Source organism: Eptesicus fuscus, chromosome 17 (assembly GCF_027574615.1).
Source record: "Eptesicus fuscus isolate TK198812 chromosome 17, DD_ASM_mEF_20220401, whole genome shotgun sequence".
NCBI lineage: Eukaryota > Metazoa > Chordata > Mammalia > Chiroptera > Vespertilionidae > Eptesicus > Eptesicus fuscus.
This window is the reverse complement of record NC_072489.1, coordinates 7,302,417-7,553,342: the sequence shown is the minus strand read 5'-3', so window position 1 is coordinate 7,553,342 and position 250,926 is coordinate 7,302,417. Positions and strand designations below refer to the sequence as shown.

The 250,926-nt window shown below is 49.1% G+C and overlaps 4 protein-coding genes, 1 non-coding gene and 3 pseudogenes across 16 annotated transcripts; 3 read left to right on the top strand and 5 right to left on the bottom strand.

Annotated features, from left to right (window-relative positions):
* Positions 1-7,975: 7,975 nt before the first annotated feature.
* LOC103292906 (glutamate dehydrogenase 1, mitochondrial-like) lies at positions 7,976-137,399 on the top strand (annotated as a pseudogene).
* Positions 137,400-141,719: 4,320 nt separating this feature from the next.
* On the bottom strand, positions 141,720-142,238 carry LOC103292848 (eukaryotic translation elongation factor 1 epsilon-1-like). Its single transcript, XM_054729161.1, has one exon. The coding sequence runs from the start codon at positions 142,236-142,238 to the stop codon at positions 141,720-141,722; it is 519 nt and encodes a 172-aa protein (XP_054585136.1).
* A 10,133-nt stretch (positions 142,239-152,371) lies between these two features.
* FXYD4 (FXYD domain containing ion transport regulator 4) lies at positions 152,372-154,817 on the top strand. Its single transcript, XM_028156901.2, has 7 exons — positions 152,372-152,411; positions 153,223-153,255; positions 153,360-153,383; positions 154,058-154,132; positions 154,235-154,271; positions 154,572-154,609; positions 154,774-154,817. Exons 1-7 carry the CDS (start codon positions 152,372-152,374, stop codon positions 154,791-154,793), a joined length of 267 nt encoding a protein of 88 aa, XP_028012702.1. The 3' UTR covers positions 154,794-154,817.
* A 9,185-nt stretch (positions 154,818-164,002) lies between these two features.
* On the bottom strand, positions 164,003-180,493 carry HNRNPF (heterogeneous nuclear ribonucleoprotein F). Of its 6 annotated transcripts, none has more exons than XM_028156898.2 (5): positions 180,457-180,493; positions 180,093-180,161; positions 170,831-170,976; positions 169,572-169,630; positions 164,003-165,932 (listed from the first exon to the last, which is right to left on the bottom strand). In XM_028156898.2, the coding sequence occupies exon 5, from the start codon at positions 165,879-165,881 to the stop codon at positions 164,634-164,636; it is 1,248 nt and encodes a 415-aa protein (XP_028012699.2). In that variant the 5' UTR covers positions 165,882-165,932; positions 169,572-169,630; positions 170,831-170,976; positions 180,093-180,161; positions 180,457-180,493; the 3' UTR covers positions 164,003-164,633. The 6 variants fall into 6 exon arrangements, with proteins under 6 accessions (XP_028012699.2, XP_054584623.1, XP_054584621.1 ...); XM_054728648.1 differs by having other exon boundaries at positions 170,831-170,964; XM_054728646.1 differs by lacking the exons at positions 180,093-180,161; positions 180,457-180,493 and adding an exon at positions 179,481-179,561 and having other exon boundaries at positions 170,831-170,964.
* A 1,505-nt stretch (positions 180,494-181,998) lies between these two features.
* Positions 181,999-183,403, bottom strand: LOC103292904 (beclin-2-like; annotated as a pseudogene).
* Positions 183,404-200,419: 17,016 nt separating this feature from the next.
* LOC114234307 (U6 spliceosomal RNA) lies at positions 200,420-200,514 on the top strand (annotated as a pseudogene).
* A 6,984-nt stretch (positions 200,515-207,498) lies between these two features.
* Positions 207,499-229,065, bottom strand: ZNF239 (zinc finger protein 239). 2 transcript variants are annotated; one of them, XM_054728946.1, is made up of 4 exons: positions 228,798-228,870; positions 228,289-228,382; positions 220,341-220,621; positions 207,499-209,326 (listed from the first exon to the last, which is right to left on the bottom strand). In XM_054728946.1, the coding sequence occupies exon 4, from the start codon at positions 209,229-209,231 to the stop codon at positions 207,837-207,839; it is 1,395 nt and encodes a 464-aa protein (XP_054584921.1). In that variant the 5' UTR covers positions 209,232-209,326; positions 220,341-220,621; positions 228,289-228,382; positions 228,798-228,870; the 3' UTR covers positions 207,499-207,836. The 2 variants fall into 2 exon arrangements, with proteins under 2 accessions (XP_054584921.1, XP_054584922.1); XM_054728947.1 differs by lacking the exons at positions 220,341-220,621; positions 228,798-228,870 and adding an exon at positions 229,016-229,065.
* A 2,947-nt stretch (positions 229,066-232,012) lies between these two features.
* Positions 232,013-237,018, bottom strand: LOC103292846 (uncharacterized). 6 transcript variants are annotated; one of them, XR_008558724.1, is made up of 3 exons: positions 236,954-237,018; positions 234,506-234,645; positions 232,013-232,986 (listed from the first exon to the last, which is right to left on the bottom strand). It is a non-coding gene; the product is annotated as an uncharacterized LOC103292846 (transcript). The 6 variants fall into 6 exon arrangements; XR_008558723.1 differs by having other exon boundaries at positions 232,013-232,944; XR_008558727.1 differs by having other exon boundaries at positions 232,013-232,944; positions 236,920-236,968.
* Between the last annotated feature and the right edge of the window lie 13,908 nt (positions 237,019-250,926).

Here is a 250,926-nt window from a genome sequence, read left to right as displayed (position 1 = left end):
GAACCACCGCCTGGAGCCGTCCTGCATTTTTCAGACGTTGAAACAGACGCTCAGTGGAAAGGAACTTGGCTGAGGAAATCTTAGGGTTTCCAAGTCCAGTCCTGGGGTCACTACCTCCAGGAAGCCTCCCTGGGTTAATCCCTGGACTACTGGATGCTCGAGGCGGAAAGTGACCTTCACATCCTCCTGCCGGCTTGAGCCTGGCCCACGGTGCTCACTGGGATGAAATGTATTACTGGTTTGAATACAGTTTGCTGAAATTTAAACTTGCTATTTGTGGGATGAAATAACAAAAGTGGGCTCCCAGGCACCTCAGCACCCTCAGCTGCTCTGCGGTGCCGTCACTGGCTCCCGGGGAGACTTGAGCCCCAGCACTCCACCTGAGACCCATGTGCTGCGGGGCAACTCCCCCACGATCACATAGTTCCGGTTTCAAAGGGTGACCCACGGGTGGTTTCCTTGGTCAGTGGGTGCTTTTTGAGTCACTGGCTCTCCCGCTGTGGAGGCTGCAGGCCGCTCTGGCCAGGAGGTACCAGGGGAGGGCACTGTTGCCCCTCTAGCTCACACAGTCCCTGAGGGCCCTCACAGGGCAAGGCCACCCTGGGCCACCCCGCAGGGGGTACAGTCTGGAGCTCTGAGTCAACACAACTCAGGTCAGAAGCCTTTGTGGGGCCTCAGACAAAAGCTTTACCTGCTGAGCATTTGCAACTGCCCTACATCATGCACACAGACACTGCACACACAGCGTACACACATACAAAGCACACGGTGCACACACATGCACAGTGTACATGCAATGCACACACATACACAGTGTGCGCAAACATACACAGTATGCACAGCACACACAGAGCATGCACAGAGCATGCACACACAGCACATACACAGCATACACACATGCACAGCACACACCGCATGCACACAGCATACATACATGCACAGCACACACATACACCTTGTGTATACATGCACAGCGTACACAGCATGCACACAGTGCACAAGTGTACACACACATACATAACACACACAGCATGCACACATATGCACAGCGCATGCACACATGTGTAATGCACATGTGCGCACACCTGCTAAGGAGCACATTGCACCAAAGCATGGACAGCATGGAAGCCGCCTGGACTGAGGGCCCAGGGGTAGAAGAGGGCAGCTCAGCGGGGCACCTGGGTCTGGAGACTTCTGAGCCTCTGAGAGAGGGAGAGGAGGGGTCTCAGGCAGCCCCCGTGCTGGGAGAGACCCGGGAGAGGGGAAAAGAGAGTTTTAGGGGCTTTTTGCAGATGATTACGAATGAAATTCCCTTTTGCAGCCCCTTCAAGAGACTTTAGCTTGAGATTGGAGGGCCACTCCCTGCTACAGTGCTTCCTAATGTGGTCTGAACAAGCTAGGGCCTTGGGGACCCAGGCCTCTCCATCAGGCAGCGAAGTAGAGAGAAGGTATCCTGCAGGGGCAGCCCTGCACACCCACGTGTACACCTTTTGTGACCTGCGGCACCGTCCTACTCACAAACGGGGTGTGCCTGAGATGGCCTTCAGCGACAGACAGCCCCACTCCATCATCCCAGGAGCCCCTGGTCCCAGGAGCTGCAGCTGTGGCAGAGGCCTGAGCCCTTGTGGGCCAGCCCGGCTTTCCTCTGACAGCGAGCACCCAGTCAGAGCACGCAGTCAGAGCACGCAGTCAGAGCACCAGTCAGAGCACGCAGTCAGAGCACACAGTCAGAGCACCCAGTCAGAGCACGCAGTCAGAGCACCCAGTCAGAGCACGCAGTCAGAGCACCCAGTCAGAGCACCCAGTCAGAGCACGCAGTCAGAGCACCCAGTCAGAGCACGCAGTCAGAGCACCCAGTCAGAGCACCCAGTCAGAGCACGCAGTCAGAGCACCCAGTCAGAGCACCCAGTCAGAGCACCAGTCAGAGCACGCAGTCAGAGCACGCAGTCAGAGCACGCAGTCAGAGCACCAGTCAGAGCACCCAGTCAGAGCACCAGTCAGAGCACCCAGTCAGAGCACGCAGTCAGAGCACGCAGTCAGAGCACGCAGTCAGACAATGCTGAGAGCACCCAGTCAGACACTGCTGAGAGCACCCATCGGCACTCATCGCTACACCAGCACATCTCTTCACACGCACTTGCACTTGGCCCCCCGGGCAAGGGTGACCTCCTTTCCCCGGGGCTTTTCCTGCCTCCTGTACCGTAAGGCCCCCTCCTCTCCCTCTCTCAAAGGCTCAGAAGTCTCCTGACACCGCCAATGGCCTCCCACAGCTGAAGTCACACAGTACCCGGGAGAGGATACAAATGATGATGACTCGAAACCTGCCCATCACTGCAGGGTCCCTGTGCGAGCTGTCGTGCCCACAGCTGTTGGGGCAGCCCTGCACCTCCCTGGGGTGCCCCACGCCAGGCTCTGCTCTCACAGGGAGCTCTCAGTCCTGCGTTCCAGCCCTCAAGGGCCAGGGTCCCTGCCCAGGAGCAGGGTGGCAGGGAGGGGAGAGGGCAGAAAGAGGCTCAGAGTGGCCAGGAGGGACAGGGGCCTCGTCCTTCAGGAGCCACATGGGAGGGGTCACGGCCCCGACCAGTGGACTCTCCGAGGCCTCTGAGGGCAGCTACCTGCCCCCACCAGCCCTGCTCCAGGGCACACGCCGGGGAGAGAGGCAGGGCTCAGGAGCATTCACCCCAGCACCAGGTGTCTGCAGGGCACGCCTCTGGGCCCAGACGGGCTGCAGGAGAAACACTGGAAGGTGGCACCGTGGTAACGCCGGCCTCAGGCACAGCCAGCTCTGCCCCAGCTGAGGGTGGGAGGACAGTGGGAAGGGGACAGTCTCCTGCTCAGCGGACAGGGGCAGTGTCAGGCCTCCACTCACCCGTGAAAAAGAGGAGCTCTGGGGCAAGTTCCCAGGGCACAGCCAGAATTTTAGGGCCCCTTCCAGATCCTACCGTCCGCAGTCGGGAAATTTCTGAGAAACACGGGAGCAGAGCCAAGCTTTCTTTCGTCTGTTCGTCCTCAGGAGTTGGAGTCACTGTGTGCTGAGCGTTACACATCTCATCTCACCCGATGCAACCCCTCTACCCCGGGGGCATGCAGACCCCATTTCTCAGATGAGGACCGGCACGCATCTGCCCAGGCCTGCCCGCCTCACAGCCCTGCTCCTTCTCGGAACTGTCACTTCCCCTCATCGCTGTCCTTGGCCTGCACGGCTCTCTAAGCATCGGGCAGAAGCCCGCACCTGTGCACATGGGAAACGCTCGTTCCTGGGCATTCTGCATGATTCCAGGAACCAAGAGGCTCCAGAGGCTCCCAGCTTCCTGCACACCAGACAGAAATGGCCCTCAGAGCCCTGGCCGGTGTGCTCAGGGTTAGAGTATCAGCCCTCACACGGAAGGGTTGTGGGTCTGATTCCCGGTCAAGGGCACATACTGGTTGCAGGTTCGTTCCCCAGCCCTGATCAGTCCCTGTGTTCTCTTGCATCAATGTTTCTCTCTCCCTCCTCCTCTCTTCCACTCTCTCTCAAAAAAAAAAAATCAATGGAAAAAATATCCCTGGATGAGGATTAATCAAAAATACATAAATACATAAAGGGCCCTCAGGGCCCATCCTGCATGAGACCTCAGGAATCTTCCCAACGGTGGAGGAGCGGCCAGGAGCCCCGCCCTGCCAGGCTGTGCACAGGGTGCTCCCCTCTGAGGCAGCGCACACGCTCACACACGCGCTCACACACGCGCACGCGCTTCTATTTTTTAACCTGCTCAACAAAACAGAGAGTATTTTTAGCTCAGCAAGCTGTGAGGCATCACAATTAGCAACTGAGAATTACACACACTGCCAGTCTCCCTTCTGTTATCTGGGAGACACCGAGACGGCGCCCGGGAGGGAGCAGGTGCCAGCCCTGTGTCCCCACCCTGGGGGCCGCTTAATCAAGAGGCCAGACTTTGGCAGAGATTTGGGAATGGGTGCTTCGATGGAGCCGTCTCGAGTTTCATGCTGGTTCCAAAACACTCCCGCCTGGATGGGAGCAGGGCAGGAGCCACATGCAGTCAGAAGATGCTGCTGGGGAGAGAACCGTGCTGGCTGGTTGGACCAGGCCAGCGGCAGGGGAGCCCAGCTCTGCCAGGGACCCTGGCCTCCGGTCCCATCTGCAAAGTGAACTCCATCACCTTCTACAGGCTGACTGATTCTCTGAAGTCCTGTGCACTGGGGTGTGGCAGGAGGTGGGGTGCTCCACAGAGCCCTGCTCCTTGTCCCTTCGTCCACTCACTCACTCGTCCATGCTAACAGGCCTGCCTTGGACACGGGGGACAGGGGCCGCGGTCCTGCGGAGCCCCAGGAGCAGGCTGCGGCAGGACACGCCCTGAGTTTACGGGTTGGCAGCGGCCTGGTGCTCTCAAGAGGAAGAAGACGCCGGCTTCCTGAGGAGGGGAGGTCTGAGCCTGAAGGAGAATGCTGGGAAAGGAAGAGCCTGCGAGAGAGGACGGGCTGGCGCCAAGGCCTTCGGACCTGTCCGCCTTCCACCGCATTTGCTCTCTGGAAAGTCTCCCTGGAGCACTTCCCACCTGCTCACTCGCTCCAAAACCAATATCTCCCAATTGCCTGTGTCGTTCTTGCTAAACGTGGATCTGTGCCAGGCTGCCCCTAACCCACCCCAGCCCTGGAGTCAGGTCACATGGAGTCTCCTCCCAGAGCTCTGGGAGTGGGGAGGGGGCACCCTCCCTGCCCTCCTCCAGCACAGACCATCCCAGGCCTGCATGGGCCTCCAGGGGGGCTCCTCCGGCAGGATCTGGCAGGTGACCCCTTTGGGGGGCAGTCTGGGGAGCAGGATTAGCAGAGGGGGCCCTCACTTTACATAGCAGGGAACTCTAAGCAGGAAGTTTCAAGTCAAAGCAATTTGTAACTGAAATGCTTATTTAAATGTACTAGAGGCCCGTTGCACGATATTCGTGCAAGAATAGGCCTTCCTTCCCCTGGCTTCACTCCCAGCCGCCCGGGAGCCGGCAAGTCCTGGCTTCTGTCTGGAGCACCACTCCTGTAGCTCCCCTCCACTGCCCCCCTTCCCCTTATAGCAGGCTTCACTCCGCTCTGCGCCTGCTTATGCAAATTAACCTCCATCTTTGTTTGGTTAATTTGCATACTCACTCTGATTGGCTGTGGGCATAGCGGAGTGATGGTTAATTTGCATGTTTCTCTTTTATTAGGTAAGATGGCCCCAACCCTGGGATTCTTTGAGCAAATGCAAAACCTTTGGGTAAACTTTAGAGGGTCCTCTGCAGGGGTGAGGATTTGGGCCTACCCTGAAGTCACACCACCTGAAGGGGGGAGTGGGAGAGGGCTACCCCTGCCCGGCTAAGGCCATCGGGATGCTGAAGGTGGCATCTCGAAGAGGGAGAGGTGACGGTGCTGGGAGGCTTCCTGGTCTGGACAGAGGCTAGAGTCACCCTGGGACAGACGGCAGTGCACTGTGCCTGTCTCTCCTGCGCTGTGAGTGCGGGCCTGTGTCTTGGGCTGCCTCCCTCTGGCCACACATGGCAAGAATCAGGCTTCCCACCCCACGCAGGCCAGGCCAGGCGGCAGAGGCAGCGGCACCACCTTATTCCCCCATCCTCTCACTTAGTTTCCCGTCCTCCGATCCTGGTGTCCCCAGCTGGGCTCACAGACCAGAAAATGCGGCAAGAGCTGCAGACCAGCCGTGGACGGTGGCTTCACCATGCCTCTGTGGTCCCACCTGCGGTCCGGGTGCTGGGGGAGGGGGCAGAGAGAGGCAGCAGGCGCTGGACCCTCTGGCAGAAGGAGCGCAGGGCTGCCCGCCCCCAGCTCAACCGCCTGCCCTCTCAGGTCCTCCTTCCTCTCCCCTCTTCTCTAATTATCTCCTCCTGAAAGCTCCGTGTCCCTCCCTCCTCACTGCACACCCCACCCCTTCCCACTCTGGGTCCTGAAGTTTCTTGGAACTATTAGGACGGCGGTTCCCCGCCGGGGCTAAGTGGCACTCGCCCAGTGACCTGCCAGTGCCAGGCCCTCTGGGAGTATCTGCACAGAGCACAGGCGAGCAACACCTACTGGGGAGTCTTCTTGCTTAGCTCACCATCATTCCCAGAGATCCCAGTGGTGCAAGAGGTTCTGGGAGCCAGGACCCTGCCAGCCAGGCCTTGCACCTGCCCCAGGCGGCCCCGCGTCTGTCTGCCCTCCAGCTCAGATGGTTGGATCCCAGAACCCTGGGGACCCACTTCCTGCAGCTCTGCTGCCCCTCCTCCCCTGCATCCTCCATCCACAGGGAGGGGAGGGCCCAACCTCAACAACCCCCAACAACTGAGGGGTCCAAGCAGGAAGCTCCCGCTGGGGGCTGTCCTTCCCCCTCCAAGTTCTTCCTAACTTTGAGCTGAAATGTGTCCCCCTAAGCTCCAGAAAGCCCTGGCTACTCAGGGTCTGGCTGCAAGCATGAGCTGGGGGCCCAGCAGGGAGGAAGGCCTGGGCACCCCGTGAGCGGGAGCCAGCACCCTCCTCTGCACCGCCAGCACCTACTTCACAGGTGGCAGTGAGCAAGGCATGAGGCCACCGTGCTCAGGGCACGCTTAGGACCTGCTGGTTTGGGCAACACCAGAACCATGGGACACTGATGGGCACTTGTCCTCAGGGTTACCTGCTGCTTTCTTAGACACAGATTATGGGGGCGGTGCTGCTGCTCTCCCTGGTCCCTGGGCCCCTCTTGCCACCCATGCCCAGCACAGCCCCTGTGCCCCCACCCCCACCCCACAGACAACGAAAACATGGGGAGAAGCTGCCTCCGGCTTCCAGCAGGCAGCTCACGGCCTTTGTACTGCCCTGTCCTGGCACGTGGGGCCCAGAGCAGCCCTGGCCTGGGGTGGGGAGTGGCAGAGGTGACCCGCCTCTGACAGGCCTCTCCAGTTCTCACCCTCCTCCCACTCACCCCTTTGGACTTTCCACCAGGGAAGTCCTTGGGAGGACACGCTGGCCCCATCCCTGCAGCTCCCACCTCGGCATCCTTCCAGCCCAGTGGGCACTGGGGCCAGAGGGCGGCGGGGGACGTTTTCCTATAAGCCAAGCTTCAAGAGCTCACATTCACAGGTGCCATGAGGGTGGCCGGGCTCACCCTCCCGTGCCCTCTGGGCTGTAAGCCAGACTCAGCCAGGAGGCCGCTGCCATGGGAACCGGAGCTAGGCAGCACCTCCTCTGCAGAGCCGGCCCGGGGACGGGGACAGATGCTGGTCAGTGAGGCTTTGTTGCAGATGCGTGATTCATATTTTTCCTCTGAATTCCTCCCCATTCCCAGATACTATCTGCATTGACTGAAGGCATCTCGCCCTCTCCTCTTCGCACTCCTAAATACAAATTCTGCCGAGTCTGGGTTTTCGTCTTCTTTTTCCCTCCTCCTTTTCTCCTTTTTTGTCCACTCAGCTTCTTATGCGGCTGCCCAGGGGACAAAATGTCATTGTCCACAATAACCATCCCATTATTGAGATGGAGCGGCGAGGAGGAGAGGGAGGGTTTCAGAGAATCCCTGCCCTTTCCCGAGAGCCACTGGCTTCCCACTCAGGTTTCGGGGTGGGGGGGGGAGGCCGGTGGGGGGAGGCCTGGGGCCTCCTCTCCCCCTTCACCTCTGGCCTCCTTCCCTCTTGAGCCAATGCCATCAGTTTCCAAGGGAGACCCCAGTGGGTGGGTGACTCCAGCGCCTGGAGGCTGAGCGGGGCGCAGGCTAGGATGAGCGCGTGTGCGAACGGAGGAAATCTTAGGAGCCAGGCCTGTCACTTCTGCTGTCCCTCCAGGTGCCTCGGAGGCGGAGGTAGGGCCGGTGCAGACCCCACCTCAATGGAAAGTGCTCCTCTTGGACCCCTTCCAGGCGGGGGTGGGGTGGGGGGGGGGTACCCGAGTAAGACTCCGGCCAAGCAGGTGCTCCCGCCAGGAAAGGAGGAGGACCCAGGTTCCAGGAGGAGCAGCTCAGCAGCTCCCCTTCCCAAGCAGCATGGCCCTGAGCGAGCAAGACAGTGAAGGGCTGTCAGAGCTGAGGGTCCTGGAGGACAGGGAGGCGGGACCTCTGGATGAACAGGTGGGGGGCAGGCCTCCACCCCGCAAGCCTACCTGGGGTGCTGGGATACAAAAAGAAAGAACACCGTTCTTTTATTTTTAAATGACATCCAATTAGGCTGATACGTTAAACACAATACTTTTCCTTAAAAAACAAACAAAAATCCACTTCCTTCCCTTGGATTTCATCCTCCTATCTCTGGGACCTCACTGTGCTTCAGGAGCAGAGGTCTCTGTGCCACCGAGGGGTGGAGGGAGGGGACACCCAGCTCCCCGCTGGGCCCGGAGCCCAAGGCCTCGTCCAGAGGCCACAGTCTCTCAGAAACAGGACCAGGAACCTGTCCTGACCCTCCAACAGAAACCCCCCCCACCCTGCGCCACTCCCTGTGCACAGGCAGCTTCCCTGCTCCGTGCCGTGTCCCCTGGCCCTGGAGGCTTACAGCCAGGCGGCTGGAACCTGCTCAGCCCCCAGAAGTCCCACCAGCACAGCCACCTCCAGCCCCACCCCCCAGGGCAGCGCACTTCCCACACATCACAGTCCCATCTTTCTTGTTTCAGGAAGGGCCCCTCAGAACCAGGCCCAAAGGGCTGAAGCCATCCACCTCGGTTTTAAAGCTCCAAAGCGGGGCAGCTGGGGTCTGAACCCTGGTGAGTGTGACCATCATGATCTGATCCGAACCCAGGGCCATCTGCGCAGACTCAGGAGAACGACGGGGAGAAGCAGGTGAAGGCCCGTGGGGGCTGCCAGGGCCCCTGCAAGATGGATGAGGCCTGGCCAGGGTCAGAGGGCCCGCCGTGCAGTGCCCCTGAGGGGCCCTTCCTGAAACAGCCCAGCTCTCTCACTGCCAATGAGGACTGCCCACCTACTGGCCACCCTACACATCCCCACGGCGCCCTCCAAGGCGCTGCTGCCTACAGAGTAGGGGCAGCCCTGGAGGCCAGGACAGCCTGAGGCCACACGGTGGCTGTGCCCAGGAAATGGGCCCGGTGCCCAGCACCACACAGGGGGCTCCTCCTCATGGGCCAGACAGGAGCCAGGACAACCAGAACTTTCTACTCTTCCTGACACTGGTAGACACCCAAGGAGACACTGGTGGGAAGGAATGGAAATACTGCAGTGCATCCTCTCAAGGGGGGTTGTGGGGGTGGAACCATGAAGAGACAAATGCGGGAAACACCACGCCCTACACACAGGATGGCACGTCCAGCATCAGAGGGCCCATCGCAGCGTTTACACACCGCAGCGCCAGTGAAGCCCGGCAGGGTCCCAGACAGAAGCCTACGGGGCCGCGTGCTATGGACACGCCGCTGAGCATCAGTAAGCAAACGGTGAACCAAAAGTGCTCACCCACTTCACAAAAGCTTCCCTAAATCATGCTTGGGTTCAAAACAATCCAACTCCAATTACAGACACATCAGAAAAATAACCCTTGTAAGGAAACTCCTTATGCAGTTTGATATGGCTAAAGCTGTACCAGGAGAAAAATTCGTAGAATTCAGTAGATCTTAAAGAAACACGAACAAAGAAAACAAATGAATTAAACTCTTGATTCAAGAAGTTGAAAAGAGTTTCTAAACAAAACAGACATCAGCAAACTGGAGGAAGGAATGACTAAGAGATAAATTAGTGGATTTAATGAAAGAAAGAGGGTAGAACTTGCTGATTACACTCAGGAACTGATTTTCTTTGAAAACACACATTAAAAAATCAACCTCTGGCAATTCTAATCAACAAAGCGATGGAAGAAAGGAAGGAGAATGGCAGTGAGGAAAGGGAGGGGGAGGGAGCTGGGAAGGAGAGAAAATGAAAAAATATAGCTATTGGGAATGAAGATATTGAGAAGAAACTTAAAAAAAATACACTATGTAGATCTGTGCTAAAAGACTGAAAGCAGTTTGAACTGGGATATTATCTAGAAAATACAAGTAACCAAAATACACTAAACATGTTTAGAGCGCGGAAAGACCAATAACCATAGTACAAATTAAGTAAGCTGACAGCCAACTAAACCTCAGAGAAAAGTAAAAGCAAGCCATAGCTGATACAGTTTCTAAAATGAATTACTTCAGGCCTTGGAGAGTACAATGATTTTATATTATATTTAAACTAGCTCAACTACACGATTCATGTTGAAAACCTTTCCTGTTCATTGTATGACGCTAACATAACTATGGTTTATAAACGTGACAAATAGGCCCCCTAATAGAAAATTACACGGGCCCTAAGGAAAGCCTAGGAAGAAATATAGTCAATAATCCTGCGAGAGCTATGCCTGGTGCAGGGGGAGCCATATCGAGGGGAACGCTGTGTAAAGTATGTGATTGTCTAACCACTAAGCGGTTCGCCCAGAACCAATACATAACAATAAAAAAGGAAAGCACATATGAATTTCTACCTATTAATATAGATGAAAAATACCCTGAGCATCAAATCAGTGGGACGCACCTGAGCACTTCCAAGCACAGTTGAGCCTGACCCCTGGGATTCAGTCCAGGAACACGGGATGATTTCGCTCAGAAGAGCTAATACGTCAACACATTAACAAGCCCACGGAGATAGAACTGTGGCGGTTTTGCTGAGTACAGGAAAGCTTTTGATGAAACCGAATATGAATATCCATTCTTGGTGTACACGCTTGGCGATTAATGTATGAATGGAGCATACTGTTCATGAAGAAGAATATTTACTTGAAATTTAAGGCCAAATTCAGACTTAACCGTAGGACATTCGAGGCCCTCTCATTAAAATAAAAGCAAGCCAAGGCAACTGTCATTATTAAATGTTGCTTTGCACCTTTTAGGAAACACAGAAAATAAATAAAAAATACGTTAGAAATGGAGAGGTGGAATGTATCTTATGTGCTGTAATGGGATTAATTTCTTGGGTTTTCCAGGAATCCCAGCTGAAATCTGTTCCAGCTGATGAGAGTTCAATTATCCATTACCTAACATACAATATTTAAAAATAAATAGCTTCCCTACCTGTCTCCCTGGGTACAGGGGTCCCCATCCCCAGAGACATTCCCACTGAGTCCACGGGGAGCAGAAACTGTAATGCTCACTCCAGGGGCCGTGAGGGAGGGGCATGTGTGAGCAGGTGCCTGCATGTTGCTGGCCCTGGGTCGCCCTGGCTCTGTGGGTCTCTCAGCCATTGGCCAGGGACACGGTCTCCCCAGTGGGCCTGCTCTGTCACCCAGGGCTGCCACCCGGCCTGTAGCCCTCCTTCCCGGCCCCTGACACGGCACCATTCCGCCCTCTGGGCGGGGCCTGCAGGTTTCCAGCCTCCTTTAGGAACTTGCTCTCCGTCTCCTAAGGACGATGCTCCTAGCCCGGTGCCCCAAGGGTGAGCAGGCTCTGGGGTCAGCCAGTCCCAGAATGCATGTGGGCTCCCCCTGCTCCCCGTGCTGCTGCAAGCTCTGACCCCTGACCTCCTGGCTGACCTCAGGCAAGCTGGGGCCCTGGGCGCCTTCGTTTCCCTGTGTGTAAAACAAGGAGGCAGAAACTGGCCACACGCTGTTTCCTGGCTACGGGCTTGTTCTTTCCTTTCTTCCCTCACTTACTCGGTGACCAAACATCCAGGAGGCCCTGCTGACCTGTGCCTCACACTTGGAAATAGACCCAGGGACCTCAGGGTCTGCCAGGGGAGACCAATGTAACACCACAGTGCAGTGTGAGCAACTTGGGACTAGGGGTCTTTGCTGGGTGCTGAGGAGGAACAAGGGCGGGAGAACTGACGCTAAAAAGAGAAAGCAGGAAGGGCTGCCTGGAGGAGGTGATTATTTATTTGTTTATTTTTAGGAGGTGACTTTTTAGATTGGCTTCTAAGGATGACCAGGAGTTTTCCAGTGGGTTAAGCGAAGGAAAAGCAGGGCAACATCACAGGTCTCCGGGCTGACACCCCAGTCCCGACAGACCTAGCCCTCCTCTGGTCACTCCCAGCAGCTACCCTGAAGGGTGAAGTCCAAGGAGCCCAGAGATGTGGAGGGTGCAGGCAGCTTCCCCAGGTGCCCCAGCTCCATCCTGCGCCCAAGTCAAACCCTGCCCATCCCAAAGCCAATGCGTGGTTCTCTCCCCAAAGGGGCCCCCCAGGCTGCTCAGCCCTGGAAGACTGTTCCCTGGCTGGATGGTATGAGACCTGCAGGTGGTGCTGTCCCCTGACTCCCCACACCTCAGCCAGCCCCAAGGCACACAGCAGCCCAGTCACACCAGAGGAGCCAGCGGCTCCCTCAGCTCACCTTCCCTCTCCAGGTGAGGCTCACTGAAGGGCCTCCCCGTCTCCTTGCAGGAAGCCCAGCAGGATGGGGGCGGGGTGCTTGGACAGGCCGGGCCCAGGGCCAGGCTGTCCTTAGGCAGCAGGTACAGGTGCAGGCAGTGTGGCCAGGAAGTGGCAGGGGGCCCACAGGGCGGAGCAAGCTCCAAGCTCAGGCTCCAAATTAGCACTCCTGGCCCTGGGTCCCCCTGGCTCTGTGGGTCTCTCAGCCATTGGCCAGGGACACGGTCTCCCCAGTGGGCCTGCTCTGTCACCCAGGGCTGCCACCCGGCCTGTAGGCCTCCTTCCTGGCCCCTGGCACGGCACCAAACATGGGACTCTCCCGGGGCTGGTCACCTGGCTGGAGGGTGGGTGGTCTTGCCCATGTTGCCCTCCAGGACCCTCCACCCTGCGCGTCACACACAGAAGCCCTTCCTGGGGCTCCAGAAACAACCTGGATGCCTGCTCCCCAACTCTGTCCACTGCCTCCCACCCACGCCCCTGCTCCACCTGCATCCCTTCTCCCCTCTGCGGAGGGCCATGCTCTCCTTCCAGCGGTGGCGCCTCCTCTCCACCCGCAGCACCGCACCCCTGCAATCAGTGAGGCCTGTGCGTCGCCTCCTCTCCTCCACCGCTGCCTCCCTGCCTGGCGCCCTGAGCCCCTGCACCTGCGCTGGCCCCAGTGTCCTCGCCTGCTCTGCTCCTGACACCGCCTCCAGTCCGACCCCTGGACACACAGGTGGCTTCCTCTTCAAAGCCCCGCCTGGTCCTTTCCTGCCGCGCCCCTCTCTCCCACTGCCGCACATCAGGTCTCCCCTGGGTCAGGTCTCCATGCACAGGAGCACACGCCGAGGCCGTCCTTGTCCACCCTCCCCAAGGTGCAAACAGCTCCCCGCACTGGCCAGGACTCTGTGCACCAAGTTGTCGGGCCCTGGGAGCCAGGCTGAGCAGGATTGTCACCGCTGGTCCCAGAGAGGCCCTCCTCTGCCTGTCAGCGCCGAGCGAAGGGGGGCTGGAACAGAGGGCGCACCTGGTCACCCTGCGGGTGCATCTGAAAAGCAGGGCCTCCGTAAACAGCCGTGGACAGGCAACAGTCATGCTCGGGACTCACCTCAGGGCAGGGTCTGGGCCTCCCGCCAGCAGAGAGGAAGCTGCCCCGCACCCGAGCTCCACTCTCCTGAAACCCACAGGCATCTGTGGCCCCGCGAATCCTGCCCCACACAGGCCTCTCCTCTCCCCCACACAGCCCTTATATAAACACGCAGAAGTTTCACATACTCTCACTCTCGCCCACGTGCCTCTTCATCACAGACCTCCCCTCCCTGCAGCTCCTCCAGGGCTAGCGGGCGGCTCTGGACCCCTGGAGTCTAAGGCAGGACCCAGGGAAATCTTGGTTCCACCAGCCTGACTGTGCCAGTCCCCGGGCAGCCATCCTGTTTGCACCTGCTCCCAGGACTGCTGTCTCCTGTTCACCCACAGGAGTCCCTGCCAGGCTTGCCGGTGCCCTGAGCCACAGCCCATCAGGAAGGGCAGGCAGCCGCGCCATCCCACGGTCCAGAGCCCTGGGCGCCGCCCACCTGGCAGCAGGTGCCCTGGAGATGACGCAGAAGTGTTGGGGGGCGGGGGAGGGCTGCCTCTGGGCCGGACTGGAGGTGTTCGGGAGGGGACGGTCGGGTCGCACTCCTTCCCGGGTGACAGAACCCCTTCCCCAGGTGTGCGGCGCAGAAACCGCTCACGCCGGGTCCTGCTGCAATCGGGGTCTCCCTGGCGCTTCCCCGCGGCGCCGCCTCCAGGACCCGCCACCTGCCGGTCACGCACCGCAGCCCTACCTGGGACTCCAGAAACATCCTGGCTGCCCGCGCCCCGCGCGGTCCACTCCCACCCTCCGCCTTGCTCCTCCCTCCTGCTCGCGGCCTCCGCGGGGCGGGGCGGGGCGGGGTCAGGCGGGGGCGGGGGTGGGGGTTCCGCGGGGACCAGCCGGGCCAGAGCCGGGGAAACGCGGGGCGGGAAAGGCGAAGCCGGGCCGGGAAGCGGGCGGAGGCCGGGGCGGGAGCGGGCCGGGGCGGGGTTGGGACGGGGCCGGCGGCGTGGAGGGCCGCGGGGGCGGCGCCGGGATGGGGCGGGCGAACGAAATGCACGGGTCGGTGCTGGGCGTGCCGGGCTGTGGCCCCGCCAGGGCGCTGTGGGCCCGGCTCCGCGCGGGACGGGAGCGGTCGTGGGGGTGAGACCCCGCTCGCAGAGAGCCCTACACCCCCATTTCCTTTCTCGAGCATCTCCCCTCTCCCTGCCTCACCTGACCTCGCCTTCGCGGAGATGTCCACTACGGAGCTCGGAGGTGCTGCACCAGCGCTCGGCTTGGATGCGTCCCCTGACGGGGCGCTCACTCCGCACCGCTCCGGCCTGGGCGTCACACGGCACTCTGCCCTCCCATTTCCTTGGCGAACACGGGGACACCAGCTGCTTTGGTGGGAGGGCCGATCTGAGACACGCGTGGGGCGGCGCTGGCACATGACACTGAGGCGCATTCCACCCCCAGGAGCCCCAGCGCTCCGGAGGAATCCTGTCAGGTGACAGGTCCCCCTGCACCGGGCTCCTGCCCCCCACCCAGGCGCGCCGAGTTTGTATGAAAAAGACGGACCGGCCGAAGAGCGCCCTCTCTGGGAGATGGGGAGCTGGGAGCCCAGAGGCTGGTGGGAGAGGAAGCCGGAATGAGAGCAAGGGATGCCCAGAGAGGAGCTGGTCAAGCCCCTGGGAGCTCAGGAGCAGGCCCTGGGCGGGGAGCGAGGGGACCCCTGTCATTGTCCAGGTGGCTCCCAGGATGCCCACCTTTGCCGGGAGCTGTAGGAGACAGCTCTCTCCTCCCGGCTACCCCTTCTTGTTTGCCGGCCGCCTCACCAGTCACGAGATTAAGTGTTGAAAGCACAAATTAAAAAATAATTGACAGCTGATTCCCAGTTCCTCCATGGCTGTGGGCCCGGGACAAGGCCGGTTTCTGGACCTTGCCCTCTGTCCCCATACAATGGAGAAGGGGGCAGCCTCACTCCCCAGTTATTTGCCTCAAGGAATGAGGGGCCGTGCTGGGTCCACGGGCTGGCCTGCCCCAAGAGGGTGAGGAGGTCGGAGCAGCTGTCCTTTTTTTTTTTTTTAAATATATTTTATTGATTTTTTACAGAGAGGAAGAGAGGGATAGAGAGTTAGAAACATCGATGAGAGAAACATCGATCAGCTGCCTCCTGCACACCCCCTACTGGGGATGTGCCCGCAACCAAGGTACATGCCCTTGACCGGAATCGAACCTGGGACCCTTGAGTCTGCAGGCCGACTGCTCTATCCACTGAGCCAAACCAGTTACGGCAGCTGTCCTTCTCTTGAGCTCTGTCCCAGCCCCCCTTTCCCTGCTAGGCCTGGAACTCCGCTCTCACTGCTTCAGCGCCTGCAGTCCTAACCATGGGTGGGCAGTGGGGGCAGAGAGGGGGCACCAGGCAGAAATGGCCACGGCTGCCCTGACCGAGTGGCTCAGTTGGTTGGAGCACCATCCTGTACACCAAACAGGTTGTGGGTTTGATCCCCAGTTGGGGCACAGATAGGAGGCAACCGATCGATGTTTCTCTCTCACATCAATCTTTCTCTTTCTCTTTCTTTCCCCCTTCCCCTCTCTCCCTCAAATCAATAAAAGACACATCCTCAGGTGAGGATTAAATAATAATAAATGGCCAGGGCTGCAGGCTGCTAGCACATCAGCCCCCTAAACTTCCGCACGCCCTGCTCCCCTCTGCCTCTGCTGCTCATGTCAGGCCAGCTGGAGGGTGCAAAGCGCCAGTGGCCTCTGCAAGGGACTTGTGGCACCATCAGGCCAGTCGGGGCATTTGGGTCCTGGACCTGCACGGATGGCTACAGAGCACCAAAGCGGGTGGGCCTGGGTCTTGCCCTGGAGACGCCTGCCGGCCACCTGTCCCCGCCGTCCTCAGCCCTGCCCCACAGCCTTGCAGGACATCTGGTCCCTACGGTGTCCACAGTATTGTCTCCGGGAGTCCATGTGAGCAGTTAAAACCCCTGCTGCCACCTGCACCCCGAGAAAGCCTTCCCCTCTGCCTCTCTGTTACACGGCCAGAGGAGGCGGCGAGCGGGCGTGCAGCCGCAGGTGCCTTCCTGTCCGTCACCGAGTGGTTTCCCAGGTGCGCTCACCCACAGAACTCCCCTGCTCCCCCAAAGGCTTCCCCGGGAGGAAGGAGGACCCTCTGCCCACTGTCTCTGCCAGGAGCATCCTCGCAGACACGATGGCCCTCTCCTTCGCTCACAGGGGTGCGCCTGGACTGCGTCTACACCCTTCCTGGCGCCCAAGGCGGCGGGGCCAGGAGTGCCAGTGCTCCCCCTGCTGGCCGTTCCCCTGCTTGAAGCTGTGCGAGGGGCTGGGCGCAGGGAGCAGGGTCCTGCAGGGAGGGCTGTGGGCTCACACAGGACCCCATTACCTTAGTTGGTCTCCTCTAGGGAGAGTCCGAGCTCCATGAGGCAGGGCCTTCGTTTTGTTCACTGCTGTGCCCCAGTGCCTGGCATGTTTGCACACGGGGCCGTGACACCTATGTGTTGAATAAATGTGTGTGTGTGTGTGTGTGTGTAGTGTGTGTGTGTGTGTCTAGTACAGGCCTTATATCCTGAATATAAAGAACTCAAACAAATCAAAAGTCAGAAGACCTGAGTGTTTAAAAATGGGCAAAAGACTTGAGAAGATATGTCAAAAAAAGGATATGCAAGAAGATAAACATAAAAAAAAATATTCAAGTTCATTAGTTATGGGGAAGGGAAATTAAAACCACAGTGTGACACTGCCATACACCCAGCAGAGTGGCTAAGATGAAAAGGCAGAAAATGCCAAGTGCTGACAAGGGAGTGGCCCCATGGGAACCCCCAGCCACTGGTGGGGGTGTGGCCTGGGGCAGCCGCGGGGAAGAGGGTCCCACAGTGCGTGTGGAAGCTGGGCATGTGCAGGCCCAGAATTCCCTCCGGGGCGGAGACCCACCAGAAACGCTTCTTCACGCACACCGCAGCCACATCCTGAGCCGGAGCGCGGCACTTTCACGGCCGCCCTGACAGCAGGCCTGGGTGTCTGCTCAGGGAGCGTCCACAGCGCTGAGGAGGCACAGAGACAGCCTCCGCAAGGACTCCTCACCCCATCATGTGGACACAAGAAACCGCACGCACATCCGTCAGGCCCCCCGCACGGCCAGGTCAGAGGGCTGGGGTGGGGCTGCGGGGCTGGATGCCCGTGACCCACACGCTCACCCCGGAAAATCACTGAGCTGCACACTGAAGACTCGTGCACTTCTCTGCATGTCTGTTACACTTCAGAACAATTGTGTTTTGAAAATAGTTGAGAGAGAAAACAAACAAACAAGAGCGCCCTTCCCCGTCTGCGGGGCCCGCCTCGGAGCAGCGACTCAGGGACGGAGCATCGGGGGCACTGGGCCTTGGCCTCTCTCTCCTCATGCCCCAAAGACCAAGGCAAAGGCCCTCTGGGTGAGGAGGCTGCTCCCGCCTTCACAAAGGTGCAGCCGGGAGGTCTGGGTTCTGGCAGATGGAAGGTGGCGCTGGCCGGGCGACGGGCCTGGCAGAACAGAGGAAGTGGGGAGCTGGGTGCCCCACCGGGGGTGCGGACAGGATCAGACAAAGACCCTACGAGACTAAGACCTCCGGGGCTTGGGTTTCGGGATGGGGGCTGCCAAGGGGCGGCCGGGCTGGCAGCAGCACGGATGCAAGTTTGTACTGTGCCCCTGGGACCACGCAGGGCAGGCACTGAGGGCGAGCGCTAACTACCACCCGCCTCACTCCCCGGAGAGCCGGGCAGGCAGAGCTTGGGTTCCAGCCCTGAGTGTGAGGGCTGGACCGGCGAGTGCCAGCAGCTCCCCAAAGTCAGACTCCCCCAGACGGGGCCTGCACAGCCCACCTGCTGGCTGCACCCCAAACGTCCCATTCCTCGGGCCCTGAGGCTGGCCCGGCAAAGGTCCGCCCGACATTGAGGGGCCCGGTTCCGGTTCTGTCATCGGCACAGTTCGGAGCACATCCCTTTTGCCAAGGGGTATGGCCTCCAGGCTTATAAGCCCTGCTGCGGGCAGCTGCCCCCGGAGCGGGCACAGGAAGGTCAGGCTGAAGGGAGACTTCTGGCTCCTGGGGGTCCCAGGGCTGCGGACACAGAGACCCGGAGGCTGGGCCCTCCAGCAGGCACCTCCCTGGGGCTGGGCGGTCCTCCGGCCTTGGGGACAGCAGGGCGCTCAGTCCAAGAGAGCGTGTGCTTGTGTCTGTCGTGGTGAGGAAGGGCGTGCCTCTAGCCTGCGATGTCACCCGCGTCTGTGAGCCTCAGTCCCCACCCAAACACAGCACTCAGGACGTGCTTTCTCACAGACGGTGCTGCTTCCCAGGCAGAGGGGTGTGCGGTGTCCCCGGAGGGCTACGCGGGCTGAGGGCGGGAGGCAGGGCATGGAGGTGGCACCTGACCGCCCGGAGAGAGACAGGGTGTCTGATGAACACCAACCAACCAGGGAGCACCTGGGGAAGGCGCAAGGCAGGGAGAGCGGCCTTCGGTCCAGCACGCCCCTCTCTCCGTTGTCGGGGACAGAGGCTGAGGTCCAGGACCGTGCCTTGTCCCCGGGCCCACAGCCACGGAGGACCTGGGATCTGGCTGTCACATCCAAAGGGCGGAGGAAGGCTGAGGCAGGAGGGCCAGACCACTGTGCTTGCGCTCCCCCCTGGGGGTCACCCCGGCCCAGCCTGCTTTCACCTTCGCCCCCGCCCCATCGTGTTGGTCCGGTGACGAGCGCTGGCAGGGTGCCCTGTGGCGGAACCGCTCTCTGGGTTTGGACCAGCCCACAAACCGACACCCTGTGGACGCACCCCCACACCTCCCAGGGGAGGAGACGGCCCAGAGCTCCGGCAAGGCGGCGCAAACGGGATGGCCCTGCCCGGCTGCAGGGGAGCGGCCTCTAGGTCAGCGCTGAGCACTGGGCTCCCGGCTTCTCGGAGCCTCAGCCGAGCCGGGCGGGAGGGGCTCTCGTCCCGCAGCGCCTTGGTGGGAACCAGAAAAGGGCCCCTTTCGCTCGGGCGGGGCGTGCTTGGCAAGCAGAAGTCAGTGGCTCCCAGGCCACTCGCCCCATGACCGGGCACCCTCGCATTGCACGCGGCAGCCGTGTTCTAGAGCAATCGCTGGGCAGAGCGTTTCTCAGCGGTGTGTGACCACAGAGCGCTCTCTCTCGAGTGTTCCAGGAGGCCCTGCAGGGTTGAGGAGGGGCCTTCTAATGCGCCCCCCACCCCTGCGGGCCGGCCACACGGGTCCGTCTGCCAGCCCATGCCGTGGCCTGAGTGTCCGAAGCACGAGCCCTGCCTCATGTTTGTCCTCCTCTCCCCGAGCCCAGCCTCGCGGGGGAGGCCCGGCCAGGCAGGAAGCTAGAGCGAGGCTGCCTGGCTTCCAGGTGCTGCAGACACAAGCCCCCTCTCCCCAGTCACTGAGCGGCGGGACCTCCAGGGCACAGGTGTGCTCCGCTGGCATCTATGTTAAGCACCACAGGGTTCGGAACGTCCTCTCGCACGGGCTCCCAGGGATCTGAGGGCGCACGCCAGCCTCCTGCAGACAGAGGCCCCTCCAGGAGCCGCTCTGCCAGCTCTGCAAGCCGGGTCCACCCAGGACTCAGCCGCACTGTGGGCTGCCAGACTCAGGGAGCGTGGGGCCGGGAGACCAAATCCCCAGAACTAGCTAAGGCCACGCCGGCCTGGGCCTCAGAGGGCGCGTGGGGGCTCGGATGTTCGGGAAGACAGAGTGAGGACTTGGATTGGAACGCAGGGCCAGGACTGAGGGCCAGCCTGTGCAAAGGCACGGGGGGCGGGTGGGGGGGGGACAGTGAGAAGCCATTCAGGGAGAGGACATGGGGTCAGGGGTCAGGCCCAAGGCAGAGGACCTAGTGAGGCTCCGGCCATCTGCGGGGCCTCTGGGATGGCACTGCGGCGGGGAGGTCAGGAGGAGGCTGCCGGTCACCCCGCAGGCAGGGGCCAGGGCCGGTGACCTCCCTGAGATGAAGGGGTCCTGATGTGTACCAGGCACCCACAAAGGGCCCAACCAAAGTGACCATGGGGCAGAGAAGGCTGGGACCCTTCCCCACCACAGCTCCCAACACCCACACCCTCACCCAGCAAAGGACGGACTGCCCGGGAGCCGGCGGCACACAGTGGGACCAGGGCCGGGAGTGAAGGTCCTTGTGGCAGAGCCTCCCCCTCGGCGCCTGGGGAGAGGGGGAGGGGCACACACATGAGGAAGCAGGGAAGGCCCATCAACAGGAGGCGAATCGCTGAATTCAGAGCCACAAAAGGCCTGGTCATTGATTTGCACCTGTGAAATGTGCAAAAATCACACCAAAGGTAACACATACAGGGTGCTAGCGTGGGTGCGGGGGACAGCGGGTCACTGCAGGAGAGAAATGGTGACAGGGATTGGTTCCACCGGTGACCTCCCGGGAGAAAAGCCGCTCCTTGGCAGCAGGCCTGGTTTAGAGCACAGCGCATCCGTGTGTGCACGCACGCACGTGTGACCTTCTGTGTGAGCACATGTATGCGTATCTCTTGTGTGCACACATTTGCACATGTGCTTTGTGCGCGTGTATGCCTGTACTGTGCAAGCCTGTGTGTGTGTGTGCGCGCCTATAACACAGATGAGCACATACACACTGCAAGTTAATCAGGGTGTGGGGCCCACTGGCCTCTCCTCTCAGGCCCTCTTTTGCTCCCCTTCTCGTCATTTATCCTTGTTAAGTGTTTCCCACATTTCCTCCAGTTAACATGAGGAGTTCTGTCCCTGGCGTAACACAATGCAGGTTCTTTTCCTAAAACCAGGCCTTGAGGCTTCGGGGCTCCCGAGGATGCCTGGTGGAAGCAGGGCTGCGCCGGCAGTGGCCCCCCAAGGTCCTCCACAGGCCGGGGTGGAGCGAAGGGAGGGAGGGCGCCCCGGGCGGATGGGTGAGGGCGTGAGGATCAGAGAAGCCTGGGGACCTCCTGGTTGGATGTCAGCGTGGCTGCCTCAGGCAGCATGGCCGCTGGGAGCAGCGCCCTCCAGACACCTGGGTCCTTGACGGGCTGTCCCTCAGCTCTGTCATAAAGGCCTCGATGAGTCCCCAAGCAGCCTCATGCCCTTCACTCCTCCTCTCCTTACCCTCCACAAGCTCCTCCCTCCCCACAAGCTCCGCCCTCCAGCGGGCACACCAGAAGGCTCTGCCTGGTGCTGGCAGGGACCCAGTGGGAGCTGTTTGGGGGCAGGCAAGTGGGCCCCCTGAAAGGTTTGCGACGCAGGAAACAAGACACAGAGTCCAGGCCATGGAAAGGGGGGGAGGTTTTAATCTTGCGCTCCCGGGCGAAACTCACCGGGTCCGAGAGTGGGCCAGGGAAGTTCGCGCCAAAACGGGGGCTTAGGTACTTCCTTTATACAGCTGTTTAGTGATGGGAGGGTGGAGGGCATGAGAGTTTAGAATTCCTGCCTCGGGCAGGGGTCTGGGAAGGCGGGCAAGGGTCTGGGAAGGCGCCAGTTATCTTTGTCACCATCTACCTTGCAGATGCTTGCATCGGCTCTGGGCTTCCTCCCTGCCTCGACCTAACACCCCCGACACAGCCCCGATAGGAGCCCTCTTCTCTACACAGGCTGGTTTCTATTGTCTTGGGACGTGTCCACTTGATTTTTACCTCCAAGACTTATGTTATTCCCCACCCTCCAAACTGCCCTTCTCGTTCCCCCTCTGCCCCAATGCCTTTCACCTCCTCCAGGAAGTCTTCCTGACCCTGGAGCAGCCTCAAGGGCCTCACCTTGGCCTGCCAGCCCACGCACAGCCTGCACCTTACACCCTAGTCTTCCTCCCACCACCTCTCAAGGAGGGCTAGTGGCTCCCCACAGGGCCTCTCTGGGAGAATCAGAGCTCCCGTCTAGGCTCCTTGAGTCGAATGTTCTGTGTTAGATTAGTGATGTCTGACCAGGTGAGGGTGTGGAGGAAGGGATCACTAGGGCCCTGGAACTGCATTCCTCATTTGTGGGTTCTTCAACAATTGGCTGGTAATTTGCATTCCTAACTAGAGTAGTCACTTAAAAAAAAAAAAAAACACACATTTTTATTGATTTTGAGAGAGAGAGAAAGGAAGAAGGAAAGAGAGAAACGTCAATGTGATAGCAAAACAATTATTGGCTGCCTCCTGCACGCCCCCTACCAGGGATCTAGCCCACAAGCTGGGCATGTGTCCTGATGGGAATCGAACCAGCAAACCTTTAGTGCACAGGGCAATGCCAGGGTGGATGAGCATTTACTAAGTGTTAAGTTCTTAAAGACACAGTCCCTGCTCTGCTCTCAGGGTTTATCTTAGGGCCATGGGATGCAGGATGGTCAACAAGTAAACAAATGAACAAAATTATAGCTGGTGATGGGAAAGGCTTCGGCACGGAGTGTGTGGGTCGGAGGAGGCCTCCCTGGAAGGTGAGCCTGGAGCAGAGACTGCTGGGCGGGGTTGCCAGCCTGTGAAGGCACCAGGAGGACACGCCAGGCAGGGAGCCCAGCAAGTGTGAATGCCCCACGGCTCGAAGGAGGTTGCTGCATTCAAGGCACAGAGAGACCAATGCGGGCGGCTGCAGCGAAAGACCGCTGGACGCTCCTGGCTGTCCTGGGCATCCTCCAGAACTCAGCAGAGTGGCCGAGTGGGAGGTGGGATGAGGTATGCATGCTACCTGAGAGGTTTTCACCTGGGCAGCATGCCTTGAGGACTCTGACAGCCTCCGCAGCACTCACAGGGCAGCTGGGCTGACAGCCTTAACCTCCTTGGGGCTAAACCTGCAGCAGCTGTTTCCCAACTGGCTGGAAGCACTTCACTGGTTCAGACTAGGTCCAGCCGTCCACCAACAGCCTCGGGGCTGCACCCTCCCTGCAGCCTCCCCACCCAGCCCCTCGGAGGCCAAGCCCAGCATCTGCCCTCCTCCAGGGCTCATGCGGACCCTGCAGTAAAGGGCTGACTTTGCAGATCAAAGCTTTATTTCCACTTTTAAAGGGGGAAACAAGGCCGAGGCCATTTCGTTAGGATGTGAATCGGGGTTAGGAACCCTCACTTCTTCCCAATCTCTCAAAATCCACAGCTGCAGGTGGGGTTGGGGATGTGTATCTTGGGAATATGTAGTCCCTTTTACTCTTAAAATCAAGGAAGAGAACATTCCCAGAAGATGTCCCAAGACTGATGGGGCAGAAATAGGATGTTGGGGCACCAACTAGTATTGTAAGAAATATTAATCATGCTCCGTTAATCGTGATTGCTGTATTCTGATTAAGGAAGACACATTCTCGCCGAAACCGGTTTGGCTCAGTGGATAGAGCGTCGGTCTGCGGACTGAGGGGTCCCGGGTTCGATTCCAGGTTCGATTCCGGTCAAGGGCATGTCCATAGGTTGCGGGCACATCCCCGGTTTGGGGGTGTGCGGGAGGCGGCTGGTCGACGTTTCTCTCTCATCGATGTTTCTAGCTCTCTATCCCTCTCCCTTCCTCTCTGTAAAAAATCAATAAAATATATTTTAAAAAAAAAAAAAGGAAGACACATTCTCACCTGGCTGGCAGCCGCACTGGGACCCAAGAGCTCACCTGGAAATGCAGGCCCCTCCCCCTTTGGAGCTGCCTATTATCATGGAAAGATGAACTTTGCTGCAGACACCAGAGCCAGAAGCCAGAATCGCCAGCCCTTTGAAGCCCCCAGCCCTCTGCTTACCTGTTAACTGCCCATTTGGCATACCCTCTGGCTACTTCCCCAGGTAATCTTTGGCCTTTTACCCAATATAAGCAGCCGGCTTATGGTGGGGTGTAGAGCAGACTTTTGTGGGTGACCCGCTGCTCTCCCATGCTGCCGGCAGGATTGGAATAAACACTCATAGTGATTCAACCCTGTCTCTGCTTAATTGGCTCACGTAGTGACAGGCAGCAGGGACCCACTGATTGTCCGGTTACAAGACCCTCATGGCGACTGCCGCTCTCCTCTGGACCCCAGCCTAGGGCTTGCCTGTCCCTGGACCCTTCCGTGCACCCAGAGGGGCCAGCCTCTGGGCTGCTGGCGTGTCCTGCCCAAGTGCCTGCAGTATGAAGTGCAAGCGTGGCTGGTGTGGATTTTGGTTATCTCGATATTCCAAAAATCCTTCTTCATGGAGAATAAACAGATGCCAGAATCCATGGCTAATTCCTCCTCCACATGACGAAGGGGCGCAGGACCAGCCCAGCGGCACGGGCCGCTGCAGGGCCCTGGGATCTGAGTGCAGGCGGTGGACGAGCCCCCCTGGACTGGGGGCACAGGCTTGTTGTGGAGCCTGGGCAAGCCCTGCCCCTCTGTGTGCCTCAGTTTCCCCATCTGGACTGGCAATTCCTTAAGGGCCCTGCAGCTGGCCACCTCGGATAACACAGAATAAAGTCCTGAGGCTGCTGGGCAGAGAGGTGGGACCAGCAGGTCCATTAGCCTGGCGGGGGTAGCCGAGCTGCTTGGGGGCTGATAGATCCTCCCTTCCCCCAACTGATGGACGGAGTGTGACGTAAACTCCACCTGCAGCCGGACATTCCTGAACACCTTATATGGACTGTACATTGAACCACCAATCAGCACCTGCCATATGCCCTAAGCCCCCAATTCCTAAATCCCTAGGTGCCTAACCATGTGCCTTACATGAAACCACCAATCAGCGTGTGCTGAGTGCCCTAAGCCCCGTCCCCTCTTTTCCTCCCCTTAAAAGGCACTCTCACCCCAGCAAGCTCTCTCTCTCTCTCTTCCCTTTCCCCCTCTGGAAGGCGGCCGGCAGGGTGATCGCCAATAAAGCCTGTGTCCTGGTATCCCATGGTCTCCGGCCCTCTGTTTCATCTTTCAGGGGCCGCCCCTCCCACCGCTCTCCTCTCAGAGCTGGAGCCCCCCAGGGAACAGCACACCCCTCCAGTGTCTGGTCTCCATGTGTGGGGACTCAGCTGTGCTGTTGTTGCTGCTCCCCATCTCCTCCGCCTCAGGAATTGGGGCCATGTGACCCCAGTCTGGGCAGAACATGCCCGGGGCCCACACTGGGTGGGGGGCCTGGTCTCCCATGTCTCTGCATCCCCTGCCTCTGGCTCCAAAGGGTCAGTACTCGTGGGTCCCAGGCAGACGCCTCTGTCCTGCCTGCTAGGGGTGCACAGTACCCCGTCCTCGTGTCCACTGCTCTCCGCCCCCCTCCCCCATTAGGATGGCTCTTCGGGGCCCTGCAAGGAGAGGACACATGCCTCCGGTGCCCTCTGTCCTCATTTCCCGCCTGGGCAGGGGCTCGCCAGGTGGAGACTGAGGTCACCGCCCTCTGGTCAGCCAGAAAGGAGGCAGGGCCGTCCTGAAGTTCAGTCCCAGAGACCAGAGTCCCTGGGAGACCCCGGGCCATGTCCTTCCTGCTCTGTGGGGAGGGCCCAGAGGCTGGAGGCAGCCGGACAGCTGTGAAGAGCTGTGCCCATCACAAGCATGTCTAGGTCAGGCTCGCCTCTGCTCCAGGATCAGGGAAGACTCCGGGACCTGCACCCACCGAGGGAGGCCCGGGTCAGTGACCACGCCCCTCTCCTTCCCACAGGTCGCCTGCCGCTGCCCACAGTTCTCAGAGGAGACCCAGCCGGAGAACACACATTTGCGCTCCCGGTGAGTGTGTTCGTGTGTGTCAGGGTAGGGGAAGGGGGAGCTCAGGACCAGCTGGCTTGGGAGTGAAGGTGGTCACGCCTGCCTGGATTAGGAGGCGGCGGTCAGGCTAGCCTGGCGGGGCTCTCCTCCTCCTGGGCTGTTCCTCACGGGTATCACCCCGCGGGTGACCCCAGGGGCCCCTTCACACACACAGCCCCGGCCACCAAGACATTTCTCTGGACACACAAGCCCTGCGATCGCTTGGGCAACGGCACACTGAGACCCGCCCCTTGTACACCCGGGGCATGAGCTCGGCCCGGCATAGCCCCGGGCCTGGTGGGAAGCAGGAGCCAAAAGCAGAGGCGTGCCAGGGCCTGGGCAGGTGCCTCTGAGCCCCTTCAGGGACAGGCTTTACCCAGCAGGACGTGGGCCCCGGTGCTTGAGCTCCCCTATTTACTTCACTGGCCTCAGCTCTTTGGGAGAGTCACATGCTGTTGACCGTTTACTTATATGTTATCCTGGGTTTGGAGAGAGTAGGTCCCTCCCCAGACTTCCTCGTCCACTGTCCCATCTCCATACCTACATGCAGTCCTACAAAGGTCCTGCAACCTGAAGAGGCACCCGGGCACTGGGGATCCCATGAGCGCCCCCTAGCCCTCTCTGTCTTAGCTGTGATGGACAGAGTGACCCTGACAGCCACTTGGACATCTGAGCTGGGAGAGGCACTGGGGAGTGTCAGAGGGAGGCTGGGAGGCTGACAGGTGTGAGCAGGGGATGGGCCTCGGGAGCCGTGCCCTCCTCCCCTGCACCTGCCGGCCCCTGAACATCTGAGCAGACAGAGCCTGTCTTGAGCCGGAGAGAGAAAATGATGCTCCAGGCTGTGGAAAGGGACTCGGTGCCCCTGGACACGCGGCGACTCATGTGTGCAGGAGCCCATGTGGGTCTGTGCACCAGCCTATTCTTAGAACAGCACAAACGTCCCAGGAAGGTTTTCCCCAGAACCCTAGGCTCGGAAGGAAGCTGACACACCCTCTCCCCTCACCAGGCAGCTGCGGTCCCCTGGCAAGTGCCCCAGTTCCTGGCCATCACTGAGGGTCGACCCGGGGCCACGGCTGGACAGGCCTGTCCTGAGAATACCAGGTGAAGTCGCACCGGTAAGACAAGAGCATGTGCCCTGTCCCCTCTGGGGCCCCACCTCTGTCCCGGGGACCCCTGGGGGCGGGCACGGCCTGTAGAGGAGTGCTCGTCATTCTTCTCCCTAGAACCCAGGAAGAGAAGGCGACCAGACCTACCTGCGCAGGGCTCACCCATGACCCACACACTTACTTGCCTAGTTTGCTTGTGTATTTTGCCCATTCTAAAACAGAAATGCACTACTGTGCTCATGAGAAAACACTCCACCGTACAAAAGATCAAACAAGGAAAAGCACGTCCCCTCCCCCTCCAGGCTCCAGCGTCACACACACCCCACCCCAGACTTCACTACTAACAGTTTCCTGTGTGCAACCTTCCAGAGTGTCTCTGTGTTCACAAAATCATTGACCTGTGATACAGGGTTCGTCTTCTGAGCTAAAGGGCTCGCGCTCCACACAGTGTTTTCAACTTGCTCTTTTCTCACCTTCTGCACCAGCTGCGGGACTCTGCAGGCGGCTGGGCTGCCCCCGGCACCGTCAGTCCCCCGGCAACGGGCACTCTGCTGTGACCCAGTGACCACAAAGACTCCTCAACCAGCGCTCCTGACCAAAGTCTTCAGCCAAATGTGTGACATATTTGAAGAATAAACTCCTGAAATTGAACTTGTTGGATCAAAGATTATGTGCATTTTCCGCTTAAAGAGATATCACAGACCTGCTCTCAAAAGAGCATGGCCGATGGCAGTGAGATGGCAGAGTAATCACCTCCGAAAACTCGCTCTCGTCCCATAAAAGCAACAAGAAAACTAGCGAATCTGATCAGAATCAACTTCTTTTTTTAGAACTTCAGCAACTAATCAAGGGCTTGGATAGATTAGGGAGTATTTATTGGCACAGAAAAAGTAGCTGGATCTCAGTAAGAATCATAAGCTTTGTGGGGCGTTAACTTGCCCTGGTCCCACCCCCAACTCCTTAGCTCCCAGTGCCTTGAAACCCCCACACTGGTCACGAAAAGCCTGGAAGCCGCCTGGGGAGCTGAAACTCTCCCGAGGCCTCACTCCCAGAACACTGCCATTGTTTCCGCTGGTTCCTAAAAGATCCCATTGGCATGAATCCTGTATTTGACCTGATTCAGAGCTCACCTCGTACAAAAAGCCCGTTCTCCGGGATTGATTGTCGGAGCAATTACAGGCATGTAACTTCTCAGCTGCCTGAGGCAGTAGATAACAGTTGGAGCGAACAATAATTAAAAAGCTTGAGAGACAAGGCTTAGGAATGAGGTGTCCACAGGGGCTTTAAAAGCTTGCAGTGGATTCCTGGAATCCAGAAGGCCACATTCATCGCATGCCCAGGCTTGTGCACATGCTCACAGAAGCACTGAGGAGATCCTGAGCCCTCACCCTGGCCGACTTCGAGGCTCTGAGCAAACAGGAAATGAAGGCTCAGGCAGAGTTCTCATCCGCCCGGCTGAGGGTGAGGTGTGCCCCACATGCACCCGGAGCTCTGGGCAGAGACTGGGAGACTTTCGGGTTCCAGGCATTGAAGGAAACCTCTAAGTTGTCTTAGTTACATGACAACTAACATAATGAAGCAGAAACTACAGTGGCTACACACCACCAAATACAGACTTGGCAGAATTAAATCAGAAAAGTCACTAAACAAACAACGTCTTCAAAAAACATCAATGACAACAAACCCTGAGGAGGAGGGAGAATCTGACTTCCAGAGTTGCCACATTAAGTTATCTTAAATGTCCAGTTTTAACAACAACAAAAATTAAAAGGCATAAAAAACAACAAGATATGACCCACAAGCAAAAAAGCAATCAGAACTGCCCCTAGGAAGTACATTCGACTTATTAAACAAAAACTTTAAATCAGCTACTTTAAATATATTCAAAGAAATCAAGTAAGGCAACTTATGGAATGAGTGAAAATATTTGCAAAGCACACATTTGATAGGGTTCCAAACCATATAAGGAACTCATATAAGTCAACAGCAAAAACTCAAATAGTTCCATTTAAAAATGGGCAAAGCATCAGCAGATGAGTGGATTAAAAAACTGTGGTACATCTACACAATGGAATACTATGCTGCGGTAAAAAAGAAGGAATTCTTACCATTTGCAATAGCATAGATGGAACTGGAGAGCATTATGCTAAGCAAAATAAGCCAGTCAGAGAAAGATAAATATCACATGATCTCACTCATTTATGGAATATAATGAACAACACAAACTGATAAACAAAAACAGATCCAGAGACAGAGAAGCATCAATCAGACTGTCAAACCTCAGAGGAAAGGTAGGGGAGGGTGGGGGTAAGGGGGAGAGATGAACCAAAGGACTTGTATGCATGCATATAAGCCTAACCAATGGACACAGACAACAGGGGGGGTGAGGGCATGAGTGGGGAGGTGGGGGGGGGGGCAATGGGGGGATAAGGACACATATATAATACCTTAATCAATAAAGAAATTTTAAAAAATGGGCAAAGGACCTGAACAGACATTTTTTTCCCAAGAAGATATTCAAATGGCCATCAGATACATGAAAAGGAGCTTAACATCTCTAATCGTTATGGAAATGCAAATCAAAACCACAATGAAATACTACCTCAAACCTGTTAAGATGGCTATCCTCAAAAAGATAAGAACTACCAAATGTGGTTGAGGATTGATGATGTGGAGAAAAAGGAACCCTTGTGCGTGTTTCCTGGGACTGTAATTGGTACAGACTCTATGGAAAACAGTATGGCGTTTTCTCAAGAAATTAAAAATAGATAGGTATAAATCCAGCAATCCCAATTCTGAGTATATATCCAAAAGAAACAAATCACTATATTGGAGAGATATCTGCACCCTATGTTCACTGCAGCATTATTTATAATAGCCAAGAGATGGAAACAACTTAAATGTCCATCAACAGATGAATGGATAGAGAAAATGGGATAATGTCCTGAGAAACTGAAAGCACCAATCAGAAAGAATGTAAGGCACCCCTATGTTCATAGCAGCACAATTTACAATAGCTAAAACAGCCCAAGTGCCCATCAGTAGATGAATGGATAAAAAAAGCTGTGGTACATTTACACCATGGAATACTATGCAGCAGGAAAAAAAAGAAGGATCTATTACCCTTTGAGACAGCATGGAGGGACCTGGAGAGTATGATGCTAAGTGAAATAACTCAGTCAGAGAAAGACAAGTATCACATGATTGCACTCATATGTGGAATCTAAGTAACAAAATAAACTGATGAACGAAGTGGAGCCAAAGACATGGAAGCATGGAACAGAGTGCGGAATCTCAGAGGGAAGATGGGGGAGGGTGGGTGGGTGGGAGGTAATCAACCAAAGACCTTGCATGCATAAACCATGGACACAGACAATAGAGTGCTGAAGGCCTGGGGTGGGGAGGAGGGAAGGGGCGCTGGAGGGTATCAATGGGGGAAAAGAGGGGACATATGTAATACTTTCAACAATAAAGAATTATTTAAAATAATCCTATCTAATAAAAGAGTAATATGCAGATTGACCATCACTCCAACACACAAGATGGCTGCCCCAATGTGGCCAAAGATCCTGCCCCCATGTGGACACAAGATGGCCACCACAAGATGGCCAGCAGGAGAGGGCAGTTGGGGGGGACCAGGCCTGCAAGGGAGGGCAGTTGAGGATGACCAGGCCTGCAAGGGAGGGCAGTTGGAGGTGATCAACCCTGCAGGAGAGGGCAGTTAGGGGTGACCGGGCCTGCAGGGAAGGGCAGTTGGGGGGGACCCAGGCCTGCAGGGGAGAGCAGTTGAGGGGGACCAGGCCTGCAGGGGTGGGCAGTTAGGGGTGACCAGGCCTGCAGGGGAGGGCAGTTAGGGGCAAACAGGCTGGCAGGGGAACAGTTAGGCATCAATCAGGCTGGCAGGGGAGTGGTTAGGGGGTGATCAGGCTGGCAGGCAGAAGCGGTTAGGGGCAATCAGGAAGGCAGGCAGGCGAGCAGTTGGGAGCCAGTAGTCCTGGATTGTGAGAGGGATGTCTCAGATTGGAGAGGGTGCAGGCTGGGCTGAGGGACACCTCCCCGTGCACGAATTTCGTGCACCGGACCTCTAGTAATAAATAAATAAATATGTGCTGATGAGTGCACAATGTATAAAGATGTAAATTTTATGACAATAAGAGCACAAAGGAGAGAGGAGGTAATAGAACTGAAGAGGAGCAAACTATATTGTTATAAATTAAGATGTTAATGGTAATCTGCCAAGCAACAACTAAGAAAATAACTCAAAAATATATATAAAATAAAGGCAAGGGAGTTTAAATGGTACTAAAAATATCTACTCAACATAAAAGAAGGCAATGATGAAGGAATAGAAGAACAAAAATGACATAACATATGAAAACCCTATCTTATCAGTAATTTACATACTAGTAAAATGCAAATAGATGAAACACTTCAATTAAAGTCAGAGATTGGCAAATAAATTTAAAAACATCATCCATCTACACGCTTCCTACAAGGGACATACTTTAGATTCAAAGTCAAATAGGTTGAAAGTGAAAGAACTGAAGATATTCCATGTAAACAGTAACCAAAAGACAGCTAAAATGGCTCTATCAAACAAAACAGAATTTAATATCAACAAAATAAACTTTATCAGATAAAATAGACTTTAAGAAAACATTATTACTTGAGACAATGGACATTTTATAATGATAAAAGGGCCAATCGGTCAAGAGGCTGTAACCTAATAACAGAGCCCCAAATTTTAAGAAGCAAAATCTGATAGAATCGTGGCTAAAATAGACAATTCAACAAAAATAGTTGGAGACTTCAACACCCCACTTTCAATAATGGATAAAACAACTATACCAGTAAGGATATAGAAGACTTGATCAATGCTATAAACCAGCTATACCTAACAGACATGTATAGGACACTTAACAACGGCACAACATATTTTCTCCTCGAGTGCACATGAAACATTCTCCAAGATAAACCATGTGCTGTCATAAAGCAAGTCTTAATAAATTTAAATTAGCTGAAATCGTACAAAGTATGTCTTGTGGCCACAATGGAATAGCAGAAGTCAATAACAGAAAGCAATCTTGGAAATTCACAAATGCAGGGGTGGGCATAACTCTGTGTTTTCTGTACTCACACCTGTAAACCTACTTTTATTCTACCCTGTATGTGAAAATTATACAACAGCTCCTAAATAACCACAGGAAAAAGAAGAAGATCACAAGGGGAATTTTAAAGTGCTAACTATAAATGAAAATGAATGTACAATATACCAAAACTTATGGAATCCAGCTAAAACAGTGCTTAGATGAAAACTTCTAGGTGTAAACATCTGCATTTAAAAAGATCTCAACTTCTATCCACTATTGCACTGGATGTTCTAAACAGGGCAACTAAGCAATATATAAGATATAAAAGTCATCCACATTATAAGGAAGAAGTAAAGCAATCTCTATTTACAGATGACATAATCTTGTATATAGAAAATCCTAATCAACACACACACAAAAACTTTTAGAACCTAATAAGTAAGTTCAGCAAGATTGCAGAATACAAGATCAATACACAAAAGTCCGTTGTAATCCTATATACTGGTGATGAACAATCTGAAAATAAAATTAAGAAAACAATTTCATTCACAGTAGCATCAAAAAGAATTAAAATTCTTAGGAATAGATTTAACAAAAGAAGTGCAAGACTTGTACACTGAAAACTACAAAACAAAGTTGGAAGAGAGTAATTTAGTCCTAAATAAGGATATCCCATGTTCATAGATTGGAAGACAATATTGTTAACATAGCAATACTCCCCAAATTGATCTTCAGATTCAATAAAATTTTTTCTTTTGCAGAAATTTATAAGTTGTTAAAATTCACATGGAAATACAAAGGACCTAGAATAACCAAAGCAATCCTTTTTTAAAAAATAGTTGAAGGCCCTAGTTGGTTTGGCTCAATGGATAGAGCATTGGCCTGCAGACTGAAGGGTCCTGGGTTCGATTCCAGTCAAGGGCACATGCCAGGGTTGCGGGCTTGATCCCCAGTGTGGGGCGTGCAGGAGTCAGCCAATCGATGATTCTCTCTCATCATTGATGTTTCTATCTCTCTCTCCCTCTCCCTTCCTCTCTGAAATCAATAAAAAAATATATATATAAAAGGCTAATATGCAAATTGTGCAGTTGTCACAATATTTGTCCGGGCCAGCATCAGTTAAGGCGCTATGACGTGCAGTGGCCACCAGAGGGCATGTGCGCAGGTGAGCAGGCTGCGGGGGGGCGGGGGGGGGGGACGGGGAGGATAGGGACCCCCGCCACCAGCCCCTGGAGGGAGGCTGGGGACCGGCACAGCCCCTGGAGCGGAGCCTTGAGACACCCCCACCAGGTGCCCAAATTCATGCACCGGGCCCCTAGTGTGTGTGTGTGTGTGTGTGTGTGTATTTTTTTTTAAGTTGGAGGACACACTTTCTCCATTTCAAAACTTGCTACAAAGCTACAGTAACCAAATTTGTATGGTAGTGGTACAAGGATAGACATATAGACCACAGGAAGGGGCAGGTGGGAGCCACACACAGGCCTGCCTGCACCTCCCAGGCGCACCCCCCACCACCATCCTGTGATTCGGGGCTTCACCAGGAACTCCCCAGGAAGCACAAACGCTGGGGCAGGAACAGACCACACATGAATGGAAAGGAAAAGCAGAAGACACAGGTTGGTCTCCTGTTCCTCAGTGGCAGCGGGGCAGGAGCGCAGGTGTACACACACCTGGACAGGCAGTTGTGAAACTGAGATGTCAACCCAGGGCTGGCGGCCGTGCCATCTTACCTCCATGTGCGTGTGCTCGCCGTGGCAGCTGGACGGCCCCGAGCGGCTGGTGGGCCTGTCCGGGACTGGCTTTCTGCCTTAGCGCTCACTCACCCCCACGGGCACTGCCGTTCTGCCCCCAACCTCCGTCTGCTCCCCCGGATGGACATGGGCGAGCACAGGGCGGTGCTGGACAAGCACGGAAGCCGGCTCTGGCCCAGCGCTGCCTGATCCAATCACACGCATCCATAAAATTGGGAGCCTTCCCACTGCGGTCAGAGAAAAAGGTGTGACTACAGAGCGGGGCAGAAAGATGGACTGGACACACCCCTGCTGGCGTGGGAGCCACGTGGGAGGCCTAGAGGGGCCCCGGGAGCCAAGGGCCGCCCTGCCGACAGCCGGCAGGGAGCAGAGCCTCCGTCCCCGGCGCCTGGATGGCAGGAAACGTTCCTCCCCTTGAGGCCCAGGAGGAAGGCCAGCACCGTGACCTCAGCCCGCTGAGCCGCACTGGCCTCTGCCCCACAGAACCGTCTGATAGTAAATGTGTTATTGCAGCCGCCATGTGTGTGGCATTTTGTTAGGGCAGCTGCCTGCACAACAGGTCCCTGGGACCATGGCAACCAGCTCTGCTTCAGAGCAACAGGGGTCTTATACACGGCCTGGCTCAGTGCCACAGCCCGCGGGGCACAGCCCTGGAGGCCACCCATGCCAGCAGTCAACCTGCAGCCACACACACACACACACACAGACACACACACACACAGACACACACACACACACACACACACACCCTGCTCCGCCTCTGTTCCTGCCAGGCCAGGAGCTGGCCTGGCTCTGGCACCTTCTCCTCCTCCCTGCAGGGCTGCTGTGAAAAGTGAGGACCACAGACAGGACCTGGAATGTGTCCACATGCGTTGGTACCTGGCCAACGTGCTCCCTCCAGAAATGCCCCCGTGATCCCAGCTGTCCGAGGAAGCAGGAGCTAAACGGAAACACCCAACATGGCAAGACCAGGCTCTGCAGAGAGGGCAGTGGTACGGAGGGAGGTTCCCAACCGTGACAATGGCCCCGAGAGGGGTCCTGGATGCCCCCTCTGGAGCTGCCATAGTGCCTGCTGCGGCCACACTTCCTTGGGCTGCTCCCATGGAGGGCACGGGGCGGCCCAGCCCCAGCCCCGCCCCCCAGGGCAGAATGCCTCAGCAGGTGCCTTTCCTCTGGGCTCCGGGGCCCAGCCCGGACTTCCTCAGGCTGCCTCTGGGGTCTGCCCTCTTCCTGTCCGCTCCTTCCGCTGCTCTTCTCCATCTCAGGGCTCACGGCGGCTCCCCAGCTCCCGCTCTCTCGTACGTCTGGTCTAGTCTGGCTTCTGCTTCTCGAGGGCCTGGAACTGACACCTCACGCCATGTCCCACCATGGCCATACCACACCGAGCCTCGTGGGCCTGGGCAGCAGGACTGGGCGGGGGCTGGGAGGCCCAGCAGGCGGCCCTGCTCAGCGGGCAGCGGGCGTTGCCCCTCCACACGGCTGTGTTTAACAAGCAGAGTGCTTTTTGCTAACGCAAGTCTGGGACCATTGCTGTAGCTCAAGTTCACGATGGGGTGAGCTTCAAGCAGCGGTTCTCCCCGGTGGCCCCAAACTCGCAGCCAAAGGGAGGGACCAAAGGAGGCAGCTTCTCCATGCCGTATTAGCAATGCATGAGAGCCACTGGCGAGTCCGCTTCGGGGTCCGCGCACGGAGACCGCCGGAGCGGCTGGGAGCGCTGGCGCATCCAGAGGCTCCTGCACCCCAGCAGCCTGGACACAGAGCACAGAGGGAAAGTGGGGGACTTTCCTCCTGGGCACAGGCTGCCAAGTTCCCAGGCATCTGGAGAGGAAGCCAGGAGGTCACTGGGGTTCCAGCAGCTCCTGGGAAGTCCCCGCCGAGGGAAGCCCTGCCGGCCCGCCCTCTGGCGTGGCTGAGGTGGAAATGCCACAGAGGGAGGTGCCTGGGCTGCGGGAAACCCTCAGTGTCACTGACCGGCCACGCCTCCCAGCAGCCCGCACCTGCCTGCACCACCCACTCGCTCTGACTCATTTTGACGTCCTCACCGCCCCAGTTCGCTACCTGCTCAGTTTCACGTCTTCCTGCCCCTGCCCACTGCCACCACCTTTCCTCGCTCGTCACCCTGGGTCTGGACGCGCCCCCCACACACACACATACACACACACACACAGGGATGTCCTGGACAGCAGTGAGGGCTGAAGGGGGACGCTGACTCTAACGCCGATGCGGTGCCCGGCTGCACCTTTGTGCAGTTTGTCCCAAGGCTGGGGAGCGTCTGGGGGACCCGTCCTCCTCGTCTTCTCTTAACTGTAAGCTCCTGGGGGCAGGGGCTGCTCCTCACGGAGCCCCTGAGTCCTGCCATCCCACCCGTGGGTGCTCAGCGTGCCCTTGAGGACTGAATTAAAACATCACGGCTTTGACATTTACTTGCCACAGTCACTCCTGTGAGGAGTGCTTCTGGCCCATTTTACAGGAGTGCAAGTTGAGGACTGAGATGTAAAACAGTCTGTTCAAGATCAAAGTTGAAACCAACACCCAGACTCTTACCTCACAGGCAACTGGAGCCCGGTGCTAGGAGTGGGGGTTGGGGTTAGCTGCTGGCTCAGCACCCTTTCTCCTCGCACCTCCTGGCCCGCCCCTTAACCTCTCCAGGTTCCTCTCTGTGAAATGGGGATGGAGCAGCCTGCCTCGCGCGGTTATGAAGAAACTGGATGCATGAGTGCAGATGCGGTGCCCGCCATGCCCCACACAGAGCAAGCCAGGCAAGCCTCGGCATCAGCATCCGTCCTCTGCCCAAACCCCAAGCACCTGACCCTGGGGCATATCCTGGCTTCCCTCGATGAGCCCTGTGCCCACAGCCCGGGTTGGCACCTGGGAGGGCGAGCCTGCCCGCTTGTGCTGGGCTGAGGGAGGAGCAGGGCCTGCAGAGGCTGCCTGTCCCTCTTCCTCTGGCTCCGGGAAAAGCCACAAAGGTCACTGCTGGCCTGAGCTTCAGCTTCCTCCCATCAGCCTGTGCCCAGCACGCTAGTCCCCAGGGGCGGGGCGGGGTGAAGGCAAGGGGCCCAGCTGTGGGGGAGAAGGGGAAGGTCAGGGGGTGCGGTACCCGGTGTGGTGACCTGCAGGAGGATGAGACACAGCTGGATGAGACACAGCTGTGGGGGGTGGGGGCAGGCGATGCAGGACAGAGGCTGCGCCCAGCTCTAGTCAGGGCGGCCACAGGGCAGGGCTAGTCTGCGTCAGGGTGCATTAAGGGCCACGCAGGCTTTGGCCCAAAGACGCAGGGCTTTGCCGGGACTTCAGCACCAGGTCCTGGACCTAAAATAGCCCAGGGCACAGGCTCCCAAGGATCAGGCCGCTGGGGCGGGAGGGGAGGCCTTCATGTTCAGTGAGTAAGCAAAGGCCCAAAACGGTGGGGCTGGAGGTGGGGAGGGGCAGGAAGGAGGATGGCATCTGTGGTACAATTGAAACCATTAGAGAGACACTGTGGGTAATAAGAGAAGGAGTGGAAGGGAAAAGGCGTGGTGGGCAGCAGGCTAGGTCTCCCTGGACGGTGAGCCCTGCTCTGTGGTGAATGGTCTCCCTGGACAGTGAGCACTGATCTGTGGGTGAATGAATGAGTGGTCTCCCTGGACAGTGAGCACTGCTCTGTGGTGAATGAATGGTCTCCCTGGACAGTGATCCCTGCTCTGTGGGTGAATGAATGAATGGCTCCCTGGACGGTGAGCACTGCTCTGTGGGTGAATGAATGAATGGCTCCCTGGACGGTGAGCACTGCTCTGTGGGTGAATGAATGAATGGCTCCCTGGACGGTGAGCACTGCTCTGTGGGTGAATGAATGAATGGTCTCCCTGGACAGTGAGCAGTGCTCTGTGGGTGAATGAATGGATGGTCTCCCTGGACAGTGAGCACTGCTCTGTGGGTGAATGAATGAATGAATGAATGGTCTCCCTGGACAGTGAGCACTGCTCTGTGGGTGAATGAATGGATGGCTCCCTGGACAGTGATCACTGCTCTGTGGGTGAATGAATGAGTGGTCTCCCTGGACAGTGAGCCCTGCTCTGTGGGTGAATGAATGAATGGCTCCCTGGACAGTGAGCCCTGCTCTGTGGGTGAACGAATGAATGGCTCCCTGGACAGTGAGCCCTGCTCTGTGGGTGAATGAATGGATGGCTCCCTGGACGGTGAGCACTGCTCTGTGGGTGCAGTTTTGCAGCATCAGATGTGCCCTCTGCCACCTGGGACTTGCCGCGTGCTATGAAGGGTCAGGGGTTCCTGCCCCTCGCACCCCCTCCAGAGGCTAAGTCTCTGCCCACATCCACCCAGGACCCACTCACATGGCCCTTACACGTCATGAAGGGGCCCTTGGTGTGTGCCCTGGGCCCGGTGAGGAGAGGGAAGGAGCTGCAGCTGGACCCTGTGAGCAGACAGAGCCTTCGGACCTGAGGTTTCCCAGGTGACCTCCCTGCACCTCCTGGGAAGCTGTCTACTCCCCACAAAGACCCACACAGACACCTGCCAGGTCTGAGGCCGCCTCACGTCCAGGGAGACCTTCGCCAAGTGGGAGGGGGGCAACCAGGCTGTGGTCTCTGTGGCCACACCACTGAGCCTGCCTTTCCTGCTCAGGCACGTCCCACCCTGTGCCCAGGCTGCCCGGCCGGCGGGCACACCAGAAGGACCGTGCAGGGCTGGGTGAGCCTCTCCACCACCCCTCCCAGAGCTGCCCCCGCGGCTGCCCTGCCAGGGCCCCGCCTCCCAGGAGGCTGTGGAGATTCTGTTCACTCCGTTCCCTTCCCAAAGCCTCAGAAACCACACAAACATACGACCGTCTGGCAAATCCCCTGGTGAAAACATCAACTTAACTTGCTATTTAACGATAACTATTTCTCCCTGTACGTCTGGGTGGGGGTCCCGGGTCATGCACCGGCTCCCGCAGCCCGAGGCTTGTGCCCTGCCTGATGGTCCAGGGTCCGGGTCCTCGTTCTGACCCCCGTGCTGCACGGCTTGTCAGCTCTCTCGGCCTCTCCGGGCCCACTCTGCTGCTGTGGACTGAAGAGCAGCCTCAACTCAGGCTCTGTGAGAACCGAGAGCTCTCGTGGAAAGCTCCTCCGAGGTGCTCACCTCTCCTCCCACCCAAGCCGGGATCCCTTGTCAAACGGCCCATTCAAAGGCCTCCCCGTGCAGCCTCCTCCGACGCAGTGGTCTTGTTTTGCCCCAGGCAGGGAGATGCCAGCAAGACAGTCAGCCCGGCGTGTCCCAGCCCCTGAACGCCAATGACGGGGAGTCTAACGGATCGATGCTCTGAGTAACTGGGCTCCGTGGCACCGGAGCGATTGTCTGAGCAAGTGTGTGGGGTGACAGGTGTGGTCTGGAAGTGAGCTCCCCCATGTGCTGGCCCCGGGCCAGCCACAGCCTCCCCTAGAGGGTGTTAGGGAAAGGCAGGGCCCACAGCCCCTGAGGGATCATCCCAAGGGTGCAGTCACGTGTCAGGGGGAGATTTCCACCTGTAATTCTGTGACTGATGCTGGGAGTCGCTGAAAGCCACTGGGCCGCTCTCCAGGGACCAAAGCAAACACGATGAAAAGAAGAGCTCCTGTTCTACATTGAACTCAAAGGTCCCTGCACTGGGGGCCAGATACATCCCCAGGCCCACGCGTGGTGAGCATCCGGGTCCCAACTCGGTCCACTCTCTGCGTGACCTGGCAGAGCAGCATCTGGGAGTGGCTTGCACTCAGGAGGGCTCAGTGGGCTCAGCAACGCAGGATGGGGTCTGGGAAGGTTCCAGAACCAGAAGAACGGGTCTTATTCTTGTCCAGGCCTGAGACCCTGGGCTGGGCTGCTTGGTTCTGAGGAGTGGTTCTCTGACTTTACCATACAACAGATCCCCTGGAGGGCTTATGAAGATGCATGTGGCCCCCTTCCCAGAGTTCTCACTCAGCAGGTCTGTGGTGGGGCCTGGGAACCTGCATTTCTTTCTTTCTTTTCTTTTCTTGTTTAATTTCAGAGAGGAAGGGAGAAGGAGAGAACAATAGAAACTTCAATGATGAAAGAGAATCATTGATCAGCTGCCTCCTGCACGCCCCCTACTGGGAATGGAGCCCGCAACCCGGGCATGTGCCCTGACTGGGAATTGAACCGTGACCTTCTGGTTCATAGGTCGACACTCAACCATCGAGCCACGCTGGCCAGGCGGAACATGCCTTTCTAACAAGGCCCGGGGGTGTGGTGCTGCGGGTCCTGGGGTCCCACTGTGAGGGTCACCGATGTAAAGTCCCAGCTGGGTGAGGGCTGGCAGCAGGAGAAGGAAGATGCTGCACACAGAGCCCCGAGCCCCTGCTGGCCCAGCCAGAGGCTGCCTCTGCCTCAGGGTCAGGCCGGGGGGTCAGGGCTAGGAAGCAGGGGGCTCAAGAGGAAGACCATGCAGCTGGGAGGAGCGCCCGCAGCCCCCCACACACACTGGGACAGGAGGTCCTGGGAGCCTCAAGAAACTCACTTCTCCTGCCTGTCACTCTGCTGCTCTCAGCACTTCACCTAAGGGGACACTCCCGGGCCCCCACCGAGCAGAGCCCCAGTCATTGGTCTCACATCTCCAGACCCCCCACCAGTATAGACTCGGATGCAGCCCGCCAGGCAGAGGCTTGTCTGACAATCTTTGTGGCCTCAGCACATTGCTGTGAGGCAGATAGCACCTACCAATTCACATGTTTAATAGACGTGGCAGGTGCCTGGGGGGCGGGTGCCTGGGGGGCGGGGTGGGGCGGGGCAGGAGAGGAGGCTGCCTGAATGCTGGGAACTCTTCCTTCATGCACCACAACATCCTTGCTGCCGGTGCCCCCACGCTGAGCCCCACACTTCGCTGGAGCAGAAGGTGCAGGTCAAGGTGGAGTGTGCTTTCTACACCTACTGGATTCTTCTGGCCAGTGAGTCAGAGACCCCATGCTTCCTGCCCATGACCCACCCCAGCATCAACCCACCCACAAGGGGCTTCATCAGACCTTGCAGGAGGCACAGAGGACAGGGCAGAGCTCAGCTCCCCGAAAGTCAGCATGGATGGGGCGGGTGCTGAGCTGGGGCCCAGAGCCCAGGGACCTGCCAGATACACTCTCGCTCAGTGCCCTGCCCCACAGGCCTCCGCCTAGGTCAGACCAGCTTCATCACACAGCTCCCCCTCCTCAGGCCCTTCCCTGTGAACCCCCGCTCCTGCTCGGACCCCAGGTGTGCCCTGCCTCCCCCGTGCTCTGGGCCCAGCGTCCCCTACCGCTGTGACTCGGCCATCTCATGGAAGTGCCCCTGTCTGACGCCCTGACTTCTCCGCCGTGCAGAGGCGCCCCTGGTGTCCATCGGTCGTGGGCCTGTTGGGGTCTGCCCTTCCCCGCCTGCCCTCTCTCCTAACGTGAGCACAGATGGCTCACATCCATAGCATCATGAACGGAAAGGGGAGATGGCTGGGGAGCACTTCTCCCACATCTCAGGCAGGTCTTGCTCCATGCACGCTCCTCACTCCCCTCCAAATGTGCAGGCGTTTCTGCTACATCCGCACCCGGTGTCCTGGGGCAGAGCCTCCGCTGCTGGGAGGCCACGCCTCGGCGCATCAGGACGGATGGGAAAGCCAGGTCGGGCCGGCCACCCCCGTGGGTGCAACGTCACAGCCAGGGACTGGTCAGCCACAGTGACAACCACAGCAAACGCCAGCACGGTTACAAGGCCGCAGCGCCCCAGCAGACAAAGGAGCGACAGTCAATACAGAGCAGGGCCCGGAGCCATGGTGACGACCACCTGATGGAAAGGGGGGTGGCTGGGGCGCCATGAGTTGGCAAAGGAAGGAATTAAGCACGCGTCTCGCTTTGTTTAATAAGATGATTTCGGGAAATCCAAACAGCCCGGTTGATGAGGGGACGTTCCTTACGGAGGGTTCCACAGACGCCTCTGGGAGAAATGACATTGGGAAGAAAGCCCTGGTGCCACCCTGGACGCCCACAGAGGTTACCAAAGGCTGGAACCCTCAGAAGGATGAATGAATGATGCCAGGATGAGGGTCTACCCTCCCCCCCCACCACTCCCAGGCTCACAACCACCACAGCCAAACCTGACTTGGTATGCTCGCCACGCCAAGAACAGGGCAGCACCATGGAGCAGTCTTGCCACAAAAACATAAATCCCGAAGAATGAAGCTGTTGAGCTAAACCCCAGCTCGGAAGGAAAGGGGGTGCAGGAACTAGCTCAGTGACATCGTGAGGGAGCAAACGCAGAAGTCGCAAAAACAGGACCTTCTATGGGCAGCTCACCGAGGGTCTTCACCAGCCGACGGCTTTAAAAGGGCAGTGGGCGAGGGAGGGGCTGCTTTAGATGCAAGAGGTGTTTTGTATATTTTTTAATCCTCACCCAAGGATTTTTTTTTCCATTGATTTTCAGAGAGAGGGAAAGACAGAGAGAAGCACCGATGTGAGAGAAACACATCGAACGGTTGCCTCCTACCCGAGCCCTGATCAGGGCCCGGGCCGGGGAGGAGCCTGCAACCTAAGTACGTGCCCTTTGCCGGAATCGAACCCAGACCCTTCAGTCCACAGGCCGATGCTCTATCCACTGAGCCAAATCGGCTAGGGCAAGATTAAAGAGGTTTAAGGAAAATAAAAACCAGGTGCCCGTATGGCTTTAATTTGGTGACCAATTATACAAAAAACCAACTGAATAAAGGCATTTTCAAGAAAAGGAAAAACGGAATATGTACTGGGTGTTAGGTGATAGCAAGGAATGGCTGCTAATTTTGTGAAGTGTGATCATGATCGTGTGGTTTTGTTTGAAAATGGCCCTGACTGTTTTAGAGGACCACGCTGGAGGACACAGCCCACCACCCTGGGGGCATGGATTTTGTTTCAATACTTTAGCCAAAAAGAAAAAGAATAGGAACAAAGGAAAAGAAAAGAAAGATGAAGGGAGGGAAGGATGGAGGGTGAAAGAAAAATTATTACATGAAGCAAACTGGTAAAATCTTAACTGCTGAATATGGACATGTGTGGGTTTGAAAATTTTCATAATAACAATTAAATTTAAACCATGGTATCAGCACATGAATATACAGACAGAGCAACACAGCAAACAAGAAAATCTAGAAATAGCCTCAAACACGTATGGCGGCTTAGTCCATGATAAAAGTAATAATTCAAATCAGCGAAGAAAAGGCAATTATTTAATAAGTGGTGTCGGACAAATGGGTGGCCATCTGGAAAAAAATTAAGTTGGAGTCCTACCAGATGAATCAAATACTCACATTTGACAAATGAAACCATAAACCTTTGAGATAAACGAGAGAATTTCTTCATAGTTTCTGAGTAGAAAAGCCTCTGAAACTACTGGTAGACAATCATTTTTGACCTATAGAAACAGTAATTTCACAAGGTTCAAGCCTAATATGTATTTTAAAATATGTTTTAAAAAAATCATAGTTCTGGCTACATACATTTTTAAATTCTTCATGCAGCCAAAACCGGCTTGGCTCAGTGGATAGAGCGTCGGTCTGCGGACTGAAAGGTCCCAGGTTCGATTCCGGTCAAGGGCATGTACATTGGCTGCGGGCACATCCCCGGTAGGGGGTGTGCAGGAGGCAGCTGGTCGATGATTCTCTCTCATCGATGTTTCTAGCTCTCTATCCCTCTCCCTTCATCTCTGTAAAAAAAATCAATAAAATATATTTTAAAAAAATTCTTCATGCAAAAAGCACAACAAAATGAACATACAGTAAACTAGGGGAAAGATCTGCAACTCATGCTCCAAAGGTTCAGTTTCCTTAATGTATGTAGAGTCCTCCTATGAATCAACAAAAATAGTGCATTAAACCCAACAGAAACAGTGTTGGTGATACAAACACCAGCTCCCGGAAAAGAAAATACAGGTGGATCTTATGGAGATACCCCCGATCTCATTCTTAGAGAGAGAAATGCTAATAAAATTCCAACGAGATACCATCTCTCACCCGTCAATTTGGCCAAGACAAGGGGGTGGAGAAACAGGCGCTCACATACTTCCACGGCAGGAGATCCGTGACGATGGCTCTGGAGGAGGGTTTGGCGAAGTCTAACCAAATGACAAGCGCACCTCCATTTCACCCCGCGATTCTCTTCTACCAATGTGCTCCACGTGTCCAGAATGTCCCATGTGCAAGCATGCTCCCCGAAGCACTGTGAGAAAGAGGGTGCACACGGCTGCACGGCCGCCTCTCAGTGTCTGGATGCACGGGTCATGAAACACCCATCCGTGGGAGACCAGGCAGGTGTTAAAAACAGCGAGGCCGCTCCGTGTGCACTGAGATGTGCGTAGCCCAGGTCTAACGCACTGCACGCGTGCATGGACCTGAACTGTGCGGAGAGCACTCCGATGGCCACCGGGCCTGCAGGGAGGAGCCGGGAGCTGCAGGGATGGACGGAGATGTGGGCCCTGTCCTTTTGAATACATTAAAATAAATGCAGCGCCAGGATTTACATTAAGGAGAGGGCAGGGGAGAGGGAAAGGGAGGAGGAAGAGAAAAGAATTTCAGGTGCAGGCCTGGCCGGGTTTGCTCAGTGGTTGGAGTGTTGGCCCGAAGCCCTACGGCCACAGGTTTGATTCCCGGTCAAGGGCACAAACCGTGGTTGCCGGTTCCCCAGCCCCTGTAGGGGTGCCTACAGGAGGCAACCGAGTGATGTGTCTCTCTCACTTTGATGTTTCTCCCTCGCTCTCTTTCTCCCTCTCCTCTAGAAATCCACTCTCTCTAGAAATCATTAGAAATAATATCCTTGGGTGAAGGTCCAGGGGGTCACCAGAGTGGCCTCCCCAGAGTCCCTGTCCCCGTGGCCATGAAGAGGCCATGCCTCTCTCTCCGCTTCCCAGGGCGCCTCAAGCTCAATGCTAGTCCTTCTATCTCAGCCCCTTCTCCCAGGCGGCAGCCCCAGGCCCTCCCCTGGGGAGGTGCAGCGCTCTCACGGTGGAGCTGAGGACATAGCTGGGGTGGTAGGGTCCTTTCTCAGAGCCAACACACATGGCCATGGATGAGCTGTGAGGCGCCATGAGATCCCAGCCAAGCCACAGCCACTGGCTCATCCCTGTGACACATCATCCGTGGCCCAAGTCCCGGCTCTCTTGGCGTTCCAGCCACGCCAGCATTGTCCATCTCGGGACACGGGACTTGCTGTGCCCTCTGCGGGCAGACCCCTGCCTCCAGGTGTCACCTGGTCTCCTGCTTCCTCCTTCCTTAAGGCCTTGCTCACGCTCTGCCTCCCCGGGGGAAGGGAGCTGCCCTAACCACTGCTCTACACTGAAGCCCACACCCCTCCTCCTGCCCCGTCGCTCTGGGCCTGGCGCGCAGGTCCTCACCCGCACCTCAGGGAATGCGATGATCAGACACCTCCCAGGTGCTTCTGGTTCTTCAGTGGCTGTGCCTGAGTCCCTCTCAGGGCAGGGGTGAGCGACACCTCAGAGGGTGGGTCTCACAGGCTCCAGAGCCAGAGTGATGGACTAAGGGACAGGCCTCGGCCATCGGCCTCAGGCAGGGATCTCAGGCCCTCGGAACCTTGGCACTACCCGGGTGACTATTTTCACAGCCACCTTGGACAGGCTTGTGTCTGGTCGCCCCTCCACATCTTTCTTGCCCTGTGGGCACCTGGTGCCACCGCTCCTCCAGGCCTCAGGCCCCATCTCTGTCCTATTGGCCAGCACCACCGTCCTATGAAGGGACATTCTTCTGCCCAGACCTCCCCCGCCTCCCGTGCCCAGCAGTGAGTGACAGAGCGCTGGACAACGATAGCTTCCAGAGCCCATGCCCCCCCTGCCCCCCACCACCACTACCTCCTACCCCCACCCCCCGTGCATCAGTCTGTTTGTCGTTGTTATTCCTCCAGCAACGCGTCCATCTGGGCCAGGGTTCCTCTTCACTGGGTGTCCTCGGGGGGTGCTGGCCTGGGGAAGGGCGTGCCCCTCAGGACTGACCCTCCCGTAGGGCCACAGTCCACCTCCTCCCACTGCCCAGGCCAGGCAGCCAGCGCTTCCGACCAGGACACACAGAGAAGCCTAGTGAGGGTGGCGGGCTGGAGCCAGGACCTGGGGCCTCTGATGGCGGAGCTGTGAGGCCCAGCGGTTCCAGCGGCCACTGTGGGAGGACACGTACCACCCGACGGGAGAGCCACACCTAGCACGGGCGAGCGCAGGGTTGCTGGGGGGCGGGGGGGGGGGGGTAGGCCGATGTGCACACGTGCGTGGAGCACCTTGTAGAGGCCGGCCTGCCTCTGAGCCACACGGGGCCTGGGGCTCTGGAAACACTGCTCTAGTCAGCCTGTCCTTGAAAGATGGAAACTGAGGCACAGCTCAGTTTACTTAAACACAGCGTCATCTGAATAGGTGGGTATGGGGGTGTTTAACCCTGAGGTGGGAGGTTCATGCATGGGGTGCAATGCTGGCTCTGACCAACGAGCCTGCCCTGTCAGGAGGCCGAGGCGGAAGGCAGGGGCAGGGTGAAGATGCCCTCCTGGTGGGTAGCAGGAGGGTGAGGTCAGGGCCCTCCGTGGGCCCTTCCTGAGAGGAAGGAGCGCCATGGGGAGCACAGAGGAAGAAAAGTCCCAAGTGTGAGACTGGGGCAGCAAGGAGAATGGGGTAAAGGGGGATGAGGGGCTGCGCAGGGAGCCTCGGAGGGGCCCGGCGGGGGGGGGGGGGGGGGCTGCTGGGCCCGGTGCTCTCATGAGCCAGACTCAAGCCCCCTTTGTGCCACAATCACACTGCCCCTCGCGGTCTGCCCGCCGGCTCGGCCTCCCCACGCCTCTCTCCAGGTCAGTCCATGTGGCACCACCTGAGCTGCAAGGAGCCAGGGACAGCTCATGGGCCCAGCTGCAGGCTGCCCCAGGGGTCCCGGAGTCATCTTCACTGGGCACGACAACCCGGGGATGAGACAGTGGCTGCGGCCGGAGGGCAGGCCCCAGACCCCAGGCCAGGGCTCTTCCACCTCCACGGCCCTCACCGGCCCGGGGACGGGCACCTCGAGTCTGGGGGGCTCTGGCCAGCCCTGTCTCGCTCTCCCGTCCCTGGCCTGCCTAGCTTCCTGCCATTGAGCCCAGGGCTGACAACCATGACTGTCGGTCAGTCCTTCCCTGGACAAACTGACAGAGTCCCTCCATGGACCGCCCAGCACTCGGTCCTGGAGCCCCCGGGGAGCAGCACGGAGCAGATGGCACAGATGGCCGGGAAGGTGGCGCATCACAGCGAAGTAGCCGTGCTGCGTGGGCCGAAGGAGGGGAGGGCGGAGCCAGGAGCTGGGAGACCGAGGGAAAGCAGCTAACGTCTTGCCTGAGGGTGGTGACAGCGCGACCTGGCCATGCTGCTGGGGCCCCCCAGATTCCTAGGCCCTCCTGCTGGCCTGGGGCACATGCCCCCCACTCCCACCCCCAGGGCTGCGGGCATGCTGCACAGCCACACCCTCAACCGTCTCCAGAGGACTGGAGGGGCCGGCTCTGGGCAGCTGGCGAGCACGGAGGCCCAGAGCCCAGCTCCCGGCCTCAGTGACACGAGCTGGGGGTCCAGACTCCACTGCCGAGCCCCCATGGGGTTGGGCTGAGGTGAGACTTTCAACCCTCCTCCCTTTCCTACCTGCTTGCTCACCCCGGTCCGGAGTCCCTGAGACACACCCTCTGCACCTCCTGCATCAGCATCCGCATCTGGCTCTGTGCCTGAGGCACCGGACCGACGCCAGGCCCTTCAAAGGCACGGTGAGCTGAGGGACATCGGCAAAGCACTCGGGAGAGAGGCTGACACGCAGGACACGCTAGCACCGACACTGCAAGTCCCTGGAGAGTTCCCTGAACTCGCGTTTGCACCCAATGACCACAGAGGGTGGAGGAGCTCCCTGCCGGGAGCCTGAAATCCGAGGTGCAAATGTGAGCTCAGGGAAGCACGAGGGAGGGGGAGTCACAGTCAGAGGCAGGAAAGGCAGCGGTGAGAGCCAGCCCAGGTCCTGGCCGTGGGGAGGTCCGGCAACAAGAAGGGCACCGGGAGGTCAAGGGAGGCACCAAAGCAGCACATTCCCACGCTCCAAAGTGCTCCTCGGCACAGAGGGGAGTCCTACCCGCCCTTCCCTTCAGACCCAGCGGCTCCTCAGCAACATTGGCGCAATGATGCCGCATGAAGAAAGGTGTTCGGGGCATTAAGTGAGGTCAGGTCTCATGGAAACCTGCAGCAGAACCTTTGGGGCAGAGGGCTGTTCAGGGCCCCCGGCCTGGTGCTTGTGTGTGAGTGTACACACACGCACGCACATGCACACACACGCATGCACATGCACACACACGCACACACACACATGCACACACGCACACGCACGCACACACGCCCAGCACACCGATATCCTGAGCTGGACAAGGTGGTCCAAGGGCTCTGGCCACCACAGTGCTGCCCTCTTCCCTCGCCCTCTGCAGCCTCGCACCCTTCCTGGCAGCAGCCCTTTGACGGACACCCCTGCTCTTTGCCTCCTAGAACAGTATCCCCGGCCTCCTCCCTGAACAACAGCTCTCAGGCCCAAACTCTGGACATGCCAGGCTGTGCCCCGGGGCCTTGTCCTGGTGGCCACCCTGGCCAGAGCGCGTGCTCTCAAATCCCTGGTCTCTGCAAGACCCCAGACCTGACCTGCTGACTCCACACACACACCCCCCAGGCTCCTCAGGAGGCCTGACCACCGCTCCCTGCCTTCACCCCTTTCCCAGGCGCCTGCTCCCGGCCCCTTTCCCATCTCCAGGCCAAGGAGGAGGCACCTGCACACGACCTTCTCAAGAACGGGGCTGTCCACACAGACACCCGGCGACACTTGCAGTGCCACGACGGCTGTGCCCACAGCACCCCGCATTATGTTTTCATCATTGGATTCCGATGCCATCTAATACCAGGATGATTTATTCTTTGATTAGTGAATATTTATACGTGCTTTAAACTACGTTTTGGTATTGATTTCTATCATTAGCATGGCCTGAATCACCATGTTTCTCTGATAAACCTTCGGGTGTTTTCACAGCTCGTCTGCAGGCAATTTTCGGGAAAGTCCCGCACTGACTGCAGTGTTCTGCTCCTGCGCCGGGCTCATTAGCCGCTGGGGGCGGGGCACGTGTGGTGGGCGGTTCCCTCCAGGCCCCGCCCCATGCGGGATGCCCACTGTGACCGCGGTTCTAGCTGCCCTGGCCCTCCCCAGAGGAGCAGCTCGCACCCCAGACAACCCTGCTCACTGTCAACCCTCCCTCCTGGGTCCTTCCGAACCCACTTTGCTGGCCCAGCAGTGACCCAGAGCTCCAGTGCCCAAAAGAGACACCTTCAGCCACACTCACCTTGCTGGGGGTGAGCTGGGCTCCCAGGCCAGAGGAGGGAGGCCACAGGCCTGGGGGGCCCCTTCCTGGGGTGGGGCCCAGCAGGAAGGGCCCTGGCCTTGGATGGGCAGTGCATGTCGGCCACGGGCTCTCCCCCAGGCCAGCCTGAGGTTCTCCTGCGAACGGCTCAGCCTCCCACAGGGCCCACCCCCTACTACTAACAACAGTGAAGTGACTCACTGGCGCAGCCTGCTCTGCCGTTACCTCCCGAGAGAGCCGTGGAGGCGCCACAGGCTTCTCCTCTAGGAGCCTCCAACCCCATCCAACCCGATCCATCCAGCCCTAATCCCCTCATCTCGCCTGGTCCACACACCCAGCCTCCACCCTCTTCCCTGACCCTCAGCTGAGGGCGGAAACCTGGGTCCTGGCCGCCAGGGCCCACCGTCTGCAGTCAGCAAGGGGGCGGCCAAGACCAGGGCCTCAGAGGAGGCGATCCCTGAGAGGGCTCCTTCAGGGGCATAGCAGGGAGCCCCCGCAGAACCGTCTTGGGGAAGTTTCAGGCAGAAGTACGGGCCTCTGAGCTGGGTTTGTACAGTGACAAGATGGGGCTCCTCACCTAGGAAGTGCCGGGTGCCAGGGCTGGGCACGTGCCCCACACCCAGGGCCTCCCCTGGTGGCCGGCTGTGTCTGGGATCTAGGCCATACCCAGATGGAACTGAGGCACCGAGACAGGCACATTGGGGGTCTGGATGCCAGAGTCTCAGCCTCACGGGCCAACCGGGTCAGCAGAGGGGCCCACCCGGTGAGCAGCCTTAGCGGGGGTGGGCAAACAGGCTCGGCGAATAAACCCGTCAGAATGCACGTCCTCTCCCAGCCCCCTCAGCTTCTGGGTGAGCCAGCCTCCTCCACGCAAGCTACTCTTTGTTAACAGAGTTGCCATGGCAACTGATCCAGGAGAACTCTCTTCAAGGTAGCATCTGAGGGTGACACTTGGATAGATGGAAGTGGTGGCGACAACAGGCAGGAGCCTGGCCTCCCAGCCCACCCCCATTACTCCTTCCTGAGCAGGTCTAGGTCACCAGAGACCTCCCCCTCCTCGGCCCAGAGCTTCTGGGTCTGCTCCCCTCTCCTCTCCCGGAATGGGGATAGCAACGTGGCCCAGGCCAGGCACATCCCTCACCCCTCACCTCCCACTCCCACAGGCTCCCGGGCTCACATCTGTGCCCCTCTGCCCACCACACACAACTGCTCGCAGGCTTTGCTGAGTCTACCAGTGCAGCCACCATTTCTGAGCTTGGGGTCCAATTGGGGCCAAGCCGGTGTAGACATGACTCCAAGGGGGCACAGCCCGATAACTGTGCAGGGGCAGCACCCAGCAGAGGGCCGGGCACCTGGCACAGCATGCCCATGCAGAGAGGCACCCCAGGAAGGCTGGGAGCCGACTAGGCGGGCAAAGAGGCACCTGCATGGAGCAGGAGGTCCGAGCATCTTTACAACGAGAAGGTTGAAAAGGTCACCTGACTGTGCTGTGAAAAGGGATTGCAGGGGAGGAGGCTGCTGCAGTTGTCCAGGCCAGGGCGGGGGGCGGCGGGGGGGCAGCCCGACCTGGGGCGGTGGCAGTGGGCAGGGACAGGTAGTGGGGTAGAAGACAGGTCTGGGATGGCAGGCTAACCTGGCTGATGACTCAGTCCATACAAGAGGGTCTGGCAGAGGCACAAGGGAGACCCCAGCTGCCCCACTGCTCAGATGGGGAGCAGAGGGCAGGAGAGTCAGGGAACCATGACAGCTGACAGGCTGCCCGTGGTCACCTGGAGGCATCCAGCAGGCACCAGCTTGAATGTTGACAGAGCCCAGGGGTCAGGAGGGGCTGGTACGAGTTGGAAAGGGATCAGCACCGAGGAGGGAACAGAAGCGGTGGCTGGGAGGAGAGGATACAGGTCCAGTTCCTGAGGAATGGCAACTGCACCCCGGGAATGGAGCCAGAGGCCATGGAGGCCCAGGGGTGAGCCTGCGGAGCCCAGCCCACGCCTGCCTGGGAGGAGGGGCAGTGACTGCCTGCAGATGTCCACAGGCCTCTGAAGACCAGTTCCCTGGAGCGAAGGGGACGCGCCAGATTGGAGTGGGAAGTGAGGGTGTGGAGTGAGCAAGCAGAGGCGGCTGCAAACTCCGCCTGTGCAGGGGAGGACAGCGGGGTGGAAAGAGCTGGAGAGGGAGACAGTGAGAAGGGGTGGTTGTGTTTAAGCTGCAGAAGCTGCATGCAAGTAATTCCACCCGCCAACTAGGGCAGCAGCACCTCACCTAGAAGGAGGTGACACAGCAGCTGGACAAACGGAGAAAGTGCCCCCCCCCCGAGTGCCCAACACTGTGCCCGGGGGCTGGCTCCCTGACTCAGAGAAATGGGTGCTCTCCTCTGAAGAGTCAGGGAGACTCCCAGAGGGCCAGCCTGGGGCCCCTCCTCCCTGAGCGGTGCTTGCCCCCTGCTCCCTGAACCCACCTGCACCGCCGACCTCCACAGCCCGCTCAGAAGGGACGGGGCGGGGTGTGAGCTCCTGCCTCCGCTCCGGCAGCACAGGCTCAGCCGGGGCCTGGCCCAGTGCAGGTGCTCACGGCGGGCGGGGAAGAGGCTTTCTCCTTGCTGTCCCCATCCCAGCATCACTGCGTGGACCCTGGGAGCCTCCCTGCCAATAAGGGAGGTGGAGACGCTCCCCAGAGCAGGGCCGCTGGCACCTGTGTGGTTCTCGGGAAATGTGGACGAAAGCATCACACTGCCCCTGAGGCCATCACTCTGCCCGCCCTCCGCCCTCCGCCCTCAGCAGGGGCAGCCAGGGGACAGGAGCATATACCTCGCCACCCTCGCCCTGGCAGGCAGCAGGGTGAATGCTGACACCTTCACACTCTTGGTGACATGTCTCACAAGCCTCTTTTCAGGGCCTGAGGCCCAACCCAGGAAACCCATTCATTCCCAAGGCCCTCCCGCGCTCTGAGCAGGCCAGGACCGTGTGGGGTTCTCCCTTCCACGGTTCCTACGCCACTGCCAGGCTGACCTCTGCTGACCTTCCCAAATCTGGCTCCAGGTTTGTTAGACTGGCACTTCCTGGTGTCCCCAGCGCAGGGACTTTCTGAATGGATCCTTGGAGACCAGCCCCTCTGGGCCAGGCCAGGGCATCTTTTGCATTCACTCCCTGACACATACACATGTATACACAGCCCTCTGCTGGGGAAGAGGTGAGAAGGTCATGCCCTCTGAAAAGAGAGCAGAATGCCCTCCTCAGACCCCTCAGGTCAGAGGGCCCAGACATGTGACCATGGACGTCAGAGACCTCCCCCATGGCAGTTTCCCTGCTGGTGCCACCACAGCCTCCATGATGACGGCCTCCCTCCTTCCCTCCCCCCTCAGACTGCCTGGAAATCACGTTGCTAAGTAAACACTCATCAGATGGAGGTGGGCACCGGAGGGCAAAGGAACAAGCGGCAGCCTGGAGTGGGTAGGAGGCCCTGGAGGCAGATCTCAGCGCTGAGAAAACCAGCCCTAGCGACCAGGGCTGCAGCAGATGGCCTCGGGAGGGAAGAGGAGGGAGGAGGAGTCCCAGCAGGGGCCCAGAGGATGGGCCAGGACTGGGAGCCAAACTGAGTCACGACCACCTGGACAGGCCCGCTCTGCATCTCAGTTCCTTCCACCAAGGCCCTGGGGCCCACCCCCGTGGGGAGGCCTGGGGCCCCCTTCTGGGGGAGAGTCACACAGAATGTGCATCCTACACCAGCCACACACACACACACACACACACACACACACACACACACCAGGGCAATGGTTGGGCCTTACAGGCCCAGCTGCTGGCCCTGCACCTTCACTTGACCCATTTGTCAGATTTGGCTTCTGTGGCACATGTGGCTTGAGAACGCGCTTCTGTGGCTCAGAAACAACAGTCAACCAAAGCCACTACCGCCCTGCTCATCCCACTCATTATTCCACAGGGGACAGGGTGTCAGGGGGTCTCAGGTGAGTGGACAGAGTAGTGGGTCTGCCCCTCACCTGTCTGGGGGGCCCCTTGCTAGAGACACTCTCCCCCCTCAACCTGGGCCCACCAGCCCCTGGCCTTGCTCAGGCCTGCCCGGCACAAATGCTGGTGGGCCCGCATTTCGCATTTCTCCCGCCTCCTCCTCTGCCTGCAGTTGCTAAGTTACGCCAAAAAAATCCCTCTGCTCCGTGTGAACTGTTCCATTTCCACGATTTTCCAGGTGGAAGGAAGCCATCAGGCTGACAGTTCGAGAAAAACAAACTTGGTGGCTGGCTCTCAGGCGCCGGGGCATAGGTGGGGACACCTGCTTGTGCTCCCAGACCCAGCGGCCATTTGCAAGAGTGCACAGCGGCCCTGGGAGTGTCACACCGGCACGCGGGTCCGAACTGCTCCCTCCTTCTCAGGAGCCTGCGGGTTCTGCTGCCACCCCTGCCCAGGCTGCTGGGCCACCATAACCCACGCCTCTAGGAACAGAAAAGCCAAAGCCCTTCTCTTCCTCCCACTCAGGACCCCGCCTCCTGTCCTGGGCTGGGTCCTGAAGTTCCACTGCAAACTGTCCCCATGTGTCAGGGAGGGAAGCTCCCTCAGTCACTGCGACCAGGGGTCATTCTACAGATGGGGAAACTGAGTCTCGGCGAGGCCTGCAGATGTCAAGCCCTGTGGATCTCCCGACTCCCTAGTTCCCTGCTTGTGACAGGAGCTGCGGCTGCTCCCTGGGCCTTTCCAGGCAGGGAAGAGCCTGCCCCAAGGCCAGGCCGGGTGTAACTGTCGGGTGGCAGACCCTGAGGGGCAGACCAGGCCGCTGCCTCTGTGCTGCTCTCCCACCTGCCAACCTGACTCCCTGTCCTGGGCTCCTGGGGCAGGTGGCCATCCGGGCCCTTCCCTCGCTCCGGAGGGTAGGAGAAGAATGACAACGCGGGAGGAGGGTGGGCCAGATGGGGCTCTAAGCAGGGAAGCAGGGAGCCCCAGCCACCAGCACACCTCAGCCCCCGGCCGCTCCCAGAAGGCAGGCAGCATCCCCCGGGTGCCCACCAGCTTCAGCCCCCACGAGCAGCCAGAGATGCAGGGGGCAAGGGCCTGCGGAGTGTCCGCCCTGGTCAGCAGTGAGCCCTCCCCATTCACACAGGCAACCAGAACGAGCTGTACCTGCTCCCTGCAAGGCCGGGGGCGAAGAGATCACGGTCCTTCAAATGACCCTGCCCACGGTGAGAGTGGGCCGTCTCGCCCTGGTCCAGGCCATCTCCCCTCCAATGCTGAGCTCACCCCCAATTCCTCGCTAAACAGCAAGGGCGTGAAATGCCATCGCGGGGCCCAGAAGGCAGACAAGCAAATGGAAACTTCCAACTGCGCAGCGCCGAGCTCCACCGATCCCCCAGCCCCCTCTACCAGGCGGGCCGGGACCGCGGACCTGCCAGGGGGTGCCCACGCCCGCCTGCCGCGTGCGCTCCCGCCACGCCCAGGCCGAGACCGCCGGTGCCCTGCGGGGTCGCGGGACTGGGGATCCCGGCTCGGTCCCGCCGCGGTGAGTTCTCGGCATTCCGCGCCGGGCTCCAGCCCACCCTCCTCCGCGCGCGTCCCCAAAACCGCGCCGGCAGCCCACGCCCCGGCCCCACGACGGCCGCGCCAGGCAGAACCCTGGGCCCACGCACGCCCCGCCTGCCCGTGCCCGCGACCGGAGGGGACGGCCCGCCGGCGGAGAGACTGAGGATGGGCGGCCGCTGCCTACCTGGGTCCGGGCCAGCGTAGCTCCCGCGCAACCCTCGCGCCGCAATCGGGCCCGGAGCAGCGCGCGGCCGGCGCCGGCGGCTCATGCTCCGCGCCCGGGCACCCGCCCACCCGCCGCCGCCTCCGCGCTGCGCCAGCTGCGGGCAGATCAGCTCCCTCCGCAGCCGGCGCGGGGGAGCGAGAGCGAGCGAGCGCGGCGGGGGTCGCGGAGCCGGCACCGACCCGGCGAGAAGCAGGGGCGGGCGGAGGGGCGATCGCTCCGGGCGCTGGCGGGCGCCGGGGAGGGAGGGCGCCGGGCACAGGCGCGGAGAGGGAAGTGCGGGGCCGAGGTGCCCGGGAGGTGGAGGGGCGGCCAGGCAGCTGGGCGGGGTCGGGTGTGGGGGTCGAAGGGGGAGGGCGCGGGGAGAGAACGCGCCAGGCTTTCGTGTTTAAAATTATAAGGTAACGAGCAGCCTAAATTTTTGTCAGTGGCGAATCCTGGTTCCCCTGACCACCCTAACCAGCCTGTAAGCTTGTGCTGGGTTCGTACCCCTGTACAGATGAGAAACCTGATGGTCAGGGAAGGGAAGTGACCCTGCGGGATCTCAGAGCTGGTAAGTGTCAGAGCCGGGGTCCAAAATCACCGGAGCCCTAGCCGGTTTGCTCAGTGGATAGAGCGCCGGGGTTGTGGGCTGGATCCCCAGTAGGTGGCGTGCAGGAGGCAGCCGATCAATGATTCTTCCTCATCATTGATGTTTTTTATCTCTCTCTCCCTCTCCCTTTCCTCTCTGAAATCAATAAAATATATATATTTTAAAAATTTGTGCTTGATTGATTTTTCAGTGAGAATATTGGTAACCATCCACACCTTGATTTTCACTGTGGGAGGGTTTTAGGTTACTGACTCTTATATATATAATTGATTTTTACAGAGAGGAAGGGAGAGGGATAGAGAGTTAGAAACATCGATCAGCTACCTCCTGCACACCCCCTACTGGGGACGTGCCCGCAACCAAGGTACATGCCCTTGACCAGAATCGAACCTGGGACCCTTCAGTCCACAGGCTGGCGCTCTATCCACTGAGCCAAACAGGTTAGGGCCTGACTCTTATTCTTTAATAGATACATGACCGTGCAGATATTCACTTGTTACCATGTCACTTTTGGTAAATTGTGTGTTTTTTAAGTTGCCTTGTTGTCTACATTTTCTGATTTACTGAGAAGTTGCTCATGACATCCTCGCGTCATCCTTAGATGTCTGTAGAATCTGTAGCAATGCCCTGCTTTTCATTCTGATATAGAGAATCTTTGTGTTTTCTTCATCAGTCGTGTTAGAGTTTTGTCAATTTTATAATTTCTACTTTTGGGGGATATTAATTATCCTCTTTTTTCCAGTTTCTTAAATTGGAAGCTATGGTCATTGGTTTTCAACCTTCTTTTCCACTATATACATTTAAAGCTATACATTTCCTTTTAAGCACTATTTTACTGTCTCAAATTTTAAGTGCACTTTTCTCATTTAGCTCAAGATATTTTTAAATTTCCATTTTGACTACCCTTTTGGCCCATGGGTTATATGGAAAGGTGTTCCTTCGTTTCCAAATATTAGGGGATTTTCTTGTTACTGTCCTGTTATTGACTCTAATTTAATTGTACAACAGGCAGAGGATAGACTCCGACTGATTTCCACACTCTGAAGTCTGCTCATACATTCTTGATAGCCCAGGCTATGTTCTGTTTGGGTAAATGTTCTGCATGCCCGTGAAAAGAATGAACACTCTGTATATATCACTCAGGTCAGATGGGTTCATCACGTCCAAATCTCTATTGTACTGAATTGTGTCTCACATTCTTTCAGTTCCTGAGACAACCCAAAAGCCCTTCATTGAGTGAATGAATAAACAAACCATGGTACAGCCAGACAGCTGAATTCTACTCAACAACAAGGTGAATGGTTCTCAAAAGCATTATGTAAAGTGAAAGAAGCCAGGCTCAAAATGGTTGAACCTGTATGATTCCATTTATATGACATTCTAGAGAAGGCAAAGCTGTAGAGATGGAGAACACAGCCGTGGTGCCAGATGTTTGTGGTGCGGAGGTGGGGAGGGGTGGCTCTAGCCTGGGGAAAATTTTAGGAGCCATGAAAGTGTATCTGTGTCTTGACTTGTGGTGGTGGTCACATAACCCTATGCATTTGTCAAAATTTTAAGAAGCTGTATAGCAAAAAGAATGAATTTTGCTGTATGTAAGTGTTCAAATAATTTTTAATCACTAGGGGCTTCTGTGACCACCCTGTCATCTCTCTCTCTGTTCAAACCCAGGGCCCTTTGGCTGCCCTGTTGCTTGAGATTATTGGGATTTTGTTTTCCCCTCCTTTTTGCTGTATCTGTTATTATTGGGGGGGGGGGGTGGAATCAGGATGATTCATTACTGCCAATGACTAGGGCATTGCCACTATTGCCAGGAGGATGAAGTCTAGGGCGCACGGGGGCGGCGGAGGGAGCAGTGAAAGGCCCGTTGCAATAGTCAGATGGTGAATGACACTGGCTTAGACCCGGATAGTCACGCTCATGGTGCTGAGAAGTGCTTGCAGCTGGACAGGTACTGCAGCTGGAGCCAAAAGTGCTTGGGTCAGAGAGCAGGGAGGAGCGCACCATCGCTTTGCCCGAGGCACGCCTATGCACCCTCCCATAAGAAGCGCCTCCGGGGGCACCTGCCCAGCAGGACACGGCGGTGTTCTCTGTGCTCCTTGATTTGGGCTGGCTTTGGGGTGGAGGGAGTTCTGCAGGTAACAACTCCGCCACCCCCTGTTCCTGTCACTCTCGGACATGGCTGGGCCTCCAATGCCCCACCCCCTTGAAGAAGGAAACCTCGGCTTCCTTATTGCATTTCCAATGTGAGGTTGCTAAGGCACATCACAATGCTCAGTGGTGAAGTCTTGTGTTACTATGGTTCCCATCCCTTTTCATTTAGAAGCGGAATAAAATTGTATTTCAAATACCTTTTTAAAAAATAAGCAATAAAAGACTTTCCATCACAATGGGTGCACCAGCTGACAGCGCTGTCCTCCCTTCCTGTCAAACCAGGTCACCGGGATGTCAGCTTTCTCCCTCCTGCCTCCACCCGCCTCCCCTGTTAGCCTCGTTTCCGAAGAACAGGTTTTCAGTTGTTCCCTTGCCAATACCCTAGATCTCCTTGCTCCTCTTACCTTTGTGTCCCCCACCTGGCGAGACTCCAGTGACAGACAAACCCAACTCTGCCTTCTCCAGGTATCCCCGCGGGTGTCTGGCGCTGCTGGAGGCGGCCACCAGCCCTGCCGTCCGTCTGTGCACCCACAAAAACTCATCAGCGGAACCGGGAGCTCAGCACCACTCAGCCATTCTCCGGGGGTTCTCTTGCTCCTTTCCTTTTCCTTCTTTCTTTTTTAAAATATATTTTTATTGCTTTCAGAGAAGAAGGGAAACGGGGAGAGAGATAGAAACATCAGTGATGAGAGAGAATCACTGAGCAGCTGCCTCCTGCACGCCCCACACTGGGGATGGAGCCCACAACTCGGGCATGTGCCCTGACCAGGAATCGAACTGTGACCTCCTGGTTCATAGGTTGACGCTCAACCACTGAGCCACGCCGGCTGGGCTCTTGCTCCTTTTCTGAAACTGCGAAATAAGTCACAGATACGGGAGAGTGTATGAAGTGTGTGTGCAGTTCCAGGAATAACCGCAATGAGAATCCATCCGGAAGCAGGACGTGGGCTAAGAGGCGGGGCATTGCCGGGTGTGAGGAGCCCCCTTCTCCCAGGGCTTGGCCCTCGTACCCTCTCCCTCCCACCCGCCTCCCAGAGGTAACCGTTATCCTGATGACACCGAACCCAGGGCCCTTCGGCTGCCTGTTGCTTGAAAGCCAATAATCAAGAGACAGGAGCTGAGGGGAGGAAAATTCCGTTTATTCAAAAGCCAGAGCTTGTCATCACAAGGACCATCTTAACATCTGTCGATTTAATTGAACGTCCAAACCTGTAAGAATTTTATGAGTTTATTCAAGCCAAACCGACAACCATTTCCTGGAAGCAAAATCGCAACGGATTGAGAAAATGCTCCGGAAAATGGCAATTTTGCACCTTCTTTTATACATCAGACTCAAAGGAGAAGATGGAAGGGTTACATGAAATGTACTGGATAGATTAGGTAGGCGGGAGACAGCAAAGCGAGAGGAATTTCTGGGATTGGATAAAAAGTAAAACGAATAGACACACACTTCTTTTACATCTGTGGGTACAGAATAGTTAGCAGTCAACAATTAACACAATGACAGTAACAATGAGGGGATTTGTGGTCTCTGCTCGGGTGCAGTTAGGGGTCTGGGAAAAGGGCGTTCCAAAGGTAACAGACAGGCTCGATTAGGTGAAGACTGGCCTTGGTCAGGGAAGACAATGGCGTGGGACATGACTACCTGCCATGACTCGCTTTTAGCTAGACAGTGTTCATTTCAGCCATCTTATGTGGCTGCTTCAGGTCTCTGAGTTTGTAAGGCTTCCCTTGAGTTTGTCAGGTTTCCTATGTGGCCCCTTTTCCATCCACACATTTCAGTGCAGGCCGGGGTTTTGTCTGTTTGTTTGTTTTTTAATGTGCCTCTTGTTACCTTACTGAGGTGACTATTTTTTTTTTTTATTGATTGATTTCAGAGAGGAAGGAAGAGGAAGAGAGAGATAGAAACATCAATGATGAGAGAATCATTGATCGGCTGCCTCCTGCACACCCCCTACTGGGGATCAAACCCACAACCCAGGCACGTGTCCTGGGACCCTTTAGTCTGCAGGCCGATGCTCTATCCACTGCACCAAACTGGCTAGGGCCAGGCAGGGGTTTTATGAGCAGGGCAGGGGAAAGCAGAACAAAGGAAACTGGAGGGGTTGTGGCTCTCATTTGAGGGTGCGGGGTGCTGTGTGTGAGTCAGCACAGTCTGCTCTGCTAACCATCTTGTCAGTCAAAGGCGAGCAAATCTCCTGGAGCTAAAATGCCCGAAGGCTGGAGTCCGCTTCCGTTGAGGTTAGCTCCTAGAATGTTTTAAGCAAACAGGCTGTTTACCTGTAGCTACCTGTGAATTTACAAGTCATCATTTACAGAAACAATGTTAAAAGAATGATGGGGTTGGTTACACTAATATTTATTTCCATGCCTCCATTTTAAACTTCCATTCCTAAATATATGTCTGTTTTCGAACTTTTGTGAATGGGACCAAAGTTTTGCTACCCAAAAAATACCTCTTGGGATATTGATTTTAAGCTGGTTATTAGGAAACAAAAGACTCAGCTCAGCCAGTGTGCTCAGTGGTGGAGGGCCAACCTGTGGACCAGGAGGTCTGATTCCCTGTCAGGGCACATGCCTGGGTTGCAGGCTCAATCCCCAGTAGGGGATGTGCAGGAGGTAGCTGATCAATGATTCTCTCTCGTCATTGATGTTTCTCTTTCTCTCCCTTTCCCTTCCTCTCTGAAATCAATAAAAAATATAGTTTTTAAAAAAAGACTCAGAAGGAACCTTTGACCCTCCGCCTTTACTGCCTAAGAGATTCAGATGGAATAATCTGCTTCAGAAGGAACCTTTGTAATCACCTTAGCATTAGACGAGAAGACACCAAGCAAGGACCTGTTAACAGGATCATCACCTATGGCCCATTGTTTCTGAGTTGCCTAGCAAAAACCTGTCAATTGCCTATTTTCACTTTTTAAATCTAAAATCCTGTTCCCCCCACCTTTCTCCTTTTTCCAAAATGTCATATAAAAATTTTAAAAAAATAAAAAGAAGAAAATCAAAATGTCATATATACCCTATTTTGCCTCACTTTCTCTGGAATTTTGGGGCTTCTGTGAATTCCCTGTGTGCATGTATTAAAATTTGACTTTCTCTTGTTACTCTGCTCTATGTTGTTTGAATTATTAGCCCAGCTAGAAGAAAGTAGAGGGTGAAAGTAAAAGTATTCTTTTAGCCCCCACAGAATCATATTCTATATTTTCTACTGTCACTTGCTTGTATCATCAATATTATGGTTGTGAGATTCACCCATGTGGATAGATATAGTTTATTCATGTTGACTGTTGTTGGTATTATTATATGTTGTGGTTTTTTGTTTGGTTTTTTTTTTTTTTTTTTTTTTGGTCTACCATAAGTAGACATTTGGGGAGCGGACATATTTTTGCTATTATTCATTTATTCACTGAAGGAATATTTTTTGAGCACCTACTATTTGCCAGACACTACTTTAGGCACTGGGATGGAATAGTGATCAAAACAGGTAAAATTCCCTTCCATATGGGTATTTGATAAGCAGAAAAATTAGATCCTGGAGAATGAAGATGGCAGTGTAGGCAAACACCAGTACTTGCAGCCTCCCACAACCACATCAAAATTACAACTAAAATACAGAACAACCATCATTCAAAACTGCCTGAAATCTGACTGAATGGAAGTCCTACATCTAGAGAAGTAATGAAGAGAGCACAGGGAGACTGGTAGGAGGGGCAGAGGCATGGAACAGGCTGGTCTGACACCCATGTGTGCCATTTTTTAATGGAAGAGATATCTCTGCCGCAGAGGGCTGCCTGTGAGGAGCAAGGGGTCCAGCCCCACACCGAACCCCAAAGACATGGTTTCAGTGCTGGGAAGAGAAGTCACTGTAACTTTAAACTATAAAAACCAGCAGGGATTGTGGATGAGTGACCCGGAGGGAGGCTGCTGGAGACCCAGGCAGTTCCTCTTAAAGGGCCAGCACGGGGACTTACTCAAACTTGATCCCTCTGGGCTGCAGCACTGGGGCAGCAGCTTGAAAGGAACCTGGGACATTCAAGGAATTGGATTGTTTGGCATCAGGGCAAGAATTCGGGGGCAGCTTTCTCCCAGACAAGGGTGCTCACAGGGGTCATTTTTTTCTATGCTGAGACCTCCCCATGATAGAGCTGACTGACAGCCATATCTGAGTTTCCATCAGCTTAGCTCTCTCGATGCCCTCATGATCCCTAAGACCCCACCCCATTCAATTTGCAGTTCCACCCAAGCAGTTTGCAGCAGCTTTTCCATATGAATGGTCTGTCCTGGCTCAGGCTTCAGACTTTGCTAAAATCTCTCAAACAAACAGAAGCTGGCATCAGCGATCCCTAAACCTATCAATAAGAGACCTAAAACCCAGCACTAACACCAGCCTGCCTTGCTTCTCAGCTTGGCCTCTCCGGGCACTTCCAAATCTAATACAAGTAGCAGCCATCTGCAGATGCTCTGTAGCTCCTGCCTGGTGGCTGACTTTGCACCTCCCAGAAGGCCCCAGAGCAGTGCACCAGCTGGACAGCTTCAGACCATACCAGATTACAACTCTACACATCCACAAGTGACACACTCAAGGGGAAGACTCAGTGAGCACCAAAGCCCCACTGAAGCAAGTCCTGCTCCATAGGAGTGTCTCCTGCACAGCAGCTTTTCCAGTGTAGTTGCAGCTGATCCTCACAGCCAGTTGTCCCAGAAGTCCATTCCTCCCAGTGATACTAACAGCAATCAAGGCCCAACTACAACAAGACTGTGCACACAGCCCACACAGGGACACACATTGAGTGCCCCGCTCAGATGACTGGGGAGGCTGAGCCATTGGGCCTACAGGACACCTACAACACAAGGCCACTCTACCAATTCCAGGAGACATAGCAGCTCTACCTAATACATAGAAATAAACACAGGGAGACAGCCAAAATGCAGAGACAAAGAAACATGTCACAAATGAAAAACAAACAAAAAAACAGAAGAAATCTCCAGAAAAAGAACCAAATGAAATGTAAGCAAACTAACTACTAGATACAGAGTTCAAAAAAATGGTTATAAGGTTGCTCAAGGATCTTAATGAGAGCTGCAAGGAACTTAATGAGACTTTCAGGGATCTTAGTGAGAAGTTAAAGAATTTTAGTGAGAACATCAAAGACATGAAAAAGGACCAGTTAGAAATTAAGCATACACGAACTGAAATAAATAATAATTCATAGGGATTCAACAGTAGAGTTGATGATTCTAAGAATCAAATCAATGATTTGGAATATGTAGTAGCAAAAAACACCCAATCAGAAGAGCAAAAAGAAAAAAAGAATCCAAAAATATTAAAATAGTATAAGGAGCCTCTGGGACAATTTCAAGCATACCAACATTCACATTATGGGGGTGCCAGAAGGAGAAGAGACAGAGAAAGATATTGAAAACCTAGTTGAAGAAATAGTGACAGAAAACTTCCCTATCTGGTGAAAGAAATAGACTTACAAGTCCAGGAGGCGAAGAGAGTCCCAAACAAGAGGAACCCAAAGAGGCCCACACCAAGATATTCCATAATTTAAATAACAAGGATTAAAGACAAAGAGAGAATCTTAAAGACAGCAAGAGAAAAGCAGTTGGTTACCTACAAAGGAGTGCTTATATGACTGTCAGCTGATTTCTCAATAGAAACTTTGCAGGGACTGGCAGGAAATATTCAAGGTGATGAATAGCAAGGACCTACAACCAAGATTACTCTACCCAGCAAAGCTATCATTTAGAATGGAATGTTGAATAATAAGCTTCACAGACAAAAACAAACTAAAGGAGTTCATCACCACCAAATCAGTATTACATGAAATGTTGAAGGGTATTCTTTAAGAAGAGGAAGACAAAAGAGAAGAAGAAGAAAAAAATATAAACAATAAAATGGCAATAAATATGTATCTATCAACAATTAAATCTAAAAATCAAAATAAACAAAAAAGAAATCTAATGAACAAAATAAACTGATGAATAAAATAGAACTAGTGGCATGGAAACATGGAAAAGACTGATGAATCTCAGAGGAAAGGGGGGCGGGAGGCAGGAAGAGATTAAACAAAGATCTTATATACATATATGCATGACTTATGGATATAGACAATGCGGTGGTGAGGGCCTGGAGTGGGGCAGGACCTAGGTAGAGGGGGGTAATTGGGGGGAGGGGATGGGGGAAAGGAGGACATCTGTAATACTCTCAACAATAAATAGTTTTTTTTTAAAAGATAGTGACTCAGAGTACCCATCTCTATAACACCCACCCACCAGAAAGGAAGGAAGGAAGGAAGGAAGGAAGGAAGGAAGGAAGGAAGGAAGGAAGGAAGGAAGGAAGGAAGGAAGGAAAGAAGGAAATATACCAATTATATTGTATGTTAAAAGATGAAAATACTAATTAGGAACAAAAGCAGAGAAAGATGAAAAGTACCAGAGTGGGATGATGCATTCTATGGTATTTCCCACTGAGTTGACATCTAAGCCAAGACTGGAAGGAGATGGAGATGGTGCCATGTACCACCTGGGCAAGGTGTTCTAGCAGAGGAAGGAGTCCATGCAGCAGACTCAAGGCAGGACTCATACAAAAGGGTCTGTGCAGCTCTAACTACCCAAGAGGTACTAACTACCCATAGTTAGGACAAAGTTTATTAGTTAAGAACACAGTCCCGACAAGATTCCTCTCACTTCAGACACCAACCACAAGCTGAGGGGTCCCAGGCCACCCAAACTACTGACCAACTGGTTAAAAATGTGGAGGTTCCCATTACCCACTCAAGTTTGATAATTCATTAGAACAACTCACAGAACTTAGGTAAGCATTGTACTCATCATTATAGTCTTACAATGACAAAAACGATTCAAATCAGAACCAGCCAAAAGGTCTCATAGGATAAGATCCAGGAGAGCCCCCAAACAAGAAGCTTACATGTCTTCGCCTCAGAGTCAGGCTGTGTTACCCTCCCAGCTCAGTGTATTGTTAACCAGGGAAGTTCACCTGAGTTTCTGTCCAGAGTTTTACTTCTGTTTCTAGGGTTTTATTATGTAGGTATGATTGAATCATCCATGTCCATGTGGTTCAATCTTCAGCCCCTTTCCCCTCCTCAAAGTTGGACAATTGCCACCTGACTCAAAGCACCAACCCTCTAGTCACATGGTTGGTCTTTCTGGTGTAACTAGCCTATTATATATCACTAGTGGCCTGGTGCACGAAATTTGTGCATGGGGAGGGGGGTGTTCCTCAGCTCCGCCTGCACCCTCTCCAATCTGGGACCCCTCAAAGGATGTCCTACTGCCGGTTTACAGGGATCGGGCCTAAACTGGCAGTCAGACATCCCTCTCACAATCCGGGACTGCTGGATCCAACCGCTCACCTGCTTGCCTGCCTGCCTGATTGCCCCTAACCACTCTGCCTGCCGGCCTGCTTGCTCCAACTGCCCGCACCCCCGCTGTCCTGATCACCTCCAACTGACCCCCACTGACAGCCTGCTCACCCCCAACTGGCCCCCCTGCTGGTCTGCTTACCCCCAACGGTCCCACCCCCCACTAGCCTGATCACCCACAACTGCCATCCCATCCTGGCCTGATCACCACCACCACCCCCGGTGACCCAAGCTCCCAGCCCCTCCTTTTTTCTTTTTTTTTTTCTTTTTTTTCAGCGCCTCCTTGAGCAGAGGCCAGGGCCTACTGGAAGCAAGTATCTGGGATTTATTTATCTTCTATAATTGAAACTTTGTAGCCTTGAGCAGAGGCCAGGGATGGCCAGGGCGGGAGGGAAACTTGGCTTCTTTCATTGCCGGGGCAACCCAAGCCTCCTGCTTGCTCCAGCTCCATAGCTGCTGCCATCTTGGTTGGGTTAATTTGCATTCTCGCTCCTGATTGGCTGGTGGGCATGGCTTGTGGGCATAATGGGGGTACGGTTAATTTGCATGTTTCTCTTTTATGATTGTAGATGTGTGTTAGAAGAAGAGTATGCATGAACAAGAACAAAAAGGAGATGCAATCAGAGAAATAATAAAACTAGATTCCTTTGACTATTTTATTACCTGTGTTCTGGAGCCTACGTGCAAGAGTTCTCTCAGATCTAGGCTGGAAGTGCACCTGCTGGGTCATAGGAAGTGCCCATGTTCAACTCTACCAGGAAATATCCAGTTGTTTTCTAAAGTAATTATACCAACATATATTGCTAACAGCAGTGTTCTAATTTGTGGTAGGTAGAATAATGTCCCCTCAAAGAGTCCATGTCCTACCTAATCTCGGAAGTCAGTGAATATGCTTCCCTACATCAATAAAAGGGACTTTGCAGATGTGATTAGTTAAGGATCTTGACATAAGGAGGTGGGTTGTGTGTTTTTTGTGTTTGTTTGTTTGTTTGTTTGTTTTTTGGGGGCGGGGAATGTAATCTAATCACAAGGGCTCTTATAAGAGGGAGACAGGAGGGTCAGAGTCCTAGAAGGTGTGTGGGAAAACAAACTTTTCTTTACCCTTCAGGTTCTTCTGGCTTGTTTAGTAATGAAATAGACATGAGACAGATTAGCAAGAGAAAAATAACCAAATTTAATGTATACATATGTATCCCACATACATGAGAGAGTCAGACATCTCACATGCAGGAGGTACAGAGATAGAAATGGAACATGTGTAGGTAAGACATCCTGAGCCAGGGATGGTAGTAAGGTGCATGGGGGCTTCAAAAGGTCATTGTAGGATGGAAGAGCAGACCATTAGTAAACAGACGTTTGCTCTGCCCTATAGATACGTCAAAAAGTTATCTCTGATCATCTCTTATGGGCAAAGCCTCTAATTCAAATTATTCTAGGTAGTTAAGGGATGGGGGAAGAAGTTTCTCTTGAGCCTGTGGATAAAGTTGCCTTTAGCTAAAAACAATCTGTGTACCACACAGGCACATACTGGGGTGACTTGTTCTGGACCCAGTTTCCTCCTCCGAAACTTCCCAGGAAATCTCACATTCCAGAAGTTGGGTTGGTAGGTGGGTCTATATTTTATTAATCTGTACAGTTTTCAAAAAAAGTTTGGTTCAGTTAAACAGTTGCCCCATTTCAGGAGGCCATGGTGCAGGTGGGCTCTCAAAGTTAAGCCTATGGTACAAGCACTCAGGTATTTTATGAGGCATCTATATGAAAGCAAAAGAAAAACAAAAGTTAATCATTGGAGCAGACTGTAATTTCAGTTTCTGAGTTCTGAATGCAGGCAGTCAAGATTTTCAGATATCTGCCATCTTCAGGTGGAGTGGAGACAGGCAGTGATAACAGTCTGATAGATTCTCCTGGTCAGCAGTTTGATGGTCTCTGGTGGTTTTCTGCAATAGGCACAAAGATTGTTCACAGATGAGCTGTTCTCTGAAATCTATGTCAAGTTGCCCAACTTTATCTTGAATTGCCTTGGAAAAGGACAGTTTTGGTTCTCAATTATTCCAAGTCAAAGATGAGAAAATAAAAGTGTTAGTTTGGAGCAGTGGTCAGCAAACTCATTAGTCAACAGAGCGGCAAACCGTAGCTCGGCTCGCGAGCCGCGGTTTGCCGACCACTGGTTTGGAGGATTGCAGACAAATATTTAAGAAAACTAGAAAAATTCAAGATCCAACTCAGTTTATAGGTAGAAAAAACAAAAATCTCAAAGGAAAATTAATAGCAATAGGATCTAATATCCACAAAGGTATATTATAATTTTTATTGAAACAAATTTTCTCTCTAAAATTACATCCATCTTGCCCTAGCTGGTTTGGCTCAGTAGATAGAGTGTCGGCCTGTGGATGGAAGGATTCCAGGTTCGATTCCAGTCAAGGGCACATGCCTGGGTTGTGGGCTCTATCCCCAGTAGGGGGAGTGCAGGAGGCAGCTGATCAATGATTCTTTCCCATCATTGATGTTTCTATCTCTCTCTCCCTCTCCCTCTCCCTTCCTCTCTGAAATCAATAAAAATAAAAATATTTTTAAAATAATAAAAATTACACCCATCTTTACCAAATTAAGATTAATTTATTTGCAAAATAAGTCAGTTCAATAAACTTGGCCTAATTATAAGTCCAGCAAGAAGAGTAATTAACCGGGGATGGGAGGAGGGTGGGAGTGGTGGTATGTAATACTTTAAACAATAAATAAAAATTTAGAAAAAATAATAGTAATTAACCACATAGGCTCTTTTAAATCTGCTTTGCTGGACTTCTTCATAAGGAATCTTCAAATTGAACTTAAAAAGGCCTCTCAAGGCTAAGAAGCTAAGCCACATACTCGCCATCAGACTTCACCTGCAATGCCTATAGACTTGGAGTTAATTCCTCTCTTCTCAAGTTTCTCCGTGTATTCTTAAGTGCTTTCTTTGCATCTCCCAGGAAGCAACTTTTGTTCCATACTTGGAAAGACTGCTATGAACAAGTTAGCAAGGTATCAGGTTGTTTTCCCAGAGAGGGCTTTTATTGGTTTCCAAAGACAATCTTGATTCTTTAAAGCTTTCTAATCATATCTGAGTCTATGCATGTCTCTCTCAAATATGACATTCCAGTCAAAGCCTTAAGAATTAAGTTTTGGAGTTCCAAAATGGCAGCAGAGTAAGTGGAAGCTACACTGACACTCTCCCAGAACCAAACTGGAATTACAACTAAAAAACAGAAAAACCATTCTGAATAATCACCTGAATACTAGCTAGAGAGAACCCTGATAACCAAGCACAGAAAATGGAGACCACATAGAGACTGATAGAAAGTGCAGAGACACGAGAGGGCTGGCTGAGCTCCCAGAGACAGTAGCAGCTGAAGTTCCTGAAGAATATTTCAGCTGTGGGGGAGTTCCCAGTGAGAACTCTGGGGTCAAAACCCCAAACTGGGCTCCCCAGCCGAGAGCAACAGAACTGAAAAAGGTGCCCACATGACATCTAGATGTGAAAAGCAGCAGATTTGCTGTCTGCCAGGGAGAGACAGCTGAAAATGCAGGCACCCTCTTAAAGGGCCAAGGCACAAAAGTTTGTGTGCAGCCACTCTCCTTGTGAGAACACAAGGAGAACAGAGCTGTGTGAGGAAAATCCAGGGTTGGGGCTCTGTAGTGAGAGCTTGGAAAGCAGCTATTCTGGTTTCCTGTGTTGAGTCATTCCATCATACTGCAAAAGACATCTTTCTCCAGCAGACCTTTAACAACCAGGCAGCTTTTGCCTGAGGAGGAAGCAATTGTCCCACCCTATTGGAAAAACCTCTCACCCCAACCTGTGGAATTTATGCCTTGCTGTAGTCAATAGCATGAGGCTAATTAAGACTGAGAATAACTATAAAACTGCAGGCAGAGGCAGATCTCTGGAGGCTTTGAGTCTTTGTCTGATCTTCTTCTGAACCCAGGGTTAGGAAAAACAGACGTTGGTGCACATCTTGATCCTTTCCAAAGGCACCCAGCCCAGCAGAGAGAGCCACAAGCTGTGGATTGCTTATAACTCCATACAGTACTCAGGACCAGTCACAAACCATGTCTGACATTGTTCTTCACCAGAAACTAGGAATCGTAGCAGATCAACCTAAAACATAGACACAAACCCAAACATGCAGTCAAAATGGTAAGACAAAAAAAAAAAAAAAAGCCCCAAATGAAAGAACAAGAGAATTCTCCAGAAGAAGAGCTAAATGAAATGGAGATAAGAAATTTATCAGGTATAGAATTCAGAATAATGATTACAAGGATGCCCAACAGCATGAGAAAAAATATAGTAGCTATGAAAAATGACCAGCCAGAAATGAAGAATGACATAGCACTAATAAAGAACACATTGGGGTGGGAACCAAGATGGCGGCATAGTTAAACAACTAATCTGTTGCCTCACACAACAATTTCAAAAATACAACTAAAAGACAAAAACGTCTACCACCCAGAATCACTGAAAAGCTGAGGTACGGAGGCACGCGAATCGGGCCGGAGGCGGGCGGCTGGGTGCGCGGCTTTTGTTCAACCCGCAGGGAGACAAGCTCCCGATCACTCTGAAATCCAGTTTCTGGGGACACTCGGGGGACCCAGACACCTACGGGGAGAAGCTGGACTCTCGGCCATCGGGTCGGAAAGTGAGAGTGACTTTTTTGCAGAGGTGCGCCCAGCAATCATTGTTTACTGCGCTGGAGCGCAGGGCGCAGGGACTTGGAAAAGTGGAAAGGCAGAGACAGCTGACGGCAGCCATCGCCATTGGCCACGCCCCAGCCTAGTGACGCCCTGAGACCCCGCCCAGCCCTGAGACCCCGCCCCGCACATTCTACAAACCCGCCCAGGCTCCACTCAGCGGCTTTTGCATATAAATGGCCTGTTCTGGGGCAGCTCAACCAAATTAACTGCAGCTCCAGTCAGACAGCTCCAAAACCGCCCAAGCAAAGGAGGAGAAAACTAGCCCTTGCTGTAGCTCCTGCTGGGGGACACACAGTACACAAGGGTACACCAAGAGTGTCCACCTCAAGTAACTGGGAGGCTGACCCGTTGAACCAATAGGACACCTTGTACACAAAACTACCCTACCAACTTAGGGAAGCAGAGAATATGAGAAGGCAAGGAAACAGATCACAAACCAAAGAAATGGAGGAGAACAAGCGACTGGACATAGAGTTCAAAACCACGATTATAAAGTTTTTCAAGAATTTCATGGAAAAGGCCGATAAATTCAATGAGGACCAACTAGAAATTAAACATACACTGACTGAGATAACAAACATTATACAGAGACCCAAAAGCAGACTAGAGGATTGGAAGAATCAACTCAAAGATTTGGAATACAAAGAGGCCAAGGACACTCCTCCAGAGAAGCATGAAGAGAAGAGAATTCAGAAAGTTGAAGATAGTGTAAGAAGCCTCTGGGACAACTTCAAGCGAACCAACATCAGAATTATGGGGGTACCAGAAGAAGAGAGAGAGCAAGATGCTGAAAACCTATTTGAAGAAATAATGAATGAAAACTTCCCCCACCTGATGAAAGAAATAGACTTACAAGTCCAGGAAGCGCACAGAACCCCAAACAAAAGAATTCCAAAGAGGACCACACCAAGACACATCATAATTAAAATGCCAAGAGCAAAAGACAAAGAGAGAATCTTAAAAGCAGCAAGAGAAAAACAGTTAGTTACCTACAAGGGAGCTCCCATACGATTATCAGCTAATTTCTCAACAGAAACCATGCAGGCCAGACGGGAGTGGCAAGAAATATTCAAAGTGATGAATAGCAGGAACCTACAACCAAGACTACTCTACCCAGCAAAGTTATCATTCAGAATTGATGGGCAGATAAAGAGCTTCACAGATAAGAAAAAGCTAAAAGAGTTCATCACCACCAAACCAGCATTATATGAAATGCTGAAAGGTATTCTTTAAAAAGAGGAAAAAGAAGAAGAAGGATAAAAATTATGAACAACAAATACATATCTATCAACAAGTGAATCTAAAAGTCAAGTGAATTAAAAATCTGAGGAACAGAATAAACTGGTGAACTTAATAGAATCAGGCATAGAATGGGAGTGGATTGATAATTCTCAGGGGGAAAAGGGTGTATGTGTGGGGAGTATGGGAAGAGACTAGACAAAAATCATACACCTATGGATAAGGACAGCAGGGGGGGGAGGTAAGGGCAGAGGGTGGATAGGAACTGGGTGGTGGGGAGATATGTGGGGAAAAAGGAGAAACAATTGTAATCTGAACAATAAAGATTCATTAAAAAAAAAAGAACACATTGGAAGGAATACAGAGCAGATTAGGTGAAGCTGAGGATTGGATCAGTGAATTAGAAGACAGGGTAGAAAAATCATTTAATCAGAGAACCAAAAAGAAAAAACAATTTAAAAAAAATAGGAGGACAGCTTAAGGGAGCTGTGGGACAACATGAAACATAATAACATTCTCATAACAGGAGTACCAGAAAGTGAAGTAAAGGAGCAAGGGATAGAGAACGTATTTGAAGAAATAATGGCAGAAAACTTCCCTAACGTGGGGAAAGAAAAAGTCATACCACTTCAGGAGCCACAGAGAGTCCCCAGCAAGAAGAACCCAAAGAGGCCCACACTCAAGCACATCGTAATTAAAATTCCAAAAATTAAAGACAAAGAGAGAATCTTAAAGGCAGCAAGAGAAAAGCAAATTGTTACCTACAAAGAAGCTCCCATAAGGATGACACCTGATTACTCATCAGAAACTCTATAGGCCAGAAGAGAATGGCATGAAGTACCCAAGGTAGGAAAAGCAAGGATCTGAGACCAAGATTACTATATCTAGCAAGGCTGTCATTCAAAATAGATGGTCAAATAAAGAGCTTCCCAGCCAAAAAAAAACAAAACAAAAGTCTCAAGGAGTACACCACCATCAAGCCAGCATTACAAGAAATGATAAAAGGACTACTATAATGAGAAGAAAAAATAGAGAGAGAAACCTAGGCATACTAATTAAAATGGCAATAAATAAGTGCACATCAATAATAACCTTAAATGTAAATGGATTAAATGCTCCAATCAAAAGGCATATGGTAGATGAATGGATATGAAAACATGACCCAACTATATGCTATCTATAACAGACTCACCTCAGAACAAAAGACACGCACAGGATGAGAGTGAAAGGATGGAAAAATATTTTCCATGCAAATGGAAAAGAAAAAAAAAGTTGGAGTAACAATACTCATACCTGACAAAATAGAATTCAAAATGAAGGCCATTACAAGAGACAACAAAGGTCACTACATAATACTGAAGGGATTGGTCCAACAAGAGGATATAACCCTGGTAAATATATTAGCCCAACATAGGAGCACCTAAATATATTTTTTTAAAAAAAACAAAAACCTTCTAGAGGACTTTAAGAGAGATATGGACAACAATATAATCATAGTGGGGACTTTAACACCCCGCTGACTTCACTGGATAGACCTTCCAGACAAAAACTTAGCAAGGAAACAGTGACTCTAAAGGACACACTGGATCAGAGCGATTTAATTGACATTTACAGAACATTTCACCCCAAAGCTGAAGAATATACATTCTTCTCAGTGGGCACATGGATCATTCACAAAGATAGACAACATGTTAGGATACAAAACAAGTCTCTACAAGTTCAAGAATATTGAAATCATATGTAGCATCTTCTCAGATTACAGAGGAATTAAATTAGATATCAACTACAATAAAAACATTCAAACACATGGAGGCTAAATAGCATGTTATTAAACAATGAATGAGTTACCAATGAGATCAAGAAAGAAATCAAAAACTTCTTGGAAATAAATGAAAATTAACACAAAACCATCCAAAATCTCTGGGACACAGCAAAAGGAGTCCTAAGAGGGAAGTTCATAACAATACTGGCCTTCCTCAAAAAACAAGAAAAATCAACAATAAACTATTTAATCCTACAACTTAAAGAACTAGAAAGAGAACAACAAGAAAATCCCAGAGTAAGTAGAAGGAAGAAAATAATAAAGATTAGAGCAGAAATAAATGACATAGACACTAAAAAAAAACAATACAAAAGATCAATGAAACCAAAAAGCTGGTCCTTTGAAAGGATAAACAAGATGGATGAACCGTTAGCCAGACTCATGAAGAAACAAAGAAAGAGGACCCAAATAAATAAAATCAGAAACGAAAGCGAAGTAACCACTGACACCACAGAAATACAAAGGATTGTAAGAAAATACTATACCAACAAGCTGGACAATGTGGATGAAATGGACAAATTCCTAAAAAATACTACCTCCCAAAACTGAATCAGGAAGAATCACAAAACCTGAATAGGCCAATAACAACTGATAAAATAGAAGCAGTAATAAAAATAAAAAAAATTCCCAGCAAACAAAAGCCCGGATCCAGACGGCTTCACTGGGTTATTTTACCAAACATTCAAAGAAGAACATCTATACTCCTCGAACTTAAAAAAAAAAAAAAAAAAAAGGAAAGAATACTTCCAAGCATTTTTTATGAAGCCCGAATTATCCTAATTCCAAAACCGGATAAAGATACTACAAAGAAAGAGAATTACGGGCCAAGATCCCTGATGAACATAGATGCTAAAATCCTCAACAAAATATTAGCAAAACAGATCCAGCAATATATTAAAAAGATCATACATCATGACCAAGTGGGATTTATTCCAGGAATGCAAGGCTGGTACAATATTCACAAATCAATAAACTTGATACCTAACATGAACAAATTGAAAGACAAAAATCACATGATCATATCAATAGGGCAGAAAAAGCATTTGACTGACTGTTATCAGAGGGGAGAGAGGTTGCCAGGAAGTTAAGGGATTAAGCAACAACAAAAAACCTCATGGACAGACAATAGTATGGTGATCACCAGACAGAAAGGGGATGGGGAGAGGTTAAATTGTGATGGATGGAGATTTGACTTGGGGTGATGAACACACAATACAATATACGAATTTGTGCACCTTGAAAGGAACTGTGGGCTGCAAGGCTGCGATAGGCACAGGGGCGGGACTCGGCCCACCCTCCACGCCCCCGCCCAGCCCCTCCCACTGTGGCCCTGGTCCCCTATCTGCCCGCAGCCACCTAGCGATTGGGGCCAGCGCTGTCAGCTGGTATGAGCAGAGCAGCGAGCAGCGGCTGCTGTCCCAGTCGCCCCTCAGGAGCAGGGGGAGGTGGAGAAGCCCTGAGGGGTGATTGGGGCTGGCAGCCGCTGCTCACACCCTGTTGACAGCACCAAGCAATCAGGGCCGGCGCTGGGCGCTGGCAGTGGGTGTGAGCAGTGGCTTCAGCGCCAGCAGCAGGTACAAGCACCAGGGGGGACCGCAGCACACGGGAGCAAAGAATTTTCAGTCACCACCAGAGGCTCACCCCAATGACAGCGACCAGCGCCCTGCCTTGGTCTGGCACCCCCTCCCCCCTCACCTGCTCCACCATCCCACCGCGGCCAACGCCCACCATGTTCCATGCACACCCCCTGGTGGTCAGCGCACATGATAGCGACCAGTTGTTCAGTTGTTTCGGTTGTTCCACTGTTCAGTCTATTTGCATATTAGCTTTTTATTATATAGGATAGGATTGTTTATAACAGCAATACATCTATAAAAATAAAATAAACAACCCAAATGTCTATCAAAATGGAAAAGTATAGCCCTACCTGGTTTGGCTCAGTGGATAGAGCGTTGGCCTGCGGACTGAAGAGTCCCGGGTTTGATTCTGGTCAAGGGTACATGCCTGGGTTGTGGGCTCGATTCACAGTAGGGGGCAAGTAGGAGGCAACTGATCAATGATTCTCTCTCATCACTGATGTTTCTATCTCTCTCTCCCCTCTCCCTTGCTCTCTGGAATCAATAAAAATATATATACTTTTTAAAAATGGAAGAGTGTAAATAAATGATCACTGTTCAGCAGTCTAGAAATGAAATCAACCTACATGCATTAATATGGCAAGTTCTCCCAAGATTATATTATTAAATAGAGAAAGCATGTAGCAAAAGCATGAATACATACGATATTGTTTAATTTAGAATACCATTTGTGTTAACTCACAGATGAAACCCAAATCACACAAAATAAAATTAAACAAAAAACTGTCTGGAGGGTTACATATGCTAAACCATTACCACATCACCTGTGGGGAGGGCCTCAGGCTTGGCAGCAGGGAGTTTGTGGCCATAGGAGAGAGCAGTTTCATTGTTCTAAATAACAGAACATTTTCATGTATTATTTGCACATTTAGGAAACAACAAATTCTAACTATAAAGGACTTGATTTGGTCTAAGGCAAAGAACAGGCGTACATGTGAAGCACCTGCTCGGTCTTGGTGATGCTCACGTGGGTTCCTGGACTGCTTCCCAGCGTGAAGGTCCTCCCAGGGCAGAAAGAAGAGGAGAGAATGCAAGCCTGCTGGTCATGGGAATGGGAGATACCTTCTCCTGGGGCAGAGGGTGTGTGTGTGTGTGTGTGTGTGTGTGTGTGTGTGTGTGTGACAGAGAAGTGTTGACATTCACTTTGTGACTCTGAGACATCAATGCCCAGGTTTTTCCACATGATGCCATCCTTTGTGCTGGCAAGAGCATGACTGATGTGACATTTTTTAGCACAACGCCCGCTATTCTTTTTTTCTGGATTCTCTTCCATGCCGCTGATCCCCACTCTGCAAGGGTTGATGCTGAAATTTTCCTGATCTTACCAGAAGGTGTCAGCAGAACGTTTTAGAGTCATAGCACCAGGACTCTTACTTCCAGTGGTCCCTCGATGGCTTGCTGACAGAAACACTGAGGATCCGGGGTCACCCAGCCGAGCCACCAGGAGTGACAGTGCAGGAAGTGAGGTTGACTTCAGGGCTGCCACCTAGCCAACAGGAGGTTAAGGCAGCCAATGGAGGGATGTGCCCTCATTTCTGAAACACTGAGGTATAAAAGTGTGTGTTTCAAAACTGATCAAATAAACTACTCCTCTCCCATCAAACCCAAATGCTTAGAGATGTCATTAGTCCATAGGGAATCTGGGGAGAGGGCAGGAAAAGGCAGTGCTGTCTTCTTATCACTCGTCACCCCTCAAGGAAGGTAAATGAAATGGAGGCTGTTCCAACCCAGTTTTATAAATGCTCCTGGGACACCCCCATTCCCACCTGTGGGCAGTCGTGCCACCTCCTAGGGCATCCATGCCCCTGCCTGACCAGTCTGACTAGACTAGGAGAACTCCACTTGCCTCTGTGTGCTGTCTCCCTGGCTCATTGCATGTCCCTCTGCCCAACCTGGTTAGAGCTGGGAATCCCTATGGAAGCTCCAGGTCACTCTGGCTCCAAACCCAGCACCCAAGGGCTCATCACGGAGAACTGCAGATGTCCCAGAGTCGCTGCTCACCCGACCCCAGAGCCTCCATTTACATCTGTAAGACAGAGCCACCTCTGGCCTCTTCGCAGAGATCCTTGCAGAGCCTAAAGGTGTCAGCCAAAGAGAAGCCCAGCCCGGCACGTGGCCCGGTAGTGGGTTGGATCTGTTCAGTGTCTGCTGTCCCTTCCACAGCCCCCACGTTAGGCTTATGCTTCCTGCCTATGGACAGCAGGCTTGACAGTGTAGCTTGTTTGGGTCAAAGAAATCTGAGTGGGAGCGACATGTGCCTTTTCCAAGCGTAACCTAAGGAGCCATTGTGCTGTTCTCCCATGGCTCTTGTCCCTCATCTGGGAGAGCTGCAGGTCCCACATACCAGCTACGTCTTCATCCTGAGGCCCTAACTGAGCAAAGCTGAGGCCCACTTACAATGGACTTTTGATGTAGTGAAAAGTGATTCTTTGATGTCATGTACTGCTGAGATTTGGGGTCATTTATCACAGCAACACCTAAGAGCCTACACTGATTGATGTACACACATAGAGGGCCAGCAGTATATGTGGGTTCCTTACTATCTCCCCTCTAAGGTTGAAGAACCCATTAGGCTTAGTATAATGAATTAGGAAGATCAGTGCTCCAAGTTTCAGAGGCAGGGAGGGTCAGGGCCTGTTTGGGAATAGCAGGGGGTGGAGGACAGTGGCTGAAGTACAAGTGCTGGGAGTGATGTGGTGGGGGAAGGGGTGGGCAGGTGCAGGGCCCTGGGTGGCAGGCTTGGAGCTGGGATTTTACCCAACATGCTCAGGCCTGGCAGGGAATAGACTTCATCAATATATGCTGAGGTATTGGGATTATGGGTTGAAGACCTAGACTGGTCAGCAAACTGCGGCTCGCGAGCCACATGCGGCTCTTTGGCCCCTTGAGTGTGGCTCTTCCACAAAATACCACGGCCTGGGAGAGTCTATTTTGAAGAAGTGGCATTAGAAGTTTAAGTTTAAAAAATCTGGCTCCCGCCGAAACCGGTTTGGCTCAGTGGATAGAGCGTCGGTCTGTGGACTGAAAGGTCCCAGGTTCGATTCCGGTCAAGGGCATGTACATTGGTTGCGGGCACATCCCCGGTGGGGGCTGTGCAGGAGGCAGCTGGTCGATGTATCTCTCTCATCGATGTTTCTAGCTCTCTATCCCTCTCCCTTTCTCTCTGTGAAAAATCAATAAAAATATATTTTTAAAAAAAGAAAACTTTATTTAAAAAAAAAAAAAAATCTGGCTCCCAAAAGAAATTTCAGTCGTTGTCCTGTTGATATTTGGCTCTGTTGACTAATGAGTTTGCCGACCACTGGAACCAAGGAACCAAGTTGTCTTGCATTCTTGTCTATGTTTCGATGTGAAAACAGTACCATTACTTACCGTCCACGTCTGTCAGTGATGATAAAATTTTGTGAGCACCTTATTTTGGAGGGGGTGTCACGTATCCCATTTAAGGTGTGCCAGTGGGGGCCACGCCAGTTTTCCCAGGGTGTTAGCAGGTGACAGGCTTAGTGCAGGTCCGTGGACATGGTGAAGGTGGGATGGTGTGGGCCAGGAGGCAGAGCACAGGTGCATTAGTCGGTGTAGGTGGGGTGGGCTGGATGTGGGGCAGAGCCACATGGAACTACCTCTGTCCTTGCCCCCAGCCCAGGCTTCTCCACAGCAGGGCGACTACCATAGGTCAGATGTGACTGGGGCTGGGACTCCTGCAGCAGCCTGCAGTGTTTGTCTGGCATTAATGAGAATGTCATCTCCAAGAAAGGACACGCTCCTCAGCACACACGGTGATCATGAAAGATATTTGGCATGATAGACTTGAAGCCCTGCCACAGAGATCTGAGTGGAGGAACACAGCTTTTTGCTCCTTGATAATTTCATGGCTGACTTAACTGTCCTTTTTCTTTTGATGAGTTTTAACTGGTTTTTAGAGAGAGGGGGAAGGGAGAGGGAGAAAGAGAAAAACATCCATGTGAGAGCCAAACATGGATCCGCTGCCTCCTGCATGCTTCCTACCAGGGATCGAGCCCATAACCCGGGCATGTGCCCTGACTGGGAATTGAACCGGCAACCTTTCCATGCACAGGACAATGCCCAATCAACTGAGCCACACCAGCAGAGCGGCCTGTTTTGTTTTTTTTAATATCTTTTTATTGATTTCAGAGAGGAAGGGGAGGGAGAGAAAAAAACACATCAATGATGAGAGAGAATCATTGATCATCTGCCTCCTGCACACCCCCTACTGGAGATTGAGCCTGCAAACCGGATTCGGACCTGGGACCTTTCAGTCCGCAGGCCCATGCTCTATCCACTGAGCTAGGGCCTAACTGTTCTTAAGTGATTATAAATAATGCTGGTGAGTATCTACAGTGAATATATATATATAGTGAAGGTGTGCTTGAAATGCTCTTACTTTTTTTCCCACCAGTTTTTCTTTTCTTTCTTTTTTTTTTCTTTTTCTTTTTTTTTTTTTGTCCTAAAAGAGTCAAACTCCTGATTTGAAGTGCAACTTCCCAGCTTTGATGATGATGATGATGGTGGTGGTGGTGAAAGAACTACCTGCATTTCCAAGCAGTCCCCTGGCCAGGCTGCCTGAGTGCCTATGTTCCATGCATTGTTTTGTTGAATTCTCTCCACAGCCCATGAGGCAGGCACAGCCACCTGGACTGCGTTCCATGAGGACAGGGCTTGTTACCACTGCATCCAAGCATCTAGAACATACCTCGGTTGCAGATTCAATCCCCAGCCTCAGTCGGAGTGCAAGCAGGAGGCAACCAATTCATTCGTCTCTCTCACATCAATTTTTTTCTCTCTCTTTGTCTATCTCCCCCGCTTCTCCCTCCCTTCCACTCTGCCTAAAAAATTAATGGGAAAAATATCCTTGGGTGAGGATTTTTAAAAAGAAAAGATGGGCAGGGGAATGGCATTAGAGAAAGAGGCATTTTGGAAAGATACAGGAAGAAATTGTCAACAGGATGAGCTGCATGTTTTTAAATGAATTGTGATTTAGGTTGCACAATAATTTAAAAACTCTTGCAGCAGTATTTCCCAAAGGTGGCCACACACGTTTTTTTTTTTTTTTTTTTTTTTTTTTTTTTTTTTATATTTTATTGATTTTTTCACAGAGAGGAAGGGAGAGGGACAGAGAGTTAGAAACATCGATGAGAGAGAAACAACCATCAGCTGCCTCCTGCACACCCCAACTGGGGGTGTGCCCGCAACCAAGGTACATGCCCTTGACCGGAATCGAACCTGGGACCCTTCAGTCCGCAGGCCAACGCTCTATCCACTGAGCCAAACCGGTTTCGGCTACACACGTTTTTTTTTCTTTTTACAGTGTTACATGGACTTGCCTCCACCCAGAGGTGGGGCCCAAGTCTCCTGCCCTTGAGCCTGGGCAGACCTCAGTAATTGCACTTCTGCAGCACAGCTTTGTCCTGGACCTCTCTTGGGACATGAGCCTTGAAAGTCTGAGCTGACAGAAGACTGACTCTCCTGGGGCTCCTATGCCGGGACTCATTTAGAGGCCACTGAGATAGAAATGCCTGAGGATGCCTGGCCTCCAGACCACCAGCTGTTTGCATCGCCCAGGGAACACTTGCCAGACATGGAAGTGAGGAAGGGAGGAACCAGAACCATCAGGTGATTTCCACCTTGGTTTTCAAGCTACCCCAGCTTCTGCAGAGTGGACAGAAATGAAAAGGCCCCACCAGAGCTGCTCGAATTGCAGCTTTGTGAGCCATATAAACATTGCTATGGCCCTAGCTGGTTTGGCTCAATGGATAGAGCGTCAGCCTGCAGATTGAAGGGTTCCAGGTTTGATTCCAGCCAAGGGCACATGCCTGGGTTGCGGGCTCGGTCCCCAGTAGGGGGCGTGCAGGAGGCAGCCAATCAATGATTCTCTCTCATCATTGATGTTTCTCTCTCTCTCCCTCTTCTTTCTTCTCTAAAATCAATAAAATGTATTTTAAAAAACAACAGTGCTATGGTTTCTCATGCTCTTGGTGGAAATGGTGGCCTGGAGTAGACGAGGGGGTGTGGACAGTGGAGCTGCCCCACATCCTGCTACACTATGCCCACTAGTGCTGCTGTCTGAAAAGTCCCAGCCGCAGTGTGACCCCTGCACCCCTGGATCTAGCACTGCCACCTCTCCACCTGTCTACAGCGATGCTATGGTACTACTCTGCCTCTCCAATAGATGGGTAAGCCCACTACCTCGCTTCAGCAAGGATCCCTTCTCACTCCTACAGCATCACATTCCCTCTCAATTAGATCATTAATACCAATCACAAACACCTTTTTATTAATCCTACCCTTTAAAAAAAAATACTATCTTGGAGCTTCAGGTCAAGATGGCAGCGTAGGTAAACATGGTACTCGCATCCTCCAACAACCGCATCAAAATTACAACTAACTTGCAGAGCAACCATCATTCAGAATCGCCTGAATTCTAGCTGAACAGAAGTTCTACAACTAAGGATATAAAAAAGAAGCCACATTGAGACTGGTAGAAGGGGCGGAGGTAAGGAATGGGCTGGTCTCACACCCACATGTGGGGTTAAAAATCAAAAGGGATATCTCAACTGCAGAGGTTCCCTCTGAGGATTGAGGAGGTCCCAGCCCCACACCAGGTCCACCAGCCCAGGGTTCTAGTACCAGGAAGAGAAGTCTCCATAATTCTGGCTGTAAAAACCAGCAGGGACTGTGGCTGAGTGAGACAGAAGATAGCTAGAGTCCCAGGTGTTCCTTTTAAAGTGCCATCAGAAAACACAGATATTTACATTACGATTCATAACAGTAGCAAAATTACAGTTATGAAGTAGCAACAAAAATAATTTTATGGTTGGGGGTCACCACAACATGAGGAACTGTATTAAAGGGTCACAGCATTAGAAAGTTTGAGAACCACTGCTTTAGAGTGTTTCTTGTATACAGAAGAAAGTGCAGCCTTCTGACATGTTAGCCATCCATTTTAACTCTGTGAGTTTAACTCTCCTCTGAAGGGAGGCACAGAAGACTTTCTTTAACTCTACTTGTCACATTGTGAAATTTCATCCCAAATGGATTATTTCACACTAAATCACTTTGATCCAACATGAGATTTGAAAGCAGCTTTAACAAAGTTTTGTAAAGCCTTTATAGAGATACTCTCTCATCATTGATGTTTCTATCTCTCTCTCCCTCTCCCTTTCTCTCTGAAATAAATAAAAATATTTTTTTAATATTTAAAAAAGAGAAACCAAGATGGCGGCATAGGTAAACCCCTAAACTGCTGCCTTGCACAACAATTTCAAAACTACAACTAAAAGACAAAACGGACATCATCCAGAACCACAGAAAGGCTGGCTGAGTGGAAATTCTACAACTAGAAGGAAAGAGAAAAGCACACTGAGACTCAGAGGAGCTGCAGGAGGCAGAGGTACGGAGGTGCGCGCGTGCGGAGAGGGTGGGCAACTGAGTACGCAGCTGGCTTTCTCAAGTGGGAGGGAGACAAAAGCTCCCAAATGCACTGAACTCCAGTTCCAGGTGAGACTCTGGGGACCCAGACTCATTCGGGGAGAAACTGGACTGTCTGGCAGCGGGTGAAACTCGAGGGCAGCTTTCTCTCAGAGGTGCTTGCTGCGATTACCACAGGACACTGAGACACAGGGGCCTATTAGAGCAGGGCTGACGGGAAACCAATGCTGTCTGCTCTGCCCTGAGACTCTGCCCCATTCAAGCTGAGCACAGAGGCTTTTGCAAGTTCTCCCAGCGTAGACACAGCTGATCCTCACAGCCAATTGGCCTGGATGTCAATTCCCCCCAGTGATACCAACAACAATCAAGACTTAACTACAACAAGACTGTGCACACAGCCCACAAAGGGGTGCACCAAGAGTGTCCACCTCAGGTAACTGGGGAGGCTGAGCCACTGGGCCCTATCGGACACCTAGCACACAAAGCCACTCTATCAACTCAGGGAAGCAGCCAAAATGCAGAGACAAAGAAACAGATCACAAATGAAAGAAATGGAGGAAAGCAAACGACTGGATAGAGAGTTCAAAACCACAGTTATAAGGTTTTTCAAGAATTTTCTAGAAAAGGCCAATAAATTTAGTGAGACCCTCGAGGATATGAAAAAGGACCAACTGGAAATTAAGCATACACTGACTGAAATAAAAAATATTATACAGAAATCTAACAGCAGACTAGAGGAACGCAAGAATTAAGTCAAAGATTTGAAATACAAAGAAGCAAAAAACACTCAACCAGAAAAGAAAAAAGAAAAAAGAATCCAAAAATATGAAGAGAGTGTAAGGAGCCTCTGGGACAACTTCAAGCGTACCAGCATCAGAATTATGGGAGTGCCAGAAGAAGAGAGAGAGCAAGATACTGAAAACCTATTTGAAGAAATAATGACCAAAAACTTCCCCCACCTGGTGAAAGAAATAGAATTACAAGTCCAGGAAGTGCAGAGAACCCCAAGCAAAAGGAATCCAAAGAGGACCACACCAACACACAACATAATTAAAATGCCAAGAGCAAAAGACAAAGAGAGAATCTTAAAAGCAGCAAGAGAAAAACAGTTAGTTACCTACAAGGGAGCACCCATACGATTGTCAGCTGATTTCTCAACAGAAACTATGCAGGCCAGAAGGGAGTGGAAAGAAATATTCAAAGTGATGAATAGCAAGAACCTACAACCAAGATTACCCAGCAAAGATATCATTCAGAATTGAAGGGCAGATAAAGAGCTTCACAGACAAGAAAAAGCTAAAGGAGTTTCATCACCACCAAACCAGTATTATATGAAATGCTGAAAGGTATTCTTTAAGAAGAGGAAGAAGAAAAAGGTAAAAATAAAAATTATGAACAACAAATACATATCTATCAACAAGTGAATCTAAAAATCAAGTGAATAAAAAAGTCTGATGAACAGAATAAACTGGTGAATATAATAGAATCAGGGGCATAGAAAGGGAGTGGACTGACAATTCTCGGGGGAAAAGGGTGTGGGGGTGCGAGAAGAGACTGGACAAAAATCGTACACCTATAGATTAGGACAGTGGGGGGGGAGGGTAAGGGCAGAGGGTGGGGTGGGAGCCAGGTGGAGGGGAGCTATAGGGGGAAAAAGAGGAACAATTGTAATAATCTGAACAATAAAGATTTATTAAATTAAAAAAAATTTTTTAAACGATAGTCTCTTCAATAAATGCTGTTGAGAAAATTGAACAGGTACATCTAAAAAATGCAACTAGACCATCAACTTACACCCTACACAATAATAAACTCAAAATGTATAAAAGACTTAAATGTAAGTTGTGAATCATAATAATCCTAGAAGAGTCAGGCAGGCATAGTTCAGTGGCTGAGTTTCAACCTATGAACCAGGAGGTTACAGTTCGATTCCCAATCAGTGCATAGGCCCTGGTTGTGGGCTTGATTCCCAAAGTGGAGCATGCAGGAGGCAGCCAATCAATGATTCTCTCTCAATCATTGATGTTTCTATCTCTCTCTCCCTCACATTTCCTTTCTGAAATCAATAAAATTATGTATTTTTAAAAATCCTAGAAAATATACACTGAATGGCCAGATTATTATGATCTCTGAATGCATAATAATCTGGCCACTCAGTATATATATTAGAGGCCCAGTGCATGAATTCATGCATGGGTGGGCTCTGGCCAGCCTGGCCAGGGGGAGGGGACATGGGCGGTTGGTTGGCCTGCCTGCTGGTTGAACTTCTGGTCGAGGGGACAATTTGCATATTAGCCTTTTATTATATAGATATACACTGAGTGGCCAGATTATTATGCTTTCAGAGATCATAATAATCTGGCCACTCAGTGTATATAGGCAGTAAAATCTGACATCTTGTAGCAGAATTTTCACTAATACATTTCCTAGGGCAAGGGAAACAAAGGAAAAATAAACAAATGGGACTACATCAAACTAAAAAGCTTCTGCATAGCAAAAGAAATTACTAACAAAATGAAAAGGGAGCCTGGACCGTGTGGCTCAGAGGTCGAACCAGTTCATGGTTCAATTCCCAGTCAGGGCACCTGCTTGGATTGCCGGCTCCATCCCCAGTAAGAGTCATGCAGGAGGCAGCCAATCAATGATTCTCTCTCTTCATTGATATTTCAACTTCTCTCTCCCTTTCTCTTCTCTGAAATCAATAAAATAATATTTAAAAAATGAAACAGGAACCCACAGTATGAATGTTAATTTCCAAAATATATAAAGACCTCATACAACTCAATACCAGGAAGACATCTATTAAAAAAATGGGCAAAGGACCTGAATAGACACTTCTCCAAAAGGACATACAAATGGTCAATAGGCATATGAAAAAATGCTCACCGTATCTAATCATCAGAGAAATGTAAATTTAAACTACAGACTGGTTGGTGTGGTTCAATGGTTGAGCATCAATCTATGAACCAGGAGGTCACGGTTGGATTCCTGGTCAGGGCACAGGCCGGGATGCGGGCTTGATCCCCAGCATGGGGGTGTGCAGGAGGCAGCGAATTGGTAATTCTCTCTCATCATTGATGTTCCTCTTCCTTCTCCTCCCTTCCCCTCTGAAATGAATAAAAATAGATTTTTTAAAAATATAAAGCACACACCTACCCACACAAAATATATTACAGTGATACTCTTAAAAGAACTTTATGTAAATGTACCACACAGTTTGTTACTTCTCAGATCACAAAACTTTAATACTCCCCACTGACTTTATGTTATCTTCAAAATTTTTCTCAACTTTTGCAATATTTTATCACTTAAAAATTGTATGATAATAGTTTTGTACAGAGTTGAAAAGCACCTCAGGTTTATCTGTAATTTTCTTGACCAAAAACAATGAAAGGAAATAGTCAACTCAAAATGTCAGTGGCTGCCCTGGCTGATGTGGTTCGGTAGGTTGAAGCGTCATCCTATACACCAAAAGGTGGCAGGTTCAATTCCCATTCAGGGCACATACCCAAGTTGTGGGTTCCATCCCTGGTCAGGCACATATGGGAGACAGCCAATCAATGTTTCTCTCTCACATCAAGGTTCTTCTCTCTCCATCCCTTTGTCTCGAAAAAGAAAAAATCATAGTCAATATCTCTTACATTTGTATAATATCTGTAACTTTCTTTATGTTCTAATATTCCATAACTTTTTAAAAATATTTTTTATGGCTATCATCAACAAATCAACTAATGACAAGTGCTGGCGAGGATGCAGAGAAAAAGGAACCCTGTGCACTGCTGGTGGGAATGCAGACTGGTGCAGCCTCTGTGGAGAACAGTATGGAGTTTTCTCAAAAAACTAAAAATGGAACTCCCATTTGACCCAGTCATCCCACTTCTAGGAATATATCCCAAGAAACTAGAAACACCAATCAGAAAGGATATATGCACCACTATGTTCATAGCAGCACAATTCACCATAGCTAAGATTTGGAAACAGCCTAAGTGCCCATCAGCATATGAGTGGATTAAAAACTGTGGCACATCTACACAATGGAACACTACACTGCGGTAAAAAAGAAGAAATTCCTACCATTTGCAACAGCATGGATGGAACTGGAGAGCATTATGCTAAGTGAAATAAGCCAGTCAGAGAAAGATAAGTATCACATGATCTCACTCATTTATGGAATATAATGATCAACATAAACTGATGAACAAAAACATGCAGAGACAGAGAAGCATCCAACAGACCGTCAAACCTCAGAGAGAAGGGAGGGGAGGGTGGGGGTAAGGGGGAGAGAACAACCAAAAGACCTGTATGCATGCATATAAGCCTAACCAATGGACACAGACACCAGGGGGGTGAGGGCATGAGTGGGGGGCGGGGGGGAGGGTGCCACAACCCCTCTCACTATTTAACACAAAACGCTGTTTGAAAGAACTGTAAGACCTGAAAGAACTGCAAACCAGGTGGTGACTTCCTTCTTGAGTAAGCATCAGTGCAGCTTCAAAGGGCCTGTTTTCTGTCATTTTGCCTCTCATTGTCACCTTCCTGTCCTTATTCTTCCAATGTTTTCTTTCTCGGAAACTTCTTTGGACATCTGTGCTCCTCTGTCCTCTACTCTCCTTGGCCAGTCATAATCTGACACTACTCCAAGCACTCCCTTAATTTAACTGGTGATTTTAGAATAATCTTCTGCTTAACTTGTGATGAGTGCCTTGATTTTATCCTTAGGAAGTGTCCAGGAAATGGTAATAATCATTAATTCTAGGACATATCGCGAACCATCTGTTGCACTGCCTCGGGCGGGTCGTCCCTGCAGCCAGCCTGTGGGCTCAGGTGCTCTGTGCCTGAAAAGCCCGCATTCCCCCCGAGGCTTCCGAGTCACCTTCGGGGGCTCAGGGGGTGTTTAGCCCAAGAGCTAATCTCGAAAGCAACCTATTGATTCCCCCTAAATTCTGCCACCAGAGCCGCCTTCATCCGGTGTTCAGTTTCCTCCTCGGCAGGAAACGGCTCTCTCTCCTCTCAGGCTGGTCTTGAACCCAGGCGTCCTTTGGGCTCACTGGGGGCTCTCCCTGTCAGGACTTTCAGGGACTCAGCGATGGGGCACGCATGCCCCCCAACTCCCGCTGTCCCGCGGCCCGCCGCCCCCTCCTCGCCCCGCCCCCTCCTAAGGCCCCGCCCCCGTCCGGCTGACCAATCCCCGGCTCCGCTTCGGGCGCGACACAATGGCGACTTGGTGGTCCAGGTTCCCGGATGCCCGCCTTAGAGACCACGCTCCGCGGCTTTGTGCGTCCTTCCGGTTCTGTCTTGGAAGTACCAGTGCGTTGCGTCCTCTTGGAAAAGGTGGGGTTCCGTGGGGCAACCGAGCAGGGGTCGCACCAGCAGGCAGAAGCAGGGTGGGGGCGCGGGGCCGAGGGCAGCGGCTCCGGAAGCGCTGCATGCGCACCAGGGGCGCTAGTTGTGGATTTGGGCCTGTCGCGCTCCAGGCCTCCGAGAAGCCCCCCCAGGGCGCGCAGCCAGGGGTTTCCATGGTGATGGTAAACAAGCCTCAACTGCCTCAGCTCATAATTTATTGGCTGCCTCCTCACGCCCTGGGATTGAGCCTGTAAACCAGGCATGTGCCCTTGACCACAATCGAACCTGGGACCCTTCAGTCTACAGGCTGACTGCTCTATCCACTGAACCCCCAGCTAGGGTGGTTGACTCTTGTATATACCCTGACCAGGTTTTAGACTGCAACCTTGGAGTATGGAGATGACAGCTTTAACCAAGTGGGCTAGCTGGCTGGTTACATTTTTTAATTCCTTACTAGTGGCCCAGTGCATGCAATTCGTGTATGGTGGGGGAGGGGCCCTCAGCCCAGCCTGCACCCTCTCCAATTGGGGATTCCTTGGAGGATGTCCAACTGCCGGTTTAGGCCCGATCCCACAGGGCCTAAACCGGCAGTCAGACATCCCTCTCACAATCTGGGGCCGCTAGCTCCTAACTGCTCACCTGCCTGCCTCCCTGCTCACCCCTAATTGCCTCTGCCTGTCTGCCTGATTGCCCTAACCCCTCTGCCTGCCTGCCTGCCTGATCACCCCTAACTTCCCTCCCCTGCTGGCCTGATCTTGCCCCCAACTGCCCTCCCCTACCGGCCTGATCACCCCTAACAGCCTCTGCCTTGGCCCCCACCACCATGGCTTTGTCTGGAAGAAAGTCAGACGTCCGGAAGATGGCCGGTCAACCTGGTCTAATTAGCATATTACCCTTTTAGTAGTATAGATTATATAGGATAGGATTGCTTAAATGTGGGGCGGGGGGGGCCTTTTTCAGCAGGAGGAGATGCTCTTAGCAGACAAAAATACATAATCCCTATATCTGGACTGATAGGCAGCCATATGCACTATGCTGCCAAACTGGTCAATAGAAAATTGAACTGCTTTCTTACACCAAACAGCTGTTGCCCTTAAAACCCCTCTTCAGCCCCCATCTTAGGTTCTGCCTTCACAGTTCACCCAGATTTGGTTTTGATTGGTCGGTTTCTATGCCAGTCAGCGTCTCCCGGCCTATCTCCAGGCCTGATCAGAGAGGCAGGGCTGATCAGCAGCCCCCTTGGAGGCCCGGAGAGGAGAGGAACAGCTGCTGACCAGGCCCAGAGAGAAAGAGAGAGGCAAGTGCTGATCAACAGCTGCCACGGAGGCTACAGATCAGACCCTGCTTCTCTCTCCAGGCCTCTCTCGGGGCCTGATCCACAGGACTGACTGCAGGACTGACTTCCAGTCAGTTGAGCCTTCAGTCCTTTGGACGTTACAGATCCTGGGATTTTATATATTAGTATGTTTATCAATATCCAGCATAATGAACTCAATCCCTAGCATGTGCCAAAGACAGTTTTTCTGGTACCATTATGAATTCATGACTTTTAACACAGAGTCTGTATTTTTACCATGATAGGTTTTATTCTCTTGGCTCAAATTTCCAATTTTTAGCCAGTGGGAGCTCTTCAAATTGGTTCTTGGCTTCCTTGCTTTAAAGTAAAATAAATACTTCATTAAGTGGATCCACCAAAGTTTATCAACTGGATCCTTAGTGATGGGTATTGGGTAGTTTCTAGGCTTTTTCTACTAGAAGTGGTGCTGCAGTGAACAGCCTTTGCAGGTATCTTTTTCCCTTTTTGACCGAAAGGGTTAAACCATTTAATATTTCCACAAACAGTATTGGAGAGTTCCTGCTTATTATCTACAACCTTGCCAAGGAAATGTGTTAGCAAAATTCTGTGTTATTATCAATATGATAGGTATTTTAAGTGTTATTTTATTTAAAATTTTAGTTTGTCTTGTATGGGTGAAGTTGAGCATCATCTTTTCATATTTAAGACCTTTTTTGGATTGTTGGACATTTTGTGTCTTTTTAGAAGCTCTTTATTAGTAACACTTGGAAAATAAATTGCAAATATCTTTCCCATTTTATCATTGGTATTTTTTCTTTGCTTATAGTGTTTTTAGTCATGCAGAAGTGGCTTGGATTTTAATGTAATCAGATTTGATGGTATTTTCCCCATATTCTGGTTTTTGAGACATGGTCAGGAAAATTTTCCCTATTCTGAATTTATAGAGAAATTGTGATAATTAGGTGGAGATGGGGTGAATCCTGGCCAGGTAGCTCAGTTAGTTAGAGCAGCAGTCGCCAACCGGTGGTCCGCAGACCACTGGTGATCCATGAGAAAAATGTGGACATTATTTGCATTTTTTATGTTTTCTCATTCCTAATAAATAATAATAAAACAAAAAATATTCCAAGAAATTCTTATATTCTGACTGAGTGACAATTTTCGCCTCTAGTACATTTTGTGAATTCCCCTTTCTAGTAACTAGAGAGGGGGAAACAAGAGAGGTGCAAGCGGCTTCAGTATTGTTTCAACCATCACAGCAGTCACCTGCTCTGCGATTACTGATTCTCATCCAATTGTTTTATTTTATTTGTGTCTTGTATGTAACTATTTTCTTTTACTGTTATATTTAACTAATGGCCCGATGCACAAAGATTTGTGCAAGAATGGGCCTTCCTTCCCCTGGCTGCCAGCACTGCCTTTGCTCCAGCCCAAAGCCGCTTTCAGCCTTCGCTCCTGCTCAGAGCTGCCTTTCTGCCTTTCCACGCTGCCCAGAGGCCCAGAGCGGCAGGGGCAGTGCGGAACGCCTGCATCCTGCCCCCGGCCGCTTGGCGCCTGTGTATGCAAATTAACCCGCCATCTTTGTTTGGTTAATTTGCATACTCCTGATTGACTGGTTGGCATCGCAAAGGTAAAGTCAATTTGCATCTTTCTCTTTTATTAGTGTAGATGGCATCAAATAGTTTGACTTTCATAACTATCATTTCTTGCCCTAACCAGTTTGGCTCAGTGGATAGAGCTTTGGCCTGCAGACTGAAAGGTCCCAGGTTCGATTCCGGTCAAGGGCATGTACCTTGGTTGCAGGCACATCCCCAGTAGAAGGTGTGCAGGAGGCAGCTGATCGATGTTTCTAACTCTCTATCCCTCTCGCTTCCTCTCTGTAAAAAATCAATAAAATATATAAAAAATAACTATAATTTCTTGTTTGGTTTTAGATTTGAATAAAATAAACCCATAATGAGTGAAAAAAAGCAAAGGAATATTTTGCATTTCTTTAGTAACACAAAAGATAATGTAACTAATGATAATAGTAACAATAGTAATATGTGTACTTCACTTAACTGTGAGCTAATCAATGAATAAGAGTCTCCAGAGTCCTCATCAGGCACCATTAGGAAGAACATTTGAACTGGAGGCAGAGAGAAGAAAAAACTCAAAGTATCAAGAAAATATGATTTGAACTACTGGTGGCAGAACCTGGTAGTGAGCTGAATCAACGGCCGCTTTGTGTTGTGTGTTCTGAGAGTTTATCCAATGATGCCACATGAAACCTTCAAAACTTGAAAGACACTTGCAATCAAAACACCCGGATTTAGCTAAAAAACCACTTGAATATTTTCAAAGAATGCATGAAAATATGCAAAAGCAAGTAATTGCTCTAACAAAAAAGACTGTTGGAGATAAATCCTTATTAAAGGCTTCTCATCTGATAGCACTTCAGATCGCAAAAAATAAAAAGCCGTATACGATTGGAGAAAAATTAAGCCTTGCATGTTACAAACCTGTGAAGAGGTTTTGGGAAAGCAGGCTGTCTGGAAACTGAAAGCAATTCCTATGCCCGCTAACACTGTCAAACGCAGAATTGAAGTCATGGCTGAAGATATTGAAAATCAAGTTATAAAAATGGTGAAAAATTCACCATTTTATTCAATTCAACTTGACAAATCAATGGACGTAACTAACAAGTTACTTCTCTTTTGTGAGGGCTGAGTGTGAAGGAAAGTTACAGGAAGAACTACTTTGTTCGTTCAGCTTGCCAGATAGATCAACAAGTTCTGAGATTTTTGAAGCACTTAATAGTTATTTCCTGGAACATGGAATTGAATGGAAAAAATGTGTTGGGATATGTACAGACAGTGCCGCAAACATGACTGACATCTTTCCGGAATTGTTGCAAAGGTGAAAAATGTTCACCCAGACATTTTGTCTACACAGTGCATTATACATCGTGAGCAACTTGTGGTGGAAAAAAAAAATGGCCCCAGAGCTACATGAAGTATTATCAGATGTTATTAAAATTATAAATGAGCTGAAACCGGTTTGGCTCAGTGGATAGAGCATCGGTCTGCGGACTGAAGGGTCCCAGGTTCGATTCCGGTCAAGGGCATGTACATTGGTTGTGGGCACATCCCCGGTGAGGGGTGTGCAGGAGGCAGCTGGTCGATGTTTCTCTCTCATCAATGTTTCTGGCTCTCTGTCCCTCTCTTCCTCTCTGTGGAAAATCAATAAAATATATTTTTTTAAAAATTATAAATGAAATTAAACACAAAGCGCTCAATTCTCGCATATTTGAGGCACTTTGTGAAGAAATCGGTTCCCAGTATACTCACCTTCTTCTTCATGCTGAGGTGAGATGGCTGTTGAGGGGCAAGATACTAACCTGACTATTCACCCTGCATGAAGAAGTAAAAATATTTTTCCAGTGGCAAAATAATCCGAAATTACAAGAACGCTCTCCGATGATGAGTGGGTAGCCAAGCTTGCATACCTGGCAGATATTTTTTCGCTATTAAATGAACTAAACATATCCTTGCAAGGACAACTTAAGGACGTGTTCACACTACAAGGTAAAATGGGTGCTTTTCAAAAGGAAATATTACTGTGGCAATGCTGTTGGCTGAAGAAGACCTGCAAATGTTTTCAAACTTTGATGAATATATGAGAGAGAAGAATGTCAACTGGCAGGCGGTAACCATTGTTCAACAGCACCTACAATCACTCACAGAATCATTTTTACCCAAGGAAAGAAGATCCCAGACATGGCAATATGTGGATAGTAGATCCATTTGCAGCAAACATTGAAGACAGCAATTTAAGCACGAATGAAAAAGAAAGCCTCATCGATCTATCATCCGACAACAGTCTCTCACAGTTAAATTCCAGTCTCCTTATCAAGACACCATTTTTGGATCTCCATTAAAAGTGAATACCCATTGCTGAGTGAAAAAGCAATGAAAGTTTTTATTCAATTTTGAACAACATATTTGTGCAAAAAAAATTTTCATCTGTCACAGCAATTAAAACTCGGTACCAGTCTTGACTTGAAATAAATACAGCTCTTCGTCTTGCAGTAACATCATTGGAGCCAAAAATCCATAAACTTATTTCAAGCAAATAGAAGCAGATACCATATTCTAAAAATGTGTGATCTTATCTAATAAAATAGTAATATGCAAATTAACCACCACTCTACTACACCTACAAGCCACGCCCACCAGCCAATCAGGTGTGCATATGCAAATTAACCCAAGATGGCTGCAGCCACGGAGAGAGCAGGAGGGAGGCTTGGGTTTCCCCGGCGATGGAGGAAGCCAAGCTTTCCACACACCCTGGCCGGCCCAGGCCTCCACTCCAGGCTACAAAGTTTCAATTATAGAAGGTAAATCAATCCCAACAGAAATGGCTGCCGCCACAGAGCAAGCAGGAGGCTTGGCTCCGCTCCAGGCTACAAAGTTTCAATTGTAGAAGATAAATAAACCCAGATACCAGGGCCTCCACTTGGGTCGCCGGGTGGCATGGCCAGCCTGCAAACCACCACAGGCCCCTCACCCAGGCCACCCCACGCCCCAAGGGAACCCCCACCCTGATCTGGGACACTCTTCAGGGCAAACCAGCTGGCCCCCACCCGTGCAACAGGCCTCTATCATATCTAATAAAAAGAGTAATATGAAAATTGACCATCATCACTCCAACACACAAGATGGGTGCCCCCATGTGGTCAAAGATCCTGCCCCCATGTGGACACAAGATGGCCAGCAGGGGAGGGGAGTTGGGAGGGATCAGGCCTGCAATGGAGGGCAGTTGTGGGCAATCAGGCCAGCAGGGGAGGGCAGTTAGGGGTGACCAGGCTGGCAGAGGAGGGAAGTTGGGGGTGACTGGGCCCGCAGGGGAGGGCATTTAGGGGTCACCAGGCCTGCAGGGAAGGGCATTTAGGGGCAAACAGGCTGGCAGGGGAGCAGTTAGGCATCAATCAGGCAGGCAGGGGAGTGGTTAGGGGGTGATCAGGCTCGCAGGCAAAAGTGGTTAGGGGCGATCAGGAAGGCAGGCAGGTGAGCAGTTGGGAGCCTGCAGTCCTGGATTATGAGAGGGATGTCCAACTGGAACCGGGCCTAAACGGGCAGTCAGACATCCTTCAAGGGGTCCCAGATTGGAGAGGGTGCAGGCTCGGCTGAGGGACACCGCCCCCTCCCCCCCCCCCCCCCCCCGTGCACGAATTTCGTGCACCGGGCCTCTAGTATTTAAATAAGCTTCAATTATTTCATAAACATTAAACTTACTTTAATAAATTGTTACAATTAAACAACCTTTGAAGATTTTGTTAGGATTAAATAAGTATAATGTTATATTAAATAGGTGCATTTCATATTAATAAAATGGAAGTTCTCTGATCATTATTTTACAAATGTATTTTTTTTTATCATATTAGGGGTCCACAGGATTTAAAATTATGACTTTAGTGGCCTGTGAGATCCAAAATGTTTGCTACCGCTGCTATAATGGGCTTCCCCACCCCCAGCCGGGTGAGCAGACAGACTTCTTAGCGCTCCTGTAGAGAATCTGTCCACAGGGCTCAGACATTTGGTGGGAGTGAGGAGAGCAACTCCTTGTAAATGTTTCAAATCAAAATTAGATATCACATAGTCTGAATAGTCAACTATTTCTCCAACGCCGTATCAAAGACAACAGTGATTCCCTTCTCCGTTTCCCACTGCCTGCTCCCAGAGGACATCATTTCCAAGTTAGGCATTTCCCCTCCTGAGCTCTGCCAAGTCGCCCTTCATCTCCTCTCAGGTCCTGCATCTCACCCTCAGCTCTTATGTCTCCACATGGGTCTCGTTTGCAGCGGTGACTCCATCAGCTTGTGTCATTGGTCAGGCTTTTCATGTGCTTCATGGAAAGTCTTCTTCCGCATCCATGTGTGTTTCCTTCACTCTGTGTGTGTGTGTGTGTGTGTGTGTGTGTGTGTGTGTGTGTGTGGTATCTTCAAAGTGATCCTTTGCTGGTTCCTTTCCTTAACTCACCTTGAAGATGAGTTTTCCTGAATCAAAGTTGTACATGACATCGTGTCAGGGAGAACCAAGGTCAGTGTGATTGAAGTTTTTGTATGTAATCATGTTTATTACCTTAATATGATTTCATTGCCCGACTGGGGTGGCTCAGTGGTTGAGCATCTCCTATGAACCAGGAGGTCACGGTTCAATTCCCATCAGGGCACATGCCCAGGTTTCGGGCTTGATCCCCAGTGTGGGCCTGCAGGAGGCAGCCAATCAATGATTCTCTCTTATCATTGATGTTTCTCTCTCTCTCCCTCTCCCTTCCTCTCTGAAATCAATAAAAATATATTTTTAAATGATGTTATGTATATGAGAGGTTATAAAAGGCATATTGAGCGCTAATATATAAGGCCAGTGCATTCATCGGTAAGGCCTCAACTTGTGAAGTAGAGCACACATCTGAGACGCCATCTGTGGACCTGAGTCTGCACCTACAGCTCAAGGTTGCAAACTGTTGGCCCCAGGTGTGGGCATATCTATCTCCCTGACACACCCTGGGTTCGCTTTTGCCCTAAAGTTTAATGATTTCCTTGCTTTTGTTTGTAGTGTTACCACATTGGTGTGTATCGTGTAAGGGCTTGCCCCTGAACACACTCTATCCGTGGCCTTGTGCCTGTGTCTTCCTCTCGGGGCCGTGGATTCAGCCTCAGCCAGGGGCCAGCCTCCTCAGACGAGCCTTTTTGGTGTTGTCTTCCTTATGATAAGACACTAGCTTGGGAGAGTGGGGGGCGGAACAAGACTGTCAGCAGGGTTTATACCCACCCCATCTTGGTGCTTACCGGAGAGCTAGAGCCCCAGCCTGCTCCCTCTCCTGACCCCGCAATCCTGTGCCAAAGGAACTGGAAATAACCGACACAGTGCCATCCTCTATATTTAATTAGCTTCACGTTTTTCATTAGCACATCATCAAATTGCTGACCTGCTGACCTATTTATCCAGCCCATAGGGTAGGAAAATCTCTGAAATCTAAAAGGAAAGCTCAGCCTTTGGAAGCTCGTTTTGTATATGCAAAAGGTACAAAGTGTTAATAAAATCTTATAGTGGTGAATGCTTTAGAGCTCATCGCTTTGCAGGGTGACTCGGAAAACCTGGCTGTCAATTTGCCTGCTGTCTGTGCTGTTTTTGCCCCCTGGGGATGTCCTTGTGACCTAGTTCTACATCAGACCTCACAGAAGTTCACACCGTTTCATTCTGGTATTGCTGGTTACCGTGACCATTTAACCAGGCCATTCAGTCTTGTCTTTGGCACATGGTTTCTGCTTTCCTGCCATGCTTGCCTCAAGATCCATTTTAAGCTAAAAAACAGAAACTGCATGTCCAAGCAAGGACCGTCTCAAAGCCCGAGTGAGGAGGACTGGAGTGGGTGCTCAGCCAAGGGCACTACACAAAGACTCGTGGTCCAGGATCCTCAGCGTCGGCTAACATCGCCGGACAACTGTCCCAGGGAACCGCGTGAGGGCTTCTGGGGCTCTTAGTTCGGAACAGAAACGAGGCAATCGGCACAACTGTGCTGGGGCTCCGGCGTGTGTTTTGGGACAGCATAGAGATTGCAGCATTGTTGCCTCGTGCGTTGGCCCTGCATTGCCCTCAGCGTGCAGGCGGAACTGTGCAGGCGGAGCAACGTCACACCTCAGGCCGACGCCCGCACACTGACCTGCCCCATGAGCTGACAGCACACTGACCTGCCCCATGAGCTGACAGCGCAGTGCGAGCCTAGGGGCCTGCTGCCCGCCCCGGGTGAGATGATAAATGACGGGGCTCATGCCTGCAGGCACATTTATCCAGCCCACAGGGTAGGAAAGCACACACGTCTGCAGGGCCATCCTCCGCTTCAGCCCTGCCTGAAGGGAGTCTTGGTATCAAGAAGAGACCTCACAGCCCCAGCTGGTTTGGCTCAGTAGATAGAGCATCGGCCTGTGGACTGAGGGGTCCAGGGTTCGATTCTGGTCAAGGGCACATGCTAGGGTTTCAGGCTTGATCCCCAGTAGGGGGCATGCAGGAGGCAGCGGTCAATGATTCTCTCTCATCATTGATGTTTTCTCTCTCTCCCTTCCTCTCTGAAATGAATAAAAATATTTTTTAAAAAGAAGCAGCAGACACGGAGGGAGGAACCAAGAGACACGGAGGGAGGAACCAAGATGGCGGCATAGTTAAACAACTAATCTGCTGCCTCACACAACAATTTCAAAAATACAACTAAAAGACAAAAACGTCTACCACCCAGAACCACGGGAAAGCTGGCTGAGTGGAAGATTTACAACTAAGAAGAGAAAGAAGCACAATCGCTGAAAAGCTGAGGTACGGAGGCACGCGAATCGGGCCGGCGGCGGGCGGCTGGGTGCGCGGCTTTTCTTCAACCCGCAGGGAGACAAGCTCCTGATCACTCTGAAATCCAGTTTCTGGAGACACTCGGGGGACCCAGGCACCTACGGGGAGAAGCTGGACTCTCGGCCATCGGGTCGGAAAGTGAGAGTGACTTTTTTGCAGTGGTGTGCCCAGCAATCATTGTTTACTGCGCTGGAGCGCGGGGCGCAGGGACTTGGAAACGTGGAAAGGCTGAGACGGCTGACGGCAGCCATCGCCGTTGGCCACGCCCCAGCCTAGTGACGCCCTGAGACCCCGCCCCGCCCTGAGGCCCCGCCCCGCACATTCTACAAACCCGCCCCGGCTCCACACAGCGGCTTTTGCATATAAATGGCCTGTTCTGGAGCAGCTTAACCAACTGCAGCTCCAGTCAGACTGCTCCAAAACCGCCCAAGCAAAGGAGGAGAAAACTAGCCCTTGCTGTAGCTCCTGCTGGGGGACACACAGTACACAAGGGTACACCAAGAGTGTCCACCTCAAGTAACTGGGAGGCTGACCCGTTGAACCAGTAGGACACCTAGTACACAAAACTACCCTACCAACTTAGGGAAGCAGAGAATATGAGAAGGCAAGGAAACAGATCACAATCCAAAGAAATGGAGGAGAACAAGCGACTGGACATAGAGTTCAAAACCACAGTTATAAGGTTTTTCAAGAATTTCATGGAAAAGGCCGATAAATTCAATGAGACCCTCGAGGATATGAAAAAGGACCAACTAGAAATTAAACATACACTGACTGAGATAAAAAATATTATACAGAGACCCAAAAGCAGACTAGAGGATTGCAAGAATCAACTCAAAGATTTGGAATACAAAGAGGCCAAGGACACTCCTCCAGAGAAGCATGAAGAGAAGAGAATTCAGAAAGTTGAAGATAGTGTAAGAAGCCTCTGGGACAACTTCAAGCGAACCAACATCAGAATTATGGGGGTACCAGAAGAAGAGAGAGAGCAAGATGCTGAAAACCTATTTGAAGAAATAATGAACGAAAACTTCCCCCACCTGATGAAAGAAATAGACTTACAAGTCCAGGAAGCGCACAGAACCCCAAACAAAAGGAATCCAAAGAGGACCACACCAAGACACATCATAATTAAAATGCCAAGAGCAAAAGACAAAGAGAGAATCTTACAAGCAGCAAGAGAAAAACAGTTCGTTACCTACAAGGGAGCTCCCATACGATTATCAGCTAATTTCTCAACAGAAACCATGCAGGCCAGACGGGAGTGGCAAGAAATATTCAAAGTGATGAATAGCAGGAACCTACAACCAAGACTACTCTACCCAGCAAAGTTATCATTCAGAATTGAAGGGCAGATAAAGAGCTTCACAGATAAGAAAAAGCTAAAGGAGTTCATCACCACCAAACCAGCATTATATGAAATGCTGAAAGGTATTCTTTAAAAAGAGGAAAAAGAAGAAGAAAGATAAAAATTATGAACAACAAATACATATCTATCAACAAGTGAATCTAAAAGTCAAGTGAATTAAAAATCTGAGGAACAGAATAAACTGGTGAACTTAATAGAATCAGGCATAGAATGGGAGTGGATTGATAATTCTCAGGGGGAAAGGGGTGTCTGTGTGGGGAGTATGGGAAGAGACTGGACAGCAGGGTGGGGGGAGGTAAGGGAAGAGGGGGGGGTAGAACTGGGTGGTGGGGAGATATGTGGGGAAAAAGGAGAAACAATTGTAATCTGAACAATAAAGATTCATAAAAAAAAAAAAAAAAAAAAGAAGCCACACACGGGGGCCCAAAGAAGACCTGCTCTGGGCCCAGGCCCCGTCCAGCAACAAAAATACGATAGGAAGACATGTTATCACATTTCTGGGATAGTGATGGGCTATTTTAATCCCAGATTTCAAAGAGAAAATACAAAATATAATGCAGATATGTATATGACTATATTAATAAGATACTAATGTACTCAATACAAAGAGGAAATGTGAAGAACCATGTGATTTCACTTATATGTGGAATATAATCACTTATATGTGGGATTAACAAACAAAAACTCATAGACACAGACAACAGTATTATAGTTACCAGAGGGAAGGGGTTGTGGGGATCAGTCAAGGGTAAAGGGGGTCAATTATATGGTGACAAAAGATTTTATTTTGGGTGGTGGGCACACAATGCAATGTGAAGATCATGTATCATAGAAATGTACACTTGAAACGTATATAAACCTACTAACCAATGTCACCTCAATAAATTTAATAAAAAGAAAAAAGAAAAAAAAAAAAAGAAGCAGCAGCTTCACATTTTGAAGCGCCCCTGCTGTAGCCAGCCAGGACAGTTCACCTGCCCGCACCTTCAGCCTGCTCCTCTCCCCAGGGCAAGGCAGCGAGGCAGAGAAGGCACTTGAGCCAGGCTGGACACCTGTGAGGTAGACCCATGGGGCCGGCAGCTGGGTCCAGGCCGCTGTGGCCGAGTGCATGGACCCTGAGTAACACTCCCGAGTTGGCGCCCAGCTCTGCCACCGCGGGCTGGGCCTCTGCATTTCTCTTCTTCCTTTCTATGGAATCATGAGGAGCGCCTCCTCCCGCTGCCCCCTGAACCTTAAAAGAGTACATGTGTCTAAAGAACATAGACCAGCACGGCATGATGAATGCCTGTGGTTTTCACTCACAGACCTCAAGGAAAACTTCCTTTGAGCTTGAGTGACCATGTTCATCTCAGACCCCTCCTGGAGATCAGCTGAGATCATGGTAAGAGCTTCGTCAAGGCCACTCACTGGCAGTGCAGGGGCAGGCCCGGGAAGCATTGCAGTGTGTATCTATTGCTTCCCTGGAACTTGTTGTTCCTGCTCCGCTGCACCTGCCCAAGCCTCCCAGCCTCGCTGGGCCCCTCCCTGCCGGTAGTTCCTGCCTCAGATTTTGCCTCCAGTTCAGAGCAGGATTCCTGCTCCCCCAGGAGCAGGGTGAGCGAGCAAACAGCCATGGGTGAACTTTATCCCATGTACGTAGGCCTGAGCGTGAACTCTGGGCAATGGGCTGGAAGGCGGTCCCGGTCATCCTCAGAGCCGTTTGCCTGGCACATTGCTAAGCATGCCCCACAACTGACGCTTCTGTCAGAGGGCTCTAGGGTCTATCACTAGGACTTATAAAGCTACAGTGTCCCCTGCTAACATTTACATCTTACTACCCTTTGAAATAACATTGCAGCCAATGCCTATCAATAAGTATCTGTGCGTGCCCATGTTTCTTAGAATAAATTTTTGGTGATAGAATTATTGGGTTTGTGTAATAATTTTGACACAAACAGGCTGCTAGCAATTTGCACTTTTACCAGCAGCAAATTAGCACTCATGGTTCCTGAGCCCTTGCCAAATACATATTTTATAGTGTCTATATATCTTTGTCAATTTCATAGATGAAAGATTATGTCTCTGTGAAATATAAAAAGTTCCTATAAAAGTATATTGGTTGGCTATTGCCGGAATACTGTACAACAAACAGCCACACAGTCTGTGGAGTATAAGATGAGACTTGTTTCACATTCATGCACCTGTGGGGTGGCTGGGCCTCAGCCAATAGGCTTGACTCAGCCCCACCTCCAGCGTGTGCTCGGGTCCTCTACGTGGGTCTCACTCTCCTGGGACCAACGGGCAACCTGGGTACGTTCTTCTGCTGCAATGACAGAAACACATGAGACTAAGTCTCTGCTACATCACAGCCACCGGAGTTTCAAAGCAAATCACCTGCCAAGCCAAGTGTCAAGGGGCAAGAAGTCCATGCCCCTTACCATGATGCCACAGTGGCTGGATGCCACTGCTGCAGGCAAGTGAAGCATCCAGATCAGTAATTCACCCACGACTGTGAAGCTGAACACTGTCCCATGCCCAAGAGCAGCATTTCTTCCTTGGGAGTCCTGCCTGCCTGGGAGTGCCTTGGGCCAGTGGACAGATTTAGGTATGAAGATCGGAGAAGGTAAGTTCTGAAGCAACAATGAGCTTGTAACGCTTGGAGAACTGCACTGGAGCCAATGTGAGCAGAGCAAGGAACAGGGAAGGTGGGAGGGAGCCAGGGGCCCATGTCACAGTGACATGCTTCAATTCAAAATGTGGGGAGAGTTGACTGGGATCCAGAGCAGCAACAGGGAGAATGTGTTCTTGGGCTCTTGCAGTTCAGAGCAGACAGTGGAAGCAGTGGGAAGCGATGGAATGTAGACGTAGACGACACAGGAGATGGGAGAGAAACGGGGCAAGGCCTGGGCCTCCAGGCAACAGTGGTTTGGAGAGTCAGCACACACAACACCGTGGCCTCGATAACTTCACCTGGGGGGGTGGGAGGGTCAAGAAAAAGAGGAAAGTCCAAGAGCTAAGCCTACTTTCCCCAGGTGGAGAACGTGAGATTCAGGGGGTCCATGGAATGTCACCCCAACCTAGATAGGAAAAAGGCTCAAGAAAGGGGGAGGGGGAGCTTGGAGATGTGGGTGAGAGCTGGCTGAAATGGTATTGCCAGCGCGGGGTTGGTAGGTTCAACCCCTCAACCACTGTAAGTAAGGCACCAAGGCCCCTTCTCCACCAGGCTCTTTCTTCCCCTCCTGGTCAGGGAGGGCCCACAACTCCACACCTCATTTACCAAGGACAGCACTCCCCCAGACCACACAGCCCTAGGTTCCATCCTGTGGCTCAGCATTGGGCCGGACTGCCTCTTCCTGACAAAGGGACAGGTCCTCAGAAGGCTCCTCGCTCGGCCCAGCACACCCCAAGAAAGTTATCATTTTGAGGGGAAAAATAAAGGAATGACTATTGGGGAACAAACAACTTTGTTTTCAGGGACAAGGAGTCGAGGACCTGAGAGGCCAGTGTAGGTAGAAGGATCTCCAACCCGGAGGGCTGTGGGGGACCTTGAAGGACCTGTTTTCCCAAGGTCGTAGCCCCTCAACTGTTCAACTGCTCCTCGGATACCTGCGCCTGGGAGGCCTGTCCTTTGGTCAAAGTGCCCCTCTCGCCAAAGGCCCGGGCTGTTTACCGTCACCATAACAACACTGCCCCCTGGGCGGGGCTGTGGGGCGGGGCCACGAGGCCCTATTGTGATGCTCCCAGAGGGGAGCCTCGAGTTGGCCAGTCAGGCCTGGGGTGGGTGGGGTGGGGTGGGGTGGGGGTGGGGGTGGGGTGGGGCGGGGCCAGCAGGGCCGCGCAGTGAAGGGAGTTAAAAGCCCGTTGCTAAGCCCTGACCCTGACAAAGCCAGAGGGAGACGGATGGCCCTTCTTACCACTGTATGGGATCACCACAGGGAGCTAAGAGGTGCTAAGAGCAGGGACAGAAGCGTCAAACACACTTTCCCCTGGCAAGGCCACTAGCACCCACGTTGTATAAAAATAGTCTCCCTCTGGCTACTCCTGCGCCCCCATACTCCCCAAAGAAACGTCTTCTTTAAAACCCATGGAACAGCCCTGCTGGTTTGGCTCTGTGGATAGAGCGTGGGCCTGAGGACTGAAGGGTCCAGGTTAGATTCCCACTTTGGGCGGGACAGTCCCAATTTTTAACAATTTGTCCCGCGTCCCGCAGCGTTTTAAAAAAGTCCCGATTTTTGGAAAGAATGCACGACAAGCTAGGGAACGGCGGGAGAACAGGAAGGGAATATACGGTTTTCGGCGGCCATGTGGCTATTTAGCCAGGATATGAATTTTATATTATTTTTGTTAATTCTATAATGTTAAACTTTAATAATAACAAATAATTGTTGAGAACTGATTATCGAGAACTGCTTATCAAAGTTCGCATTGTTGATCGGTTGTTAGAATTCGACCACCATTGTTTGGACTTAATGAGCAATGGCATTTTTGGGGATTGGCAACGACGAAAACATTTTGTAACTGTCTCTCAGACGATACACATCGTACTGCGTGCTAGTAAGCTAGTTAAACAAGTGATGTCATTACAAATCAGCTATTCAGATAATTTAGGTAAGTAATTTATTATTTATTGCATAAATACATAAATTTTCTTGAATTTAGCAGACAGTACTCGTATTATTTATATTTTATAGTGGCGGCAAAAAGTCTAGCGCCGGCCTTGAAAGTGACACTTACAAATTCATGACCTTTTAAACAACAACAGCAATCTACTAAAAAAAATTCACTCAAATGAGAAATATGCCAAAGAATAAAATAATACTATACATAATTTTTATTTATTATATTTGTAAATTGTACTTATGTTGAAATTTAAAAAATATATTACAATACTATTTTTGCGTTCTATGAAAATTTTTGCGTTCTATGAAAATTTTTGTTGCTCCATATAGACCAAATTTTTAATTAAGAACCCCTCCCTCCCCCCCCACGTCCCCCTCCCTGGTCAATGGTGTCCCGCTTTACCAATGTTAAAATCTGGTCGCCTTACCAGAGGACCAACAGCCGCTTGCTAGGGTCACTACTGTGCGATGGGGACAGAGAAATAATCACACTTTTTAGGGATTGCAGGACGCTGGCTCTGAACTGATTCCTGGAGACTCACCATTCAGAGTAGGGGCTCAAGGAGGACAGGTGACCAATGAAGTTGGTTTTTGTAAGACACTATTTTTTTTCAAATGCAGTTGACATACAATATTATATTAGTTTCAGGTGTTCAACATAATGATTAGACATTTATATGTTACAAAGTGACCATCTCACTAAATCTATTACCCATCTCACACCATTACAATATTATAGACTGTATTCCCTCTGCTGTACTTTACATCCCCCTATTTTTTTTTTTAATCCTCACCCAAGGATATTTTTTTCATTGATTTTCAGAGAGAGGGAAAGACAGAGAAACACCGATGTGAGAGAAACAAATCGATTGGTTGCCTCCTGCATGAGCCTTGACCAGGGCCTGGGACAGGGAAGAGGCTGCAACCTAGGTACGTGCCCTTAGCTGGAATCGAACCCTTGACCCTTCGGTCTGCAGGCCAACGCTCTATCCACTGAGTCACATCAGCTAGGACCCCCTGACTATTTTTATAACTGGGCATTTACACCTGTTCACCCTTCCACCCAAGCCCCCTCCTATCTGGCAACCATCAATTTGTTCTTTGTATCTATGAGTTTGTTTCTGTTGGTTTATTACATTTTTTTGTTGCTGTTTTGTTAATCCTCACCCAAGGATATTTTTCCATTGATTTTTAGAGAGAGTGGAAGGGAGAGGAAGAGACACAGAGAAACATTGATGTGAGAGAGACACATTGATTGGTTGCCTCCTGCATGTACCCCGACCAGGGGAACCTGCAACCAAGGTACATGCCCTTGACCAGAATTGAACCCAGGACCCTTCAGTCTGTGGGCTGAAGCTCTAACCACTGAGCCAAATCAGCTAGGGTGGTTTATTAACTTTTTTAGATTTTACATTTTTGTCTTTCTCTGTCTGACTCATGTCCTTTAGCATAATACCCTCTATAATACCTTCCATGTTTTCACAAATGGCAAGATTGATTTTATATCTTGATATATAATTGATAATATTCCATTATATACCACATCTTCTTTATCCATTCATCTATTGATGGACACTTAGGTTGCTTCTATATCTTAGCTATTGCAAATAATACTGCAATGAATATAAGGGTACATATATCTTTTTAAATTAGTGTTTTGGATTTCTTTGAATAAATGCCCAGAAGTGGAATTGCTGGGTCATATGGGAGTTCTATTTTTAACTTTTTGAGGAACCTCCATACTGTTTTCCATACTGGCTGCACCAATTCACAATCCCGCCAACAGTGCATGAGGGTCCCCTTTTCTCCACATCCTCCCCAACACTTGTTGTTTGTTGACTAATTGATGAGAGCCATTCTAACAAATGGTGATAGATCATTGTAGTTTTCATTTGCATTTCCATGATGACTAGGGACATTGAGAAGCCTTTCATAGGTTTATTAGCCATCTGTATGTCCTGTTCTTTATTTTATTTATTTTTCATCTTTATTGTTGAAAGTATGACAGATGTCCTCCTTTTTTCTCATTTACCCCCTCAATCCCCTCCACCCTCCCCCGTCTTCTTTGGAGAAATGTTTATTCAAGTCCTCAATTTTTTAATTGGATTTTTTTTGGGGGGTAGTGTTAAATTGTATGAGTTCCTTATACATTTTGGATATTAATCCCTGTCAGATGTATCATTGGTGAATATCTTCTTCCATTCAGTAAGTTGTCTTTCATTTTATTGATGGTTTCCTTTACTGCACAAAAACATTTTAGTTTGATGTAGTCCCATTTTTTAAATTCTTTTCTTTTGTTTCTCTTGCTTGAGCAGACATATCCAAAAAATTATTGCTAAGAGCAATGTGAAAGAGTTAACTGTCACCCTAGCTGGTTTGGCTCAGTGGATAGAGCATCAGCTTGTGGACCAAAGGGTCCCAGGTTTGATTCCAGTCAAGGGCACGTACCTTGGTTGCAGGCTCCTCCCTGGCCCGGGCCCTGGTCCGGGCTTATGCAGGAGGCAACCAATCAATGTGTTTCTCTCACATCGATGCTTCTCTCTGTCTTTCCCTCTCTCTTCCACTCTCCCTAAAAATCAATGGAAAAATATCCTTGGGTGAGGATTAACAAAAAAAAAAGAGTTAACTGCCTATGTTTTCTTCTAGGAGTTATTTTGTGTGTGTGTGTCAAAACAGATTCTTTTTTTAAAATATGTTTGTATTGATTTCAGAGAGGAAGGGAGAGGGAGAGAGAAAAACATCAATAATGAGAGTCACTGATCGGCTGCCTCCTGAACACCCCTACCGGGGATCGAGTCCGAAACCTGGGCATGTGCCCTTGACCAGAACCGAGCCCGGAACCTGCAGTCCGCAGGCGAACTCTCTATCCACTGAGCCAAACTAGCTAAGGCTCAATACAGATTCTTATTTTTACTTTAAAAAAATCTAACATACATATTGGAAATTTAATTACTATGTTTTTTCTTTTTTCTAGAGATGTGACATCTGTTTTCTGGTCAGTAATGTTCTATCAAACATTGTATTAAGCCAATGTACTAAATCAAAGCAGACAGATGACCAATAAAGCTGTTTGTTATCTCCTATTCCTGCTGAGTTATACCAATAGAACAACATCTTGGTAGGAAGCCATTGATAGGAAGAAGTAATTACTGAGCCCCTACAACAACAGAAAACCTACAAACTGATCTATACAGAAAAGGTTTTAAGCAAACCTGCACAAACACTTAACATGCTATAAGTCTATCTCCAGCATAAACACATTCATTGGTGCCCAGCAAGATAGCACCCACATAAAAAGTATTTTCACTTTCATACCAGTAACAACTAAAAAGCACACAGCATATAATACTTTGATCTTTAAGTGGGTAATCATGGAAGTTCCAAGGTTATAGAAGACAAAATGTTACAAGGACCGCAAATGTAAGGCTAGAAATTGATTTTCACACGTAGTTTTTAAATATATCTCCCAGGAAGAAACCTGGGTTCCACAAGATATGTGATCAGTGCTGGGACCCTGCCAGCAGGCGAGGGGATCCCAAGACAGGTGCTGGGCGCGGAGGCCATGGGGGCATAGGCGACCAAGGAGACAGAACTAAACCTCACATCACCCTGCTTGGCCCCGGAGGATGGCTGGTTAGCCAGAGACGGGTAAGATTCCTCAGGGAAGGAACAACCTAAGACAGGCACAGTCGCACAGGGGCCATCAGGAGAGAACTTGGGGGTCAACAGAGGTGGGGCACAGACCTTCACCCCCCCAAGTTTGCAGGGGCCTGAACCCTTACCCCTGCTGAAGGAGATCTCCTGCCCCCATGGCTGCTCAGCTTCACATGCCCAGCTCAAATCGGGACCCAGGTAACAGAGACTTGGCCGACAGCAGATGCCCTCTCACCGCAACAAGACTTGATGGACATGTCTTGCACCCATGATCCAGAGAACTGGGGTCTAGGATATCTAAATCCAGCCTAGCACCAGGAATGCTCAGGGCCTACTCAAGAAGGCAAATAATCCTCTCCACTAATAATTACAGGGTAAAACAAGATGGTTGTTAGAATATTAAATTTGACAGTAAAATAGTAGTCAAGTTTTCAGACTAATTTAAATTGGCCAATCAAAATAAGCAAATACTCTAGAAAAATCAATTGTACTGGACAAAAAAGCTGTTACTAAAGTGTTAACTAAAATTTTTATTGGTAGTTCATCTCATGGTAAAATTGCATAACATATAATGAACCTAAAGCAGTCACATTTTAGTGCAAAAAAAGTAAAATTTAAAAGCTATCAAGATTACAGCATAAAATTTCCAAAAGCCTCCCAATATTTAAACCAAAAAAGGGGGGATAGTAGAAGAATATCATGTAAGGAAAAATATCCTGCAAATAAATTACATCTAGAAATTTTTTACTTTAGAAAATTAACTTTCATTTGTAATGCTAACAGCAAGTCACCCAGGTAAAACATACATGGTGTCAAAACAAGCCAAAGGAAAATCATTTGGGCAAAAAAATGAAAAAGGATCGCAAATCAAATTCATAGAAAATATTCCTTTATTAACTTTTGGTCGAGAATATGTTTGTATATTTTCAGAAAACAACTCTGAGACATGTGGATTCCTGCAATAGAGAGGAATTGACAGGAGTGCTCCAGCCATGAAGTCAGAAGAGAAACAGTCCAGAGATGGAAGACGCTGACAATGCCTTGCCATACTAGCAGTCAGCAGATATGCGTCACTGCAGGTTGCCCAGGACCAAACCAGAGAGGGTCAGACCTGCAATACCACCATTTGTCCACCATCCAGAACTGAAATATCATTGCTGTTATGAACACATTAACAACAGTTGGACATAGAAACCGGGACTCAAAAGAACTGTTGGCCCAGAAAGAAACTCACTACAGACTGATTCATTTGCCTCTCAGCATAACCATTATTGCTTGTCTCATTTTCAGTCCCTATAAGTGTATTCCTAGTATCACATGAGCTCACTCATCTAGGGGAAAAGATGAACAACATAGACTGAAGAACAAGAACAGCATCCATCAGACTGTCAGACCTCAGAGGGAAGGTAGGGGAGGGTGGGGACAAGGGAGATAGATCAACCAAAGGACTTGTGTGCTTGCATATGAGCCTAACCAATGATCACGGACAACAGGGGGAGGGGGGCTTGCGTGTGGGGGGGATTGGGAAGGGAATGGGGGGAGGGGGTTGAGGACAAATATGTGATACCTTAATCAATAAAGTAATTAAAAAAAATAATAATAATAAATAAATAAATATATCTCCCAGTTGGTTCTTACAGCCAAGACTAGCTGTACTAAAGAAGCTTCAGAAATCATAAGACAGGCAGAGCTGGCTTGAGTGACACTCCAGATAAATACTCGCAGTCAAAAACCCCGTGGAGGCTGAAGGACTGAAATTTTACACATATAAAAGCTGTGAGTTCACAAAAAGATTGATGCATAGCCTTCTGGGACAAAGAGGATATGATAGTGGGCGCTGACACACCAACAGTATGCTGAGGGAGCCCCCACCCCCACCCCCCATGGAAAGCTGGATATGTGTGGGCTTGCTCCAGAGGAAACCAACTCAAAAGTCCCTGAGAGGTGCACTGGGGAGGGGTTAGGGTTACTAAACAAGAAAAAATAGGTCTCAGCAGGGCAGGTCACTTTTTTTTGTCCCATCAGTACTTGAAGAGTTACAGGATAGAGTCAGTCTTTCTAGGATGTTTTCTTCTGTCACTAGCTGAAGCCTCCCCCAGTGTCCCAGTGTCCTGGGCAGTGGACACGGGGACAATCTCCTTGCCTGGAGGTGACTTCATGCCGCAGATGGTTCTGATACGCTGGCAGAGAGGATGATTTACACAGTGAAGTCACCGCAAAGCCACTGCTTACGTCCAGCCCCTGGCCTCTTTTTCTGCTCTGTAGTCCAGAACATCTCTTTAAAAGCCAGAAAATCGGTAAACATGAGCAGCGTGTCAAAATGTCAGCAGCCACTTCATCTGTATGGTGCTGTAAAGTTGTGGAAGCGCCATGTTAGACCCCGAGTCCACTCCAGCAGCTGTTCTTCAATATATTTTTCTACAAATAAATCCATTTGTTAAAAATAGGTGTGTAGGGAGCACCACGACGGAGCCCGCCAGTCTCTCTCCCCAGATAGTGTTCCAGCAGGTCCCCAAATGTGTCTGTGGTCCATGTTCGAAGTTTTAATGACAAAGAATGAAAACAATAGCCATGTCGTTATGAAAAGATGGCAGGGAATGAGTTACGTAATGACAAGAGTTATATTTCAGAAGAGACGAGAGTACTTCTGTTAAGAGAAAAGCCAAACCCTGCTGGAGTACTAGGTGCAGGAAACAAGCCTTTATCAGTAACAGGAAGGAAGCCATGTGTTAGAAGCACTGGAGCAGAGACTGGAAGAAATATTAACGTAAATTCAGAGCTGAGCCCTTCAACTGGAAATCAATCAAGTGAACAGAGTTCAGAGGCAGCAGAAACTGGACTTAGTGAAAATGAAGAGAACCCTGTGGAAATTATTTGTCACACCTGTAAATAATATTGACCCAGGCCCTAGCCGGTTTGGCTCAGTGGATAGAGCATCAGCCAGCGGAACAAAGGGTTCCAGGTTTGATTCCGGCCAAGGGCACATGCCCAGATTGTGGGCTCGATCCCCAGTGGGAGGCATGCAGGAGGTAGCCAATCGATGGTTCTCTCTCATCATTGACGTTTCTATCTCTCTATCCTTCTCCCTCCCTGAAATCAATAAAAATATACACTGAGTGGCCAGATTATTATAATCTCTGAACGCATAATAATCTGGCCACTCAGTGTATATCCTAGATAATAAAAAGCTAATATGCAAATTGTCCCCTCGACCAGGAGTTCAACCAGCAGGCAGGCTGGCCAACCACACATGTCCCCTCCCCCTGGCCAGGCTGGCTGGACCCCATCCATGCACAAATTCATGCACTGGGCCTCTCTCTCTCTCTCTCTCTCTCTCTCTCTCTATATATATATATATATATATATATATATATATATATATATATATATATTTATATATATATAAACACACATACACACACACACACACACACACAGACTGAGTGGCCAGATTATTATGCGTTCAGAGATCATAATCTGGCCACACAGTGTATTTTTTAAAAAAGAATATTGACCCAATACAGAATGAGGAGATTAATTCTGATCAGGCTGCTCAGGGCAATATCAGCAGTAACCAAGGAAAGAACAGTAACAGCAACTGATGCAGAACATATCTAACAAAAGACAGAGGAGAACGTAGGTGAATCAGGACCACCTGCCCCTCAAAAGCCCAGGAGAGGACATCGACCTGAATCTGAAGCTTAGGATAATACAACCAAAAATTTACACTAATAAAAAGAGAGATGCAAATTGACCGTACCTTCACAACACCCACCAGCCAATCAGGAGTGAGTATGCAAATTAGCCCAACAAAGGTGGTGGGTTAATTTGCATACACAGGCGCCGAGCAGCCGGGGGCGGGATGCTTGTGTTGTCGCCATGGCAACAACACAGGCGTTCTGCACTGCCCCAGCCGCTCTGGGCCTCTGGGCAGCGTGGAAAGGCGGAAAGGCGGCTCCAGGCCGGAGCGAAGGCAGAAAGGCAGCTCCGGCTGGAGTGAAGGTGGTGCCGGCAGCCAGGGGAAGGAAGGCCCATTCTTTTTTTTTAAATATATATTTTATTGACTTTTTTTTACAGAGAGGAAGGGAGAGAGATAGAGAGTTAGAAACATCGATCAGCTGCCTCCTGCACACTCCCCACTGGGGATGTGCCTGCAACCAAGGTACATGCCCTTGACCAGAATCGAACCTGGGACCTTTCAGTCCGCAGGCTGACGCTCTATCTACTGAGCCAAACCGGTTTCGGCGGAAGGCCCATTCTTGCATGAATCTTCGTGCATCGGGCCTCTAGTAACAATATAAGCGAACCTCTTAGCAAGGGGAGAAAGAGAGCCATAGTCAGACAGAAAAACCCTGGGGGTTTGGAAGTTGTATGCCAAAAGACCCAACTTCAAGATGTAGCCAAAAAGACAGCACCAGCCCGGTGGGCGTGGCTCAGTGGTTGAGCATCAACCCATGATCCAGGAGGTCACTGTTCAGTTCCCAGTCAGGGCATATACCTGGGTTGTGGGCTCCATGCCCAGAAAGGGGTGTGCAGGAGGCAGCCGATCAATGATTCTCTCTCATCATTGATGTTTCTCTCTCTCTCTCTCCCTCTCCCTTCCTCTCTCTGAAATAAAAACATATTTTTAAAAAAGAAAGAAAGAAAAGACAGCACCAATAGAGACAAATTGACTTACAATGGTAACAAGAAAACTCATTTGCAAAGGAGAAAATAAAGGCTAAACAGAAGCTGGCTACAGCTTCTGCAAAATCTTGAATTGAAAATGTCCCCGAACAGAAAATGAAGTTAACTTTAGAACACACACTTTCTGCCTTGAAAACTGAAAGAAACTGTCACTTCCTTTCCACATGATCGCAAGTCCTTTGATGGAAATGTACAGCAGGCGCTCTTCAGAGAGAAGCTAAAGCAACTCTTCTACCTCCCCCAAAGCTTTTCTTACAAAAGGTTAATAATTAAGCAAATTGCATAACACTTGGTTCCAGTTCCTGCATAGCTGGAGTTGAAAGGCATAATACACCATTAATTTTCATGCTTCAGTTTTTAAAGGGAAGTAACAGAGTGTCCTTCACTGACGCTGAAAATTCATCAGTGGAATTGCCATGTTACACAAGAAAAAAATGGAAGTCTACTGAATTAATTGTTTAGAGGAAAAGAGAACAGATTAAATATTTAGTTTTCCTTTTGGAAACGTTTATGTATAACTAGAGGCCCAGTGCAACTGGTAGGGTCCCTAGCAGCTGCCAGCTGCTGGCTGGGTACTCCCTCCCTTCACCTGGCCGCCTGCTGCCGCTGCCACTGCCGCAGACACCGCTGGCCAGGGCCTCCCTCGTTCCCCGGCTGGCCCTGCCCCTGGTCGAACTCCCAGACAACTCCTGGTCGAGGGGACAATTTGCATACTACGCTTTTATTATATAGGATTCTTTCCGCCTGCCTACTTTTCTGCAAAACTGCAACATACAGATTGCAGTTCCCTGTTATGAAAAGTGAGGTGGCAATTTTATAAATTTTGCTTTCTGATTTTTATCAAAGTGAGAAAATATTTAAAATTATTATTGATTTTATATCACTTCATATTTTGATTTCTGCTCCATTTTAGTTTAATATAATTTGCAATAAATGTACATATTGTTGCTTCATAAAGCATATAACTTTAAAATGGTTTTTACTCCTGTGATTATGTTGAAATATCTGGAATTTTAAAAGAGTAAAGACTGTCCAACATTTGGTTTTATGAAGTTTGTCACCATGTTTTTATTATTAATGTAAAAAAGTCAACATTTTAAAATAGTTGGACTTTGGCAACTTTGTAAAACACGTTGGAGGTGTTTAAGGTTGCTATTAATTTTCAGCATTGTGCTATTAGGACATAAGATTTTTGCTTTGGTCTGCCAGTCTGGGCTCAGTTTTTATGTTTATCCTAGAAGACAATTGTTGCATCAATATATTGTTGCTTGGCATCGTTCAGCATAGGTAATGTATGCACCTTTGTGTACACATAATCATATTTAAGATTTTGCATAAATAAATGCTTCTAGATGGGAAAAAAAAAAGTGTGTAGGTGAGTATTCTCTTCTGTGTATTCAAACTCCTGGTAGTACTTCTCCCCGAGAGTCCAGGATAGTGTCCTCTAAACATCCAACCACAGCATCAAACTCTGCCTCAGCAGCCGTGAGAGGCAGCCAAGGCTCTCCTCGAGGGTGTCCATCGTTGCCTCCATGTCCACCCCCCAGCAGGGGAGCAGGCCCTTCCGCCTCCTGCCCTGCCCGAGACCCAGGCCCAAATTCCTTTCTCCTTGCAGTGCCCCCCCACCAGGCCAGGCCTAACCACCAAGGCCACGGCGAGCTCACAGTCGTGTCCAGCAGAGTCAGTGCCTGCTGGAGGCCACAAGCCCCGGAGTTGAGCTCCCCAGCTGCAGCTCTCCCAGGAGTTTTATGGTATTAATTTTATGGTTTTAATCCATTTTTAGTTTATTTTTTCATGTGGTGTAAGAAAATAGTCCAGCTTTAATTTTTGCATGTACCTGTCCAGTTTTTCCAGCACTGTTTATTAAAGAGACTGGCTTTATTGGTTGTATATATATTCTTCCCTCCTTTGTGGTAGATACAGGCATGGGTTTTCTTTTGGGCTCTGTATTCTACTTCCTTGACTTATGTATCTGTTTTTATGCCAGTACCATGCTTTTTTTAAGGATAAAATAAGTTTTTATTTGTAGTCTTGTAGTAAAGGGGGAAACCGTAAGTTGCAAGACAATTCTTCAGCAGTATGAATAACATACTTTTTATTTCCTGGTAATGGGATCAAACACAGACTGAGACTACAGAGTATAAACTAGAAATCAGCAAATGTAGGGAATGGGGTAGAAAAAAGACACAAGAAAATAGCACTAAACACACAAAACCCTTCACCGGGATTTGCTGACCAGAGCAAAAACCAGGGCTGGATCTCCCAATGGGGACAGGTCCTAGAACAGTCGGAAAGGGAGTGGGTGAAGGGTGAGAAGGAGCCACACTGGAGTGCGGGTTTAGTAAATTGCTCTTGGTATTTATACAATATCAGCTGGCTCAGAACTGAATTGCATTGTAGGACACGCAGCTGGTGTTACAGAATTGCTTGTTGTATGGAAAACCTACACATCTTGTGTCAGAAATGTTGTGAGTGTGGTAGTAGTGTGAGAATAAGAAAAACATCCGATTGTTTTTCTTACACAAAAAGGTTACTGGCCCAGCCGGTGTGGCTCAGTGGTTGAGCATCAACCTATGAACCAGGAAGTCACAGTTCCATTCCCAGTCAGGTTGCGGGCTCCGTCCACAGTGTGGGGCGTGCAGGAGGCAGGCAATCAATAATTCTCTCTCATCATTGATATTTCTCTCTCTCTCTCTCCCTCTCCCTTCCTCTCCGAAATCAATAAAGATATATATATTTAAAAACAAAAAGGTTACTATGTTTCACCAGGAGAAGTGGGCCACCAGCATTTCTCGTCTCCAACTTCAAGCTGAAGAGGCTAAATTCCTGGTGAGTGTGTCTGAGAGGTCAGGAACCCCCTTCCTCAGCAATAGGATAACGGCTCCATCTCAGGTGCAGCAGGTCAAGAATATTGGGGTCCTGATCACTGGTTCCCCAGCTCACTGGTAGGGCGGAGGTCCCATACTAGGAAAGGAAGCTGAGAAGACCAGAAGCTACCACACCAACTCAGCCGCCTGAACAGTGGGTTCACAGATATTGCCCAGAGGGAGAGGCTTCCGATAGAAAAGAGAGGGGGTTTTTTGTTTGTTTGTTTGTTTTTTCCTTTTTGTTAGAGAGTGGAAGGGAGAGGGGGAGACAGAGAGAAACATAGATGTACGAGGGGCACAGGGTTGGGATCGAACCTGCAACCAAGGCATGTGCCCTTGACCGAACTTGAACCAGGGACCCTTCAGTCCATAGGCCGGCGCTCTATCCACGGAGCCAAGCCTGCTAGGGCAAGGAAAGAGAGTTTTGAAGCTCTCGCCAAAGAAATTGACTTTACTTGAAACAGAGTATGAAGTTCAGGTTCCAGTTCAATCGCTCCTCTTAATTAAAAGCAACTAACTAAACTGCAGGCTAGCTAGTTCGCCTGAGAAAACCAATAGAAGAGACAGCTAAGAGCCCACCTGCTCAAAAACTGTCCTCAAACACTACCCTTGACTGAACTTAATTGGATCAGACTATGAACAATGTATGCCCCAGGGCACTGTCGAAAATAATACAGTAATTAGCCAGTAATTAGTGCAGCCTGGTATTACACATATGGGTGTAATACCAAATGAAGCAGACAGCTTAACAGAGATCAGGGCAAAGACAGTTAAAAAAAGCCCTGCTGAAAACAGTCACCCCTGGGTGAGTGTGGACATGCCCACAATGAGCCCTCAAGGAATGTCACCAGAGGCTCCTCACTGCAGGGGGACTAGGCTCCACTCAAATAAACTCCTGAGACCACAAAACAAACAAGAAAACAACAAAGACAAGTCAGGAAGCCTCTTCCATCATGTGAGGACACACTGAGAAAGCGGCCATCTGTGAGCAGGCTCTCCCCAGACATCAAATCTTCTGACACCTTGATCTTGGAGTTCCTGTCTTCCAGGACTGTGAGAAATGTCTGTTGAGCCCGGCTGGCGTGGCTCAGTGGTTGAGCGTCGACCTATGAATTAGGAGGTCATGGTTTGATTCCTAGTCAGGGCACATGCCCAGGTTGTGGGCTCGATTCCCAGGGTGGGGTATGTGGGAGACAGCCAATCAATGATTCTCTCTCATCATTGATATTTCTGTCTCCCTCTCTCTCTCCCTCTCTCTTCTTCTTTGAAATCAATAAAAATATATTTAGCCCTAACCAGTTTGGCTCAGTGGATAAAGCGTCGGCTTGCAGACTGAAAGGTCCCAGGTTCGATTCCAGTCAAGGGCATGTACCTTGGTTGCAGGCACATCCCCAGTAGGAGGTGTGCAGGAGGCAGCTGATCGATGTTCCTCTCCCGTCAATGTTTCTAACTCTCTATCCCTCCCCCTTCCTCTCTGTAAAAAAATCAATAAAATATATTTTAAAAAAGAAAGAAAGCACAAGTGATTCCTCTCACACCTACCAGAAAGGTTAACATGGAAAATGCCAATCCTGTGAAGGGGAGAGCAGCCAGGCCTCTGCAGGGAGAACCTATGCGTATCCTGTGTTCCCTCTGACTGGCATCTCACTGCCAAGAAGAGACCCAAGAGAAAGGTGGACAGAGCTTTACCTAATAGCACTGTTCTTTTTTAAATTCTTTATTATTGAAAGTATTATATATGTCCCCTTTGCTCTCCGTTGTCCTCTCCCAACTTGCCCCCACCCCCCAGCCCCAGCCTTCACCCCCCTCCATTGTCTGTGTCCATTGGTTATGCTTATATGCGTGCGAGTTCTTTGGTTGATCTCTTCCCTGCCAACTCCCCGACACACTCACACCCTGCCCTGTCTTCCCTCTGAGGTTTGATGGTCTGCTCTATGCTTCCATGTCTCTGGATCTAGTTTTGTTCACCAGTTTATGTTGTTCATTATATTCCACAAATGAGTGAGATTATGTGATACTTAACCTTCTCTGACTGGCTTATTTCGCTTAGCATAATGCTCTCCAGGTCCATCCATGCTATTGTAAATGGAAAGAAAACTCTTACCGTTTACAACAGCACTAGTCTTAATAGCCCTATTTCAGAAAATGCCTACATGTTCATCAGCAACAAAACTCAAATAAATGGAAGTGTATGCACCAATGCAAGACCAGGAATGAGAATAAGAAGGTCTTGCCCAGCTGGCATGGCTTAGTGATGGAGCGATGACCTGTGATTCAGGTCCCTTCCTTCCCGGCAACACTACAGCAAGGTGGCGGCTGACTGGGAAAGACTCCCAACTTCTTCAAGCTGGTGGAGGACCTCAAGACCCAGGAGAGCGAGGAGCAGAAGCGGAACGGGGTGGGCGGTATCCTGCGATCATGAAGCCCTGAAACCAGGTGCTGATCTTGTCCATCCCCATCTGGTGTGATGGCTCCTGGGAGGTCCTCGAGGGCTACCCAGCCCAGCACAGCCAGCACTGCGGGCCCTGCCAGGGAGGTGTTCGTTACAGCACTGATGTGAATGTAGAGGAAGTGAAAGCTTTGGCTTCTCTGATGACGTAAGCATGCCGTGGTTGATGTGCCATTTGGGGGTGCCAAAGCTGGTGTTAAGATCAATCCCAAGAACTACTGATCATGAATTAAAATGATTGCAAGGAGGTTCACCATGGAGCTGGTCAAGAAGGGCATTATTGGTCCTAGCAGTGATGTGCCTGCCCCAGACCTGAGCACGGGCCAGCTGGACATGCCCTGGAGTGCTGACGCCTACGCTAGCACCATTGGGCACTATGGTACTAATGCCCATGCCTTCACTGGCAAGCCCATCAGTCAGGGTGGATTCCATAGACAGATGGATCTCCGCTACTGGCCGGGGAGTTTTCCATGGGATTGAAAACTTCATCAGTGAAGTTTCTCCCATGAGCATTTTAGGGATGACACCAGGGTTTGGAGATAAAACATCTGTTGTTCTGGGATTTGGTAATGTGGGCCTGCACTCTGAGATATGTGCATCGCTTTGGTGCTAAATGTGTTGGTGTTGGTGAATCTAATGGGAGCATATGGAATCCAGATGATACTGACCCAGAGGAACTGGAAGACCTCCAATTGCAACACAGATCAATCCTGGGCCACCCGCAGGCCAAAGCTTTATGAAGGGAGCGCCTTTGGGGCCGACTGTGACATACTGATCCCTGCTGCCAGCGAGAAGCAGCTGACCAAGTCCAATTCACCCAGAACCAAAGCCAAGATCATCGCTGAAGGTGCCAATGGACCGACAACTCCAGAAGCTGATCAGATTTTCCTGGAGAGGAACATTGTGGTTATTCCAGATCTCTACTTAAATGCTGGATTAGTGATAGTATCTTACTTTGAGTGGCTGAAGAACCTAAATTATGTCAGCTATGACCATTTGACCTTCAAATATAAAAGGGATATGAGCATGTATTATATAAAACATTTTTAAAAATATATTTTTATTGATTTCATAGAGGAGGGGAGAGGGAGAGAGAGAGATAGAAACATCAATAATGAGAAAGAATCACTGATCAGCTGCCTCCTGCACGCCCCCCCCCCCCCCAATTGGGGATGGAGTCTGCAACCCCAGCATGCGCCCTTGACCAGAATCAAACCCAGGATCCTTCACTCTGCAGGCCGATGCTCTATCCACTGAGCCAAAGCAGCTAGGGCTAAACCATGTTTTATAAAGCACAGAGGGAATCTGACATGCCAGACATGCAAGAAATGTATTACACATCTATCTTCCTACAGATACACATGTAGACTGGTTTAAACAACACCACCAAAAAGACATGTAGACTGGTTTAATAAAAATTATATATAAATACATGGAATGGTTAGAGAAGTATAGTGGTTATATATATATTGAAAGAATGACAGAAGAAGTATACCATAGTGTTAAAATTAGTTCTAAGGGAGAGAAATGGTACAGATATGCATATATGCACACATGCTATCTCTGTAGATTGGTAAAGGCATACATTTGTATGTATATAGTGATTAGATAAATATAATGTTTAAATGGACACTATGTGTAGAGCTCATTTCTTCAGATTTCTTGACAAGATCACATAGATAGCGTGATTCAAAAAATATACGCTCAGATATTTAAGTACAGTTGTTAAGGCATCTGGACTTTGCAAAGTTTTTCCCACCAAAAGCTCACCAGGTCAAGAGGAGAGTGGTCCTGTCCAGTGCTGTGCCCTCGAGCACCAATGGGAGCACATGTCTAAGGGGGCAGCACCAGCCAGCGGTGAGGCTGGATGAGAAATGTGAGAAAGTGATGACAAGGGCACTGAATCAGCACTGAGCACTCAGCATGTACCAGGTGAGCACCTCCTTTCAAATTACCTCCAGCGGAAAATTATTCCATTATCCCCAAGTTAGAGTAGAGGAAACGGGGGTCCGAAAAGGAATATTTGACACCCTAGTAACTCTGTAAACCTTCTAGCTTGGGAGGATTAGTGGGAGGCAGGAATAACGCTGCAACAGTCTTTCACTGCCACCTGCTGGCCAGTGGAGGTGGGCTCAGTCCTGTTTCCCACAGTGAAACCACCTTGGGATCCCGTGCCCTTACCTGCCGGACTCAGGCCAGGCCCCGTGGGGAGGGTGGGTAAATGGTGGGCTGCGGGACTGCGGCCCGGGTGGAGTTGCTGTGCCCGGCCTGGAGGAAAACACAAAGGAGACGTCTGGAGCCACAGAAATTTGAACAACTCAGAGACCAAAGGGAAGAGACAGAAAAGATCCGGGAAGAAACAAGGGTGCAGAACACTAAGCCCCACAGAAGGCTGAGGGCCCGTGGGAGGCTGTCCTGGATTCACAGGCAGCCGTCCAGCCCGTGTGCACACCCCCCTTCCGAAGGCCGGGCGCTCCAATTCCTAGTCCTTCCTGGTTTTCCTGGCACCAATCAGTTCGTCGCAGGGCTGTCCCCGGACAGGCGAGGTGCTGCCTCTGCTCTGGAGGCCCAGCCTCACAGCTTCCCTGAATCCCTTCTCTTTCTCGAGGTGAGTATGTGTGCTGTTCGCCTCTGTACACAATGTGCATGTTCACATCCATAAAACTCTGTAGCACTTGCCTGGGAGAAAACAACACTGACTCAGGGTTTCCTTCCATCTGGCTCTGTCCCGTGGAGGCTGATCAAGTTGGAGGCCTAGAGATCATTCCTGGGCTTCGACCCAGCCTGGCGGACAGACAGAACTTATTCTAACGTACTGTGGACAGCCTGTGGCTTCAATGCTCAGGGGAGTCAGCTCAGCTCACCAGGACCAGCTCCTGGCTGGCACTGAGCAGGCTCCTGGACGATGCAGGCGAGTTGACAGTGGAGGGACTAGTGAAGGGAGGAAACGTGACCTCCCCAGCTCAATCTACCATTCATCCTCCTCCTCCACCCTTCTTACCCTCCCCACCTGTCTCACCCCCAGGCACATTCAACAAACACTGCACAATTTATGGCCCAGAGGCCTTTATCCCTCTTTTGTAGGAGGGAACCCTAGGGAAGGGTTGCAGCAGAAATTCATGGGCTTTCCGTTGTATTTTTTAGTATACTCATGTACCAAAATGAGTGCATAGAGGGGCCAGGGTCATTTTCTGGTCAGCTTGATCTCGATCTTGGATTTGTTTGGGGTTTTTTGTTATTTAGTCCCCTGACTTTGTCTGTCCTTGGGTTTGGCTGGCACTGATGGCACTAATTGGGTCTCTGTTATCTGTCTTCCAGACCAGGGTGATTTAAGCTCTTTACTCTCTGGTTAGGTAGGAGAGGTGTAAACCATTTACTCTCAAGTGTCCATAGTTGGGGAAGACAAGATCTTGTGGTTAACTAGCTGGCTGTAATTTGCTTGACTTGTTTGGCCCTATTTGTCTAACCATTTACCTCCGTTTCCCTTTTCCCACTTGTCAAAAATTCTCCTAACGTAACTATCCTGCCTCTTCGCTACATCCTAACTGCTCTCCACACCCTGCTCCCCCAGGTATAACATAGAATATCAGCAGTGCCAACTTCATAGGCTGATTGAGGACTCAGTGAGTTAGCACTGCAAAGTGAGGTGCTGAACAGAGATAAGACTCGGGGCTCTGGAGTCAGACTGGCCTTGGAGAATACACTTAATCTCTTCAAACTTCATTTTTCATCTGTAAAATGGGCATAATCTATACTAATAAAAGCCTCATGTCATCACAAGATGGCAGCCCCCATGTCGTCACAAGATGGCCACCACAATATGGCCACCCCAGGTCATCACAAGATGGTCACCACAAGGTGGTTACCACAAGATGGCCGCCCACATCGTCACAGATGGTTGCCACAAGATGGCCACCACAAGATGGCTAGAAGGGGAGGGCAGTTGGGGGCGAACAGACCAGCAGGGGAGGGCAGTTGGGGGCCATCGGGCCGACAGGGGAGGGCAGTTGGGGGCCATCGGGCCAGCAGGGGAGGGCAGTTAGGGGCCGATCAGGCTGGCAGGGGAGCAGTTAGGTGTCAATCAGGCCAGCAGGGGAGCTGTCAGGGGGTGATCAGGCTGGCAGGCAGACGAGCGATTAGGAGCCAGCGGTCCCAGATTGTGAGAGGGATGTCTGACTGCTGGTTTAGGTCCGTTTCCGAGGGGTCACAGATTGGAGAGGGTATAGGCTGGGCTGAGGGACACCCCCCCCCCCGGAGTGCATGAATTTCATGCACCAAGCCTCTAGTGATTCTATAAACACATGGGTCATATCTAATTAAATGTATGAGTGACCCTGAAGGCCTTGAGAAGTGAAACTTGGCCACTATGGCTTTGGAGGCCTTGTCACCTCAGCTGTGCCTCCTCAACCTCAGCCCTACCTCTTCCTCTTCATCTCTAGAATGACCAGCCTCCCCAGCCCATGGCTGCTGATTCTCAGAAACCGCTGTACCACTCCATAACACACTGCAGGCCTTTCCCAAATTAGCAGTCCCTTTGCTTCATCAGAGCCTCCTCCTTCCTGGCATTCAAGGAGAGTCCTTAATTATGCTAATGATGTTCAGTTGGTTTTCTCATACAATGTAAACACAATAAAGTGAGTTGGCAGTACCCAGACCAGTTTTGTTGTTTGTTTGTTTTTTTGTTCATTTGTTTTTGTTTTGTTAATCCTCACCTGGGGATATTTTTCCACTGATTTTTAGAGAGTGGAAGGGAGGAGGAGAGACAGAAACATCTATGTGAGAGAGACACATACATTGGTTGCCCAGATCGTCACAAGATGGTCGCAAGATTGGGGGTGAGCAACCAGGACACGTGCCCTTGATCAGAATCAAACCCCCAACCCTTCAGTCCACAGGCCAAGGCTCTATTCACTGAGCCAAACCAGCCAGGTCAGTACCCAGTCCAGTTTAATAGCATCACCTTTACTGGGACCCGTGAAGCCTCCCATGTATACTCTGCCTAGCTCTTTCCTGCCTTTTACTGCTGTCCCAGTGCTGGGGCTCAGAGTGAGTAAGTCTCAGTAAATCTGTGTAGGGGCCCTTTAAGAGGAATGCCTGGGACTCCAACAGCCCCAGCAGGACTGCTTTTAATAATAATAATAAAAATACCCCCCCAAAAAAAAAAAACAAAAAAAAACAAGAAACAATGTATTAGGGAAGAAAAACTTTCCATTACCATCGAAGACAGAAACAGAAAAGGGGATGCTATAGCCCAGCCAGTATGCCTCAGTGGTTGAGCATAGACCTATGAACCAGGAGGTCATGGTTCAATTCCCGGTCAGGGCACATGCCTAGGTTTTGGGTTCAATGATATTCTCTCTCTCTCTCTCTCTCTCTCTCTCTCTCTCTCTCTCTCTCTCTCTCTCTTCCTCTCTGAAGTCAATAAAAATATATTTAAAAAAGAAAAAGAGCCCTGGCCGGTTTGGCTCAGTGGATAGAGCATCGGCCTGTGGACTGAAAGGTCCCAGGTTCAATTCCGGTCAAGGGCACATGCCTGGATTGCAGGCTTGATCCCCAGTAGGGGGCATGCAGGAGGCAGCCAATCAATGATTCTCTATCATCATTAATGTTTCTATCTCTCCCTTCCTCTCTGAAATCAATAAAAATATATATTTTTAAAAGGATGCTGTAATCTACACTAATAAAAGAGAAACATGCAAATTAACCATCACTCTGCTATGTCCACAAGCCATGCCCACCAGCCAATCAGGAGTGAGTATGCAAATTAACCCAACCAAGATGTCGGCTGGCCACGGAGCTGGAGCAAGCAGGAGGCTTGGGTTGCCCTGGCAATGGAGGAAGCCAAGCTTCCTGCCCGCCCTGGCCAGCCCTGGCCTCCGATCAAGGCTACAAAGTTTCAATTATAGAAGATAAATAAATCCTAGATACTTGCTTCCAGCCGGCCCTGGCCTCTGCTCAAGGAGGCGCTGAAAAAAAAAAAAGAGAAAAGAAAAAGAAAAAAAGGAGGGGCTGGGACCTTGGGTCGCCAGGGGGTGATCAGACCAGGATGGACAGCAAGGCCGTTGGGGTTAAGAAGACCAGCAGAGGGACCAGTTGGGGGTGAGCAGGCCGTCAGTGGGGTCAGTTGGAGGTGATCAGGACAGCTGGGGCCGGGGGGACAGTTGGGGGTGTGCAGGCCAGTGGGGAGGGGAGGTGGGGGCGAGCAGGCCAGCAGGCCAGCAGGGGGGGCAGTTGGGGGTGATCAGGCTGGCAGGGGGGGCAGTTGGGGGCGAGCAGGCTGGCAGGCAGAGTGGTTAGGGGCAATCAGGCAGGCAGGCAGGCAGGCAGGTAAGCGGCTGGAGCCAGCAGTCCCAGATTGTGAGAGGGATGTCTGACTGCCGGCTTAGGCCCGATCCCTGTAAACCGGCAGTAGGACATCCTTCGAGGGGTCCCAGATTGGAGAGGGTGCAGGCTGGGCTGAGGAACACTCCCCCCCCCACACCCCCAAGTGCACGGATTTCATGCACCGGGCCACTAGTAGATTATAAGTTCCTAATTAAGCAGGTCATGGTGGGCAGTCATGCCCCAGGCCTATAACTTCTTTAATGAAAGGGTTTTTTTTTTTTTTGTTTTTTGTTTGTTTGTTTGTTTGTTTGTTTTTTAATGGAAGGTTTTAAGCCAGCCCTGTCCATTGTTCTTGTGCCTCTAGGTTAACAGACCTTTGAAATACCAAAAGTAATACCCCTCAAAGGAGCTATTAACATGAGCATATAATCTTGTTAACTATTCTATAAGCCAGTCCCCACCTTGCTTTCTCCTTAATTTCAAATGCATAAATGAAGCTGCGAAACTATTATTTTCGGGAGCATTTGAAATATTGCTCTGCAGCATATGTCATCAGTTTGGCTCAATAAACTCACAAAATTCTCTGCAGGTTTGGATGTTCTTACGTGGGCATATTTTTAGTTTTACTACATATACAGCCTATTGTTTCACTGGATTTGCTATTTACCCTAATCCATGTATATATGCATGACTACTTCACTAGCTTCACTGCAAATTAAAGTTCTAACCCACAAAACTGTCATATTATCTTTCTCTGTCAACTGAAGGTGAGCGGAGTTGCCACCTTGGGAACATTGATGATTTTAGCCTGGCTAATTTTAAGAATTAGCAGAGTTGGGAGAAGATATGAAAACCAAGTAGAAGTAATCCTTTGTAAGAGGACATTTACATTTATAAAGGAAATTTTTAATCTGTAAGTGGAGAAGGCCCTGAATGTAAATCTGCCTAACAATCTTACCCTTGTTTATTGTGCTTTACCTGGTAACTTCCCATAACTACCTCTTCACCCCCGACATCTTCTTCTGCTTTTAGCTGAAAGTTGATGAGATTTAAGGTGACAGCTTCCACTATTTTAGCAAGTTATTCAGTGTTCTTGGGTCTCTCCCTTGTAAACAGGAGGTATACATGTTATTAAACTTTATTCCATTTTTCCCCACATAATCATCTCAATTTGATTATTAGGCCAGTCAAAAGAACCTTTGATGTGAATGGAAATTTTTCTTCCCTAATACATTGTTTCTTGGGTTATTTATTATTATTATTATTATTATTATTATTATTATTATTATTAAAAGCAATCCTGGTGGTGCTGTTGGAGTCCCAGGCATTCCTCTTAAAGGGCCCGCACACAGATTTACTGAAACTCACTCAGAGCTCAGCACTGGGACAGCAGTACGTAAGGTGCCAGGAACATACTGTGAGAAACTGAATGGTCCGGCTTCAGGGTAAGAGCTGGTGGAGAAGCTTTCTCCCGGACAAAAATGCTGGTGGAGGCCATTCTTCCTTTACTGAACCTACCCCCTGCAGGCACAAGCAGCTCATGCCATACCAGAGTCTCAATCAACCTGGTTTACACTGTTTGCCCATTTCTGGTGATTCCCTGAGACCTCACTCCACCCAACTTACAGGCCCACCCAAGCTCACTCCAGTGATATTTCCATAAAAATGGCCTGTTGTGGCTCCTGCTGCAGACTTTTCTAAAATCTCAAAGGTCCACAAAACCCAAACAAATAGCATCTGGCCTCAACATGTCCCATAACTCTTGCTAAGCAGCCTCACGCTCTGTACTAAGCAGCAGCCGGCTTCGGTTCACAGCTTGGCCTCTCCTGGGCATCTCCATGTCCAGCACAACTGACAACCATCTGCAGATTGCTTAGTAGCTAATGCCAAGAGGCTCCAGACAGGAAAAAAGCAGAGGCTGACCTTGGACTGTACCTTTGGGAAAACCCCTGAGCCAGCCCACCCAGTGGACAGCCTAAAGCACCACCCAACCACCTCCATGAGCGACACACTCAAGGGATGGACTCAGTGGGCACCAGAGTTCCATTGAAGAAGGTCGTGTGGGGGGGGGGCGGGGGGTGCAGGGAAGTGGGGGACTGCATAGCAGATCCTCTACTGTAATGGAAGTGGGTCCTCTCAGCCAATTGGCCTAGAGGTCAATCCCTCCTGTTGATGTGCCAAGAGCAATCAAGGCTCAACTACAATAGAAAGGTGCACATAGCCAACATGGGAAGTGCACCTGGAGCAACTCGGGTGACAGGGGAGGCTATGCCACTGGGCCCCACAGGACACCTATTACATAAGGCCACTCTACCAAGACCAGGAGACATACCAGCTCTACCTAATACATAGAAACAAACACAAGGAGGCAGCTAAAATGAGGAGCTAAAAAATCAAGTCCCAAATGAAATGACAGGACAAAACTCCAGAAAAAGAGCAAAATGAAATAGAAACAAGCAATCTACCAGGTGCATAGTTCAAAACACTGGTTATAAAGAAGCTCAATAGCCCAGCCAGCATAGCTCAGTAGTTGAGCATCAACCTATGAACCAGGAGGTCACAGTTCAATTCCTAGTCAGAGCATATGCCCAAGTTGTGGGCTTGATCCCTAGTATGGGGTGTGCAGGAGGCAGCCGATCAATGATTCTCTCTCACACTGATGTTTTTCTCTCTCTCCCTCCCTCTCCCTTCCTCTCTGAAATCAATAAAAATATATATTTTACAAAAGAAGCTCAACAAACTTAGTGAAAGAATAGATAAACTCAGTGAGAACTTCAATGAAGAGATAGAAAACATAAAAAGAGAAAACATAAAAAAGGACCAGTCAGAAATGAATAATACGAGAGAAACCAAGATGGCGGCATAGGTGAAACACCTAACCTGCAGCCGGGCACAACAATTTCAAAGGCACAACTAGAGGTCAGAACGGACATCGTCCAGAACCACAGGAGAGCTGGCGGACTGAAATGCCCACAGCTGGGGGGAAGGAGAAGGCCACGGGGACAATCGGGGGAGCCGTAAAAGCCTGAGGTATGGAGAAACTGGCGGAGACACGAGCACGCGCGCCTGCGGGGAGGATGGAGCCGGAGAGGAAGGGGCGGCTGACGGCCTGGCCAGCGTTCACTGGCAGGAAGGAGATAAAGGCTCCGGAATGCGCTAAGCGCCGGCTCCGACTGCACTGAGCGCCAGTTCCGGGCGAAACCCTGGGAAGCCAGGCGCAGGCTGGGGGAATGAATCTGGGCTGTGGGGCGCAGGCACAGAGGAGCGGGGGAAGGCAGAGCTCCAGAGGCGCGCACGGGAAGGGGCGCAAAGGACGGACTGTTGCCTGCGCCACTGAACTGCCCTAGCGGGAAGGAGACATAAGCTCAGGACCGTGCTGAACCCCAGTTCCGACTGCACTGAACCCCAGTTCCGGGCGAAACCCTGAGAAGCCAGGCGCACGCTGGGGGAATGAATTTGGGCTGTGGTGGCGGAGGCACAGAGAAGCGGCGGCTCCAGACGCGCGCACTGGAAGGTGCGCAGAGGACGGACTTTTGCCTGCGCCACTGGGTGGCCCTGCTGGGAAGGAGACAGGGACGCCAGACTGCGCTGAGACCCAGTTCCGACTACACTGAAGCCCAGTTCCAGGCGAGAATCTGGGAGTCCAGATTCATTAGGGGAGGGACTGGACTGTTTGGCAGTGGGCGAAACTCCAGGGCGCGTTTCTCTCGGGGGTGTTTGCGGGGAATACAGAGGGACACAGACACAGGAGCCTCATAGGGCGGAGCTGACAGGAAGCCAAGGTTGTAGGCTCCACCCTGTAGCTCCGCCCCAGCCAAGCTGAGCAGAAGCTTTTTCCTGCTGAGTGCCTCAGGTAGTGGCTGACCCACACTACATTGGAGACCCAGAAACGAGGGCATCTAATGGTTGGTGTGAGACGACACCAGATTTCAATCACTTGCATAAGGGAGGCATTCTAGAGGCAGACTCAGTGAGCGCCAAGGCATTGCTGCATCAAGACCCGGCCCACAAACATGTCTCCTGCACAGCAACTCTTCCTATATAGACAAAGAGGGTCCTCACGGCCAATTGGCCTGGAGGACAATTCCTCCCAGTGACACCAACAACAATCAAGACTTAACTGTACAAAGGAGGACCAAGATGGAGACATAGGGCGGCAGCCTGATCGTTGCCTACCACAACAATATTGAGACTACGACGGGAGAGCAGAGCAGACACCAGCCAGAAAGACCGGGGGGCTGGCTGAGCAGATGCTCTACAACTAGAATAAAAGAGAGGGGTACGCAGGATGATGCTGATGCCGGTGACCCAAAGTCCACACTTTAAGAACTATGGCTCAGGCGACACAATGGTGGCCTGGAACGTGCTCGGCGCAGTTCCCCCGGCGGTCTCCGGCTGAGGGGACGGCTCCACTCGCTGCCGAGCACGGACAGACGAGCCCCTGGGAGACATGGGGTGGGAGACTCCGTGCTTGCTGACCTCCGAGTCCTTCAAGAATCTCAATGCCCCGAAGTGGCCAGGTGCGCACGCTCAGCGACTGGCCACCGTTGCAGACCCAAGGGCCGACGCAGCAACACCGGACCAGCCCACCGCCGGGCACCGGGCACACCGGAGCCTTGCCGAGCCCGCCGCCCAACGAGTTCTGCGGCAGCCGCCCTGGAGCTCTGAGAAAATGACCGAAGGAATTGCTGAGAGGGAACTGACCAACAGGAATTGGGATCAAGAAGACGAAACCCCGCTGAGACCCGAGTCCAGGCGAGCCTGCGAGCCTCTGGGCTCAGATGTGGTCACACGCCTCTGGGCCTAGGTGAGGCCTCACGCCCCTGGGTTTGGGTGAGGCCACGCGCCCCTGGGTCCAGGTGAAGCTGGATTCCGGGTTCGGGTGAGGCCATGTGCCCCTGGGTCCGGGCGAATCTGAACCCTGGGTCCGGGTGAGGCCGTGGGCCCCTGGATCCGGGTAAGGCTGGGTCCCGAGTACGGGTGAGGCCGTGAGCCCCTGGATCCGGGTGAGACCACGCGACCAGGGGTCTGAGAGAGGTAACGCGCCCCTGGGTCCGGGTGGCTTCGTGCACCTAGGTCCAGGTGAGGCCACGTGCCCCTGGGTCTGAGAGAGGCCACGCACCCCTGGGTCCGGGCGAGACCATGTGTCCCTGGATCCGGGTGGGGCCTCGTGCACCTAGGCCCGGGTGGGGCCGCGTGCCCCTGGGTCTGGGGGAGGCCAGGCGTCCCTGGGTCCGGGTGAGACCGTGTGTTCCTGGATCCGTGTGAGGCCTCGTGCGCCTAGGCCCGAGTGAGGCCACGTGCCCCTGGGTCTGGAGGAGGCCAGGCGTCCCTGGGTCCGGGTGAGACCGTGTGTCCCTGGATCCGGGTGAGGCCTCGTGCGCCTAGGCCCGGGTGAGGCCACGTGCCCCTGGGTCTGGGGGAGGCCAGGCGTCCCTGGGTCCGGGTGAGACCGTGTGTCCCTGAATCCGGGTGAGACCTCGTGCACCTAGGCATGGGTGAGGTCACGTGCCCCGGGGTCTGAGAGGCCAAGCGTCCCTGGGTCCGGGTGAGACCATGTGTCCCTGGATCCGGGTGAGGCCGCGTGCACCTAGACCCGGGTGAGCCCAAGTGGCCCTGGGTCTGGGAGAGGCCAAGCGTCCCTGGGTCCGGGTGAGACCATGCGTCCCAGGATCCGGGTGAGGCCTCGTGCACCTAGGCCCGGGTGAGCCCAAGTGGCCCGGGGTCTGGGAGAGGCCAAGAGTCCCTGGATCCGGGTGAGACCATGTGTCCCTGGATCCGGGTGAGGCCTCGTGCACCTAGGCCCGGGTGAGCCCAAGTGGCCCTGGGTCTGGGAGAGGCCAAGCGTCCCTCGGTCCGGGTGAGACCATGTGTCCCTGGATCCGGGTGAGGCCTCGTGCACCTAGGCCCGGGTGAGCCCAAGTGGCCCTGGGTCTGGGAGAGGCCAAGCATCCCTGGGTCCGGGTGAGACCATGTGTCCCTGGATCCGGGTGAGGCCTCGTGCACCTAGGCCCGGGTGAGCCCAAGTGGCCCTGGGTCTGGGAGAGGCCAAGCATCCCTGGGTCCGGGTGAGACCGTGTGTCCCTGGATCCGGGTGAGGCCTCGTGCACCTAGGCCCGGGTGAGCCCAAGTGGCCCTGGGTCTGGGAGAGGCCAAGCGTCCCTGGGTCCGGGTGAGACCATGTGTCCCTGGATCCGGTGAGGCCTCGTACACCTAGGCCCGGGTGAGCCCAAGTGGCCCTGGGTCTGGGAGAGGCCAAGCGTCCCTGGATCTGGGTGAGACCATGTGTCCCTGGATCCGGGTGAGGCCTCGTGCACCTAGGCCCGGGTGAGCCCAAGTGGCCCTGGGTCTGGGAGAGGCCAAGCGTCCCTGGGTCCGGGTGAGACCATGAGTCCCTGGATCCGAGTGAGGCCTCGTGCACCTAGGCCCGGGTGAGCCCAAGTGGCCCAGGGTCTGGGAGAGGCCAAGCGTCCCTGGGTACGGGTGAAGCCAGATCCTGGCTCCGGGTGAGGCCGTGCTCCCCTGGATCCATCCGGGTGAGGCGGGGTCCCAGGCCCGGGTGAGACTACGCGCCCCTTGGGTATGGGTGAGGCCACGTGCCCCTTAGTCCGGGTGACGCCGTGCCCCTGGGTTCGGCCGAGACCAAACCAGAGGGAGTCGGACCTCCATTACCACCATTTGTCCACCATCCAGAGCTGAGGGGTCAGTGCTGACATGTACACATAAGGAACTACTGGACATTGAAATTGGGTCTCAAAAGAACTGTTGGTCCAGGGGGAAGCTCGCTACAGATTGATTCATTTGCCTGTCAGCATAACTATTATTGCTCGTCTCACATTCAGTTCTTATTAGTATATATCTAGTGACATATGATCTCGCTCATCTAGGGGAAATGATGAACAACATAGACTGAGGAACAAGAACAGAACCAGAAGCAAGGAGGCATCGATCGGACTATCGGGCCTCAGAGGGAGGATAGGGGAGGGTAGGGGGAGGGTGGGGGGAGGGGGGGAGTTCAACCAAAGGACCTGTATGCATGCATATAAGCCTATCCAACGGTTAAGTTCAACAGGGGATTGGGGCATGCGTGGGGAGAGGGGTGGGATGGGAATGGGGGGATGAGGACAAATATGTGACACCTTAATCAATAAAGAAATTAAAAATAAAAAAAAAAATAAAAAAAATAAAAAAAATGAATAATACATTAAAAGGAATAAACAGTAGATTAGATGAAGCAGAGGACTGAGTCAGCAATTTGGAAGATAAGGAAGCAGAAAACACCCAATCAGAACAACAATAAAAAATGAAGATAGTTTAAAGGGTCTCTGGGACAATACCAAGCATACCAATATTCACATCATAGGGGAGAAGAGAGAAAGGAATTTGAAACCTATTTGAAGAAATAATAAAAACTTCCCTAATATGGCAAAGGAAATAGACACACCGGTCCAGGAAATGCAGAGTCCCAAACAAAATAAACCCAAAGAGGCCCACACCAAAACATTAAAATGGCAAAGTTTAGCCCTAGCCCGTTTGGCTCAGTGGATAGAGCATCGGCCTCCGGACCAAAGGGTCCCGGGTTCAATTCTGGTCAAGGGCACGTACCTTGGTTGCAGCCTGGTCAGGGTTTGTGCAGAAGGCACCCAATCGATGGGTTTCTCTCACATCAATGTTTCTCTCTGACTTTCCCTCTCTCTTCCACTTTCCCTAAAAATCAATGGAAAAAAATCCTCGGGTGAGAATTTTTTTTAAATCTATATATATAAAAGCCTAATATGCAAATTGTCCTGGTGGTCGGTGGACCGGGAGTTCGACTGCTCGTTATGACATGCACTGACCACCAGGTGGCATACGGGGAACATGGTGAGCATCGGCAATAGTGCAATGGTAGAGCAGGTGAGCGGTGGTGCCAGACCAAGGCGGGGCGCCAGTCGCTGTCATTAGGTCGAGCCTCTGGTGGTTACTGAAAATTTTTTGCTCCCACATGCCACAGTCCCACCCGATGCCAGCATTGGTCCCAATCACTCAGCGCCATCAGCAGGTGCGAGCGGTGGCTACCGGCCCCAATTGCCCCTCAGGGCTTCTCCACCTCCCCCTGCTCCTGAGGGGCGATCGGGGCCAGCAGCCACCTCTCACACCCACTGCCCTCGCTGGCCCCACTTACACCTGCTGCTGGCGCCAGCCCAGCCCCGATCACCCCAATACAGCAACCGGCGGTGGCAGCGGGGGCGGGGCTGCCGCTCCAAGGCACTGAGGGAGCAGGGCAGGGGCTGCAGGCCCACCCAATCGCCCCTCAGGGCTTCTCCACCTCCCCCTGCTCCCACCCACTGCTGGCAGACAGGGGACCAAGGGCCACGGCGGGGGCACGGAGGATGGGCCGAGACCCACCCCTGTGCCCACCTCAGCCTCGAGGCCCACAGTTCCTTTCAAGGTGCACAAACTCGTGCACCGGGCCCTTAGTGCCAAATAAAAGAACAGGAGACATCTCCAAAAAATGAACTAAATGAAATGGAGGCAAGCAAACTACCACATACAGCATTCAAAACAATGGTTAGCCGAAACCGGTTTGGCTCAGTGGATAGAGCGTCGGCCTGCGGACTCAAAGGTCTCGGGTTCGATTCCGGTCAAGGGCATGTACCTTGGTTGCGGGCACATCCCCAGTAGGGGGTGTGCAAGAGGCAGCTGATCGATGTATCTCTCTCATCGATGTTTCTAACTTTCTCTCCCTCTCTCTTCCTCTCTGTAAAAAATCAATAAAATTAAAAAAAGAAAAAAGAAAAAAATAAAACTTTCAGTACCTGACTATTTAGTCAGGGGCACTGACCTCTAAAAAAAAAAAAAAAAAAAAAAAAAAAAAACAATGGTTATCAGGATGCTCAAGGAACTTAGTGAGAACTTCAACAGCATTGAAATGGACATAGAAATGATAAAAAAAAAAAAAAAAAAAGAACCAGTCAGGCCCAGTCAGTGTTGCTCTGTGGTTGAGCTTCGACCTATGAACCAGGAGGTCTCACAGTTCGATTCCCAGTCAGGCCACATGCCCAAGTTGAAGGCTCAGTCTCCCAGAAGTGGGTGTGCAGGAGACAGCTGATCAATGATTTTCTCTCATCATTGATGTTTCTGTCTCTCTCTCCCTCTCCCTTCCTCTCTGAAAATCAATAAAAAAATATTTTTTAAAAGAAAATAAACTTTGACACAAACGTGTTATTTTAACATTGTTTGTTGAAACCGCAAATTTTTAGAAGGTTGAAGGATTCCTCTATTAGGACTGCCTCTTTGAATAAAATTCTTATGTGGATTTGAATCTATTGGAAGTTTGGCACCAGACTGAACACCAGTCTAAGCCAACATTTTCTCTTTAGTGTTTAGAAGCCCTGAACATGTTTTCCTTCAGATTAAAAGAAAAGACACAAACATTTTATGCTCATAATTTTGTGTTCTTTTCATAGAGAACTTACAGCACTTGACCACCTTAAGATCCCACTTCTACGATGAGCACTTCTTCTGGTGCAGGTGCTACTGAGCTCTGAAGGACTCACCTGGGGCATCGCTGCTGGGCACCATGTTTGCACACCTTCAATGTCTGCAGCCATGCTGATTGTTTTCCCAGGCAGGTGAACCAACTTAGGAATGGAACTGAGACCCATGCACCCCACTCTGTCCACACCGAGGAGCTAGAAGGTCTCAGTTGTGTCAATGTAAGAAACATTCAAACCTGTGAAGAATTTTTGTGAGTTTATTTGAGACAAAACTGTCAACAACTGCTGGGAAGCAAAATCTCAATGGATTGAGATGATGCTCCAGAGAATGACAGTTTTGCACCTTATTTTATACATTACAATCAAAAGAGGAGGTGTAAGTGGTTTACATAAAATCCATTGGTGATAGATTAGGGAGGTGGGAGGAAGCAAAGCAGGGAAACCTTTGGGATTAGGTCAAAAGTAAAATGATAGACACATACTTCTTTTACTTAGTGGGTGTAGAATAGTTAACAGTCAACAATGAACTCAATAACAATGAGGGGATTTGTGGTCTCCACAGAGGGGTGCCTGTGCTTTGAGGGGTCTGGAAAAAGGAAAATTACTTTGCCATTCCAAAGACATGTTATCATAGATGCAAAAAGACAATAGACAGGCTCAATTAAGGTAAAGATTGACCTTTGTCACGGAAGATACTGGTCTAGGACATGACTACCCACCAAAAATTGCTTTTTGTTAAAAAGGTTTTAATTCGCCCTAACCGGTTTGGCTCAGTGGATAGAGTATTGGCACACAGACTGAAGAATCCCAGGTTCAATTCTGGTCAAGGGCATGTACCTTGGTTGTGGGATCGATCCCCAGTAGGGGGCGTGCAGGAGACAGCCGATGGATGTTTCTCTCTTATCGATGTTTCTGTCTCTATTCTTCTCCTTTCCTCTCTGAAAAATCAATAAAATATGTACATATTTTAAAAATGTTTTCATTTCAGACCATCCTTTGTGGCTATTTAGGTCTCTGACTTTGCAAGGCCGCCATGCAGGCGTTGGCTAAGCTAGCCAGGTTAGCATGTAACCCCTTTTGGTCCTAACACCATCAATGAAAAAGTATAATACTGTCAACTCCACCCATCCCTAGTGGCCAAACTGGTTCTCCAAGTGCTGTGTGGTAGAGGGCATGGCTTCAGACCCTCACTGTGGAAAATTCCAATGTTGATCATCAGAAGTTAAGATATTAATATTTTACTAGTGTGCTAAGAACGTGAAGGCACCTTTTGGTGCACGGGCGATGATCAACAACACTCCAACCAGCTCCAACCAACTCCAGCCAAGCCACTGGGCCAGGGCTGTTATTTACTTTTTTAATATGATTTTTTTTCATTGTTACTATACTTCAACTTCTTATTAGTTCACATTGCTTGAAGGTACTTGATATTCTTTTAAAATATTTTTATTGATATTTTTAGAGAGGGAGAGGGAGAGACAAACATTAATGAGAGAGAAACAGCCATAGGTGCACGCCCCCTACTGGGGATTGAACAGGCAATCTGGGCATGTGCCCTGCCAGGGAATCTAACCAAAGGCCTCTTGATGCATGGGATGATGCTCAACCAACTGAGCCACACCAGCCAGGGCTTTCTGTTCTCTTTTGCAGTCTGACTGGAGTAGAATACAACACTAGCCCTTTGTTGATAAAACTACGTAACAAATGACTGCAGGGTTTTTAAATTAGCTATTGCAGTGGAAAGACTCTGTCACGCTTATACAGTATTGCATTTGAATCCTTTTAATGATTCTTTATTTACAGACAAGCTTCTAAAAACTAATGACATTCATAGTGACATTCAATGCTAAAAACAAAACACAGATAGGCTTAAACGTAGATCCTTTCCAATCTTAGTGTCTTTGGTCGCTTGAGCCACTGTTTTTAGTCTTTCAACTTCAACCTTCAGTGCCAGGAAAAACATTCTTTTATTTTATTACTGTCAAATATGTAAGTAATCCTTCTTATCAGACACTTAATCTTATTATAACTAACATATAAAGATGTAGATAAATCACATTGAGAGACATTTCTTGGGATGAGAGCCACTAGTTCTAGATAATAAACCCTTTTCATAAATTATACTTTAATCTAAAATCTGGGTATATACTAGTATATATTACTTCATTGGCTCAGTTTAATCAGAAAAAAATGCAAAGGGAAATTTATGACTGTGGCATACATACGTCTTAAACCTGTTCCTATCACTGCCAACTCTGACATCCAACCTAGAAAAGTTGTCTCTCTACCACATCACTCTACATCTCAGCCATTTTGTGTGTCTTCACTACACCGGTCAATCAATACTTGAAATATCTTACCATCTATTTCTTTTTCCTATTCGTCAGCTGTCTGAGGCAGGAACTTTGCACTGACCTGTTCAGAAGTCCCAGTTCCTGGAAAAGTGCCAGAACTATTGTGTGATTCAAAACATAGCACTAGTAGCAAATCAGTGTTGAATCCATCAATAAATATTAATATAGAAATAAAAATTAAAAATCAGCACTAAATCAGTAAATGTCAAGTAATTATATTAGAATGAAAATATATTAAAAGTTGTAAAGTCAGCTGAAACCGATTTGGCTCAGTGGATAGAGCGTCAGCCTGCAGACTGAAGGGTCCCAGGTTCGATTCCAGTCAAGGGCACGTAACTTGGTTGCGGGCACATCCCCAGAGGGGGGTGTGCAGGAGGCAGCTGATCGATGTTTCTCTCTCATCGATGTTTCTAACTCTCTATCTCTCTCTCTTCCTCTCTGTAAAAAATCAATTAAAAAATCAATAAAATATATATTTTTTAAAAGTTGTAAAGTCAAATTATAATCTATTAAATTAAAAAAGCACAGTACAGCCCAGCCTGCATAGCTGTGGTTGAATGTTGATCTATAAACCAGGAGGACATGGTTCAATTCAAGGTCAGGGCACATGCCCCAGTTGCTGCTTGAACCCCAGTGGGAGGCATTCAGGAGGTGGCTGACCAATGATTCTCCCTCATCATTGATGTTTCTATCTCTCTCCTTCCTCTACCTTCCTCTCTGAAATCAATAAAAAAAAATTTTTTTTTAATCCTTACCCAAGAATATTTTCCATTGATTTTTAGGGAGAGTAGAAGAGAGGGAAAGAAAGAGAGAAACATCAATGTGAGAGAAACACATCAATTGGTTGCTTCCTGCACGAGCCCTGACCAGAGCCCAGGCCAGGGAGGAATCTGCAACCAAGGTACGTGCCCTTGACCGGAATTGGACCCAGGACCCTTTGGTCCGAAGGCTGATGCTCTATCTACTGAGCCAAACTGGCTAAAGCAATAAAACTTTTTTTAAAAAAGAAGAAGAATTGTACACCCAAAACCTATATGATTTTATTAATCTATGTCACCCAGTAAATTCAATGACAAGGAAGGGAGGGAGGGGGGAGGGAGGGAGAGAAGGAGGAAGGAAGGAAGGACAAGGAAGGAAGGAAGGAAGGAAGGAAGGAAGGAAGGAAGGAAGGAAGGAAAGAGAAAGAAGAGAAAAAAGACAAGAGAATCCACATGCAGTTTAATACCGGGTGTGGTGCTGAAGAGCTGTGTAAACTGTAATGAAAAAAAAAAGCGCCACCCTGAAGCCAGACTTGCAGCTGCCTGGCCCAGCGCTTCACTAGCCCTCTTCACCGACTTCCTCTTTCTGAATTTGGGTGCTGAGAGTCCTCCCTTAACGGCTGTGAGGACCTGAGCTACCAGCTGTGAGGACCTGAGCTACCGTGTGCAAGTCCTGGAAGAGCACCCAGGCAGCACAAAGGCTGCTGCTGTGAGCCTAGCTGCTGTCACCGTGAGAACTGCGAGGGCCCTTGAGGGTCATAGCGCAGGGGAGGCTCATCAACAGACAGTCTCCGCAGTGAGGTGCTTAGCGGCGCCAGTGTGACAGGAGGATCAGGGAGTGACCTGACCTGGGGAACTAACTCCATGAGAGAGACAGGCTGGGGGGGTGGGGGGGTGAGACCACCGAAGGGGTTTATGTTGCTGTTGTTTTTTGTTGTTAATCCTCACTGGAGGACACCTTGACCTGAATCAAATATCCACTGAGCCAAACCGGCCAGGGCCAGAAGGGGTTGTTTTATTTTTTTAACATATTTTTTATTTATTTCAGAGAGGAAGAGAGAGAAACATCAATGATGAGAATCACTGATTGGCTGCCTCCTGCATTCCCCCTCTCCGGGGATGGAGCCGCAACCAGCCATGTGCCCTGAGGGGGAACCATGACCTGGTCCACAGCTGAGCCCAACCACTGAGCCAGCTGGGCAGAGGGCTTGTTTTTGGAAGGTGACTGTGAAGTGCGGTGGGAAATGACACGGGTGAGTCTCGGAGGTGATTCTGAGGCCGAATGCTGAGAAGTCTGGGGGCCCTGGGTGGGGAGCGCCCTGTGGGTGGGGGGAGGCGCAGGGAGCTCTAAAAGGAGCGAAGCCCCAGCCGGTTTGGCCCAGTGGACAGAGCCTCGGCCTGAAGGGTCCCGGGTTCGACTCCGGACAAGGGCACGGAACTCGGTTGCAGGCTCCTCCCCAGCCGGAGCCCTGGTTGGGCGCATGCAATCGGATGTTTTTCTCTCACACTGATATTCCTGTCTTTCCCTCTCTCTAAAATCAATGGGAAAACATCCTGGGGTGAGGATTTAAAAAAAGAATATGAAAAGCGTTGATGAGGAGCGACATCGCCGCCTCTGCTGTCAACCCTTCCCGCTTCTCCCTTGCACAGGTCTTCACGCTCACCCCGCGAAGGACGCGCCGAGCCTCCCTGGCGGAAGCCCTCCGGCCCCAGGCCCGGCTCCTGGCCCCACTGCCCGCGGGCCCTCCGCCTCTGCCAGGCCCCTCACTCCGCTACCCTCCTGCTTCTAAGGCGGCTGCCGCTGAACACAGCGACCTCCGGAGCCCGTGACCCGCTTCGCGGAGCGGACGGAAGAACCAACAAAGACCCAGCGAGGAACTAACCCAGAACCCGACCGCCGCGGGAGGGCGGGAGCAGCGGCCGCTCAGCGCAGCGTGGATGGCCGGGCGGCGCGGCGGAGGCGCCAGCAGCCAATCCGCGCGAGGAGGGCGGGACCGCTCCGCCGAGGGGAGCCCCGCCACTGCCTGGCCCCACCGACGCCCGCCTCAACGGCCGTCCCTAGGTGCTGATTGGCTGGAAGCCACCACGGCCTTTCTCCGATTGGCTGCTTCTCCAGTCCTTCCTTGCGGAGGTGGAGAGCGTGAATGAGGCGTGGCCTCTTGGACGTGACCTCCTGGAGGTGGAAGAAGTCGTTCCTGGAGGCTAGAGTCTGTGAAAGGGAGCGGGTCCTTCACGCCAGATGCGCAGCGGGGTGGCTGCCACGGGGACCCCAGTATTCCCCTTCTTGAGACCCACACACCGTTTCTGTACCCGCTTGTCCAGAAGGCTCGGAGGCCCCGCTGCGCGAAGGGTCCCTCCCGCAGCCTCCCCAGCGCGCTGGAGACCAGCCAAGGCTGAGCTGGAGAAGTGAGCCCTTTGCCCTTTGTCCCTCAGTCACTACCCTTCCGGTGGCCACCTTCCCTCCGGTCTTACACCGCTCCCTCCTGCTCTCACGTAGGCAGGCCCGTGAGCAGTGAGGCTGCCTTCCCCCCCCCCCCCCCCCCCCCGCACACACACTCAAACACGCGTCCTCCAAGGGGGTGAGCCCCAGATCTACGGGCCCAGGACCAGAAGGCGCTCAGCACACATAGGGGACCTGAGGAACATGCAGAGTGTCGCAGCGCTAGCATCTAGGAAACCCTACTGTTCCCAAATGTCAGGTCACAAGCCACGCTTGCTCACAGGAAGTAAGTGGAACTGCTACTGGGTAACCGCAGCACCTGCAGACAGCTCCAGCAGAGAGCTCAACAGCAGTACCTCCGGGGAATTTGTCTTCATTAACATATTAAAATCACACCAGGGAACCATTTGGGCTAGGCAAACCCCAAATCTTCCCTGAAATTGGCTCCCTTTTTCTTGAAATTCATCACCTCCAGTATCCCACCTACCGACCTTCAACCCCTTAAAAGCTCCCTGACCTCCCACTTGGGAGAGAAGGCATATTTCCGAGCATGACTCACCCTTCTCCACTCCTTGATGGAAGAAGACACTTTCTACTCTGCTTTACCCGAGGGATCCCTCATTCTAGTTCTGTTAGCGCTGCGCAGAAGGGCCTTCCTTCATTTGGGTCACTGGCCCCAAAAGGGTGGGCAACAAGAGGGCAAGAAGAGCAAGGGGGTCCCTGAGGGAGACGCAGCCTAGGAAGTGGGTCCAGATGGGAGAGTTCTCAGAGAACAAATTCCCTCTCCCCACCTCTGGTTCTCTAACAAATGGGGTATTGTTATAATAATGTAACCCCTCTAATTATTGTGTGAAATGCTTGCTGTATGGAAACCCCCAATACTCTGTAACTCCCAAAATTAATGAACACCCCACTATCTTGATGTAAAAGCTCTGTGCCCTTAAGTGTAAACAACCTGCTCCCCCAGCCTAAGGCACACCGTCTGGCCCACACTGATAAGGACACAAGTTGCTTGTGGCGGTCTATATAACCACAGGATCAGCTTCAGTTGGGGTCTCCTGCCCGATAAGAGGACGACTCCACGTCGCTCTGAGAGACGAGCCCCTGATTGCTCTGCTGTGTGAGCCTGAACCAACTGCGGCCGCCTGCCTGTCTCTGTTTTCGTCGTCTGTCCTTCAGTGTGCATCGCCGGGTGGCCTTTGCTGGAGCCTAGGACCCACTAGGAGTAGGTAAATAAACCCTGTGTGATTGCATACTGATTCTGTCTGTGTGTCATGTGTTCTGGTTTGGCTCAGCTGTCTAGACATTGAAGTACCAGGGGATAGGCCGTTATTGCTGACTCCTGGTCACCTGCGTTTGTCCCACTGAGTCTAGACAGATAATTAATTGGGGCATAATTGGGACAAGTATATTTTGCCCTGATCAGGTAGGTCAGTTGGTTAGAGCAGCCTCCTGATACACCAAGATTGTGGGTGTGATTCCTGGTAGGGCACATACAAGAATCAACCAATGAATGCATAAATAAATGGGACAAGAAATCCATTTCTCTCTCTCTCATCAACAAATGAAAACTTATAAACACAACAAAAAAGAGGTATTTTTCCTCCTGCACCAGAGCCCTCAAAACAGACAATCTCAGCCTCCCCCTGAGGCCTGTGACATTCAGTCCACCTAAGTCCTAGACTATAGGGAAAAGACTCATGTCATGCTCCCATGGAAACCGAAATGGGGTGTTTGGGTCCAAGTCCACTATCTCGCAAAATCGAAGAATGAAGTCACGGACAAAAACGGTTAGCAGAAGCAAAGTTTATTGAGAGAAGTCAGTCCTGGAAAAAGTGCAGCTAGGGTTCGAAAAGCAGGCCAGTGTACAGAGCTTCCACGCCATGCGCAGCTAGGTGTAGTTCAGCATCCAAGCTAATTAAAGTCCATTAGTCCATGTGTGGAGTCCCACATGACCATAAGACACGTGGGCGCAGGCAAATATATCTCCTGCCTGGAGTGTCAGGATTGGTGAGGAGAGAGCATGGCCTTTTTGCCTAGGGCAGTGGTCGGCAAACTCATTAGTCAACAGAGCCAAATATCAACAGTACAACGATTGAAATTTCTTTTGAGAGCCAAATTTTTTAAACTTAAACTTCTTCTAACGCCACTTCTTCAAAATAGACTCGCCCAGGCCGTGGTATTTTGTGGAAGAGCCACACTCAAGGGGCCAAAGAGCCGCATGTGGCTCATGAGCAGCAGTTTTCCGACCACAGTCCTAGGGGTAAGATATCTGCTTGCTAGCTTCTGATTGGTTTTTTCAAATAATTCTGCCTTAGCAACATCCTTGGGATTGGTTTCTACGCCTCACTGCGTTATGACTGGTTATCTGCAAGCTGCCTGTCTTTGCAACATCCATACATTTTTTTAAATATATTTTTTTATTGATTTCAGAGAGGAAGGGAGGGGGAGAGAAAGATGGAAACATCAACGATGGAAGAGAATCCTCCTGCATGTCCTACACCGGGATCAAGCCTGCAACCTGCTCAGGTGCCCTGACAGGGAATCAAACCGTTACCTCCTGGTTCATAGGTCAATGCTCAACCATTGAGCCACACCAGTCGGGCAACATCCATACATTTTATATTATTTTTTACTTTTTCAACCACATTCACTGGTTCACATAAATATTTGAAAAGAAACACATCTATCTTTCCTTTCTCTATCCTTGGCACAATTTATTACAGATCTTAATAAACAAACAACGGTAAATAGTCATAAGGGGAAAATGCATTTTAAAATATGAAAGACAGGTCAATAAATAACCAAATAGGTCAATCATTAAAAGGACAAATGTTTTTTAAAATTAAGCCATTGACTTGCAACTTTTATTAAAATAAATTTCATCTATAAAAACAAGTTGATTTATAACTTGATCTTAACTCAAGTTTTGATAGCAGTTGAATTTTTACATTAAAAATTGCAAAATTTCAACTAAAGAAAAATAAAACATTCAGACATGTGGGGTTTTTTTTATTGGTTAACCACTTTATTTTTAAAAAATATTTTATTTTTATTGATTTCAGAGAGGAATTGAGAGGGAGAGAGAGAGAGAGAATAGAAACATCAATGATGAGAGAGAATCATTGATTGGTTGACTCCTGCATGCCCCCTACTGGGGATTGAGCCCGCAACCCAGGCATGTGCCCTTGACTAGAATCGAACTCAGGACCTTTCAGACCGCAGGCCAACGCTCTCCACTGAGCCAAACCAGCTAGGGCCAGACATGTTTATATTTTAAAAATTCTATCAACTTCAGCAAATAAAAAATGACTGCACATCAATTTACATTAGCACTCTGTCCAGAATACACTTTCCATTTAAAATATTTTTAGCCCTGACCGGTTTGGCTCAGTGGATAGAGCGTCGGCCTGCGGACTCAAGGGTCCCAGGTTCGATTCCAGTCAAGGGCATGTACCTTGGTTGCGGGCACATCCCCAGTAGGGGGTGTGCAGGAGGCAGCTGATTGATGTTTCTCTCTCATCACTGTTTCTAACTCTCTCTCCCTCTCCCTTCCTCTCTGTAAAAAATCAATAAAATATATATATATATATATATATATAAATATATATATATATAAAAACCCTTAGCCTTTAAAAAAAAGTTTTAAAAAAATAAAAATAAAATAAATATTTTTAATATCTCTTCTGCACAGACAGCATGGGTACCTTCTAGTGGGAATTTGTATACAGTCTGTTCTTGATGAAGACAACACTAGACAGATGTTGCCTGATGCCTGGATAATGCTGAATGTGACAAAACCAGCGAGACACATTTAGATGTTTCTTTTCTTGAACTGTCAGGTCAACTATGAAGCAATGGAGTCCAGAGTATAAAACAATATCTGCTAAGGTAAAGTTATATCCTCTAAGATAGACTTTAACTTCAAGACATGAATTAAGATCCTTCAACAGAATGCGGATATCATCTTTTTTGGAGTTTCCATCTACTCGAGTTACTCTGTATTCTAACCATTGTTGAACCATTGCTTTTTCTTCTGCAGTGCTCCCAAGCAAATATTCTTTGTTGGCTTCTTTGACTAGATGAGCTGCTATAGTAGCCAATCCTGTTAGACATGGACCGCTGTTTGTTTGAAGAACTGGAATCTGGCGCTCGCCCTGAGCGCTGCACTTGTTCCCTTTACTCAGCCCCAGGGACTTCAGCAGCATCAACTCCACAGCCCCCGCCATCTTTCAGTCTCAACATCCATACATTTTAAAGCTCACATCTCCCGTGCGCACCCTTCTTTCCCCATCCAGCTGGGTTGCCTTAGCAATTTTGCCTAGCTGGGTCTAGTTCTAGGTCATTTTGCCTGTCTCCGTGGTTTTTCTCGGAACCAGGCGTGGTCAGCAAGCTGTATTTTACCCACGCCTGCAATGCTCCACTTCCCAGCCCCTGTGGTCCTGCCCCTCTCTACCTAGCCCTCTTCTACTATCTCCTCACCACTATATACCAGACGAGAGATGAGCCACTTCCCTTTCATTTTACCTTTGGCAATGTTAGATTGTCCCATTTCATTACCTTTCCTCAGGGAAATCAATGGCTTTTAGGATATATCTTTCTCACAGGACAGTAGGCAGTGCTTGGAGAAGGGGGAAAGCACAGTTTGCGAGTGGGAGCTGTGGCGATGATTGATTTGATCAGAGGAGGGAGTCCTAGGTGTGAGTGCTGATTTTCAGCCCACTCTTGGCAACAGACTTCTCTCCTTCCACACAAGGTGCTTTGCATCCTTTGCAGTGCTGAGTCCAGAAGGGAAAAGAGTTCAGAGCTGGATCTGGCAGTTTTTTCTCAGCTTCTGATACCTCCAGGCTCTCATCTGCACCCACCCAACTGAGGCTGGCTCTCTGTCACCCACTCCTCCCAGCCTTTCATCATCTGAGGTTTGATTTCCCTGTAGGTCTCAGTGCCTCTTGCTTAGCTCTCCCATCCTACCTAATAATAGAGTAATATGCAAATTGACCGTACTTTCGCTACACCCACAAGCCACGCCCACCAGGAAACCGTTGCAGGGACGCTGGGGTTCGGCTGAGCCCAAGGCCACCGCCCGGGGCCAAGCCCCAACCCTGAAAGAAGGCAGAAGGCGGTGGCCACAGCCAAGGCCTGGGTCCCTGGTGCCGGCAGAAAACTGGTACAGGCAGCCAGGTGAATGAAGGTCTATTGCACGAATCTTCGTGCAAACGGGCTGCTAGTCCTATATAATAAAAGCCTAATATGCTAAGTGTCCAGTCATCCAGTTGGACGTTCAACCAATCAAAGCATAATATGCTAATGATATGCTAAGGCTGCTCAACCGCTTGCTATGACGTGCACTTACCACCAGGGGCAGACAGTCGACCAGTTGACCAGTTGCTATGACGTGCACTGACCACCAGGGGGAAGACGCTCCAACTGGTAGGTTAGCTTGCTGCTGAGGTCCGGCCGATCAGGACTGAGTAAGATGGGCCAGACATGCCCTGGAGCTGTCCCACAGTCCCTCCCTGGCTGGCCAACCTCCCGCGTCCCTCCCCAGTCCCTATCATGCACCAGTGGGGTCCCTTGGCCTGGCCTGCGCCCTCTCACAATCCAGGCTGAGGTACCCCACCCCCAGTGCACTAATTTCATGCACCGGGCCTCCAGTGTAGTAAATAAAAAATCAGACCCAAATGGATGGCTCCAGGGATTTGGATGAGAAATGTATATCCAAGCCCTGGCCACTGTGACCCAGAGGTTAGAGTGTCTGCCCGAGCACCGAAGGGTCACAGGTTCAATTCCCAGTCAAGGGCACATACCTGGGTTGCAGGTTCCATCCCAGGCCCTGCCAGCATGTGTGCAGGAAGCAACCAATTGATGTGTCTTTCTCACATGGATGTTCTCTCTCTCTCCCCCTCCCTCCCTTCTACTCTCTCTAAAAATCAATAGAAAAAGCCCAGCTAGTGTGGCTCAGCGGTTGAACCGGGAGATCACGGTTCAATTCCCAGTCAGGGTACATGCCCAGGTGGCAGGCTCGATCCCCAGTGTGGGGCATGCAGGAGGTAGCCGATCAATGATTCTCTCTCATCATTGATGTTCCATCTCTCTTTCCCTCTCCCTTCCTTTCTGAAATCAATAAAAATATATTTAATAGCCGAAACCGGTTTAGCTCAGTGGATAGAGCGTCTGCCTGCGGACTCAAGGGTCCCGGGTTCGATTCCAGTCAAGGGCATGTACCTTGGTTGCAGGCACATCCCCAGTAGGGGATGTGCAAGAGGCAGCGGATCGATGTTTCTCTCTCATCGATGTTTATAACTCTCTATCCCTCTCTGTAAAAAATCAATAAAATATATTTTAAAATATATATATATATATATATATTTAATAAATAAATAAATAAATAAATATCAATGGAAAAAATATCATCGGATAAGGATTAACAACAACAAAAAAAGAAATGCATATCCAAGAAGCAGGGCCAGTGGGCAACCCTCCTCGAATGTGACTTCCTGAAAACATCCTTCACTACCAGTCCAGCCCTCAGGAATCACATCTTGAGAGAGTAGTTGTTCATTCTAAACACTCCTAAGGAATAAAAGGACAGTATAGTAAATACTTCTTAGTATGTAAAGCTTCTAATGCTTTCTATACCGAGTTTTGTGACCGTTTATAAGTACTGGTTTAATAGCTAAGAAAACAATTCATTAACTGGGAACCGACTTGACACCACTTCCATTGCTCCCCATCACCGAGTGTGTAGACCACCTATGGGGCCTCTCAGAGGGGTCAGACGCAGGACTTGGCCACGGTTCACCTACACCTACAGCCAACTTGGGCAAGAAGAGATGAGGTGATGACTCACCACTGTGCTTGCAGAAATCACTCACAGGTCGCTGGGATCCTCTTCCTGATTCTGCCCCAGACTCAACCTGTCCCCTACCTTGGACCAGTGTCAATACTACCTGGCTCAGGTGACTTTTTCTTTCTACTTGTTGAAGGTGATACTCCCTGGTGGTAATAGGGACAGTAGCCAGTGAATCCCTGGAGAGATCAGAAGCTGTAGGGCAAAAGCACTAGACCCTCTGGAGCGGTGGATCTGAAGTCCTTTTCCTATTTCATGGAGACCTTCCAAAGCAAAGATGGCACTTGGGACTTAAAGTGTCCCCTTCCTACAAATGCCTGCTTTCTTGCTGCTTATTTCCTACCGTAGCATGATAGGGCAGAAGAACTCCGCCGAGGAGCCTAGAAACTTTGGCTGAATGTCCAGAGTGTGACCTTGTGCAAGACCTTTCTTTTCTCTGGAATGCAGTTTTCCCATGGGGATCTCTCTAATGAGGATCCCCTTTTTCTCATGCCGCAGATCTCTCTGTGTGTACATCAGGGCGATTCCCAATTCCAGTTAACAGCTCCTGGGAACGCAGCAGCGTAATCAGATGTCATCATACCATAAACATTCAAAGCAGGCACTTTATAGATAAGTAAACAGGTTCAGTCAGTTGCTCAAGTGCACATAGCAAGCAACTAACAGAGCCTGCATTTGACTCCAAAGTATGTGGCTATGAATGTTTCTTCTGAATCTTGAGGTTAACAACTTTCCACACACCAGGCCTGAGAGGCATTCATTCCGCAAGTACACACCGAGGGCCCATGAGGTGGCCCCGAGCGAGCCCCTGCCGCACTTCCACCCCAAACCTCCCAGGTAAAACCTGCCATTAGTCCACTTTATGGGAGAGGGAACTAAATGAAGCCCAGAAAGCGAGTGGCAGAGCTGGGCTTCAAATCCAGCTTTCTGACCTCAGAACCTCTGGTCAAACTCCGGCAGAAGCTGAATCTTGAAAACTGAGCTCCATGAAAAATTTTCATGAGGAAATGCAACATATTCACAGGAGAAATGCCCCCCTCCCTTCCTTCTCACCTGAATCCTCCCTGCCCTGCCTGTGGGGCCTTGGTCTGTCTGTCCCCCCCGTCCCCAGCACTGAGATAGACAGCCGGAGGTTAATAAGCAAGGGAACTTACTGTCTTGGTCAAGCACAAGAGGAGTAAATATCCGCATCTGCCCGCCAGAAACTTAAACGTTTATATAGAGCCCTTAACTGGGCGCAGTGGTACAGTCCCATCAAAAAAGTGCTCTCAGCCCTGACTGGTTTGGCTCAGTGGATAGAGCGTCGGCCTGCGGACTGAAGGGTCCGGTCAAGGGCATGTACCTTGGTTGCGGGCACATCCCCAGTAGAGGGGTGTGCAGGAGGCAGCTGATCCATGTTTCTCTCTCATTAATGTTTCTAACTCTCTATCCCTCTCCCTTCCTCTCTGTAAAAAATCAATAAAATGTATTTAAGAAAAAAGAAAGTGTTCTCAACAACACCTTTCTCTCTCAAGGTTTAGTGTTAGCCCTGACAGTTACTGTATTTGTTTCTTGTAATGCAAGTCTCTGACTTAAGCTTGATTGTCCAGGTATGAAATATCCATTTCAAAGAAGGTTATCTCAAAGAAATACATGGCTAGTCATGTAGATAAAGAGCTAGATAAAGAACCAGGTCACCTCCCTTCGAGGTTCCTTTGCTCTAAGAAATTTGGTTTCAATAACTGGCCATTAGGGCTATTTGTTTTTCTTTCTCTTCCTGGACTTTAAATTCCGGCTCTAATGTTTTAAATCCAACCAAAAAAGTGTGAGCCTGCGAAACCCTAGGCTCCCACCCTCGACCCTAATAACTGCAGAACCCAGGCCCATTCTCTCTCTCTCTCTCTCTCTCTCTCTCTCTCTCTCTCTCTCTCTCTCTCTCTCCAACCTCATTGAGTGGTCCCAGGTGTGCTGTGTAATTTCCAGGTTCTATGAGTAATAAACCTCTTCTTTTTTTCAAAGTTTCTTGATGGTGATTGCTGAAGGGCATCTTGCAATCATAATAAGAACCGCAGGACTGGTTATGGATAGGCTGAGCTCCGTACAACACACACAAGGCTGTGTCCTTGGAACAGCTCCCCGTGTGGGGTTGGTAGGCAGAGCATGCATTTCAAGAACATGGAACGAAGTGAGGAACCTTTGACTGCCATGGTCCAGCTCGAGGGTCAACCAGCAGCCACATCCTCTTGATTACCTCCTCCAATAACAATCCAGTCAAAGTCTATTTATTGGTGTCATAGCTGGGCATTGGGAATAAGGGAGGCAACTTCCCTGCCTTCGGTTGGTCACCATGCAGTGGGAAAAGCAGTGAACAGAGAGAAATTGGGGGAAGGGGGGTTGCAGAATAGAGAGGCCTGGGGTCATGCAGGGCACAACTTAAAGGTATGCAGTGGAATGAGAGGCAAGAGGAGAGTTGGCCAGCAGCACATGAATTGTTAGAGAGTGGGAATTTTTGAGCATGCTTCCTCCTAGTCAATTTGGCCATAAATCCCAGCTGCAACTAACAAAATAGCCTTACAGGATAGATCATTGTCAGTTTTCTTGAGAACAGGATGTCAGTAAGCCTTACAAGATAGATCACTGTCAATTTTCTTGATAACAGGATGCAGTTACTTACTCCACCAGGCGCCAGGACCCTATAAATGACATGTTGACTTTACCTAAGAAAAACTACTTTGTTTAAATTGTTTTAAAATTGTTTGCTCTGCAAAAACAGGAGGTAGTGAATGGGTATAAACACGGTCGGACACAAAGGGTCGGGGCTGCTCTCTGGGCTGCGTGGAGAGAGAGCAGTCAGCCGGCCAGTTATTAAAAGGCTCCCTAAATTTTAATTTGGTCTGGACTCCAGTGGTCGTCTACTAGCGTTCGCTCCACAACAGAATCAGGCCTGGGGGCCCACAGAGGAAGGCGGCCCACTCCTTATCCTGGAGCTGGCAGCCCTCCTACGCCCACCGCCCAGAAGGTAGGGGAGAAATCCGGGCTGGGCTGGGTGCTTTCTGAATTCCAGCTGTATTCCAGCTGTCAGTCTCCCTGGATAAAGTGGGGCCTGGTCAGAGGGTGGATGATCCTGAGGGGTGCATCAGCCCCAGCCCTCCCTCCCCATGAACACCCAGTCCAAGGAAAAGCAATGGGACCACTGAGCAAATGGAACTTCAAGGCCAGTCGCTGACTCCATGTCAACTTGTTATGGGCAGAAATAGAATACTGGGGACTAGCCATAGTTATAAGAAATAGTAATCATGCTTTGTTAACTTTGATTGTGAAACCGGAAGCCAATGGGTCTGTGCTGCCTGTCACTACTTGAGTCAATTAAGCAGAGAGAGGTTAGAATCACATATGAGTGTTTATTCCAAAACGACAGCAGGATGGGAGAGCAGCAGGTCATTCATGAAAATCTGCTCTGCACCCCACCCACAACCCAGCTGCTTATCTTGGGCAGGACAGAGATTACCTGGGGAAGTAAGCAAAAAGAAAAAGAATGGGTATGCAGATGGGTATTTATTATAGGTTTGGGGAAACAGCAATGCAAGCTGGGGTGGATTCCATTGTTTAGGCAACAAGATTGTTAATCTTTCCATGATAATAGGCAATTCTTGAACGATAGTGGACTGCATTCCAACATTGACTCCCAGGGGGCATACAACTCCGAGCCATGTTAGAATGTGCTATCTTTAATCAGAATAAAACAATTGTTAGGGGCAAAAATAGAATATTGGGGACTAGCTGTAGTTATTAGAAATATTAATCATGCTCTGTTAACCACGATTGTTTTGTTTTTCTTTTTTGTGTATTGTGGCCTCTGTCGAGAGACAGAATTCTGTGGGAATAGTCCAGCCTGAAGTGGGGCTGGTTGTAAAGAGCCCTTTTTGCTGTGGTACCAACTGGGTTGTTTTCTGTAATAGTTTGTGTTTTCCCTTTGATGTCCTTCATAGGGAACTACAGCTACCTCTGCAGGTTTTACTCTCGTTTGTAGGAGAGTCAGTATTTCCTGGAGATGCTGAATAGGAGAGTTCTTTGCTGTTAAGAGTCCCCGTCCTTTTTATGTTGCTGTATGGGGGAGGAAGGCATACCTGGAGTCGTAAATATGGACTTTTGTCCCTTCCTCAGCTGTAGGACTCTGGTCAAGGCAATGAGCTCAGCCTGCGCTCAAAGGCGTTAGGAGGCAATGCCCGGGCTTCAGTGACCTGATTATGGTCTATTAGTGTATATCCAGTTTTCTTAATGTCTTTCCTTCTAAAATTATTGTCATTAGCAAACCATACTTTATCTGGATTGTCTAATAGCTGGCATTTTAGATCAGGCCTGTCTGAATGAACTTGTTCTACTGTTCTTACGCAGGAGTGCCAAGTTTTCTCCTTTTCCTCCACAGGCAGGAGAGTGGCTGGAATGAGTTTGACATACTTTGAGAGTCACCCCAGGGGAGTCTAGGAGTAAGGCCTGGTATCTAGTGAGGTGTCCCCCTGTAAGTCATATGGCCTTTAGTTTCTAAGACCCTTTGAATCTAGTGTGGGGTCAGGATCTCTAGTGGCGGTCCCAATGCTAACATGGTGGCCTATTTGACCAGGAGCACTGTGGTTGCAACAGCGCTTAAAAATGCTAGCCATGCCCAGTCGGCATGGCTTGGTGGTTGCGCATTGACCTATGAACCAGGAGGCCACAGTTGACTCCCAGTTGGGGCACAGACCCAGATTGTGGGCTCGATCCTCAGTGTGGAGCATGCAGGAGGCAGCCAATCTATGATTCTCTCTTATCATTGTTTCTATCTCTCTCTCCCTTCTCTGAAATTAATAAAAATATAAACAAATATATTTTCTTAATGTCTTTCCTTCTAAAATTATTGTCATTAGCAAACCATACTTTATCTGGATTGTCTAATAGCTGGCATTTTAGATCAAATATATAATTTATTTTTTTTTTTAAAGTCCCCTTCTCCTCAAGGGAAGGGTCAGAGGTTCTGCTCATCCCTCTCCCCGACCACCACCTCAGTGTCTGAGCTGCCTTGGAGCACCCAGGAGCTCTGCTCGGCACTGGGTGTGGCAGGTCTAGCCATCTCCTTAAAAGCCAACCGGGGGAGAGCGAGCTGCAGGAATCTTACAGAGTCTGACCAGTTCCCTCCTGTCGGAGGTATTGTTGCCCTGGGCGAGGCTGCTGGATTTAAAGAGCTGGAACCCACCAAGCTGAACACAGCCCCAGCGGCCTCCTCAGACCTGCTCTGCGTACCTGCCCTCAGGTGAGCTCAGGAGAACTGGCTCTCGGGTGAGCAGGCGACTGCTAGGACTTCAGGCGGCTAGGTGGAGGGGTGGGGGCAGAGGGATGACCCAGGCTACCAGCCTGAGGAAGGGGGGCTGGTGCCTGGGTGCTCTCGGTAACAGCGGTCGGGTTCGGGGTTTGAGAATTGGAGGTGTCGGCTCTGTGACCACTGTCAGATGGATGGAGGAAGCAGGAGCCAGCCTTTGTCTAAAGATGATGTAAAATGGAGTTGCAACCCTCAGGATCCAGGAATTCCAGGGCGTGAGATGATCCAGGAATTCCAGGGCGTGAGAGGAGGAGAGAGGCAGACTAGTTAGTCTAAAGGAGGGCCGGCTTCAGAGACTGCTGCGAGCACACACCCCTGCCTTCAGCGGCAGCACGTTAAAGGCCCTCCCTGCAAGGCAGTAGGACCGGGGTATTAATGTATTTATTCTTGTAACACGTTTTACTGTTCTTAGACTTGACAAATTAACTTACTTAATTCAGTCATAACCTCATGGGGCTGCTATTCTAGTTATCCTCATTTTACAGGACAAAGAAGCACAGAGAAATTAAGTAACTCCCTGAGTTACGCGGGCTGTTAAGTGGCTTAGACTTCCCGCCAGCCCTATCCCTCCCCGCAGCGAACAATATGCAAAGCGTTGGGAAGGGCCTTATCTCCAGGGTAGGGCCACCCCAGGGACTAGTTTTGGCACCCTAAGGCGAAAGGTGGATGTCCCACCCACCAAGCAGTGCTTGCACTCTGAGTGGAATTTGGGGCGGCCTGGAGCAGGGTTCCTGCCCGGCTGGGGTGGGGTTGGGATGGGCGGCTCTGTCTGCCCCTAGCAGTCCTCCCACTTCACTGGTAAGACGCTGGCTCCTCTGCCCAGCTCAGACCTGGGTGCGCCCTTTGTGGAACAATAGCCCAGGACCTGACAACCTTGCCCTTTGTGTGTGGTTAGCAGCTGGCATCAAAGCCTGCATTCGTAAGTACACCTGAAACTAATACAAAATAATATTGAATGTAAACTGCAATTTAAATTTTTTTAATTAAAAAAAGGGGGCCGAAACCGGTTTGGCTCAGTGGATAGAGCGTCGGACTGCGGACTGAAAGGTCCCACGTTCAATTCCGGTCAAGGGCATGTACCTTGGTTGTGGGCACATCCCCAGTGGGGGGTGTGCAGGAGGCAGCTGATCGATGTTTCTCTCTCATTGATGTTTCTAGCTCTCTGTCCCTCTCCCTTCCTCCCTGTAAAAAATGAATAAAATATATTTTTTAAAAAAGGGGGGAGCGAAGGGGGGGGGGACCTAAGTTAGAACAGCAGCTCTGTTCACCTGACCTTGGGTCAGGCATCTGACATAGATTTTTTTTTATCCTCAACCGATGATATTTTTCTTTTCTTTTTTTAAAAAATATATTTTATTGATTTTTTACAGAGGAAGAGAGAGGGATAGAGAGTTAGAAACATCGATGAGAGAGAAACATCGATCAGCTGCCTCCTGCACACCCCTCACTGGGGATGTGCCTGCAACCAAGGTACATGCCCTTGACCACAATCGAACCTGGAACCTTTCAGTCCGCAGGCGACGCTCTATCCACTGAGCCAAACCGGTTTCGGCCACCCGATGATATTTTTCCATTGATTTTTTTTTAAATATATTTTTATTGATTTCAGAGAGGAAGGGAAAGGGAGAGAAAGATAGAAACGTCAATGATGAGAGAATCATTGATCGGCTGCCTCCTGCACGCCCCACACTGGAGATCAAGCCCACAACCTGGGCATGTGCCCTTGACCGGAATCGACCCTGGGACCAGTCAGTCCGCAGGTTGACGCTCTATCCACTGAGCCAAACCAGCTAGGGCTCCTTTGATTTTTAGAGAGAGAGTGGAAGAGAGAGGGAAAGACATAGAGAAATATCGATGTGAGAGAAACACATCGATTGGTTGCCTCTTCCACACGCCCTGACCAGGATCCAAGCTGGAGAGGAGCCTGCAACCAAGGTATGTGCCCTTGACTGGGATCGAACCCGGGACCCTTCGGTCTGCAGGCTGAGGCTCTATCCATTGAGCCAAACGGGCTAGGGCCTGAGATAGATTTTAACAAAGCCTTATAGGCACTCACTCTGCAAAGGCACTGCTCTAAGCACTTACCCAATAAGCAAATGCACCTTTGGGGTGGGGGCCCTTGCTTTCCCACCTGACTCCAGCCTGACCCTCCCCCTACAGCCCTGCCCAGCAGCTGTGACATGGAGGGAGTGACCTGGGGCCTTCTCCTTGTGCTGGCAGGTGAGTCCTCAAGAGCTGACCACCCCCCACATACTCCACATACCCACGAAGGCAGTGAAGACACAGCAGCAGCTCTCTAGGGGGCCTGGTGTCAAAGAAATGTGTTGTTGTTGTTAATATATTTTTGTGGATTTCAGAGAGGAAGAGAGAAGGAGAAAGAGATAGAAACATCAGTGATGAGAGAGAATCATTGATGGGCTGCCTCCTGCACGCCCCACACTGGGGATCGAGCCCACAACCCAGGCTTGACCGGAATTGAACCCGGGACCCTTCAGTCCGCAGGCCAATGCTCTATCCATTGAGCCAAATCAGCTAGGGCTCGAATAAATGTGTTTTTGTTTCCACTGTCGATTTAAAGGGAAAAGATAGTACAGGAAATAACAGTTCAGGGAAGAAGTGGAAATTGCACAATTTATTCTGGGCTATTGACCTCGGGGAAGGCAGTAACCATCTGTTGGCATGAAGAGAATAGTGTCCCCATTTCGTTAGGAACAAGAGGGTCAGCGAGGGTCTGTGTTGGAAGCTTCTCCGGAGAGGGTAGAGATACAGACATGGCGTCCCATTTTGAGTGCAAGAAAGAATAGCAGGGAGCCTGAGCAATAGCAGCAAGGGTGGAGTGAGGGGCCGAAGGCGGAGGGCTGGGACAAACCTCAGCAGCACTGTCTGGGGCTGAAGGTGTGAGGGAGGGAACCGGCCCCAGGGCCTCCCAATGAGCTGGTTGTCCTTGCCCTTTGGGCTGAGGTTGGCCTGCGATTCATGTTGAGACCAGTGTCGTGAACGATCACCCACATCCTCTGCTTCTCCCACCCAGGCCTGCCTGCCTTGGAAGCCAACGACCTGATGGGTGAGTGAGGCCCCAAACTGCTCTTGCTGCCCCCCATTTTCCCTCTAAGACCCCACATCCTGCCTCCAACTCTTGGCCCTTACTTATTTTTTTCTTTCCTGCAGATAAAGACAGTTCCTTCTCTTACGGTAAGAGCTGACATCCCTCACGCCACGCCTTCCCTTGCCCATCCTGGACCTCTGCTAGAGGTTGGTGAGGGGTGACGTGGAGCCCAGTGCAGACATAGGGGGACTTGGGGCGGGGGGTGAGGAAGGAGGGGCAGCACGGGGCGGGGCTGGAGAGGAAAGCGCCAGTGTGGTCAACTGAAAGAACAAAGGCCAACAGGCAGCCTGGTCTTTGAAAGAAGGAAGGAAGGCACCCACCATGTTTAGGAAGAAGATTCTGGGGAAGTAGCTGCAGGCCATGGGCTGCTGGGTGGCCAGGTATCTCACACCAATCTTCTTCCTTCCCCTCACTCTCACTTGCCTTTCTCAGCACCCAGGTCTCTGCTGCCCTCCAGCCCCCCAGTGGGTTTGCACTGTCCTCCAATGCCCCCAAATGCCTTTGAGCGCCCCCCCTCACTCAGATCACATGCCACCATTCAGAAAAGCCTTCCTTGATCATCCCTTAAACGCCCCCCCCCCCCTTTTATTCTGTGCTCTTCTGCTTAATTTTTTCCTCCTAGTCCTTGCTCCCACCAGATGGTGGACTCGTGCTGTGTATCTCTTCACTGGCGGGGTTCTCTGCCTGGAATGTGAGTGCAACTGCCCAGGCAGGTTCTCACAAGTGGAGCAGCCGGCCCCAGCTCCCTCTCCTCTCCTAGACTGGAAGGCCCTGCAGCTGGGCGGGATGATCTGCGCCGCGCTCCTGTGCATCGCGGGAATCTTGTTCGCCCTGAGTGAGCCGTGGGGCTGGCGCGATGGGGCTGAGGGAGGGCAAGTGAGAAGAGGGGGGCCCAGGGTCCCCATGCCCTTTGCATTGATGTCCCTTCCTCTCACAGGTGGCAAGTGCAAATGCAAGCACAATCGCAAGCACAGGTGAGCATAAGGCCCCTATTGTGTGCACCTCAAGCTGAGCAGACTGTTGTGGGGGGAAGTCCTGTAGCTTGGAGAAAGAGGACAGCTTCTTGGCTGCTCCCTGGGCTTGCAGGGGATTATTCACAGATAAGCCACCCCGATGGGGCCCCACATCAGAGAAAGCTCTGAGCTCTGCTATTGTTTAAAATGACCGCGGAAGAATAGCGAGGGGGCAGTTGGGGACCCTCTCGGGAGGGGGTACCAGGAGTCTTGGTGGAGGACAGAAGGTCCAAGGATGCTAATCTGATGTTCCTTCCTTAGCCCCTTAGCTGAGAAAGCTGTTCCACTCATCACTTCAGGTGAGGCGGGCTTCTCCGAGGGGCTTCCGGGCATCAGCCAGGGGGGCCATAGCATTTGAGAGTTAAAAAATGATGTGCTATGTGTCGGGCGGGACTGTCCAGGGCTGAGGGGGGCGTCTGTGTAGTGACCATGTGTGAGGACCTGACTCCCATTCTCTCCACAGGCTCTGACAGTACCTGCTGAGCGCAGGACCAGCTTCGTGGCACCGCCAGGGCCAGCTCCATGCGGCTCCCTCCCCACTTGGGGGCCTTAGGCTCCTTCTGATCAGAGGCTGCTCAAAGCTTCTTCCTAAATTAAACTGGTCTCACTCCTCCCCTGGCCTCGTGACCTTCTGCGGGGCTGGGCAAGCCCGGCAGGAGCTCTGACATCTTGCCCAGGAAAACCCGGGCCCTCCGCAGGATGGTTGCTCATGCTTCCTGGGACCACATATCTGGCCTCAGGCCTACTCCCAACATGTCTCCCACTTTGAGAACCACCTGATACTTGATTTCCTGCCCCCTTGCCTCATCCATGCCCCATTTGAGACACCTCAATATTCTACCAAAGGGCCTTACAATTTCCACACCTTGCCTAGAGACCCTAGAAGTCCCAATGAGCCAGGTACCCACGACATCCTGTAACCTAGAATGATCCCGTGGCTCTCCCTCCACGAAAACCCCACCTCATTCAGGGAATGCTCTCTGTAGCTCACAGAACCCAGGAAAGGCAGCAGTTCCTTCCTTGCCCCATTCTAATAAAACCCTATGTAATGTTCACACCAACCCCTGGACCCTTCCCCTCACTTAGGTAATATCCCAAGACCCCACTATATGCTGCACCCCAAGAAGCCACATAGGGCACTCAGGACCAAAAACCATCCGCAGAAATCTAGCTCCCTTACTGTTACCAAACACAAGGAGGACTCAGTACTTGGGTGCTCTACTCGAGAATGAATGTGGCTGCCCTTAGGTAGTTTTAGTTACTCACAGCAAGTAAAGGACACCACGGATTCACATACAAAACTCTGTCTAGGAAGGGAGGCTTATATACACTTTTGGATCAATTACATGTTGATTTCTTTGCAGTTGGCTACACTTAACCAGTGGAGTTCCTGTCAATTGCTTCCTGTTTACAGCCACTTCTGCAAAGTATTTAGCATTTAGCAAGAATAGAGTTTAGTAAGAAGCCACAGACCTTTAGAACCTTGTCCTAACAGTATTCACAAGCCCACCCCTGGAACCCGTCACTTGAAAGGTCCCTGCTTGCAGGGACTGGGGCTGGAGAAGGGTACCTCTGCCACCTCAGCAGCTGCAGCCTCACTGCTCTTGCCAACCTCCACAGCCAAGGGTGTAAGGTGCGTTCAGCCCATCCCCAGCCCCCAGCGGACACCCTGGGGCAGTGGGGGTGTGCCCTGGCCCTGCCTGGCAGTGGCTCACTCTCTAGGTCTGGCTTGATGGGGCAGCCCCTTTCAATGTTGTTTCAAGCCAGCTCTCTGACGGTGTCCGGCTCCAAACCCCCCATTTCTCTGTGGTGCCAGATCTGGAAAGAACGATGTGGCCTAGACTTTGGGTCCCTGTCTTGTGGGCTGGGGTCAGGAGGTCAGTGGGCAGGGACCCTGCCTCCAACTCACATTCCCAGGCCCTGAGGTCTGAAAATGGGGTTCTTAGACCTGCTTAGAGCCCTTCAAGCAGAACGTGTAAGGGGAGGTTTCTAAGGTTAGTCCAGAGCTGCAGCAGGAGCTCCGAGACCCTGAATGGGACTCGGGACGCCTGGCTAAGTGCAGCCACTGTCCAAGCTGAGCGGTGCGGTGTGAGCGGGAGCACCGGAGTGGGCGGGTTCTGCAAGCCCCGGCTCTCTGAGCGCCATGGGAGGCACACCCGGAAGATAAGAGGAGTGGGGCGGCGGGGGGCGGGGGCAGTGCATGAGCATCAGTGGGTGATGTGATCAAGCCAGAGTGACATCTGAGGTGACTCAACTGTGAACGGAAGAGCCAGCCACGCAAACATCTTTCCTAGTAGAGGGCACAGTGTCTGTGAGAGACCTGCGGGACACTGGCCTTCATGCCTTTTCAGGGCTAGAGGAAAGTCAGTGTGACTCAAAGGCAGGCAAAGGAGGAAGCAATGTGGCCGCTGCAAGGAGTGCCACTGCCCCCTGCTGAGCTGGGACTCCGGAGGGAGCAGGGAGCAGGGGAGGGAACTCGGTGCAGGAGGAGCGCAGCGCGGAAGCGCGACCTCCAGAGGAGGGCGCAGGCGGGCGAGCCACCAGCCTTCCCCACGGAGTGGGTGCCTGTCCCTTCCCTGCTGGGACACGGAGGATGCTGGTGTGAGTGGGTTGCGTGTGAGAAAGTGAACACGGGCTCTGCCTAAGAACGCAGTCTGTGGCCCTTTGTGGGGCCGCAGCCTGGAAACGATCTCAGCAGGCGCCCCTCTGAGTGCCTGACAACTGCTGCTTCTGGAGGAAGTTGGGTCCCCACGTCTCACGCTGTGACAGACTCTGCTGTTTGAAGTCCTTTAGCAACAAGGAAACCCCATCGTATCCTGGGGACCGAAGTCATTTTGACTCATGATGCAGAGCGCGCAGGGAAGAGCATTCCATATTCCTCTTCCCGTGTTGGTCCAGTGGACACACACACACACACACACACACACACACACACACACACACGGGTCTGCTCTGCTTGCAGCCAAGCACGGCTTCATTTAAGTTTTGCCCACAGACCCTTCAAGTCCTATAAGCACCCATTTTGGGTGAGGGCCCCGCGACCTCCACCCCCAGAGTGTGGGAGAGGCTGGGTGCTCAGCGTCCGTGAGCCTTGTCCAGTAACAGGCAGCGCCTGGCGGGTCTTTTAGGCCGATTCTACCTGTCCAGGTGGACGAGGGCTCATGGAGGCTGTCTGGGAGCCTCGGGCTAATCCTGGGCGGGAGGAGTCAGGACTGTTGGCGGAGGGAGGGCGATGCAGGACGGGTTGGTGTTACCGCCAGGCTGCCCCTGGAGCCCTGCAGGTGGGCTGCCGATTCCCTCCCCGCTCTGGAGGAGGGCGTGGGAAAGGGTGCCATAGGATGTGGGAGTCTCTGTCCCGGCTTCCTGTGTGCTCCAGAGGGCCTTGCTCTCCTAGGGGAGTGGGTACCTTAGTCGAAATTCCCTCCTCTTGTCATTCTCTCCCAGATGGGGTCCAGCCCAGGAAAGGACCAGAGAAAGCAAAGGGTGATTTTCACCTATTGAATCCTTAGTATGTGCTGGACACATGGAGATATCACATGTGCAGACGAGGAGACTCGGGCTTTCTTGCTTTTGAGCCGTTTCTGAAGGACTAGGCCCCACTGCCTTTCTGATATTTATCGTTATCCGAAAGAGAGCCCTGTGACTGTGCCTGTTTGGGGACTCTGTATCCCTCCTCCCCTGTAAGCAATCTTATTTTTTCTCATTGCAAACATTTCCCATGCCTATTAGAGGAAACTTGAACATGACAGAGGTATCTCACTTAGAAGATAAACCAATTTCTAACCCAGCACCCCAAAATAAAGCAAGGTTAAAAGCTTGATATAATATTCTAGAATTCTGTTATATATTTCTATAATTCTGGAGATCCTGCCAGGTTCTTATAGTAATCAGTAGTTCATTACTTTGTATTGCTGAGTAGTAGTCTGAAAGAGTGCTTTTAAAATGAGGGCCTATTAAGCCAGTAGTCGGCAAACTGCGGCTTGTGAGCCACATGCGGCTCTTTGGCCCCTTGAGTGTGGCTCTTCCACAAAATACCACGTGTGGGCGCCCACGTACAGTGCAATTGAAACTTCATGGCCCATGCGCAGAAGTTGGTTTTCGGCTCTCAAAAGAAATTTCAATTGTTGTACTGTTGATATTTGGTTCTGTTGACTAATGAGTTTGCCGACCACTGACTTAAGTTATAAGGTTTATTCTAAGACTAATGACTTGAAAACACTGTAATATTTGTTTCCTAGAAAGTACCAGCTTACCCTAAATTTTTGTGTCAAATACTATAAAACCCAGGGTAAGAAGTAAGAGAGCACAGCTAACACAGGAGCGTGTGACCGGATCCATCTGGGTTGATTACTGGGTAGGTCCTATGCCTGACTCTGGAGAGGGATTTATTCCTCAAGTCTTAACCCCGCCATCAGAGGAATATTCTTAAAGCAAGGTCAGATCAACTCTGTTCAAAATGCACCAAAAATCCCCTACTTACCTTTCAGAAAAATCCCTTTAACATGGCCTATTGACCCTTGAGTCTGATCCCAGTCCCATGTCTGACCATCAGTCCTCCAACATCACCTGTGCTCTCCCACACTCAGCCTGCCTCCTAGACACACCACAGGCTGCAGCCTTAGCCTAGGGCACTGCACTCCCCTACCTCTGCTGGGCCTTGTCCCTATTCCCCAGCATCTCTGCACCCCCAATTCCCTTCCTGTAGGACCTTTCAGAGGCCTCCAGGGCCACTCTACAACTGCACCACCAACATTCGTCCTTCTCATCTATTTCCTGCTTCTACTCTTTGTATATTGCCTTAATTCATGTAATATTTATGTTTCACTGATTCATTTAATGTTCTCCAATGTAATTCAAATTGGCACCTGCAGAATTTCCTGGGCTTGGTTATTCTGATTGCCAGTTTTATGATTTCCACTGAATACATATTGGCCATTTTGAGCTTCTCATGATCTCAGGGGATAAAAAAAAATCTGATTGTAGTATTTCCACCAATCTGAAAGATGTTAATAGCTCATGGATCTTATAGTTCATTCTGTATCTAGACTCTATATTCACAATACCTGGTACTCTATCAAAAATATCCAGGCACATTGCCGAAACCGGTTTGGCTCAGTGGATAGAGCGTCAGCCTGCGGACTGAAAGGTCCCAGGTTCGATTTCGGTCAAGGGCATGTACCTTGGTTGTGGGCACATCCCCAGTAGGGGTTGTGCAAGAGGCAGCTGATCGATGTTTCTCTATCATCGATGTTTCTAACTTTCTATCCCTCTCTCTTCCTCTCTGTGAAAAATCAATAAAATATATTGTAAAAAATATATCCAGGCACAGCCCTAGCTGGCTTGGCTCACTGGGTATTGATGAGTCTGGGGTTTGATTCTGGTTAAGGTTTCGAGTTCGATCTCCAGTGGGGAGTAAGAGGCAATCAATAATTCTCTCGTTGATGTTTCTATCTCCCTCTCTGAAATCAATAAAAATATATTTAAATATATATATATATATATATATATATATATATATATAGATATATATATCTCCAGACATAAAAGACAAACTAGTACCAGACAAACACAAAGAAGATGCAGATATTGGAAAGATTAGGCCAAGATTTGAACTGTGAATGATATGTTCAAGGAATGAGATAATGTTTGGAGATTTTCAGAAAAAAATTGAACCCGTGTGTTCTGAGTTAAATTGTGTCCTAAACTCCCAGTACCTGAGACTGTGGCCTTATTTGGAAATAGGGTCTTCGCAGATATAGTATTTTTAGATGAGGTGATACTGGATTAGGGTGGGCCCTAATCAATGACTGGTGTTGGCCTTATAAGAAGAGGAAAATCTGCACAGAGGTAGAGAAGGAAGTGATGCAACACCAAGATTGCCAGGAACCACCGAAGTTAAAAATAGGTAAGGAAGAGTTCTTCCTTGGAGAGTTCAAGGGAGACTGGCCTTACCAACACCTTAATTTTGATATCTCACCACCAGACCTGTGAGAAAAATAATTTTTTTATATTAAGTAATAAAATAAATAAAAATTTTAGAACTAAGAGTTCTTTTATTTTTCAAGAACTAAACGTTCTTAACCGAAGTTAAGAACATAATTGATGTTTAACAACAAATTAGACTCAGCTGAAGAGAATGAGTGAATTGGGAGATGGATAAGAAATATCAAGCCCTAGCCAGTTTGGCTCAGTGGATAGAGTGTTGACCTGTGGATCAAAGGGTCCCGGGTTTGATTTTGGTCAAGGGCACGTACCTCGGTTGCAGGATCCTCCCTGGCAGGGGCCTTGGTCGGTGCTCATGCAGGAGGCAATCAATCAATGTTTCTCCTACATCCATGTTTCTGTCTTACCCTCTCTTTCTCTCCCCAAAAATAAATGGAAAAATATCCTCATGTGAGGATTAAAAAAAGAAAGAAAAAAGGAATATCAAGATATAAGAAAAAATGCATTAAATAAAATTCAAAATTTATTAATGATTGAAAGAAAAAACCTTAGCCCGGCTGATGTGGCTCAGTGTTTGGGGGTCAGTCTATGAACCAGGAAGTCATGGTTTAATTCCTGGTCAGGGCACATGCCTGGATTGTGGGCTCTAGCCCCAGTGAGGGGTGTACAGGAGGAGGCCGATCGATGACTCTCTCTCATCATTGATGTTTCTCTCTTTCCCTCTCCCTTTCTCTCTGAAATCAATAAAAACATATTTAAAAAAAATAAAAACCTTATACTAAGCCAGAAATGGAAATTCAACTAATGTAATAAAGGGTATGCAACCAAGAATCAATCATTTTAATGGAGAAAGACTGAAAGCTTTCTCTCTGAAAGTGGGAGTAAGATGCCCACTGACCCTAACTTTCTTAAGCATCACATTTTCTTCTTTCAGCATCATCTTTTCTAATGATAAAAAATAAACTTATCTAAGAGCAGGCAACAAGGCAAGAACAAAGTACATAAGGATTAGAAACAAATTAATAGAACTGTCACAATTTTTAAAATGGCATAGTTTTGTATGTAGAAAATCCAAAGAATCCACATTTAAATAAGCACAGATAAGTGAATTTAGCAGGGCCATAATATTAAAAAAAAAAATACACCCTTAAAAAATAAAATACTTAGAAATGTCTGATTAAATATGTGCATGAATTTTATGTAAAAACTGAAACCAAAGAGATGCCATGAGAGCCTTACAGCTTGATGCACCTGCCCACCCGCAGAGCATGAGTGGGGCTTAGTACAGAGTGGGCTCAGCAGCACCAGGAGCTGCTTTGTGAGCAGTGAATAGCTCTCCGCTGCATTAGACACATGCGCCGATTGCTAACACGCAGGGTCTGAGCTGGCTGCTTGAGATTTGTCAGAGACACCACACAAAACCATTTATGAACAGATACCTCCAGGATGGGGCTTGCTCTGTCCTTTGTAGCAGATGGCAGGGCAGCTTGTGGAACCCCTGCAGCCTCTGGTCACCTAATTGTGTAGGAGCAATATATTCAAGTATAAAATAAGATTTCTCCAGCCCTGGCTGGCTGGGTCAGTTGGTTGGAGCCTTATCCCATAAACCAAAAGGTTATGTATGGGTTCAATTCCCATAGGGCACATACCTGGTTTCCAGTTCAATCCCCAGTAAGTGTGTGTATTGGTTTTTCTTACTTCTCCTCCCTCTCTAAAAATCAATAAAAAAACATATCCTCACCGTAGCCCGTTTGGGTCAGTGGATAGAGCGCAGGCCTGCAACCCAAAGGTTCTAGGTTCGATTCCGGTCAAGGGCACATGCGCGGGTTGCGGGCTCGATCCCCAGTGGGGGGCGTGCAGGAGGCAGCTGATAGATTCTCATCATTGATGTTTCTCTCCCCCTCTCGGAAATAAATAAAAAAACATATCCTCACCCTGGCCCTGACCATCCTCCATTTAGATCCTGAGTTCCGAGAGATGCCCCATATTAACCATGTGTCCAGCATCAAGATCCCTCGTATGGTATGGGTCCAGTCCACACATATCAAGCAGCTTTTGATAAAATATCTACTTCCTGATATAGTGGCGTCTTCCTTCTGTACCATGCTCAGTCCATATTTTTCTATAACTTAAGTCCGCAAACTCTTCTCTTAGGAGACTATTTCAGATTTTGCATAGGTTGAGGCAAACTTGAAACTTTCCATTTTTTGACAAAACAAGTACATTATTTTGTACTACATCAAATAATATTTTTTTGGGGGGGGGAATGTTATACTTTTAATTGGGGCTCTCTTCCAACAAATTGACTCAGCTCATGGACCATAGAAAAACAGGTGGCAACCTGATTGCACTTACCAGAATAATTCAGCAACCTACTCTGGAAACAAGCTTGGAGCAGACTTTATAAATCACGTACTTCAGGTGATGCCTCTGGGTAGTTCCTTCTGGTAAGCAGGAAGGGCCATTACTGCTGGCCCAGAGCTGATCACCTTGGAATTTAGGGTCATCTAGCACATTCCCTCCAGACTTCCCATATCTGAACCAACATAGCCAAAGAGTTTTGCATGTAACCTGTCATTCAAGCTTCCATAAGGTTCCAGGTGCTGTCAGGGCTTCCTTCCCTATGGCGGATATTGCCTGAAACTTGGATGGTGGACCCATGGAGTGTGCAGGTAACTGTGAACGTGGTCTAGAAAAGGTGCCTGGTCTGTGGCTACCTACAATTCTCATGCTACCAGTCTTCTTTGGAGCTTCCTAGTTCCGCCTGTTGCGGTAATTGCAGTATTCCTGGGTGCTTGAATACTAGTGGGGAGGATAGAAGGTAAGATGGGCCTGTGACGCCCAACTAAGTCAAAAGACTGGAGACACTACAGTCTACCTATGGACTTACTTTTAATAAACTCTGTGGGGCATAACAGAACACTCTCTGTAAATATTCTCTGCAGAAATGGTGAAACTAGGGACATGTGGGCTATATTATATGGTCATTCAAGACAAATGAGAAAATAAACCAAAGAAAATTACCAATAACAGCTATCAAGCAGTTTGTAGTTTCCTTTAAAAATAAACTCCATACACCTTGGCTGGTAGCTCAGTTGGTGTCATTCTGATATGCTGAGGTGGTAGGTTTGATCACTGTCAGGGCATATATGACTCAACCAATGAATAGAACAAATCAATGTCTATCTTCCTAAAAACAAAATAAAAAAATTAAACTCCATTCACATTTTACAATCTTGGCTTTATTGAGTGCATGTCAAAGTTAAGTGTGATGGTAATATGACATGTGTAGAGCTGCCTGGAATTTGGATGCCTCTTCACTCTGCTAGGTAGATGACAATTTTCTAACAATTCTGGAGATCTATTGCTAACCCAGGAGTGTACCCTATAGAAATAGCCATTACGTATAAAAAAGACGTTTCATTCAAAACTATGGATTTCTAGCTATGAGAAATGGTTGCAATTCCAACATAACGTTGAGGGACCAGCAGGGCTGAAGAACAGAGCACAAAAGTCACAGAAGGTGTGCTTCTATTTTCCTACTTTCTGAGATGTGTCACCATTTCTACCACCCATTTGTACATAATACTTTTAAAAGATGACTTTTAACTCCGCTTCCTTGTAAAAAGATAAGGAAAATCAGATTTGATGTGCTAACCTAAATTCACACTGAAACAGCATTTAAATGAATTCTCTTCAACCACCCAGCCATTTTTGCTACTTTTTGGTGAGTAGATAGTCTATGCCAGTCATTGTGAAAAAGTCTTTATTTTAAGAAAAAAGTTTAGTTAACAAAAAAAATTTTTTTTAACAAATTTCACTTAGCAAAATACACCCAAAAGGAAATCACAGTAAAGAAAGCTTTAAGTCAAGGCCTCACCAATTCCTACAGTATTAGTAATGTGTCTCAATTTTCAAAACTAACTTTTAAAAAGCTTAAACTTAACCTAAGAGATTTTAAATGAAAATAAACTAGAATGAACAAACATGAGAAATGTTCCTCTTTGAATTAGGGATCTAGCACCTTGAGTTTCCCAAAAATCTCATCTCCCCAATGTGTTCATGGTGATATGGTGTAAAAGATCCACATTTGATGTACTTAAAACTACTTGAAGTCAGATAACATCACCCCCTGAAATACGCTACCAAAATATTAAAGAAAAAACCAAAAAACTGAAAACAGTTTTAGTTTACTCAATATCACATGCCAGAAGAAAGTTTGTATGAGAAAACACTGAAGAGGTAACTTTTTAATCCAGATTTCACAAACTCATGGTGCAAAATGGGTCCCCACAGCTTCTTCTAGAGTAATAACTGCTTTTCACTGGTTGTTGGTTGCCTATGAAAAATTATAACTCAAATGCTTTATAAAATATAAAATTAGTCATATCCAGTCATGCTGTTCTGGCCACTGTAGCTAGTAGCTCCGTAACAGCCACTCACAGATGGGCTCTCAAGGCCACTATAAGTGGACTGGGCTGACACCCCCATGCCTTGCATCATCTGGCTGCTATATGCCCCATTGCTAGCCCCTGTTGTGGAATTCAAGAAAAGTTCTATGTATCTATGCTGCATGTTGGCCCTGTCTTTGGACATAGCTGCCACAGCTTCTTCATGAGTGGCAAACTCAACATCAGCTTCGCCCGTCACTCTTCCATCAGGGCCAATCTCAATATGGACTCTTACAGGGTTGAGAGGAGAGAAGAAGTTGTAAATGTCATTCTCTGTAGCTTTGTACGGCAGCCCTCTCATATGGACACAGTGTCCAGTGGTACTCTGGACAGTGAACTCGCCATCTCCATATCTGTGGTCATACACACCCGAGAGACAGTAACTGAGGTCTCTTCCAAACATGTCAGCGGTAAAGCCATAGCCATCGCTGAGACCACTATACTCCTCATAGCCCCCATAGCCTGCACTATAAGCACCAGACCTCATCCTCTCCAAGCCTGCCTGCTTGACAATGCCAATATATCTCCTGGCTGTACCTGGACGGTCATAGGGCCCTGGCCGCTGTACAGACATAAACTTCAGAGGGGGATCTGAATATGTCCTAACTTCTTCCTGACTGCTCTTAAACACTTCAATATACCTGTGCCCTATTCTCTCCTTGTGCTTTCCTAGAGCCTTCTCAGCTAACTCCTGTGAGGCAAACTGCACAAAGGCTTCCCCTGTAATTTTGCCCTCAGGGTCCACAGGCAATGTGATCCCATTTGGCACGATTTCCAACCCTGAGAAGAACTGAACAATTTCCTCCTTGGTGCATCCAAATGGGAGTCCTCGAAGTCGCACGAAGCCATCATTAGCAGTGTCAGCACTGTTTGGACCACTGTGCTTCAACACCCAATCCATCTCGGTTCTGTGGGACTTGAACACCTCAATGTACCGGTGTCCCATGCTTTCCCTGTCCTTTTTAAGGGCCATTTTCACGTCATCTTCGGATTCAAGTTCAACAAAAGCCTCACCACTCTGCCTGCCTTCTCTAGTGTAGATGAAATGAATGCCTGCGGACCCATCATGAATTATGCAGCCGGAGAGGAAATTCTGCACATCCTCAATAGAGCAGGACCAGGGCAGGCCACGGAGCTTGACCACAAAGCCTTCACCTCCCTCAGGGCCCAGCATCATGGACACTTGACAGGGCAGACTTCAAATAAACTCAGCTGCTGCTTTTTGTAGCTGAAAAGAAAGCAAAATACATAATTTTCCCTTTCATATGTATAACAAGAACATGCAGTAAATACAATTTTCTCCCTTTTACATAGAAGGTTAAGAGAAGTTGAAATACACTTGAATTTAAAATTCAATTCCAGGTCTTTAAGTGGGGGGTGTTTAAGACCTCTATGAGACTCTTAGACATCAAGTAAAAACAAGTGAAGCCAATACCGGTTTGGCTCAGTGGATAGAGCGTCGGCCTGTGGACTCAAGGGTTCCAGGTTCGATTCCGGTCAAGGGCATGTACCTTGGTTGCGGGCACATCCCCAGTAGGGGGTGTGCAGGAGGCAGCTGACCGATGTTTCTCTCTCATCAATGTTTCTCTCTCTCTCCCTCTCTTTAAAAAATCAATAAAATATATTTTTAAAAAAAGTGAAGAAGACAGTCTAGTTTAAACCACACTATAGGCTAACATTTCCTTTGACACGGAACAGGTGTTCTCTTTATAAACAATGCTGCAAGGATACAAGAGAGCAATGGCTTGCTGAGTCTAAAGATCATTTTTTTTCTAGATTATCAAACTTCTTTGGTTCATATAAAAATTATCACCCTGGCCAGGTAGCTCAGTTGGTTAGAACATTGTCTCAATATGCCAAGGTTGCGGGTTCCATCCCCAGTCAGGGCACATTGCAAGAATCAACCCTCTCTCCCCCTCTATAATCAATTTTTTAAAAAGTTTCAGCATTAGCCCTAGCTGGTTTGGCTCAGTGGACAGAACTTTGGCTTTCGGACTGAAGGGTCCCAGGGTTTGAATCCAGTCAAGGGCACATGCCCAGATTGCAGGCTCAATTCCCAGCAGGGGGCGAGCAGGAGGCAGCCTATCAATGATTCTCATCATTGATGTTTCTTTATCTCCCTTCCTCTCTGAAATCAATAAAAATATATATTTTCAGAAGTGTCAACATTAGAAACTTTAGGGGGGGGGTGGGGAAGTATCAACATCACAATATATATATATATTTCTGCTTCATTTTGTTTAAGGACTAGGAGAAAAAAATCTCATAAGGTGTCATAAAGTACATTATGGCATCTGGCAGCCAGAGTTCAAGCAGAAACAGCAAAGGTCAAATCCAACTGGAAGAACAGTTTTCTGAAGAGGAGGAATTGAACCATTAGATGGCAATATATGCATAAGAGACAACAGTATTTTTAGTGATCAATGCTCAAAATGGGCACATAGAAGGATATGGAAATTAAACGTTTCATGAAGTGTCATTTCACATGAAGAATAAATTCAGCCATTAAAATCAGTGGTGCCTTAGCCAGTTTGGCTCAGTGGATAGAGTCGGCCTTCGGACTGAAGGGTCCCAGGTTCGATTCTGGCCAAAGGCACATGCTTAGGTTTCGGGCTTGATCCCCAGTAGGGGGTGTGCAGGAGGCAGCCGATCAATGATTCCCTCTCATCATTGATGTTTCTTTCTCTCTCCTTCCTCTCTGAAATCAATAAAAATTTTTTTTAAAAATCAGTGGTGCCGAAACCGGTTTGGCTCAGTGGATAGAGCGTCGGTCTGCGGACTGAAAGGTCCCGGGTTCGATTCCGGTCAAGGGCATGTGCCTTGGTTGTGGGCACATCCCCGGTGGGGGTTGTGCAAGAGGCAGCTGATCGATGTTTCTCTATCATCGATGTTTCTAACTCTCTATCCCTCTCTCTTCCTCTCTGTGAAAAATCAATAAAATATATTAAAAAAAAAAATCAGTGGTAAGAGATGCCTTAAGAAATGTGGGCATAAAAAAAAAAAAAAGAAATGTGGGCATGCCCTAGCCAGTTTGGCTCAGTGGATAGAGCACTGGCCCTGGGACTGAAGGGTCTCTGGTTCAATTCCAGTCAAGGGCATGTACCTTGGGTGCAGGTTCAATTCCTGGACCTCGGTCAGGGTGTGTGTGCAAGGCAACCAATTGATGTGTCTCTGTCACACTGATGTCCTCCCCTCCCCCACCCCCATTACATTCTCTCTAAAAATCAATGAGGAAATATCCTCAGGTAAGCACCAGTATCAACAAAAATGTGCGGATTAGAAGATAAAATAGAGCCTTAGCTCAAATGAATCACAAAACATCCCTCATGGAATTGAGGTATTTACACTATTAGTGCAAAATATGGACAAATATATAAAAAGAACTCCTAAACTCGCCCAGCTGACATGGCTCAGTGGTTAAGCATCAACCTACAAACCATATGTCCGGATTGTGAGCTCTATCTCCAGTGGGGGCGTGCAAGAGGCAGCCAATCAATGAATCGCTCAACACTGTTTCTCTCTCTCTCTCCTCTGAAATCAATACACACACACATATACACAACGCCCAGTTTTTCCTAAAACAAACCCAATGCAATAAACTGAGGCCTCTGCCTCAAATTCCATGAAGCCATCATTACTCTCAGGTGGTCCCATTCTCCAACGTAACCATGCCCCCAAGCCCTATCAGTAATTCTTGACTTCATCTATTAAGGCTTCTTATAGTTCTATCTTCAGTCTGAGCACACTGCATGGCAAAGAAGGAGTTAAATAATTCCTTCGTGTTCTCAATGATCAAATTGTCACTTTCTTTTTGCATTGCCCTCATATTTCTAATTCCTCTTATCAATATCCCATACCAGGTTCCATTTTCTTAAACTTCTCTAAGCATAATGACTCAATCTGCAGCTGAAGTGTTCCATGTTAAGGTGACTTGATGTCACTCTCCCATTCAAAGTCTTGGTGGCCTTCCAGTAACATTGGAACAAACCACAAGGTTAAGGGTTTCTAAGGTCTTGCAACTTTGGCCTGCCACACACTATCCACTAGCTGGTATCACCCCATAATTTTAAAATCTTGTCTATTCCTGTGCCTGAAATGTGCCAGGCTCCCTCAGATTTGACGCACGTGGCAATTCTCTCCAAATATATTCCACCCAAAGTTCTGTCTAGCTAAATCCTACTAATCCTTAAAGCCTCAGCGCAAATATGCTACGGTTCCAAAAGATCTTCCTCTTGCTTCAAACTAAATCTTATGATTCTATGCTCCCATAGCATAGAACGTGTATTCAAAACTGCATTGGAAGCCTACGTCAGTTCTGTTGGTCACAGCGGCTCCACCCCACCCCCAGGCACTGCAGGCTGAAGACCAGGAGGGATTAATTTATGGCCACATGGGGATCAGTATCTTCCTCTAGAAAGGGTGGGGAACCCTTTTTATCTGCCATTTGGATATTGGTATTATTTGTAGGCATACAAAAATACCAACTTAGAAATTAACCTGTTCTATTGGGTCAAACAATTAATTAACTCATCCCTAATGCCTCTGGGAGGGCCAAACCAATGATTTCTCAGGCCTTAGAAAGGCCTGTGGGCTGGAGGTCCCCCACCCCTGCTCTAGACAATGGCAGTCCAGTTAGGGTGAGAAAGACATGCAGGGAACAAAAGAACAGGCATTTCATAAGAATCAATTATGCAATTAAACACCACATAAAACTATAATATTTCCACTTTTGCTTTCATAATCCTCTACACGTTCATATTGTTTGCTGAGACAGTACTTAGGACAAAAGTTTTTCAACTTCACATTCCTAAGGAAATTTTACACTTAAACATAACACAAAAAAATTACATTCCTTAAATTAGCTCACCTTAAAGAACTAGCAGGGATGCCAACAGTCGGAGACACTCCAGGTAGGTACGAATTGTCCTAAAAGAGAGCAATATGGCCACCAGGCCTCAGTGCCGGAGAACTCACCAGAGCAACCAGAGCAGTGGTCCTGACGCCTTCCTCTGAGCCTCTGAGAAAGCGGGCCGGGGGCCGCCCTAATTCAAGTGCACACCTGCCCCGCCCTCAAGCACTTAAAGATTTACCTTTTCATAGGGTAATACGGAGGATTAACTGCAAGGCAACTCCCACTTGCCTGGAGGGAGACAACTCAATTCCCTATTTCTATATGAAAAACTACCTGAAGAAAATTTAAATATTAAGGGCGGGTGGAACAGGAGTACTGGGGGGGGGGGGGGGGGGAGGTTGGGAGTTGGGCGGCTGGCTCCAGAGAAAGTCGGCCAGGGCTGTAATTTACAAACACCCCTGGGTGGCAGCGTGGAGACACTCAATACTTTCCCAGTTTTACTCAATAACTTCACTTCTTGTGACCTGACATTAACCTTTTGATTAACTGAGGAAGAATAAGGGGAGGAAATGTAGAATGAAATATGCTTTCAATAGGAAAAACACTGCCCCGCCCACAGCCACGCGGTAAGGCTGCCCCCAAAGGCCTGACTAGGTGCTGAAGTACAGGAAACGTATCTGAAAACTAAGCTACAGACACAAAGAACTGGAACGTCGTTAATTTCTCTGAACGTTATCTTAAATATCATCCATTTGCCTTGTCTTACTAGCCTCCTATAATAATCACAGGAGGCACTACTCTGGCGGGGGGAGACCTTGTATAAATATAAATTAGTTTAAAATGCTATATCTGGGGCGAGATTCGGCATTTCTAACAGACGGCCTGGACTCCCGCGAGGCTCTCCCGAATGAGCCCATCGCTACTGGTTCAACGGGATTTACTCAAATTCGGGCAGATCCAATCAAGATAAACTGGGCGCGCCCTCCCTCGCGGGCCGGGCCGATTAGGTTTATCTGTGCAGTAAACAAGGCGCTCAAACCGCACCTCCCACCTTCTGGAAGGTTCAGCGACGGGAGCCCGGCCCTCCTTCCCAGCCGCGTTCTAGGGAGGCCGAAGAGCACTTCCGCCCTCATTTGTAAATTAATTTTAACCCGCAGCTGGCAGCACGCACAGCCAGCTCGTCCGGGGCGTCTTAAAGGCTCGGAAACTTCTATTTCTAAATCTCAGCCCGCGGGAGACGCCCCTCAGGTCACACGGTTGACTTTAGAACTTACCGCTGAGGGGAGCAGGGCCGATGTCGATTTTCATCAAGCGAGCGCGGTTTACGCCAAAGGACCCCGATTCCACCCGCCGCTCAGAAACGCAGAGGGCTCCGGGGGAACTCCAGGCGCATCTCCCGGTGGTTCACCTGAAATTCAAACTGCCGGCGGTGAGGACACGTTAGTGCGAGGCGGAGGCGCCGCCAGCCGCCAGGGGCGCGTCGGAGCGGTTTCGGCGGGAAGCGTGGCCGCGGTCCCGGACGTGGAGCTCCTGGGGCGCACCGAGCACCGGAACTAGGAGCAAGAGTTCGCCCCGCCTCCGATCTGTGCCCGACAGACCCCGCGGCGGAGCTGGGAGTAACGCCGGACCCTAGGGCGCCCCAGCCAGCGCCTGGGCGGGGTCAACGGCCGCTTCCGGGGCGGAGCGAGTAGCGCGCAGGGGGAGGGGGGAGCGAGCTGCGCGCGCGCGGGGGAAACAACCTCAGGGGGGGCAGGGCGGGGAGAGCGGCTCACCCGGACGCGCGGGGATGGGGGATGGGGGGTGGTGAGAGGGCCCAAGGCCCTAGGCTTCCCAAGCCGGCGGCGGGAGGCGCGGCCCCGGGTCCGAGGGCTTACGGGAACGCCGGAGGAAGTCCCCGGGCGGCGAGAGGAAGAGTTCTCGCGCCGGCTCCAACGGGCCTCGGGGAGGGGGGCGGAGCTCCCGATCGAGGGGGGCTGCCCAGGGAGGCCGAGAGTTGCCGGGACCCGCCGGGAGCCGGCGGCTTCCAGGGCTGGGGCGGAGCTCCCGAGTCGGGGACTTCCTGGGACGGGTGGGGGTGGCGGAAAGTTCCTGGGGCAGCGAAGGAAGAGCTGGGGTGGGGGGCGGTGGGGAAGAGTTGCCCCAACCGCGGGGGTGAGGGTGGCGGGTGGGGGGTCGCCCGCTCGCGGCGGCTCACCACGACTGGCCCGGGGTCCGAGTCCGGAAGGCCGGCGCGCGCGGCTGCGTCCCGTAGGCAGAGGCCGCGTGACTAGGAGGGCGGCGAGCGGACGTGGGTCACGGGGTGTAAAGGAGGAAGTGCCACGGCCGGGCCCGCCAAGATGTCACCAATGGAAACGCGTCCTGCAGGTGCGGCCCCGCGGCCCGCGCGGTTGGCCCGGCAGGAAGTGGGAGGGGAGAAAAGCGACGAGGAAGCGCGTTCCGAGCGCTCAGGAAGGTGCCAGTGGGAGGAAAGTCCAGAGTACCGGGGGGAGGGCGGGCAGCAAGGTTACGTGGAAGGAGAAACCGTAAAATTTAAAGGAAAAGCCCATCTCTGAAGGCAGGAAGAACTTAGAATGGGAACTAGTGGCTATACCTCCAGCACCTGTTTTGTAGCTTTGACCGGACTCAAGTCAATAGTTCGCAGTTTTTAGAAGATTAATTTTAAAGCACGCAATTCTCAAAACTATATATCCAACGAGAAGCTACATTTTAGAAGCCTTTAAATCCTAATTCAATGAACACACTGGAAAACAAGGCAATTGCAGTAATGTGATTAGCGACTTATATCAGGTATCATAAACTAGAACCGAAAAGTAGAGACAAATGAGCCAACCCTTCAGCAAATTAGGTCCAACCAAAAAGGGGGGCATTTATTGAATAAAAGGAATTTAAGAGATTTATCAAGGATTTACAATGCATGGGACATTTTTGGATCTGGATTCAAACAAACTGGTAAACATTTATGGGACTGGGACAATTTATTTGAATATGACTAGAAATCTGCTTTTCACAAGTTATTTTAGATATGATAGAATTGTACGTTTAAAACCAAAGGAATTAACATTTAGAAATATATTTTGAAGTATCTGGATGAAATGGTGTGATGGCAGGGATTTGCTTCAAAATTAAGTAGAGGGGGAATGTAGAGGAAAAACTGTCCATAATTGGTAATTGTTGAAGCTGGGGGATAGGATTCAAAATCTAGCCATCCCATCAAAAGTGAGAAATACACTAAAAACTCACACATTCAAGATAAGCAAAATAATATTCTGAAGAAATTTGTGGAAAAAAATCTCTCTACAGAAATGGCTACCTTGACTGTTTCATAGCATTTATTTCCCTTTAAGTCCTCTCAAAGTATATCCTCTTGGTAATTTAGTATGTTGGGCATGCATTTTCTTAACTTATTATATTTGCTACATTTTAGTTTCACGAGTCTTCTTAGCTTAACTGGTTGGTGACACCGGCAAGGAGAGCGTTAATAATTGATTAATCATGATAATGGTTTCTGCCAGTGAAGGAACAACAAGTACAGAATACACCAGGGAGCCTGTTGTGCGAGAAGACAGAAGGCACCTGAAAGTACCTGCAACAGCTCAACAAAGGAGGAGAGCAGAGTGATCCTCCACAGCCCTGCAGGTCTGGGGTCTGGTTCGGTACTTTGGACTTTGGATAGTGTTGGCCTGCAGACCAAAGGGTCCCGGGTCCAATTCTCTCACATCGATGTGCTTTTCTCACATTGATGTTTCTCTGTCTTTCCCTCTCTTCCACTCTCCCTGAAAACCAATGGAAAAACACCCTCGGATGAGGATTAACAACAACAAAAAAGTGAAAGGATTTGAGTAATGTGCAGTAGATAAAATTAACCAAACTAGAGTCATTCATTAACCCAGAAATATTGTGCACAGGGGTGGGGAACCTTTTTTTCTGCCAACGGCCATAACAGTAAAAATATAAGAATTTTTAGAAATTCACTCAAGTGTTTGTGAATGAAATAGTGTGATGGCTGGGATTTGCTTCAAAATTATTTGAGTGAAATAGATGGGGATGTAGAGAAACTGTCCATAACTGGTAATTAGCAGAGCTGGGTGATAGGATTTCAAAACTAGCCATTTTATGTAAAGTGAGAAACAGACAATAAAGAAATGTCTGATGACGAATTCTGAAATGACAAAATACTAGAAAATGAGGATTAACATTGGGGTTCTGAAGAAGTGACATTTAAATAGACCAGAAGTAGCCCTAACCAGTTTGGTTCAGTGGATAGAGCGTCGGCCTGGGGACTCAAGGTTCGATTCCGGTCAAGGGCATGTACCTTGGTTGAGGGCACATCCCCAGTGGGGAGTGTGCAGGAGGCAGCTGATCGATGTTTCTCTCTCATCGATGTTTCTAACTCTCTATCCCTCTCCCTTCCTCTCTGTAAAAAATCAATAAAATATATATTTTTAAAAAAACAGACCAGAAGCAATGCAGAGGTAGGAACGTGAAACTCCATTCCACCCCACCCCCACAACCTCCAGCCCCAATAGCTAAGGTTTCAAAGTAGAAGTTAGAAGACCATATTAGATTTTTATTCCTTTGTATTATTACCCTACTTATTCCCCCTGATGTTTGTTCAAATTCTTTATAATTTAAAAATGCAACCCCTTGCTAGGATGTTTTGGTGTTGGTTGCTTGTATAAACATTTTTATTTTGTGGTAAATCCATTTAATCTTTATATTCAGTTATTATATACCTAAATTTCCCAGGGACTCATGCACCCGAAGTGTGAGAACTCTTATCTAATTTGCACAACATGCAAGTTCAAGATACAAAGCTACCTAAGAGAAGGTGTAGATGGGTAATGAAATACACTAACATTTTAAGTGTTTATTGCTATTACTACATTTTTATCCATTCAAGGGGATAGGTCATGATCTGTAAGCAACAGGAAAGCCGTTTTCTATTATCTTTAACTATTGGGCCCTTTAGTTTACTTAGAATAACTAAATCTGGAATTAGAATACACTAATTTTCCTAAATATTTAGTAATCTAAAGCTGTGTTAACTAAAAAGCAAAAATAGTATAATGTGGTGCCAGGTAAATTACATCTATAATGCTTGCATTGAAATTAACTTAAGGGATGAATTTTCATCCAACAGAACAAGTAACCATTGCTCTCTGTTTAAATTTCAATGATTTAACTTTATATAATCAAAAAGTATTAAATAATCAATATAAAAAAATGAGATTGTTTACATTTTTTCACACTAAGTCTCAAAATCCTGTGTGTATTTACTCTTACAGCCTTTATCTATTTGGACTAGTACATTTCAAGTGCTTACTAGCCACACGTAGCTAGTACATACCATAGTGGACATTGATCTATATCGTGATTTTTAACTTTTTTCATCTCATGGCTCACAAACTGATTTTAAAAAATAGGTATAATTTTGACTTATCCACACAGGACAGCTACTGTTGTGTTGGCTGATGTCATTTTTTATTTGACACTGTAAGGGAAAAGTGGTCAGTGCCCCTGACTCCTCTCTCTCTGAAATCAATAAAAAGAAACACTATTAGACTTCCCTTGCTAAAGATAAAATCTGTTCTCAATTAAGGGGAAAAATTAATCACTTGTATTAATTGGTAGTACTCTCCCCCATAATAAGAAATATGATTCTAGCCTAAGAAATGGAAGCAAGGAGGAGAGATTTTTGCTAAAGAAAATACAATTGCTAAGAAGATAAATCTCCCAGTTACCCCACTCCCTAACTTTCCTGTAGCTCTCTCCTGAAGCAAGCAGCTCTGGGGAGGGCAGATTCTGGAGCTGAAGGCCTCAGGAGGGCTGTGGGTTACACTTCCAGTCTCCAGGGAGAAGAACATTGCAGTACTTGCCCACAGCCTCCTCAAGAAGGTGTCCTTCAGGGAGCCTAGAGCTTCCTCCTGGGACTCCGTGGAGAGTTGTTAGCTTGTCAGGTGCCATGCAGCTGCCACAGGAGTGGAGACCGCTGTAGCACCTTGACTCAATGTTCACTGCTCCCCTAGGGACCACAGAGCACACTATCCAGGAGAGTGGAGAACAGAGCCAAGAGGAGGGAAGGAACAGGACAATGTACTTGAGGGGCTTCCAGCACTGGGAGAGAATACCACAGAGGAAAACAGCTTACAACAGCAGTTTTCAGAGCACAAGTAGTGCTGGGCAAAATCATAATATTTTAACAGAAAAAATGAGCACTTTCAGACAATCAAATGCAGAATTAACTTTCCAGTACTAAAAATTGAGTTGAAATATTTTGGGTGTATTGAGTTAATAAAAATACATTAAAACATACTAAATTAAGAGTGTGATAGGAATTTGTAATATTCATACTAGGTGAGAATTTTTTAAGAGAAGGTATACTGTCAGGGGAAACCTAAAAGGAGTTTAGAATTTTTCATTTCAGTTTTGCATTACCAGCCCCCCATTAAATTTTTTTAAAAAATATATTTTATTGATTTTATTACAGAGAGGAAGAGAGAGGAATAGAGTTAGAAACATTGATGATAGAGAAACATCCATCAGCTGCCTCCTGCACACCCCCTACTGGGGATGTGCCCGCAACCAAGGTACATGCCCTTGACCGGAATCGAACCTGGGACCTTTCAGTCCGAAGGCCGATGCTCTATCCACTGAGCAAAACGGGTTTCGGCTAAATTTTTTTTTTTTAATCTATTGATTTTAGAGAGGGGGAGGGGAGAGAAACATCGATTTGTTGTTCCATTTATTTACGAATTCACTGGTTGATTCAGGTATATGCCCTGACCCACAACCTATCAGGACTATGCTCTAACCAACTGAGCTACCTGGCCAGGATTCACCCCATCCCCACCTAATTATCACAATTTCTCTATAAATTGAGAACAGGGAAAACTTTCCTGACCATGTCTCAAAAACCAGAATATGAGGAAAATAACATAAAATCTGAATACATTAAAAACCAAGCCATCTCTGCATGGCTAAAACCACTATAAGCAAAGAAAAAATACCAATGATAAAATGGGAAAGATATTTGCAATTTATTTCCCAAGTGTTATTAATAAAGAGCTTCTAAAAAGACACAAAATGTCCAACAATCCAAACAAAAAGGGCCTAAACATGTAAAGATGATGCTCAACTTCACCCATATAAGACAAACTAAAATTTTAAATGAAATAACACTTAAAATACCTGTCACATTGATAATAACACAGAATTTTGCTAACACATTTCCTTGGCAAGGTTGTAGATAAGCAGGAACTCTCCAATACTGTTTGTGGAAATATTAAATGGTTCAACCCTTATGGTCAAAAAGGGAAAAAGATACCTGCAAAGGCTGTTCACTGCAGCACCACTTCTAGTAGAAAAAGACTAGAAACTACCCAATACCCATCACTAAGGATCCAGGTGATCAACTTTGGTGGATCCACTTAATGAAGTATTTATTATACTTTAAACCAAGGAAGCCAAGAACCAATTTGAAGAGCTCTCACTGGCCAAAAATTGGATAACTTGAGCCAAGAGAATAAAACCTATCATGGGTAAGAATACAGACTGTGTTAAAATTCATGAATTCATAATGGTACCAGAAAAACTGTCTTTGGCACATGCTAGGGACTGAGTTCAGTACACTGGATATTGATAAACAGGAATAAAAAAATATAACCAGCCAGCTAGCCCAGTTAGTTAAGGCATCATCCCAACAGTCCAAGAATCAACCACTCTAGCTGGTTTCGTTCAGTGGCTAGAGGGTCAGCCTGGGACTGAAGGGTCCCAGGTTCAAGAACACATGCCTGGGTTACAGGCTCCATCTCCAGGGGAGCATACAGGAAGCAGCCAATCAATGATTCTCTCAATGATGTTTCTACCTCTCTCCCTCCTTTCCCGAAATCAACAAAAATATATATATTTTTAAAAAAATCAACCAATATCCAGACCAGGAGGTCATAGTTCAAGTCCTGTCAGGGCACATGCCCAGGTTGTGGGCTTAGCTCGATCCCTGATAGAGGACATGAAGAGGCAGTCAATCGATGTTTCCCTCTCACACTGATGTTTTTTTTTTCTCTCTCTCTCATCAATGAAAATATATCCTCAGGTGAGGATTAAAAGAAATATTTTTTCAAAAAGATACAACCTACGAAATATAAGGTGTGCTCTTATTTGAATACCAATTCAAACCTACCAGCTGTATAAAAATATTAATCCTGGCTGGTGTGGCTCAGTGGTTGAGTATTGATCCATGAACCAAGTTTCAGGCTCAATACCCAGTATTTAAAAATGTATTATAAAAAAGAAAGATCTGAGTCCCAGCTGTGTCACTGAACAAGTGACTTGTCTCCTGGTCTCCATTTTCTCACCTGTAAAATGAGGATAATGGCATAGCCCCTTACAGCCTGGTCATGAACAAGTGATTACAAAGAGTGAGTGCCAAGGCTCAGACCAAGGGGAGGTTGGCAGGAAGTTACCTTTGTGGAAGGGGGTCCTCCTCCCATTTCTGTAGCCCCTCCAGGCACCTACCCTGTCTCCACATTCTCCTTCACAATTTTGGCCATAAATAAGAACTAACTCTTCTACTTAATCTTTCCCCTTAAGTCAGTCAGCATTTTCACTTGAATATTTTGTTTAATGGATTGTAGCAAGACTCAAGTGAAAACCAATCACTTGTCAAACTAAAATAACATGGAAATAACAACTCTAATCAATTTACAGCAATGCATACAAGAACATGAGCTCCCCAAAGCAAGGATGGACTCACCCAACTCTAGTGATAGAGCAATCAACCTCTCCCAATATTAACTTACTTTATTATTTTTGGGGGGAGGGGGAAAGGGAATGGGCACATAATGAGCTCACATTTTTTGTTGCTGTTAATCCTAACCCAAGGCTATTTTTTCCATTGATATTTAGAGTGGAAGGGAGAGGGACACACAGAGAAACATGAATGTACCTTCTCCCACATACCCGACTGCCTGGGATTGAGCACGCAACCGAAGTAGGTGCCCTTGACCGGAATCGAACCCGCGACCCTTCAGTCCGGGAGCCGAGCTCTAACCACTGAGCAATCGACTAGGGCATATTCACTTACTTTAAAATGAAAAAATCTTGTCTAGAAATTAGCACTGAAAACACCAGTTTTCACTGACATCCTAATATATTGTCTAACCGGAGAACCCAAAGTATTCTCATTACTGGAAATTCAGAAACAAGTTAACTTTTAAAAAACGTGGCTAAAGGTAATAGAGTTACATTAAGATCGGTAGTCTCGATGACGTTTTGAATGAAAAGATCATTTGCAGTTTTCAAAATTCTCCCTGCTCCACCAGGCCTCCCCTAACCTCGGGCGTTTCCGCTTCCCACCCTCCCACCCGCGCGGGCCAGGAAGCGGCGGCACGGCCTTCAGCGGGCGCTGCTCGCGGGCTCTCCCGCTGCACACGGGCCGCCGCCAACAGTTGTGAAACACAGAAAGGGAAGCACGTTCGCTTGTCCCGGGCTTCAAGCGAAGAAAACCGGGGGGAGGCCGTCCAGCGCGAGACACGCGGGGACCGACCGGACGCCGGGTGGCGCTCTCGCAGGCGCCCCGAGAAGGGGGGGGGGGGGGGGGGGGGGGGAGGAGGCTCTCCGGGGCTTGTGACCGCCCAACCGTTCCTATAAAGTTTAAAGAAACCAGGGGAGGTCGGGACCCCGCGACTTGTCCGGCGTCACCCAGGCCACCGGCGCCCCCTTCGGTGAACCACGCGGAGCACGGGAGCAGAGGGCGCCGAGAGCGTCCAGAAGTTTCTTAGGCGCAGTCAAGAATCAGCAAATATATTCAAAGATACAAAGAAGTCAAAGACAGGAAAAAAGAAACGGCCGATTAAACAAGCTTGCTCAGAAAGTGTGGCAAACAAAGAACGAGACCAAAAACCAGCCCAAACGCAGACACGATACCTGTCCGGGCGGAGACAAACGCAGACAGGCGCTCGGGGCACACACGCCGCACAAAGAGGAAGAAAGGCCGGCCGCAAGGCGAAAGCGGAGGCCTGACGAGCGGGAACGTGGGAGGGGGAGGAGCCAGGCCCAGCCCTTCTCGGGCAACTCCCAGCGCTTCCAGCCACGTGCGAGGACAGCTTTCGCTTTAAAACTCCCTCTCCGTCGGTCGCCCGGCGTCCTCACCCGGGAGTCCGCACGAGGCCCTCCTTTCCTCCATTGCTGCGGGCCGTTTCTGCGGACCCCAAACCTCAACCCCGAGGTCTGGTCCCAGAGTATGAGGCCCTTGACCTCAGGCCCACCTCTCCCAAAGCCAAATCTCTGCCCGCCACCCTCACCCCAGTAGGCTCAGCCCCGGATGGATACCTCCGTGTGCGGCCCTAGACCTCAGCCCCTCGATCCCCACCAGCAGAAGGCCCAGACTCTGGGTGGTCCCGAGTTTGCGGCCCTTGACCTCAGATCCGGGCTCCCGGGACCCCAAATCTCAGCCCTGCCACCCCACCCCCAGGGGGCGCTGTCCCCAGTCGGTCCTAGGTGTGCAGCCTCAGACCTTTCGCCCGTCCCGGTCCTCACCTCGGGCTCCGAGTCGTCTACGCTCCCTTTCTACTTCACATCCGGCACCTCGGTCGTCCCCCAGAGCACCTAGAGGAGGGTGGAACGCAGGACACTTGGCAGTTGTAGCTGAGGCAGTTGAGGCTTGTTTACCATCACCATGGAAACCCCTGGCTGCGCGCCCTGGGCGGGGCTTCCCGGAGGCCCGGAGCGCGACAGGCCCAAATCCACAACTAGCGCCCCTGGTGCGCATGCAGCGCTTCAGGAGCCGCTGCCCTCGGCCCCGCGCCCCCACACCCCGGAGCTGCAGCCCCAGAACCCGCGCCCCCACCCTGCTTCTGCCTGCCGGTGCGACCCCCTGCTCGGTTGCCCCACGGAACCCCACCTTTTCCAGGAGGACGCAACGCAGTCGTACTTCCAAGACGGAACCGGAAGGACGCAGAAGCAGCGGGGCGGGGCCTCCACGGCGGGCATCCGGGAACCAGGACCACCAAGTCGCCATTGTGTCGCTCCCGAAGCGGAGCCGGGGATTGGTCAGCCGGACGGGGGCGGGGCCTGCGGAGGGGGTGGCGGGAAGGGTGAGGTGTCGGGCCCCAGGACAGCGGGAGTTGGGGGGCAAGCGTGCCCCAGCGCTGAGTCCCTGAAAATCCTGACGGGGAGAGCCCCCAGTGAGCCCAAAGGACGCCTGGGTTCAAGACCAGCCTGAGAGGATAGAGAGCCGTTTCCTGCAGAGGAGGAAACAGAACACCGGATGAAGGCGGCTCTGGTGGCAGAATTTAGGGGGAATCAATAGGTTGCTTACGAGATTAGCTCTTGGGCTAAACACCCCCTGAGCCCCCGAAGGTGACTCGGAAGCCTCGGGGGGAATGCGGGCTTTTCAGGCACAGAGCATCTGAGCCCACAGGCTGGCTGGAGGGACGACCTGACCCGCCCGAGGCAGTGCAACAGATGGTTCGCGATAGGTTCTAAATTAATGATTATTACCATTTCCTGGACACTTCATAAGGATAAAATCAAGGCACGCATCGCAAGTTAAGCAGAAGATTATTCTAAAATCACCAGTTAAATTAAGGGAGTGCTTGGAGTAGTGTCAGATTATGACTGGCCACGGAGAATAGAGGATAGAGGAGCACAGATGTCCAAAGAAGTTTCCGAGAAAGAAAACATTGGAAGAATAAGGACAGGAAGGTGACAATGAAAGGCAAAATTATAGAAAACAGGTCCTACAAAACTCAGGGTTTTGTTTTGTTTTTTTTTTTGGTTAATCCTCACCGGAGGATAGGATATTTTTTCATTGATTTTTAGGGAGAGTGGGAAAGAGAGGGAAAGACAGAAACATGGATGTGAGACAAATACATCGATTGGTTGCCTCCTGCAGGAGCCATGACGGTGGCCCCAGGCCAGGGAGGAGCCTGCAATCAAGGTATGTGCCCTTGACCAGAATCGAACCCAGGACCCTTTGGTCCTCAGGCTGATGCTCCATCTACTGAGCCAAACCGGGTAGGGCCAAAACTCAGGCATTTTTAAGAAACCCCACAATGATTCCATCACAGCTATAGAAAAACATGTTTCTAGAGAGAAAATGCAAGTAGCTAATCTGAAGCAAATATTACAGTTATACCAAAAATAGTAATACTTCCAAATTTCGGGACTGTGAAACCAGGTCCAAGAAGATATATTTATGCAGTTCTTTAGGAGGGACTCTGAGCCCAACAGGCTATTTGATCCCATAAAATTTGACAGTTCTCTATAATTCATCAATGATGCAGTAATCCTTTTTTTTAAAGTAAATTTCCCCTTTATTTTGTTATTTTCCATCACCATTTATCCCCCATATCCTCATCAGAGCTATCTGCCTATTCTCTATGAGTCTGTTTCTATAGTTCTCTGACTGGCGTATTTTACTTAGCATGATGTTCAAATAAAGTTATTTGAGACAGTACCTTAAGGAGACCCAAGCTAGACTCCACTTAAAATTTGTAAGCCTGAACTTGAGTGCCTTTGTCCACCGCTCCTTTGTATTCAGCTGGGTTCTGATGGAGTAGAATTCGTCACTGGCTCCAGGGTCTTCTATCAGGCCCTTCTCCACTGGATCCTGTGCAGAGAGCCGGCTCGCCTTTCTCGGCTTCCTCCTTGAACTGCTTGGACTCTCAGTAGCATCCAGAAAGCCATGAGGGGCATTTTTGACATCCTTTCTGGTGAAGACCTGGACCAACCCTATGCAAGGACTGTACTGACAGTCTTTTGGAGCAGCTGGACGTATGTAGTGGCCTTCCTGCATGTAGTCCAGGAAGGCCACCATCGCCTGGTCAAACTTGTTATCCAAGAGAGCACTTTTCCCCTCGGTACAGAACAAGGGCAGCTCAATGGGGTCCTCTGTTAATGACTTCAGATAGGAGTGGTTTCTGCAGAGGATGAGTTGCTCTGAAACTGCAGACCAATTGTGTTAGACGAGGCCACAAGCAGCAAGGCCGTTCACCCCCAGCCTGCATTGATCTCACTCCAGCAAACAGGACAGTGGGGACGCAGTCCAATCTGAAGTTATTGATGATGGCCAAGGGGCCATCATCGCAGATCTTAGCCAAGCTGTCTGGGTCTGGGAGTACCACAGCCAGTTCTCCACGTTCCACAGCTCATCCTGTAGTCCTCATTGCATTTACTATATGGCACAGCCAGTTCTCCACGTTCCACAGCTCATCCTGTAGTCCTCATTGCAATTTACTATATGGCACTGCCTTTCCTTCTGTTCCAGTGTTTCAGTCTCAGCCTGGGCTGACTCCAGAGCCACAGCTGCCCTTTCTCGGTTCTTCTCCACCTCCTCCAACCCCTGGATCAGCCTCGCTTCCTCCACCTCCACAACCTTCAGCTCCTGCAGGGCCTCCCTCTCATCCTCACTTAATCCATCGCTGGTCTCCAAACAGCATTTTTCTGATTGTCAGATTCTGAGATCCTGAGCTGGGCGTCCAGCTGCTCCAAAAGACTGTCAGTACAGTCCTTGCATAGGGTTGGTCCAGATCTTCACCAGAAAGGATGTCAAAAATGCCCCTCATGGCTTTCTGGATGCTACTGAGAGTCCCCGAGCAGGGTGGAGTTGCTGGGACCGTACTTGGACATCTTGCTATCAACAGGGAGGGTCCAGCCATAGGCACTATCCTGTAGCTTTGTAACATTTGTCTCCACCCTGGAGGTAGAGCCTTCCTCCGGAGTTTCTCCTGGCTGCCCCTGAACTGAGAGGAACTTTGAAGCTGCAAGTTCTTGGCTGAGGTCTCCATGGACCGAATCAGCTTCAGGGGCTGGTGGTAGCACTGGCAAATGAAGCAGATGAAGGACATGGTCTTGACTTTCACCATTGATCCTAAGTTTCCTCTAGTAATCCTTGTATTCTGCGAGTGAGACTAGGGCCTTGGCCTGGTTATGAACATGCTCCTAGCTCAAGGGAGCTATCCCAGGTGGTCACTATGATGTTTTTTCTTCTTTTTCTGCCTTTTATTTTTGGAATTTATTGGAATGTCATCTTACCTAATAATAGAAAAACATGTAAATTGACAGTACCTCTGTTATGCCCACAGCCAATCAGGAGTGAGTATGCAAATTAACCCTACAAAGATGGCAGGTTAATTTGCATATGCATGCACAGAGCAGCCGGGAGGGGTGGGATGCCTGCTATGAGGGGGAGGGGAGAGGGGAGGCAGTGGAGGGAGCTACAAGAGCGGTGCTCTGGCCTGGAGCGAGGACTTACAGGCTCCTGGGCAGCCAGGGGAAGGAAGGCCTATTCTTGCACAAATATTGTGCAACGGGCCTCTAGTAGGTTAATAAAATTTTATAGGTTTCAGATGTACAATTCTATAATACATCATCTCTATATAATATGTTCACCAAGTCAAGTCTCCTTCCATCATAATTTATTCTCTCTATACCCGCCACGCCCCTTTGCCTCTGGCAATTACTGTACTGTTGTCTGTGTCAGTGAGCTTTTTTTCCTCTTAATCTCTTCACCTTTTTCACCAGTCCTGCAACCCCCCTTCCCTCTGACAGCTGTTAGCCTGTTTTCTGTATCTATGAATCTGTTTCTATTTTGTTAGTTTATTTTATTCAATGGATTGCACACATGAGTGAAATCAAATGGTACTTGTCTTTCTCTGACTGGCTTATTTCATTTAGCATAATGCTGTCCAGGTTTATCTACGTTGTCACAAAAGATAAGATTTTCTTTTTTATGACTGAATAGTACTCCATTATGTAAATGTACCACAGCTTTTTTAATCCGCTCATCTATTGATGAACATTTGGGCTGCACTATGGGGTTTTTTAGAGGTGAGTGCCAGCACAGTCACTAGTGCCACAGATCTCTGGCCTTTTCCACAAATGTCTGGCCCATCTCACCAACTGGAGAATGCTTGCCCACACTTGGTCTACTTGGACCACTTCAGCTATGGGGCCATAGGTGCCTCAACCCTTTTTTTTAATCTTTGTGTCCACAAAAGTATCTCCCCTAAGCTCTGAAATCTAAGGAGATATTTTCTGATTCTTGAGAGTACCTGACCCAGAGATGCACCTTTAAGGTCTATGGTTCAGAAACAATTAAACTTGGAACAAATGAAGGTCACCCCAAGATATATTATCTTACAGATTGACCTGCCCTGTTGTTTATATCAGTAGATTAGCACAAATTTAACATCTTTTAATAAATGTTTTAAAATAAGCTCCTCTCTGGAAACCACTAATCTATAACAGTGATACAGAGATATTGTCTAGGATCTATTAAAATTTTCCAATTAACCCCAAAAGAACACTGTACACATTAAACTTTGACCCAGGAGAGTGTCAGTGGGTAGGCAGAATCACCATAGCCCAGTGAAGGCTCTTAATTAAAATCACAGTATCTGTCTCACAGCAATAACGATAGCTAACATGTATTGCACCTTCACTGTGCTTTGCACTGTTGTGAATACTTAATCACATTTAAGCATAGCAACCCAATAGTAAGTGGTATTACTATCATCACAGTTAGTGGAAGAAAACTGAGGTACAGAATCATTAAGGTAACTTTCCTAAAATCACTCAGCTTGTAGGTGACAGGTCTGAACATGGAGCTGAGTCATTCTGGTTCCAGAATCTGGACTCTTAATTGTTAACCCTTTAAAAAATATTTTATTGATTTCAGAGAGGAAGGTAGAGAGAGAGAGAGAGAGAGAGAGAGAGAGAAACATCAATGTGAGAGGAGAGGAACATCAATGATGAGAGAGAATCACTTACTGGCTGCCTCCTGCACGCCATATATTGGGGATTGAGCCCACAACCCAGGCTTGTGCCCTGACCGGGCATCAAACTGTGACCTCCTGGTTCATAGGTTGATACTCAACCATTGAGCCATGCCAGCCCGGCACTGTAACACTCTTGAACCCAGGGAGAGATAGAAATTTTAGGCTGATTCACAAACTCTCTCCCATCTGAGAGAAGGAAAGGATGAAGTGAGAAAGCAAATTGAAGTGCCCAGCTACAGTATATATAGGTCCGGTCCAAATGTAATGCACTTCAATTTGCTTCTTGAGGTCAGGTGCTCTACTAGGTAGAGATGAGGGATAAGATAACCCAGGTGGGATGCAGGCAAAATTCAATCACTACCTCATCAAGTTAATTTTTTTAAATACTTTTTATTGATTTCAGAGAGGAAAGGAGAGGGAGAGACAGATAGAAACATTGATGAGAGAGAATCATTGATCGGCTACTTCCTGCACGCCCCCTACTGGGGATTGAGCCTGCAACCAAGGTATGTGCCCTGACCAGGAATCAAACCATGACCTCCTGGTTCATAGGTAGATGCTCAACCACTGAGCCGTGCTGGCCAGCTAGTTAGTTTTTCTTAATCAATATAGAAAAATGCACCTTTGAAGCAACACCAATGCTTATTCAAGAAGTAAGTCACCACCTGGTTTGCAGTTCTTTCAGTTCTTTCAAACAGCGTTCTGTGTTAAATAGTGAAAGGGGTTGTGGCACCCCCTGAGCTTGATGGTTACTTGCTTGGATTGGTCTCTTTGCCTAGCAAAGGACTGCAGGCGGGGACAGGGCAGTAGTGAGTATCTGCTCTTACTTTGACTGCTTCCTCGGCAGGCCAAGCCTGCAACAAGTCCTGACTGGGATGATAGTGAGCTAGGGGGCTAGTTCTCTCCATTGTGAATTGTGAGCTTTAGCCTGATCATAAGTTTTTCCGCCCAAAAGTATATAGATTCCTTCACTTACTGGGGCCTCAGAAAAGTCAGAAAATCATTTGGATTAAGATGTGCTGTTATAATTCACCATAGCTAAGATTTGGAAACAGCCTAGGTGCCCGTCAGCAGATGACTGGATCAGAAAACTGTGGTACATCTACACAATGGAATACTATGCTGCCATAAAAAAGAAGGAATTCTCATCATTTGCAGCAACCTGGATGGAATTGGAGAACATTATGTTAAGTGAAATAAGTCAGTCAATGAAAGAAAAATATCACATGATCTCACTCATTTATGGGTAATAAAGAACATTATAAACTTGAACAAAAAGATAGATACAGAGACAGTAAAGCATCAAACAGACTGTCAAATTACAGGGGGAAAGGGAGAGGTGGGGGAGATAAGAGATCAATCAAAGGACTTGAATGCATGCATATAAGCATAACCAATGAATGCAAAACTCTGGGGGGTGAGGGCATATATGGGAGTGGGGTGGGGGGTGGCAATGGTAAAATATGTACACATATAATACCTTAATAAAAAAAATTGGAAAAAAAAAAAGATGTGCTGTTATATGTCAATTATAAAACTGAACAGAAGAAAAAGTGTTGGGTGAAATGCATCTTGCAGCTTCTCTGTGCCTCTCTCTTTTTCTTTTTTAATGTTTTCATTGATTTAGGAGAGGAAAGGATAGGGGGAGAGAGATAAGAACATCAATGATGAGAGAGAGAATCATTGATCGGCTGTGTCCTGCATGCCCCCTACTGGGGATCAAGCCTGCAATCCAGGCATGTGCCCTTGATCGGAATTGAACCTGGGACAGTTCAGTCCACAGGCCCATGCTGTATCCACTCAGCCAAACGAGCTAGGGCTGTGCCTCTCTGTTTTAGTAACTTCCATTGGACAGAGCATTAGCCTGCTGATTGAAGGGTCCCAGGTTCATTCAGGCCAAGGGCACAAGCCTGGGTTGCAGGCTCTATCCCCAGTACGGGGCATGCAGGAGGCAGCCAATCAATGATCTCTCATCATTGATGTTTCTATCTCTCTTTCTCCCTTCCTCTCTGAAATCAATAAAGAAATTCAATATTTAAAAAAAGTTATTGAATAATTGCTCGGCCAGTGTTGCTCAGTGGTTGAGTATGGACCCCTGAACCAAGAGGTCACAGTTCAATTCCAAGTCAGGGCACATGTCCGGGTTGTGGGCTTGATCCCTAGTAGGGGGTTTGCAGGAGGCAGCTGATCAATTATTTTCTCTCATCATTGATGTTTCAATATTTTTTAACAGTTACGGAATATTAGGATATACAGAAAGTTACAGATATTGTACAAATGTAAGAGATATTGACTTTGATTTTTTTAGAGACAAAGGGAGGGAGAACCTTGATGTGAGAAAGAAACATTGATTGGTTGTCTCCCATTGTGTGCCTGACCAGGGATGGAACCCACAACCTGGGTATGTACTCTGAATGGGAATTGAACCTGCCACCTTTTGGTGTATAGGATGACGCTCCAACCTACTGAACTACATCAGCCAGGGCAGATACGTATTGACATTTTGAGTTGACCATTTTCTTTCATGGTTTTTGAACAAGAAAATTACAAATAAACTTGAGGTGCTTTTCAACTCTGCAAAAAACTATTATATAATTTTCAAGTAATAAAATATTTCAAAATTTGAGAAAAATTTTGAAGATAACAGAGTCAGGGAGAGTATTAAAGTTTTGTGATCTGAGAAGTAAACTGTGTGGTCCATTTACATAAATTTCTTTTTTTTTTTTTTTTTTTTTTTTTTTTTTTAATATATTTTATTGATTTTTCACAGAGAGGAAGGGAGAAGGATAGAGAGCCAGAAACATCGATGAGAGAGAAACATCGACCAGCTGCCTCCTGCACATCCCCCACCGGGGGATGTACCCGCAACCAATGTACATGCCCTTGACCGGAATCGAACCTGGGACCTTCCAGTCCGCAGACCGACGCTCTATCCACTGAGCCAAACCGGTTTCGGCATAAATTTCTTTTAAGAGTATCACTGTAATATATTTTGTGTGGGAAGGTGTGTGCTTTTAAAAATATATATATTTTTATTGATTTCAGAGAGGAAGGGAGAGGGAGAGAGAAATAGAAAATCAATGATGGGAGAGAATCATTGATTGGCTGCCTCCTGCATGCACCCCACTGGGAATCAAGCCCGCAACCTGGGCATGTGCCCTTGACTGGAATCAAACCCGGGACCCTTCAGTCTGCAGGCCGATGCTCTATCCACTGAGTCAAACCAGCTAGGGCTAGGTGTGTGCTTTTCTTAAAAAATATATTTTTATTGATTTCAGGAAGGGAAGGAATGAGAAACATCAATGATGCGAGAGCATCATTGTCCCGCTGCCTCCTACATGGGATCGAGCCTGCAACCCGGGCCTGTGCCCTGACCAGGAATCCAACCATGACCTCCTGGTTCATCAGTTGATGCTCAACCACTGAACCACGCTGACCAAGATGTAGTTAAAACTTACATTTCTCTGATGATTAGAGATGTTGAGCATCTTTTCATATGCCTATTGACCATCTGTATGTCCTCTTTGGAGGAGTGTCTATTCAGGTCCTTTGCCCATTTTTTTATTTTTATTTATTTATTTATTTATTTTATTCATTCATTCATTCATTCCCATTTTTTAAATTGAATTGTTTGTCTTCCTGGTATTGAGTTGTTTGAGGTCTTTATATATTTTGGAAATTAACCCCCATACAGCGAGCTCCCATTTAATTTTTTAAATATATATTTAAATTGATTTCAGAGAAGAAGAGAAAGTGAGAAAGAGATTGAAGTATCAAGGATGAGAGAGAATCATTGATTGGCTGCCTCCTGCTCGACTCCTACTGGGGATGGAGCCGGCAACCCGAGCAGGTTCCCTGACAGGGAATCAAACCATGAATTCCTGGTTCATAGGTTGACACTGAACCTCTGAGCCACAGGTGGGCTCCCTTTTCATTTTGTTAGTAATTTATTTTGCAATGCAGAAGCTTTTTAGTTTGATGTAGTCCCATTTGTTTATTTCCTTTGTTTCCCTTGCCCTAGGAAATGTATCAGTGAAAATTCTGCTACAAGATGTCTGAGATTTTACTGCCTATATATATATTTTTAAAAAATTATTTTATTGATTTTTTATAGAGACGAAGGGAGAGGGAGAGCTAGAAACATCAATAAGAGAGAAACATCGATCAGCTGCCTTCTGCACACACCCCACTGGGGATATGCCCACAACCAAGGTACATGCCCTTGACCGGAATCGAACCTGGGACCTGTTTCAGTCCGCAGGCCAACGCTCTATCTACTGAGCCAAACCGGTTAGGGCTGATCAGCTACCTTGATCAAGCCCACAACCCAGGCCGGGAATTGAACCGTGACCACCTGTTCATAGGTTGATGCTCAACCACTGAGCCAACGCTGGCCAGGCTCTCTTGCTGCTAATATTTACATCTCTCCTTCTTTTACTATAGAAGAATTTCCTGATGAAAATTTCTGTCCACGGTTATTGCAAAAAACCGGGCTGTTATATTTAGACTCCTGGTGACTGTCTTGTGTTCAGGTTTGGGTATTTTCTAGGTTTTGTTGGTTTATCATATAGCCTGATGCCTTCCATTACGGAATTGACTAATTCCTGTGCTTGGGGTTAAGGCTGGGCGTCAGTGCCACACCAATGAAAGCTCAGATGTGTTAATGTGCTTGCAGAATTTCCTTCCTTGTCCTTTGATTTGACATTGCTGCCTTGACAACTTCTCCTCCTGTACCTTTGTGGTTCTTACCTGCTTATAGCTGATTTCCACTCTGAAAGCACTCAGGATCCTGCAATTACTTTCACTTTTCTGACAACAAAACAGTGGGGCAGGAACTAGAGCAGATGTGGTCACTTTCAGTGACTGATGGCCACGTATCCAGAGTGGTTGGAGTGTGTGGGGACCAGGGGAGATACTGAAATGTTGGGTAGGGACAAAGCAAGAAACTGGAACTGAGGCAGAAGAGCTTTGACTATATTTCTGTTACTCTTTCCAGGGTCACGCAAGATGCAATAACCACCACGATCCCAGCTAAAAGCAAAAATTACCCTCCTCCCTGGCGGATAAATTATGCATAAGTTTTAAAAAATAAAATGATTTGGAATAATTTTAATCTACAGAAAAGTTGCGAAAATACAGGGAGCTCCTGTATACCCATCACCATTTCTTCTATACTTAATGTCTATATAACCATGGCGTATCTGTTAAACTATGAAATTCACATTGGTACAAAACTGTTAAAACGATAGACTTTAATCCGATTTTACCATTATTGTCCTACTGTTTAAAATCCAACACACTCAACATTGTGTTTAGCATACAATTTTTAAAATATTTAAAAAAAGATGTTACCGGTTTTTAGAGAGAGGGAGAGGGAGAGAGAAAAAACCAGTACAAAACATTGATGTTTGAGAGTAACATTGATTGGTTGCCCCCCATAGGAACCCACAACCTGGGCTTGTGTTAGGGGATTTTGGGGAAGATCCAAGGAAACGGAGTAAGGAAGCAGGGCAATTCCATCAGTAATTAATGTTTTATTTAGAAAGCAGGCCTAGAGATGTCATTGGAGTAGTCAGTTAGCCAGTGAAGGGCTGGCTATCTGGGTATGTTTTGTGATTGCAGTGTTTTTAGCTGTTCAGGCATGATTGTTATTTTCCTGTCCTTCCATCCGTCAGAGACCTCCTGTGTCAGTATTTTATGACATTGCTTATGTTCATCAGGGCCCCCAAGACGGCACCCACTGTGCTCTCAGGGCTGCTGTTCTTAGTGCTGCCCCTGATCATAACCGAGCTGGGAAGCTACCAGCCTCTGCTGAGACAGGACAGCTCTGGGTCCCGGATACTAATTCCTCACCAAGGGCGGGCAAGTTCAGGCTGCCTGGTCCAGAGCAAACCCCCGGTGGCCTGCCTGGAAGAGGCAGAAACCCCGGTCCCGAACTGGTGCGTGCTCCGCGGCGGCGAAGGCTTAGCAGCGACACCCTCTGCCCAGCACTTGGTCCCCGAGGACCAGAGGAGCCAAAGCCCGCACTCCCGGGGGGTCCGCGAGCGATGGGGGCGACTTAGCGGTGCGGAGTAGCGCCCCAAGGGCAGGGGACACACCTCTGTCCACTTCTCAGGCCACTGGAGCCGTTATTCGCCCCCGATTCCCTCTCCTCCTCGGCAGGAAACCGCTTTCTCCTCTCAGGCTGGTCTTGGACCCAGGAGTCCTTCGGGCTCACGGGGGGCTCTCCCCGTCAGGATTTTCAGGGACTCAGCGCTCGGGGACACCCGCCGCCCCTCCTCACCCCGCTCCCTCCACCCGCAGACCGACCCCCGGCTCCGCTCCGGGCGCGACAAAATGGCGACTTGGTGGTCCCGGTTCCCGGAAGCCCGCCGTGGAGGCCCCGCCCCGCGGCTTTCTGCGTCCTTCCGCTTCCGTCGTGGAAATAGGACTGCGTTGCGTCCTCCTGGAAAAGGTGGGGTTCCGTGGGGCAACCGGCAGGGTCCGCGCCGGCAGGCGGAAGCAGGGTGGGGGCGCGGGTTCGGGCGCCGCAGCTCCGGGGGGTGGGGGCGCGGGGCCGAGCCGGGGCCGGCGCGCCGAGAGCAGCGGCGCCGGGAGCGCCACGTGGGCGGAGGGGCCTGGCCTCCGGGAGCCCCGCCCGGGGCGCGCAGCCGGGCGTTTCCGGACGTAAACAGCCTCCCCGCCTCGCCGACGGGGGCAAAGTCCTCCTGCCGCCGGCCGCTGGGAGCTCAGAGGCTGGTGCTGGACGGGCGAGGCCGGAGTGGGGACTCGAACCCCGAGCCAAGAGGGTTCTTGGCTTCCCTGCAGGAAAGAATTCAAGACCCGAGCCAGCCAGAGTTCAAGTAGAAAAGCGGGTTTACTGAGCCGAGAGGCTAAGCAAGAAAGGCCACCCATAGCGAAGCAGACCCTCCTTCTCGAGAGGTTGAGCTGATGTCTGTAGTTTCTATGGCAAATTGCTGGTGTGGGGAGATGGAGAGTGGGGACAACCTTGGGATTAACTTTGAGCTTCACAAGGCACCTGTCGTGGCCGGGAGGCAGTGTGTGTTGGCTGCACCTCTGGTCGGCCGAGTCGCGTGTCAGGAAGCATGTGACAAGCCCTGACCTGACTTTGTAGTTAATTTATATGGTTCTCATCGCCCTCCTCTATTTTACCCCCTCAGATGTTTTATTCCCAGACTCTTAAGGAGTTGTTGAAGAATGAAGGCTCGTTTTCTGGAACTTCTTTGAAGCCGAGAAAGGGTTGTAGATCCTGCCTGTTTGGAAGAAAACTCTGGGACTGTTACCGGGTCGGGCTGCCTGTCGCTGTGTCCAGTAAGGAAGGCAGAGTGAAATCATTGGGCGTTTATTGAGAAGGCCAGCCGACCAAGAAGACGGGGCGCTTCCAAGCATCAAATCCTGCCTCCCAGCAAGATTCTGGGGACAGGGTTATAAAGGGGAAGGGGCTGGGGTGAGGAATGCGGCCAAGTGCAGGCCTGGGGGTCCCTAGACGGCAGCTATTGTAATTAGTCATCAGGCGATGAGATGATGTTTTGACTCCTGGTGGGTAGGCCTGACCCTGCTTCTCGGTTCTGCTTGCTGGATTCACAGCTGAGTCACCTCCTCAATTGCTTCACACGGGCCTGGAAAAGGAAACTTTAAGAAAAACAACCTATTCACATCCGAGAAACTTAACCCCCTATTCACATAAGTATATGTGTTCTAAGATTTAAAATAATATGACTACTTTTCAGCTTAAGTCAGGTGCTCTACCTATCCGATTATAGGTCCCCCCTGTCAGAAGCCTGTTCTAGGGGCAGAGGAGGCCGGGGTGATTCGGTCCTTGGAAGTGGTTGGAAGCCTTCACGACCATCTTAACATGGAACCTCTTCAGCTGTAGTCTCTGAGCCGTAGAGGGAGCCTACTAGGCATTTAGTTTACAAACAGGAAACACATCAATGGTAGAGGCAGTAGAAGGCCAGGTATATCTGCTCTCAGTACTGATCAGAGCAAACCTGTTCGTCTGTGAGTCTTTTAAGACTGTCAGTTGAGAAGACGTGCAGGTCAGCAATTTTCAACGTTTTCCTTCTCATGGCACACTTAAACTAATTACTAAAATTCTGTGGCACACCAAAAATATATTTTTTACTGATCTGACAAAAAATTATGTATAATTTTGATTCAATCATATGATGTTGAACAGCTATTGTTATATTGGCTGTTATTTATTTTAAAATATTTTATTGATTTCAGAGAGGAAGGGAGAAGGAGAGAGAGATAGAAATATCAATTAAGAGAGAGAATCATTGATCAGCTGCCTCCTGCACACCCCCCACCGGGGATCAAGCCCGCAACCCGGGCATGTACCCTGACTGGAATCGAACTCGGGACTGTAAAGTCTGCAGGCTGATGCTCTATCCACTGAGCCAAACCGGCTAGGGCTGTTATTTTTTATTTGACGATCTAAGGGGAAAGAAAGAGGTCAGTGCACCTGACTAAATAGGTATTGCATGTTTTAAAAATTCTTGTGGCACACCGGTTGAAAATCTCTGCTGTAGATGAAAGGCCCAGAGCTTCATTTTTGCTGGAATGAAGGCAAGCAGTGACAATCCACAGAGTTCCCTGGTCAGAAGTCCCTAAGGAATGTCCTGACACCAGCCAGCTCTCTGGGTGGCTTACTCAGCATCAGTCACTGGTACTGTGTAAGCATGAGCTGTTGTGATGACTTCTCTAAAGTTTATATTGTGTCGTCTAGCTGGGGTCTGTAAGTGCAAGGCTCGAAAAATAAACAAGCTAACCAGTTTTAGTTCTCAACAATACCAAGGCAAAGAATGGGAGAAAAATGAAACACTGGTTCAGAGGGCTGTAGCTAAACACTTTCATTAGAAACATTCAGGATCCAGTCCAGCCCGCAGATGAGATTTTAAAGACAATTAACTGAACTAAAATTTAATATCCACAATTATGGTTTCTATTGAAACATTTTTCTCTCTAAAATCACCCTTATTTTATCAAATGACTAGAGGCTCGATGCATGAAATTCGTGCAAGGGGCTCGGCCCTCACAGCCCCAGCTTAGTCCAGAGGTCATTCTCCAGTTCGGTCTAATTAGCATATTAGCTCTTTATTATATAGGATAGCCAAGTTAAGACTTAATTTATTGTATAAATCCAGTTTCAGTGAATTTGGTCTGTTATTTGTATAAGTACAACAAGAACAGTAATTCATCATATAGGCTTTGCTGGAATTTCATAAGGAGTATTCAAATTGAATTTTACCCTTGCAGGGCTAAGAAGCTGAGCCACATAGTTGCCATCAGCACTTGCTTGCAATACCTCTTGATTTGGGTGAATTTCCCAGGTACTCTATCCACTGAGCCAAACCGGTTTCGGCATTTCTCAGGTACTCTAGATCCCCATAATGTCTTGAGTTTCTTCCTTTGCCATCTCTCAGGAAATCAACATTTATTCCAAACCTGGAAAGACTGCCATGGACCATATAAGTAAGGTACCAGGTAGTTTCTCCAAGGAACTTTTATTGGCTTCCAAAGTCAATCTTAATTCCTTAAAGCTTTCTGGTGACATCCAGAGTCTATGCATGTCCCTCTCAAACATGACATTCAGTCAGAGTTTTGGTAATAAACAATTTCCAGTTGTGTTCTGTTATAAAAACAATATATTCCTATTGAATTTATGGAAACAAGCATATTACCATGAAAATAATAATGCTCATTCAGAGCCTCCTAGAGGGATCAGCTAGGAAGAAAAATATAAATGTTTTGTCCTGGCCAGTGTTGCTAAGTGGTTAGAGCATTGGCCTTCCGAAGGGTCAAGGGTTCTATTCCAGTTAAGGGCATGTATCTGGGTTGCAGGTTCCCTGCCCTAGTTGGGGCATGTGTGGGAGGCAACCGATTGATGTGATTCTCTCACAACAATGTTTTTCTCTTTCCTCTTTCCCCCTCTCTCCTCCTTTCCACTCTCTCTAAAATCAATGAAAAAAAAAAATCCAATGGGGATTTAAAAAATAAAGTTTCAGTGTTGTTTACAAAGGTTTAATTTACTTAATTGCCCAAGTCATAGGTAGTTTAAAAGAAAACAAGTTTTCTTATATTTGGAAAACAAATGATTAAAAATTAGCAATATTTCCAGCAAAAAGTTATAAAAATTATAATCATTCTCAGTACATTTAGTCCCATATAACTAATTCTTGTCTATTTTGATCCTTTGCCAGTTCATGAATCCAGTTATTCCTTAGAGCTTTATACATTTTCATCCAGTTAAAGGTATGATCTAAAAGCTTATTCTCTGAAAACTCTGTTTTAGAGTAAGTCAGAGTCCTTTTCATGGATCTTTCTGAAAAATTCTTGCAAAAGCATCAGAGTAAAACAGTGTCTGTAAATGACAAAACTTAAAGTGACATGGTTATAGATCTGATTATAATGTAATTGACAATTTTGATTTTCTGTAACATAAAATGCAGGTTAGCAGAACTTCAGTTTTTAGGCTTCAGAAAATTGTTTTCTTAAGTAATGAAGGACCTGGTTAAGATGACAGATGATTATTTTTTAAGAAAATATGTTTTTATTGGTTTTAGACAGAGAAGAAAGGAGAGAGATAGAGAGAGAAAAATCCATGTGAGAGAGAAACATACACTGAGTGGCCAGATTATTATGATCTCTGAACGCATAATAATCTGGCCACTCAGTGTATATCCTATATAATAAAAGGCTAATATGCAAATTGTCCCCTAGACCAGGAGTTCGACCAGCAGGCAGGCCGGCCAACCACCCATGTCCCCTCCCCCTGGCCAGGCTGGCCGGACCCCACCCATGCAGGAATTCATGCACTGGGCCTCTATATATATATATATATATACTGAGTAGCCATATTATTATGCGTTCAGAGATCATAATAATCTGGCCACTCAGTGTATGTGGATCCTTTCATCAGTACTGCACTGTATTCATTGTAACTCTTATGCTGATTCCTAAAATTGGGTAGTATGAGTTCAACTTTATTCACCTTTTTCAATTTTTTTTTGGCTATTCTAGCCCCTTTGCCTTTCCATAGAAATTTTAGAATACATTTGTCTATACCTATAAAAAATATTGGTGAGATTTTAAAAGGAAAAGTGTTAAACCTATGTAGTATACCATTTTGGGAAAAATTGACTTTTTTGTTATGTTGAGTGTTCCAATATGTGAACACAGCATGTCTGTTCATTTACTTAGAACTTCTTGGATTTTTAAAAATGATCATTGTGCCGAAACCGGTTTGGCTCAGTGGATAGAGCATCGGCCTGCGGACTCAAGGGTCCCGGGTTCGATTCTGGTTGGGGGCATGTACCTTGGTTGCGGGCACATCCCTAGTGGGGGGTGTGCAGGAGGTAGCTGATCGATGTTTCTCTTTCATTGATGTTTCTAACTCTCTATCCCCCTCCCTTCCTCTCTGTAAAAAATAAATAAAAAAAAATGATCATTGTGTAGTGTTTAGAATATAAGTACTGCATGTTTTATTAGATAACTATGTAATTTTAATCTTTTTGAGCTGTCATAAGTGTTACTGTATTTTAAACTTAGATTTCCACATATTATATTGCCATTATATAGAAACTAGAGGCCCAGTGTACAAATTCATGCATGGGTGGAGTCCCTTGGCATGGCCTGCAGGGATTGGGCCGAAACTGGGAGTCCAACGCTGCCTGCTGCTCCTGCCTGCTGCTCCCGCTCATCCTGACCCCGCTGCGCCTGCCGCGGGCTCACGCCCAGTCAGTCCTGATTGGGAGAGGCTCAGGCTGCTGTAGTGGGTGCTTTCTAGCCATGAGCCCTACGTCTGGTGCCTGTCCAGATGGGGGTGGGAGTGGGGGCTGGGATCTGAATCCTTCCCGCTGACATTCACACCGGTTGTTGGGAGCCACCTGGTGGCTGCTTTTATATCGTTTCTTCCTTGCGGAGTGTTTAGGGAGGGGAAGTGGTCGTGGTGCCCGAGGCTACTTCCGGGAGGCCGGTGGCACTGTTGGGATCATGCCCCTGGCGCCTGGGCCATCGGTGCCTGGCCTGTTCTCCAGAGATTGGACCTGCAGGACTACTGAGGGAGTGAGTGGCTGCCGTTGGGCTGGTGGGCTGCTGGGATGGGTTGGTCAGCTGAGCGGCGCTCCCGCTGTGGGAGAGCACTGACCACCAGGGGGCAGCTCTTGTGTTGAGCATCTGCCCCCTGGTGGTCAGTGTGCATCATAGCTTAGGCTTTTATATATAAAGATACATTTGATTTTTGTATATTGATCTTGTAGTCTGACTGTGCTTAACTTATTAGTTCTAGGAACTTGGGGGGGGGTATGTTTCTTAGGATTTTCTTATAGCATGTCATGCTATCAGCAAAAGGAATAGTTTTAATTGCCTTATTTCACTGAATTGGACTTAAAATATGATATTGAATTAGAGTGGTGAAGTGGACATCCTTTCCTTGTTCCTGATCTCGGGGAGAAGCATGCACTTTTTCACTAAGTATGGATTGTAGATGCTCTTTATCAAGTTGAGATGGTTCCCCTCTATTTCTAACTTACTGAGAGTTTCTATCATGAATGTGTGGTGTTGCATTTTGTTGAATGCTTTTTCTGTGTCAATTCATATAATTATTATATAGTATTTCCTCTTTAGCCTGTTGATATGCTGCATTACATTGATTTGCAAATGTGCAAACTAGCCTTGCACATTCCAATCTCTACTTGGTCATGATGTATAATTATTTTTCAATATTATTGGTTCTGTTTGCTAATATTTTGAGAAGGATTTACATCTATATTTATGAGGGATACTGACCTCATTAAATGAATTGGGGGAAATGTTCAAAATCGATTGTATAAAATTGATTTTAACTCTTCTGTAAATATTTGATATAATTTTTTAGGGAAACCATCTGGGTCTGGAGATTTTGAGGGGAGTCTTAATTACAAATTCAATTCCTTTAGTAAGCATAGGGCGGTTCAAATAATCTGTTTCATGTTGGGTGAGCTGTGGTAGTAGGCTTTTGAGGGATTGGTACATTTTATCTAAGTTCTTAAGCTTATGTGAGTAGTCTGTATAGTTTTCCCATATTGACCTTTGTAATTATTTTGCCCAAACTGGAATCTTTTCCGTCAGTATTTCTTCAGATACTTTTAGCTCCACATTCTTTCTCCTTCCCTTCGGGGACCCTCATGACATGAAAGGGCGATCGTTTGTTGCAGTTCCACAGATCCTGAGGCTCTGTTCATTTTCTTGCTGCTATGTTTTCTCTTTCACATTGGGTGATTTCTATTATTTAACATTTAAGTTCACTGATACATTCCCCCGCACTCCCCGCCCCCCCCATTCAGATTTTGAGCACATCTAGTGAGCTTTTTATTTTGGTAATTACATTTTTCAGTTCTAGAATTTCTTTTTTTAATTTTAAAGGGCAAAGTTTAATAATACTTAATAAGCAAGACCTTTCACAAGAATTTTAGATATGAATCCTACTTCTAATGTTTCAGTTAATGTCAAAAGTTGTTTCAGATTATGCTTTCCAAGTTAAGAATAATATACCAAATAATCCAATCTGTAAATTTTTACTGGCTAAGAATAACTTCTATCAAAGGTTTTTATTAAGTTGTAAATAAGGAAACTAAAAATAATAGGGAAATGTAAAATGTTGCAACACTTTAACCCTCTACTTATTACAAGGGGTACAAAAAAAAGGAATGTAATCACTTTGAATTCCAATTACAGCAGAACCCTTTATTTTACTGGTTTTGGATAGGGGGTCTTTTGAGAAAAAATATTCAACAGCAAAATTTTATTAATTAAACCATATTCCACACATCATGATACTATGTGCCACATAGCCATTTTAGATGATGGGGAGAGAACTGGGGAAAAAGTTGTGCAATTCCCAAGAGTAGAGTTACTGGTATCCTGAATGAAAACTGGAAATGTGAGTATATGCCTTATAAACAGAGGCACAGAAATTTCTGTAACAGTATAGGAAATTTGAAATCATTATCAGGATTAAAAAGAGTGTTGTAAAAATATTTCAAAACCAAAATCAAGTTTTGCTTACTCGCTTTTAAAATTATTGTTTATTAACTTAAGAGAAATTCTTTGAAGAATATTAAATTGGTGCCCCTATTTCACCACCCCATTTCGGCTGTGCTGTATTTTACTGAGATGGTGGCAATCCTTCCCCCATCTATACTGCTCTGCCATCTAGTGGCAGTTTTTTAACCTGCAACAGATACACTTGACTCAGCTCTGGTAACTGTAATAGATGTTGATGGTTTGTCATATAGTCATTTTGTCAAGTCATTTGCAAATGTATTTGGTATACTCCATACCACTAGTCAAATATTGACTGTTTATTTATCAACAAAAAAAGTCAAAACATAAAAATAAACCTCTTATGTGTTACACTAACTACTTTCCAGTGAATCTCTGAATTCCCCATTTACTCCATCTTACCCACTAGTTATATGGATAGTGATGTACCAAGGAAAAGTAAGAATTGCAAACTTCTATAAGCCGTGGTGAAATATAATTCTCAATTGAAGATGATGATCTGGATCACTATGCGGTGTCTCCACTCCTGTCTACTTACAAGTTCTTGGATGTGGCCTACCAAAACATCTAGCAGCATGGAAGCAAAAAATGAACCCCTGTACTTGCTTCAGCAGCACATCCTATCTAATAAAAGGGTAATATGCAAATCAATTGTCACTCCATCACAAAGATGGTGGCGCCCATAGTCACAAGATGGCGGCGCCCAGTCCCCTCAGCCTCGCCGGAGTCACCTAGTCCTGGGGGGGCTGCCGCTGAGAACAGGCAGCGTGAGCAGCCTGGCAGAATGCTTGCTTCATCGCCGTGGTGACACCCGACCGCGGAGGGCCTCTGGGGGACAGCGGGGCCGGCCTGAAGCCTCCGCGGCCGAGAGCAGGCCCAGAGAGGAGAAGGCGGGTCCGCCTCCCACGGAAGCAGCGCGGCCCCCTCCCGGTGCCCACGCTCGCTTCTGCCTCCCGTAGAAGCAGCACGTCTCCTGGCAGCATGCTGCGGTTCCTGCCGGCTCCCGCGGAAGTGGCGGGCGGCCACTGCTCACGATACTGCACGATGGGCTACAGTATACTAAAATTGGAATGAAGATTAGCATGCCCCTGCACAAGGATGACATGCAGATTTGTGAAGCGTTCCATATTTAAAACAAAACAAAACTGATGAATACCTTTCTATCAAGTTGTAAATAAAACAGCAAGTATTATTGTCAACATGCATCTTAATTTTATTTTTTTATTATATTTTTATTGATTTCAGAGAGGAATGGAGAGGGAGAGATAGAAACATCAATAATTAGAATCATTGATCGGCTGCCTCCTGCACGCTCCCCACTGGAATAGAGCTGGCAACCTGGGCCTGTGCCCTGACCGGGAATCAAATGCTGACCTCCTGGCTCCTAGGTTGACGCTCAACCACCGAGCCACACTGGCCAGGCGTGTCTTTTAAATCTTTTTTTTTTTTTTTTTTTTTTTTTTTTTTAAATATATTTTATTTATTTTTTACAGAGAGGAAGGGAGAGGGATAGAGAACTAGAAACATCGATGAGAGAGAATCATCGACCAGCTGCCTCCTGCACATACCAGGGATGTGCCCGCAGCCAATGTACATGCCCTTGACTGAATCGAACCTGGGACCTTTCAGTCCGCAGACCGACGCTCTCTCCATTGAGCCAAACCGGTTTTGGCATCTTTTAAATCTTTTGGAACTTGCTTTATGGCCCAAAACTTTCAACTTGAAAAGAACTTGTATCGTGCTGTTGTTGAGTGGAGTGTTCTAGAAACATGTTAGTTAATTGAAAATCTTATATATCTTTACTGATTTTCTATCCATTTGTGGTATAGATTACTTAGGTATTGAAATACATAATTGAAAATTTGCCTATATTATAATTTTACTCATTTTTATTTTATGAATGTTGAACCTCTGTTATATTTGCTTTGCTGTTGGATTATCAAATGCCAAGATACAGAAGTCTCTCCCTTGGGGCCAATTTCTGCAGGGAATAAACTCCCTGTCTCTTGCTGGAGGGTAAATCCCTGGTTGACAGTGCATGGGATTGGGGAAGAGGGAATGTTTGTATGGGATGAGAGAAATGTTCCAACTGTCATTAATTTTACTGCTTTCCCTCCATATCTCCCATTCTCATTAGGCATTCCTGAGCCTGCAGCCAAACTGGTTCCTTCTAATCCTTATCTTCATAGGCAAGCAGTTATCAATGGTGTCTGCTTCTGATACAATAGCTATCCTCCTTCCGTCTTCAAATTTTTGTTGAGATCTCGTTTGTTTATGGTCTTTTTCCTCTTTATTGCTGTGGTTTTATAAATTAAAATATTGTTCCCTAGCATTTTAATTGCGGTTCAGGGGACCAGACATGTTTAACAAAAGCACATTTCCTAGTCTTTTCTCTGCTAGCCATTTTGCTTACCTGACCAAACCATGACATTTCTGTAGTCCTTGCTGATCAGTTGCCACACGCTTCTTATATATTAGCTTTTCCCAGTTCACTCTTTTTTTCCAGTTCTATCTCTTATACCTACTTGATACCACCTGCTCTCAGGTACCAATCCAATGCCAGTTTTACTCTGGCGACCATGTTTCTTTGGACTTCCCCTTGCTTTCATTACCGAGGGTTCAGCCTGGCACTCCAGCTGTTACGAACCCTTCTCATCAATAAAAATACAACGAGGAAGGCTATGGAGCTGCAAAAGTGAACTTCTATGTTTCTGGCTGTCAGTGTGAGGCACCGGGAAGGAAGAATTAAAAAGAATCTAATTTGGAACTGTCACTACAAGTAGTAATCACATAATCACCAGTATCTTGACCTGAAGACATACAATCCATAAAGAAAGCAAAGCCCTAGCTGGTTTGGCTCAGTGGATAGAGGGTCGGCCTGTGGACTCAAGAGTCTCAGGTTCGATTCCGGTCAAGGGCACATGCCCGGGTTGCAAATGCCATTGAATAGGTAAGAATTTTAAGAATTGTAGCCCTAACTGGTTTGGCTCAGTGGATAGAGTGTTGGCTGCGAACTGAAGGGTCCCATGTTCCATTCCGGTCAAGGGCATGTACCTTGGTTGCGGGCACATCCTTAGTAGGGGGTGTGCAGGAGGCAGCTGATTGATGTTTCTCTCTCATTGATATTTCTAACTCTCTATCCCTCTCCCTTCCTCTCTGTAAAAATCCAATAAAATATATTTAAAAAAAAAAAGAATTTTAAGAATTGTAAATGCTTGTCTCAAGTACTCAATAAAAAAATAATAAATTGTAACCTGGATCCTTGGCTAAAGTAGTGAATTACCAATTGAACATAATAATTACTGAGACTGATACAGTTGTAATTAACTATTAATAACTGGAAAGGAGCAAATGGAAGGCCAAAAATTATGGCCAAATATTGCCAGGAAACTGCAGTTTAACACTCTCCAGGTCTGTTCCCCACAGATCTTGGGGGAAGGAACTGGACAAAGGAAGAACAGAGGCATGCCCAGTAAAGTCTGGGTGACATAGGGAAAGTACTTGTCTGTCAGACACACCTGGGAACAGGTTTTTGGCCAGAGTAGGCATGACCACTGCAAGCATGGGAAGGCTTGAGATAATCTCTTAAAGGATTTTGCTCTCTTGCCTTTTGGTCTACCTGTCTCTTGCATTCCTGACTGCAGGACTCTCATGCTCCTGCATTTGCCCACAAGGTCTATGGCCAGGCCATGTGATCCCCACACACAGTGGACAAATGGACTGCAACTAGCTTAATGTTAAACTGGAATGGAAACTCTGGCTTTGCTTCTAGCTCTACTGAATCCCCAACTGCACCTCTTCCAGGACTGGATTAAGGAAAATGGGACTTTGAATCCCAGGGATGTAATTCCATGCAAATAAAGCTTTCTACCACATCTCATTTTCCTGTGGGGGCTTCCAAAAATGCTTATTCCAGTGGCACCCCAAGAATTCCATTCCCACTAGCAATGGAGAGAACCCATCCACTCATTTCTCCGATAGCAAAACTACCCAAAGGTCCTGTTCAAAATAAACAAGAACTAGGAGCAACCCTTGAACTCTGAAAAGGAATGAGTTTTCAGCAATTCTAATAAATCAACCAGAAGTTTTTCCCCTCACAATCCATGGCATCTTAAGATCTGATGAAATGTGACATATCCTATTCTATTTTTTTAAAAAATATTTTATTGATTTTTTACAGAGAGGAAGGGAGAGGGATAGAGAGAAACATTGATGAGAAACATCGATCAGCTGCCTCCTGCACACCCCCTACTGGGGATGTGCCCATAACCAAGGTACATGCCCTTGAACGGAATTGAACCTGGGACCCTTTGGTCTGCAGGCCGACGCTCTGTCCACTGAGCCAAACCGGCCAGGGCTGTTTTTTTTTTTTAAATGCATGTGTTTCTTTTTCTAATAAACTAGGGGCCCGGTGCATGAAATTCATGCACTGGGGGGGGGAGGGGGAGCGTTCCTCAGCCCAGCCTGCCCCCTCTCACATACTGGGAGCCCTCAGGGGATGTCCTACTGACAGCTGGTCAGGGGAAGGCACAAGCCCATCACCCCGCTGCTGCAGCCACTGCCAGTCACCGCAGCCACCAAGGTGTTTTCATCAACACGGACTCCAGTCCCTTCACCATGAAAAAATGATAACTTTCTTTAGGCATTTTCAAGATATGTCTTTCATAGGATATGACATTTTTTTTTTTATCCTCACCTGAGGATATGTTTCCATTGATTTTTAGAGAGTGTGGAAAAGAAAGGGAAAGACAGAGAAAAACATCAAAGTGAGAGGAACACTTTGATTGGTTGCCTCCTTCATGAGCCCTGACCTGGGCCCCAGCCAGGGAGGAGCCTGCAACCTAGGTACATGCCCTTGATCAGAATCGAACCTGGACCCTGCAGTCGGTAGGCCTTGGCATTATCCACTGAGCCAAACCGGCTAGGGCAGGATATGACATTTCTTAGCCCTCCAGCAGTGGACCTTCGTTTTTTTCTCCAGGAGTGTGGTGGAAAACCCTCAATCACCTTTTTGGATTCTTATACCCAAGTTACTAAGAATATTACCAGTGGCATACAGGAAGCTTAGCCAATGTGCAGTCAGAAAAGGTGTTTCCTCTAGTTCACACCAATTGCCGATTGCCTCCGATTGCTGGCTCCGCCTCTGCCAAGACCTAAAGCCTCGGGGCCTGGGCCAGGCCCCCCTAGCTCCCTCTGATCGCTGGCTCCACCCCTGCCCAGGAGCCCCCGGCTCAGGCCCTTCCCAGGTTGCTCAGGACCCACGTGGGGCCTACCTCGGAGTGACCTGGGTGCTGAGAAAGTTCCCGGGACCCAGGCTGCTGGGTGCCTACATATGCAAATTAACTTCCATCTTTGTTGGGTTATTTTGCATACTCACTGTCTGTGGTCATAGCTGAGGTACAGTCAATTTACATGTTTGTCTATTATTAGGTACTAGTAACCCATTTGCAGGAAGAATCCTGCAAGCGGCCACTGCTGAGGCGTGTGCTGCCGCCACCATTGCTTCCACCGTGCCCGTACCCATGTGCCGCTGCCGCCCGGCCCGCTCCGCCCCCGCTCCGCCCCGCCCCGCCCGGGCTTTCCCTCTGGCAGCCACCTTGCTTTCCGCTTTTCCTCCCTCTTCCTTCTAAGTTGTCTTCAGTCTTCACTCCTCCCTCCCTCATTGTATGCAAATTAACCGCCATCTTTGTTGGGTAATTTGCATACTCACCCTGATTGGCTGGTGGGCATGGTTTGGGCGTAGCGAAGGTGCGGTCAATTTGCATATTACTATTTTATTAGGTAGGATGATTGGTTTCTCTAAACTTCCTTCCCATAATCAGTAACATGCTCCCCAAGGACTAATCACATTTCAATTGTATTAAGGAAGGTAATGCTTACAAGAGAATAGTAAAAACTAAACATAGTTAAAAACATTGGTAACTTAAGGTATGTGTAAGAGGAAATCTGGAAAAACAGGCTTTTTTATACCCACTTGAGACTTTGGGTATAAAAGCTCAGTCATTACCCTAATCATTCCATATGGACTGCTATGGGTTGGAGTCAAATATTCTGGACTGTCTTTAAGTAGGGTAAATGTTATAATCTGTCACCCTCCTTCATCTTTAATGGAGATTAGCTATGTATACCTCCCCTGCTATCTACATCCAGTTAACTGGGTTAGGTTGCCTTTGGCTGGATATATCAGTTATAATATCACTTCTCAGGCTAGTAAACAAAGCATGCATATTTTCCTTGATATTTTTCACATATGGATACTAATCACTGGAGAAAAACAGATTTGGATCATTGGGCAGCCTCCAGAACACTGCTAAAGGACTCATTAACCATCATTTAGAAATTTGGAGCTGCAATTAAGAGCTCATTGTATAGTAACTTTCAATTTAGTTTTGTATATACAATCCCTTTGCTACTCTCAACTGTTGCATGAGCTTCTTGTATTAGCTCCTGGCAGATGGATACTTTACTTTGTCAGGTGTCCTCTATACCCACTCCCACCCACATACCAGGTGAGTTATATGACACAATGCATATTTTAGGCCTTATCCTCCCAAACATGCTCTCCAAATACTGGTTATTTAATTAAATATTTTGATAGCTTTCAGAGAGGAAGGCAGAGGGAGAGATAGAAACATCAATGATGAGAGAATTGCTGACTGCCTCCTGTACACCCCACACTAGGGATCAAGGCCACAACCAGGGCATGTGCCCTGACCAGGAATCAAACTGACCTCATCCATAGGTTGATACTCAACCACTGAGCCATGCCGACTGGGCCTGAATATGGTTTAATAATTTTTATATAGCTACTTTCATATGGAATACTTTCAGCCAAATATGAAAATAATTTATAAATAGGGGATGTCTATAGTGTGGTCTAAAGAGGCCAGAGATGCTGCAAAAACAAACAAATTTTTTTTAGTAAATCAAATATTAAGACGAGACAGTCCCAGAGATAAATATCAGAAACTCTCTCCTGACTCCTTTGTTTTGCTTAGCGTAGAACATGGGTAGTCAAGAAAATTAAGAAAACAGAGAAGAAATTGTTGAGTGAGGAACTGAATTCATTTAAATAGGTTTCCACTTCATTTGAAATGTTTCAACATAGTGTATGTAACCTACCTGGCTCTAGTTTGGGGAGTCATATGAGGTGGTGAGATCTGGAAGAACCCAATGGACTAGCTACACACATGAAAAACTACGGTAGTTATGTTATTGAGCTGTTGCTTTGTGGGGAGGGTTTCTCAACATACTGTAATGATGTATGGGTTGTACTACACAAGGAGCTCTTCTCCATCTTCTTGTGTGGCCACATACTGTTGTGTTTTTGCAATAAACAAAACAAATTTCTATGTTCATTATATCTCCAACTACCCCTTGGCTTAAAACAAATGTAATACCATTATAGTTTATTCAGTGCTACTCAGGCTAGAAAGAAATATGAAAAACATGAGACACCTGATTTGAAGAGAAACCAGTGTTATGATTTCTGAGAGATTGTGAACAAAGGGAAACATGTTGAACTTTGATAAATGTAATATATACTTGCAGTTATAAATGCTGGGTAGCCTATATAATAAAGAGGTAATATGCAAATTGACCCTCACGCCCTTGCACAAGATGGCTGCCCCCTATGTGGTCAAAGATGGCCACCACAAATTGGCTGGCAGGGGAGGGTAGTTGGGGGTGACCAGGCTGGCAGGGGAGGGCAGTTGAGGGTGACCAGGCCTGCTGGGGAGGGCAGTTAGGGGCGACTAGACTGGTGGGGGAGGGCAGTTGGGGGTTACTGGGCCAGCAGGCGAGGGCAGTTGGGGGCATTCAGGCTGGCAGGGGAGTGGTTAGGGAGTGATCAGGCTGGCAGGCAGAAGCGGTAGGGGCAATTAGGCAGGCAGGCGAGCAGTTGGGAGCCAGCAGTCCTGGATTATGAGAGGGATGCAGGCTGGACTGGGCTGAGGGACACCTCTTTCATCCCCAGTGCACTGGGCCTCTAGTCTATTATATAAAAGGCTAATATGCAAATTGCCCCCTCACGAGTTGGATTGCTTGCTATGATGTGTGCTGACCACCAGGGGTGGTGCGGAATGAAGGCCCCGGCCAGCGGCTGTCAGCCGTCAGCCAGGGAAGGCAGGCCCTGGCCGGCAGCTGCAAGGCCCTGATCGGCCCTGATTGCTGGCCAGGTCTAGGGACTTTACCCATGCACCGGGCCTCTAGTATAGTTCTAATAACACTGGCTGAGCTAGTGTACAGCTGTTTTCATGCCACCTATCTAAGGAACTAGAACAAGGAATTCATTGTATAGTATAACAAAGTTCTTGGCACTTAAATACTTCAAATGAATGAATTATTTTCAGTGAGGGAACATATCTTAATAACTCATCTTCATAGAATATAGAGGTCAGAGTGATGTTAAAAATATTTAAGTCTTTAGAGTACAAGCATACAATTGAAGAGCTTGTTAACAGGGATCTTTCCTGTGAACTCGCTGGTGGATGTGGAGGTTGGAGCTCTGGCTGAAGCCCTTCCCACACTTGCCGCAGTGATAGGGCTTTTCCCCAGTGTGTACTCTCTGGTGGATGAGGAGTTTGGAGCTCTGGCTAAACCCCTTCCCACACTTGCCGCAGTGATAGGGCTTTTCCCCAGTGTGAACTCTGAGATGGATGCGGAGATCTGAGCTCTGGCTGAAGCCCTTCCCACACTCATAGCACTGGTAAGGCTTCTCCCCTGTGTGTATGCACCGGTGAATGTGAAGGTTCGAACTTTGACTAAAGCCCTTGCCACACTCTCCACATTTGTAGGGCCTCTCTCCTGTGTGGACTCGCTGGTGGATGTGCAGGTTAGAGCGCTGACTGAAGCTCATTCCACACTCCCCACACTCATAGGGCTTCTCACCAGTGTGTACTCGCTGGTGGATATGCAATTTGGAGCTCTGACTAAAGCCCTTCCCACACTTGTCACATTTATAAGGTTTCTCGCCTGTATGGACTGCATGATGAATAAGCAGACTTGAACTCCTTGTGAAGCCCTTCCCACACTTGTCACACTTATAAGGTTTCTCATCAGTGTGGATGGCTTGATGGATGAGGAGACTTGAGCTCCTCACGAAACCCTTCCCACAATGCTCACATTTGTAGGGCTTTTCTTTTGTGTGGTCTTTCTGATGTAGTAGTAGTTCTGAGCTCTCACTGAAGTCCTTACCACACCTACTGCATTGGTATTGTTTCTCTGCATTGTGTATTTTCTCACATGGATGACTATCTGAGCTGGTATTATGTATTTTGCCAGAGTCATAATGATTGCAGGGATGCTTCTCTGTAGGAGCTCTCTGATGACTCACCACCCGTGATTTCCAACCATAAATGTTATTACAGTTACAGTCAAAGGGATCCAAGGATTCTTTCAGTTGGCTCTTCTGGCAAATAGTTTCACCACTGAACAATGGTGAGACCAGTTCTATTACATCAGACACAAGTTTAATATGAAGGGTTTCTGAACAATGGTTTATGGGAGGACTTTTTCCTCCTAATACTTTTCTCTCAGTACTTTCTTCTGTTACGAACAGACTTGTCTCCTGAGGGTCCTGGGGCTCATTCTCACAAAATGTCACTGAGGAGTCCTGTTTGGCCACTTGGCTCGGAACTTTCAAAGACAAATATTCTTCACTTTCCATGGCACTTAAATACTTTTTGACATCACCACTTTGAAGAGTCACGCCACTGCTCTTGTTTCTAGAAATGTGAGAAGATGCTTCTCCCCACTTTTGACAAAGGGAAAGATCTAGTTCAGGGTTCCTATACATTTCTCCTTGAAGATTCACAGTGTAATCCTTACTCCTAGTTATGGTACTGGCCATCTCTTCCAAAATTAGCCAGCAGAAAAGCTCTTCATGTAATAGATCCCCAGGTCCTTTCTCTTGAAGATTCTCCACAAAATTTTCATTCAAGTCTCCTAGGGAACAAAGAAAATTCAGTGATAACAACAAACTGGATAGATTTCAAGATTTCAGAAGTGGAGTGCCTAAGTCCTGAAGCCTTAATAACTAGGAAATAGTTCAGTCTTGTCCTTATAGTCATGTACTTTGGATTGTCAGAGAAAATACTTTTGTACACAAAATATAAATCTTGTCTTTTTTATGCATAGCCAATAAAAGTATTCCTCCCCTGCCCTAGCTGGTTTGGCTCAGTGGATAGAGCGTCGGCCTGTGGACTGCAGGGTCCCAGGTTTGAGTCAGGTCAAGGGCACAAGCCCAGTTGTGGGCTCAATCCTCAGTTGGGGGCGTGTAGGAGGCAGCCTATCAATGATTCTCTCTCATCATTGATGTTTCTACCTATCTCTCCCTCTCCCTACCTCTCTGAAATTAATAATAAAAAAAAAAGGTATAAAAAAAGATATTCCTCCCCTAACTCTGCAGAAGGCTATGAATCCCACATCCTTGCCACAAATTACATTTTGGTTCACTTTACTTCATTTTATTTTAAGTAAATTTTCATTGAATTGGTAATCTACTTTAATAGATGCTGGGGATACAAGAAAGTAAATAAGCTAGAGCCTACTGGGGAGAAAGACAAATATATCAATAATGATAGCACCATATCAATGCTAAAGTGCACCCTGGAGAGGAAAGCAGGAGCTAGAACAGGCGTCCTCAAACTACGGCCCGCGGGCCACATGCGGGTGGTTTTTGCCGTTTTGTTTTTTTACTTAAAAATAAGATATGTGCAGTGTGCATAGGAATTTGTTCATAGTTTTTTTAAAACTATAGTCCGGCCCTCCAACCGTCTGAGGGACAGTGAACTGGCCTCCTGTTTAAAAAGTTTGAGGACCCCTGAGCTAGAACAAAGGGGTTGGTGTGTACTACTAAGGATTTAGGGCTAAAACCTTTTTTTTTTTTTTTTCTTTTTTTTTTTTTCTTTTTTTAATTTTTTTTATTTTTTAAATTTCTTTATTGATTAAGGTGTCACATATTTGTCCTCATCCCCCCATTCCCATCCCACCCCTCTCCCCACGCATGCCCCAATCCCCTGTTGAACTTAACCGTTGGATAGACTTATATGCATGCATACAGGTCCTTTGGTTGAACTCTCCCCCTCCCCCCCACCCTCCCCCTACCCTCCCCTATCCTCCCTCTGAGGCCCGATATTCCGATCGATGCCTCCTTGCTTCTGGTTCTGTTCTTGTTCCTCAGTCTATGTTGTTCATCATTTCCCCTAGATGAGCGAGATCATATGTCATTAGATATATACTAATAAGAACTGAATGTGAGACGAGCAATAATAGTTATGCTGACAGGCAAATGAATCAATCTGTAGCGAGCTTCCCCCTACACCAACAGTTCTTTTGAGACCCAATTTCAATGTCCAGTTGTTCCTTATGTGTACATGTCAGCACTGACCCCTCAGCTCTGGATGGTGGACAAATGGTGGTAATGGAGGTCCGACTCCCTCTGGTTTGGTCTCGGCCGAACCCAGGGGCACGGCGTCACCCGGACTAAGGGGCACGTGGCCTCACCCATACCTAAGGGGCGCGTGGTCTCACCCGGGCCTGGGACCCAGCCTCACCCGGATGGATCCAGGGGCGCACGGCCTCACCCGGACCCAGGATCTGGCTTCACCCGTACCCAGGGACACTTGGCCTCTCCCAGACCCAGGGACACGTGGCCTCACCCGGGCCTAGGTGCACGAGGCCTCATCCGGATCCAGGGACACATGGTCGCACCCGGACCCAGGGACGCTTGGCCTCTCCCAGACCCAGGGCCACTTGGGCTCACCCGGGCCTAGGTGCACGAGGCCTCATCCGGATCCAGGGACACATGGTCGCACCCGGACCCAGGGACGCTTGGCCTCTCCCAGACCCAGGGCCACTTGGGCTCACCCGGGCCTAGGTGCACGCGGCCTCACCCGGTTCCAGGGACACATGGTCTCACCCGGACCCAGGGACGCTTGGCCTCTCCCAGACCCAGGGCCACTTGGGCTCACCCGGGCCTAGGTGCACGAGGCCTCACCCGGATCCAGGGACACATGGTCTCACCCGGACCCAGGGACGCTTGGCCTCTCCCAGACCCAGGGCCACTTGGGCTCACCCGGGCCTAGGTGCACGAGGCCTCATCCAGATCCAGGGACACATGGTCGCACCCGGACCCAGGGACGCTTGGCCTCTCCCAGACCCAGGGCCACTTGGGCTCACCCGGGCCTAGGTGCACGAGGCCTCACCCGGATCCAGGGACACATGGTCTCACCCGGACCGAGGGACGCTTGGCCTCTCCCAGACCCAGGGGCACGTGGCCTCACCCGGGCCTAGGCGCACGAGGCCTCACCCGGATCCAGGGACACATGATCACACCCGGACCCAGGGACGCTTGGCCTCTCCCAGACCCAGGGCCACTTGGGCTCACCCGGGCCTAGGTGCACGAGGCCTCATCCGGATCCAGGGACACATGGTCGCACCCGGACCCAGGGACGCTTGGCCTCTCCCAGACCCAGGGCCACTTGGGCTCACCCGGGCCTAGGTGTACGAGGCCTCACCTGGATCCAGGGACACATGGTCGCACCCGGACCCAGGGACGCTTGGCCTCTCCCAGACCCAGGGCCACTTGGGCTCACCCGGGCCTAGGTGCACGAGGCCTCACCCGGATCCAGGGACACATGGTCGCACCCGGACCGAGGGACGCTTGGCCTCTCCCAGACCCAGGGCCACTTGGGCTCACCCGGGCCTAGGTGCACGCGGCCTCACCCGGATCCAGGGACACATGGTCTCACCCGGACCGAGGGACGCTTGGCCTCTCCCAGACCCAGGGGCACGTGGCCTCACCCGGGCCTAGGTGCACGAGGCCTCACCCGGATCCAGGGACACATGGTCGCACCCGGACCCAGGGACGCTTGGCCTCTCCCAGACCCAGGGCCACTTGGGCTCACCCGGGCCTAGGTGCACGCGGCCTCACCCGGATCCAGGGACACATGGTCTCACCCGGACCGAGGGACGCTTGGCCTCTCCCAGACCCAGGGCCACTTGGGCTCACCCGGGCCTAGGTGCACGAGGCCTCATCCGGATCCAGGGACACATGGTCGCACCCGGACCCAGGGACGCTTGGCCTCTCCCAGACCCAGGGCCACTTGGGCTCACCCGGGCCTAGGTGCACGCGGCCTCACCCGGATCCAGGGACACATGGTCTCACCCGGACCCAGGGATGCTTGGCCTCTCCCAGACCCAGGGCCACTTGGGCTCACCCGGGCCTAGGTGCACGAGGCCTCACCCGGATCCTGGGACACATGGTCTCACCCGGACCCAGGGACGCTTGGCCTCTCCCAGACCCAGGGCCACTTGGGCTCACCCGGGCCTAGGTGCACGAGGCCTCACCCGGATCTAGGGACACACGGTCTCACCCGGACCCAGGGACGCCTGGCCTCCCCCAGACCCAGGGGCACGCGGCCCCACCCGGGCCTAGGTGCACGAGGCCCCACCCGGATCCAGGGACACATGGTCTCGCCCAGACCTAGGGGTGCATGGCCTCTCTCAGACCCAGGGGCACGTGGCCTCACCTGGACCTAGGAGCACGAAGCCACCCGGACCCAGGGGCGCGTTACCTCTCTCAGACCCCTGGTCGCGTGGTCTCACCCGGATCCAGGGGCCCACGGCCTCACCCGGACCCAGGGTTCAGATTCGCCCGGACCCAGGGGCACATGGCCTCACCCGAACCCGGAGTCCAGCTTCACCTGGACCCAGGGGCGCGTGGCCTCACCCAAACCCAGGGGCGTGAGGCCTCACCTAGACCCAGAGGCGTGTGACCACATCTGAGCCCAGAGGCTCGCAGGCTCGCCTGGACTCGGGTCTCAGCGGGGTTTCGTCTTCTTGATCCCAATTCCTGTTGGTCAATTCCCTCTCAGCAATTCCTTCGGTCATTTTCTCAGAGCTCCAGGGCGGCTGCCGCAGAACTCGTTGGGCGGCGGGCTCGGCAAGGCTCCGGTGTGCCCGGTGCCCGGCGGTGGGCTGGTCCGGTGTCGCTGCGTCGGCCCTTGAGTCTGCAACGGTGGCCAGTCGCTGAGCGTGCGCACCTGGCCACTTCGGGGCATTGAGATTCTTGAAGGACTCGGAGGTCAGCAAGCACGGAGTCTCCCACCCCATGTCTCCCAGGGGCTCGTCTGTCCGTGCTCGGCAGCGAGTGGAGCCGTCCCCTCAGCCGGAGACCGCCGGGGGAACTGCGCCGAGCACGTTCCTGGCCACCATTGTGTCGCCTGAGCCATAGTTCTTAAAGTGTGGACTTTGGGTCACCGGCATCAGCATCATCCTGCGTACCCCTCTCTTTTATTCTAGTTGTAGAGCATCTGCTCAGCCAGCCCCCCGGTCTTTCTGGCTGGTGTCTGCTCTGCTCTCCCGTCGTAGTCTCAATATTGTTGTGGTAGGCAACGATCAGGCTGCCGCCCTATGTCTCCATCTTGGTCCTCCTTTGTACAGTTAAGTCTTGATTGTTGTTGGTGTCACTGGGAGGAATTGTCCTCCAGGCCAATTGGCCGTGAGGACCCTCTTTGTCCATATAGGAAGAGTTGCTGTGCAGGAGACATGTTTGTGGGCCGGGTCTTGATGCAGCAATGCCTTGGCGCTCACTGAGTCTGCCTCTAGAATGCCTCCCTTATGCAAGTGATTGAAATCTGGTGTCATCTCCCACCAACCACTAGATGCCCTCGTTTCTGGGTCTCCAATGCAGTGTGGGTCAGCCACTACCTGAGGCACTCAGCAGGAAAAAGCTTCTGCTCAGCTTGGCTGGGGCGGAGCTACAGGGTGGAGCCTACAACCTTGGCTTCCTGTCAGCCCCGCCCTATGAGGCTCCTGTGTCTGTGTCCCTCTGTATTCCTTGCAAACACCTCTGAGAGAAACGCGCCCTGGAATTTCGCCCACTGCCAAACAGTCCAGTCCCTCCCCTAATGAATCTGGACTCCCAGATTCTCGCCTGGAACTGGGTTTCAGTGTAGTTGGAACTGGGTCTCAGCGCAGTCTGGCGTCCCTGTCTCCTTCCCAGCAGGGCCACCCAGTGGCGCAGGCAAAAGTCCGTACTCTGCGCACCTTCCAGTGCGCGCGTCTGGAGCCGCCGCTTCTCTGTGCCTCCGCCACCACAGCCCAAATTCATTCCCCCAGCGTGCGCCTGGCTTCCCAGGGTTTCGCCCGGAACTGGGGTTCAGTGCAGTCGGAACTGGGGTTCAGCACGGTCCTGAGCTTATGTCTCCTTCCCGCTAGGGCAGTTCAGTGGCGCAGGCAACAGTCCGTCCTTTGCGCCCCTTCCCGTGCGCGCCTCTGGAGCTCTGCCTTCCCCCGCTCCTCTGTGCCTGCGCCCCACAGCCCAGATTCATTCCCCCAGCCTGCGCCTGGCTTCCCAGGGTTTCGCCCGGGACTGGCGCTCAGTGCAGTCGGAGCCGGCGCTTAGCGCACTCCGGAGCCTTTATCTCCTTCCTGCCAGTGAACGCCGGCCAGGCCGTCAGCCGCCCCTTCCTCTCCGGCTCCATCCTCCCCGCAGGCGCGCGTGCTCGTGTCTCCGCCAGTTTCTCCATACCTCAGGCTTTTACGGCTCCCCCGATTGTCCCCGTGGCCTTCTCCTTCCCCCCAGCTGTGGGCATTTCAGTCTGCCAGCTCTCCTGTGGTTCTGGACGATGTCCGTTCTGACCTCTAGTTGTGCTTTTGAAATTGTTGTGCCCGGCTGCAGGTTAGGTGTTTCACCTATGCCGCCATCTTGGTTTCTCCTCTGGGCTAAAACCTTTAAAGATTTATAGATATTAAAGGATTTCAATTGGGAATGGAAGATTGACTTGCTCATCAGAAATGAGCAAGACTTTAGGTAGAGAGACAACTGCTATAGCAAATTAGAAATGGTAAGGATGATAGTTATGGAGAGAGTGGGAGAGGGACATTCTAAATCATATGATGACTAACTAGAAGGGAAAGGAGGCACCAAGCATGATCCCCAAGTTCCTTGCTTGAGTGAATAGGTTTAGGGGTACTAAGAAATAAGATAGGGAATGCAAAAGGAAAGGCTGGAGTGGAGAAGGACAGGCGACAAGCTTTAAATCTGATGTTTAATTTGTGGTGCTGGTGGAATCTTCTCACTGTTCAGTAAGCAGTGAGATATATGGGTCTGGAACTTCTGAGGGAGAATTGTGCTAAAAATATACAACTTTTTAGACTTACTAGTATATATGTTGGTTAAAACAGAGTGAAAATCCTAATATTACAATGAAATAGCAAAAAAGAAATCTATAAAAGCCTTAAAAAAAAAAAAAAAGAGTTGTCACCACCAGAATAAAAAAGTTGAGAAACTTCTCAGATGATAAAGAGCAGATGAATTAGGAATGATGGAGAAAATAGAAAACTAGAAACTAGAAAAAAAAATTGAACAGTTCAAGCCATGTACAAGAGATGATTTCTGAAGGAATAAGAGGTCTTCTAAAGAAGTCCTAGAAATTCAAATAATTCAATTTCCAAAGTCAGAATCAATGACTATAAAATAAGAGCGGTTTATCCTGGAAATTCAGGGTTTTTTTTGTTTGTTGGTTGTTGTTTTTTTTTGTTCCTATGCCAGTCAGCGTCAAAAGCTCTGCTTCCTAGGCAGGAAATTCAGGTTTTTTAATTCCTGTTAGACATTTCTGATGGTTAGACTAGTTGTTGCTATTATCAGCACCATACTCACAACCATCCTTTTCCCAACAAAAAGTGAAATATTGGATAGCTACCAGAAGTAGCCCCATACAAAGTCTTAAGAACAAAGTAAATGATCTATTAAAGAAAGACTCCTAATAGTATTAGTTGGGCTGAAAAGAGAAGTGGAGGTAATGCTAAAGGGAAAGGAGGCACCAAGCATGATCCCCAAGTATCTTGCTTGAGTGAATAGGTTTAGGGATACTATGAAATAATGTACAATGGCAGGGCTGATTAAGGTACAAAAAGAAGCAATTGACTCCAGGACAAAGCCTCAAGGTAACCCCTGAAGTGGGATTTCTGACAAGGGAGATATCTCAGAGCTGGAGATCAGAGCATGGCATGCCTCAGATAACTTACTTGCCTGAAAAGGCACCCTCAAAAAAGGAGTCTATACCACTCACCACCTGGATTCTGATATCCATTCCAAGCCCAGTTAGAAGAGTTGTTCCTTGTTAGTAGAGCCTGCATGCACCAAAGAGGGTTGGGCATCAGCTGAGGATGTAGACTCTAGTATGTACTATGCACAAAAAAGACTTTGTGGGGAAAAATGGGACAATAAAAAATGTAAGCAGAAAAAAAAGTAGAAACTAATTTTCATAAAGACTGGCACAGATTCAAGAAATAGTGAACAGAAGATCACACCTGCCAGAATGGCTACCATCAATAAATCAACAAAAAACAAATGCTGGCGCAGATGTGGAGAAAAGGAAACCCTAGTGCACTGCTGATGGGAATGCAGACTGGTGCAGCCACTGTGAAAAACAGCATGGAATTTCCTAAAAAAATTAAAAATAGAACTGCTTTGACCCAGCAATACCACTTCTGGGCATATATCCTAAGAATCCAGAAACACCAATCAGAAAGACTATATGCACCCCTCTCTTAATAGCAGCATTATTTACAGCAGCCAAGATCTGGAAACAGCCTAGGTGCCCATCAGCAGATGAGTGGATAAAAAAGCTGTGGTACATTTACACAATGGAATACTACGGGGCTATAAAAAAAGGAAATCTTACCCTTTGTGACAGCATCGGTGGACCTAGAGAACATTATGCTAAGTGATATAAGCCAGTCAGGGAAAGACAAGTACCATATTATTTCACTTATATGTGGAATCAAATGAACAAAATAAATTAACAAAAATAGAAACAGAACTACATACAGAGAATAGACTCACAGCTGTCAGAAGGGAGGGGTTGTGGGGTAGGGTGAAAAAAGTGAAGGCAGTAAGCAAACTCCTCCTACCCCAAACTCAGAGACAGAAAACTGTATGGTGATTACCAGAAAGAAAAGGGGATTGGGGAACACTGAATAGGGTAAAGGGGAAATAAATGGTGATTGAAGGAGACTTGACTTGGAGTGGTGAACACATAATTCAATATATGGATGATCTATTATAGAATTGTAAACCTGAAACCTATGTAATTTTATTAACCAATGTTGTCCCAATAAATTCAATAAAAATTAAAAAGTCTTGATCAGTATATATTTTAATGGCCACATGTTTTTCTCTTACCAGTATATGACCCTCTATAATTTGTATAACCAACCCCCTCTGATATATTTGGTGAGTAATTATTTCACTGTATTAAATAATTCTATAATGACTGTTCACAATTTTCTGTTGATGTTACTGATTAATTCCTTAGGGTAGATACCTAAAAATGTATTATTTCATTAGAAATATTGCAGACTCTTTGCTTCAAGCAGTCAAAAGTTTTTTGAGAAAACCTGTATCAGCTATACTCCTATCTATCTCTAGATAGATGTTGTCTTATATTCAGAAGGGGAGATGGATGAATCTCTGATGTGTAAGAAAAGAAGCAAAGGGAAATGGATATTGCAGGGCAGTGGGGTTTTTAATGGAGAAAGTGGGGAAAACATGGGAGAAGACAGAGTACAGATAAGAAGGTCAGCGTGAATGAGAAAGACCACAACTTTCTGAAAAGCTAGAAGGGAGAGTAAGTGAATAGATACAGGTAACTCAGTTTGTGGAAAGCATCCTTGAAGCCTCAGCTTTCTCCACAGACCAGAGAACTTCAAAGAGAACTCCTTAAACATTTAAAAAGGGACTCCTCTTAGTTTCCTCAAAAAATTAAAAATGGAACTGCCATTTGACCCAGTGATTCCACTTCCAGGAATATATTCTAAGAAACCCCAAACACCAATCAGAAAGAATGTATGCACCCCTAAGTTCATAGCATCACAATTTACAATAGCCAAGATCTGGAAACAGTCCATGTGCCCATCAGTAGATGAGTGGATAAAAAGCTGTGGTACATTTACACCATGGAATATTATGCAGCAGTAAAAAAGAAGAATCGCTTACCCTTTGAGACAGCATGGAGGGACCTGGAAAGTATTACACTATGTGAAATAAACCCATCAGAGAAAGGTAAGTATCACATGATCTCACTCATATTAACTGATGAACAAAACAGACCCAGAGACATAGAAGCATAGAACAGACTGTGGAATCTCAGAGGGAAGGCGAGGGAGGGTGTGTGGGTGGGAAGAGATCATCCAAAGAACATGTATGCATATATGCATAACCCATGGACACAGACAATATAGTGAAGGGCTGGGGGTGAGGTTGGGGGCGGGCTAGAAGGGGTCAATGGGGGAAAAAAGAGGACATGTAATACTTTCAACAATAAAGATTTAATTAAAAAATAAAATATAAGAAGGGACTCCTCTTTCATGGATTAGCTTGGATTTGTAACTTGCCACGATGCCTTGCTGATTCCTTTGGAGTTCGTTCTTCATTATGTAATTAACTTCAACTCTGTGCAACTGAAAGATCATATCTGGGAAATACACGGGTTGGGTAACTGTGCAGAAAGCAAATCAGTACCAAATTCTGGCTTATCAGGGATGGATCAGGTATGATTTCTCAGATGACTCAGTAAAGCTACAATTCTTCAATTCTTACCAAGTAAAGTTCTTTAGCTGTTTAGGATAATCAGAAACATCCTTTTGTGTCAAAAAGAAATTAGGAAACTCTGATTCCTGAACTACAACTCCTGGGGCCCCATCACTATTTAAAATTGAAGAAACAAAGACTCCAGTGGGCAGGTGTCCAGGCTCATGTTCTTACCCACTGAGACCAAGTGGCTGCAGGGCTGCGGCACCTCGGCTCTGTGCAGCTTCCTATGAGCAGGGTCCAGGGACCCCACTCCTCAGTGAAGTCCACAGAGAAACCGTCGAATGTTACTGGCTCCTAAAACAGTAAGCGCTCCTTTACTGCCAACCATCTGCACAAATGCCCTGGAAGGAAGGTGAGGTTGGGAGCACTTGAAAAGGTGAGAAGGTATAGGAGTATGCAGTTCAGGGATCTGAGGGATCCAAATCAAGCTTTGTTGGAAACTCCTTTCTCATCTACTTCGCTACTTCCTTCAAAACCCTTCCTCTCCTGCCCACAACTCACTCAGGCTCAAGCCGTCCAGCAACTTAATCTTTCATGTCACTGTCATCTCATGGTCATTGCTGAGTTGTTCTTTCCACCCATGTCTACTATTGTCCTGACAACTTCAACACACACGAGAACAACTTACCCAACATCCTAACCTGACATTTTAACCTCTACAGTCCCAACGATCTCAGTCTCATTTCACACTCAGTTACCATGATCAGGGCCATTTCACTACTTGGACCACTCTGCTTTTGAAATATTAATATCTTGATAGCTACACTTTTATTTTTTAAAATATATTTCGTTATTGATTTCAGAGAGGAAGGGAGGGAGCGAGAGATAGAAACATCAACGATGAGAGAGAATCATTGATCAGCTGCCTCCTGCAGGCCCCTCACTGGGGATCGTGCTTGCAACCCGGGCATGTGCTCCTGGCCGGAATCGAACCCAGGACCCTTCAGTTCACAGGCCGATGCTCCATCCACTGAGCCAAACAAGCTAGGGTGATAGCTACAATTTTAAAACATCTTCCAATTCTTTCTGTTCTTTCTTTTCTATCACACCTGCTTTATCAAGATCATCAATCATCCTTTAACCTTTTGTCTTTTCCTCTCATCCACAGTATATTTAAGATCTCAAATTTTTCCATTGTCATATCAATCCTATGTCCTTTCTTCTAAACCAAGTACTTGAACATTATTGTAAAAAATAAAATAGCACATATACATACAACTATAACATACTCTCTTTAGGTATTTGCAAAAACTTATCTCTATCTCCTTCCTCCTTAACTCCAGGCTCCAACTTTCCACCTAACATCTACACTTGGGTATCTAAAAGGCCCTTAAAACGTAATAAGCCTCAACAGACCTCTTGCTCTCAATAACCTCCATCCGTATCTGCTCTTCTAGGCTGCCACTCCTTGCTTGCCGGCCAGCGGCCGGGCCTCAGCTCCCGGTGGATGAGTCCAGGTCATGCAGGCCCTTGGCGGTGTGTCCCCACCAGCAGGCTGGGCCTCATGCACACCGTGAGTTCGAGTACCGGATGAAGAAGTGCTTCGTGACCATCTGCTGCAGCTGGTCCCGGGGCTCGGTGGACGTGAGCTGGGGTCACTCGAGCTTCGTCTTGCGGTGCCTGGAGATCTTCAAGGCCTGAGGGGGCGGCAATGGCTGGGTGGCGAGCTGCTTTGGCAAGAATGGTGTGTTTGTGGGAGGGAGGGTGGGGGAGCGCAGGGCGCTGTGCTGCAGCTTCGGCACGAGTGAGTGGGGGCCTGAGCCCCCGGGACCTGGACCCCAACCCGTGATCCAGGACTCCGGGCCTTCATCCTACCCACAGAGAGGACCCAGCAAGGACCCGACCCTATTCATTTGGCGCACAACCAGTACCTGGACCACAGCCCTGGGCGCGTTCCTCTGACCCACCCGACCCCCACACCTCACCTGGCTGGATCACAAACTATGACCCCAATCTCCTTGCCTGGGCCCCATTCACAACCAGGACACAGACTGCAGCCCCCCATCCTCCCCTCCCCAAGGCTGGAGGCTCAGGCACCTGTGCATGTGGGTGCAGGTTTTATTGGTTCCTCTGTGTGTTCTGGGAGTTTGCATATATTTTTCATAACCAGCTTGTAGATAGTCCTGAACAGAAATGTTAAACTCTGGTTGGTGGAACTGCCTAAAACTAAAATCTGCATTTTTTCAACCGAGAAAAAAATCTGCTCTTTCATAGTTGTGCCCATTTTAGTAAATAGTCACATGACCCACCCAATTACTCAAGCCCACATCCTAGAAGTCATTTTGATTCTTTTCTCTCTTCCTCACATTTTATCAATCACCAAGTCCTATCAACTCCACCTCTAAGACATACCTGAATCTACCCACTTCTATCTTGCACTATTAGCATTGGGAGTCACAGCTCTCCTTAACACCTCCTAATATGTATCTCTTGCTCCCCACACTATGAATTTCCCACATGGCAGCCAGGGTGATGTTTTTAAAAAAAATTTAAAATTTTTTTATTTCGGAGACAAAGGGAGAGGGGGAGAGATATAGAAACATCAATGATGAGAGAGAATTACCAATCAGCTGCCTCCTGTACACCCTCTACCAAGGTACATGCCCTTGACTGGAATCGAACCTGGGACCCTTCAGGCTGCATACCAACACTCTATCCACTGAGCCAAACTAGCTAGGGCCAGGGTGATCTTTTAAAACACACACCATGTCAGGCATGAAATCCTCCAAAAACTTTTCAGTGGACATTGAGTAAATTTACAGACTGGGGTCTTGTCCATTCTCCAGCTGAGTCACCCCTCCCTCCTGTGTCACTAGGCTGATCCTAGATCACATCAAACATCCCAACTTAGGGAATTTGCACGATTGTCCTCTCTGCTCAGAATGTTTTCCCCCACACCTTTCACATGCCTGGTTCCTTATTCAGGTCTCAGCTGAACTGCCATCTCCTCTGAGAAGCATTTCCTTGACCATAATCCACAGTAGCACAAAACTACAAACAAAAAAACACCTGTTCTAGGTAGTTTTGCCATAGCATCTTTGCCACAAGCATTTTTACTGCAAACATTATCCCTGCTAACTCACTGGCTGTAAGGCAATTCTGCTATAAAAGCAAAACAGCCCTAACCGGTTTGGCTCAGTGGATAGAGCGTGGGCCTGTTCACTGAAGGGTCCTAGGTTCGAATCTGGTCAAGGGCATGTACCTTGGTTGCTGGCGTGATCCCCAGTAGGGAGTGTGCAGGAGGCAGCTGATTGATGTTTCTCTCTCATCAATGTTTCTAACTCTCTATCCCTCTCCCTTCCTCTGTAAAAAAATCAATAAAAATGTATTAAAAAAAACACACAAACCAAAACAAAACTGGTTCACTATTCAATTTTTTTGGTTTATTTGATTTCATTTCTCTGTTGATAAATCAATCAACTTCTGTAGAAAAGATAAAAGAACTGGTTAACTGTTTTTTGTTTGTTTTCACTTCTCCACAAAAACTCAACAACTTTCAGCAGACTTAATGTATTTAAGCAAGTTGTCAGTTTGGTTTCATTTCTTAATTGACAAAATTCTCAATTACTCCCATTTTTACATTCTATGTGAATCTGAGCTAGTCCTCAAAATGGCCTGGACAGTGACAAGTAGATGTGGCAATGCTCTTAAAGCAGTGAGCATTTCTTCCCGATGACAATGATTGGCCCCAAGAGTTTATTTCTTATGTTTTTGAAATTGATTTTTAGAGAGAGAGAGAAGAAGGGGGAGGGAGAGAAACATCGATTTGTTGTTCCACTTATTTATGCATTTACTGATTGATTTCTATATGTGCCCTGACCAGGGATCAAACCTACAACCTTGGTGTACCAGGACAACGCTCTAACCAACTGGGCTATCCGGCCAGGGCCATGATTTCTTTTTTAAACACATTACAAGGGACTTGTTGAGGGCACAGAGTTAAATCCACATTTCTCACAGAATAAAAACAATGCTAAGGTTCAATCCACAAAACAAAATCAGTTATTTGAGCAGTATTCCCATGAACCGACACACATTTTAAGATGTATTTGAATATTTTGCATTTCAAATCTTTTGTTTTATGCCCTTTTTAGTGCCCCTCTTTTATTTTTTGTAATTTTTATTTTAATGGCAAAATTGCCATTACTAATTGTTAATTACTTAGGCATGAAAATGCTTGTGGCAAAGATGTCTATATAAAAAATACCAGCTATGCCCCCAAAGTATCACTTCTCCCTGTATTAATTTCTTTGCATTACTTATGCCTTATCTCATTTTCTTACTCATCTGTTTTCTAATTTACTGTCTGTCTCTCCCCATGAACATGTAAGTTCCCTAAGAACAGAGAGGCTGTCTGATTTGTTCATAGCTGTGTCCTTAAGGCCTCACACGGGGCCGGCACCTAAGAGGAGTTAACTTCACAGTGAATCTGGCTCCTCAGGATTTCTTCAATGGACCAACATTTTCAAACTGCCTCTGGTAAGTTTCTCAAGTGTTACAGACTGATAGTTTGTAAAATACAATAAAAAAAGATATTCAATACCAACACCAATTTTTTAAATTATTAGATTTAACAGATATAAAGGTTTCAAACACTCAACCTCTGTTCTTACGTTAGGGTAGGCAGCTAGTCAGTTACTGACAAGAGAAGGGAGCTAAACTGGCTGAGTCTGACTGACTAGGAAGCTACAGGTTACAGACACTACAGGGGATAGCTGCATTGCCCACCTGAGGGGATTAACATCCCTTCCCCCGCTGAGTAGGGAGGAAGGACTGGCCCTCCAATCTCCCCAGCAAACAGTCAGGGGCTCCCCCAGATTACCAGGGGCAGGGAGAAACAGTAAAGGGGAAATCCCTCTGCTGAGGCATGTGCAGAAGCTAAGATGGCCCTGCGGGAGGTCTTCCTCCTTGATGCATGTGCCGTAGGAGCCAACGTGGCAAACATAAAGGGGAGGTGTCTAGTCTGGGGAAAGGATCAGACAGAATAAGGGCGTGGAACCCCAGAAGATCCAGGAAAGGGATTGGTTAGGGGAGGGCCCAGCACAGCCCGTGAAGAATTAGGAGGATGATTGTTTGAAAGAAAGCTTATTCTCTCCCAAACCCAAGGGAAGCTTAACAAAGGCCAGCGGTTCATTGTTTGTGCATCGGAGTGCTCTCTCCCCTTTTAGCAGCTGCGGTGAGCCGGAACTCAGCACTGGGTCGTGGCCGGCACCACTGAGCATCGGTGGCAGATGTGCAGATGGGGAAATGAGACACAGGCAGGTGCAGCCGGGAACAAAGACTGTGCTGGGCCACTTGGAGCCCAGGGTGATGGCACTGCAGTTCTGGGTCGAGTCCTCCTGGTGGGCACTTGTGCTCACCAGGCCCAGGGCTCCTTTTGCAGGGAGATGGACCTGAGCCACCTGGTTGTGAATAAGACAGTAGACACCTGGGGGCAGTCCTTTGTTTCACGCCAATAAATCTGACCCTGTGCTCAAGTCCTCCCATGCATGGGTCCCCGAAATGCATTTCTGTGACTCCGTGAAAGAATCCTGTTTCCACCGGCGACACTTACATCTTTGTATACCGGTAACAAACTGTGGGCTGCCATTGGTCTACAGGCCACATGCTGAAAAGCAGAGGATAGAATAGACACAAAACAACTGAGAGCCAAGTGAAGCCCAAAGGAGCAACTCCAATTCTGAGCGAGGGGAATGCCCAGTAACCTTCAGGAGAGGTCACATCTTAGGACTGAGGCTGAAGGGGCACCCCCTACTCCTTCCTCAGGAAATTGAGGACAACCAGCCCTCCCCTCATACCCCCCAGGAGTGACTTTACTACTAGTCACCAGTGGAGAAGGTGATGGTGAGGCAAATGGCAGTTTGTCCTCAAGGTCACAGGTCTCCACCGTGTCTGAGGAAGAGGGATAAGGTTGGGCTAGAGAAGCCTGCAAGTCCCTGCACAAAAGGCGGGACAAAGAAGAAATGGAAGTGGAGGTGTTGCCCAAGAGGGACATAAACGTACCCTTTCCTACAAGAGGGCCGGGTGAGTATCAAGCAGGTGGATTGGCCACTTTTTCTACCAGACTTCTTTTTTTAAAAAAATATATTTTATTGATTTTTCACAGAGAGGAAAGGAGAGGGATAGAGAGCCAGAAACATCGATGAGAGAGAGACATCGACCAGCTGCCTCCTGCACACCCCCAACCAGGGGATGTGCCCGCAACCAATGTACATGCCCTTGACCGGAATCGAACCTGGGACCTTCCAGTCCGCAGACCGACGCTCTATCCACTGAGCCAAACCGGTTTCGGCTACCAGACTTCTTGACCTCAAGAGAAAAAGGTTTCTTTCTGTCCAACGCTAACTTCTTCCTATGCATTTCAGATCAAATCCTCTCTTCCCTTCTGAGATCCAAGTCCATCAGTTATCTTTTTCCCTTTTATATTTTATTCATTTCCACCCCGTTGTCTGGGTTGTCTAAGACACCCTCCCTACCTCAACAATATTCAGGTAACTTCAGACTTGTCAATGCTGTCTCCAAAATCTCCATCCAGTGTTACCTATTCTCTACTCCCACTGTCACGTCCTGGGTAAGGCTTTCATTTCTTATCCAGACCACAAGAATTCCTTACCAAGTCTTCAAATACAAGTTCTGCCATTTTTCAATTCATAGATTAGATAGTCAGATTTAGTAATTTTTAAAAATCCCACAAAGTGGTGGAGAGAATTTTTTGCTGAGAATGAAAAGGATATGTTGATGGACTATAAACTTTGTAGTAGGTTGAAAACTGGAAGATGAGGAATGGTATGACAGTGGACCAAATGAAAGGAATTAGAGAAAGAAAACAGTGGTCCTGCTAAAGAAGACAAAGTTGGGACTAAAAGACCCTGAATAATGAATAGTCTCCCCGATATCAGTGGAGTGTATGGGTCATCCAAGGTGGAACTCGGGCTTACTCTGGGAAAGTGGACTCAGTATCCTGAGGGCCAACCAAGGTGCAAGGTCCCAGGACTAGTAGTTTCCTGTCCCTCCCACCACCCCACCTCCCACCACAAATGCCTAACTCCCCCAAACTACATACATCATATGGCTTTTTACTTTCTTTCCAGAGCCCTTCCTTGCTGGGTCCAACAGTTTACTTTGGAGGGGGCAGGAAACAGTAATGCAGGTGGCCAGGAGCTGTAGTCACACTGGATTCCTGTAGTCATCTAAACGTCATACTCTAGTCTAGAACAGCCCTCTACACATTGCTTCTGCTCTGACTTCTATTTCTCTCATCCATTTAGGAACTACTTTCAGTTTCAGGACAATCAACAAAGTCCTTTCTGAAGCATGAGGATGAGTTAGATGCGTCCTCCTCCAACCTCTCACAGCATCTTTCATATACATCTACTATAGCTATTAAGTCTGTCTCCCAAATTGGCTAAAAGATTTTAAAGGATAGGAGCCATGCTCAACTAATCTTTAAATTCTCAACAGCTAGCACAACGAACTCAGAATCTAAATGGTATTTGTAAATTTACATTCAATTTAAGAGACTAATAAAATGCTACAATTAAACCGAGAGCTCATCAAATTCAACACTCTCATTTTCAGATGAGAAAACTAAGGTTCATAATGGTGAAGTGACTTACCCAAGTCACAGAGGAAGGGATGGTTAAATTTCAACTGCTGCTTTCAGCACTCAGGACAATGCCTGGTAAATAAAAACATTCAGCAAGTATTGGTGGGATGAAGTCCCTTCTTTAAATTCAGTTATTAATATATACCAGAACCTCAAAATTTATTACACTAGCAATCCACAATTTCATCAGCAGTGAAAAAATAATCTTCACTTGGAAACAGGGAAAAGAGAAGGAAGGAAAATACAGAGAGCACTGAAGTCCTCAATCACTTTGCAAGGCACAGCGATGGCATGCTCTCAGTACCTTGAGGCCATTCACTGTCCTTTAAACAAACCAATTAAAAATTTTTAAAAATTAATTTCAGAGAGGAAGGAAGAGAGATTCAGAGAGATAGAAACATCAATGATGAGAAATAATAATTGACCAGCTGCCTCCTGCAGGCCCCACACTGGGGATCGAGCCTGCAACCCAGGCATGTGACCTGACCGGGAATCAAACCCCGACCTCCTGGTTCATAGGCCGATGCTCAACCACTGAGCCACACCAGCTGGGCCAAACCAATTTTTACAGGAGTTCACGGTCACTTCCTATGTATGTGAGGACTGGATTCGCTAAACAAAAAGATGGTCTTGGTTAAGAACCAATTATTTTTTCCTTAAAATTCGGCCTGATACTTTGTTCAAATAATTTCTGGTGTCATGACCTGTTCAGTTATAGCGAAGAAACAGACATGGGGCTTACTTCCTGCTCTGCTGCTCCCTGCGACAATGGTGCTTCCTGCTGGCTCCCTCAGCATTAGAGCTCTTCTCAGCTGAGTGATGGCACCAAGGCAGAGAGGGGCTGGCTGGCGCCTTCCACTGAAAGCATTCTGTGATTCTAAGTGCCAATCTTGAGGTAACTTTCTAGAAATGGTTTTATGGAGACAAATGAAAAATCGATTTTTTAAAAAGTGCTAATTGATAATTTAGCAATTTATTGTACCACGTGAACATGTAGATATGTTGGTAAGGAGAACAAAGCAATCAGAGCCTAAAAGATGGACCTTTCACCTATCTTAGAGATGCTCACATCAAGCAAGTAGAGAAATAACTGACAATAAATGCAACAAATTAATGGATATACAAAGATCAAGGAGATAAAAAAAGCGAAATTCTCTTTTTAGTAGGTCTGGGAGTGGTGGTACCTAGGAACCTTAACTCTTAAAAAACACTACAAATAATTCCAATACACAGCCTGGTGGACGAGCATTTCTGGGAGAGAGTGGGTTTTCCTGCGACCACTTAGCAAAGAACTGACCATGTAATAGCTTTGAATGACTCAATATGAGTGAAATGTCTACAGGAAAAGGCAGGCTTTAACACAGACGACCAAGCAAAGATGCTGTGTGGAGTCTTTCAATACAGGAGCAGAGCCCAGTGCTCTGGGGGGTGAGCAGAGTTCCAGAAGAGGGTAGCTCAGTGAAAACTGATGTGTAACTTACAGGCAGCAGAGACCTGTGCAGCAACTGATGGCTGGATGCCTTAGTATATGCCCTTAGGATATCAATGTTGCTATACCCGTATTTATAAAATACCGTATGTCTCACACCGGAGTCCGACAATAAAGGGAAAAATGACACAGAAGAAAGACAGGACCTGACATCAGGAGCACTTAATGCTGATGTCCTTCCTGGGACCCAAGAAAGAAAGGTTACTTACATTCTCAGGGAGACGCATTTCCAGAGAAGAAACCCCAACGCACCTGGAACTTGGTCATTCCCTCCTCGCAGCACAGAGTCCTGGGAAGCTGGAGCTTGCAAAAAAGAAACAGCCATGAAAATCAAGTCCCCTATCTCTTGCTACTGTAGGAAACCCTTTCCTGAGGTGCCTGTCTCCCCGCGCGGTCCCCCCCTCACCTCTCTCCACTGGGCTTTGGGTCAAACAGACCAAGCCTCCCCCTTCCCCCAAGGTACATCCTGCTGCCCCTAGTAGCTCCAGGATGTGTCCATTTTCGGACCTCAAGTTCTAGTTGGAGCAGTAGGAGCTCTCGGGTGAATTTTGGATGCCCGCGACGCCTTCCTCAACCTGACTCATTTTTGGGGCGCAGGGCTCGGATGCAACCCTTTAATGAGGACAGTGTTGTGGGGACAGAAACCTCGGTTCCTCACGGGAGCCCTTCTCGATTGCATAATGCCCACTTAAAACCTCCTTGAAAGAAGGCCAGTTACCGGGCAGAAAAGGCAAACTACGAAGCCCCCAGGAGCGCAGGCGAGAGGAGGGCCCCTCGGAGCCGTAGCGGCGTCGCAGCGCCCGGTCGCTTGTGCGCCTCGGACCGCACCTCCCGGGTCGCGCGCGCTCCCACAACAGCCAGCCTCTCCGCGGGTCTCCCACTCCCCACCGCCTCTCTGCAGGAGGTGCCAGCTGCCAGCTGCCACCCGCCGCTCACCTCCCACGTGAATCCAGTGCCTGGAAGCGGCGTCTCCGCCCGCGGAGGGCTCTGAACTACAAGTCCCAGAAAGCCGGGGGCGGGACACGGACACTTCCGGTGTACACTTCCGGTGCCGTCCCCTGCTCCCCCGGCTTCCCCCGCACTGCGTGGAGGTGCTTGGGTTCCTCCTTCCAGCGGACTGTTTAAACTGTTCTTTGAGAGTTCATTTACGTTATTATTATTTTTAAATTACAAACGGGTAAGAATTATTTTAGGAATACCCATTAAAGTGTTTTTCACATTTTGTTAATGTGCTACTGGGGGCAAAGAACGTAAATATCACCCGTAATTTCGTCTTCACCAGTAAAAATATTCTGAACCGAATATATGCCCTTCGGCATCTTCATCTGCCTCTTGAAGTTCATTAGTTTAGTAAACATCTGAGGCCTTACGTGTTCTAGGAACTGTTAAAGACGCTTAGAGAAAAATCACTCTGGAAGTTAAATAGTGGAGGAAACAAGCAATACGTAGTTTTGATAAAGAATGGTATAGTGTGTTATAAGGTGGTGTGTGTTACGGAGAAAGTAGAGCCGAGTCGGGGACTGAGGGATGGCAGTGCGATTTTAAATAGGAACTTGTGGAGCCAAGACTTTGAGGAAACGGAGGAATCAGTCATGTGTCATTCAGCAGTCACAACTCTCTCCAGGAATTTTTAGTTATAGGAGGGAGGACTTGAGAGAAATGGGGCTATTCCATTTGGCTGAAACCAGAACTCCCTGTTTTAAATTTTGACATATTTATATTGTCAACTGATGGTCGTTGGCACCAATTTGTTGGCGCCAATTCAATGCCAACTGGATTCCTCAACTTGAGGTGCGTGAGGAAAGAAACTATTGAGTGCAAAACAGCTCAATTGTGATAAAGCGCAATTGTGAAAACCCCGGGGCTGTGAGGCATCCCTGGGGCCAGGTGGCTCTGGGACCAGGCCCTGCTGTGACTGGACAGCTCTACTCTGCGCCTTGATGGTCTGTTCTGCTCCTTGCCAGTCGGCTTTGCTAAGCTGGAGACTTTTGGTGGGGCTCTGGGGCAGGTTAAGTCCAGCTGCTTCTTTTCCTGGCCAGGGACCGCCCGGTAAGAGCTGTAAAGTGATTTGTGGTTGGTTGCTGCCTGTGCTGGGCTTGGAAGCACCTGGGAGAGGCTATGCTAGATCTGATGCTGCTGCTGTCTGTGCTGGATGTGGGGCTGCTTGGCAAGAGGCACCGGGCATGCTGAGGCCAACTGCTGCTTGTCTGGGCTTTGTGGGTTTTGGGGAGATTAGGAATGTCTGCAGCGTGGGCCAGGGCTGGCTGCTTGTGTGGAAAAGCCTGAAATTGGTTCAGGCTGGTATGGGAATGGGTGGGGCAGTGTCTGGGAATCTGGAGCGAGCAGTGTTCACTAGGTTGATGGAGATGCAGATTTGGTGCCTGCCTTCACCTGCAGGTGGATGTGGGGCGGTCTCAACAACGGAATAATGGTCCCTCCCAGCACTTCCTCTTGCACCTCCCAGGCTGTGTGTGGGGCGGCTCAACCAAGGTCAGAGGTGCCCCACAGCACTTCTGTCCTGGAGAGAACTGCCCCTCTAGCCCTCACCCTGACGCCAGATGATTCAGTTCCTCCTTGTATGTCCCTGGGACTTTGCTGGTCCTTTACTGGAGCTTAGGGCTAGTGTTTATGAATGAGTGTTTGCTCTGACCCTTTAAGAGAAAACCCGAATTTACAGCAGTCCTCTGTCTTACCGGAATAGAATCCCTGCTGATTTTCCACAGAAATTGTGGGGACTCCTCTTTCTGGACCTAGTGCTCTGGACTGGGAAGCCAGTGTGGGGTTGAACCCCTTGCTTCTCAGGGGGGACCTCCGCAGCTGATACATCCCTCCTAATCCTTAACCTCCACAGGTGGGCTTGGGATCAGCCTGTTCACGTCTCCACCCCTCCCACCAGTCTTGAAGTTGCTTCTTTCTATTCTTAGAGGAATTCTGTTGAGCTAATCTTCAGGTGGTTCTCAAGAGTGGTTGTTCTATAATTTAGTTGTAATTTTTATGTGATCATGGCAGGAGGTGAGTAGTGTTTCCCTATTCTGTCATCTTGACTGGAAGTCCTCATTATTATTTTAATTACATAAATATTCACCATGAAATTCATATAGGTGGCTAAGATTAATAAAAAGAAATTTCCCCTCAAAGCAAATTTCTTTCCTCTAAAAATATATTTCATCCACTAAAAATATATATATTAGAGTGGACTATCCTTCCAAGTTTCTTCATTTGTGTGTGTGTGTGTGTGTGTGTAGGAAGAGGACAGTATTGTTGGAGGGCTGAACCTTCACTATTGACTACAAACCTGGGCTCAGTAATGACAGTTGTATCCTTTCTAGGTGATTTCAACCCTGAGATACTGCTACTATTGTCAAAAAGGGAGTGGATGGCGTCGTGTCTCTTAGGGAGGAGTCATTTTAATAGAGGGCATGATAATAGTTTAAGATTCTCAAAAAATTGCAGTTTTCTACTCTTTGGCTATAAGCAGATTATTTCTATCTTAGTTAGCCCTGGACGATTGAAGTGAATCAGTACACAGACTTCAAATCTTTGCAGGCTGAGAAAGGAACCTTCTTTTGTAAGGAAAGGTTAGGGCTTCTACTGTGGACATGGGTGATTTATTAGACTTGGTTTTTGGGGAAGGTTTATCACCCAGTTAATAGAGTGTTCAATAAGAGTATTATGAAAGTAGTTAGATTTGCCTCATGATTTCTGCCCAGTAGTCTTAAATGCAAAACAAGATTAATTTGACTATACAGGGAAGAAAAGAACCTTGGGATTGACAGGAGGCTGTTTTTTTTTTAAAGGCTGATGGTATCAACTAAAAACTTGAAATCTGTATCTGTCAGAACAATCTCCAAGTGTGCACTACATTAATGGAAGTACCTTGGAAAATTAGGTCAAAATAAACAGACAGAAACTATGAAACAAACATGATAATGATAATAAACAAGACATTTATTTTTCATACTCATTTGGAAGAAATGGGAAAAGTCAGTTTGCCCTACCTAATGATAGTCTTTCTGAAAGAGTCTCCATTCACTCCATAGAATTGGGTAGGTGGCTTGATCTCAGAAGATTTTGTAGTTAATTAATAAAGAGAATTCCCGTTGAAGAATGTGGTCAAAGGGTGAGTCTTTGTGAGCAGCTTCGCTGGTGCACAGCCAGACTCCCTCTCTGAGTGAAGCTTTTCCCACATTGGCCACATAGATATGGTGTCTCTCCTGTGTGGATTTTGCCGTGCAGGATGCAATTTCCTCTGGTATGGAAACTCTTTCTGCATTGTACACAGGCATAAGGTTTCAGGCCTGTGTGAACCCTGATGTGGACAATTAAGCTTCCTTTCTGACTGAAGGCTTTTCCACACTGATCACATCTATAGGGCTTCTCGCCACTGTGAACTCTTCTATGAACAGCAAGGTTACTCTGATTCCTGAAACTTCTCTGACAAATTGCACACTCGTAGGGTTTCTGTCCAGTGTGGAGTCTTTCATGAACAGCCAGACTACCTCGTTGACTAAAACTTTTCCCACACTCCTTGCACTGATAAGGCTTCTCTCCTGTGTGTATTCGCTGGTGTGTAACAAGATTGCCTTTGGCCCTGAAGCTTTTTCCACAATGGGTACACTCAAAGGGCTTTTGACCAGTGTGGATTCTCTCATGTAACGTTAGGCTACCCTTTTGCCTGAAGGATTTTCCACATTCCTGGCACTCATAGACCCTCTGTCTCACACCAGGTGAATCTTCCTGTAGTGCCTTAAAATCTGGGGATTTTTGTTCCAGCTTCTCTCTTCTGAAAGAATTCTGGAAGTCCCAGCTTGAGGATCCTGTGGCCTCAGTGTGATCATATTTGTGGTGGGCTTCTGTCATCACATCTGGTAAAATGAGAGGGAAGCCAGGTAAGATGCACTAATATGCTGAGTGAGAAGAATAGGGAAAAAAGAAATAGTGCTTTGTTGAGTGCTTATTATGTGCCAGACATTACACAGTGAATGTTGCATAGATAATTTAACACTGAAAACAATCCTATGAGATGCTACAGACAAGGAAATGAAAGCATAGAGAGGTTGTCAAAGGTTGTGCATTTAGGTTAGCACAGAGCTGAGATTCAAACACAGGCCTACTCCACTGCCTCTGTATTTTGTTTAATTTAGCCTCCCAAATAATCTTGTGAGGTAGATATAAACATCTCCAGACTCAGGAAAACTATACAGGATCACATAGAGCCCCATATCCAAATTTTATCTGACTTCAAACAGGTGAGGATCCAGGTTGGGCAGGGCCTGAAGCTTTAAAATGTTGGAGGCACTGCATTAGGAAAAAGTGTAAAAGTGGGAACAGGGCCTTGAAGAGACCATGCAAGAGAAGAATCCTGAAATTTAGATTTCATTAGCTTCATGAAAAATCCACTTCTGCACTAGTCTGCTTTCCTGACAGTGGAGTAAACTCCATGACATCAGAAAATATGTAGTAGAATACTTGGTACTTAAAAAAAAAAAAAAAAAAAAAAAAAAAAAAATATATATATATATATATATATATTGATTGATTGATTTTGAGAGAGAGAGAGAGAGAGAGGGAGAGGGAGAGGGAGAGAGAAAAGAAGGGAGAGGGATAGATAGAAACATGGATGAGAGAGAAACATCTTCATTCGGCTGCCTCCTGCACACCCCACCACAGGGGATCGAGCCCACAGCCCAAGCATATGCCCTGGTGGGGAATGGAACTGGTAGCCTCTTGGTTCCTGGCTCTATACTCAACCTTTAAGCTACACTGGCAGGGCAGAATCCTTGGTACTTTACACTTATTGTCTCTAATCCCTGCAACCCTGCAGGGTAGAGCCTGTTGTCCTATTTCATAGATGAAGACCCTGCAGTTCAAGGAAGTTAACTAATTTGTCGGATACTGCAGCCTGAGCCAGAACAACTATAGTATCTGATTCAAGGAATTTTTCCCTTTAAAATTCATGCTACTTCAGTCTACTAAGCTATGGTGGAATTGAGATCAGTTTCGGTTTAGCAGTTATTCTCAAACACTTCCTATGCAGCTGTTGACAGTATTTTCCAATATTGCCCTTTAAATATGGGTCCAATTTATCACTACCCTGGATTAAGTTTTCTTGGTGTCATCCTAGGGAGATTTTCTCATTGTTCCTCTGCCTTACCCTTCCTTACTCAGTGGCTGCACTGAAATTTAAAGCTGCTCATTCATTTTCTGAGAAACTACCTCAAGTTTACCTCCATATCAGGATTGTTTTCTGCTGTTTCCACTGTTATTTCTAACTCTAACTTGCAGGCTTTTCCTGTAACCCCCAGAAATGGTGAGCTCCACCCAAGGAATGTCTCCTCTGCTTCTCAGCCTGCCAACCAGTGCTGAGGACAGGGACACTCCATATGGTGAGTTGAGGGCATCCCAGAGATCAATGGACTCACTCACTGAAGAAAGCTACATTCTGGGCATATCGTCCATGACAGTCCAGCAGGGTAGCTGTTGGAAATCCAAACATGTCCACTCCTGCCGTATGGCCTTAGTCACCACCTCTTCATAGGCTGCTTCCATAGGCTTCTCTCGAGCATCTGAGGGGAAAACACCAAAGAAACAGAAACAAAATAGAACAAAAACAGGAGAAGGCAGGAGAACTGATGAGTGAAAAGATTCAAGTCAACAGGAGCTCCAGTTTGGGGTACGAGTAAATGGAGGACTCTGGATGGACTGATGTAATGTTAGTCACCTCTAATGTAACAGCAACATGGCCTTAAAGGCACCATGACCACACACAAATGAGCCCAGGGGGAAGCAGGTGGAAAAGGAGAGAACATGTAAACACACATATCTCTCCTCCTGCCAATTCTAAGATAATGGGTACTCCTGTTTGTTCCTTAGCCTTGGTCTGTGATTAGAATCTTCTAATTCCTTCCCCCATCTAACCACCTGCTATTTGGATAGCCTCCAGAATATAAAAAAACTCAATATTCAGACTTCATGATTGGTTCTACGATAGAAATGGCTGTGGTCCTCCTCTCCAGTTCCCCTAAGTTATAAGGACAGAATAATATATTTCATATGTTACCTTTAAACAATTCTTAGGAGGTTCCAGATCCAGACCTTCCCCTCTCCTACTCTTCAAGATATGAGAATACCAGTTCTGAGGGAAGTGTAAGTACTTGTCAGTACTTGGAAAAGGAAGACCTACTTTGGATTCCAAAACCTAGCCCAAGGCGTTCCAACTAGGGTGAGTAACTTGCCCAAATTCTCAGAGCCAGTAAGGAGTCAAGGTGGAAGAAATTCAAATCCAAGATTTTCAGGATCCAAAGCCTATGCCTTTAGACTAGACAGTTCTCTAGTTCCTCATCATTAAAGAGCTGGTGGGAATTTTTATAACATGGAACAGAATGGATCAGGGCTTGGCCAGACTTTACTACTCATCTAGATCCTAGGAATTCTCTTGCCCCATATTATCTTTTTCTATTTTTTCCCTTTGGAATATCCTTTTCTTACTTCAGGATCCTGATTACCACATTCTTACACTTTATACAGTGGTTTTGGTGTATAATCTTTGCTTCCCTCCAATATGTCTCATCAAAATGCTGGCCGCCTGGTTTAATGAAACGGCAGTGTGATGCTGCAGTTCTTTGCTTTGTTAACTGAAGCACATGGTTTTCTTGTCAACTGCACATTCTGCAACCTGTTATGGTGACTGAAGAGGCATTTTAAACTCTTATTGGAGGACTCACCTCCAACTGGGAATACAAGCTGTGAAGGAACCCCCGATCAGAGTGTCAGGACACTACAGGACATTAATTTGGAAGTTCAGGGTGTTACTGCTCAACAACTGCACATTCACCAAGAGTCAATGGAAAGTACCTGGCACCTGCTGCCTGAGGTTGGACTCTGTCCCTGCGGGATCCAGCAAATGGAGTAGAACTTACAGCTCTGCCTCTTCACATACTGTGAGCTCTTCAACAAGTAATAAACTCAGCTGCATCTCAGGAACTTCCTTGATTAATAAAAGGAAATTCTTATTTTTCTCCCGACATCACATGTCTGAGGAATTAATTTCCTGCAGAATTTGGAGAAAGTGGCTTTGTCATAGAAAATATTGCTTTTCCAAGCAGAATGGCTATTTATCCTTTGGCAAAGTTCAGAATTAGGCCATGAGAGACTTGGATTTCTGCCTTGGCTCCCCACTCCCCCATGCGATCTTGGGCAAGTAACCAAACAATCCTGACTCTATTTCCTCACTTATTAAATAGGTTAATGACACTTTCATATCAGGTAATTCCTGGGAGAATAAAAGAACCAAATGTGACCATACCTATTACTTAAGGCCTAAAGTTAACAGCGCTCAAGGAGAGGATGAGAAGAGGGGGTGACTTTGCTGTCTCTGGAACCTCCTGGGGCATAGTTTCAGCATTAGAGATTCTGGGTGGGGGTGATGATTTTCTCCACACGACCGAATCCACTTTGTCCTTTCTCCCACTTACCCTCCCTAGAGAGACTGCAAGTTTCCTGTCCATCTTCTGAACCCTCACCGCAGGCCCAGGGTACACCTGTCTGTTAGGGCCCCCTCCCGCGACTCCAGGATGAGGGGCCTTCCACACGCCCTGCCCTGCCCAGCGGTGGTCGGAGGGACCCCTGCTCCTAGGGGCAGACCCTCCCTCCTCAGCACCCCCATGCATGCCCTGCGTGCCGGCCCTCAACCCCACCTCCGGTCCAGCTGGACGCTTCTCTGCAGCCGCAGACTTCTCCCCTTGCGGCTGGCCTTTGCATCGGGGAAGGCCTGCCCTGCTCAGGGTCGTGGGGGCAGCAGAGGGCCCCGGGGGCCGCCTGCCAGCGTGGCCCTGGCTCACCTGGGTGCCCTGACCTGCTAGCAGCCTCACTCACCACAGCTGTGCAAGCCCACGGACAGACAAAGGCCAGCGCCGGTCCGCAGCAGCGCGCCTGCGAACAAACCAGACTACAACTCCCAGGAGGCTCTGCGTAAACTAGCCCTCCAGGCCCTGGGCCTCCGCGGCTAACTTTTTCAGAGCACTGTGGGAAATGTAGTTCTGGGGGAGCCAGGCCGCTGCCAGAGGTGGACAACCTGGTGAAGTTGTCTGCTGAGGAATATAAGGTTTTTGCCGGGCAAGGTGGAAGGGAACAAAGTGTTGGGGAGAAGGTGATTGATAAAGCCTTGGGTATTTAGGGGTTATGTGTTGAGTGCTGTGTTAGATAGGACAAGGATCTTAAGGTCTGGGCAGTTTTTACTAAATGTTATTCTTGCTAACTGTAAAAGGCTAAGCCTCCCGTTGGGAGATAGCGCTTGGGGATACAAATCCCCTGTCTCCTTTACTTCTGCAAGTAAATAAAACTACCTTGCGACAACCGTGGCTCGATCTTGAACAGAGCACCCCAAGAGGTGAACTTGAGTTCGGTAACAAATTTGGAGACTTCAGATGGGCCTCTTAAAAGGACTCCCTCTTCACCTGGTGTGGATGCTTGGCAAAGCAGCTGGCAGGTGCCTAGGTCTCCGCTGGACCGAGGACCTGTTCTGTGGGAGACTCCCGCTTGGTGCTGACCACCAAAATGGCTTCCTGGCCTGCCTCACAGGGAAGCCTAGCGGCCACCTGAACCTGTTACATTCAGCACTTGACTAGTAGAAGGGAGGGGGGTAGGTCAGCCCCAGGGTTGCTTTAATTAGCATATCTCATTTTGAGTATAGGGTTGTTGGAGAGGTAATTTCAGTTTTGGTTCGGGCTTGGTTTCTGGTTGGTTGGGCAGGAACTGTCTCTGAGATGACAGATTCAGAGCCCAACCTCGGTGTAACTCTGGGGAGTCAAGGAATGCCTGTGGAGCAGTCCAAGACATTCTCAGGTGACAATCTCAGGTGACAATCTCTGGTCTGGTTGTCTGATTGTCCCGCAGAAGTTGGATTTTGTTTTTTGTGTGACCTTGTTTGTCTTATATGTAAATGTACTGGACTTGTAAAATGAAGCAGGTAGAATCAACCACGTGCATGTATTTTGAGTAATAAAAGCCAAAAGGTTGGGCTTCCTAGCGACAAGGTGTGGGAGGAAGGTGGAAATGACACAGGGAAATGACCTGTTTTTAGTAAGATTTTAGTGTGGTCTTAAGAAGTAATTTACTGCTCTCATGTCCATTCATTTGCAGGATGGTTTTGAGATCACTGACTCTGGGCAAGTGCACAGTCATGCATTCCCTGTCAGAGCCCAGTCAAGTCCAGAAGGCTCATGAGACCTCAGCTTCTTTTCTGAGCAGCAGCCAATTAGCTTCCCCTCTTCAAAGCTATGGGGTGGCTGGGGTGGGGCAGGTTGAGGTGAGAGAACTTGCTCTCTGCATCCACAGGCAGGATGAGGTGCTTCTAAACTGTGTCCCATCCTTGGGGAGTGACCCCCATTCAGCCCTGTGGCTTTGGCAGCCTGCGGTCAGTGGAATTGGCTGAGGCAACTACAGACGGTTGGGAACAGAATACTGCACTGCTGAGGTGTGAGCTGGAAGGGAGACAGGTGCAGGGAGGCCATACCACACAGAACCTTTTTAGCACATTGGGTCTGAGTTCTGGCATGTGAGCCAGTCTGGTAAACCAGGCATGTCGGGTCGGTCCTCCACCTCTCACGGTCCCTCCAGCCTGGGACCAGGACCAGGACGGGGGAGGGGGGAGGGGCGCAGCCTTGGGATGCCTTCTCAGCCCACCTTCTCTCAGAGTCCAGAAGCCAGAGGGCTGAGAGGAGCTGGGATCTGTAACTGTAGTAGGGGTGACTCTGCTAGTGTGGGTGTCTGGCCCGGAGGGAGGAAGTGAGGCAGGCAGTGCCTCATGTGAGCAGCCCCTCCTGGCATCACCGACTCTCCTTACTTTCTTCTCCTGTTTGATCAAAACCTGTGCCCACAGCTGTTTCTTTTCTCCACTTTCAGTCTTGAGCTCCTGATGTTTCCAAACTGGGGACAAGAGGTGGAGGAGGCAGACTGTGAATGATAGGAACTGTGGGTTATGTAGACCTCATCTCACGGCTCATCCCAATGCCTACCGGGCAGTGAGTTTGGGGGACAAAGAGGTAGAGAGTGACCGGTGGTGTTTCCCTGTATCCTGATTTTTAGGAGGGCTTTATTTTCCGAGCTGGAGCTGTGCAGCTGGCTAACTAGGGATGATGCCTAATAGGATGTGTGTGATCATAGAGGGCCTTGTGTTGGGGCCAGGTCAGTGTGGCCTCATGCTTGGCCTTATCCTCTTTCTACACGCACACAAACACACACACACACACACACACACACACACACACACACACCCACACACACCCTTACACACACAGAGTATGTATTCCCTGGGAGTGCTGCCTGCCATTATGAAGGGGGCAGGGGGTTAGGGGGTGTGTGTTGTGGTGCCTCCAAGAGAATGGATGCAGAGGGCGATGTCAGGACTTCCTCGCAAGCTGTTCTCCCTCCCCAGGCCAAGGTGCAGCTCTTCACTAGGCCGCATGGCAAGCATCACTGTGCTGGAGAAACCATGGACACTGGCCCGATATTGTGTAGAACTGTCATCCACAGGGCTCCCCCTTTCTGCAGAGTCACTTCCTGTCCAGATCCTACCTGTCCTTCAAAGTCCTGGATAGACCCAGCAGCTCAATAAGTGACTCCTGAACAAAAATCATGGCGTGGTGTCCTGAATCATATGGAAGATGATTCAAATACGACAGCACCTGCCCTCTTCTCTCCCTTGCTGGCATCTTTGTTCCTAGGGAGGCTGTCACTCTGGTGCACCTTACTCATTAGATTCCCCACCAGAGTGTGAGTTTATGAGTGGCAGGGTCTCGGTCTCCTTGTCTTTCCCCCTGCTTCTGCCTCATCTCCGACGGCACATGTCTCCTGTTAGGGTAGTGCTTTCTCTCTCTTTTTTAAAATATATTTTTATTGATTTCAGAGAGGAAGGGAGAGGGAGAGAGAGATAGAAACATCAACGATGAGAATCATTGATCGGCTGCCTCATGCATGCCGCCTACTGGGATCGAGCCCACAACACTAGCATGTGCCCTTGACCGGAATGGAACCTGGGACCCGTCAGTCCGCAGGTCGGTGCTCTATCCACTGACCCAAAACAGCCAGGGCAAGTACTGCTCTCTTTATGCACTCCTGTTCTCAGGAAACCCAGAAGCTAGGGGACCCCAAGACTTTCAGAAGTCAGGCAGCCAGAGAATTTCACTCCTTCAACTCAAAGAGGCGCTCACTGCATCCATGTTCAGCAGGAAGCAGTTACAAAAGTATGACCCTTGTCCCTATTCCCTCGAGGACAAGGAGTGAAAAATCTCAGGGGGACATTGTTAGGTAGGAGTAAGGTTTCAATGCCTGGGCAGTTCTTACTACATGTTATTCTTGCTAATTTTTAAAGGCTAGGCCTCCCTTCAGGAGACAGAGCTTTGGATATGAATCCCCTCTCTCCTTTACTTGTTGCAAGTAAATAAAACTATTTTGTGACAACCATATCTTGTTCTTGAATAGAGCACCTTGAGTGGCAAACTCCTTGAATTCAGTAATAGCTGCATGAGCAAAGACTCTGTGTTCTGTAATTAGGTTCTGAGGAAGACTCTGTGTTCTTTGAACCAAAGAGCAAATATTTTAAGCAGAGACTGGGAGAAGATAATTTGAAACAACAAAGAAGAATTCTGATGGGCTCAGAGGAGGATACTTCAATCTGGTGGAGAGCTCTTTCCTTCCGTTCCTTTATCACACCAGGTAAAGGTAGGAGAGCAGGCTTTGCAATTGTCTTGAGTTTACATGTTGGCTCCACCACTGACTAGCTTCGGGACTCTGGATGGGCTTCTTACCTGGTAGGGAGCCCAGAATAGTCAGGTGACAGGGCCAGGGGCCAGGGGAAAGCTTCTGGGAGGGCCAGGGTATAGACCAGATGAATCTTATCCTGTTCCCTCAGAGCAAAGCAGGTATGTGAGTGAACCAAAAAAAAAAATAAAAAAAATAAAAAAAAAAAAAAAAAGTTCTGCACATACCCCATGAATTAGGGAGAGAAAACAGTATTTCAGTATTTTCTAAGTTTTCCCTTTTTTTTTTTTTTTTTTTTCTGAGTTGCCTTGCTGTCTTGGTTATTCATGGTATTTGATGAATTCCTTCCCTGTCTAGGTATCCATGTGTGAGAGGCAGTTTTCTAGCAGATTAATATGAAAAGGTCATCGTATTATTTTCCAGTAGGTGGCACTGAATGACAAGTTTTTAACCTCTTACACTTTTCTGGCTTTTCAGAGCTTTGCGTGGTTGTGTTCCCTTGGTAGGCAGTTTTCTCTCCTGTGCTCTGGCCATGCCAGTTTTAGGGGACCAACCCTGTAGGGAAATGTGGTGGGCAATGGGGCTCCAAATCTGTGAAATCTCCATGCTGTCCCTCACAGCCCAATGCTGCCACCAGTGTAGCAAAGATGTGGGGTGGCTGGAGGAACCTGGATGGCTTTTTTGTTGTTTTGCCCTTATGGTAATAGTGACTTTGGATCACTGCTGACTTCCCCCTACGCCCTGATTGAAGGACCCTTTGCTCAGGGGAAAAGTGATTTTGTAGAACCAGTTTTCAGGTCTGCAGATAATGTACTCTGCAGCCTGACACCAGGGTGCATGAGGGTGATCTCTGGAGGGCCACAGGGTGGCCAGGCTCTGTGGCTTTTTTCTTTGTTTGAAATTTGGCTGACTGACAACTGCGGCTACACCTCTGGGTTGTGTCCTTGCCCAGGTCTCTGGGCTCAGCTTCAGGTCAGACTGCCCACCTCCTACAGAAATGTCCACTGAATCTCTTTGCTCCTCTGGCTGAAGGGAGTGCCAGCCACAATCTGAATCCTCCCCTCTCCAGGCTGAGCCCCGCCATGTGCTCTTAGGTGTAGGCCTGCATCCCTGGCTTGTCTCAGCTTTTCTTCCTTCTCAACTCCCATGTGCCCACCTTTAGATGTTTCAATGCACGGATCTCTCAGGCATGTTTATGTGTTGAGCAGGGAATCCTTTGTTGAGTTATAGCTGTTCAACTTGTTGAAACTTTAGGAGGAGAGACCATGGGGATCGCTCATGCTGCCATTCTTCTGACATCACCCATCACTTTAAATATATCAGGCCAATCTCTCCTGGCCTGAAATGTTTCTGTTGAAAAAATCAGCTGACAGTCTTATGGGAGTTCCCTTGTATGTAATTAACTGTCTTTCTCTTGCTGCTTTTAAGATTCTTTCTTTGTCTTTAACCTTTGCCATTTAAATTATGGCGTGTCTTTGTGTGGGCCTTTTTGGGTTCATCTTGTTTGGGACTCTGTGTGCTTCCTGGACTTGTGTGTCTTTTTCCTTCACCAGGTTAGGGAAATTTATAGTCATTATTTTTTCAAATAGGTTCCCAATCCCTTGCTCTCTATTCTTCTTCTTCTGGTACCCATATGATACGGATGTTGTTATGCTTTATGTTGTTCCAAAGGTTGCTTAAAGTATCCTCACTTTTAAAAATTCTTTTTTTGCCTTAGCTGGATTTGTTCAGTGGTTAAAGCATCAGCCTGCAGGTTTGATTCCAGTCAAGGGCACATGACCAGGTTGCAGGCTCCATCCCCAGTAGGGGGCATGCAGGAGGCAGCCAATCAATGATTCTCTCTCATCATTGATGTTTCTATCTCTCTCTCCCTCTCCCTTCCTCTCTGAAATCAATAAAAATATTAAAAAATATTTGTTTTACTGCTCTGATTGGGTGTTTTTTCTACCTTGTCTTCCAAATTACTGATTTGATCCTCTGCTTTTTCCAACCTATTGCTTATTTCTTCAGTGTATTCTTCATTTCAGAATTGTATTATTCATTTATGACTGGTTGCTTTTTATGGTTTCTATGTAAGGCTCAGTCACTGAAAGAACCTCTGGTGGAACTCAAGGTGCATGAGGTAGGTTCCCAGTGAGTCACCAGGTAGAGGTGAGTGGTGTTCACCAGATTGATACAGGTTCAAACTTGGTGCCACTGCTGGGTTTGAGGCCCCTTAGTATATCGAGTCTAGCTGCCACCCGTTGGGTGCTCACACAACTTTTTGGTTGGGCGGTGTCTCAAGGAGTCATTAGGGTGAGGCCAGCGGAGTCTATCAGACCCAAACAGACCAACTTTTGGCTATGTGAAGGACGGGCTCTGCGTTGCTGGAGTGTAAGAGGGAAACATGGCCCCATGTGCTAGAGCCACACAATTCAGTTTGTCCCAGATTCTCCAGGAGGAGCCTGAGTTCAGTAGGGTGGGGCCTCTGGGAGTTGGGAGGACGGGGCTATTGGATCTCCCATGAAGGGGAGGTGTTGGTCAGGCTTTGATGAAATTGGGGGTTTGGCCCTGCCTCAAAGCCATACAACTCAATCACTGATATCCCTTGAGTCTGCCTAGACCTCTACACCCTGGCCAAGACAGGGTGGGGCTCTGCAGGGTGGGGCTGTGCAGGGTGTTGTGAGAGGCAGCCGAGAGGATGGGGCTAATGCTTTCCCCCAGGCTTATGCCATATGAAGGAGGGTGCTGCGCCCAAGAAAGATGGTGTTTGTGGAATGGAAGAAAGACTCAGCATGGGATCCTTCATCTCTCTCCCCAGGACCATAAACCTCAGACAGAGTCTTTTCAAGTGACTCTAGTCTGGTTTGCCCCCCTTTTGCCGGAGCCCAGGGTGAATGGCTGCAAATGATTTTGTGCATTGTTTTTTTAGGAGGGTGCCATTGTCTCTAACGGACTCCTGTTTCTCCCTGATGGGCTGAAATCCCACTGATTTTCACAGCCAGATGTTATGTGGGTGCTTCTTCCTGGCTCTGGTGCTCTGGGCTGCGGAACCCAGCTTGGGGTTTGACATGGAGACCCCATGCTTCTCAGGGGGAACCCCCTGCAGCTGAAATATCCCTTCAGAACCTTAGCCATTTTGTGGGAGCCAGGCAGCCCTTTTTGTGGGTTGATGTGGCTTCTGCAAATCCTTGTTTATAAGACTTTTCAGCTAGCCTCAGTCAGTTATTCAGGTTGATTGCTCTATATTTTAGTTGTAATTCCAGTTTGGTCTTGGAAGGAAGTGAGTATATCTTCCACCTACTGTGTCACCATCTTGGATCCTCCTTTATCTCCGTCCTCTTGATGATGAGAGCAAGATCTTGCCCCAGTGCATCTGTGAACCCTCTTCATTACTGAGCAGTGGCATAAATGTAGCAGGTTTTTGAAGAATATTTAGTAAATGAATAAATGGATATTTGTTTAATAATCCCAATGCCTCCCATATTCATTCTATCTTCTTTTAACAGGTTTTTTATTTTTTAGATTTTTTAAATTAAAAATTTTAAATTTCTTTTGACATGTAATATTACATTAGTCTCAGGTGTACAGCATAGTGGCTATACCTTATATAACTTACAAAGTGATTCCCCTAAGTCTAGTACCACTATACATAGTTATTACAGTATTATTGACTATATTTCTTATGCTGTGACTATTTTGTAACTGCTAATTTGTACTTCTTATCCCTTCACCTTTTCACTCAGACCCCATATCCATTCTAATTCCCAGAGTTGCCAAAACATACACATTGGAAAAGAAGTAATGAAACTGTCATTAATGACATGCTTGTGTATGTAGAATATCCTACGGACTATAAAAATAAAACCACTAGAACACTATTTGAGTTTGGTAAGATTACAGGACACAAACTCAATAAACAATTAATTGTATTCCTACACAATGGCAACAAAGGATTAGAAAATGAAATAAAAGTACTTTTTATAATAGCATCAAAAATGTCAAATATCTAGGAAGAAATTTATCGAAATACATATAAGATCTCTATGCTAAAAGCTACAAAATATTGCTGAAGAAATTAAGGCAGTCCTAAACAAGTGGAGAGTTCTGTCTTGTTTACTGAGTAGAAGATTCAATATAGTTAAGGTAGCATTTCTCCCGAAATAAATGTGTAGACTCAATGGAATTTTAATCTAAGGCCCAGCAAGTCTTTTTTTGTAGACATAGATAAGCTGATTCTAAAATTTATAAAGGCAAAGGATTAGAATAGCTAATAAAAACTTCAAAAACAGAAACAGCCCTGGCCGGTATGACTGTTGGTTGGAGTGTTGTCCTGTACACCCTAGTGGCGACATCTGCACCTGGCCTCACTGGAGACTGGCCAAGTGGGTTCCTTTGAGGTAGTTGCTTGCATTCCAGTTTTAAGACTCTGAGTAGATCCACTTGGGTTATCTAATTTCCAAATCCCACTTAGGTTCTGGGAACTTAGGGATATTCTTGCATGTTTTTCAGGTGGGGGAGAGATGGGACTGCCATGGGTCCTCTGGTACCTAGACACACCCATATGTACTACTCCCCTGAGGCCCAAGGACACAGGCCTCTCTGAGTCTCTCAGGCTATTATCTGGTCCCAGTTCTAGGTCAGACTCTCAGACTTCAAGTTAGAGTGCACTGTCTGTCCATCATTCACCCCCACCCACTGGCACTCAGCCCAGGGAGGGAGGGAGGGAGCAAGTGTGGGGCAGCGGGACTGGGCCTAACCTCATGTTTCCTCTCTCAACAGTTCCTTTCCCTGTCCTGCTTGGAGTGTGTGTGTGTGCACGCGCACACACACACACACATTTTATTAACCCTCACCTGAAGATATTTTTTTCATTTATTTCTAGAGAGAGTGGAAGTGAGGGGGGAGAGAGAGAGGGGAGAGAGAAACATTGATGTGAGAGAGACATATAGATTGGTTGCTTCCACATGCGCTTCAACTGGGGCCAGGGATCAAACCTGCAACCCAGGTATGTAACCTTGACCAGGATTTGAACCCGTGACACTGTGGTTTATGGGCCAATGCTCTAACCACTAAGCGTGCTGGCCAGGGAAATTACATAAGTTCTTTGTATACAAAGAAGATACATCCTTAGCTTTTCTTTTACATATATGGTGCCTTGCAGATGAGGATGGTGGTGAGGGGTGGATAACAAGCCTTGTATTTTTCTACTTTATCACCTTTTAAATCTTTGGTCTCAGGCTAGATGGTGGTTTTGAAATAAAAAACCAAGAATGTATCTTCTTTATGTTCTGACTCCCTTTCCCAAAGCACTGGGCGAGTCTGTCTACCTGTGTGGGAAAGGGAAGGGGCTGCTGGTACCACGTTCCATAATGATACTCCGTTCTCTGTATCTTCTGGGGATTATCAGGTCAAGGCCCCAAGGCCTGACTGCAACCTGGAGTGCAGGGCCTTCATGGTCAGTCATCAGGGAAGTGGTGGAGTCTAGGACAGGACCTGGAACTTGGGAGGTGTTGGGTCTCTGAGCAGATTGAATAAATACACCCTCAAATGTCCGAGTTCTGAACAAATTGAGAAATATCTCACAAAAATGGCAGATGGAGTCCAAAGCATGGCCTGGAGGTGTGGTGATCACTCTGACCATGAGGAGGCTGTCTGAAGTGAGCTGAGCAGTTGGCCAGGGGCCTCTAGGACAATCATGGGGCCCACTTCTAAGTTACTCTGTTATATTTCCCTTGGCTTATTCCCAGGTCTTTAGGAAATTTCCACAAAAAGTAATTCCCTGAGCTCAGACTCTGGTGAGGTGTTGGGGTAAGAAGAATTTTGTGCCTGTGGCTTGATGAGCAGCATGAGACACAGTGCCCACTCCCTGAGGACAGACTCATGTCTGCTTGGAGGCCAGGGGCAGCTGTGTCCTCCGGCTTGACTGGTAGGGCAGCCGGTGGTGACAAGTGGTAGGAGATGGAGAGTACCAAGAGAGGAGGGGAGGAGCGTCTGAGGGTCTCGCTCTCGAGGCTCCTGAGATACTTGTAGGAAAGGCTGGCAGTTAGCCAATGGAGGTGCTCATCTTCCTTGTTTGGGTCACAGTGGATTTGGACATTGGTCTATGTCTTGTGTGCTGGGGTCCTGCTAAGTGCCCTTCACAACACACCAGGCCCAGAGGAATCCCATGTTCTCAGAGAGAAGCTTCAACATGGAGGGTTAGTCATGGGATGTAGATGAGGAGAAAGTGGTTTTTAAGTTTATAAGATTAATCTGTCCCAAGTGTCGTGGCAGACAGTGTCGGGTGAGTCATAACACTCAGCCCTCCCCAGGCAGCGCTCCCCACACCGCGCCCTTGGTGCCTGGCTGCCCTGAGCAGCTGTCATAACACTGGGGCCTGCAGCTCTGCCTCGGACAGTTCTGTTGCCCGATCTGGGTCTGATGTGTGCTGTCCTCCCTCTAGGCCTGAAAGGGGGCTCTCTGCACCTCAGTTTCCTGAGTTCCAGCTGATGTGCATGTTGGGTTTCCCGAGTCTTCGCTGTGCCCTCACCTGTTTTGCTGCAGAAACTCTTGACCTGGATTATCAACCTGCCTGAGGGCGGGAAATGTCAGGAGACAGGCAAGGCAAGCGGGTCAGCCCTGTCTCTTCCTTCCTGCTTCCCTAGGGCACATAGTAAAGGCTTTGGTTTTAAATTAGAGAAGGTTGACCTTGTGGTCTCTGCAAATATCCCTTGGTCTCAGTCTCTGACCCTTCTCCTGTTTTATTTGGACACCTGGGGACTCATTGCTAGGTCCCGAGAGACTGCAGCCGCGTTGTTGACTACCTTTGTGTCTGGGTAGCTTTTCTATTGCACTTTACGTACATCGAACCAGCCCCTTTCCTTCCACCTCCTGTTCTCACTGCAGCCTTCAGGCCACAGGCTTGCCCATGTGTAAGTGTTCATTCTACTGTCACTAACCTCTGTGAGACAGCAATGTCTTGCACTGCTGTTCTTACCCAAGGGACAAAGAAACTAAGGCAAAGGAGGTCAGGTGCCAGCCCGAGGTCACACAGTCTGTGGAAAAGCTTAGCTTCATTCAGGTTCTCCTTGCCGAATGAACAGGACCCCAGTGCTGTGTGGACCGACTGCAGCTGAGAAGGGCTGTCATGCTAATGGCCTCCGCTCTTCTCTGTCCCTCTAGGTGGAGGCAAGTGTGTGGGACCCTCACTTACCTGCGAAGACTTTCTGTTTGCAGAACACCTTCCGTGGAGGGCAGAGCACCAGTCTAACCTAATGCAGTGGAGGGCGGAGACAAGCGGTAACAAGGTAGACATGCTGGAAGGTATGCCTGGATGAATCAACGTGTTGCTTAAATAGAGCCCCTAGCTTACACCCAGGAGATTTCATCTTACATGACCACTTTGAACTAAAACTAGCCCAAACCCTGGGTAAGAACAGCGATGATCCTTCTTCCCTCCCTTCTCCATTCTGCCTCCCTTTCCCCAAATTCTCGGAAGTTGTGGAAGGGAGATCTTTTTGTCATTAGCATGATGTCTTCTGGTACTCCTTTGAGTTAGTTGTTTTTCCTTCTATATCTCCTGAACCCAGGGTCACTGCTTAAATTAAACAAATGATGATCACAAAACTCCAAGGAAATGTTATTCAAATGCATTGTCCTGGTTGATCTATTTATTACCATAACAACTTTCCAGTAGATGGCAGGAAAGTGTCATGAAGAGCAGTTGCCTTACTCTAATTTGTGGGGCTTCTCTGTGAGATATCAGAGGGCCCAGACCTGGCACATCTGACTTACAGCACTCACCGCTGAGCTGGGGCCACTGCAGGAAGACGACCATGGTAAGCTTGACGTCGAGGCTCTGTGCTCAACCTGGCTGCACCTGAGGGAGCAGGGTGCAGGGTCCGCCCCTCCAGTGCACCAGCAGGAGGGCCTGGCCCTGGGTCCTGCCCTGGTAGCCACAAGGGCCCTTCCAAGACACACAGTTTAGTCCAGGAGTCCTCACTATGGCTGGCAGGCCAGATCCAGCCACTGCCTCTTTTTGTTTGCCCAGTAAAGTGAGAATGGATTTGACATTTTGTGGCCTGTAAAAGTTATATAAAATTCAAATTTCAATGTTCACAAATAAAGTTTTATTGGAACACAGCCATGAAAATTTGTTTATTCATTCATATATTGACGATGGCTGCTTCTGCCCTCATAGAGCAGAGCTGAGAAGCTGTGACAGACACAGTGTGATGGCAACGCCTAAAATATTTACTATCTGGCCCTTTACACAAAAATGTTACCAACCCCTGGTTAGTCCTTTGGGACTTCCACAGGCACCAAACTATCACGACATTTTCTGGGTACACACAGGATCAAGATGGAGCAGGGGGAGCTGGGGCTGGTGTGCGTCGGTCCTTGAGAACCCCAGGAAGTGTGGGTATGGGCTCTCCTCTCCAGCCCATCGCACTAGATCCAGAGGGTGCAATGCCTTGGTGGGAGGCATCTCCCCTCAGCTCCAGGCCTGGCTGCGGTCTGTGCAGCCTTAATAATGAGGATGCATTTTTGCTTCAGTGTTCCCATCTGTCCATGCATCAACTATGACCCCTGGACCTAGCAGAATGCTTCCAGATTTTCAAATGCCTTTGGTGACAGTTTGAGCATCTATCTAAATCCAAGCTAATTTCCACCAGTGTGTAAGGGAAATGCTTCATGATTGTCTGGATAACTGGAGGAGGTTGTGCCTAGATAAGAGTTTGCTATTGGTCTGTGGAAATTGCTTTCATTGAATTGTCAGCCCCAGGGTTTCCATAGAAATAAGACAATTCAGTGAAAGCAATTCCCACAGCCCAATGCTTGATTTCCTGGGCCACATCCTGTTAAAAAGGATATGCTTATGATTTTTGGTCAAATATTCACCACCTTCCAGGATGTCCCACTATCCCTACATCTACAAAAGATGTCCAGCTTTTGGTTTTATAAGATGAAGAGTTATGGAGATGGATGGCAGGGATGGTTACACAACAGAGTGAATGTACTTAATGCCACTGAGCTGTACACTTACAGATGGTTAAAATGGTAAATTTTATGTTATGTGTATTGTACCATAATAATAAAAAAAAGAAAGTGCAAGAAGTTCAGAATGTCCCTCCTCCTCTGCTGTCATTTAGTGCAGGACACTGCCACCTCCTTCCTAAGGTGACTGTGAGCGCTTCCTAACGGCGCTCCTGCTCCACCCTCACTCTATTATAGTCTCCTCGCACAGCACCTGGCACGGTCCTTTATGATGTCAGAGCTCATGGCCCTCTTCTGTGCAAAGTTCTGCAATGCCTCTCAATGCACTGCGAGCAGAGGCTGGAGTCCTTGCACTTGTCTGCCAGTCCCTCCGAAGTCTGACCCCCATCCCTCTGACCTATCCACTCTCTCTTATTCCTCTCCACCCCCACGGTCACCTTGCCATTCTGCTGCGGCATCAGCCGTGTGAGTTCCTGTGTCTGGGATATGACTCCCCCAGGTATTCTCCTAGCTTTTGCTCAGCTGTCAGATTCTTCAACAGGTCCAGCTCTCTGTAATACTGCAACCTGTCTTCTCCTCCATTTGTGCTGCTCTGTATCATCTCTGACATGCTATGTGATTTTTTAAATTTTATTTTTATTTTTTGATTATAGTTTACACTTAATATTATTTTGTATTGGTGCTTAGACAATCATATACTTTATAAAGTGTTCCTCTCGATATTTCCAGTACCCACTTGGCACCATATATGGTTATTACAATGGTAGAGGCTTGGTGCATGACATTCGTGCACTGGGAAGGGGGGAGGGTCTCTCAGCCTGGCCTGCACCCTCTCGCAGTCCGGTACCCCTCGGGGGATGTCCCTAGGTGGCAGGTAGACATCCCCTAAGGGGTCCTTAGCGCTGCTGCAGAGGCGGGAGAGATCCCCCCCTGCTGTTGCGCTCGCCAGCTGTGAGCCTGGCTTCTGGCTGAGTGCACTGACCACCAGGGGGCAGCTCCTGCATTGAGCATCTGCCCCCTGGTGGTCAGTGCGTGTCATAGTGACTGTTGGTTCTGCTGTTAGGTCGATTTGCATATTAGGGTTTTATTATATAGGACTAGAGGCCTGCTGCATGGATTTGTGCACCAGT

Bases quoted from the DNA above. Each gene is read 5' to 3' on its own strand.
- HNRNPF (XM_028156898.2), bottom strand. From the start codon at position 165,881: ATGATGCTGGGCCCTGAGGGAGGTGAAGGCTTTGTGGTCAAGCTCCGT.
- ZNF239 (XM_054728947.1), bottom strand. From the start codon at position 209,231: ATGGCCAGTACCATAACTAGGAGTAAGGATTACACTGTGAATCTTCAA.
- FXYD4 (XM_028156901.2), top strand. From the start codon at position 152,372: ATGGAGGGAGTGACCTGGGGCCTTCTCCTTGTGCTGGCAG. The intron at 153,256-153,359 runs GTGAGTGAGGCC...TCTTTCCTGCAG, and splicing joins GGAAGCCAACGACCTGATGG to ATAAAGACAGTTCCTTCTCT. The intron at 154,133-154,234 runs GTGAGCCGTGGG...TTCCTCTCACAG, and splicing joins GGGAATCTTGTTCGCCCTGA to GTGGCAAGTGCAAATGCAAG.
- LOC103292848 (XM_054729161.1), bottom strand. From the start codon at position 142,238: ATGGCGGGGGCTGTGGAGTTGATGCTGCTGAAGTCCCTGGGGCTGAGT.